This window comes from Anser anser (genome assembly GCF_964211835.1).
Source record: "Anser anser genome assembly, chromosome: 2".
In the NCBI taxonomy this organism is placed as follows: Eukaryota; Metazoa; Chordata; class Aves; order Anseriformes; family Anatidae; genus Anser; species Anser anser.
The window spans coordinates 116,053,767-116,270,631 of NC_139721.1; the positions used below are offsets into that span (position 1 = coordinate 116,053,767).

Below are 216,865 nucleotides of genomic sequence, written 5' to 3' on the forward strand. Positions count from 1 at the left end.
GCTGTGGCTGCGTTTATGCAAATGGCCAGAGAAGGACCAGACTCTAGTAGTGAGGGAGATTTCTGGCCTGCAGATAGCCAAGGGACCTGCTGCGCTTTGTGATGCATCCACTTGTGCCTTGCCCCCTTGGCCTTGTCTCAGTGCACGCTCTTGGTCAAAAGCAAAATGTGGAGTTATGCCATATCCTGCCAGGCTCAGCAGAAACTGTAGCCTGTTCCTTATCTGTGATTGCCCATGAGCAAGGGCTTGTACCAAATGGGAGCTGAGCTCGCTTCCAAGTCTATTTTTGGGCCCAGGAACAAGTAGAGGTTGATTCTTCCCTGTTACCGTTTGAGCTTGTTGGCTGTTTTGGCTGCTGTCCCTCCTCCTAACAAACCTTTTGGAAAGTTTTTGTTTGTTTTGGTTTGGTTTTTTAACACAGATTAGTTCAAAACTCCCATTTCTTTATTACAGAGTCATTGTTGCATGTCAAGGTCTAGGAGATGTTTGTACATCTGCAGAAAACAGGGTCAATGTTTTAATTTGTGATACTTCTAAGGCAGAAGAAGATAAACTAGGACTGTGAATACACTAAGACTTCATAAATACTCCAGACCCAGAATGGAAACCAGGTTTTTAGCTCCAACAGCTGTGGGAGGGAAAGATTGCTGAGCGAGGTGCATTTGGGGGGCAGAATTCCTCTCTTCTATGCACACAGGGTTTGGCCCATGTCTGCTGGTGGTACCTGTCAGCACAGGGCCAGGGCTGCAATCACTGTGTAACCAAATGGTGTCCCATCCCTGGAGGTGTTCAAAACCAGGCTGGATGAGGCCCTGGGCAACCTGATCTAGTGGGTGGCATCCCTGCCCTTGGCAGGGGGGGTTGAAAATAGGTGATCTTCAAGGTCCCTTCCAACCCAAACCATTCTATGATTCTATGATTTTAAGATTTTTCTTGTAAATAGTTCATGTGTGGTCATCCAAAATACATCTGGAGATGGTTTCAAAAAGTGGTACTGGCATTTCCAAATGAGAATGCTGTCCAAAGCTCAATGACTGGAATTTTCTGTTTACAGGTAATTTAGACCACACACACAAAATAAAAGTGAAGAGAAACTGATGAGCGAGCTGATTGAAGACTGAGCAGCTCAAGTGTGGTAGACCTTGTAAGGTGGCTGAAGACCATGGCCAGCCATAAGACCTTGGCTTACAAGGCCAGAAGGTGGACTGTTCTTATGCTCTCAGGCACTGGCTGTAATGAGCCTTTCCTGCACCTTCCCCTCAATGTCAAACACAAGGCTATTTTTCTAAGCATCCTGTTGATCAGATTCTCCTCAAGCAGGGCTATGCCGTGTCATGCTTCAAACCATAGAACAATCAGGTGCGTGGTTAACAGCAAGTCTCACAATGTCGCGCACAAAGATTGAAGTATTCTTGAGCTAATGGTGGGAAGTGTTTGAAAAATCTCTTGTATGAGCAAGATCCACGAGTATTATATTCTAAGATAAATAATGCCTTGTATACCTTCACAGGGAACCAAGCCAAATGAAATGATAGTTGCAGTTGAACCTTAAAGCATAGTTTGATTTGATTAGGTAGAGGACTATGCATAAAACCAGAGAAATGTCCCTGTTGTCATTGTCAGTGAGTCACTGAAACTTGGAAGATTAGTTCAACATTTATCAGTCACAGTGTTTATCAAGATGGCTTACAGGATATTATGTTTACAAGGGTGATATGTAGTAGAAGTGAATATGATGAATAAGCGAGATAGATTGTTCTGCAGGGTTTGGTGTATATGACATTCCAAGGGATGCAAATCAATGCCTGCTGTGACCCTCTGGAGACCTTGAACGTTGATGACATTGCAAGGTTGCCTATGTGCCCCTAATTGCACTAAAACACCGCAAATTGTGGTGTGTTTCTTAAGAAGGAAGTCTTGATGACTCAAAACGCAAGAAGAATGATGCCATGGATCTGACCTTGACCATTGCACACAAACCAGCAAGTTCTGAATAAATGGGTAGCAGTGCTGTCTTTGTTCTGTCAGTCACACAGCTATTTTCTGCAGAAAAGGAGCAGCACGCCTTAGATTGGGAGGTTTGAGAGGTGTGGAGGTGAGCTATGTAAGGTAGGAATTTGCCCATAGAACATCATATCTGCAGCTCACTTCTTAGCCACAAGACACAGCCACAGAGGGAAATGTGTGATGAGCTTAAACCAGTGATAAAAAGCCAGGAGTTTACCTCTAAAATTCGAGTGTGCAGAGTATTGATTCATGTTGTTTTTTGTTTTTGTTTTTTTTTTTATAAGAAAGGGTTACAAGAAGACAACATTTCTGAAAATGTGGTCCTGAGGAAGAAGCTACATGTTTTAGACTGAAGAGGAATATGTTCTAACTTCAACAAAATAGCTGTTAGGCTAGGTTTTCCAGTGCTCTTTCTAAGATATTTCTGCTTCTAGATCCTTTGACACAAAAAAGACATCACCAACTTGGCTGTAAAATCTGCAGTAGGGTCTTGGGCCTTGGGCAGGGTGGGCACTGTCTACCACAGGGTGGTATCCTCAGGGTCCTGATGTGGTCAATGGCTCTGTCTGGGATGTTGCGTCCAGTGCTGGACTCCCCAGTTCGAGAGGGGTGTTGGGAGACTGGTCTGGGAGAGGGATACCAAGATGTCGGGGGCCCGTGGAGGGAGGCTGAGGGTGTGGTCTTGTCTGGGTGCAGACAAGGAGGTTCAGGCTGGCGTGACAGCAGCCGACACGTGCTTGAAGGGGACTTGCAGAGGCAGTGGAGCTTCTGTATGTCCTCTCTGTAGAAACAGACACCACTAGGAGAGGCAACAGGCACAGTTTGTTGTCTTGGGAGTTTCAAGAGGACTGTCAGGAAAAGAAAATGTCACCAGGAGGTCAGTTGCCAAGGTGGCAGAGTCTCCATCCACGGAGGTTTCCAAAGCCCAGTTGGACAAGACCTCAAATGACCCAATGTAGTGTTGGTTTCTTTCGGGTGGGAGCTTGGGCTTTCTGTGACCTGTGGGCAGGTTTCCTGGGGAACACCATCTGTAACAAACTGTTCGCCTCCACATTTGGAAGTCCCCAGTAAGTGCTGCTGCGTTGCATAAAGGAGGTTCCTCCTTGAAATAAGATATGGGTCACCAGAGGCTTGATAGCTAACCATAGAAACCACAATAGACACTTGCGCTTGCATTTGTGGCCTGAAAACAAAGACACTGTCATCAAAGGAGAAGGATCCCATCACACTCGGCTGCTGACAGCGAGGTGCGTACGAGGCTCTTCCCAGCTGAAGAGACAGACTGCTGCCTGCAGTGCTAGCCGTGGCTCCCTGGGCAGGGTAACACTGACCAACTGCAGCAACCCAGCATGATTTAGGTGAAGCGCCTGGAGATGTTGACCTTGCAGCGCTCAGTCCCATAGCTGCAGGCAGCACTGCAATAATGCACGTACAGCAGTGACACTCAGCATATACACGGCACTTAGACTCAGCAGACAACCAGCCAGTCTGCTAACTCCCCAAGGACACTTCTCAGTTCCTAACTGCTTCATAACCCTGCTAGTCATTCTGATTTTTTCTCAGAGATGAGGGAAAAGTGGTTTCGAATGGCTAGACTGGGAAAGCAAAGAAAACCCTCTACTACCTGCAAAGGCTTCCCAAGCATCTCTCGGGGCTACTGCACGCCCTTGAAGTCCTGAGGGATTTCTGGTGCTGGGTTAACCAGTGTCCTGGCACTACTATTGCCCAGCACAGAGGCTGGGCTGCACCCTGCAGTGACAAAGCCACCACAAGGGCAATAAGCGGGAGGGAGGGCAGTGGGAAGAACGGGAGCAGGCAGCGCGTGGCGGATAGCACTGCCACTTTTTGGCAGAGGCGCGCACATTGTGAACCCATCGCTCAGTGTTCCTTGGTTCATCCTGTGGTTTCGTCCCACTTGTGGTAGCTGGGGCTGGGGCTTGGATGTGCTCACCTCCTCTGGCAAAAGCAGAGCTGGTACTCTCCGTTCTGCAGCAAGAGATAAGCATTGAGCAATTGTGCTTGGCACCACGACCTACTCTCCGTGCGTGTGCACGGTCTGGGCAGCAGCCAGGGCTTCAGCGTAATTACCAGCAACACGGGGAGCAGTGAGCTATGCCCCCGGGGAGGATAAGCCATTACAAATTCCACGTTTCCTGCTGCCAAGTGAATGTTACCTCATCCAGCAAGGAGGCATTTTTGAGTGACTCGATCCCTTCAGGACACTCCTAGGTTAGGCAACGGGCAGGCACGGCTCTGCCAGGAACTGGTGCTGCAGGAAGACACTTCGATGCTCCCTAAGAAAGCCAAGTGGGCTGGGAGCTGCTCCAGCTGCCCATCAAAGCGAGAGCTTTTGAGCTCTCACTCAACAGGGCTCTGAAGGGCTATGACCTTGGATGTGTGCAACCAAACACATATCCTGTAGGCGGGAAGGCATTCAGTCACTATTTTCCTTGTTCTATGAAAATGTTTCTTTAATACATGGATAAACTATTTTATCACTGAGTCAATATTTATGCTATTGATTTCCTTGCCCTTGCCATTTATTTTTTTTTTAAAACCTCTCTTACTTTATTTTTCCTCGTGCCTTTTCATATTGTTTGCTCTAGGTGTAGGCTGTGGATGTGTGTCCACACTGCAATCAGTCAGCGTGGTCATACTTGCACGCCTGAAGCTGGCTCAGGGCTCAGCGGCGCAAGGGTGGAGTAAGGGCCCTAGAGCAGCCGTACCCACCCCGCTGAACCCTTTCCGAGGACATCCTGCGGCAATGTACAGCCCTTCCTTGGGTGGGAGTCCTTCCCCACATCCCAGGTCTCCTGACGGGGTGGGATGGAGGTGTGAGGAGCAATTCAGCAGGCTAGAACTAGAAAGCAGATGGTGGTGGTTTGGCACAGGGGTTGAGAACACCGCAGGTTGCACAGGGAAAGTAAGCCGTGCTGGCTGCACGCTGTCTTCTCCACCACAGGGACGGGGGCCGCGAGCAAAGCAGGCACGAAGCAGCTCCAAAACTGAAGGAGCTTCCTCCTCACACGGAGCAGAATTCACCCAGGGGACTCCTGCCCCCAGGACACGGCACAAGCTGCTGGTTTAGTTGGGTTCAAAACGGGGACAATTTCGTGAGAAAGCAAACCGCCAGCTGAAAGAAGAAGTGGCCTAGCGGCGATATTTTCATCAACTCTTGCTCAAAATTCTGAAGAAGCATTTTCTGAGAAGTACCTTCTCCTGAGTCATTTTAGTCTGATATGTAATGTAACTATTTCAGCACTGCAACATGTTAATTTGGGGGTTTCCAGTGCAATATTTAAGGCTCAAACCGCTGTAAGCCTGAAACGCCAAGGTCAATTTCCACATTCACTTGTTCCATATACCAGGACCAACCTTTCCTTGTGCATTTCATTCGGGGAAGGAGAAAGGGCTCCTCAAAAATAACCAGAAAAAGCTATTTTAGCACTGTGGCATTTTGGCTTACTGTTAAAGCTCCTCTGTATTTTTGCAGATGGCCTGGCCTAAAGCTTCACTTTTCTGTGATGACCACAGGTCTTCTCTTTCAGGGCAGGGAAGCCGCTACCCAAGAGGTTTTTGCCTGAGTGAGGATTGCAAGGCCGTAAGCCAACACATTGTGTATGTGTAGTTTTGGTCTCCATTTTAAAGCAAAAGGCCTTCTTTGTCTTCTCCAGGAGCAGTCTCTCTGGGTGGTGCTGGGTTGGGCACAGGCACAGGTTCTCATTCCTGCTGGAGGTGAACACCCAAAACTAGGCACCTAAACCCACAACATTAGGTACAAAACCCCTCTTTCAAGGTTAAACGAGAAGGTAACAATGAGATTTCCATTACAACCTTATTGGCATCTATTGCATCTCACTTGCCAATGAGAAATTCATTACCAGATGCCTCAGAAACTCATTACCAGTGAGTTATGGCCAGATGCAATCTGGGCTTGGTCAGCTTACATCAACCCCTGACGTTCGATCTCCTGCCACAAGTCAGCTCATGCAGCATTCGAGGAGAATTTACCTGCCAGGAAGACGGGATGCCCATGGGGCGTAGCCGACAGGCCACTGTCACAGCACATGTTTAAAGGGCATGAGTGAGACGGGATCGGATCCGTGCTCCCTCGAGAGTAACAGCATGTCAGGTTCATTACGTGTGAGAGATGTGTCTCGCTATGAGGAAATTCCTAAAGACAGAGATGCAATGAAGCGGTGAGGGGTGGACCAAAACAGCACCGATAGTAAGAGCCAGGGCATATCAGATAGGCCAGACCCTTAGCCATTCGTGGTCTGCACAATTTTTCCCCTTTTTATTTATTTATTTTTTAATTTTTTTTTATTCCCCTGGGACTTCTCATTGTTTATAAACCATCGTTTGGGAAGGACTGGACATACGTGGAAGCAGTCCTGCTCTGGTCAGTGGAAAGCACCCTCTCTCCTTGCCGCCCCGCTGATTCAGGACCCAAACATGGGCTGTGTGTGCATCGCTCACCACCCGAAACACCAAGGCTGCCCTTTCTCACCTCTCCCTGCAGCTTCCCAGCAAGGCTGGGTGGGTTCATCCACCTTCCCAGAGTTCAGAAAGGAAAACTGAGGCACTTGTCATTGTTATAAAAAGCAACTTCCCCATAACCAGACCTGGGGTTACAAGTGACTAAAGCCATAAAGCTAAGGATTGGGTTGCACTTCATGTTCTTACATGGTTTCAATATCCTTGGAAATGCTCTATAAGTTTGCCTTTCTTTCGTCATTTTTGATACACAAAATAAACGAAACCCGGGAAAAGGAAAAGCTTGCAAATAGGGGAGCAGCCACTGGGGAATTCTAGTTGTGTTTGTTTGCACTGTATTGCCTTCTTATGCCAGCTAATAAGGTGACTTAACCTTTCTGTAGATAAATAAATGCAGATAAGGCTAATAGCCTGTGGTGTCTGATTTTGCAAGCTGGGAAGTGAGTTGCAGGAGCCTGATTGGGGTTTCAGCTTTTCTGAAGTGATAAGTAACAGGCTGGGGACTGCCAGGGGGAAAAAATATATATATTAAAAAAAAAAAAAAATCATCTCCTGCTTTTGTTAACTGGAAGAGTGTATTATTTTTTTTATGAGCCCGATTGAAGTGGTTAACTGTTATAGCAGTTTGGGGAAAAAAACGTCAGAAAGACTGATGGTTTTGACAGCCTGGAGCCAAGGAGGGAAAAAAGCCACAGTGCTGAACCACAGCCAGCCCCTCCGTCCACTCCATCCAGCAAAGGCAAAAGGAGATTTGTGTGCCGGAAGGATGGAGATCACCTGCTGACAGCAGGGAGCAAGCTAAAACCACGTCTTTGAAAAACATTCCTGCAGTTTAAGTTGAAATCCCTTTTCTCAGACTTTGCCAACACCTGTCCCCGAGTGTATTGAAGTTAATAGCCTTTTCTGGCAGCTCAAGTTTGTACAAGCCAGGGGAGGATGCTCCCGTGTGGGAGTGTTGTACCCTGTGCCAAGTTTAGCGCTGCTGATCTGAGATGTTACTGAAGCACAGAAGAAGCTAACGGGAGCGGGGAAGACCAGCAGCTGCACAAAGTGAAAGGGGAAATGAAAGCTAGACCCCATCTGCTAGCATAAACCCAAAATTCCTGCAGACAGTGCCAATGTCAGCTGCTTTTGAAGACAAAATAGGTTCCTTGCAGGGCAGAACCCACACCCATCTGATTTCGGCAACCTTGCCTTGAACTCTGAGGTTGAAAGTGAGGATCGGAACATGCGTGTTGTCGAAATTGGTCTTTTGCAAAACCCTACGGGTCTAGAAATATGACTATCCCTGATGAATACACACCCTGTCTCTACTGACCCTCCAGCACATACCTACATACATTTTTCTTTCAGGAGCAAAGCGTTACTGACATCAGCCCCTTCCTGTTTGCAAAAATCTGTAGTTTTCGCTGTAAGACTACCATGTCAAGACAATTTAAGCTGTCTTCAACCAAGCATGGAATGATGTATATAGCAGGTTGGGACTGGATTAGAAAACTACTGTCATTGACTGCAGATTAAGTGGATTACTCTGTTGCTACAAACAACTGGAAAAGAGTCACATTTGTTCAGATTGCACGTATTATTGGTGGTGTTATCGTGTGGGCATTCCGTGCAGACTTTGCCTCATCCCATCCCGGTCCTAAACAAGAGTGTCTTTCACCCTCTAGGATGAAAGAAGTGCAGAATAAAAGCAACGCTGAAAGGTGAATTGGAGTTTTCGAGCTTTTTCAATAGAGAACCATTCGATTGCCAGCACAGTGTCTGGCTCTGAATGGTGAGTGATACTCCAGCTATTGCAAATGCTGCCAGCTCCGATGTTCGTACAGATGTCCTGCGAGATTAGAAGAGTGCACTGAACCCTCCGTGCCCTGTGATGCCAGTCATGCTCTCAAGCAGGGACATCTAATTTACACCTGCAAGCAAGCCGTGACATGCTCGAAGGGTGGGATCTGCTAACTCAGCACCCGACTGGCAGCGACATTTCAGCACCAAATGAAATAGGTCCTCCTAAAGCAAATACCCAGCTGCCTGAACTGATGGAGAAAAATTGGTGCCTTCAAAGGCTTCCACTGGGAGATCTTGTTTAGGGAGAGCCTACGTTCAGAGGTGCCAACCTCGCAGCCTGAACCCTACGGTGGTCAAAACATGCTTGGCATGGGCTGCTGCCACGCAGGGAGGCAGCTGGGGTCTGAGGCTGCTCCCACAGCTCGGCCACTCCTTCACTTTTGGGTACTTGGCATGCTTGTGTCTCCCTCTGCCTCTTGTCACTGTGCCCTTGTCAACATCCACATGTGCCATCAGTTGTCCCCTCGATGGGTTGGGCTCTTCTTTCCCCCTTTAGTCAGCCTGAGGACCAGGGAGGCGATGGGGTGGCAAAGGAGGCTCCACCACCTCCTGGGCAGAGACCCCCACCAGCCACATACAGCTCCTGATACACCACGTTTCTTGCTCCACCTGGACCCAGCTCTGTCTCCTCTTTCCCACTCGCTTTCTTCTCCAGCCTCCACCTGACCCCACAGGGAAGGGACCTTGGGCTTTTCTGCAGGTAGGAATGCTGGATGTTAGCCCATAGCTTCATGTACTTCTGTCCCGTACCCCATGACAGAACTCCCATTAACCTCAAGGAATGTCGGCCTGGTACTAATGGGGAACTCCGATTTCTTAAGGAGGAAACGGTTGTGGGCTGCCTCCTAAAGCTAGCCCTAGGGTTGCAGTCCCGGTAACCTGGATTTCAGGGCATAGGTGCATTCTTGTTACTCATCTAATCCATGATTTTGCTGTTTGTCAGTGAAGGGTCTGTCCACTTGTCATCCGATTGTGCAAATTCACCTTCCATGTGAGTCGGGATTTAAGTTTCGCTGTTTTTCAGGGTCTGACTATGTGCAGAGGGAGTTGTAGTCATTTTTTTTTTTTTCCCGCAGGAACTTCCTTTCTCTAACACCACCCCTTGGCAGTGGACCTGCTGACACCTCAGAGCCAGACACTGATAAAAAGGGCAGCCGTCTTCCTCCTGCATGCTCAGAGGCGAGTGGCAGAGGCTACTCGGGAGCTCAGCAGCCACCAGCATCGCAGACACCTCGGGTCACAGCACCAGCAAGCACCATGACTGGTGAGTTTTGCGATAATGCACGGCAGCTTTGCAGCTTGGCAGGTCTCCTGTGGTGAGGATGGGACCTCGAGCAGAGCCAGGGAGACCCATCCCTCTGACTGCCATGCATGGGACCTGGGGAAAAAAGTTTGGGTGCCGCTAGGGAAGTGCTGCTTTTGGTCGTGGTTTTGACGACTCGGTGAAGCCAGCTGAAAAACGCAACCCAATGTTCAGCGCTTTTCAACAACCTGTAGAAATCTGGCTCTGGCGGTGATAATAGTGAAGAAATGTGGGTTTAAAAATCTTGTTGCATCAAGCTGGAGGGAATTTCTTTATTTCAGGCTACTGAAATGTGTAGATTACTGCTCTTTAGTGCTGGCTGACAGCATCTGTCAGAAGTTTCAGAGTAAATGAGAGGGGATTCATTTGAAATTTCACCCTGTCCTGTGGCTTGCACTATTGTCAGAAGATCTTGCACTGACCTCGAGAGCTGCCTGAGCTCCTGCAGCAGCTGCTGAGCCACCACCACAGCCTGCGGTCCTGGGGCCACCCCAACCCCAGGGTGCCCACAAATCTCGGGCTCTGGGGCATAGCCGGGCAGCTGGGAGGGAGGGAGGGAGGCTGCGGGTGTCCTGATGCTGCTCCCAGCCCCTCTGCTTCACACCTCCGCCCCCTGGGTGTGGATGAGCTGAAATTTCCCAGGCAGTCTCAGCTAGCAGCATCTTCGCTCTGGGATGAGTGTTCGCCTGGAGGTTGGGCAAGGATGGGAAGTACACGCAGGTGTCCAAAGTTTGCTGTCTCGTGCAGCCAGACCCTGCACTTCCTGCTCCACTTCCCTCCTGAGCAGCCCTTACTCCCACTGAAGCCAGGCTGGCTATAAACACCCTGCCCCAGAACATTAATTTTTAAACCCCGTTACTGTGACCTACGGATATGGCGTTTGGGGCTGTAACAATGAGGCTGTCGGTCAGGTCGTGATGCCTCTGTGAGGGATAAATCATGAAACTAGGAGAAAAAAATATAAATATATAATATAAATATATATTAGAGCACCTATCTGCTATAAACCACTAATTCCCGTGATCACAGCTGGGGTGCCTGCAGGCAGCAGGGGAAAGCAGCCCAAGACAGAGCTGCCCAGGGAAGGCAGGTGGTGGCGAAGCCTGCTGGGACGCAGAGAGGGAATGCTGCCACCCAGCTCCATGGCATTCATCAGCATGGAAAACCAAGCCAGCCGGATCGTAGGGCATTGTATGTTTTCTCAGGAATAAGCGTGGCACAATTGGCACGCGGCCCTGGGCAGGCACAGCTCCCCTGTGGTGCTCTGAGCTGTCAGGGTGTGCTTCAAAAAATAATTAAAAAAAAAATTCTCTGCACATTTTTCTCTCTGCATCCTCAACATCAATGATATAAAAAAAAAAAAAAAAAAAAAACTGAGATGAAAATATGGTCCCTAAGTTAGGAAAGCCAAAATGATGGATTCCTTGAGAAGCAGGACGCTGTGTTTGGCTCTTACCTTCTGTCCTAGCATCTCAGCCGGGCTCCAAGGCAAGGGCTCACCAGAGCTTTAGAAAGGAGCAGGAGCAAGCAGCTCTGGTTCTGAGGATCAGTTAATTCTGAGGAAAAGCCACTTCTACTTCACCAAAGGGGCTGGCCAATTCCTGCTGAAATTTTTGGCATCCTCCACGCCCCATCGTGCAAAGTGAGCCCGAGACTGGCATTTGGCATGGAGCAAGCAAACAAAAAGTACTCCAAAAGGCAGTCAGCAAGTGAAAGGTGATGGTTAATTTTAAGTCTACTTACTGTACTTCTGATAATTTTTTCACGTTTAAGATAAATATGGTTTATAAAGTAAACATGAGGGAATACAGAGAGGCAGGAACATGGTGTGGACCACTGCACGGTACGTTCGGTTTGCTCAGAGCTGTAGTCACCATGCAGCACAAGTCAGAGCTATTGCAGCCTTGGTTGCAGCCTTGACTTCAGCCTCAATCCCAGCCTGTGGTGGACCCAGCCCCTCCCGCAGCCTCTCTCCCACGACACTGTCTGTGCAGCTGCCACCAGCAGATCCCAGCCTCCCCGACGTTAGGGCTGGCTCTTGGTGATGCTCACCTTGGCACAGCTGCTGGGTGCCGTGTAAAACTGTCAAGCCGTTTTGTGACCTAATCCCTTAAGCCATTATACCTTTGACTGCTTTATTCCTAAGTTATCACAAACCTTTTCAAATTTCCTGACTCTCCCACATCTGTGTCTGAATCACTTGTGAGCCTAGTGCTTGTTTAACACTGCTACTCCCTGCTGTTTACACAGTGTTTAGTCTCTAAGGAGGCTTCATGGGCAGAGACAAGACAAGGTTTGACACTTCCAAAGATTTGTAGCCACGTCCTGGCATGCTCTGACTTTTCCTGCCACACCTGGGCAGCCTCCCAAAGCCTGGCACAGGAACCCCCAGGTCCCCACCTTGATGGAGAGCAGAGGTCTCTCTTTGTTCCTGCATGGAGAAACCAAGTCGCTGGGGAAAAAAATCCTTGCAAAGGTTCATGTGCACAGGCTGCCCTTAGAGGTTGATTAATGACATCTGTTATATCATCTGGGACTAGTTTTTGAGGGGAAATATGAAGAACCAGCCTCAGTGTCCTGAGCCCCATCTCCCAGGTCTTAGGCATCCCCGAGACATGGGCAGCTCAGCAGTCGGGGGGGGCCACATTTGGTTCACTTCCAGCTTGGCTGCGTGCGCTACATCCTGCCAGGAGCAATTACAGCTGCTGTTAATCATTATCTGATAATCATGACGGATGCATTCAACACCAATATAAGGCGAGTCTTTGACTCGGAGGTAAAATCACAGCAGCTGGGATTAATTTTTAAGCTGCCCTGTGCTATCGGGGGCCACTTGGGAGCACCACCTTTGACTGTTGTTAAATCTCCTCCTCCTCTCACTGCTACTCCTGCTGCTGCTATTGCTGCTGTTAGATACCTGCAGTAACAAAGACCCATTTGTAGCACTCCAGGAGCTCAGCACGTCATGGGCACACAGCAAACAGGTGTTGGTGTCATCACGAGCGGAGCAGCTGGGCTGGTGGGGGAAAGCAAGAGGGGTCCTGGACCATGGGCATTGCCCATGGGGACACTGTGGGGGTCAGGACATTTGGGGGGCTGCACTACGGGGGTGATCCAGGAGCATAACAGCAGCTGCAGGGAAGGGATGCGGGTGTGCTGTCCCCGCTCTGTTTCCCAGGACCATTGCAAAAACAAGAGTTTCGGTGTTGCAACAAAATTGGCAGTCATGGCATCTTCCTGGACAGCAGGAGCTGGCTCCCAGGGGTTGGCATCTCTTTGGGGACAGGGCTGTGTAGGGTGTTGCCTAGTGTCAAGGGAAGCAACGTGAGGAAAATGCATTGCTGTGTGTAGAGTGCCTGGGGCATCATTCCCTTTGGCATCTGCTCCACAGCTGCAAAAACAAAACAAAACAAAAGAAAAAAAAACAATAAAAAGGTGTTTATATGCCAAGGCCAAGTTTGCTTTCTGGTAAAGCAGCCGCTCTGTGTTGCAGGAGGGTGGTTCTGGTCACTGCCAGCACAATTCCCTGGTCCCCCATGCCTGGATCATGAGGTGGGATGCTCCAGATCCAGGGGCAGGAGCGAGGGTGGCATCGCTTTATGCTCTTGTGCCATCTGCTTCATGCAGTGGTCCCCTGATGAGCAGCCTAGCAGGATCGCCATGCACCCAGATGTTTTCATGACCCACACAGCTGTGATAGGAAGAAAACTGCCTGTGCTGACCAGTTTACCAACAAACCCCCCATTTCTTCTTTCTTTCTCCCTCTCTGCACACGGTCTTCCAGCGAGCGACCTGAAGGTCACCAAGGTTGACTTCCTCAAGAGCCAGAACTCGGTCCAGCACCACACAGATGCGTACGAAACGACAAGCCTGGTGGTGCGCCGAGGACAGCCTTTCCTGCTGCAGCTCACCCTCAGCAGGGAGCTGCGGTCCACTGACAAGCTGGCACTGCATTTCAGCATAGGTAAGCGTGGCACAAAACAGGAGCGCCCCGGGCACCGCTCAGTCCCTGCAAACCCATGCAACGTGTCATGTTTTTTTCCAGGGGAGAGGCCGATGAAGCCCCTGGGGACCCTGATGTCGCTGAACCCCAGGAGCACGAGGGATCTCAGTGGGTGGCACATCACCATCGCCAAGTCCAGCGGCACGGAGGTAGGGCATGTGGCGGCACCGGGAGCGACTGAGCAAGCCCCCAGAGCCCCCATCCTATTTTCCTTCTGCCCCGTGGTTTTTGACGGGCAGCAGCTTTGCCCCATTTAATTCCCAGCCCTTCTGCTGGGCATGCAGGATGCGCCCCATCCCCGCGGTGCTGCACCAGTGCCATCACGGAGGGTTGGTCATGTCCTGTCTCCTTGTCACCTCCCCAGTGCCTGCTGTCCGTCACCAGCGCGGCTGATGCCCCAGTGGGAAAATACGGCCTGTCTGTAAAGACTGGATCTAACACTCACAAGCCTGAAAACAACACTGTCTACCTTTTGTTCAACCCCTGGTGTGAAGGTAAGGAAGGCAGTCCAGCAACCGGGGTTATAATTACTGCTGCATGGGACTGTCCCTGGGGGAGCTTCTCCTCTTCCTCTTCCCATGTGCATCCCTTCTTCCCCCTAAAATGTTGCAAGCAGCATCCCCATGGAGCAAGAGCCATGAGCCAGCTCCTTGCTGGGGAGCCCTCAGAGCTTAAAATAAAAAGTAGTCTTAGAGCAAACCCTTCAATGATAGGCAGAAAAGCATGAGTACTGCGCAGGCATCAAATGCTGTGAGCACTACAGACCGCCAGCTCCCACCACCACTTCACTTTCCAGGAAAATCTTCCTATAGCAGGTGTGAAAAGTCGACTAACATCTACACTTTTTTTTTGTCAAGCTGATATCGTCTTCCTGTCCAATGAGGCTGAGAGAAATGAGTATGTGCTCAACGATACGGGTTACATCTATGTTGGGTCTGCATACGACATACACGGTAGACCCTGGAATTTTGGGCAGGTAAGGCACAGCCGTCCCCTTGGCCTTATTACCCCTATTCACTCTTTCTCTGTTTGGCATTTGTTTAAACGAATCCATAAACAGTTAAGCCCATGAGCAGCTCAAAGCACTTGAGTAATCCCCCTAGTTTCACTGGAAAAGCTCACCTGCTTAGAGTAATCTTTCTACTCAAGCATTTTCCCCAGCCCCGGCCTGAGAACAGAGCTTAGCAGCACATTTGTAAGCAGATTGGCAGATGCCTGGCAAAGGCTATGGAGACTGAGAACGGAGCATTTCTGGCCGAAAGGTTCCCCTAAGGTATCCTTTCTGCTCTGGCAGTTGCAGAGTGCAGCAAAAGTCCTCACAGTGATGCCTTTTCCACAAAGGGTGCCAAAGGGCTGTTCCTACCCTAATATTTATTCTGCCATGAAGCAAAGAGAATTGACACTGATATTCTGCCAGGCTTCAGTGTGTAGGATATCTGACATCTGTATGAGCTCAACCTAAGGGAGCCTTAACAGCAATTGCTAATTAGGAATCTTTTACTATAATCATTTGCATTTAGGTACTCTTTTTTTTTCCCCCAGTCTATTTCGTACCTATGCCAATGGACTGAGTATCTGTATCTGTCTTGAATTTTCAATATTCAAATGAGTAATGTCCAAGGCTTCAGGGAGATGACGTAGGTGACTTAGGACTACTCACAGGAGTAAAGAGTTGCTGGGTCAGGTTCCACCTGTGCTTGCAAGACACACGGCACAGGCCTTTTTCTCCCATGGTGGGTTTTCATTTAAGCCCTTCTTTGGAGAGAACAGCTTTGTGAAGCCCCACAGGCTTCAGAAGTAGGTTCATTCAATATCATAAAGGAAGTTCAGAAGTTGAGTCTAGTCAATTTCCTCCAAGTACCTAGACAGACTTCATGTTGACTGAGCAAATTCTGTTTCAGAGCCATATGTAAAAATGCCTCCATTTTCTTTCCAAAACAGTTTGAGGAATCCATCCTGGATGCCTGCATGTACCTGCTGGACAAAAGTAAACTGAAGATGAGCAGTAGAAGGGATCCTGTGATTGTGTCCAGAGCCATGTCTGCTTTGGTACGGTTCTCTCAGAGAAGTGATTTGCCCCTCCCGCTTTCGCTCCTCTTTCTTGCTCGCTTTTATTTCCCTGGGGATTTGAACACCATTTCAGGACGAATCCAAAACTGCAAGGAAAGAGCCAGAGGCATTTTGAATGGAGGGAAGAGGCAAGCGAAATACATCTCCCCATCTCTAAAGCTTGCAGCTGCCCTGGCGGTTGTCCTTCCCCAGCTAACACTGTGTTTTGGGGGGCAACTTCCCTCTGTGGTGGGATCCTTCTGGGAGCCCCAAGCAGCAGTGCCTCTCTGGATATCCAGAGGTCTGGATATCTGGAAACTGGAGGGTTTCCAAGCAGGGAAGCCCCCAGCTGGTGTCAGCAGCCTTGTTGGGGAAACGTGGAACAGGCACGGACCCTGAGGTTAAACCTCATTTGGCCTCATCCCTGAATCTGTCTCCTCTGCATGTGTGTGGCCATAGGTGAATGCCAATGATGAAAACGGTGTCCTGCTGGGGAACTGGTCAGGGAAGTATGAAAATGGGACCTCTCCCATGGCATGGATTGGGAGCGTTGCCATTTTGCAGCAGTATTACAAAACGAAGAAGCCAGTTGGTTTTGGTCAATGCTGGGTCTTCTCAGGAGTCCTCACTACAGGTAAAGGGTGAACTGTCTCTCTGTCTGATATCCTAATTACTGCGCTAGTGACCCAAATTACCACAACCCCAGGCTCCAGAGGTGGTGGGGAAACCTCTGCATGCTCTTGGTCCTGGCGTTTTCATGAAGTGGTTGAGACATCTGTCACGTAAGGAGGGAGCTGGGATTGCTCAGCCTGGTGTGGAGAAGGCTTGATCCATGGGTACAAATACCTCACGGGAGGGAGTAAAGACATCAGACCCCTACTCTTCCTAGTGGTGCCCAGTGCCAGGACAAGAGGCGATGGGCACAAAATGGAGGACAGGAGGCTCCCTCTGAACACCAGGCAGCACCTCTGTGCTGTGTGGGTTGTGGGGCACTGGTGCAGGTTGGGGATCCCTCCTTGAGGATATTCAGAAGCCACCTGGATGTGGTCCTGGCCTACCCGTTCCAGGTAGCCCTGCTTGAGTGGAGGCTTGGATGAGGTGATTTTGTGACCCGCTGGTTTGTCTGTCCCTGTCACAGTCATGCGCTGCCTGGGGATCCCAGCCCGGAGTGTGAGCAACTTCAACTCGGCGCACGACACGGACGAGAACCTGAGAGTTGACGTCTACCTGAACGAAAAGGGAGAGAAGCTGAAATGGATGTCCGTCGACTCCATCTGGTATGGACAAAGAGGGTCAACCCTTCCTAGCCCCCCGTGTGGCGCTGCCCCGCAGCGCTGCGCTTCCCAGCCCCAGTAGCCTTTCCTCTGACTGCTGCCCTACTGCTTCGGGTTTGTTACTGGGGAGAGAGAGAAAGCTCACAGGGTTTCATAGGGCTACACTCAAATCCCCATTAAACCTGCCCCCTGGAAGGATTAAGCCGAGGAGATCACAACTCCTGCCTATAATGGTGCACTCCTCTTCTTTGCAACCCGAACTCTTGCAGGAACTTCCATGTGTGGAACGACGTCTGGATGAAGCGGAGGGACTTGCCTTCAGGGTTTGATGGCTGGCAGGCAATCGATTCAACCCCTCAGGAGCAAAGCCAAGGTAGGATTGGCCTAGAAAGGCTCTTCAGCAACTCCTAAGGGAGCCGGTGACGTTTTGTGTGGAAATTGTGGTCCCCAGTCAGCAAAGCACATGCTGCCCCTGCACGTCTTCCCACACCCAGGCGGTGACACCCTAAAGCTGGTGGTCCCACTCCTGTTGTCTCAGCCCAGGAAGTGGGGAATGGTTTTTCCTGGCAGGCAGAAAACCAGCCCAGTAGGATACTGTGGGGATGTGCATGTGTAAATACATATGTTTTCATGCTGACAAAATGTTTTTGAGGGCCTCACATTCTGGGTGCATCTAAAGATGGTGTGGCCATGGGTGCATTGAAATTGAGCGGGCTTGAATGAATTTGGGCACCTGTGAAAATCAGCCAGTACCTAGGGCCAGGAAGGGGGCCCAGCCTTGGCAAAAGCACCTCAGATGATTTAAGTGGGGGAAAACACATAAAAGCTCTTACCAGACCTTGTTCCTATATTAAAAAAAAATACCAAAGAGCTATTGTAGGGGGGTTTGGGCTTTATAACCAAATTGGAGGAGTATTTACTATTAAAATGGGTGCATAACCCTGCTCGGGGTGGTGGAATAAAATTTTGAGGCTCTGCTCGTGTTTGGCAAGGCAAATGGTGTTGAGTGTGATTTTTAGGTATTTTCCAGTGCGGCCCATGCCCACTGAAGGCTATCCGAGATGGGGACGTGTATTTGCCCTACGACAGCAAGTTTGTGTATGCGGAAGTGAACGCCGACAAAGTCTATTGGCGTGTGACGGAGGAGAACGGCAGGAACAAGTACATCAAGCTGAACGTGGAGAGCCAGAGCATTGGCGCCAACATCAGCACAAAAGCCGTGGGGCAGAACCGTCGGGAAGACATCACCCAACAGTACAAGTTCCCTGAAGGTGACTGCCCCCATCCTCCAAAGCAGTGCTCAGGAGGTCCCCGGCTGCGTGGGTCACCCCACAATGCGTGTCTTCTGCTGTGCCAAACCCACCCCATCGGGGCTGGAGAGCCAGGGAGGCAGCTCTGCTCCCGGGCATCTTCATAGCTGCAGTGACATCTATAGGCTGCTCACTGGGGACAGGAGCGAGCAAGCCTGCAGGCTGTGGGAGAGAGGGGCTGAGTGACAAACCTAGTGGTCTGACACACTGCAGCTTCTTTCTTTCCTTTTTTCCTTTCCATTCCCCACAACATATTGAAAAAAAGATGATGATAACTCCCTCCCCATGGTTCTCCCTGCCTCAGATCCAGCCGTGCTGTTCTGGACTATTAAACCCTTCCCAGTGAGGAGTGGGAACGTCTCAGGCTAGAAAATTTAAGCAGCATCCAGCCTCTAAAAGTGCCTCCTTCAGGAAATTTTTCCAGCTGCTCACTGGTCCAAAATGCTACCAGTGGTGACATAAACAAAGAGGGTGTCCTGAGCTGAGGCTGGAGGCGGTTGGTGCCCTGAAAGCCTCCCTGCTCAGCAGCAGAAACGTGAATAAAGGGAAGGGAAGGTGGTTCTGGCTGAGGGTACTGGGATACAGCTCTCAAACAGCTTTTTCCTTCACCCAGGCAGCTCAGAGGAAAGGGCATCCATGCAGAGAGCGATCTCCTTCCTACAACCTTCAGGGTTGGTACCTCGTGCAGGCTTCGGTGCGATTCGTCCCATGTCCGTGAGCTTAGACGACGTGGATGGCAGGGCTATGGTCCAAAATGAGGTGGTCCCCAAGAGCGGGGTCGAGCTTGCGATAACCAATGAAAAACCTTTGTATCCTGGTGAGCCGATTGAAGTGGTCATCACAGTGAAGAGCACTGCTGCTGGGAGCTGGACCGTTGCTCTTGCTGGCTCCTGCCAGCTGCAGTCCTACACTGGGAAAGTCGATGTCAACCTTGGATATATCAAGGAGACCGTCAAGCTGGAAGGCAAATCCGGTAGGCATGGGAATTGTGATATGTTTTATAGGTTATTTAACGTGACAGTCTGGGATTTCACTCAAGCCAATGCATAACTACAGGTCAGCGCATGGCTCAGCTGCACAAAGAGCAGAAATTGCCTGCCTCTCACCTGCCTCTCTTGCAGCTGCATTTGGGAGTCTTAGTTACAAACTGTGATCCCATTGCAGAAGGGATCAAAACTCAAAGGCTCTGCGATGGTTAGAAACCATCAGTGCGGTCAGACAGACATCTGCACTGTGCAGGTGAGGCGTGCACCACTGCAGTCCTCACTGCCTGAGCATCAAGCAGCAGAGACCCCAGAACAGGATTTAGACAGCTGAACATCTCAGCCTTTTTTAAAATTATTTTTTAAATTTTAATTCCTTGGTCATGCTGCTGTAATGTCAATGAGCTGACTGTGACGCTTGTGAGTGGCATTTCCTGAATTCTTTACCCAAGCAAACTCCAGCTGAAGGGCTGCTTGCCCGCCTAGTCCCCCCGGGGGTGTTTGCTGCTTGTTGCGTACCTTGGAGCAACCTGGGTTGCATTGCTGATCCCCAGCAGTGTGACTGCAATGTGCCAAAGAAGACACTAACGAGTGATGAATAATTAACAACACTTGCTCATTCCAAGCATGAGTCACCCTTGAAAAAAATATATATAAAAATCTTTGCTGCTGGTGCTTTCTGAGCGAGCCTGAGCCAGCACTTGCTTTGGGGGAGATGGGGAGTGCAGGGCATCAGTTGCTGGCCACATGGCCAGAAGCAGGGTGGCCTCAGGAAATGTGCCTCGTCCCGTGTCCCACCAGGCACTGCCACCAGTGCCAACTCTGCCATGGGTTCCTGGGTGCCATAGAAAGTGATAAAGTCGTGTTCTCCCTCCTGCAGAGGTGCGCGTCCCTCTGAAGATCGCGCCCGATGCATACATGAAGGCGCTGGCTGCAGCGGAAGACGAAGAGCATGTCCACGTCACCGCCATTGCCGAGATCGAGGGGACACCTGAGAAGCTCACCAAGGAGGCGGCGCTGAGCTTCGAGTACCCCCCCATCCAGGTCCAGGTGAGGCGGCACCCCCCCCCAGGCTCGGCTGGGATTAGGGTCTCAGCTCTGCTGGCATCCCGGGCAAAAGTCCCGAAACTGCAGGGAAAATGTGATGAAACTAGGCATCAGGAAGGGTGAGCGGGGCTGCCCTGTGCATGGTGGTGCTGCAAGGAGGCATTGACCTTGACCCCGATGCAGACTGGTCTCCTGGGGCTGCACCAGCTCCATTGCACGGGTGCTCCAAAATCAAGGGGGTTGTGCAAAAAACCCTGCCTTGGCAGAGTGAACCAGCAGCATCTCCAGCGTCCTTAACATCTCTCTTTCCTCCTATGTCAGATGCCAGAAACAGCAAAGCTGAACAAGGACTTCACCTGCGCCTTCATCTTCAAGAACAAGCTGAATGTGCCCCTGGACAACTGCAAGCTGATGGTGGAGGGCTTGGGCATATTTAAGATGGCAACATTTGAGGAAGGGTAAGGAGAGGTTTCGAGCAGTCCTGAGCCCCATGCAGCTGATGAGCATGGCAGAATGCCCTTTCCTGCTTATCTTTAAATTCTCCTTGACGAAACAGTTAGTTAGGGACTGCATGCAATGCAACCCTTCAAAGCCACGTCCAAATGGTACCAGGGGCTCGCAGCCTGGGGGAGGTCTCTGTAGAGTGCCAGGGCCACCAGCCAGTGCTGCTGTGCCAAGCCCCGCCCGCTGCACTTTGGTCATGGGAGAAGGAGCATACCCATGCTAAACACAGATAGTGGCTTTTTCTTTAAGAGAAACCATGAGAAATTGGCTAATGAGACCCGTGATGTGCAAGCAGCTCATGCTGGGACTGTTTTCCTTTCTCCTTAGGGATGTACAGCCTGGTAGGATCATTAAGTCTGAAGTAATCTGCACTCCGACGAGAGCAGGAGAGAAGAAGATTGTGGCCAAGCTGACCTCAAACCAGGTCAAAGGGATTTCGGTGGAGAAGGCCATCACCATCACCCACTAGGAGCAGTGCCTCAGTCGGGACAGAAGAGGACCCTAGATGCGCCACAGCTGCGCTCTGCTGCCGCCGCTTGCCTCTTTGATTGCGGGATAGCGCTTGATGAGCAAAGAGCAAAAATCCCATTAAGTGAAGGGAATTACGCTGAGATAAAGGGCATAGCTGCTTTGATTGCAGCTCACTGTGATTCAATAAAGATCATTGAAATCAACGTGTTGATTGTGTGGCTGATATTTGTGCTGGAGTAGGGGGTGTTTTGCAGCTGCTGTGGGCCCACCAGGCTGCCCAGACCCCACTGCACAAGGGCTCAAGAAACATTTTAAGCAATTCTCCCCTGGGCCATGCTTCTCCTACCCCCCCCCCCCCCCCCAGCAAATGCTTCAGACAGCAAAAGGAGGAAACCTGGCAGAGTCTTCCCCAAATACCATTTTTCATACATCTTCCTCCCCTCCCACCCACTTCCATTTCCTTTTTTTGGGGAGAGGTGGGGAAGAATTGGCACCGGGACATTTTTGGAAGAAGTGCCATTTCCAACACCATTACCAGAGCTCTGGTAAAAGCATATTGCCTCTGCTTCTCCCCTCCCACCCCAAATGCTGCTGGGGGACTGGAGGGCAGCATACTTCTGGAGTGCTTCCAGCCACAGTGTGGGGAAGGCGAGAGCAGCTGTGCACAGCTGGAGCTGCGCACATCCCCCAGTCTCAGAGCTCAGATAAGGGGGGTTCAGTATTTCTGTGAGAAAAGAGCAAACTGAGCCATGCAGTAGCAGAGGCTTATTATTTATGCATTTTAAAAAGCAAATGTTTGAGCCTTAGGGCTGCACAGCAGGAAAAAGAAAGGGTGATGATGCCAGGCTGCCCACGCACGGTGGGTGCAGCAAAGGGGGTGCTGCCAGTGGCGAGAGCACGGCACGGGACCCGGTCATCCCCATCCCATCTTGCAACGAGATGAAATATTTTCTGCATTAAGACCTAATCTTTCCCCAGGGCCTCTCATCTCTCTGCTTTGAAATTTCCTCATTTAGCCAAGAAAACAAGTCGGCTGTTGACTAGCAAGCAGCCAAAGCAAAGCAGCGGGCAGCCCCCCTACTTTGCACCCAAGGGCAGTGCCTGGCTGTGAGGACATGCCAGGATCCGGCCCCATGGAAAGGCACAATCCAGGACCCCAATGTGAACCCCAGGAAAAAAAGATAGGAGGAAAAAGGTTAAAAATAATAATTACAAAAAAGGCTTTGTTCATGCCCTTGGATTTCAAAGATTTGGGGAGCAACAGCAGCAATGCAGCCCCCAGCCCCACTGCCCACATTGTCCCCTCTGTCCCCCCCAGGGCCACCCCAGGCATGGTGCAGGTGGGACCGGGAGCAGAGCATAGGGAAGGGAGGAGCATACGGGTGGAAGTGTTAATTCTTTAATAATAAGTACACTTAGCCACCAGAGGCATAAAACAGGAGTTACAATTACCAAAATACATATATTTCCAAGAGGTGTAAGTGCTCAACTTGCATAGAAAAACCTGCTGTGGAAGACACCGGAGTAGAGGAACACTTCCCACAGCTGCCACGATCCTGTCCCACCACGGAGGAAAACCTCACCCCGGAGCAGCAGCAGGAGCCCCAGCCCAGGAAGGTGCCCTCACTGCGGTGCCTTCACCGGGGGAGCATCCTCAAGGGCCCCCGGCCTTCCCCGGGGCAGCTGCCGCACACAGGGCTGGAGGCGAAGGCACCACGGCACGGGGGGGCAACAGGCACACAAAGGGAAGGGGAGGGGAACCAGGGCTTTGGTTTCAATTTCACGGAAATCACATTTGGTCTCAAGCTGGTGGGTGGTAATTAAAGTATGAGATTTGTGGCAGAGCCAGCAATAAAGGACGTTTCTCCAACTCCCGAAGGCTTCTGCCACTTCCAACTCTTGTCACGCTGTATCGAGGCAGGGCAGGAGGTATAGTGAGGATGTGAAGGAAATACGCTGGGTTCCTGATGTGTTTCCAGCTCCTGCCCCTTGGCTGGGGTGAAAATGTGGGAGTGTGTAGGGGAAGGAGGGGGGCAGCCTCACCCCTCACTTCACGCTGCTTTCCAGTTTCAGTTATTAAAAAATAAGGAAAAACAAAACAAAACAAGGAAATGCCAGCACCTGAGGAGCAATGCAGGAGGTGGGACACAATAAGGTGCACCAGCCCGGAGAGCAGAGGCCGAAACACGCCACCTCAACCCGCGTCCACCCAAAGCAACGAGAGCAGCACCCGAGGAGCATCACCAAAACATGGCACAAGGCACTTCTTCCCAAACTGAGGCCCTCACGAGCTCGCCCTGATGCAAGCTTCACCCTGGCATTTCAGGCCATCCAAGAACAATTTTCCAGACCATGCCCGAGAGGCGAAGCACGCGGCTCAGCCGAGGCATCGGGCACGTCTGCAGAGCATCTCCTAAGGGGGCCGGCAGCCAGCACCGCTCCCGCTCGGTGAACGAGGGCCACGACTGCTCCCGGCCCAGCTCAAGCCGCCTGGAAAACACCACCAAGAGCAGCCCACCCCAGCAGTCACACCGTGGACGTAGCCATCAAATTACCTCCAAGTTCTCTGCTTCTCACGCTGCTGGCGCTGGTTTCCAGCCATGACCTCGGTTCTCCTGCAGGACCCCGTAGCACCATTCCCACCCTATGGATTGGGCAGCAGGGGCAGAGAAGCTCACCGGGAGCAGACAGAGGCTGAGCAGCAAGCCAAAATTAGGAAATATGAGCTAGTCTTAGTGTCCTCCTTAAACGTCTCTATTTCTCCCTATAGGAAATCCCTTACAGATCTGTGTATGTCCCTGATGTCCATTTAATGCTCTTGTTAATATCTACTCTTTTTTTTTTTCCTGGTTTTCAGCCAAACTGTACTCCTTACAATCACCAGACTCTGTTTGTTACCACATTTTCATCCCCAAAGCTCCTTTCTCACTGTCATGAAAAAAATAAAATAAAATCTTGCACAAATTCCACCTGGTATTGCTTCAATAAATAATAGAAACCTAACCTAAGTCTCCCACAATTCCTCCCCGACTCCTTTATCTTTCTCTCTAGAGGAAGCAATTATCTTTGCTCCACGTTATGGGGAGGGGGGCTCAAAGCCAAGCACAACCTGTGGTGGAAACCCAGGAGCACATCTCCCTGGTACCCTGCAAAATTCACTGATAATTAAGGTGAGGAAGATGACATGAAGAAGAAAACAAAACAACAACAGACGGAAAAAATATTCTAAATATAAAGCTGCTGTAACTGATGACCAGAGTGGTCCCCGCATGCTCTTGCTGTGACCACTGCCACCTGCAGCAGCATCCTCCTTGGGCGACACGTGGTCCTTCTCTGTGCTCACACCATTCACCAGGAGTTGGCTGCAAACTTAGCTTAAGGAGCCCCTGATTAGCAGCAAACACTGACAGGACAATGTTAGAGGAAGGATTAAGAGGCAATGTTTGTTCCCAGCTCCCCCCGGCTACCCAGAGAAGGAAAAAGAGGTGTAAGCAGAGCAAGCCCAATGGAGCGGCGGGGTGTGGATGCCTCCCTCTCTTTGAGTGCAGGAACAGCCCCGGCGTTCCTAGATCCTGGCATCCACCTAGATCCACCTCTGCCAGGAGCTGAGCTCCGGCCTCCTTCACAGTCCAGAGCTGGCATCCACGGGCTGAGCTCAAAAGGAGGTGTTTTTAGCAAAACCTTCAGAACTGGGCTAACACGGCCGTCACGCCACGCTTATCGCGCAGCCTCCGAAGGGCTGTAAGGACACAAGGGCACACAGACCCCTCCTGGCTGCTCCTTCTGGGACCACGCTGGCAGCTTTCCTTAGAGGCCACGTCAGAAATGCTCAATACAGCAGGCGACACGGGTCAGGAGCGGAGCTTACGAATCTCACCTTTTACAAAGCTTTGGCTGGAGATTTGCACTGCTGCTGCTAGTGCCGTACCTGGCTCCCCGATAAATACTCCTGAATTATTTTCTGCACCAAAAGTACATTAAAAACAAACAAACCAACCAAAAACCCACCCTACCTCTCTCCAGCGCAAGTAGCTACTAAAACAAAAGAACCTGAAACCGTCCCTTGACACTTCTGAGGACGCTTCGCTTATTCATGTAACACCTGGATGGCGACGTCTCGAGCCAGGAACTGCTCGATTTCTTCTTGGGTCATGATCGCGGATGCGGGGGCTGCTGCCGCCGCTGCCCCAGCCGGCGGCGGGCTCTTGCAGTCCAGGTTCGAGAAAGGACTGAGCCACGCCAAGGAGAAAGCACCGCCGAAGGCCGCTCTCATCCCCTCCCAGCCGCTGATCCTCTCCCAGGTGGGTTTCTGGTTTTTAAGACGCTCAATACCCTGCAAGAAGAGAAAAGTTTAAGGTTGTTTCATGTTCTAAGCAAGTATTTGGGCAACAACCACTGCACAGGGTGTTCACGGTCCAGCTAACAAGACAGACATCCTGATCTACTGCTGGTTTCAGCCTTGTATTTAACAACGAAACCCTTAAACACCACCCAGTTCATGGACAATCTGAGTCCCAGTGAATTATTTGGGTATACGTTGGCATTAGTTTTTATGGTGAAAAGATGGCTTCTAAAACTACTCCTTTTTCATACTTGGATATCTTCTCCCAGTGTTTTTTGAATCCCTTCATCAAGTAATGAAGTACAACTGCAACGTGAAATTCCACCTTGTTTGTTTGTTTTTTTCTCCAGGAGTTCAGATACAGGCAAAATAGTACGGCTTTTTCCAGTCACCAGGAATTTACCACAGCCAGATCTAGGCTTGGCCCCTGAAGCTGACATGACAACAAGCTTACTTTGCACTGATTAAGAGCGAATATTTAGGAACACAATTTCCATTTAGCAAACTGTCCAAGGCAAATCGCAGTGCAAGGCTGGGATGCGAGGAAACCTACATCGATGTCAAAGCAGGACTGGCAATTTTGTCTTTCCTAAGGAGCTTTGGGCAGCCAGCTCCAACTCCTCCTCTCTCCAAGAGCATCACTAGAGTACACGTTTTGACCAGGTCCATCTTATTTTGGGGCCAACATTTTATTTCTGGTAGTCTTCTCCATGTAGAACTAAGGAACTCGTAATGGTTGTTTTTAAGGCTACCCCAGGTGAAGCAGGGCCCACATTTTTACACCAATATTCTCCATCACGCAAGAGAGGAGTCAGCTTTACAGGCGAGCGTGATATGATGCAGGTGACAACGTAGAAACTCTGCCCTTCGAGAAGCAAGGGTACTGGATCAAGGCTTTGAGAAATTCAAGGAAAAATGAGCACGTTGAGTTAAAACCATTTAAACCACCATTTTAGAATAAATGGATGAAAACCACACGTGTTCTAGTTCTGCAGGTTGTCTCTAAGTACCCACAAATCATTTCAAAAACTTTGCAGGGCGAAAAAAACAACTACATGCAATATCCCAGCAGCACCACAACTGGGCTCACAGCAAGCCCTGTAAATAACACGACATTTTAATAAAGCAGCAGCTTGGTTTTTCAATAACATTGAGTGTGCAAGAGCTGGCCCAGGAGAAAAAGCACCATAAACAGAGAAATTAAATGCAAAGCTTTTGCAAACGTTACTTGTGCCGCATTTCCCCTGCTGACTTTGGAGCGGGGAGGAAGAGTCGATCACTGCTTAAGCAAAGGAAGAGCTTTGGTCCTCAGCTGCTCCTTGGCAAGCCAGAGGGGCTGCTAATGTGTTTGAAACAAACCACGGCTGCAGCGCTTGCTGTGTGAGCTTCTGGAGAGAAGGAAAACGAGCAGCACAGGGCAGGAGGAGGAGCAGACTCCAGGCATTCGAGCTCTTCCCCAGCAGCCCAAGCTTTAATCCTGCCTTCAGTCACACATGTGTAATCCGGTTCGATCCATGTTGCCATCTAAATTGGGAATAAGCATCTTTAAGGCTTCTTGGCAGCAGCCAAAAAAAAAAAAACAAAAAAAAAAACCACCATAATTCGCCCACTCTGGCTAGCATCTGCTAATCGAGGCGGTAAGCAGGGTCAGCCCGAGGCTGCACTAATGCCAGTTTAGGGAGCAGGTAATCGGAGCAGCTAGGGGCGTACTTTCTCTCTCCTTGCCCAACCTCGCTAATCCCTTTAGGGCACACATTCAAAATGAGCAAAACTTGTAAAAATCCTTCCTGTTCCCATCCTGGCTGCCCGCCCCACAGGCAGTAGGGTGTGAGGAAGGTTATGGGAAGGGAGGGAAAGATAAAGAAAGGTTTCCAAGATATCCAAGTTTAATTTGCGATGTGCAAGCACAGATAGAGACTGGCGGGAAAAAAAAAATCATAATCAGTAACTTATTGCTTTACCTGCAACATTGTGCAATTTACCTTAAAAAAATAATCAGGAGTCACCAAAATTGTAACCTGGTTTTAGCTTTAAAAATAAGATTTAAAGGGGAAGGAAGGAAGGAATGCACGACAGTTGAAGACCTGACCGCTTGTCAGCGGGAGCAGCGGTGTGCAGGACAGCTCGCACGTGTTACAAGAAACGCGTTAGGTTCCTTTAATACACTTGTAACATCCAGAAGGGAAGCGGAAACAGAACCGGCAAACATTGCAACCATTCATCAATTACGGGTGAGATACAGGAGGTGTTGCTCAATATCTGAGAGCATGATCAAGGCAGGCTTTCCTGGCAGTCCCTCCTGGCCCTCTGCAACAGCGGGCACAGGAGCTCCCTGCATCACTTCTGCTTGCAGCGCCCACAAACTTTCAGAAAAAAAAAAAAAGAAAACCATGGCCATGATTTAGGAAATGCCAGTTTGGGAAAGAAACTGCCACAACCTATGCAGCGTTGTTCTCATAGGACATAGGATCAGTTAAGCAGCTTATTTGTACTCCGGGATTTCTCCAACTTCCTGCTTTGCCTGCCGTAATGAACGGGCAAAGTCACGTCTCCCTCAGAAGTGCTCTGCCTCTCATCAAGTCTGTCCTCCAATTTCTCTTGGCCATGCTACAGCAGAACCAGCACCCGAAATCAGGTAGTCCTGTCCAAGAAAATACAAGCCAGGAAGTCTGCCTTTCTCATGTTGATACTGACCCCCAGTTAGTACCATTCAAACTGCATCAAATCACACCGCCAAATCGTACAGTGCAAGTAAAACAGAAGACCCCAGTCACTGGGATACACACAACAGGCATCAGAGGACACTTCTGCAAGCTGTGATGATGCCTCACTGAAAATTAAGTTTGTCTGAAAATATCAACGCTGTATCATACAACACTTTGCATTTGCTTGAAACAATGAGTAATTACATTTTTTCCACAGCAATCTCAACGCCAGAACACAACCAGTCTTCCTCCAAAATACATAGTAAAGAAGGGTAAATATAACAAAGCTGGAATATATCAACACAATTTTAAAGCAATGAACCACACAGTGAGACGCATTAGTTTCTCACCTATCTAGGTGACTAAAGCCAAAAGCAAAAGTTCAGAAAGCCAATACAGATTTCCCCAAAGTTTAAAGCGAAGAAAGAAGATAAGAACAGCAAACTTTTTTTTTGGAAAAGTTTTATTGCATTTGTTTTCCATATGGAAGCATTGACAGATTGAAAAGATGCAGCATTCACATTACTTCCAAAATGAGACATCCACTAAATTTCTCCTTCCCTGATTTCCCTCCCTTCCCCCATGGCTTTGAAGCAGTCTAAACAGGTCATCTTTCAAAAATATGATTTTATTTAAACCAAGGAAAGAAAAGATTCCTTGGAATTCATGGACACAGCCGATTTGCATTTTTCCTTTGTTTGCAGTATTCTGATGAGCCTATGGGAGTCACGATCCAAAAATATAATAAAATTCCTACCTGAACACAAGATGCCTGTTGCAGCTATAAATGGCTTAGCTTTACCCGTTTCTGGAATGCCTTCTGTCCCTCCCACTTTCATCACCACATGGTTCATAACAGTATGCATGCTCCTTACCATCAACATTTCCCAATTTAAAGTGCATACGCGTATGTGTGTGTATTTGCACACATACACATGTATGCATTAATATGAGAAAAAGATTTACAAAGCTCTAAGACCAGGGCAATGCTAAGAATATAGGCTCAATCGCCCTGGTATACCTACGCATCCTGTCAATATTAGTCTTTATAATAATCTGTCTGCCTCTGAGCATTCACAGCAGTTTTTCACGTTAACACTGTTTAGCAGGCATTGCTCTAACAACTCATTTACAAGACAAACACACACAAACAAGATGATCCTGCTACTCTAAACACTTGAAAATTCGATCTCTTTCTTTCTTTCCTGCAAATATAAGGCATTTAAAAAAATCCAAACAATCTTCTTAATCTGCCACAGTTACCCTAAGACGGCAACAATTTCCTGTGCACAAGGGAGGGAACAGACAAAATAATGCCAGAAAGATGGAACCAATTCCGAGGCTGGAAGGAAAAAGGGGGGGGAAGTGGTCTTGGCAATATTTGTTTGAAATACTTCAACTGTGTGTGATCACCAGGTCAACTGGCTCTCTTGCTGTGTCGTGTTCTTGTCTCGCACCTTTTGATAAAGTGAAGTGTCTACTTCCCAGTTCAAGTTCACTTATGAAAGAGCGACGCGCTCCTTCAGGAAGTCCAAAGGTGTCTGTGTAGGACTGTTGGCACTCGTATGTCTTCCACAGAGCTCATCACAGTCAGGAGACAGCATGAGAATCTATTCAGAAGAGGTGGGTCACAACAGAGAAAGAGGATCCCCTCCACATTAGTTATGCCATACAGAAAGCAGAGAGAAACAAAGGCCAGTAAAGTTAACAAGATTAAAGAAATAAAAAAAAAAAAGAAATGAGAAAAACAAAAAGAAAAAGCAACAGCAGCAGTTTCAGCCAGAGATATAGAATGATCTAAAATTGTGGAATACAGGGCTTTTTTTTCTCTGCAATTATCAGCCATTCAATAGACATAAAAAAAAGTTCGTTTTGCTTTTTCTTTTAAACATTCATGGAAAATTTATAACAGTAGTGCTGTAATATGTTTCTATCTTAGTGGAAATGCTGGTCAGGAATTCCTCAGACCACATACTGGTACGGGTCTGCTTTTCCTTGGTCTGGTGTTGCGAATGGGCTAAGCCATGCTATAGAGAACGGATGGCCAAATACTGCTTTCATGTTCATCCATTTTGTTTTTTTAGCCCATCTTCTCTCTTCCTTTTTCAACTGTTCTATTCCCTGAAAACAGAAATATCACATTTTCAGTCAAACGCTCAGCTTTTGTAGTTCTGGATTTGTGGAAAGCTCTACTCTCAATTACCCCTTATCCAAAGGATGGAGTAAGAAAATAAAATTGCTTTTATAGAGCCTCTCCCTTTCTTCTCATCGTTTTATACTCTAAAAAAAAAAATATTTCTTGGAAATAGAATTGCTTTAATTTTGTTCAGGTCTGGAAATTTCATCAAACCTTTTAAGACTTGCCCTCCAATTGCCTCTGATGTCAATTAGAAACCCACCACATAAAACCAAATACAAAGTATGCGCTTTAATGGCTGAAAGCAATATGTGCTAACCAGATGGAAAAATTTTAGAGGAAACCATTATGAGCTTGCAGACAAAAAAACCCAACAAGATAATCTCTATAATGCTCCCAGATTCACCAAGCAAGTTCAGGAAGCGCCCATGGCTCAACGTGGCTGAGTCTACCTGGTGCCTCTTCATGTTTCATTAAAATCACTGCCAAAACATGCATGGTCTGACAGCAGGGAGAAAAGGTTAAATAAGATACCAATTTGAGAGAAACCGTTGGCATTGTTTAGTAAAGGTTAGAGGGGAAACAAAAATAAGCCATCAAAGCAATCAGCTGAAACATTCACTAGTCAGTCATTAAAAACAAAAAAACAAATCTGTATCACGCCTAAAACCCAGAAAGTGAGTTGGGTCTTCCAGGAAAGCTACGCCTGGCTGCCACACAAAATTAACCACTGCAGACACCGGAGAGCATTACTCTTCCACGGGTAGCAGCAGCAGGCAGGTCATAAAGTTCTGTAACTTACGATCTTTTGCAAGGCAAGCTTCTCCTGACCTACATGGCTCTCCTGTGCTACGGATTAATGTATCTGTGCGTCTCAAATTACCAGCTCTGTGCGCTCTGCAGTAACAGCACAGTCAACTGCAGGAGCTGCGCTGACCCTTGGTAATGTCACCTCCAGAGGTAACAGCAAAATTCGAGGGTTCTGGGTCCCCTCAGGCAGAAATAAACCACCTGGAGGGACAGCATACACAGGATGGGGAATGAGGTCTCCCAGTGGCTGGAAGAAGGTGAGAAAAGGCACAGCACAGCCCTGTCTTGCAAATGTGAAATAAAACACTGAAAGAGACCACACCAGGAAGAATTTCACCTGGAAAAACTCCTCCACTCAGAACAGATTGTTTGCCAGACACAGCTAGCTCAATGCTAGCAAAATCAACAATGCAAAGTATCGCAGAGAGCACAGAAGTTTCCAAAGAGCAAAATCCTTACTGGAAAGGATTTAGGGGAAAAAAAAAAAAAAAGAAAAAAAACCAACCCACAACCAAACAGTGAGTGCCCATCTTTCATTTTTAGTTTTAGTTTGTGGCATATGTCCTTCAATACCTAAGAGTTTGCAGAATTTGAGGGGAAGGGAAAATAATTATTTGTGTACCTGGCTATTGGAAGCAGCTTCTAAAGATTCCTGCCAGGTTTCAAAGCTTGAGAAATTCAGATGATTTCACAGAGAGCACTGCTAGCTTACATACGTATTGATAAACTCAAGCTTGGCAGGATCTCATTGTTCCTTTATGACACCGTACTCCATCCTAGGGGTCTCCCCAGCAGAAATAGCTGCAGTCCTCCTCTGAACACGGAAGAGCCACAGTGTGATTACCAGCCTCTTGCAGAAGCCAGGCAGAAAAACAAGCACTGTAAAGAAGACTCAGGAGCGATGGGCTCTTACACAGTATAATGCCAGCCATAGCTCTCCAGTGGCAGCAAAAATACCCATTCTAGCTTCAGCTGGCCATGGGCAAACAAGTGGAAGCTAAGGAAAACTAGATGAGGCAGGGGACTCTTGTCACTCTTTTAAAAACATCATTTCTCTTCAACCAATCCAGTTAATTCCAATCTCTTGGTCTGAGCTATCACGCATCTGAGCGTGCTTGGTGAACGCCAGCAGTATTCACGTGTGGGAATATCACCAGGAGTCACCAGCTCCATCTTTACAGAAGCAGGCAAATGCAGTGACAGAGGAGGCACAGCAACATTACTGTGTCAGCTCTACGATGCTGTACTCAAACTGGGGTGACAAGGTGGTTTTGCAGCAGACTGTACCTACCATGTTTCCAGGAATCTCTCCACCCCACCCCACCCTTTTTTTTTTTCCTCCTCCCTGGCAAGGGTGTTTGAACTACTTAACAAGCAGTTAAACCGGAACATTTTCTAGCACGTAAAGCTGCAAGTAGTGACACCTGGGGACACAGACCAAAATTTAAAAGAATACCAACCTAACAGCGTTTCATTGAGGGAAAAATGTTTTCAAATCCACACGAACAAGTACTCTGTACAGAGTAAACCCAGTTACCAATGCCTACCTTATCACAGGTACTGTCAACACAAATCCCAGCCAGTAAAAACACAGGTGGACACTACTTCTCACAGTGACTTTCAGAGAGCAACACCTACCGCTGTGCTCGTTCAGTTGATTACATCGGAGCTTTTCCTCAAAGGGTACACATGAGCTCCCCGTGCAATGAAGTAAAACCCTGTAAAGCTTCACTGTTTCTACTAATGGGAAGAGAGAGGGTAAAGGAAAGTGCACGAGACACCCACCGTTTCGTCAGTGCAGATGGAGTGTACTTGGGTCCCAAACATAACTGAAGTGAAGATGAGAAATAGGAGAGCCTCAAAACACAAGAGGATGAGGAGAATCACTGTGGTTGGTGGAGAGAAGGAGCTGCATTCTGTGAAGACAAAACAATCAAGTTGGAAGGGGAGAGATCAGGTAATGTAGCAGCTGCAGAACACCTGCTAGGCCACAAGTTTTCTATACTAAAATTGTCAAAATAAACTATATGATGACCATACTCAAAAAGGTGCACAGAGAAGCTCAGACATTGCTGAGGATAGACAACAATGACATGATTGCTCCTACAAGTTTAACAAAAGAAAAAAAAAAAACAAAACAACAAGAACAACAACAAAAAAAACCCCTGTGACACTTCAAGAATGCAGCTTTCTTTTCCAGTTCGGGGTTTTCCCACACTCTCTCCAGGAGTCCAGTCTACTCCTGCACTCTTTCACCTGTAGTTTCATCTTCCAGGATTTTTCGTAATAATAAAATCACATTAGAAATCTCAAGCTAGTTGTCAGGACACAAGGATGACTGTTTCAGCAGCACCAACATAAAAACAACATAGGCTTCCTTTTATAACTTCTCTAAGTCATAACTTAAAAGACAAGTATATTCTTATCCAATTTCTTATCTTTTCCTTACACTCTACCTATAGTGCAACCTCATAGCAAACTGAAGTGAGAGCTGAAAGAGTCTGAAAAGGAGCCTATAAATGAGGAAAAGAAGAATGGAAAAGGGAGAAGGATGTTATAGATCAAAAATCCTAGTGTTTCACTGAATGTTGTGTTGGAACATTCCTAGTCTGCTCTGAAATCAAAGAGTAAGTATCACCAAAAAAAAAAAAAAAAAGGTTTTTCCCCATTGGAAGACGTTAAGCTTCAACAGATACGCAATAATCAAGTGCTAACACCATCAGCATACATCCAAGGCAGCTGGAACAACAGATCCATCCACCTCTTGTACATGCTCTGTTCTGCCACCTAAATCTGGAACAGGTGGAGAAGTGCTTCCCTCACAGATACATGCTTGGAGAAAAGGTGCAAAGGAAACTATATTTTGATGGGTCCTTCCACTATAGTTGTATCCACTGTAGTCAAATCCAGAATTTCTCAGTCATTTGGCAGCTGTTGGCCAAAGTTTTGAACTGCACAACAGCCTTGTCAAATTCACCTTGTATGTGTAAATGTACCTATCCTCTGCAGTACTATAAGCTAAAACCAGTCCTTATATTGAATGACACAAATGAAATTCTAAGAAAAACAAAGCTAATGTCCTTCTAAAAAAATCTGCAAGCAGCACACAAATCTCCACAGACATTCTTTGGCACCTGGCTCTTTGACTCAGCATTACCTAGAGGATTTCCCACAACCACATTTTTTTAAAAATGTATCTCAAGCGCTTATGTGAAAATTTACTCACTGGCTGCTCCAGAATGAGGGCTGGTAGTTTATTTTGGTTGTTGTTGGTATTTTTTGCGGAAAGGAATTGTTTGTTCTTGTGAGGGTGGATTTTTGGAACTGAGTTAACATGTTTTCCTGGCAGTCTTGCAAGAATGACTCACTTTACCCTTTTAAAAAGAGCATACACACTCTTCTTATCTTGCTTTGGCATTCAGCACATCAGTGCTGCGTTCACGTAAACACTAGCTTACTGCACATACTGTCTAGGAGTCTTTGTATCTCAGCTTCTCCTCAGGCAGTATCAGCCTTAAGTTGAAAGAGGACTTTTCAGGACAAAGATCCGAGCAGGTCAGAAAGAATTATGAAGTTCCAGAATTGATAACTAAAAAAGCAAAGATTGCATAGCAGAGCCTTGATAGCATTCTTCTAAAACCAGCATAAAAGGGGTTGCCTTACGTGCAAACTGCATTATAAGGTCTTTTTCATAGGCTAGTCTGGTATTTTAATGAGATACTTCGTTAGTACTCACTTGTCCAGTCTTCTTCAAAGCAATACAAGAAGTGAAATCCCACCATAATTAGAGCATGCAGGGAAATCAGTGCTATATACATCTGAAAAATAAAGGATGTAAAATACAGGCATCAGGCAAAGCTCAAAGACCAAAATGTTAAATGTTCCAACCACTTCAAATAAAGTGGAATGTTAAGAGTTAAACAAATAACTAAAATAACAATTAAAAAAAATCAACAGCCCCCACCCCCTTAAATCAAGCACCCTGAAGCTGGCAAATGCCAAGGCTACACAAAACTCATTCTGGCCCAGCTAACAGCTCTGAGCGCACACGAAGGAGCATGTTTAATTCAAAGCCAGCTGGACACAAAACCCAGCCTCCTGCGCCGCAGTGTGGCCTCCACGCTGCCTACTGCCCTCGTCTCCGCTGCGTACAGCGCAACTCTCAGAGGTCAGCAACTCTGGCATGGAGGTATCATGTTGCTGAAGCTTACGCCTGTGCTCTCAAGCCAGAGAGCACTACAGTTTACCAGTGAAACAATAGCTAGTTTGTTTTAGCCACAATAAGCACTTTATCTATTTCCCAGCATTAGTTTGAAATAGTGTTGTTATTTATTTAATTATTTGTGTTTTTCTCTGAGGCAGACACTGGCATGGAAAATTTCTGTCAAGCATTAACACTTTGTACTTAATCTATTTAAAAAAAATCCTGTCACATCTTTGCAACAAAATGCTTTAAACTATTTGCAGTACTACACATACATTCTACAATTTTCCAAGACAGACTAAAAAGATGGCTTTCCTGGACATGCAGACAGACAACAGAGTCGTGAGATACTGGATGTGTGTGACAGAGAGCTTGTTACAAGACGCCCCTGCGGAAGCAGGAAAAGGTGGCAGGAGAGCATTTTGTCTTTCCTTGGAAATTGAGGTGCTGCCACACTTTCACCTCCCCAGGTCTTTACTTGAACAAAAACAAAACCAAGAGAGTAAACAAAAACAAAATTTGGTTTCTCTCTCAACTACATTAATTGTTTAACACAGCCCACTTGAAAGCAACGTCAGTTTCAACAGAAACAGAAAACCTTTTGATAGGATTAAAACATCCAGCTCGTTCCTCACAGTGAAAAAAATCCTTGCTCGGGGAAAGAATTCATTTTGTTTTGTAATCCACACCCCAACAAACCACAGTATAGAAAACAAGTTTTTCTACAATAAGTTTAAGAGGAAGGTTTTCATTTAACTGAAAATTTCTCCCTTTCTACTTGGTAATTTGAGAACATTCTTCCTCGAACCTACAGATTTCTCCAAAGCTTTATTAATAAAACAGGGCATCACTGAAACTCAGCCTCGCCACGTTCACACTACTCCCACGGGATATTTGCAGTTTGCTTTGATGAACAGACTTCAACCCTTCCATAAATATGTAGTATCAAAGTCTGCACTCCTGTTTTCTTACTCGTTACGCCACACTTATAGTACAAAAAGTCAAACACCTCCTTGGATTTAAATACAGAAATAAATTGCTTGCAAGTGGAAATTGGATAATCCTTTGCTACTCCTTGCTTAAGATGTGACACCAGCTGTTATTGTGTGATCCCACACCGTACTCACACAGCTACAACATTTAGGTACCCTACATACGGACTAGGACCCTACCAGAAACAGTGCAGTGTAAAAGGATGGTCCACGCCTCAAAGAGCTCAACATCACAACAAACTGCTTGAATTATGGAACAGCATGCCAATCACCTAACAACACAAACCCCACGAAACCCTGGCAAACACTTCCTGTTCTGCCTTCCCCCGGTTGCTGTACTGTGTGTGTTCCCTAACTAGTAAAATACAAGTCTGCAGGAGTTCCCTGTACAGCTCTTCTGAAACAGGAAAGAAAAGAAAGGCAGCTTTTGGAGCTGCTTTGACACGCAGCATTTCACTGACACAGGACAACCTCTACCACCACTTGTGAAATACTTACTGTAAACAGTACAAAGTACTTCTGGTTATTCTCTCCTACACAGTTATTGACCCACGGGCAGTGATGGTCCATTTTCCGAATACACCTCTTGCAAACACTGAAAAAATACAGATCTTTATTTATAGCACATCTCATTCCAGGAATACAAGATTTCACATGCGTTTTATGAACACACAGAAATGAAAGGAAGGGATCAGAAATGAAATTTGAACCTCAACTTATTTACTAGTCAGCACATCAATATTTCTGGTTTGCTCACCCGACTATGTCTGTTCACAATCAACCACAGCATACCAAACGACCACTGCAAAAAGTTAATGCCAAGCAAGACACATTATCGTAACATTACCAGTGGTTCTGCCAAAATATGGTTTGAAAAAATACATTTGGGCAGATGGAAGAAATCTGTATTTTAGTTTAGTTTTAACCTCGTCAGTCTCTGAAAATTCCCACAGATTAAGATATAACCAAAAAAAAAAATCCACACAACACAGATATGAAAAGCAGTAATGAATAAAGATATTTTTCAGAATTGCTAATAACAGATTAAGGTTTATTCGCTCTCACTAGCTTGTAGCAGGAACTTGTGGAAAACAAAATTCAAGCAAACATTACAAAGGACTCCTGACATCCAGGTAAGCCACATACTGGCATAAACCAGCTGTGGCAGTCAGTCAGGAAGACAGTACCACAATATACATTCAAGGTAAAATTAGATGTTGAAGTACTTCACGAAACCGCACTAATAAAAATCAAAATTCAAATTCTTGCCAGCGTGCACACTGTGGCTTGAAGTCAAATAATTAAAAGACTATTACTTTGTCTGAACATCAGTCTCCTGGTTAGTCAGTAACTGCTTCAACTCACATAATAAAAGAAGTCTTTTTCTCTGCTGCTCTCTCATATGATAGGAGACGAAAGGCAGTCTCCTGATACCACATTGCACAAACAAGCACAGAAATCAAATATGAAAAAAACACGAAACCCCAAACCAAACAAACAATAGACCCAGAAAGGAAACAGCAATAGCAAGCCCAGAACAATTCTGGCACCTCTAAAACAGAAAGAATTAAGGGCTGTGCTAATTTTTTTTATTTTTTCTTCTTAGAATTAGAGATATTCGAACCTTAATAGAAACAATAAACAACACCCAAAAACTTGAGAGAGCCTCAAATAAGAACATAAGCATGTTGTTATGAGCGCATATGAATAAATAATAAGAAACCTCTCTCTCGGAACAGCCTTGCGCTCGCCTGCGTTGCAGGAGGAGTAAATCCCCAAGGATACTTGCCATGCCTGAACAACAAATGAGTCCTGATGCTACATGGAAGGCTGGCCAGGCAGGAGCAGCCTCTCACCAGGTGGCCAGGCCAAGGGCTGCTTCTCCTCGGGCAGGCACAGGTACCCTGCTACCTGCTGGCCCCAGACGCAGTGGACAACAAGGAAAAGCCTCGTTTTGTTAGAATAAGCAGCTTGAAGTGATTTTTGACATACACGGGAAGTGAAATCAGCTGGTGTTGTAAAAACAAGTTATCTGCCTGACACAGGACAAGCATCAATTACTTGTTCTGGAAAATAAATAAATAAAAAAGGAAAAAAGCAGGGAGAGGGAGGCAGGTGGTTTCAAAGCAGGAAGATGCCTCCCTGTAGTCTAATTTAGTCTGCATTTTTCTGCGCATGCATGCAGGCTTCCCTAGGGCTCTGAAGCAGGCTGGGTACCAAAGTAATCCCTCCAGTTGCTCCTAGGCCCTAGCTCCCCTGAGGGCCAGCCTGAAGCAGCCAAATCAAGGAGCTCCATGAAGGAGGTAGCTAACGAAGGCTGAGAGAAGTCTCTTCACGCAGCATGAATGTGCCAAAAGGGGATGGACGGGAAACAGAAGGTGAAACTAGCTGGTGGAAAAGGACACACAGAACCTAAGGCTGGTAACGGTCAGCATCAGGGCTTGCCCGTACTCAGACATGCTCCCCCTCAACAACCCGGCTTCCAAATGCTGCAAGGAGCTGTCTGCTGGGCATGGGCTCTCACAAGATAGCATGGGGATCAAAAAGCACCCTGGTATTCCCTCCAGCAATACCTCCTGCTGATGCACCTGCACGACCTTGGTGTGTGAAAATCCAACAGATCTCCCTACCCTATAGGAAATGTTTGACTGAAGATTCTCAGCAGCATCAGACCAGCTCAGTGGATCAGTTTCCCACATCTTAGCGTCTATAAAATTAACTTAAAGCATACAAAAAAAGGTCTGTGGAGATGAGGTTTTGTGTTCAGCCAAACAGCCTTTTTTTTCATTTGCCCGTGCTGTGAGTCATCAGCAAGACAGCATTTTAGATGTGAAGTTTCATTCATAATTGACGAACTGTCAGAGGGGATTTTACAGTAGCATTAATAAGTGATAGGCACGATCACATTGCTCCTACTGAATAACCAACTCCTGATTTGGATTAAAATAAAAAGCCAATAACAACAAATTTGTGAACTAAAGCTCTGAGATGTGAAAAACACAAACAGCAGAGTTCATTCAGCTCGGCACCATGTGCTCCCCTCCCCACAAGACCCCTGCCTGAATCAGGGGTAACCATGATACAAGCTCTCGCAGTACGCGTTGGTTTTTGGGTAGAAAAGGAAGGGATACCAGTGCAAACTCATTAACTACTTACTGGAAAGCAGGTCTGCTTGTTTTAAAAGCAGAAGAAAAGTTTAGGAAGTAGTTATTTTTTTTTGCTTGCTGCCTTTAGTACTAAAAAGCTCACTACCAGTTACTCTCTTCAGAGAAGTTTATCCTAACAGAAAAAGAAAGGACATGACAGATCAGTAGGCATACTGATCTATCACAAAGCACAAAACAAAGCCACAGAACTCAAAGAAAATGAGGAAAAAAGAACTATTTAAAAAATAATAATATAGATATATACACACACTGTTACCCAAACTTTAGTTTTTAACTTAAACATCAATTCTAAATAGAAATTACAATTAAGCAAATGGGTCTGTTAAAAAGAAAAAAAAAAAAGGAGACAAACCTTACAAAGACATTACATTTTATGGCTTCCTCTACATTTCGGCATTTAAAGTCTCTTTTAAAGCCTTTTTTTTCTTTTTTTTTTCTTTTTACATGATACCCAGTATTGAGAACATTTACGGAGTGTCAATCACAGGTCTGAAGCCAAGGCAGCTTTTATGTGAAGCGTTTCTCATTTTGCAAGAGGTGGCCCTAGCCTGCTGTACGTGAAAAATTCCCAGAAAAGGCCTCAGATTTTTTCAGAGAAGCTTAAATGTGTTTGGCACTACCAGCAGCAGAATTTGGCTGCTAATCTTTCAATTTAACCACTCAAGTCTCACACTCCAGTAATAATTCAGATCCAGGCACACTGTATAACACTTGAGGTCCAGCCGTACCTGATAAAAGAGCAATTCTCATAGAAGACTTTACCTGCAGTGATGTGCTCTGTCAGGTTTGATGCTACAACATTTTGGGCACTTGTAAACCACCTGTCCTGGCTTTAGCTGTAAACTCTCAATGAACTCCTTTGTTGCATTACCTTTGGGTACAGCACCCTGTGGAAAAAGAAAGCAAAGAAGATCAACCTGTGGACATTACGAGTGCTCAGAATAGAGATGACTTAAAATTATGGAAGGGGAGGGAAAGAGATAAAAAACTTCCGTAATATCAGCAGAGTTTTAGGAAGAGCAAGAAAAAGAAATTAAAACAAGGTCCTAATGTATGGAACCAAATACTTAAACATCACTTTTTTTTTTTTAATTAAAAAACATAAGCAGCACCAGTAAGTCCTCGCCTAAGGAATCAACCTTCTGTAATCACATGGTAACCTTAAAATATTTAAGGATCCTTATCCCTCTCTTCACACCAATCAATGGATTTATCACCCCAGTGTTTCACGTCACAAACTGGAGACATCAGATGCTTTAACTCCACTAGAAGCTGCTACTTCTGAAGTATCATTGCGTACATTAACAGTTGCTGATAAACATCTCATGTATTAATAGCTACGCTTCCATTGTGTATTTGTTATTCAAATCAGGGTTTAACTTTCAAACGGAGCACACTTTCTAAGAATCCTCCCCCCAAATAAGACTAGATAAAACATTATTTGTGCAAATGCCACATTAAAAACAATATCTTTAAACAGGTGACATATAATTGCTGCAGAAGCCTGGACTTTCAAAAGTTTTCAAAAAGTTCAAGAGTTTCCACAGCCTTTCTATGGCCATAAAATTTGATCAAAAGAAAAAATATCACAAAATGTGATGTATGAAATCACTGCTGGTACATACTGAAATAAAAACAGGGATTTAACATTTTAACAGATTTCTGAAGGAATAGTCTATCTTTAATGCACCTGTACAACCTCTCAACAGCAATAAACAGGAATAATGGATATTACTAAAAGAACTGCACATTAGATCAGTATTGTAAAGTTCTCTTGAGCAGTCTTTGTATTTTTCCACTTAAACCTCTCAACAAACAGGCAAACTTAAATATTACTGTGACCAATTTCTACAAAACGCTACTGTTAATGTTCTCTCTTTTTAGTACACAGCAAAACTCAAAACCCTAGGTATGTTTTTAGCAAGAACACGCAGGAAGCAGTTCCTGAAAAGCACGACGCATCCTAACAGTTCTGAAGAATCCGGGTTTTAATTAATTTATGATAAGAATTCCTATTTGTTTGCCTCAGCAGCGTTCTCTGCTCCATTCTGATCCTGGATGTGCCCCTGGTTCTCCATTTCCTAGCGGCCTCTTCCACCCCAGACTTGCACCGTCTGCCCTGTGGATGCCCTGCATCCCTTCTCTTTATGTTCCCTTTTCCATTTTGTCTAGCTGATTTCTTCGTTAAAGTCTCTACAAAGAACAAAACAAAATCCCACTGGCTCTCTCCATCCACACACAAAAATCCCACCACATGCTGGTAATTAACATATATTTTCCAGATTTCTCTGCAGAGAGATTGTATCTGTTTCTGACACTGTGCTTGCCCCGTCTGCTTTAGAATATAGCTTTTGTTTCAAGAGTTACTGCTAACTCTGCAAAACAACTCCAGAGACCTGAAGGTCCCCAGGCATTAAAGCCACACAACGTACAATAATTAACAACAATGAGAACCCTTAGGACATAAACTATATCATAAATTGCTACAGTCCTGTGTTTGTCAGCCCAATGACCAAAAGCTTCAGAGTCTCAACTACTGCTCAAAGTTGTGTCCAGCAGCAGTAGCATGCAACAAGTCAGCCTTTGCTTTACCATAAGCTGTCAAACTACCCCAAATCAAGACATTTTTGCAGTGCTGTGGCTTCTGGGAGAGCTGAAAACTAGTATATAAATATTACACTGAAGTTTTAATGCAAGGTTTCAAGTCGAAAATTACATTTGAAAGGAACAATTTGAGTATCAGACACCCACTGTCGTTCCTAACAGAAACAAGAAGAATTAGTAGGAAGGGGCCAAGAGGAGTCCAAGCTTGTATTTCCTTCCGATGACTAGTGGGGATGGGGCTTTGAACTGAATCTCCTGTCCAGAGGTTGATAAGCAAACACAGCCATTCAGAATAAGCATCATGGTAATAAACTGTATCTCTAATAAGGCAACGTCCTACAGACACATTACAAGGGGCTGCTAAAATTCTTATGCTCCCTGCCTGCCCACAAACTTTCAGCTCCTAGCATACTCACACAATATTTGTTTTAGCATGGTCCAATAAACTCCACTAAATCACCAGCATGAGAGGTGGCAGCGTGGCTTTTCAAAACACCACCAACTCTACTCCATTCTGCTGGAGCAATACTTGACAAGACAGACAACCAAAACCAGCTTTTCCTGATTTGCTGTTTCTCAAGACACGACAAGCCACAAACATGAGACTTGGCATCGGTGAGAAAACAGTGTCAGAGAGAAACGCTCGCCTCCTCAGCATGAAGAGAGGAGCTGCTCACACGAGGCGAAATCTAAAGCTGGGTCCTTGACTTTGCGTTTGACTTGAGTGGGCTGAGGAATTAGCATAGCACATCAGCAGCCTCACTCGGCAGGCTGACACACACAAGTTATTTAAATCTGCCGCTCACTCAGCAAACAAGTTACCCAACATCTATCAGATAAGAAAAACACTGCCTTTTTCTTTCCCAGACGTACAGAGAGATATACTTACTGGATCTGTCAGCATAGCTCGAAAATGTGAAGCCAAAGCGAGGAAAGCCAAGGTGTTGAACAGCGTGCCATTGATGACACTATAAACGTAATCTCTCGATGGAACCAGCATGACAAGAAGGACTACGAAGTCGGCGTAGAACACCAGCATCCAGGTGACGACAGCACATGCAATACCACAGCCATCTCGAATAAACCACATTGTTCCCAGGGAAGCGCGGCTAGGAGGTGGAACGCACTTTTCTGGCTGTAGGTATTCAGGTTTCCTTTCAATATCTCTGAAGCGGTGGACTGGAGTAAGCATCATAGGCTATTATGTCCATACTTGCATCTGAAAGAGAACCAGAAACGGCGTTCACCGCTTTGCGAGGCACGCAGCGATCTTTTCACATGGTGGTACTGGGATCACATGAGAAACTCCAAATTGCTGAAAGCAAGTTGAAAAAAGCAGAAAAGACAAATAAATCCAACGAGAAATAATGGATTTGGAAACCAGACTCTCACGCTTATCAGAACACTTCTTACCCAGAAGACTCTAAGTGCTTTTAAGACTTGCTTAATTACACATTAAATCCACCAGCATGCCACCTCCACTCCCACAGAGGAAAGGCAACAAGTATTTTAATGAAGAGCACAGCAATCAGGTGGGTGCCGACGGGAGCGGCCACAGCTGGGGCTGAAGCAAGAACTGGCCACTGCCACGGGGAAAAGAGCAAAGACCTGGCAGAGTCCCCTTCTGCTGGATCAGACCTGAGGAAGGGAAGGGAGCCTTGGGGTTAAAACTGCAAAAACAGCCTGCTGAGGAGTTACAGTGGCAGGAACTACTGAAGCAGTAGCCCTGTGCTCTTCTCTCCTTTGGCTTTATGACCCTCTTAAGCCTTCTGCTCTGCCATCCTTACCCTGGCAGCTTTGCTCCATCCCTTGATGGCGTTTGTTTTGCCTCCCCGTTAGTGCTCCCAGCTAAGTCCCCTCCACTGTAACATGGGCACTAACACAACACACCTGCTGCATCGCCTTGTCCTCTCCATCTCTGTAGGCACCTTACCTACCTAGACGGCAAGGTCCATTGTGGAAGCAGAAATTGCTTCCCTTGCTGTAGTTTCAGCGTAACTCCCACTGAACTTAAGCATTTGAGAAAAAAAAAAAAGGTGCTCATACAACTCTGGCAAGGGATCAGTCGGCCCGCGCTGGGAGCTTACGCCACTCCAAATGTCAGCACACACCTGGGACGCTACGCTTTGAAAGTGGCTCTTCACACACCCAGCGACTTCTTCCAAAAGACACTTCTAAAAAAAAAAAATATTTGCTCAATGCTCTGAAGGCTCAGAAACGCCACGGTCTCTGCGCAAGGACCCACCTTCTACAAAAATGGATACAATGATTTTGGTACCAAATACATTGAACCTCATATACCCAAACAGCCACCTCCTATTTTGACATGTAAGCATTATTCTCACCTCTTTTCAAAAAATAGAGTGCATTTTTCCATTTTAATTCAGAGAAAGAGAGACAATGTTCACAGTTAGTTACGTTTTCTGCCTAAACAGTTCACACTGAAGCTATTTTTGTGTTCGACTGTTCAAGAGAAATGAATGCTGTTGCCTAGACAAAATGGATAAATTTTACAGGAAATGTGGTGAGAAGATCACAAACATATCCAGGACCTTAAACTTCTCTCAAGACATTTATGGCTAAATTCTCTCGAGTACAGGGGAAAAGCTCTACTTTGCATACCACCAACCTACACGGAGATGCTGTTGCCCCTACCTGGACAGCAAGAAGGAAGATAGCTGGCTTTTTAAGTGTTGTTTCAAGACAGGGAGTCTCTCACAGCCAAAAGTTAAAGCTATTAATGAGCAGGATGATTAATTAAACTCCGGCACAAAAATGATGAGCTTGTGTGTCTCAGTGCAAGTGACACAGAGGTGACTGGATACTTAAAAGGAACAGGTATTGCCACAGAGAGAGGCAGAACTCAGGAGCGCAGTTTCTAGCTAGCACGCAGCAGATGAACCAGGAGGGTTATGAAAGCAAACACCTGACCAGCAGGTGATAACCACACTGTTTTCTTTCTGGCATAACCGGTATAAATAAGCTAGGAGAAATAGGTATTTCCTTGTATTTCCGCTTTTAACATTTAGTTTGCTGCCAAGTGAAATAATTCAGGATGTTTTATGGGTCTGAAAAAAGTCACATGGATTAATGTTAGAGCATACCAACTTTGTATTTATATCTATATCACACAACAGAAAAATCAAGATAAAAACGTGCACGTGTGTCTCGTGTCTCGTTTACTTTGGCAAGAAAAAAAAAATTCTCATTCACAAAACTCACATATCAAGTTGTAATTATTTGGTATTTTAACCACAGCTATAATTTAGCCTCATGACACCTGATACTTAGGGAGAGAAGCCATATAATTTTCAGAAGAAGCGATTACCCATACAGTCTGCTGGCCTAAATTCAGTTAAACCTACACCTACTACTAAATCCATACCTTTTCCCCATATTTTCACTATTTGTGTATGGATGCATATATTTATACATTCACAAAATACCTTTTAAGTCTATAAAGACTCAATCACCCCCAAACGTAACTGTTTAACCTTCAATGCATTAATAATCTTATTTGTCATGCTGCTTTGCAGCTCAAAATAAATCTGATAAAAGACTCATGCCTGACAATTACGTTTTAATTGACAGTAACATCATATTGCATTAAAAAAAACCAGTGATATAGATGTTCAGTTTTCAAACTAAAAGTTTAGGCTTGACGCATCAGGTGGGACAGTCCTGAACACAGACTTCCAGGATTTTCTGCCTAGACTCTGTGAGGCTTTTCATTTTTTTCCCCCCCTGAGGTTTTATTTTCCAAAGCAAAGGAATGAAACAGTCACAAGAAAAGCAAATTCCTATCTAACAGAGGAATTATTCTGACAAGTCACGTTAAGGTCGGTATTAGTAGAGACCAACTGAAAGCTAGACAAGTGCATGCTGATTAAAATTGCGGGTTTAGCCTGGAACAGCACGCTTCAGCAGCCAAAAGAAAATTCAGACCTCTTGCTAATGCAGGAAGTGGTTTCACTCCGATGAAAGTTCTCTCAGAAATATTACTGAGTTAAAGGAAAATAAAAACCTATTGCTGTGGAACCGTCCAAGGAGAACCTGAGAGGACCCCTGAGGCACCTCGGTCTGCAGCTGGGGCCCAGCTCCTGCGGAGCAGTAAGGGAGCGCGGACAAGGCCTCGGCGCAGGCCTCCAACGCTGCCTTCTGCCTGGAGGACAGATGTGTTATTTAATGCACTTGGTTATTTAATACTGGCTTTACAGTCATCATCAGGCGACAAAATGAAAAATCAGTAATCACTACATAAACACCATTCATTATTTGATACACACGTTCATGTTTCAGCGTACAGTATCTTAGAGTCAAGCTACAGGAGCACAGAGCCTCAGCTTCTCTTTTATATAGCCTGGCTAACTTTTTAAATTCCTTGTTCTTACGTACATACATACATAAAGAAGCTTGTGGCAGGGGTAGCAGCTTGCCCTGGTGAGTCTGCCCTCAAATCACCCCGCACACAAACTTAATTTACAACCCCCAGCTGGAGTATGTCAGTCGCTCCTGCTCCGGAGCAAACACTATGTAAACGAGGAAGGGGAAGAACTTAATCATGGTGTCAGGCTACAGGAGAGGCCGGCAGGTAAGCGTGAGATGTAATGACAGCAAACACATCCATTTAGCTTAAGGACGTGTCAGAGCAAAAACCTTTTTTTGTTTTTTTAATCTGGGAGGCATTTAGCATTACAGGAATAATCAAAGACATAAGTAATATAGACATTAGAAATGCAAACAAAATAAATTAAAACCCACTTCCTGCCAAATGAATGCTTACAATATGCTATTACACCTTTTATAAATTAAGTAACTGTCTTTTGACCTAAGTCATGCCTAAAATCTATTTTTAATGGCCTGCGACTGCTGAATGACGTGTTAAGAGTGAACTACCGTATGATTTGGGCCTTCACCCAATGGCTTTCTGAAGGCTACCTGACGTCCTGATCTTATAAAAAGTACACAAAAATGACGCCATCATCGTCACCCCGCTGATTTTCATGTAATTACTCACGCTGGAAAAGCGAAGCACATCGGTATGATTTGCAAAACTGCAGTATTACCACGTAGACATTGCAACCATTTCCTCTATTAGAACTCCATTAACATTCAACTTTGGGAAGAGGTTCTGTTTTGTCAGAATAACTAAGTGAATTTCAAATTCTGCCTATTTTATTAAAACAATCTTGAACAAGAGATAGACAGACAAGGGGAGGACCCTGTAAGGGGCTTCAGTTTGAAGGGATTTCAGCTTTTTGAGGAGGGTCAGTTCGGGTCTTTTATTCACTTTAAAGAGGTACTTTGGAACAGTTTCTGTAACACACAGAACCAGGGCTCACTGCCAGCACTTTGAGAGCTGATAAATAATTCTAAAGTTAACTTTTTATTGTCATCAAAAGGAAGCAAACATACGTTACCAGTCACATTATATTCATGACGCAGCTAAACTAGGTGATCTAGATACACTGGACATCCCCTTATACAAAACAAAAATTAAAACCTATATTATATATATATATGTATATATTTACTTAAATATATATGAACTGTGAGATGTCACTTTGAAGTTTATTTCAGTTTTCTGTACATAAAATCACACTGATTAAAACATTACATATTTTATATTTCTTTGCAACAGAAGTGGAAGTATGCCTTCTAACTAACAGGGTATTTACCTGTGCTTCTCCTGCCATGATTTCACGTAGTCCACGTCTAGCAACAAGCCTGTCAAAACTTGCCAAAGCAAGTTCTAGCAGGAATAATAATAAGGAAATACCAATATTCTGTCTATTCTTTCCTAATGGTTTCTGCAAGACCTGAAAGGCTTTATCAGATCAACGGGAGTGGAATGAGAATGCTGAGAATTTTTGGCAGTCTCCTGCTGATTCATCCAGATATCCATCAGCCTTGCAGTTTTCAGCCGCTGGTATACAAAACCCTGAAGGATCAATGGGACTTTTCTAACAGGTCTGTGAATGGCAACTGAAAAAAGCAGGCTTATATTCATTATAGAAAGCTGTACTTCCATTGGAATATTTTAACAGTAGTTTAAAAAAATAGTGAAAAAAAAAAGGATTAAAAACTGTTTTTCTCTGGTTAAGATGGCAAAAGCATTAGGGAAGAATCAGGCACTGGGATCTTAACACTGCACTGCCAAGCCACCTGAGTACTGGGATCAAAATGTCACAGTGCAAAGTCAGTTCTGCCAGCCCTACTCCAGCCGCCCCAGAAGCAGGGTAACAGGATTGTGCCTGGTGCAGAAAAGTTTTCATTTTTCTTCTGGAAATTCAGGCACATTGAGAGGTACAGTTTCAGCCTAGGCACTACATTACCAGCTACCCTTGTGCTCACAAACATCTCAGATTCACCTGAAGCCTCCGGCTATTGAAGTTGTGTCATTTCAACACAGTTTCAGTTCTCATACTGAATGAAAATGGCCTAAATGGATCAGAATGTCAATTATACTAAAACCACTAAAAATAATCTTAAAACGTGACAAGACTTTAAAAAAATGTATTTTTGAGGCTAAATGCATAGACTTGCATTACTTGTCTTAGGAAAAGGGAAGGAGAGCACATAAAACCACACGGTACTACAGGTACAAAGTTTTCTACACACAAATGTAGTGAGTGGCTGTATTACTAAGCTGCATTATAGACAGTTTAGAAAACTGTTTACAATGTCATTTCACTATTTTCAAGAATAACCTAGTTTTTTTTAAATTATTATTATTTTGAAGGGTCCATGCATTAACAACAGCTTAGTAAAAATGGATCACTAAAAGCACACTTAAAGAGGTGAGGGATGTTTTGTTTGTTCCTTGTTTTTATTGGAAGCATCTTATTAGAGGGAAGATTTAATTGAAGGTGTGTATTCCTGAAGAATATGTATGAATGGGAATATGAATATGTAGAGGGAAGATTTCCCTAAGGAGAGCAGGGAGGAGTGGAAATTACCTCAAAGACATCTGTCAGATCTAGAAACTCCATCCTCAAGGCTGAGGCTGACGGGCTTGAAAGAGGTAGCCTCAAAAGGCACAAAACCCCCAGTCCTCTCACTGACATCACTGTAAGCAAGAAGCAACCTCTGCAGTGTCAGTGGAGTTCCATTAGTATAACTGTAAGGAAAATAAGGCCATGTTTTCTCAATTAATAAAAGCATGTTTGTGATACGCAGTCTCTCTGGACAGATGGTAACAGTTTCCTGGTTAATGCCCCTATCATTTCTGTTTAACCAACAGATATACGTTGTGTTAAGTAAAATATAATGCAATAAAGACTCACCTACGAGTCTTGAGTTATTTGGTAAATGATTCCACCCCCACCTGCAAGGCTTGTTAGCTGCTAGCCGGAGCAAAGAAGAGACACGACAAAGTTACTGTCCAAGGTACGGGAACACTGAACCACTACGGACGGGTGACAAAATGGGGACAACAAGAAGGAACGGGACACAAGTCAGAAGTACAGTAAAGAATAAGGTCAGGCTTGGATCTGACTTGGCCTTATCCCAATTTCAGCGATCTCCACGAGCAGTTGACCAGAACACTGCAGAGATGTCAGCTACTTCCTAAAGCTGTTACTGAGTAAGAACCATCACAGAACAATCACAACTTTTTCACTATCAGAGCTGCAAGGGCCATTGAGAAATTCTGTCACTTCAATCTCAGTTTCCTGACAGACTAAATACATGCGAGCCACTAATCTATGTAAAAAGAGAAATGTTAGAGCTCAACCTGCAAATACAAGCCACCCTTGTGGCCTCATCACCTACCTGGAATAAGGACTAGAAGGACAGAACAACCTTGCAGAAAGGACTGCACTGGGAAACAGAAAATGACTGGGGATGTCACGCTTTCCCACAGCGCTGCAGTTATTGTGAACAGACAGCCTCATGAGATACGAGACAGGAGAAGCTGTCCTGGCCTTCTAGACAGCTTTCCAATTTTGATGCTGACTCAGGACTTAAAACAGCGAGCCATTGTTTTAAAGGAATTTAATCCACTGGATTAAGGGAATTTAAACTCTCAATTTGTCTAGTGTAAACCTTTTGAAAAAAGGGAAAGAAGAAATTAAAGGAGGATGGTTTGCTTAGACACTAAAAATAATACCAGTTATATATGTTAAAAACTACGCTGCTTTCATGGCATTAAAATTATTTTCCTGAGAAGCAGAACAGAGGGTTTTTTTTTTTTTTTCCTTCATCTTGCTCCTAATAAGACACTGGCAGAACTATCCCAGTCTAAAGAATATTCAGAGTATTACCTTTCAAGGCAGAAAGAGCCCCTTAGCTACCAGACATACCTTTTCACTCGGTCTGACCCGGGATTTGGCTCTTGCCTGCCTCTGCTACAGCCCCCCCTCAAAAGCATGAGCAAGTTGCTGCCTCTCCTACTTTATTCCCCCACTTGTAGTCTACACTTCTTCCCTACCACATCAGGGAGTTTCAAAGATAAAGGTATGAGAGCTTGAAGGCATTTAGATTTTAAATCTAAGTACTGCACCTAAGCAGCTACCTAAACCAGATACAGAAAGACACAGGGCACACACTAAAATAGCACGTTAATGAAACAGTGACAAAAAAAAATCACCTCTACCCTAAAATGAAAATTGTGACTATCACGATCCAACTTTATGACGTTAAGAGTCAGCCTACGAGAAAGCTATGGTGCTGCTTCAGGGAACTGGAAAAACCTGCAGGTTCAGATTGCCCCACGTTAAAGTTTTTAAAACATAGCAAAGAACTTTTTGATTGGCAACTAGTATTTGTTTTGCTCACTGATGCACTAGCAAGCACAAGTGATCTCTCTTTCCACAAAGAATAGATTTCTGTGGGTAAACATTAATTTTGTTATCCTTTGAAATACCGAGACCTGGAGACCAGACTAACTGCAATGCAGGATGTGTTGTCTGTCCATCCTACACCGTATTGGACATCAGTGATAGAAGCAGTCATTGCAAAGAGCAAAGGTGCGTATCACATTCCCATCTCCCTTTAATCCCCTGCTATAGCCCTCTGATTTCTGATCTCTCTGCATGGTACTGCTGTCTTTCCACTAGGGCGGAGAATAGGACCCTAACTCGCATTGTCATTTTTATTTTTAAATTATTATTAAATAGTGTAGTGCTTCACATTACCCATTTTCAATCTTACTGCTTCCATCTGAGCCCATCCGCCGTAACTTCTGAAAGCTGCACATTTCAGACTGGTCCCTGCGTTACGGCAGAGCTTGTAGCTGCACCTCACGAACACACCATCCACCACCAGCCTCGCAGCAAAAACATCAACAAGGGCCGTGCGTTTCCTCCCATTCAACATCCTCCCCTTTCCCACGGGGCATTAACATTTGAGTTTTCTGTGTCCTTACTTGCCACTAGAGCGCATGGAGCGGTGAGTCCCAACATTTTTCTGGCTGAACCCTGCTGCTGCAGCCAGCAGCTCTCCCAAGGACCCCCAGCTCCGGGCCAAAGGAGGTCACCTGCCCGTGCTGCTCTGCAGTAAGAGCCAGGGCACGGCTGCCCCGTCCCGTAACACCTCGCACCTACCAGCTGGGAGCAGGTGCTGGGGGAGGCCTTTGGCACCCACAGCCTGCAGAGGCGAGCTGGCTTTTCCTTTTGGGCTCCCTCAAAAGGACGATGAGCAAAGAGCTACTGGCAGACTTGCTGCACTGCAGCTCCAGTCAAGTTGCAGCTCTTTTTTCTTCTTGTCTGCACAACCCAGGAAACATGCAGCTCTCGTAGGGAAAGCTTTAACTTGTCATTTTCTCCACAGCAACTTTAAGTTTCAGTTAAATACGTTATTCTGAGTACCATCATTCATACCTGGTTTGCTTCAGCCAGCTAAGCACAGGGCAGGGGAAATAAAAAGCGACAAGAAGCTTTTATAACCCCGTCACATACTACATTACCCTCTGTCTTCTTTCACAAAGGCAGAAAAGCTGTATTCCACGGTATCACCCTAAGAAAAAGGTCATGTCTACGCTGCAGAGAGACCAGAGACAGCCATAAGCTCACTCAGTTCACATCTGCAGCAACTAGCTGAGCTACAGCCAAGCCGTTTTCAGACTGAATCAGCCTGGGTGCCCATCACTGACACTGTGGTCGCCTCTACAGGATACATGTCCCATTACCACAGAATCACAGAACTGTCCTAACAGCATGGCTGTGCTAGCAAGTTTCCACAAAATAAAGCAACGCGTGGCTTTAAACTACATCGCCCATGTGGCACTGCTAGCTCCTGTTCCATTTGAAACTCACAGAAACCCAGCTATCCTGAAAAGCAAACTCACACCAGGTAAGCAGCAGGGATTCACCAAAGCAGGGTTACCATTGCCTGGGCTACACGCACGCTCCTTTAGACTGTCACCTGTCCCCTTTGCGGGGGCGAAGGAAACTGTGCCCCAAAGACACGCAACTACCTGGGCATAGCGGGTGCACATCTGCTGAGGAATGAGGCGTTCATCTTCTTACAGCCTGCTGGGTTAAATCATGTTTTGTCACTTCTGTCTACTACCAAAAGCCAATTTCAAAGAGAAATACATACCCTGTCTGCAACTATACTTCTGAAAATGATAACAGAAACACATCAATACCCCGTTTGTGCTGGGGGTGTAGAAGTACCCTCAGTTTTTAGGCAGACCTCACATTTTCCCTGTTACAAACCCGTACCTGCACAGAGCTTCTGGATCGCACCTCCTAAATTTCAACGAGTCAGCCACAACTTACTACCACAAGCAGCTCCCATTGGTATGACAAACACTATTGCGTCAGAGAGACGGCACCGTAGTCGTAGTGTTTGAAGGACGGGATCTTTGCCGCACACGGGGCTGCGATCTTAAAGACGGGAATCCACGCGTGGCTCCACTTACCGTGGCAATGTCTGCGGTGCTCTACAAAAGCCGTGTGTGTTGCTTTCGCAGGGCGAGAAAAGCGCGGTGCGCGCCGAAGCGTTGCCATCTCCCACACTGGGCATCAGAGGCAGGCAGCCCTTCCTTACCCTGCGAATCCTTCCCACCCGAAAGACCGTGTGGATTGGGGCAGGGTCCTTCCCCACCACCCCATACACTAGGAATTGGGGCAAGCTCCTTCCCCACCACCCCAGCCCCTAGGAACTGGGGCAACCTCCTTCCCCAGCACCCCTCCTGGCCACAAGACGCAGCTCCCGCTCGCTGTGCCGGGACCCAGGCACCCCACAGGGCTCCGAAACCCCCCGGGGGGGGGGGGGCACCACCGGGCCTCGTCCCGCGGTCCCCTCCCTCCCAGCGGGCCCCCACCTCCTCCCGGAGCACCGCGGCCCCCCCCCCCCCGCCGCCCTCCTCCCGGTAAACACCGCCCCGCCGCCGCCGCCACCTACCCCGCAGGCCGCCCCGCCGCCCTGCGAGCTGCCAGCGGCCCCGTTTGCCGTGCCGGTGCGGGTCCCGGTGCCGGTGCGGGTCCCGGTGCCGGTGCGGGCAGCCCCGCACACGCGGCCCCGGCGGCGCCCCCCCCCCCCGGCCCCCTCACGCGGTTCTCGGCGGGGCGGCGCCGGGAGCCACCAGGAAGCGAGCGGCGGCCCCGGCCCCGGCCCCGGTCCCTCCCCGCCCCGCCCCGGGGCACGGGCACAGGGCGGGCAGCGGCTCCGCCACCGGCTCGGCCCGGCCCGGCCCGGCCGCCTGCCGCAGGGCCCCGCCTGCCCTCTGCGCGCCTGGCCGAGGGCTAAATGGGATAAATTCGGGGGGGTTGGGGAAATGTGGGGGCCGGGGGGCAGCGCTGCGGCCCCCACCGCCGGCGGTAAGCACGGGGCGAGGCGCTGGTGCCCGTGGTGGCGTGAATCGGGGAGCGCCGGGTGGCTCCCCCCGGGCTGGGTCTGGCTGGCTGGGGTTTTTTAATTTCAGCCACCGCGTGCTGTCGCGTACCGTAATGAGGTTAGGCAGAAAGTCGCCGCTTTGCCTAGAAAAAACACCGTTGTCCTTCTGTCTGATAACCTCCGGGGTTGCCTTTCTTTAGAAAAAGGATTTTAAACACACCAAGAAGCAATCTCCGCGGGGAGAGGATGCCTCCTGCCACCCCTGAGGAAATGGAGAGCCGGACCTGGAATTCCCGAGCCTCCGGAAAACTGCTGTTTGCATGTATATGCTGCAGAGCGGCTCGCTGGGCTTTGAACCATGCAAGGATTTGACCCACGTTAGGTAGGCTCCAGGCTGGGATAGCAGAAAGGGGGGAAAAAACCATCATCTTCCCTTGCATTTATGGCTTGCATTTATAGCTGTGAGCCAGGCAGAACCAGGAGCCACAGTACCCGTGCTCTCGCTGGGAATCACACAGTGCACCTGCATTAACACTTGAGGTCAGATCGGGACGGAATTCTGTAAGGCACTTCCCAATTTCCACTTCCCACTGTTTGCCTCCCACGCCAGAATATTAGGACCTAAAAATCGCTCTGCGGGGCCAGACGAAGGGAAAGCGTGTGACCCTGGCCCCTTTCCCACAGGGTCACTGCTGTCACCTGGCCCCGCTCACCTCCCCAGGTCAGTGGGGAAGGCGAGCCACCCGAGGCTCCGCTGCCGGCTCTCCTTTCAGGGAACGGGTCAGCCGCCACCACGCCGTGATCCCTGCGTACAGGAACGGCGCTGCAGGTGAGCCGTGGGACGCATCCCAGATACGCACCTGCTAGTGGATGTACAGCCCACCAGAAGCGCTGCAGGGCGAGACTCCCAAGCGCCTTCCACACCACAGGCTTGCTCCTGTTGTGTTGTGCTCCTTGCTCTGGGCACAGCCACCAGCACCCTACACGTTTAATGCAGCGAGGAGCCTCGGGGGCTGCAGGCACCTGCAGGAGCCGTGGCAGCACGGTCACACAAGGCCTTGGCCAGCGGGTGTGCATCAGGACGAGGCTTGGGAGCTCCTAGGGGAGCCTGGAGGTTGTGCACAAGAGCTGCGTGAGGAACGGGAACCTGCCACCAACCGCCCCTCGTCACGGAGCTCTCAAAGAGAACAACCCCCGTAATTAATGCCTGGCACGCTTTTAATTACTTAATTAATTACTCCTTCCCAGGGGGAAGCCCGGGGGCGCTCGGACCTCTCCCTGAGGTAACCCCCCCCCTCCCCGCCATCACCTCAGCGAGGGGCGGGGGGGGGGCAACAGCCGCTGCGCCCACCCCGTCCGCTTCCCGCCCGCTGCGGGCGGCGCTGCGCATGCGCGGAGCCCTCCCCCTGCCAGCCAGCGGGGGGGGTCACTCCGCGCGGGGGGCGGAAGCGGAAGCGGCGGGGTGGCGGCGGGAGGGGGGGGGGCGGGGAATGATGGCGGCGGTGAGGCTGAGCGAGGCGGAGAAGCTGTACATCGTGCACGGCGTGCAGGTACCGCCCCGCGGGGGTCTCCCGGGCGCCGGGGGCCGGGCTGACCTCGCGGAGGGAGTCGGGCCGCCGGGAGGTGCCCTGCTGGGCAGAGGGGACGCGGATAATCCCAAGCGCTGAGGCGTAGAACCGAGGCGTTCGGGAGGAAGGCTTCGCCCGGAGGGCGGCGGGGCGCCGGCACGGGCTGCCCGGGGGAGCTGTGGGTGCCCCATCCCTGCTCAAGGCCAGGCCGGGTGGGGCTTTGGGCAGCCTGGTGTGGTGGGCTGGAAGGGACCTCTAAGGTCATCTGATGCCAACCCCCTGCCATGGCAGGGACACCTCCCGCCGGACCAGGTTGCCCAGGCCCCATTCAGCCCGGCCTTGAACGCTTCCAGGGACAGGGCTTCTCTGGGCAACCTGTTCCAGTGCCTCACCGCCCTCATGGCAAAGAATCTCTTCTGAGCATCTAATCTAGATCTCCCCTTTTTTAGTTTGGAGAGGAATAGTGAAGGACAGACAGAGAGGACTCTGCTTTCTGCAAACCAGATAAACTGTAGGTCGTGGAGAGCAGGAGAAGTGCCTGAAGGGACTGGAAGAAAGTCAATGTCATGCTGTTCCTCAAAAAGGGCAAGAAGGAGAACCCAGGCAACTACAGGCCAGTCAGCCTCATCCGTGGAAAGGGGATGGAGCAGCTCATCCTGGAGGTCATTTCCAGGCTTGTGGAGGATAAGAAGGTGATCAGGAATAGTCAGCATGGATTCGCCAAGGGGCTCAACCAATCTGATATCCTTCTATGATGAGACGACTAGCTGGGTAGATGAGGGGGGAGCAGTGGATGTGGTCTATCTTGACTTCAGCAAGGCTTTTGACACTGTCTCCCATAACATCCTCATAGACAAGCTCAGGAAGTGTGGCCCAGATGAGTGGACAGTGAAGGGGGTTGATAACTGGCTGAACGGCAGAGCTCAGAGGGTTGTGCTTAGTGGTGGGTGCGGAGTCTAGTTGGAGGCCTGCAGCTAGCATTTTTGGAGGCCCATAGCTAGCGGCGTCCCCCAAGGGTCAGTCCAGTCTTGTTCAGCTTATTCTTACCACTACCTGGACAATGGAGTGGAGTGCACCCTCACCAGTTTTGCTGATGACACAAAGCTCAGAGGAGTGGCTGATACCATGTGCTGCCATTCAGAGGGATCTCGACAGGCTGGAGGGCTGGGCTGAGAGGAACCTCATGAGGTTCAACAAGGGCAACTGCAGGGTCCTGCACCTCAGGAGGAATAACAGCAAGCACCAGTACAGGCTGGGCTAACATGCAGGAGAGCAGCTCTGCAGAAAGGGACCTGGGAGTCCTGGTGGACAGCAGGCTGACCACGAGGCAGCAATGTGCCCTGGTGGCCAAGAAGCCCAACCGTATCCTGGGGTGCATTCAGAAGAGTGCTGCCAGCAGGTCAAGGGAGGTGATCCTCCCCCTCTACTCAGCCCTGGTGAGGCCACACCTGGAGTCTTGTGTCCAGTTCTGGGCTCCCCAGTACAAGACGGACATAGAGCTCCTGGAGTGAGTCCAGAGGAGGGCTACAAAGATGATGAGAGGACTGGAGCACCTGTCATTTGAGGACAGGTTGAGAGAGCTGGGCCTGTTTAGCCTGGAGAAGAGAAGACTGAGGGGAGACCTCATTAATGCATATAAATATGTGAGGGGAGGGTGCCGAGAGGATGGAGCCGGTCTCTCTTCAGTTGTGCCCAGCGACAGGACGAGAGGCAGCGGGCACCAACTGAAGCACAGGAGGTGCCGACTGGATACAAGAGGGCACTTCTCTACTGTGAGGGCGACAGAGCACTGGCACAGGTTGCCCAGAGAGGTTGTGGAGTCTCCTTCTCTGGAGATATTCAAAACCCGCCTGGACGCCACCCTGCACAGCGTGCTCTAGGTGACCCTGCTCGGCAGGGGCGTTGGGCTGGATGATATTCAGGGCTCCCTTCCAGTGTCGGCCATTCTGTGATTCTGTATTTTACAGTGAAGAAAACTGTGCTTTTATGGGGACGAGCTTTGTAGCATCTGAGGAGTGCAAATCAATGTGTGTTTGAAATGCAAACAGACAAAAACATTTTGAAGGCTGGTGGGCATTTTTGTCTGCTGGGTCCTAATTACATACCTAAAAGGTAGAAAACTCGGGCATTGCAATGAAGACCTGTGTTGTGTTAGGTAATGTACCTTTTAAAGCCAAGACCTCGACACTTTCTGTTGAAACCAGAGGGACGTAGTGCAAGAGTTGAGGTCTGCACACAGAGTGCTTGTTGCAAGCTCTAGACAGATGAGAGGTGAACGGAGAAGTGCAGCTGGTTCCCTTACACTTGTACACGGAAGTTGGTGATGAAACTAGGAGCCATTGATTTTATATTCATCTTCACTGCTGTGGTCAGCATGGGAAACGGAAACTTTAAAATCACAAATTCTTACTTTCACTTTGCATTGGTGCTTCCCCTAAGCAAAACGCATTGGTTGTCGTACTTAGGAGGACCTGCGTGTAGATGGCCGTGGCTGCGAAGATTACAGGTGTGCAGAAGTAGAAACAGATGTTGTGTCAAACACAAGTGGGTCTGCGAGAGTGAAGCTGGTAGGTGAATTTCTTGTACGCTGCTGATGAAACTGCTCGCTTATTGGACTTCTTTTAAGATAAGCCGTTGCAGTCTGTAGATGTGTCTGTGTGTGTCACATGTACAACAACAACGGTGGGTTAGGGAAATAACGACAGGATATATAAGTCATTCAGGCCAGCTTAACCCACTGGAGCTAGATTTCTTGTGGAGTACTTGGAAGGCCTTCAATCTGAACTAATCTGCTATTTAATTTTGGAAAAACGGAACCACTGTTGTCACAGGAAAGTGACTTTCTGTGAAAAAGTCACAGTTCTGTGCCTTTACAGCGAAGCAAAGCTATTTCTGGCATCTGTTGATGTAAAGAAAATAAACAGATTTTTTGAAGTATTATAAAGGTTCTGCAGATGTAGCTGTTTCCAGAATGAGAATGATAACAAGTCTTGGATATAAGAGTGTCTTCTAAATGTAGAGAAAGCTGATACATAAGGTAAATTTGTGAAGAAGTTACCTAGGCATAATGTTCTTCTTCTAAAGTCTTTCCTTTAAAAAAAAACAAAAAACACTAACCTGATTTCAAGTTTGCTGTGATAGATATTGTCGGTAATCTTTCTAGGTGGAAATGTCAGCTTGCTGTAGGCATCTAAATTACACAGTCTTGTGAATATGGTTCTAGTTGTGTGTGATACATTTCTGTTTTAACAGGGACACACTGATATCTTGGTAGGCGTAAAAGCCGAAATGGGGACACCAAAGCTGGAGAAACCAGATGAAGGTTATCTGGAATTCTTCGTTGACTGGTTAGTATACTAGAAGAAAAGGTAATAGACCTAAAATCTCATTAGTCGTTTATTCCAAATAACATTCTTCTGAAATTTATACCTTCATTGCACTAACCTGCTGCTAGGGTCTGAATAATTCTAACAATTTATTTCACTGTTTTTATAACGGTGAATGTTTAGAAACTTTCTGCTTGTTCTGCAAAACCAAAATAAGCAAAACAGTAGGAGTTAACCACGTTAAATAAAACAATCCCAAATTGCACAGCATCACTACAGCTGGGAAAGAATAATGGTTTGGTTACGTCTGTTTAACATGACTTCATGACTATAATGTCAGTTGCCTTTTTTTTGTTACAGTGTTTGAATATAGAAAATATGTTTCAGAAATGAAGTATTCCAAGGATGGGGTTGGGAGGGAGGTGCATAGCAATATTAATGGATCTTGTCAGTTCTAGAAATATGCAGTCCTCACTTTCTTTAAGAACATAGACCAAAAGCCTAAATTTTAGAGAAGGGTAGTCACTGCCCCCATGCTTGTGCTAGGAGGGAAAGGTGACTTTTAGCTTCAAGGAAGATCCACAAGACAAAATGTGAAGTGAGAGCAGCTTGTTCCCCCTATAGGGAAATGAGATGCCCTCGGTACTCTGATGCTTTTCCAGGCTGCCACTGGGTGGTAGTAACTGAGCACAATTTGATACGCCACGTTGTGTGGCGAAGTTCTTAGGTGTTCTACTTGGCTTTTGTGGTGTTTAAACTAATAAAGTAAATACAGCTCTAAGTGAAGAATATCCTCTCTGCGATGAAGTCTTTGTAGACCAGGAAAGAAGCTGTGAGCTTTCTGTGGAAAATCCAGTTAATCTTTTGTTTTCAGTGCAATGGAAATCTGTCTCTGTATGCTAACTACATATTTTGTGTTAAACTCAACTGGGAGTTGAAAACCAATTTGATTTTAAGCCAGTCTTTGAGCAATTGTAAAGTGCAGACAGCACATGTTGTTACCTATATATCTGGTTTGGCCTCAGAGATGGTCTTTTGTTTAATCGTTTTATCTCTTTTAAAATTACTTATGTTGTAGATGACAGTTTATCGAGGGCTTGAGCAACAAGTATTTATTTTCTATTGAAAAACAAGAGAAATATTTACTGTGAATGAAACATTTTTGCTGGTAACAGCAAGAGATTTTGAAAGCAGGTATCCGTGGCAGAAGCATGTTTGTGCTTTGAGAAGATTCTTGATTGTTGTGTGATGTGACACTGAAATAATTTTGAAAGTCTTCAAAACTATGTTCTGTATTTTTGTGTGCTCTGTGCTCACCATGGCCACTACTAAGTTCTTTCTGTGTTTCATAAAACAAGCTTTTTGGCTTTTTCATTTATTTGAGTGCTTGGCAATCCTCTTTCAGATTTTACCCAGTGAAAATTACTGCAGTATTCTGTGAGCGTTGGGTGGCAGTGTTTACCAAATAGTTATTGTATTAGTACTCAGCCAACATTATTTCTTTATTTCACTTTGATTGTAAGGAACTGGAGTGTTAAAAATAGTGTTGGAATTAAGATGCAGTCAAACCTGCAATTATTTTCCAGTTAGGTCCTATGTTCTTCTTACTCACTGTCAAAGAAAGTAGCCATTCATAGTTAAAAGCTACAGCATTTGGTGGAATTTGCTGCTTAAAAATAATGAGATATAGATTGAGGTTTGTATAACTTTTTTTCAATTTATCATAGGAAGCATAATGCTTGCATAACCGTACTTTAAACAGAACAGATTAAACCGAGTGGTCTAGTTAACCTGCAAAAAACAGATTCTGTGAATAAGTGCTCCTTTAGTACAGCCTAAAGGCCTGACTTGGCTATATTCCCAGAATTAGTTATACTTAGATAGGGCCCTATCTGCTAAAATCAGTGTCTAATATTAATGCAACTGCAAATAATAGTGTCAGGCTTTAAGTGCTTACTCATGTGGTAAATGTGGTCTGGAAGCATACGTCGGTGCTTGATTGGCAGTAATATTTACCTTTTCAGTGTGTATAGTGCTGTCTGTTTATAGAAATGGCAAATAACTCCTATAAAATCCAGTAGCTCTTTGGGGCATTCTGAATTATCGTCAGTTCTGCAAAAGAACAAGTTGGGAGAATTACCGTATGGCAAGGATTTTCCTTACAGGCTCTGCAGTCTTGTTGACACAGCTCACTTGATGTTCAAAGTCATAAGTAGATAATGTGGGTCTTTAGTTGTTTGGTTTTTTTTAAAGGTGAAGTGATTCTGTTCCAAGAGCGTATTTTCTGCTGTATGTTCACGTTCCTGTGGCATTGGTGTTGGAAGAAAGCTGGGGATTTTTATCATCGTATCAATACAAAACGTACATGAGAAATTGGCACTGAGAGGTGCCCAGCCAAGTAGGGTTCAAGGTTTTGCTTTAACAGATTTTGAATGTATCGTCAAACTACTCCTATGGGATCCCCTCCCTTCCCATGTTCTGTAAAGAGAAATGAGTTGGGGGAGATCTGATTAGTTTATTTAAAAACTAGATCTGCCACGTTTGCCACAGGTCTACTTCTTGAAAATGCTCTTGCCCTCTTTCTACAGCAGGGGGTTAGGTTCAGAATATTCGTTTATTTTGCTGTGTGCTCATCTCTGGGCATTTCTGCTCTATTTCATTGTGATTTGGAGCTTCATGCAGTTGTTGTTTTCCAGTTGGCTGTGAACAAGGTCCCAGCACCCAAGCACTTATTGCATGACCTCATAATCAGAGTTTCCTATGTTAGAATTGGGGAAATGAAGACCACACACTTTTTTGTTGTGTTCCCTTTTGGAAAAAATGCTCTTTGGTTGTTCCTATCCAAAAGCAGCAGTTGCTGAAAATAATGAGCTGCTGTCTGTAAGTGCCTTGGTAGCAGAGAGTACGCTCACCAAAAGAAATTACCAATTAAGGCCAGGCAGCCATGTCAATTCTGCATATTCTACTTGTCTTAGCGTCACATCTTTCTCTTCTTACCTTATTAATTACCTTCTTACCTTATTAATTTCACATTCATCTCTAACAGGCTGCCTTGTTAGCCATTCTGAACTTAGTACAATTTTCTCTCACTTCTTTTTCTTGAAAGGATTGAGGTGATAGAAGATGAGAATACTAAAGAACTAGTCCCAGGGAGAATTCAGCAGCTTTAATATTGTCTTAGGAACTGAAGATAGTAGTGGAATTTAATTAGTATCACTTAGTAACAAAATATAGGTATATTATCTGCGTTAAAACATTTTCTTATGCAAAATGGGAATAATTTCTTCACAGATGATGTGCTTATTCTTGTACAAATAAATCCATGGGGACGTTTCTAGTACTTTATGTTTAAGAAATGTGCTTTGGATATTGGCAGCTTCAGAAGTGAAAGTATTTTTTTTTCTCCTTTCTTTATCTAGTTCTGCAAATGCTACTCCTGAATTTGAAGGCCGGGGAGGAGAAGAACTTGGCACAGAGATAGCAAATACACTCTACAGAATATTTAGCAGTGAAGGGAGTGTAGACCTGAAATCTCTTTGTATTAATCCTAGAGAGCACTGCTGGGTTCTCTATGTTGATGTATTGGTAAGTAAGGAAACGAAAAGTATTAAGAATTCGAGGAGTTTTTCAAGGCACTGGGTGACTGAGCATAGCCATGTGTATTTTCATATAAAAATGCTTCTCATAATGTGACATCATGCTTCACGGCATGGATGGCCATTTTCTTGTGAATCTACGTATCATAGTTAATCACTACTTCTTGCTTACTCTTTTTCTACTCTCTGGGTGGTGCTGCTCCACTGCAGAGCTAATAAAGCACTGAATACTCCAAATATGTCTCCCATAAAAATCAGTAATCTTACACGCACGAGGAAATTGCAGCTCAAGACAGCTGAACTTTTTTTCCAAGTGAATGTATCATTCAAACAAACATAACTGAGCACGGATGTATGTTAGCACTAACATAACTGTCCCTACTGTCTACTTCTTTGTGCTATCATCAGTACTAAGTCAATGAAGTAATGCAGAAACTTTTCTAGCAAAAGTTACATTTGGCCTAGGCAATATTTGTTGGAAGTTGTATACATGTATTGAATGTAGAAGAGAAACTGAATATTTGTGCCCATTAAAAAATGGAAACCGAATTTTGTGCATGTAAATCTTGTGCATGCAGCAGCTCAGTTTCCAAACAATGCTGTATTTACAGTACTCTGTCATGGGAATTTAATAGAAGTCTGTAAGTCAGACTCTTCTGAGCCCTGTTTCCAACTCTTACTGGTCCAAAATTGAGTTTCCATTTGTCAAATGTGTAACTGAAAACATGTTGAGAGATATTACTCACTGGAATCAATGTCTATGAAATGATTTACTAAATGTTAAGCTGCATTGCCAAAGAAAAACAAAACAAAACAAAAAAAACAAACACGGTTTTCTTAAACAAAACAGGAACATGTAGACTGAGACTTAAATGTAAAAATGAGTCCCTTAAGTTTTTAAAGAGCAATACATTAGCCTAGTTACAATAGGCATGGTACTTGACGTGACAGTCCAAATACAGCATGATCAGATATGTACCACTGCTGAGTGCGTTAACAATCCTAGTCACCAGCTTATTGGAGCTTGGCACAGTTTATAGAGGATGAAGTGCTAGTTCTGAGAAATCACACCGTGACCTTGAGTTGCTTGGTTATTACAAGCAGAGGTACAGAATATTAAATGCAGTGCTTATTTAAGCAACATACCGTTTCTGCAGCATAAACAAGGACTTCTAATAAAGCTGACTGCTGCAGATAAAGTTCTGTGTAACTGTTGTGTGAAATATAACTGGTCGTTATCTGATTTGTCCTGGACAAATCTGTTGATTGTCCACAGCTACAGAGGAAAATAGCCCTGGTGTTTACACGCTGCTAGTTGTATCAGAACAGCGAGGCCTATGGTATGCGTTATATTTTGTTTAGCTGTGTTTACAGTATCAGCAAAGAATCTGTTGTAGGTTCATAACTAGGACTCAAAAGTTGATGATGTCACCTGCAGATTTTTTTGTGAGAGCAATTGAAGAGCTGCTGTGTTAGATAAAACAGATACTTTTAACAGAACTCTTCCATTTCCCCCCCCTGCCCCCAGCATCTGTATTTTAACATTTGTGAGGTATTTGTACTAATTCCTTTTCCAAGTAGAAGATGTACATATCACATTTGTGATAGTTTATACTTGATGTAGGCGCTTGATACCTACAGGTTTTCATGAAGCTCTTCTTGCTGAGTGATTGCTCTAGAGCTCTATTTTGATGGTAGAAGTGTGAGACTTGTGCTAATATAAAATATTTTGTCTTAGTATTCATCTTTTGAGGGAGGCAGGTTCTATATCTAATAACTGACCATTGAGAGTCCTTTGCATAATGTTGTACTTCAGAATTCATGGAAGTGTTTGTGTTACATAGCTAAGTAGGAGGAAAAATAAGTCATAAATCTGTCTTAAGATTCAAAATACTGGTACCTTGTGGGCAGATGGAAAAGTTCTTGTTTCCAAGCCTCTTATTCTGACAGACAAGAACCCCTAAAAAGAGTTACGAAGCTGGAGGTACTCCGTTGCTATGCGATTTAGCCATGCACACATTGATCAAAGCATCTATATTGAGCTCCTGTGTGTAAATAAAATTTGAGATATGCAAGCTCAAAAGAGAAAATAGTGATATTTTGCACAGCCATGCGGCTTGTAGATTGAAAACATCTCTCATATTTGATTTTTCTGGTGGTCAGTGTAGTTGAGAAGAGCTACAATTGTGTATAGTCAGACGGGAAAAAGGAAACTTCAACCAGACACGCTGTGAAGATGCAGACTGATTGCCCATCACCACCATTCTGCACACACGTGAATTAAAGGTCAATAAGATGTACTTTGACTTTTCAAAATACACGCATTCTTAATAACAGTAGATGTTTGCATTCATGAGCTACTCTTTGGAAGTGTGAGTTATACAGTACTGCAAAGCTATAGCCTGTTCTCACCCTCTCTTTCTGTCTTTTTTTCCTCCCCTTCCAAGTTACTGATATCTGAAATAAGCTTTTAGGAGTTTTTTAGGGGGTTGTTTTTGGTACTTGCATAGCTTCCTTCACATAGTTTGCACCAGCAGCCTGCCGTACTGAGCAAGGAGAACTGAAGTTGTGCGATCTCTTTTCATTCCCTACCTCAGCGCGCTACATTGTGTGCTTGGGTGTTAGGGAGGGTGCATTAGGTTCTGTTGAAATTCTGCTGGTTCACTGCTGAGCATCCTTCAGAGGATTCCTTCATCTTTTCTATCCCCACCTTGCCTCAGCACTGTTAGGAGGAAAGAAAGCCAACAACTTATAAATCTGTTCCAAAAACACACAGTTGAGCAGACTTTCTTCAATCCTTTAAAAACAAAACAAACGAAACCCCTGAAAAGTAAAAATGGAGTGGGTGCGGGGGAATCTCTGCACAACATGCTTCAGCCTTCGTTTATATTTGGAGGAATTGTTGTACTGTGCTCGATACAGACTTTGTTCCTAGCCTGTAGGTGCCACTGTAATATAGATAAGGCTTTAGAAAAGCAGCCTGAACATAACCCTGGCAACAGTACAGGCACATCCCATTATTGTGTTTTAATAACAAAGGTATTGTGAGCTTATTGTGTTATCCAGTAAAATCCAATAATGACTGAAAGTGGCAAGTTAACCTCTCTGTATCCAGCAGCTGTTTGGAAAGAAATAATTTGATCACCTTTGTATTAGCTTTCTCTCCCAACTTTTGTCATTCCTTTTACACAATTCAGTTTGTCTTCATAAAAATAAGCTGTCTTTCTAGAATATCTGATTAATGATTTGTTCCTAGCGTGGGAGTTTATCTCCTTCTTAAATAAATTTTGAGGAACAATCAATACAATCAGTGTTGTAAAACTTGTTTTGCTCTCATTGTCCAGCATAGATGGATGTAACGGAGAAGCATACGTATGTTCTTATCGGTGTGGTTTCCAGTGCTTGCTGGGGATGTGTGTGTTCGTAGAATAGTGCTGGCTGAGGACAAGCTCAGGATGGAGCTTGTCAGAGAACTATCACTAGGCTGTCACCAAATACATCTCTGAGTTGTCTGTCAGCCTGTGAGGAGTAGTGGTTACGGGAGTCCTGCCTTTTTATATTGTGTGCAGTGCTGATCTTCTATTTGGTTGTTCTCCTGATCTCAGTGGGAAGAAACTAAGCTAGGTTCCCTCCGTAGGCTTTGATTCAAGTGATAGTATTATCAACAAGTAGACTTTGAAATCAGGATTTCCTTAAATCTTTTTCATCTACAAGAGAAACTCGTAGATGACTCCTTTTCCATAAAGAATAGAGAATAAATCAAGATGTACCTTTGAAACTATGCTTTGTGTAATTAGCTTCCTTTATAACTTTATTATATAATTTCATACAGTGTTCTGGGTGAGAATTGGCATTGCTTGTTTGAAAACTATTTTAAAAAGATTCCCCATTGAAATAAAGTATAGAAGGTGGTTTGTCTTGTTTTAACATGAAAGAACAAATGTGCTGAGTATTATCAGAAATATTCTGTTCGTAGTCTAGTTCAGAGATTTAACATGAGAAGAGTAAGAACAGCGATTTCATTTCAGCTTCTATTACTAGATGTTATTAATTTTATTATGAAGTGCTTTAGCTCTTCTATTTTTCATGCATAATACAGTCAACTGAAATCTTAGTTTTGTATTTGGAGTTTATTTTTCATAGATAGGCTTTAAAGACAAGTTTTTAACCTATTGTTCTTAATTTTGTGCTTTTTCAGGTAAGTTTAAGTAAAATAAAGACTTGAGTTAAAGAAAAATTAGTTTAGTACCTTTTAAAGAGATTCTTCTTTTCCTCCCCAGTTATTGGAGTGTGGTGGGAACCTCTTTGATGCAATCTCTATTGCGGTGAAGGCAGCTCTCTTTAACACAAGGTAAAGCACAGCTCTTCTTTCATGTGAGTGGAAGTGGTGTGGGAAGAGAAATTCTTTCTGTGAGCTAGGCATCTTTATGCTTAATATATTTGAGTAAGAAAAATGTAAGGCAACTTAAATTTGGATAAAAGATGGTCTGTTTGCAAGCATGTAATGTGAAGTAATGTCTTTACACATTTCTAATAATCCAGTGTTGAGTTGCATTATACGCACAACGGGGCTCTCAATGTAACTCTTGTTCTGTAGCCAGATCCAGAAGAAAAATGTATTGACCATATGGTTTTGTTGCAAGTAGTTGGAGGCCTTTGTGTTGATGTCATGTGAGTTTAAAATACGAAGTACTTGCTGACGTCCAGATATCTGGATGGCATTCTTAATTAGTTGTTTAACCTTTAAACAAAACCTGAAACGCATTCAGGAGACGTAACAATAGGAATGTGCTGGTTTGAACGTCCCAATGATATTCAAAGTTTTGACGACCTGTGGTAACTAGAGAGCTATGGTAACTAGGCTGGAGGAGAAGGGGAAGGTGAAGAAGAAAGGGAGTGTGAAGAAGTGGGGAAAAGTATCCCCTTTCTCCCCCGCCCCTGATTGGCTTCTGGAGGAGAAAAGGTAAAAGGTGTAATTATTAATAGTTTCTGAGATACGGTTTTTGAACGATGGAGGTGACGGCAATGCTCTGTACAAATACCAAATTAGTCTCATTTTATCATATCATACGCCAGTGTTACACAGTACAGCAAAATAATAACCTTAAACCAGCCCCCAGAAATGATAAACAGCACGACAGGGAACACGCACAGTAAGCAATGTGCTAGATAGCACAGTTCAGAAAACAGGCACAGCAGACTGGAGATCGAAAAAATCAGCATTGTGATTAGCAACATTGTGATTAAACTGATCTAATGCTTATAACAATTTTGTTTTAACATGCTATAGTCAGATCTGTCATTATCTCAACCCTTTCAAATCTCATGTTGGGTGTCACTGTTGTGGCAGGCTGCTCAGCACCATGCAGCTGTTTGCTCACACACACACACACATAGTGGGGAGACAATTGCGGGGGAAAAAAAGTAAAAGCTTGCGGGTTGAGATAAAGACAGTTTAATAGGATAGAAAAGGAAGAGAAATAATAATGGTAATAATAATAATATGCACAAAGTAGGTGATGCACAATGCAATTGCTCACCACCCGGTGCTGACTGCTGCCTGTCCCTGAGCAGCAGTCCCTCCCACCCTGGCCAGCCACCCCATATTAATTGTTCAGCATGACACCACAAGGTATGGAATCCACCTTTGGCCAGTTTGGGCCAGCTGTCCTGGTTCTGTCCCCTCTCAGCTTTTTGTGCACCCCCCGACCCCTCACTGGCAGGGCAGCACAAGAAGCTGAAATGTCCTGGGCTTACTGTAAGCACTGCTCTGCAACAACTAAAACATAAGTTTGTTATCAACATTATTGTCATCCTAAATCCAAAACATGGCACCATACCAGCTACTAGGAGGAAAATTAACTCTATCCTAGCTGAAACCAGGACACCCATGCATTTTAGTTCAAAGAACGGAAAAATAAAATCTAGTAGAATCATTGATACAAATGCTTTTTGAATGCGTTTGATAATATTAAATATTTTTCTAATTTTTATCTTCATTATCTATAGATGAAAGGGAATATAGTTTTGTACCACTCTGGAGAAAGAAACTAGTGAATGGCTTTGCTTAAAAAATCTTACATAGCAAAAAAAAAAAAGCTGGAAGAGGTGCAAAAATTTGAGTCTTACAGGCACAAATGCTTTAAAGTAAATCTCAAATTGTTTTCTCTGTAAATCAGAGATCTGCTGAAGTCAGTGGCACAGTTCTTGTTTATTCATCAGGGAACCAGTGCACAGTACTAGAACTGGAAAAGTACCCACAAGAAGAAGAAATTAAGCTTTTGAAGACGGAGGCAATGTATCACGTTATACACACTTTAAAGTTGGGAGGAGGGGAGAGCCCATCTGAGACTGCGACTTGTATACGTGGCTGAGAAATTTCCCATCTTAATCAAGCTCTCAGTGGTACCTTTTAACTGTAGATTGTTTTTGCAGCATTAAGAAATACTGTCGCAAATGCAATAGCTCACAAAGACTTGACAGTACACTAAAGGGAAGAAACGCCTATGTCTCCGTGTGGGGGCTGCCAGGATGAGAAAGTTGTGTAGTTAAAACAGTTGCTCCCATGTGGGTTGTTCTGCAGATCCAAGATGCATACTTTATTTGCAGCATAATGGCCTTTTTTCTTATTTCAACTAGAGTTCTAGTTTTGAGTAAAGAGAGAACATTGTATAAAAATAATAAAAAATAAAAAGAAAATGGACAATGTGGAGGGTGTAATTATTTTGATGATTCTGCTTTGTTTTCATTGTTCTGGAAACTGTATCCTTCATACAATCTGTGGGCAGTCATCCTCAGTCTTGTGGAAGCAGGATATCCGACCAAAACGTGGTACAATATGATATGACACAAAGCGTGCTGATTTTGACCTGTGAAAACCCTCTTTATTGACTTGTGCAGGGAACACGAGTACATCTCATCTAATCAGAGCTCAGAAAGTCAGAGCTGAAATACAAAGTGAAAAGCTGTTGTCCTTATCTGCTATTTTCCTCTTTCCCTCCATATATACTGAATTTTCTTTGGATTGATACAAAGGTTGTTTAGAGTAGCAGCCCAGTCTCCTTGAAATATTGATGTCTGAGTAAGACAAGATGTCAATTCGAAGATCACTTCAGATTAAGTGTTTTGAACTTCGCTAGACATACGTGTCCCTCATTGAGTCTTACTTGCCTTTCATAATCTGTTTACAGGTTTTTGTTGCAAGTGTTCTCAGATCTTTGTTTGCCTTTGACTTCAGCCTTAAAACCAAGAGCAGGAAGCTCAGGATGCTGTTTTCTTCTTTGAAGCCACAGATTTTTTGTTCAGATGTTCAGATAGGCATTTGAAAAGCTCAGCTTCATCCTTAAAATCTTGCTCCTAACCATTTATTTTGTTTATAATAGCTATGGCACACTTTTCTTTAGGGCTGAGTAAATCCATAGTAGTAACGTCAGGAATTTTGTGCAAGAATTATGGGATTTCAATCCTTTTTATGTCTGGCCTGACTCACTGTATCCCCTTCAGGCATGGAACAATGACAATATGACTGTCGTGGGGGAATATTTACTCCTTGGAGTTTTGCATTGTCCATTGTGTTTTAAAAACTAAATCAAGATCATGTGTGAAAGATAGCTGATATCTAACTTTATTCTTAACCGTGTCTCCGAAGTGCTTAAGGCCGGATTTATCCATGATTGAAGTAGATACTGCAAAATGTGCAAGTATCCACCATGTCAGGACTCAGCATTAAACCCAGTCTTGTGGAATGTGCCTCATTGCAACTGAGGCAACAAAAACTAGGCACATGACAAAAGCTACAGAGTTTATAACACAGTAGCCTTGTAGATGTCCTATTTTTTTAAATTATTTTTTGCTGGGCAGAGTGGTAGGGGCAGAACTGATGCCTGCATGCGAGGGTAGAACAGGTTTTGCAGTTGTTAAATCTGGGTCTCCAGCACGCAGACAAGAGCATTGTTCATTATGTGACTAAGTCCTGCGGTACAGATTTCTGCGCTGATTACTTACAGGAATCAAAACAGAAGAATAAAAGTTACAAAGTAAACATGTACAGCTAGTTCTTAAGATAAATCTTCATAAGCTGGGAGAGGAAATATCAAATTTTCTTGGAATTCTCTTTGTGTTACAAACACGCTCTATGCCCGTTTGGATCCGTAGTTTTTGAGTGTGTATACCCTTTTTTTCCTCCTACTGTGATGCTTGCATCTGATCAGTGCTCTCTTTGCCTTTGCAGTATTTCTAATTCATCTATATGTCTTGTCTGTTCTTGGCCAATACAGCTCCTTGCAGGGATTTTCAGGTATTAATTCTGTCGGCTTCTTGTTGCAGACCAGACATTGCTGTGGCTTCGTAGCTATTTTAGGATGGAGTTAAAATTGCTTAATCAATCTTATAGACTGTTTTTTTTTGATCTTCCTTCTTTTTTAAACACTGTTTTGGCATGTAAACTTCTTGTCTAGGCTGATATCCAGTGTTGTCCATTGTCCTGTGTAGCTCGAGGAATAGACACCTTGTGATTTTATTCCATCAATTTTTAATGGAATATTTTTAGTTTGAAAATAGGCTTTGATGCATTTCCACTGGGTTGTTACATAACTGCAAAGCATTTTGAGTTGAATTTCCTGAAAAAGTACACATCGTAGTTGTCTGCTTACTGAAAGTTTTAGTTTTAGCATGGTTCATTCTTGTAAGAAATCTTACTAAAGCAGAGTGAGCTGTTATGAAGTACTTGGCTCTCAGATTCCTAGCCACGAGTAACTAAAACATTTGTCTAGGGAGCAACAAAAATCACTTTGCTTTCCTGGAAAAAAAGTCAGTCTCTATCTCTTCCTTTAAAAGAGATTTGGTACAGAATGCATTAAAGAATGTAACCTCAGGAGTCTAACCATGACAAGCAATGCTACTGTAAAAGTGCTAACATAAAAACAGACTGCGGTTACGATCCACATGGCTACTGAAGTTAGCTTTCCAGGGATATCTTGAAATATTTTATGTTTTCACGTGCGAGTATGTAAAAATGGGAGCAGTTTAGCTGAGCTGTGGGGGGGTTTTGCTGGCCAGCAAAGCGAAGTCTTTCAGTCAGTGCTCCATTTTAGTGGACACCTGGATAAATGAGGATATTGAAGATGCTGAAGTTTTTGAGAATTTGGAGGGTTGGAACTAGATGATCTTTAAGGTTCCTTCCAACCCAAGCCCTTCTATACCACCTTCTACTAAGTTATTTTAAATGATTTTATTCATTACGCTAAGAAAGCTGCATTAGATTATACTCTGAAACTCCCATTAAATGGCTATAACAAATACTTTGTGTATACCATTGATAAGGAGCCTATCTAGCTCCTTTGTGAGAAATCTTGTCATTCACAATTAAGAAGAAAGCATTTCTAGGACTCCTACGTGAGATTTTATCCCTGGCCATTGCTTTTGTATATTTGTCCTTAGAGCAGTAGAGTCTTCTTGCTTCTTAAAGAATGAGAAGATCTTGTCAATCTTCTCAACCTGCTAAAGAGAGAGGATTTTACTGTCATCCCTTTCCCCACCTCTCCTTAGCTGATGTCATTCTTTCTTGAACTGCTTATATTTTCTACTGATGTCATGGCTTTCCTAGGCAATGCAATTGCTGTAATTCCGACAACTTAACGTTTGTGTGCGAGGTTGGGTGCCACAATATGAACTGGTTCAGTCTTGGCAATTTCTCTCCTGCTTTGCCAGGCAGATGGTGCAAAGAATGGTTCAGAATTCAAATGTGCAAATTCAAAAAGACAGCACTGAATCTCTCCTCATGTATTAGTGTAGAAATTAGATTAAATGCTAATAGTTTGAATGATACACGGAGTCTTATCCTGAATATCTTCTTATTGAAGATTTTTTTTTTTTCAGTGAGTGAGTTGTTAATACTCTGATAACATTTTGGATCTTTTTTCTAAACATGTAGCCTCATTTAGAGGAAAGGGCACTTCTTGGAGTCGAGTCTGTATGACGCCTGTACTCATTATCCGTTCTGACAATGATTTTGCACACGCTTTTGTTTCTGCAGAATACCCAAAGTGCGTGTTCTGGAGGATGAAGAAGGCTCTAAAGAAATTGAGCTCTCTGATGACCCTTATGATTGTATTCGACTTAACGTGGATGATGTGCCCTGCATTGTCACGTTAAGCAAAGTAAGCCTGGCAAATTTCTGACCTTCTTCCTAGAGACTTCAGTTTCTGTTAACTTCACCCACTGTTTATTTTTCCCTAGAGATAAAACTTGTGCTGCAGAAGTGGTCACTCTGTATGCATTTGTTTATCCTTGGAATTACTCTGATTAAGGGGAAGCTTTTACTGAATAAGGCATTTTTTCCACCTCCAGCTTAGAGATTTCCCTTCAATGCATTCTTGTAAACTATCATGCAAGGAGAAATCTTTATTTTTCAGCTACTCATTGCTCAACATCCAGAGCAGTAGATACTCCAATATGTTAAAACAAATGGGCATCGTTGCAAGGCTCAAAAGTTGAGTGGTCTGCCTGGAATTTGTTGCTGGGGACAGAATTCTGTTTTCATGGGGGTAATACTGTCCTTTCAAGTGGATTTTTCCTTTTCTTTTCCATATGTAGCACTCAACTAACAGTTGTTTTCCTGGATGATGTGTTTTCCATAGCATCTGTTACTGATCTGCTTGGTTACTGGGAAGTTTGACATATTTTTTAAGCAAGTAGCATAAACAGAAGAAAGTCCATCACTGAAGTGGGACCTCACCTAAGCACCAAGATTATTTTCACCTGGGTGGTAGGGGAGCCAGTCCTTGGAGGTGAGGTGAAAGGAAAATATGGAGTTTCATATAAGTGAAAGGATGGTCAGGGAGGAAAACAAGTTGAAGTAGAGACATGCTTATCTCACTTCTGTTGTATGTACATGAGATTTGGGGTCAGAAGCTGTTGAAGTACTGTACTATCAACTCAGTCTCTAAACTCTACCAAAGATTACATGAGATTAGAATGGGAGGCTGTAGACAACTAACTGAGCTACCTGTACAGTTAAATTTTTTAATAAAGAACCTGGACAACTGCAAACTAATATGTTGTTTTGTCATTAACTTACAGATTGGATATAGGCATGTGGTGGATGCTACCCTTCAGGAAGAAGCCTGTTCTTTGGCCAGCCTGCTTATTGCTGTGACCAGTAAGGGTGCCCTAACTTGCATGAAGAAAATAGGGAAAGGTAGCCTTGATCCTGAGAGCATTTTTGAAATGATGGAGGTAAGGAGTTTTGAGCAGTTACTATCTTGCATGATAATGGATGAACTGGAACTTGAGTATATGAGAAGCTAGAGTAAGGACATTAAAAGCAGAGACCTTGTTGCTTTTATTAGGTGAATAAGGGAGCTGTTGAAGGTCACAGACAGTTCCTTTGAAACAGAATCTCATATGAGTGGAAGTCATCTAAAACTTTAATATCCCTGAAATGTATTGTACTCACATTTGTTTCAGTCAAGTAACTCAGAGCTATAAGATGTTTCCTATCTCATTATTTCCCCTGAAGACTGAAAGAGTGAAACCTCTAACATGGTAATGTTTCCACAGAAGTAGAGGTAGTAGTTTGAAGGGCTGGTACGTGGTGTTCTCTTCTAGCACAACTCATTTGTTTTGTCATAAACTTCTGTTCTTGCTTTACTGTTGTTTTTTCTTGGCTCCTTTATTGAGTTTTTGATCTGCCCCTACTCCATGAAAGTACTATTATCAGGGTGTTTTTCACATCCACATGAGAATTCCATTTTAAACTTTTCTTTAGGCTTTTCTTGAAACTGTCTTCCCATATAAATTCTCATGCCTGGATTTGGCCTTGAGCATCAGACAGAAATGAGTTTTGAACTTTTGAGTCAGAATGAAAATTAAATACTTAAAACTGGCTCAGTTTCCTAGAGATCCAGAACTAATTTTAGCATGGCTAAAGTGAAAGTGAGGAATGCAGAAGTTGGAGCCAGGTTTGAAAGCAGTTGGTCTCAAGTGGAAATTACATGCCGAATATATATGGATGGAAGTTCAGTGCATCGTGATGTCAGTCCAGAGTGCTAATCGTGGCGGTACCAGTGGTCTGCTTATTTGCATCCAGGGAGGTCACTTAACCCCCTTGTTGGCTGGGTAGATGTGCACAGGGTTTATCTTTAATCTGGCATTCTAAAGAAACCAAACTTTGTATGGACATCTGATGTGTCTTCCTGGGTGGATTTTGAGTCCAATTCTAACTAAATGTCACAAGACTTAAAGTTTTGGGTATAGGGCTGCTACAGAGAGATGGGTGTTTAAGTCAGCTACAGGCTCATGGTAGAAGCCAGCCCCCACGCATTTTTTGGTGTCCAAATGCAGAAAACATTCATCACCAACTTTGCTCTACGTTGAGCCCTAACTAGGAAATGAACTTCGGTGGTTCCATTGTATAGTCTACTATCAGGCCATGCTTGAGACTATCCAGTGCTTACCTAAGACCTGAGGAGATGTGTTTGGAAACCTTCCAACTGTCTTACTCTACTTAAGAGTTCCTTGTCCCTTCGTGTTGGTGGAAGGAGTTGAAGCTTATGCTGAACGCCTGGTGAATTGTGCTCTCACTTGCTTTGGAAGAAGTGTTCTCTCTTGGGTGGTGAGCAGTTGGAGGGTGTGAGGGAGAAAACTGACAAGAAGAAACAAATATGTTTTCTGGGAGGTGAGAGGTTCTGTTTTGTTTGAGACTGACTCAAACATAGCAGACTGATTAGAGTGCCAAGGGAAAAAAAAAGAGGAGGGGACTGGGAATGTCCAGCAGAGGAGCTGCATAATCCTTCCTTGACACTTCCTGTCCCTAGTGAGATTTAACAGCAGGTCAGAAGGTGTGTTCAGCTTTCCCTGCCTGGTAGAGAACAGATGTGCCTAGGACATGTCTCTTAGGAAGGAAGTTGCATGGGGAAGTTTTGGGAAGCTGTCAGCGTTAGGCTTTTTGCTGAGTTTATGGTCCATAAGGGAGGCAAGCAGGTATAGGATGGCCACAGTATTGTGTGTTTTATCAACACCAGAGCTTTGCAGAGTTCCCGTTCACTTTGACCAGGTGTGGGTGATGTTATCCTACATTTGAGGAGAAGAGTGAGCAAAGTACATCACCCCTCTGGACTCCGGAGTGCTGCTGTGGTCTTCGTCCCAGTGCAGAGCAGCAGCAGTTCTTGCGTGCTGTCTTTTATTTAGCATGACTCTTACTGTTTAGGATTGACAGCCACCTTGCTGCCTCAGAGCTCATCCCAGATTTGCTTTGGTATCACGGACCATGTTCTGTCACCTGGTTCTTCAGTCAGAAACGTACCTTACTTTAAGGTTTGTGCACCCACAGCGTTGGGAATTGTCACCAGCAAATGAAAGAGAACTTTGTGGTGTTTCAGCTGTATGGCAGGCGTAGGCTTCATTGCAGAGATCAGGAACTGATAAACTCAGTTTAATACAGCCTGGCTTTGGCTATTTAGGGACCGGTGGGCTCTGTTCAGCTGTGTATGGGGTCGGTATTTCAGGTCATCTAGAGGAACCCCAGGAGAACGCTAATGGTCACTGCTGCTTTAAGATCTTTATTTCAGCACTGCCCAATGCTCCTCATTCCTGCAGCTTCTGCAGTACACTTGTGCCTGTGGGGAGGGTGGGGGCTGCTATCAGAGCTAACCGCGGTGGTTTTCCACTGCTGGAGTTTGTTTCTGCGTAGAAAGCCTTCTGCTGACTCCTTCAGGGCCCTTGGACAGTACAGAATTGTGCAGCATAATGAAGAATCTGGCCCACAAATTGCTTTGGTGATGCAGCTAATGTGCATTTGGGGCTTTTAATACTGGACCAAAACCTCTGGCTACATGTAGTGTGTTATGCAGAAAGCATGCCACTTCGTATTGCATGTGCTGGCTGATTTGAATGTGTGCTTGTACCTGATGTGAGTTTAATTTGTACCCTTGGGTGATCCAGCATTGCATGGATCGGGTGCTGATGATCGTGGAATGCTTCTCTGATGAATTGGAGTGCTGCCTTTATGCATAGTTTTTTCCAAAACTTAATCAAATTAAGATGAAACTTTCACTACCATTATTTTTCTTAATTAAAAACATGTTTTTATTACACCAGCTGGTATACATTAATCATTAAAGGGAAAATATTTGTCAAAAGAAAGTGATCCATGAGAGTTGTCTTCCTGTTAATAAGCATATGTCTCAGACTTGTTTTGCTTTCTTTACTTTGCAGACAGGAAAGAGAGTAGGAAAGTCATTGCACATATCCCTTCAGAAGATTTTGGATGAAGAAGAAAGTTTGGGGACCACACGGCAGAAAGTTGGATTTCTAGGATGAGTTTTTATTAAATGCTCAAAGCTGTTTTTAACTGATTGTGCAATTGTGTCAGTTTGTATATAGAAAAGGGGTATTTCTTGTTGCAGTACATACACTCTTCCAGCTAAAAGCTTTTAAAATGTTACTAAGCTGAAAGAAAGCTGTAGTTAAATGTCAATGAGAAAATATGGATCGTTCTCCATATGGGTGGCTGCCTGCACCTAGGAGGCACACCAGCAGCAATTGGTGGAATTGCCTGAGAAATGTTCAAGTCTGTTTTAAAGAGTGACGGGTGTGGGTTTCACTTAATTCTGTTTGCATGTGTTCCACTTCTGCGGGCCAGCTGCTGTCCTGTAGAACGTATATGGGGGAGTCCTTGGTACAGCACAAGCCAGATTTTGGGTCTCTAAAACACTTTTGTTCATCATCCAGATAATTCTTCGTAATGGGAGGAAGAAAGCAGCACTTACTGGAAGTCTTCCTTCAAATTATCTTACTTTTCTTTGAATAAAATGCAGTTAGATTTTACTATAAATACAACATGGCCCCAAGTTTATAAATCATATTTTAAACCAAAATGTCTTTGTTTAATAGAGGTCTCTCTGTCCCTTTTCCCAACAGATACAGTAGCCTAGCTGAAACCTCTTACAGTGGCTAAGGAGGAGGGGCATGACTAGCGTAGAAGGGAAAATAAGTTAATTTTGCTGAGTTTGGTAGTTCAGCTGGAAAAGAATAATGGCTTTCAGTAAAGATCCTCTACGTGCTGTGCTGGGCAGCAGTGGCACAGGGCTAAGGCCTCACTTCCACTGTTGTCCTGCTAGATCTTAATTTGTAATACCAAAGGAGACATCTGAGAGAATGCAGGTCTTGGGTTCGCTGGGCTGGAGCTGGAATGAACACGGAGACAGTTGTAGAGGTTCAAACAAGAGGAGAACCTTTGTCCTTCTACACTTTCACTAAGATTGTAAATGGATTTCATCAAAGCTGAAAAAGACAGGAGAAGGTGACAGATAAGATGCAATCAAGTTGTATCACCAGGTCTTCAAAGCCGTGGATACCTACATCAGTTGGCTGGTGCAGCAAAGAGTAAGAGCTGTTTTTCCTGCAGGACAGGAAGAAGCATCAGACTGGAGAAGTTGCAGGAAAAAATTATCAAGGTGTTTCAGCTGTATTAGAAGGTTCCTTTTGAATACACATTTTGATAAAAGCTACAATAATAATCCAGAAATCCTTTACCTCTTAATCAAAAAGTGTTTGTTCAATATCCTGTTTTAATTTCTTAATGCCAGATAAATAAAATCTCTTGACTGGTGCGTGTTTGGTGGGGAGAAGGGGAAGGGTTTTGCTGAAGAAGAGCTGTAGATAGAAGAGAAAGCAATCATGCTCGTATTAAAGTATATGATGTACTTCGGGTCTTAAAATCCCTTCAGGTCCTAAAATACTTCTAAGAATGCAGGAAGAAAGAAAACCGAAGGGAGAAAAAACATTTACAGTACCTTAAACATATCACGGGTAGTTTTTGTTTAGTTGTGTATTGTTTAATGCTTCAGAAAACGGTTAATCTATATGACGATTGCGAGTCTTAAACCACAGCTGTTCTCTGAATAACTGTTGCTTGGTTTATTATAGATTTCTGATTTGGTACCAGAAGGCTGCCTAGAGTTATTTCCAGGGTGAATTTTGTAACATGGTAGTAATAGTATGTATCTATGTAGCCTTCCAGCTGAGGGAACCTCAAATTTTTTGCAAACTACTGATGATAGTGGGGCTCTACTGGTGGTGGTAGGATGCTTCCTGCTCCCCTCTCCAGGACTTTTTTATTTTAAATTAATTGCTATGGGAGCTGGGGAAAAAAGAAACAAGAAACCTCACCTCACCATGTTTCAGGTGTGTTAACTGACCCACTTCTTAGTAGGGAAAGCAAATACTTAGCCCGGCTGAGATCTGGGCTTTGTGCTCACATACCTAAAAGCAAATTCTTGCTACCTGACCAGCTGTGTCTGCTTCCAACACAGGGACACCTGTGGAGCAGATGTGTGTACCAAAATGCCCACTTTGGTCATAAAATGCTTCCAAGCAATTCCCGAGAGTGTCAGTGTAAACTAACATGGTGCAAATGTCCACAGCAGCTCCTCTAACCACGCCTGTCCTCCTCCCTGTGGTTCTGTAGGTGTGTAAGCAGGCACAGGATGAATTGGGGGTCTTCAAAGGGTCCTGCTCCGTCCACAAGCTCCCTACCTCCCACCTAACGGCACTGAAAAGCAGCGGGGCGGAGTGTGACCCCGGTTCAGCCCAGGGTTGCTTCTACCCCTGAGATGTAAATAATGAGCCCAGCCAGAAGTATTGCACAGCTGCTGGTTCGTCTCAGCTGCCCCTGGGGACTTGCTGCTACCAACTCCTGTCCCAAATGGGTAAACAAAGCGCAGATAGGGGTAAAAGGGCCTGCAGCTCTCCCAGTTGATACAACATCTGCCAAGAAATCTCTGAGACCGTGGTTCTCAGGCATGCAAAGGCCTCTGCTGCCCGTTTCTATTTTCTTAGCTCTCTTTAACTCCTCCCTTCCACCCCAAACAAAAATAGCAGTTGGAGATTTTTCATAAAGGCTTCAACTGAGCCTGCTCCTGTTCCCATTTGGGCTGGTGGAAAGTTCCATGTGTTGCTGTGCAGATACTGCCACGTTTTCATTGACTTGAGTCCAGTAGGACTAAGAGGAAACATCTGTGGAGCAGGATAGCTCTGTGTTTGTCCCAGGAATTAATTGCTTCTGCTGGGAGTGTCGAGAAGCTGAAAGCTGTGTGCTGGAGATGGTGACTCCAGCTAGGTTTCTGCTTGTGTTGCCCAAAAAGCACCCAGCTGCAGTTTACCTTTTCGTTAGCTTGGTTTTTGTGTGTCCCCCCACCTCCCCTGTGTATCCCAAAGGTCTGACACAGGCTGCTGGAGGCAGAAGATGGCTAGGCTGTCGTCAGCAGATGTGGCTGGTTTGCTGCTTGTGTTCCTCTGATCTGTGCTTGCAGTCGGGGTGACACCCAGCAGGCCCTCCGAGCCTGGGAAACCCGACCAGCCAACGTTTTGCAACAACAGCAGGGGTTCAGCATTGCAAGCGTTTAGTCTGGGAGGGAGCAGAGCTGCTTCTCCCCTTAGGGGGGAGCGAGGCGACGGGGAGGCGAGGGGCCATCCTGCCCGCAGTCAGGCTTTATGAAAACTTCTTTCAGCACTGGCTGATCCTGCTCCCAGACCCCTCGTCTCCTGCTAGGCTCCTGCCCGTTCACACTCCCGCATGAGCCAGCTGCTGCCACGAAGACAAGATGTGGGTGCTCCTGTTGGCTGTGCCTCGCGCAGGCAGCCTTCACCGGCATCGCTGTCAGGGAGGCAGCTGCGTGGTGCAGGTTTCAGGCGGGTGCTCTGAACGCCCAGTCCCTCCAGCCTGTTTCTTTTTGTGGTGCCTTGGAGTCCCAGAGTCTCATCGAGAGGCCTGACCACACACTGCTGCACGCTCAGTGACTGGTGAAATAAATGGGGATTTGCTGCTGCTTGCTCTCTGAGCCGGTCTCTCTATAATGACCAACCAAAACCAGGTAAAATCCAGGACCATGGCTATCCCCATGGAAGTGCCTCTTCTGCCTCCAGAGCCCACGTCCTGTGACAGCAGGAGTTGGTGTTCCTTCCTAGGTCTGTTGGCCAATGTCAGCATCCACGCTGACGTGCTTCAGCCTGCAAGCCAGCAGTCTAAGTCACGGTGGCCTGATTTCCCAGCCATCTGCAGTTCCCGTGTGTTTCATGGAGCTGCAAATAGAACAAAGCCAGGCTAAAGGCTGGGCACTTGGGCACCTATCTCTGCAGAGAGACCATGGCCCCTCTGCTCTTTCTTTAATTAGCTGCATTTCTCGCTGTCCGCTAACGTGTTTTTGCTGTTCCTGCACAACAGCACTTGGCTCATAGGCGTGCTGTTGTTAATGACTCCCCAGTGATGGTTTCAGCCTCAGTTTTATCCACTGGAACGCTTTAATAAGGCTAAGGTTATCTTACGAGCTCCATAAACATCTCTTGTCATCCTGCTCTCCAGACGAGAGTGGGATCAGCGATGCAGGCACCCAAGTTCTTGTCACACCACTTGCAGATCAGATCCAACTTCCTTGATTTAGACTCAAAAGATCACAGTTGCTGAGGCCGGTCAGACTTTGTGGTATGGATGATGGGCAGCAAATAACAGCAGTGAAGACAGCCAGGTCTGCCCCTAGCCCAGCGGGGTCTGCGTGCTCCAGGCAGAAGGGAGGTTAAGTCCTTTGGTGCTGCTCCTGCTGGAAACAGGGGCATTTTGAGCAGCTGCTGGCACTCAAGCTCTCCGTGTTTGGTTTAAACGATTCAGTTTAAGGCCCGAGGATGTCTTTTTGCACAGATCCTTCTGTCCTGTGACCCTTGGAGAGCACAGGGTAGGGAAGTGAGCCATGCCTGCTGTGGCATGGGATGGGAAAGCTCCCTCCCCAGGCTCGGAGCCAGTTTCCTAGTGTTGGTGCTAGGGAGAACATTTTGGCAAAGTGCTGACTCCCTGATTTTCCCCATCATTGTCCTCATGAAAACCACCCTTTCCTGAACTATTATCGCGTTCCTTCTCTATTGGTCTTACAAACAATGATCCATAGATTCAGCTCTTTCCATTTGAACCTGTTCTGATGTTGTTTGTGCTGGTGGAAATCAGGAGCAATGCCAGCACGAGTTCACGAGGTGGCCAGCACCAGAGACTTTCTCCTGTTGTCCCCATGTCCTCGGGGCGTGCTTTTTTACTGTCCACCACTGCTTCTCTCCTGTTCCTTTGAGGCTGCTTTGAACTGATGTCTTAGCCTTGAAAAGCCCGGGCTGGGAATTGCCCACCTCGATGATAACCGTGTGAAACCTGTTACCTTCCCTCGTCCACCCTCCCACCTTCCAGCCATTGTGCGGCGGCACTCGCGCACTTCTTGCCTTGGCAATCCCCGCTCATTTCCTAGGAGCTGAATCAAAATTACCTCTGATCTCACTGCCCGTTTCCTTGCCCAGCCGGGCACGACATCACAGCTTTGCATCACTGCCAGGAGCATCCAGCTTCCTTCCATGGGCCTTTTCCAACCACTGTTTTGCGAACTGAAATCCCTCCAAGCCCAGCATCCCAGCCTGCTTACTGGGTTTCCCAGAGCCACGTCAACTTTTCTGACTGCTTCCCCCCAGCTCCTCACAGCCCTGGGACAGGTTCCCTCAGCGTGCTTTCTTTTGCCCTCTTTTTTCATCTCAGACCAGTTTCCTTACAGCTGACGGGAGTTGCTGTCTGTCTGACTGGGAGACCTGGCTTGAAATAAGGGAGTAAAGTGCTTTTACTGGAAAATTCATAACTGCACAGATCTTTATTTTTAATTGCGATCAAAAATTGGTTTCTTGGCACGTTGTCACCTTCCTCACTCTTGTGAGCCCTGCTGTGAGTTACCTGCCCCTCTCTTTCCCCAGGCCCCCGCTCCCTTCCCTTGGGTGGGCCATGCTTAATGAAGCTCCCAGCTGCTGCTCTTCAGCTCTGGACTTTGCTGCTTCTCTTTCAGCCCCCAAGGGGAAACGTTACAGTGGCCAAAACCTCACCGATGTCTCCCATTTATATTAGTTCATCTAACGAGAAGGATTACCTCTACCCACCTCCCACGCCTCGCTTACACACTATGTGTGAGTCACCCGGATCCAAAAGCAGGACTTGTGGCCAAAGTGCCGGCTCGCAGAAGACCACTGATACTCGTGTCATTCAGCTGGACCACGGCCTCTGGCTTCAGCAGAAGCCCGGACAGGGTGGGTGTGTGGTTGAGGCAGGGGCCCTCTGGCTTTTTACACGTCCCTTCCCCCAAAGCATCCCCTGTTCTGGACCTGCTGCAGCAGCACAGCAGCTCGGTCCTGTTGGGTGAGTTCCTGTGGGTTTAGGAGGTTTACAGGGCCAAGCATTTCTTTTTTCAGTCCATATAAGCAGGCCACCGTACAGCAGCTACGGATCGAGTCAACACCTCCTTTTGGAAACCACAGCCACCAAAAACCTGTGGTTAGGGTTCAGGTGCCTCCACATCAGAGCTGTCAGTTTCACAGGCAGCAACAAAGAGCGATTCAGTTTTCCCCCATGTGGCAGGACATTAATCAAAGAAATGACAAGCGAGCAAACCTGGAGCCAAGGAAAACCAGGAGGTGCTGAGCTGACCAAAGTACTTTTGGAAAGAGAGATGCTGCTTGGGTGTCAAGGGAAGGGAACGTGCATGTGTGCATAGGTGTCGGGCTCCATCCTACTTCGGGGTAGTCCAGGAGAGAGGACGGCAAATCCCCCCAAATATTTGTTCTCCTGCTTACGTCTGAGTAGGATTTTGTGTGTGGTGACAGGGAATGGAAACCAAACCCACTTCCTTGGCTTCGAAATTTGGACTGCAGCTGAGCTCTGTTCAGGTGGGATGTCAGGGCAGGGTTTTGCTTATTCAGCACAAGCGCTGGGGAGTGTAACATGGCGGTAGCCAAACTAAATCCACAGCAGCTCTTTTTCCAGGCACACCCCTGTTTATCTCAGGCCTTTTATGCTCAAGCAGCTCCAGTGGTTCACAGTGTGCTGGGCAGCATCTTGCCTTCCTTCTTCGGAAAGGATTTACGGTTAATGACGGATACAGAGCGCGCTTTGTTCTCCTACGTGTCTGCGCTCCCTCTCATCTCCTCACACGAATTTCTTCCACTTGCTCAGAGAATCCTGTTCCTGCTGCAGGAAGGACTTGCCTGCTTGTGCTGCAACTGCAGCACCTGAAAAATCAGGCAGGGATTTCAGTTTAGGTTGCTCTGAAGTCACCTGGGACCCTGCAAGGGCAAAGCACCTTTCTGTGGGCCACGTTGCCACCACCCAAAGTCAAGCGCAGCCCATTTGTCTGTTACAGCTCAGGGTTATTTAGAAGACTAAACATTCCCTAAACTGAGTGAATACACAAGTTTCAAAGTGTATTCTGTCACCTACCTTGAGGGTGGCCACAGGGAAGACCCCCCAGGTGCTCATTTTGACTCCAGTGCAGTGGGTGTGAAGCATCAGCTGGGGTTTCACAGCCCCTGAGCCTTACCAAGCATCTCAGCGCTTTTGCAGACCTGGCAAAGAGATGCTTTGGGTGCTCTACAATGGCACATACCATTTTTTTTAAGTGCAAAGAGCACTCTTAGATTTTGATTCTGAACAGCACAAGCATCGCCAGAGGGGGGAAAAGCAATAAAGGCAGTGACAAAGCTGGCAGCTCTCCCTGTGGTGGCACACAGGGGTTAATACCGAGATCCAAAAGCCCAGAGCTCTATCCCCAGCCTCACGGGTACAAAGAACAGCAGTGCTGGTAACAAGGTCAGCCCCAGGCAGGTCCCAGACGCCGGGCACCAAGCCACCAGCAAGGGCACAGCACAGAGCCAGTGCCTCCTTATCCTGCATTATCATCAGCCTATGCCACCCGGCCTGGCGAGCAAGGGAAGCTGGCTTGGTCTTATTTTTTGTTAGCTGTGGGAAGAACACTTGTGTGGATGCCTTTGTTTAATCCCCAGGAGAACAAGCACTGATGCTACAGCTTCTGAGGGAAGTGAAGGGAGAAACATAGGGGCTGACATGCTCCGGATCGAACCACGGGAGCTGGGCAGGAGCAAAGGCATGGGCACATGCACCAAAAGAATGCTGTGCGCAGCATCCCCCTTTGGGAGAGGGGCCCAAAAATAAAGTTACAGAAGCTACTGTGAGCTAGAAAAGCAAGCCCTACAGCCCTATTTGTCTGCACTCAAGCAGGGGGTCCACAGCAGCCCTTTGCAGGGTGGTAGCCCAAAACTTCCCTGGGGTGCTTGGGGTTGCACCGTGGCAGGAGCTGGGTGCTTGGGCACTGGCAGCACCCCTTGCAGGCAGCCCCACAGAGGGGCTGTGTTCTCTCTGCCACCCAAACCCCATTTTTTGTGCTTCATGTCGCCATCTCCATCACTGAAACGTGAGCTCAATCCCTGTGCAGAAACCCATAGGAAACCACCCCAGCTATATTCCCAGCCTTTCCCTTATGTTTAGCCGAGTCGCCTCTCAGCAGGCTTGTGGCGTTTTGCGTTCGGTTTATTTTGTTTTGTTTTGTTTTGTTTTATAACAAAAACAAGCAGCGGGCTGAGAAACGAAAGCTGGCTGGGCCGTTCTCAGCATTGGCCGGAGCCGCCTGAACCCTCCCTGCGGCCGGGCGGCTGCTGGAAGCCTGGAGACTTCTTTCTTGGCCAGACAGTTTTGATTAAAGCCGGTGCTAAGCAGGCTGTCCAGGGGCAGAGCAGCCTCACTCCAGCTCCTCTCGGCTCCGGACGGCAGCGGCATGGTGCTGCGGGGAGCCTGCCTGCTCCTCTGCCTCGTCTCCCTCGCCCAGGTCTCCGGCCAGCAAAACGGCAAGGGGCGGCAGAAGCCAGCGGCGGCCAAGAAAGGTGAGCAGAGCCTCGGGGACCCTGCCCGGCTCGGGGGGATGCAATTAGTCTGGTTGTTTAAGAGTGCTGTGATGAAGCTTTTAAAAAAAGCATTTAAAACTTAATCGGGTGTCTTTTTTCTACCTCCCGCGGGAGTGCTTGTGTAGTCCTTCTGTAAACTAGCAAGGATACTGAAATGGTTTGGGCACGTTGCTGCCCTGACTACATTCGTTTTGAGTGTTGTAGGGCACCCTATTTCCCACGTTCCAAGGTTCTCCCCAGACTTTCCCCTTACTAACGTCTCCGTTTCTACGACCCCTACCTCTACTCATTCATTTTTTCGGAAGACATTAAGCGCTAGATGCCAGACAGCTGTTGCAGATTTGCAGCCAGGAGCAGGCAGGCAAAAGCAGCGCTGTATCACTCATTAAACAGCAGCAGGGCTCTTTGTTTTAAAGCATTTAAAGTCCTTCTTCCCCGTGGCACAGCGCAGAGGACAGGGCAGGTAAGCAGGCGGCCGGTGCTGCAGCCCGTGGCGTGCGATCCTGCCCGCTGCTGGGTCCGGCTGCAGTCGCCTGCGCTTGGCTTTGCCCTTTGGAGCAGACCCGAGAGCAAGGAGGAAGCATCCCAGGAATTTTGTTTGGCCGGGCTGCCCCGCACGCTCTCCCGGCGGCTATTTTTGTCGGGTCCTGTCCTTGAGAAACTTTTCCATTTTCTCCCAGTGGATCTTTCTATGAAAGCGCTCCGTATCTGCTGAGCCCACGTCGGTGCCTTGTGCCTGCCTTCTGCAGCAGAAGTGCCCGCCTGGACTGGTGCGGGGCATTTGTCTGCATTGCACTGCTGGGATGTGCCAGGAGAGCAGCTCATTTCTTAGGGAAACCTTATCTTTCTCTCCATATCACTGGAAATGCTGACTGTAACCAACGGGTGACAGGAAGGTGGGAGGAAAAAAAAAAAAAAACCAAACGTGATGGGAGAAACATCACCTTTGGGACAGGAAAAACGATCTCCAACCTAAGCCACTTTTTTGAGGGGCCAATTTTTTTTTCCCCCCCTGGAAATCAAGCCATATGAAAGAGCTGGAGGCATTGTTTTTCCTCAGGGTTTCTCACCACAGGAGAGGTCAAGTTTTCTGTGGGGAAAAGAAGAATCCGCACTAGCCTGGCATTTTTTGGCTGGCTGCATCCAGCCCCGTGGTGGGTTAGGCACCCTGCCTTTACTGGAAGTGCTCGGCACTGCTGGGTTAACAGATTTCCAACTTTGACAAGCACCAGGGGGGTGCAGAAGGAGTGAGGAAAGCACTCATAATCCCTGGAGGGACTCCTCTTGGCCCCAACCCCTTGCCACCTCCAAGCCCACCCGTGACAAGGGCAGGATGTCACCTTCCTGTCCCCAGCCCTTCTCCCGGGTGGTTTGGGCAGGGTGAGGCCATCACGGGGTCAGGCTTTTTGTTGGGTTCGAGCTCTTTAATCTGCAGGGCCAAGCCACGAGTGTTAGAAAAGAAAATGATGCTTCGAGCCAAGCTTCTTCAGTTCTCTTTTTTTCTTTTCTTTTCTTGGGCTTTTTCTTCTTTTTACATGATGTAATTATCGCTTACATTTGGATCCGCTTCAGAACAAAAATGGTGCCATTTCAATGTGAAAAAGCCAAAACACAGCATTTCGAAAATGCTGAAATAACACGTTCGCTTTGCCTGTGTTTCCCTCCCCCCTCAGATTGCTGCCCGGTAATTTTTCCAGCCACAGCAGTTCAGTGAACTCCCCCTGAGCCCTGCCTGGGGCGATGCCTCCGGGGTCCAGGCTGGGGACCCCTCATCACGGCCATGACAGGGGCCATGAGGGCACAGGGGGAGCACCTCTGTGTAGCTCTCACATGTATTTTAAAGGTATTTGGAGTCCAGATTCTTAAATCAGTGAGTAGAGGCTGAGTTGGGCTCCTGAATCTGCCCCAAAGTCTTGTGTGATCCCATAGCTTCTTGTTAGTAAGGAAGGGACCTCAGAAAGTGCCTGTGAACATTTCCAGCAATACAAAACCTGTGCGGGGGTGCTCCGGCCCCTCCTGTGCTCCAGGGACAGGCTGGGCCTTGAGGACATAGAAGTACACAGGAAAATACGGCTCGCAAAAAAAAGAATAAAAAATAGAAAAATCAGCATTTGCTGACATAGCCATGGCACTTGCTTTTTGGCTGAAGTGCAAATCAACCAGTGGAAAGGAGTTGCCAGAAATATGAATCCTTTTTCACCAAAAAAAAAATTAATGATTTTGTTGCTGGATCCCTCTTCTCCCCAGGCGAAGTTACTGCTGCAGGAATGACTTGGAAGCCAATGACTTGGAAACCTGGCAGTGAGCAGGACAGGGTAGTTATCAAAGAGATGTGTCCACCTTCCAGTGTGTCAGGGACCCTCCAGCATGAGACTGGCACAGCAAACCCAGCTGGAGCTGCCCCAAGGCTCACTAAGGATATCTCACCATGGCCTTCGGATGTTACTTAAACCTGGGGGACATTTGTTGTGCTGCAAGAGACATGGATGAACAAGACTGTTAGTTAATTAGCTGTTTCCCACAAAGCGTTTCATTGAAGGCACCAAAATAATAGCTAGTGCCTTAGTATTAACCGGACCCGTTAAAGTTAATTGAGCAAGGAGTAAAGCAGCTTAAAGCCCTCCTCCTGATCCCTCTGACTCCCAGCTGCTTACACCAGGAGAGATGAAGCAGCAGCACCTGAGCAGGGACAGTGCAATGATACAAATTCCCTAGTGTCTGATCTCCCACCTCCATGCCATAACTGGCTCTTCTGCTCCTATGCAGGAGAAACCAGGGTCTGATGACCAGCTGGTGCTAAGCCACAGGTTGCTGATCAAGGCTAGCAAAATCTTACCAAAGGTTTTTTCAGCTCCTTCGCATCTCCTTGTCTTAGGAGACATTATAGTGGCTTGCAGCAGGGAGTGTGTGAGCCTGACTAGCTTTACAAAGGAGGCTGCAAGGAAAACAGGGTGGGTCCTCATTGCAAAGAAGGTTTTGTCCTTTATGTTCCAGGAGGAAGCTGTCTTCAGAAGTCTTTGTTATTTAAGACCAAGACGCATTTCCGTAAGAAAGCATCTCTGTGATCTCCTTGTTCCCCTAGTAGCACTTTGTCTGCTGGGTAAGAGCATCTACAATGCCAGAGGCAACACACCTAGCAAGATACAGGCTTTGGTAGGAGGCCACAACCAACTCCCCAGCCAAGGAAGCATCTTCTCATGGCAGAAGACCAGCTCTGGCTCTTTTTTTGGTACCTGTCCCCAGGCAGGGAGGGGGAAGAGGTAGCTGTGATGGCGTGCCTGCCAGTGTAGGAATCCAGGCTGCTGGTGCAACCAGGCTAGAGAGCAAATATCCTCTCTGATGGGTGTGCTAGGGGACAGACGTTAGCTTTGTGGATGCTTTTTATTTGTCTTTCTCTGCAGGCAGGGAAATGGGGATTTTTGATTATAGGAACAGCTTCAGCTGCCTCCCTTGGGGATGCAGTGGATGTTTATGCGCCTCCCTTGATTTCTCCAACAGATGGTGTAAGCCTCAAAATGATTGAAGACCTGAAGGCCATGATTGACAACATCTCTCAGGAGGTTGCTCTACTGAAGGAAAAGCAAGCACTTCAGACAGGTAAAGGAGTCCTTGAAGAAGGCATGGCTTTCACTTTGAGAGATGAGCTGCTTATAAAGCAGTTACCATTGCTCCATACATATCGACAAGGGATGCCCAAGCACTCTGTGATGAGGTGTCCATCACAGGGAGAGAGCTGGGGATCAAAGCAATGCATGGCCTCGTTGCAGTTCCTTCAGGCAGAGGAAGCTCCTCAGGCAGTTAATGACATGAGTTGTGCAGCATATGGCCCCCTTCTTTATGTGCTAGAGCTTCCCATTTCTAAAGCTATTGATATTTCCATGACACTAAGCCAGATGTTCATTTTCCTCCATGAATCAGCGGGATGGTTAATAGATTATTTTGCACTTCAGTCAAACACAGTTTACTCTTTGTTTGCTGCAGTCTTTTGGCTGAAGCCCAATGAGACTGTTACCTGATCCCTCATACATACCGTGGTCTTGCCCAGGGAACCTCGCTGGGGGTCGGTCCCACCATGCCTTGTGTGACACGCACAGAGTATGGTCTCAAAATGTTCATTTTCCAGACCTGCTCCATGGTTATTCTCTGCAAACTCCATGACATCAGTAGGAGAGGGACTTGCAGAACATGCTACAGAAATGTGCTAAAAATGCAAGTTAGGGAGAATTTCCTCCCTAAAAGAAAGAAACACAAGCAAAATCAAGGCTTTAGATCCAAGCTCACATTCACTGAGATGTAATTGGTCTGGATATTAACGAATGGCTCTGATTAGCTATTGTTTGGATAGAGTACCCTGCACTCTCAGGGTTTAAAGCTTAAAAATTTTTAAAAATCGCTGCTCTTAACATTAAAATCAGAGGCAAGTAGATATTTCCTCTGAAGACCTCAAGCTATGCAAGCACAACACTTCTGATCAAAACCTATTAAAAAAAAAGATTTTTTTTTCGCGCTTGCATAATCAAGATGGTTGAATTGGAATTGCAGGCTGTTTTTTCCAAAACACTCCAGCCCCCAGCAGAGACAAATGTTGCCTCCCGAGGCGAGAAAGCTAAGCTCCATTTCGGAAAGAGAACAGACAGGGAGAGGGGACACTGAAGACAAACAGAGACATGGGCACCCTCAGACCCTTTTTGGCGGGGGGTTCCAAACGTGGAGGCCACATCCTTCCCACATGGGACATAGGTGTGAGGGGCCCCCTAGGGATGCTTGTGCTGCTGGCAGCAGCACCACGGCTTGCCCAAGAAATGAGTGCCGATTTTAAAACCAATTCCCTTCTTCTCTCTCTGTCCCATCCGTGCGGCGACCTCTCAGTCTGCCTGAAAGGCACCAAAATTCACCTAAAATGCTACCTGGCGTTCTCTGAGAGCAAGACGTACCACGAGGCCAGCGAGCACTGCATCTCGCAGGGCGGCACGCTCGGCACGCCGCAGAACGGGGAGGAGAACGACGCGCTCTACGACTACATGCGCAAGAGCATCGGGGCCGAGGCGGAGATCTGGCTGGGCCTCAACGACATGGCGGCCGAGGGCAAGTGGGTCGACATGGCGGGCGGCCCCATCCGCTACAAGAACTGGGAGACCGAGATCACCACCCAGCCCGACGGTGGCAAGCTGGAAAACTGCGCGGCCCTGTCGGGGGCGGCGGTGGGCAAGTGGTTTGACAAGAGGTGCAAGGAGCAGCTGCCTTATGTCTGCCAGTTCATGATCGTGTAGCAGGGCTGTATAGAGCTATAGGGTGGCTACGTGCACACGCCGGTGTGCACGCACACGCGCGGGCCCACACGCACCTTCACGTAGCACCACGGCCTGGGCAGCCACCACAGCCCGGCTTCGGGTCAGAGCTGTGCTGCCTTTCACTCGGCCGCATCCAGCCCCGTTCGCATCCTTCCCCCTAAGGCATGATCCATAGATATATTTTTGTACACAGGGAATTTATGAGGTGGTTTCTGCGAAGAACCAGCGTGACAGCCCGGCCTCGCCAACAGCCACTTCAGAGGCCCGGGCTGTCACTCTGCAGTCTCCATTCCCACCTCGCTGAACCTTGCTGGGACACCGGCAATGCCAGTCTGTGCCTTCTCCTCCGGCTTTGCTCTCCTGCAAGCCCAATTTGGGGATCAGGTCCTGTTTCAGAGAGCAGAGGGTGTTAATTTCTGCCTTATGCTGAGATGCTGTTGGGCTTGTCGGCCCAGTACCATTCTGCTTAATGGGCTGATATGCTGAGAAGAAGGGTGTCCTTCCCAAAAGCATCCCCCTTTTTGTTGACCCTTTTCTCACCAGTCAGAAGAAAACATTTCACTGACTTCAGTAGGGGAGCTAGCCCCAGCATCTCACCTTTTTTTAAAAAAAAAATCCCATCACAAGATTTATTTACACTCCTGTACAATGGAGGAAGCAGTGATTACTTGCAGCATACTCAGTCAAATGCATTATTGGAAGTAGAAGATGAAAGTAATTAGGTAAATAACAAAAATGTAAAGCTACTAGGGAATATGCTGCCATATAAAAGACAACTGTCTATCAAAAATGAATCCTGAGAAATCTGACTTCAGCCACTTTAGGAATCATATAGCTTGTTTTAGTGATGGAAACCCAGCTGAAATGCTTGGTAAACACAAACCTGCTGAGTACAGTTTGTGCCCGTAGAGTTGCCCCCAGCTGAAGATCTGGCCTCGGTAAATTTTTGCTGAGAAAAGGGTTAAAAAAAAGAAAGAAAGAAATAGGAACAATGGGAAAGGCTTGCAGAGCACCCTGACAGCTTAACACAGCCTCGTTGACATTGATTTGCTGACTGCTGGCTGAAATGCATCAGCAGTTCCTTGAAGTCCAGCGCTTGGTACTGGCCCTGCCCTTCAGGCTACACGTCCCTAGCATAGCCAGACAGAGGGCATCCCTACAGGACCCAGCCTCATAGTGAGACAAATTTTGTTTTGTTGCTTTGCTTAAAAACAGCACAGTGGTGGGTCTTCAAAACATCGTGTGGGAGAGCCAAGCCGGAGGGGTCAAAAGCACAAACACAGTGCATACTTCCCAGGCTGTCATTATTGCCAAACTTTCTGCTGTTCAAATGAATATAAAATAAATATATATATAGCTTGCTGAAGGAATGGAGCTGAGTCAATGTGGTCAGACTGCTTCCTTCTCCCACTCCTTGCATTTCTCTTCAGAGCAGCTCCAGGGATCTGTCTGATGGTGGGAGGCACTGGGGGCAGAGGGGAAGAGCAGGAAGCGAGAGTCCCCGGCTCTGTGACACTGTTTGTAGGATTGTCCTTGCTCTTATCATCCCAGTCACAAGTAAAAGACAGGCAGGGAATCCTTTGATAGGTAAATAACATTTCCTTTCTCCCTTCCCATTGCTGCTGGGAAATTTCACTCTGACGTAGGAGCCAGCCCAGAAGAAAGGTCCTTCCCTCGCTCACATCTGGCAGCAGTGGCAGTGCCTCAGGCCCCAGTCTGGAGCCAGCACTTGCCAGGCTGCCTCCCACCTCCTTCACAACCAGCAGACATGCCACAGCACGACACCGAGCATCCCCCTCCTTCCCTCACTGAGGTGATGGGGACTTCTCCCTCCTCCTCCTCTTCCTCCCTCTCCTCCTCAGCATCCTCCAAAGAACAGCCAACACATCTCCATGGAAGACAGTGCTTGACAACAGGTCAAGGCTACACCCCACAAGCCAGCTTGTCTCAATATGTACCCTCTAGTTCCCTTGGTAGACAATCTCTCAATTTTTTGAGATACATATGAAGCCAAACTAGCAAAAACTGAAGCTTGCTGGCTTTAATCCCGACTGTTCATAAACCACAAGGTTTTAAAATGCAACTGTGTGGTCAAAGAAATAAACAGTGGTCTTTTAGGGGAGGCCGGGAACTACAGGGGGGCGATGTGAAAGTCTCAGGTCCTGGTGATGCTGAGCTTTGGAGAAAATGCAGGTGCCGTAGCTGGACCAGCTCTCTGCACAGAGTGCAAATCTGAAAAACAGCTGTGGAGATCGTTTCTGAAGGATGTTCCCCATGAGAACGTTAAGGAGTAGATCTGTCAAAATTTAGAGAACAACAAGTTGCTCTCAGCAGATTTCTCACTCATATCTATCTTGCTCTCTATTTTCACACCACTCCTCTCCTGCCAGGCACCATTCTTCACAGACCATTTGCTCTCCTGAAGCTGGGAGGAGCAGAGGGAAAGGCAACTTTGCTCCTGACATCATTGTTGGACCCAGGATGCCACACCTGACCTTGCAGTTTCAGGGTTGTGTTTAACATTTCTCTTTACTGTACACAACATATGAGTTATGGATTTCCTTCTAGAAGCCAAAGAAAAAGAAGCACTGTTCTTAGCAGAGGGAGGAGCTGAGGGTTTGCATCAGAGTTTGCATCAATCTCTGGAAGATTCCTCATCCTTGCTTATCACAGTACTCCTCCTTGTTTCTTTGGCCTTCTGAAGGCCAAAGTCCACATTTTCCCTCTGTCCTTGCTCCACCTCCTCCTTTCTCAGGACTGGGGCAGCACAGTCCATCGAGGCTGCTCTGACATCCCCAAACCCAACATCAGAGCTAGATGGAGATGTGATGGCTGGGAGGAAAGAGGAGAGGATGTACAACAGCAGCAAGGAACTGCTCCCAAACACCTCTGCTCAAGCCTGCCAAGAAAAGAAAGCACTCCCCACCTCAGTCTGGGGGATAAGACCATTGGCAGGGTGCACTGGCAACCCTCAAAGGGAAGGAGCACCTCCACCCCTGCACCACCAAGCCTTGTTATTTTTATGGGGTTTGCTCTTTGGTCCAGCTCCTACTTAAGTACTGAACCCCACTTCAGTATCTGACCTCTCAGTCTCTCCTTTTGCAAATAAAATAACAGATAGAGACACAACTCTCAATCTCGGTAGCCGCTGCATGCGGGGAAGAGTCACAGATCTGTGAAGATCAGCAAACAAGAGTAAGCCAAACAACTGCTGGGAGCAAAAATATAGAACGGCTGGGGGTCACTACACTGAGAGCATAAAAGTCATCACCTTGGGGGTAGAAGATAAAGCAGAGGAGAGAGAATATCAAACTGTGGTGTACAGAGTGAAAAAAAACGCGGTGCTTTATTGACCTAACAGCACCCCAAATTATCTCAGGGAGGGGAGCACCCAGGGGGAGTGTGTGGGTAATGGCTGGGGCCTGCTGCAAATGCAGCCAGAGAAACTCTCCAACATCCTACCCACAGCGTCCGTCAGCCTCACTGTGCCACACGGACAGGATGGTGGCTGTGCCACCTTCACGCTGGGGGCCTGGGCCACCCGTGCCTGCAGCCAGAGAGCTGGTCGCAGTGCAGCTGTGCTTTGCTCAGCCCCGTCAGGGAGCCAGCCCCGAGCCTATTGAAAAGGGCAGCACGAAGCAGCAGCCCTACAGGCTGGCAGTGAAGGACAGGCCTGAAGAAGCAATGCTTACAAAAGCAGTTTTGGAAGCACTGTGTCTTCTAACAGAAAATGCAACACGGGTAACAACACCCACAGCACCTCCTGCTTTGCAGAAATACCCTCAGGGCACCTGAGTGTCCCACTGCAGCAACAAGGATGCTCCTTATTTCTGTGACATCGGCAGAGAATCACGGGGAGCCCAAAAGCAAGGTCTCTGTCACTCACTCTTGTACCCTGTTTCTGTGATTCTCAGCACTGGTGGGGCCACATCTGGAGGGTCGGGGCCAGTCTGCGGCTCTTCAGCACGGGGAGGGGACATGGACCTAACAGCACAGTGATGGGGCCACGAAGATGGTGGAGGGATTGGGGCATCTGTTGTGTGAGGTGGGTTCTCTTCTACAGGCAGAGCAGAGAAACAGGCATTTCAGGGTGCGACTGATGACCTCGGACACCTGAGGGACGAGATGTCACGTAAAAGTCCTCCTACAGAAAAAAGTTAACAGGGAAGCTGATAAAATATTCTCTTATGGGTTATGATTTTTGGACTGTGATGTTGCCATAGCTTTAGACAGCAGGTCTTGCTGCATTGCTACTTGCGATCAGAAGACAAGAGCTGAACCTTCATACAACAATTCAGCCAATACAAATCTGAAACAACTCCGCCAAAGCCCCAGGAAGCAAACAAGGTACATTTTATGTTAAATGATCGCTCCTCAAGCACAATTAGCAAGGGGGTAGATGCAGCTGTGGATCAGCCCAACAGCAGTGATATACTGCTTTGCATTTGGGGCAGCTTGAATTTCATACAGATTCACATACAGCCTGGATGCTACCTCCACTGCTGGAAGGTTTGCATCCAAACCCACACCCCTTGAGCTCCAAAGCCAACCCAACATGGGGGATCTGAGCCCCACACTACGGGAGGTGTCCCAGGTCCCACCTGCCTGTGCACTAGTGGCTGCAACATACACCCATGGAAATTGGCTCTTGTACTTTATTCTGTAATATGTCAGAGCAGAAAGCCAAACCGCCAAGTGGGTAGGCCTTAAAACAGTCAGGTTTTAGGAAATGGTCCAGAAATAGCACTGGTTATAAACACGGTGAAACAATTGGCTCCACTGAAGAGCAAGGACTTGGAAGGAGCTTTGTGGGTGGGGTACTGTGTACCTACAGTGAGTGACTGACAGCTTTCTACACAGCCTACACTCAGTGTGCTTTCAGAAATGAAGCAGAACAACCACCAGTGCTTCTCACTCCTAAATTAAACTGTACACAACAAAAAGGGATGCAAACACAGCAAGCAAGTGTAGTGTACCACAGGAAAAAGGTAAGCAAACCTGAAAGCATGGTGCCAAGGAAAAAAAGCCTTACATATGAAATGTGAAAAGCATGAAAGCAGGCAAAAATAATCATTATTGAAATTTTTTCTATAACTTAAACATTTACAGGAATTGTTTTGCCAGCCTGTATGAGTAGTCTGTTTTCTAAACCTGCTGGAGTTGCAGATATAGGTAGCACCCACAGCCAGATGCAAAACCACCTCCTGGCTTTTATCAAGTGATAAATGCACCCAAAATGAGAGCACACAGCTCTGGGGGCAAAACTGCGGTGAGCCCAGAGGGAAAGATTAAGTCTTTGATTCATGTGATAATCAGGGGGTGTGAATGACCCTAGAGATCCAAGGAAAGTCACAATGGTGAGTGTCAGGAACTGGCTGCATTAAGGGCTGCCCTCCTCTTTTGGGAGGAATGAGAGAGGTGTCTGTAAGCTGCCACGACCCCCTGGGACATCTTCCACTTTGGTTCTCCTTGGGGGTCTCACACGATGGAACAAGTTGGCCATTGCCAAAAAGCCTGGAGCAGACAGGTGACCCCAAGGCACAGGATAAGCAGTGTGTTCACATCCCAGAGATGCTGCTGCTATTTTATTCATTTGTCAGCAAAGTTGCTCAGGCTGCACAAGCAGCACTTGCATATTAGGAGCATTGCGGTTATGGGACTGGACTCCTGCACAATGAAACACACACATTAAGAGATATTAAGGAGATGTTAAGGCAATGTCCTCAAAAAATCAGGAAATTGTGAAAATTAAGTTTGCCTGAAAACCTTGATTTAATACTCTTCTTCCATTATATCACCATGTCTCAGCTGTACGAGTAGCTCCATGTCATGGTTACTGCGCTTACTGCAAGCTTAGCAGCAGCAGCAACAGCAGCAAATCCTATTACAGCAGTAGCTTTACGGAAAAAAATGAAATTTAAGCACAAGTGCTGCCTCCCTCTGTGCAGGCTTGCTCCTTCTCCCTCCCTGCCTGTTTCCTGAGCTGTGACCTAGCCATGACCAACTTCTCAGCTGAAACCCATGGGGTGGGCTCCAGCTCTGAGCACACAAAAATCACAAAGCAGCCAACCAACCCTCCACCTCCCAAAACTCGACTCTACTCACCTGTAAATGAGACGCTGAGCACAGATGTGAGTGTGTGGTCCACCAGGTAATTGCTTGCCCATCAGAAGCACTGGCGACACGCACCCTTCTCCCCAGGGGAAGGGCTGGTGCTTTTTAGTTAGGATCCACAACTGATGTTGCACAAGGTAAAATCTAACATCCCTATGGCTGCACAATGCTATCTGGAGGTCTTTTGCATGAAGAATTTGGTATGGAAATGTGATTTGAGTATCACAGCTAGGAGCAGGCCATCAATAGCCAGCGTGGTGCTAACTTCAACCAAGGCCACCAGCAGCAGCTGCAAGAGCAGCCCCTTGTAGGAGTCCTGGTGTCAGCAGCAAGCGAACCTGCTTTCGAAGGGATCCCTTTGCGTTTTTTTTTTTCCCACTCAAAACTGAAGCCACAAAAGAAGTGGAAGCGCTTAGCGGCCCTCAGTCAGGCCCCTGCACTGGGTTAGGCGAAAGTGCTGCCAGCTGGGATTCCTCACCCTTAAAAAGTGGGAAATCAAGCCATGGCAGTGAGACCACTGGGTCCCGGCAGAGATGGGATGTATGTGAGCTGGCATGGGAACACATTGGTCCTCATCATCCCCCAAAACAAAGCACACCCTGCGTACCCCCCAGCATCTCCTAGACGTTGGTGGGACAGGAAGGTGGTTGTGATTGTCCAGGAAGGGAAAAAGCTTCCCCCTCTATTTTTCTCTCTCTCATTTCAAATCTGAAATTCACTTGTTCTCTTACACTGGTCAGATGGCTTCATCCTGATGGGCACCTGATTGTCAGAAACACATGAAGGAGATGCACTACTATGAACAGCCTCTATGGAGGGAGAGGATTGAGGGGGTCAGGGGCACACTCGCTCCCTCTGCAGTGGGACCAGGTGGTGGTCCTCACCCCCTGACTGCAGTGGGACAAGGGTTAATGTGAGGCTAGGCTTTAGCCCTGAAGAAAACACACACATCTTAGAAGTATCCAGAAAAACATCCACTCTCAGAATAAAGGATAAGTTTCACCTTAACAATTAGAAGTTTATCTTGGTGTCTGAGCCTCAAATCATAATATTTCAGAAGAGACGTGATACATTATTCTCACCCACTCTGACTTCAGGGTAGCAGGAAGGGCGACAGATCATCTGCTTTGTTCCTTGGTGACAGAGAGCCAGGAGTCATCACCACTGCATCACCTAATGCAAACTGTGAACTGGTGGAGATGTTTCTGCTGTTGTAAACATTAGTGGAGCAATTAGATTTTGTGAAGTGTATCTTGCAAAGAGGTTACGGGTAAAGACATGATTCACAGCACCATTTATGGGCCTGGCTAATTGTTCTGCACATTTCCATCTAATTTGGTTTCTAATTGGGCATTAGTCATATAGGAGGTCATTCATGTTAAGAGAGTTTCCAGAATAATTTATTCTACCCCTAGCAATGTTTTTCCAAACACTTCTGCAGCTACTTGAAGTTAAATGCAAACAATCATTTCAAGTACTGTCACCTCATTCAACTCTGAAGCAGCCTCGTGGCAGCAATATCCGGGGACCTTGCTACCGAAAACCTCACCCAGCACCCTCAGTGTAATCCCTCCCGCCAGAGGGACGGAAGCCAAGGCAGCTAAAATTAAAAATATAACAGAATTGATCAGCCAAAAATCAAACATCAGAATGTGTATGCATATAGTGAGTAGGCCATTTTCCTCAGATGTTTCACTAGCAAGAAAAAATACGTCTAATATTTCAGATGACAAAATTTAATATGCATGAACTTGTGTGTTGTATTAGGTTGGTTTAAGATGTTTAGACACTTGCTCTCCATCACCCCAAAGAAGAGAAGTTAGAGAAGAAAATGTAATGGCTTGCTGCCTTTTTAAATTGTTCTGAGATGCTAAGCTACAAGATGCTCACAGAGCAATCATACTATGAGATTTTATTACGCTTTTGCTTACTTTTTAGAGTTTTCCACTTACTAAATAAAAACTGATCATGCTCTAATTAACTTAAGGAAACAAATGAAAGGAAAACGTTATGAACATTTTTAAGCTTTTGAATAAGTAAAGCGTTAAGCTGTGAAAGTAATTACCAAGTATATAAACAGGTTTTGATTTGGCAGGAAGAAGAACAGTTTTAATTTACTTTGGAAATGTGACCAGATTCAAGCTTTTGGGTTTGCATCTTACTAAGATTTTTTTTTAAATACAAAAACATTCCAGCATTTATCTTTAAATTCCTCACTTTTGAAGAGATGAGAAGTTGTATTATGTTTTTAAGTAGCAGAACTTTACAACTTTCTAAAGCTTAAGGCAGCACCAGCAGATGTGCAGGTGTCCAAGATCAAAAGCCTCATGCAATGATGCCCCAAAATGAAAGTGTGTAGTTCAGTACAGACAAAATTTGACTTAGCAGCTTAAGCTGTAAAATATCCCTATTTACCTTATCACCAATGATTGTTTAGCTTCATAGTTAACTGTCCATTACAGAACATTTATGCGTATTCATTTTTAGGTCACTTTTCCCAGAATCCAGCAAGTAAATACAAGAAGTTCTTTGAGGGGAGAAATGTACCATTCATTTGCTTCTCTTTTCATTAAAAACAAACAAAAAAACCAACAAAACACAACAACAAAACCTGAACCTTTTAAATAAAAAGCATTTGCAGCGATGAATTTGAAGCAGATGGCAATTAGGCTTCAGAGTCTGCAGCTCATACACCTGAGACCAAGCAGCACGTCTCCCTGAGGCCGGGTTCTTCTGTACAGAAATCCAGGTTTATACACATGTACTCGATAGATGTTATGCAGTAACTAACCTCACGTAGTGAGAAAGCTGTCTGCATGGCTTCTCTCTGTAGTTTTCCAGTCCTTAAAATAAAGATCAAAGGCAGCGGTACTTTTACTGCAGAGGCACGTGGCAGAGGTTCAGGATACCCTAAGACCTTCTTTGGGCAAAAATTCGCCCGGGATTCCCAAGAAAAGGAACACCTGAGCCTGCTCCTGTTTTGTTTGAGCATGCCTCAGGTAGAAATCTGCTTCAAAGTCAAGCAACAAGGTGCAAGTCAGCCAAGCATAGCTTTCTTCTTTTATTTTTTTTCCAGCCCCTCTGTGGAAAGGCTGGGGCTGTGCAAATATTGGGGTAAAAATTAATATTTAAACCTTACTGGGAAAAACACCAGGTAGATCAATTGTTACAGGAACCCTGATGGATCCTGAAAGCTCTTTTTGCACCTTTCACAGGCTTGCCCTTATTTTCTACGATTCAGAAAATATTAGCCTCAGAATAAGAAGCCTCCGGAAGGTATTAAGCACATCCAGGCCGCCAGGAAATGCTTCTGCTTGCTAGGGCTCAGCTCCCCATGAAATCAGTCACACATATCAAGCTTCATCCTTCTTGCATTCCCTTTCACTGTTCCGCTGATGGGATACTTTCCAAAGTCAACTTATTTCCAATTAGGAAAAAAAATAAAATAAAAATGTTTTGTTGCAAAGATTGCAGGACATTTTTCCTTCTCATTTTCTTCATTTTCCTCCTCATTTTTTTCCCCATCGCTTTCAGAAAGCTATGCCATTTTTCTAGACTCTCAGGTCTAAAAAGGTGCTGTGTGCTGATGGAGCATTGCTCTGTTAAAGCATCTTTGAGAGGATGCACTCCTTTTCTACAGCTAGGAATGACTGTAGCAGTTCTTCTACCAGGATAACTATATGCATATATATACATATATATGTTTATATACATACATATGTATATATTTACAGATTATATATATATGTAGCAAGAAACAAAGCTGTTGCTTCTTGGTTTTTAGGATTTATCTTACCCAGAAGTGTATGCAGCGGTGCAGCAATTATTTAATACAAGAGATGGAAGCAGCCAAAACCACAAAGAAAAAAAAAAGAAAACCTTTTTATGTTAGGAGTGTTGCTAATTGAAACAATTCACCATGCTTCATTTATGCAGACAGAACAAGATGGCAAAATTTGAGTCCCTGTAAAAGCACTGTCCCTTCTTCCAGAAGGAATCTTTTCCCCACCATAACACCTCCATTTCAAATAAAATGATCTAATCCACACTTAATTATTGGGAAGCTATACTTGATCAAAAACAATCACTAAAAGTTGGACTTAAAAAGCCATTTATACTACAGGAATGATTCCTATATGGTTTTAGGTTTCTAGCTTCAAAGTTTTGGGGAACACAGATTTGCTCCCACTTTGTGCACACCACAGCCCTCATTTAGATGCTGGCTGGCAGAGATGTGTTCTCGGATGAGAGGCTTTCAACATTTTGCTTTCTCCCTGCTCCCTTCCCCTGACAATGTTCACATAGTTAAATTTACTCTCTGTCAGACTGAGGAGCTGAAGTCTCGATATTAGTCTGGTGTCAACAACAAAACCAGCTTTTTCGTTTCTTCTTAATGGTGGTCTCCAACTTTTACTCTGATCCAAACTACATTAACCTGGCTCTTGATTTATCTGGAAACAGCACTAGACTATTCAAATATGCATTTAAAATAATGCAATTATTTAGCATTTTGATACATCAGGATTTTCAGAACCACACAGAATCAAACCCAAGCAGCAAGTAGTGGTACCTTCATTTGCATTCATACTGAACGGTGATTTTGGAGGGGGGCTAGGGACTGGCTAATCCTTGCTCAATCTGCCCTCCATGAGCAAGTCCAACTAATTCAGCCTAAGAGCCACTCCCAGAGATTACCAAAATCCTCAGAAATAGTGAGGATTTCAAACCTCATTTCCTATATGCATTGAATTTGCTTCAAAATAAGCAAATGAAATAAGCAAGCAGTCGACATTTATGGATTCTTTGCATTTTGATTTAGAACAAAGAAGGGCTTCACACATTTTCCATTTTCTGGGCTGGAAGGCTAGTAATAAAATGGCATGAATGAAGAGAACTTGATGTGGAATTCAGTTGTGTGTGTCAGTTTGACATGAATAAATCACAAACATCACAACCCCAGCAAGAAGACACTGAGACACTCGTGCAGAAAGCTTCTCATATTTTACAACCCTTTTCCCCACTGATCTAAACATGCCTTAAAAACACCAATTAATAGCATATCACTGGTGATGCAACTAAAAGGATGCTTATAGTCAGCACTATATTCTCCAGAAAGGTTCTCCAGAAACCCATTGCTGTCATCTAGGGTGATAAGGCTACTGACACATCAACATACTCGAGGCTGACCCTGTACTCCATACGAAGGCAACACGGTCACTAAAATCTGTACAAGTTTTTCCAGCATGAAGTCTACAGAACTGGACACTTACATACTAGTTGATAAAATTATCCCTCCCTCTTTTCCCTGCAAGGATGCTTGTTCCTGAAATCCTTCAGGAAACTCCTCTACTCCACGGGACTGCTGAGGGGTGCTCATGTACTCTGGAGCACCAAGTCTTGCCCTGCTCACTCCAGTGGAGGCTGTTTCCATGCAGAAAACTAAACCAAGCTGGCAGGACTGCAGGGATCATTCGATCTGAAAGCTCAAGTTATCCCTTCAGAGATGATCACGCGATCTTCTGAAGTTCCCTCTACTGAACTCCACTCACATAACATACATATAGTTACACACAGAGACATGAGAAAGATGTACGCTAATTACTCTAGCTGGTAGTATAGTTACTTTTTATTTATTTTAAAAAAAGTCACAACTTTCTCGTATGGAAAAGTGAACTGCAATTTGTGCCTGAACTCTTACCTTAAATGTACCAACATAAGCACAGTGAAAGTCAACCTTAGTGTACAGTTGTCTCCAGTCTAAGGTTTATATTGTCATACCAAGAGCTGAGTTAAAATAGAACAAGTAAAAAGACATCCATAAGCATCATATTCTTCCTTCAGATATCAAGAGGTTGTAAACAAAAGCCTAACCTCTACTACATTTTCATCAGTTTGTCAGAAAGAACATGAACTCAAGGATTTCACCTAGGCAACTGCAGAAACTGAGCTGGAAGAACAAGACAGCCTTAAGTTTCTCTCACGAATGCATTCCTTTTCAAGAAATGAGAAGAGAGGAGCATTGACCAGATGAACACATAACTGGACTACCCTGATAAAACATACTGTGGCAATTCAGTTACCTGAGAAAAAGATATATCAGTACCGCAGAAATCTTTTCAAGTTCTCACATGACATGAAAATACCCCCAGTACACTTTGAAATATGTGATCCCAGTGACCAGCCAGAGATCTAGGAATACATATTTCTGTATTAAAAGTGCTAAATATAAGCAGAAAAATACATTAAACAATTAAAAGGCACTTTTAGCTGGCATGTGTTTTTTGACATGCTACAGAAAACTGAGACAAATAAGACATTATACTTAATCTCACACTAGTCCAGGCAGTATAATGATATAAATTGTTAAATATACAAACTTGACCATAAACTGTGCTGGCATTGCAAATTGACAACACAGGAAGAAATCCACATTTCTTTTGATGTAAACAGTAGGGTTTCTAGTGAAGACATTTTCATCTTCAATGTTATTATACATTTAATGTTATTGCATGCAACACCTCTGGTATATGGTACCTCTGTGCATCATTAGGCAAGAAACAGTCACGGTAAAACATTTGGAGAGAAATTCTCAAGTCGCTGAGTCTTGTGCTGCTCGCAAAATTGCAAACATCCTAAGTAACTGCGCACCTAGACAAGCCAGATGTTTGTATATAAAAGCCAACTTAAGTCATATACCCGTGGTCCTCTGCATGAAGATGCGACCCTCAAGTTGTAAAAGGCACAGAAGCTGAGGGACATGCTAAGTACAGCACACAGAAATGGAAGCTATTATTTACCTTAATTGCAAGAGGTGGTTTTCAACGGCAGCTACATGACTGAAGTGTAAGTCCCACTAGAAATCAAGTTATCTCCACCATCATTTCAAGACAGTTGTTAAATTCAGACTGATGACCAAAAAACACAAAAAGTGGGCCCTTATAATGGATTCACTAATCCACTTTACGCTTCAGAGAAACTGTCTGCTGGAAACATAATCCATTTTTCTTTAACGCGCTTCTTATCCTTATTAAATAACCAAGCATTTCTAACAGTTGAAGTGAAATGCATTAGTAAACAGCTGAATGACAGCATTGTCATTTCTTCATCAAATCTTTACTCTTACTTGGACCACAATGTCAAGACACTAGCAAAATGTGAATGCTACAGGCATCTGAACCAAAGTGCAAATTGTTTTTAGAATTTTAAAACTTTTTTTTGTAAAAAAAAGCATAGAGAAAAAACATTCTTTGGTATAGGGTCACACAGTCCTATTGAAGTATTATAACATCAGTCAAAAATCAGAGAAAAACCCATAACTTTACTTCTGAGCCAGATGAGCCCAAGCTCAAGTATTCACACTGATTTACATGCACGGAGCTCTTCCAGACTGCATACATTGTCTTTCAGTACACTTCCATAACAATGACTACGTTAAATACAATGAATTTTCAAGCTGCAAGCTTTGGAAATGACAGTCTGCCCCCTCCTTTGCTTAGACATTAGGAAAATGAATGCACATGCGTGCAATTTGGAGCTGCCCTGAGCACATGACATGGCCTATGTCTTCAAAAAGTCACCAGCAAACACTCAGGACAAAGGACTCATGAGAAAGGAGGAAGTACTGGACAGAAGACTCTCCTCACTCTATTAGCTGCCACAGTTTTAAGGTGGTACTGTTATGAATTCCTTCTCCTGAGAGTTTTATAATAAAAAACAGGAGCATACCTTTGCCATCTATTTCCACAACCAGATGTGTACACATTCCTGGAGTGCTCCACTATTTGAGTTCACTAGACATTCACTCTAAAACTGGAAGCTACCAATAGCTGAAGTTAAAAAAACAAACAAGGCCAAAACGGTATCAAAACACATTTAAAAATAACACTCCTCTTCTGTTTCCTTTTTTTTTGTTGTTTTTTTCTTCCTCTAGAACCTTGTCCTTACAGGGTACCTGTATTTCCACAGGAAACTGCCACGCCTGGCATAAAATTACTCCTCTAAACCCTCCTGTTCCTTATCCTCCAGGAAGGACGTGCTTGTATCTCCATTATTCTTTTCATTTGTATTATCTCCATTGTCCTCCAATTCCCCTGATTTCTGATGAGCAAATGTGTAAGAGTCATGGTCTGTTTCTGCCAGAGGTGGAGGTTCCTCTGTGCTAGGAGAGCGTTTAATGTCTTTTCTGAAAGAGAACGGAGGTGGAGAAGGTGGCAAGCTACCCATGGGCCCATCAAAAGGCCGGTAGACATCAACTTCTGGAGCAACTGAGCCATTGGATTCTTTCAGCAAGTGCCCATAGACCATAGCATCATCAATAACTGCATAGACGTGAGAATCATTGTTTTTCCTATCTTTTTTGAATAGGCGTTGTTTTCCAGGCATCTGGGTATTGACGTTAGCATTGTATACTCCTACCATGGGATTCTGGCTTTTCTTCTTCCTGTTACAGAGTTGAAGTTGATAGCAGGTCAGAAACAATACACGGCTTAGTGCATTTGAACTCAGTAATGACAGCTGTTTACCCACCCCAGCTACAGTGTCAGACAGTCTAACTGGATTGAAGGCTATACTAGTGATCTTGGGAAAAATAACTGAGTCTGGACACGATTTTTTAACAGAGCAGAAAGGAACTTAAAGCTATTTAGTTATCTGTTGCTGTTCTGCTGACCCTGAAGTTTGCAAGATTGATTCCAGCAGCCTTCCAAGTACAATTGGAACATCCCAATTATGCAGCATACTGAACCTCTCAACTTCCCCGGGCATTAATAGGACCTAAAGACCACCAGACCCCCGCAAAACAAGGCTGAGTGCTGCTGAAGACGAGTAAAACAGCAGACCCACTACGGAAGTCAAATGAACTTTTCCTGGTTTTGGTGTGGCTATTCTGAAGGCAGAAAGACCAAAGACTGAAAAACTGAAGGGTTTTTAAGCCTGTATTCTTAAAGCCTTTCCTGTGAGACAGAGAATTGTGCCCATAACTGCTCTAATCATTATATTGCACAAATTCATTCCAGCTTTACAGATTCATGACCAAACTACCTGTGTGCCAGCACTGAGCACGAGTATCAGAAACGAAACTATTGATGGCTTCAGACTGTGCTTGCATGAATAAAGCTGTGTGTGTTGGCTTTGCAAAATCGAGTTTTCTCCCCAAGGGCTCATCTCATAAAAAATTTCTCCTGCTTGATGCATAAACTCCAGAAGAAATTGCTGGAGGTTGTGTAGGTGAAAGATAGGTCTTAAGATACCTGAGTGAGCTTACAGCTTGTTTTAACAACGTCTTGTCTACAGTCACATACTGAGCAACCACATTCATTGTGATTTCCTTTCACGTTAATCACTGATGAAGTCCAACTGATACCTCACTTCCAGTACAGCCAGAGGCTTGTTTCAAGGCAGAGCCAGACAACACACTGGTACTGAAGTACTGTGACCCCAGGAACACTGCTCTACTCTAAGAAAATTGGTTTAGAATAAAGCAGCATTCTTGGAGTTGCACCACTCCAACACCAAATACATTGCTTATATCATGCTTCAGACCCTTGTTTGAGGGATCTGTGCCAACAACATGAAATCGTGGGCCCAGATGCTCTCCCACAACACCTTCTTAAACCTGAAACTACACACATGCTGAATTATGAACTTACTTCTTCTTAACACAGCACACAGTGAGTCCAATAGCTGCAAGAACTCCAGCCCCAGCCAGCACAGCAAGTATCGCTGCTAGATCTGCAAACAGACAACAAGGTACAAGAACACTGAGCTTTCTCCTAAAAGCTGGTTGGGTTTGAACCTCCTCAACAGTTTTCCATGTGTATCAGTTGCATGCAGAGGAGGAGATCCGCGTGCATACAGGTAACACAAGCAAATTCCAAGAGGTTGGCGGCCAAGCAACGACAAACTCCTGCTGCTAGCAATGGACCACAGCCACAAAAACAACCAACCCTCTCTCTGCCAGACTGTTAGCCCTTGGTGCAAGAATTTGATGCAGCTCATGTGCTGTTAAACTTACCTGCAATCTCTCAAACTTCTGGCTCAGCATGCAGGAAAGAGAAGAAAGTATGAATACTTGCCTATCTCTCTCCAAAGGAAATAGTTACTTTTACCAACTTCCCCTCAATACAATCCTTTCCCCAAAATACAAGAGTTATATTGACTTGGGGTTTTCAAAGAGTCATAAAATTGATCAGGAAAGTCCATGTGTGAGCAAAGAAAAGTGCTCTATGTTTTAAAAGAAGTATACATTACAAAAAAAAAAGAAAGGAAAAAGTCATTTGATACAGTTTCTGGTCTAGCTTGTGTAGCCAATACTTTACAGATGATGCAGAAGTGCAAACATGAAGCAAACTTACATGCATCTGAGCAAAGCCTACCCCCAAAATGCCTTTCTGTTTTTTAACGATACATTTCAGAGAGATGAAATTTAACAAGAACGCAGATTTTGCTGTTAGCAGTCAGGGCACTCTCCACTGAACAGGGAGACCCGCCCCAAGGATTATTTCTTATTCATGTGAAAACAGAGTAACTGCACTGCTAACACTAAGCAAAGACTACTTAGATGAATAAGGTTGCATAATCAAATTCTAAGCTGTTCACCAGGTCTGTGACCTTGGGAGGGAAAAATCATCACTTGATCTTTCTATACCTTCTGGCTGTGATCTCTCATTCAAAAAGCTATATTAAATGAAAGAAAAACAAAAACTAAACAAGCAAATAAAAACCAAACTACCAACCACCGAGTCTCAGTCCCCCTCAGCTATAAAAGTCAAATCTCCACCGCATTAAAAACCCTCCTTTCTCCCCAGTCCCTAAAAGTACTCTGTTGTAACTTCCAAAAGGTTTTGATGGGACAGACATTTCAGAAAGCAGGCATCTCATAAAACCCAAGGCATGCAGAGCAGTGTGCATTATTGCTCCCCCAACGGAAAGAAACTAAACAAGCGTAAAGCAAGCCACAACAAACTTCCAGAACTCACCTATCTGTTTTTCAGCCAAGGTCACCCAGAATTGCAAGGTCAGTTGCATTTTGTCTACAGGTTTACAGTTGGAGACGTTTACCCAGAAGTTGTGGTGCATATTTCGGGGCTCAGGCAGGAGCTCATCCTCGCGGCGCACGGTTTCCTCTGCCCCAGGTGTCTGTTCCTTTATGTTGACGTAGGCACGCCCCGTCTCGCAGGCAATGCCCATGCGGTCCTTGGAGAACCCCAGGCGGGCAACTTGCTTGCTGGGCACAATGACATACCAGGATATGGAGACATAAGGAGGTAGACCATAAGGTGAGTTGGGACTCTGCAAGTAAATTTTAGCTTTTGGATCTGGGCTCACAGTGAAAGTACACTCATCTGTAGTAAAGCAAACGAATACAGGAATGAAAACTTATTTAGTTTCAAAACCTTTTTTTTAAAAAAGCTTTCTGTTTCAGCATGTAAAATTGTCTAGGCTCTCTTCTCTATAACAAAAAAGTATCACTTATACCCATGACCAGCAAATTTCTACTGTCAAATTACATCTCAGTACCAGCAATACAACTCAGCTATCATCTCTTCTATATCAGTATTCACAATTCTCACGGATATATCTGCAGAATTTCCCACAACTGTCTACCAACCATCTGGATCGCAAAGCTCTTCCCTTCTTTCAGCAATAAACTACCTCAGTGATTCAGATAAAGACTGGTCCAAGCAGTAGCTCCAGGTCTAGACTCTAAAGATCTGAACTATCATTTCTACGTATTAATGTGTTCTAATAAATGTCCTGAAATATCTAACAATGGGGAAAGATGTACAAAACAATAATTTACCTTTAATATGTGGCACAAAAGACATTTGCAGATCCTGATGATTAGAATCATTGAAAAAACCTTTACCAAATGTTTTTAAGGATATGGTGATATTGTTCCTCAGCTGTATCTTTTCAATGGCTCCACCAGGACAGAATATACCAACGTTCAAGTCCATCTCTGGGGTGGCACTAACAATGCTGTAACTGTAGCTCGTGTTACACCTCTGCTCTGGAAGGTGCTGCTGCAGTTTCAAGGACGGAGATGTAATTTCTACATTTATCACTTCGGGAGCTATGAGCTTCCAAATAAATTTATGCAGCAGAACTGGCAATTGGGTAATAGCCTTGGGCACCGAAAGGGCATGGATCTTCTTCTGACACCACCGGAGATCTACACAGCCTGCAATCACAAAAACAAACCACAATGGTTGTTCTCTTTTTCTTGCAGAGGAAATCCCTAGGAAAAGCAATTTTTCTAGTGTACTACAGTATACATATACAGAGTCCTGTCAGATTTGTGTTACAGATCCAGGTAAGTATTTACCTGAGAAGGTGTCCTCTATTATTAACCTTTACCAAAATATGCATGGTTTGTAGTTTAAGAGCTTTCCTTAAAATGACACAGGACATCAATGGAACTGACAAATACAAACGTATGCAAAATTCCTCACTCAATAAATTACTTTTGCTACACTATCTGCTTATTGAGACAGTTGCCAACTCACTAAAGTCCAGATCTATACCTTTAAACTCTTCTTCTAGTATTTGAAAGCATTTGTGAAAATTCTGCACCAAATGGATATGCAAACGGCACAAGACACATTCCTGATGGCCACCTTGGTCCCACATTTTCATGGGCAGATTTATGGCTCTCCTGTTCTGTTTCCATATTTTGCAGTTTTCAGTAAGAATATTCTTCTCTGCCTTTTGTCATTTCCCTTCTAGGAATAGTTATGCAGTTTCTATTTTTAAAAGGTAGGATGCTGCAGTGACCAATAAGGTCATCTCCAGATTCGTTGTACCATCCCCCAGCTGTTCAAAGCCAAATTTCCATCCACCCACTATTTAAAGCAAGAGAGACAAGGTTTGGCTGACCGCTGTGGAAAAGCAGGCGGAAGCATTTTCTAGGAAACAACATTGAGCCACTTGTGTCATACTTATGCCCTTTTCAGCTGTGATCCTCAGGTGGGACAAGTCCTTGCACAGAAAGGAGATCTTGTAGATGGCGCCAGAGACCAGCGTCAGAACACGGTCACAGGTGCGAGGATCCTTGCAGATCAGGCATATCGGTTCAGACATGAGCGGGACTCGACTGGGCCAGCCTTCAAAGTGTATCGTTACAGTCATATTCCGCTCCTTGCTGAGGTCAACCAAATGGGTGACATCTGCAACGAAAAACAAACATCTCAGAGCAATTACTGGCAAGAAGCGTGGTGTGAAGCAGAATTTCCTCCATCTCTTCTCACCCCATTAGACAAGCAGATGTTAAAGCTATTTCTACATTAGCTAAGAAAACATTATTTACTTTTTCCCACTAGTGTAATACAAACTCAAATAATATCATATTACTCTTCTAATTGAGAAGTTTGAGCCCTTCCACACACAAACCCCACTTCCCTACCACTTTTCAGCCGTAACACGATAACGTATGCTAATCCCTTTTGAACAGGTTAGGTTACAATGCAAATAGTTCACTATGGAGCTCAGCTGACTACGTTAGATTTGTTTTCCGTGATAGGTTCCTTGTATTCCTTTCAGAGTCAGTTTTACTGGTGACACAACAGCTGATCAGAAAAAAGTTTCCCAGTTCTCAAATTCTGAATTTAATGCAAGATTTCCACCTCCGATAACTTTTTTTTTTTTCCTGGAGGTGTGGGTGGAGCGGTATTTAATTTTTTTTAGAGCAAAGCTGAAGAAAATTGTCCAAAAACAGCGATTTGTACATCTGGTTGTCCACAGTCAAGTTAAAGATTAAGCTAATTTAAACAAGTGCCAATATGGTTCAAAAGGGAAAAAACTGTCAAGTATTCTACTTCATCAAAAGTGCTGATGGTCATTACGAAGGTCACTGGAGCTTTCAAAGACACTTCCCCAAAGCCTTTTTCTGTTTGGCAGTTAAAAACACACAGAGATGCCTCAAATTAACAAAGTCTGTCTCTGTGCTGGCAGGAAGGCTAAGGATCAAGCCTTGACAGACGGTTTGGTTTCCCTCAGTGGCATGACTGATCTACCCCACTGCCCTTCCATTTAACTGCCCAACAGTGATCTTCCAGAAATATTTTCTGACTAGCTGTAAAAAGCAAACCTACGAGCTAGCAGAGCTAACCATGAAAAGTAAAGAATGCCGTCCCCTTCCTCGATTCTAGTCACCAGCCCTCTTGCAATCCACCCCTGTTCCCCATACACCACCACACATGAGATCATGCAGGAAGCCCTGCAATACCATCCGAGCTCGCTGGATCCAAGGTACCCAAGTAGCTCAGAGTGCCCACGTTCACACAGCAAACATCATCCCTGACAGCCTCTCTTGATCAGCTTGGAAAGATCTCCTTAAGGAGGCATGTCCCCAGGCATTTAAGAAGCTTCTCAAACACCTGGGAGTATAGGACATTTATGGGGAACATTCTCCACAGATCTTAAAATCAGTTAATAGCAGGATGTTGATCCTTTACAGGACAGCAAATACTCTAGGGATGTATTTGGCTGTGCTCCCAAAAGCTCAGAAAGTAAACTCAGAAAGTGCCTTGATATTTTCATCACAAACCCCAGGAAGGCAACAGGACAGAACCCTGGAAACCACTTCCAAGCACATGAAGGACTAGAAGGTGATCAGGATTAGGTCAGCAAGCATTTATGAAGGGAAAAACATGCTTGAAAAATCTGACACCCCTCTAGAATGACAGGGCTGGCTTAAGGTGAGGCAAGAGCAGTGGGTGCTGTTCAAATCAATTTTAGCAAGGCTTTTGAGACCATCTTCTGTAACGCCCTCTCAGACACACTGATAAGTATACGCTAGTTAAGTGGGCAGCGAGGTGTACACAAACTGGCTCAACTGCTGACCTCAAAAGGCTTGTGATCAGCAGCTCAAAGTCCATCTGGAGGACAGTCATTAGCGGTCTACCCTAGGGGTTGACACTGAGGCCAAAGCTGCCTAATATTTTCCTTACTGACTGACGAGAGGACAGAGCGTACCCTCACAACAAGTTAGCACAAGCAGGAGGACTCAGGGCAGACCAGCTGGAAAGCAGCTTCACAGAAAGACCTGGGGGTCCTGGTGGACATCAAGTGGAATACAAGCCAGCAGTGTGTCGGTGTGGCAAAGACAGCCAACAGCCTCCTAGGCCGTGCTAGAAAGAAAACAGAGCAAGTGGAGAGAGGTGAGACCCCCTCTGCCAAATCACTGGTGAGACACCTGGAGTGCTGGGTCAGGTTCTGGGCTCCCCAGTACAGGAGAGACATGTATGTACTGGAGTAAGGCCAGCAAAGAGCCACGACGATGCTTAAGGGATTGAAGTATCTGTCATAGGAGAAGAGATGGAGAGAGCCGGGACTATGTAGCCTGAAGAAAAGGAGGCTCAGGAGGACATGCATGTACACATGCAAACAACGTGCAGCCAGACTCGGTTAGAGGGTAAGAGACAGTGAGAACAAACAGAAATACAAGAAGTTCCACTTAAACATAAGAAAAAAATGAACATGTGCATGTTCAGACACTGGAACAGACTTCTCAGACAGGTTGTAAGAGCCCTTGTTTAAGAAGATACTCAAAAGCCGACCAGACACAGTCCTGGACAACCTGTTCTAGTAGGCAGCAAGGAGCTGGACTAGATGATCTCCAGAGATCTCTGCCAACCTGAGCCGTTCTGTGAGCCTGTGATATCCGAGATGACAGACGCAAACCACCTCTACTCCAGTCTACCTGAAAAACCACAACCATTTCATATCGTCTTCCATGAGCCTCATGGAATGGACTCATGGAATATCCCGAGTTGGAAGGGACCCACAAGGATCATCGAGTCCAGCTCCCGGCTCCACAAAGAACCACCCAAAAATCAAACCATATTTCTGAAAGCATTGTCCAAACATTTCTTGAACTCAGGAAAGCAGAAATCATCAGATCTTTATGTTATTTCAGACTAACTAATGTCCTGAGCAGAGACCTCACAATGTTTGATTTTCAGTCACCATTGGATTCGCTGCATCCAACTTGTTTCTGTGCTGGATTTAAGCTGAGCCAAAAGAACACCACAGCCAGAAGACCTGTTTCTGTCTGTCCTTCCCCCATTCTCAGCTATGCCTTCCAACCCTTGCCTTGGGCTGGCACTGTCTGCTGTGCGTCTTCCTGATAAACTAGATGGAGGGCACATCCAGAGGAGCCAACCTAGCAGGACAAACACACATCGTGAATCTTCCCTTCAGTCAGGCTCATAAGTTCTAGTGCAAGAAGGGAGGCAGAAACATGAAAGCAGGGGGACGTGGGTGCATCTTTTTGACAGCCACCTTACTTATAATCTCACAATTTTTTTTGGACCTCAGACAGCGAACCTGAGCTATGGTACTCGGTAATCCATAAAACAATAAATACGCTGATGTTTGTTGAGGCTGATAAACCTCAGAGTGCTAATGCAGCTTCTCTGCTCTCCTCAGGAGCACTTCTCCCTGGAAGGGAAGCTACAGCACCAAGTGCTTCAGTGTCCCATCAAGTCCATTCAATTGGACTTTGACTTCCTGAGTTTCCAGTCTAATACTGGATCCTTCCTTTGTACACCTAGGCCTGATGTTCTTGTGAGCAACACCTATGTTCACGCAGCAGAGGTAGATCTCATCAGTGATACATTATTTCATCTGCTTTGAAACACACTGATCTGGCTTTCTGATCAATGCCTGGGGAGAATTTGGATCCTGATGCCTACCTGAATGCTCTTGCTAGATGGCAATCCAGTCACAGAGGTTCTGTTGGGCCTGTTGCTGGAGCACCTCTGTCCCAGTTCTAACAGCACATTCACCTTTCAGCCTTTGGAGGAGGGTTGTGCCTACAACGCCTACGACACTGAACGAGAGTAGAGAAGAGCAGGAGGCTTGGTAATATATAGTTTACCTTGCTGCAACTGAAAGCAGCAGCCAGGCAATCTAGTTTCACTGCCACCTGTTGTCATCCATGGCCATGATGATTCAGTCTAAAGCCATAAAACACCACCTAACAGTATTTTACACACACTTTCTGTGAGAAAATAGCAATGCTCATCTCCCTGATACGGATACGTGGCTGTAGTGTAGAAAGCAGAGAGAAAATAATGGCCAGCAGCAACATGTATGTGTCCAGACCCCACAGCTGGAGCTCAACCATTCCAAACAGCCCATGTTCTGCAGCACACGTGTGTGTGCGGACATCAGGACCATCACACTGTGACTGCCAACAAATTCAAAGAAGAGGGATGGAGGCTGTCTGACTCCAAAAGGGCAGCCACTGCCTCCAGGGGAAAAAGGGTTGTACTTGCAGTGTTTCAGCCAGAACTGGGAGTTACAGTGTAAAATAGCCCTGATCTAAATCCTTTGGACAAGCTGAATGAACTGAGATCCATATTAGTCAAACACTACGTTTTGCTGGGGCTGGCTGGGCCTGCAGTTTTATAACATAGTTATTTGTTCATTGGATAGGGACTGCCATATTCCTATTACTTAGTATGGCAGCTTTTGAGCTCTGCCAACAAGAGGTCAATTCACATTAGCATCACCCAGATGAAAGACTCCATTTTCCCATTCCCAGGTCTCTAAGCTTCCTAGAAAGTGAGTTTACATAATGCCAGTCTTACTAAACAGTAATCTGAGTCAACATGCACAAGGAGAAGACAAGTATCTCGTTTAGTTTCTAACCCATCAAATCTATATGTAATCACTCAGCTGATACACTTCAGCTGTCTACTGATTTAAGCTACAATTAAATCATTTTGGTAAAGATCCCACACGAGGAATATCTATTTTATCTTTCTCTGGTTCAGCTGCAGGCCCAGGGCTTAGTCATCTTGGTATGTTCTGTTTTAACTAATTCCTTAAACCACCTCTATTAAGAGGAAGGAGCCAGATCAGCCAAAAATGAAATGAAAAAATGAGACACTGAAGTGGTTTTGCAGAAGGGGAGAGGAATCGAAGGGATAGTTTGGTGCATGGTTTGATGCAAGTACTCTTACGCTGTTAAGAACGTGTCTCTGATACTGAAGAAAGGACAGAGTAAATATATACACACACACACATTTTTATTACCACCTGTAATTCCTATTTTCAGCTATGGATCATAAAGGCTTTAAGGAAAAAAAAAAAAGTGTGTGTGTGAATAAAATAGCTTTTTCCTGTATGGGAAATCACAGCACAAAATAAGGTAAGAGGTCGGGTGGAAATCTTCAAGTCATTGCCACAACCAAGCACAGAACCTAGGATTTTCACCACAGGGCTATTCAGTCTTCAGATTGGTTCAGATTTTTCAGCTGAATTCAGATTCAGAGGTTTTCAGCAGCTAAACACAGTCAAGATTAGGTCAAGAAGAGATTTTGATTGGAAAATAGCTGTATTTTCCTGTTATTTAATGACAAGCATCACAGACAGCTGTGGAATACCAAAAGGTTTGGGAAGCTTTGAGAATATGCAGATATTGATGCATTTTTTAATAAGAACCATGTTTAACTTGCACACTACAGACAACAAGCTTTTTTTAATAAAAGTTTCAATACTGTCCTGAGGGCTGAATTTGAATCTTTGATGGAACTTACATAACTAAAATCACTCATATAATCCTAAGAAATCCCTAGAGAAACCACTGCTCTTTCGTAAATCCGAGTGGTTTATTACTTGCATTTCATCAAATAAATGGCAACCTTTTTTTTATTATTTGTAGATAATTATCATTTTGTCTACTGGTCATAAATATATTAAAATTCTTCTTGCCTTTTTTTCCCCCCCCAAAGTAGAGCAGAGATAAAGCTGATTAACTAAATACAGTATTTTCACTCTGTCTGGCTTCCAAGATGCAACATGTGATTTGTTTAACAACAATTTCAGGAGGATTTGTTGTTCATGAATGGAGCCAGATCAGACAGACAAAGAACGGAGGATGAAAGTGGTGAGATGGTACAACCCTTTAGTACTCAGAACACGCAGTGACACATAAGCTTGGACAATTTAATCAAACACTAAGGTTCTTGCATGATAATTGGATTGGATCCCCACAGAGAGAACACAGGCTCAAGGAAATGCTGCCCCATGCTTACTTTTGATTATACAGTGTGCAAGATCTGATACCACAGATATTAAAGGTATTTTCAATTACACTGATGTATACCTTTGGAAAAGGAAAGGAACCTCCATTTACAATATAAAGCATACACAATCTACAATGGTGGTTTTACTCCATTGCAAATTGTGACAAAGTTAGTTTGTACCTGCAAAAGGGAAGAGATAAGAGATAAATGCACAGAGAGACAGAAGGGGCAAACCAGTACTTACTCTCATCAATCTGAGGATGCTGAATGACGACTTGGAAGAGCAAGCGGAGGATGCCTGGGTTCTGAGCGTCCTGATCACAGCCCTGCAGGGACAGGTTGAAACTGCCAGCAATATTGGCAGGCTGGCTGTCACTCAGCTTAAACACCTCTGGGTTACTGACAGAGCCAGGAAGGTAATACTCCACTCTCTCCTCCTTCCTCTCGCAGTTGGAAAGGCTGTAGTTGTGGAAAAACACGCTTGCTCTCAAGTTGGAAGGAACTACGAACTGCCACGTCATGAGCTCATCTTCTGGAAAGCCCAAGGGATAGTTTGGGGACATCAGTGTGATGGAAGACTCCCTGTTCAAAATGGATTCAATAATACATAACCCTAAAACGGGAGAAACAAATCATGCAAAAGCATTAGAAATTAGAGAAGACACACCAGCATATGTAGCACTGCAGCACCAGAGTATTTTATCTGACAGTGAACTCACCCATTTCAGTTACAGGTTAGCTTATTACAAAACCATCAGACTAAAACATATACTTGAGCTGATGCTATCGTCTTCAATTACAGAAAGGGAAAGGGATATGCTAACATTGTATTTGCATTGTAGCAGGTCTACCTGTCAAGCACAGGGACAGGCCTATACCTTTTGGAAAGGAAATCCTTACTTGTCCTGGCTTTATGAGAGCAAATACGCAGCCTGACAACTGCATCTGTTAGTACCACTTCACCAGATTTCACGAAACAAAAGATGAGAGCTTTTAAATAAGCATGGAGCTCTCAGTCCAAAAATCTCGGAGATCTAACAAAAGCACACTAGTACAGAGCCTCAAATACGCATGATAAAACAAGAAGGTGAGGCATGGAGATCGTGTAACACGCCTTGTACTTGGATGAGTCCAGGCACTTGGCAGAGTGAAGTTATGTACGCAGAGATTACAGCCCCACTCTAGGATGCCAGCAACGATGAGCAACTGTGAGGAGTGCCATGCCTCTCACCTTCCCAAACGTTTCAGCAGTGCCATGCAAGAGAAGGGGTGACAAATCTCCTTTTTTAGCCATTGTGGAAGAAGCCTTCTAGAAAGATGAACTTAGATCAGGTTCCATCTGTAGCTGATGGCAATAATTGCACAATTCAAGTAAAGATCAAGAAAATCTCTGAAAGGGGGGTTTGTCATGAGATCACAAACTCACTCACTGACTGCTATACACATTTCAGGTATTTTAAGAAGATTATTTTATGCTACTGCACAGGTTGAAACAGATATCTGCAGTTAAGCAAACAGACTCATGTGCCTTCCAGGCATTGCTTCCCCTTTTCCCACCTTTCTCTCCTGCAGAGAAACATTTGTTTGAGACTCAAGCAAGTTAAGGAAGCTTTATTTCAAACTAAAGAAACAAAACTATACCCTGAAACCAGCAAATAGGTCTTCTGGCTCACTCTAATTATGCTAGCTAGTCTCATCTAGCTAAAAAAAAAAAAAAAAAAGTATGTTTAAGTTTTAACAAGTTTAAAGAGACTGAAAAATGAGTAATGTGCACCAAAAGCAGCAACACAACAGCTTACATAAATATTAGGTTAATTAATCAATCAAACAAAGATATTTTGACCCTAGAAGAGGGATACCTGCTGAACTGAAAACCAAACACCACCACCGCCTAGAAAAGAGGATTGCATGGGGAAGATAACAGTGGATGACAGACTACTCCACACTTACGTTTTATGGAAGACCTGTTTGCAATGCTAAAGCCCGAGGTGGTGAGAGCAGAGTTCCACGGGAGGTGCAGAGACATGACAACTCCTCCCAGCAGTTTGACGCGAGACACTGAACCATTTCTGCAGAAGGTGCCAATGTTGACTGTGGCTGTATCTATGCAGCTGTTGATGTTGTAGCTAACTAAATCCGGACACAACTCTCCTGGCTGAATCTGTCTTAACCACGGGGTAGCAAATTTCAGTTCAAGTCCAGCCTTTGTACTCGCCTTCACGTCCCAGATGAAAGTCCTGTTAAGGCGAGGTAGTCCTGGTGGGTAAAGATGAACATCTCCAAAGGGACATGAGCCTGATACACAGTCTAAATGCAGAGAGAAAACAGCCATGACATACCACAGAAAGCCTTCAAGTAAGTGAGGAATTTGCCACTTTCCCCTTAATTGCTTTTTTAATTTTTAATTTTTACATTGCACTTAACTTCTACTCTATATAGATTAGAAGACACTCCCATAACATGGTTAAATGCTATCTTTAAACTGGACTCCTATCCCTTAGAGCAGACAGGATAAACCTGCTTCTAAGGACAAGCCAGGGTGACTAATAGGAGGTATTGTCTGTAGTATTTCTGCATTGTTTGCTGAAGAATTTAGAAGGTACGTAGTGAATAGGGTATGTGAACAGGGCAGTGAATAAACAGATGGAAGAAATTCAACATTAAGAAAGCTGGAAGTCATGCATCGAGAGAACCAATTTTATGCCATCTCACTCTAAGAATTCTCATGTAATGCCTGCCAAATCATTAAGATTTCCACTGCTTGCTGCAAACCATACCTTCATTCCATTGGTACCCTGATGAGCAACCTGGGGTCCAGATTTTGCAGAAGTGATGAATAACAACTGCCAATGAAATATTCTAGGAATAACCTACAGAACTTTTCTCTGAAAAATCTAGCTTATCGGTGTTTCAAGCTGGACACCAAAAATAAGTATTTTATACCTAGGCTTAAATGAAAAAAAAAAATACCACAACTGTATCTTACACACATATCGTGAAATATCGTTAATATTGCTATTTGCATGAACCATATGAATAAAATTCCAAAACATGAAGAGAACTGTCTTTATAACAGGGCTTGAACACCACCCCGAAAATAATGAAGATACAGCCAAAAACTGACTGCCAAGTGAAATTTGGGATCTAGTTAAGAAACAGTATGTGTTCACACCATTAAAGAGTACATTACCACACGTACACAAACTAGAGATAACGTTCAAAGCAAAAGAAAGTTTAGTTCTAACACTTCAAAATTTTCAGCTTCTTGACGTCAGTAGCATTCATTTAATATATGGAAACACATGAATATCTCAATGTTTCTGGTGTCCTTATAGACACAGTCAAGCTGTTCAATGATTAAGATCAGTGACATATTGTTATCAATGCTCAGAGGCTTTTGGCAGGTAGCAAGTTCCTTTGGCAGGGTCATAAACTGCAGGAGAAAGGATGGCAGAAAGCAGCTAACACAACAAACTCTCATTTAATTGTTTTCAAAAAAAAGCTGAGTTACATTCATTCTGCCAGACATAAAAACACAGTCTTCTTTTAACATGTGTAGTTTCAGTAATTCAAGGTTATTTATTAGCATCCAAAGATTTCTTCTTACCCAAGATTATGGGGGATACCTTGATATAGTAACAGGAAAAAAAAAAGGGTATGTGGTTTAATGGGAAGAAAACTGCCATCAGGGGAAAAATAGAAACATGCATCTTACCAATATTCTTCTGAATTTCCATGATGAAATATTTCTCTGGAGTACTACAAGTGAAGGTGAAAGTCACATTCTCCCCAGGTCTTATCTTCAGTTCAGACCTGCGTATATTTTTTATACTAATTTGACAGTTCGATAAAACACCAGGTCTCAATTTAATTGTAACTGTGATGTTGTCCACCACACGAAGAGGGATTGTAAATGAAGCTAAAGAAAAAAAAAGGAAAAGGTGCTGTGTTACTAGTATGTAAAAGCGCCACCTGCTTCTCCATGCATCCCTAGAGATGCCATGTTTTCAGAGGGACCATTCGTGCCTGTCCCAAAGGTCTTAAGTGTTGAATCTCCAGAAACTACCTGCAGCTCTCCCAGTCCAGCACAGATGATGCAGAGGTCCACTTGCTGCCCGTGCTCAGAGAGAGGCATAAATGCAATTTGTGGAGGACCAGTTCTGCTCCAGTTCACCAGTGTTGTGGATTTTGCATTAAAAAAGCAACTCAGCTATTGCTTTCATGTCATCCAGACTTTGACTATCAGTCTATTATGCCCATCATACAGCCTGCTTGGCTTCTGAAGGTCCCTACAAAGTCGTGGCTCAATGCAGGAAGCTTAATCAGCAATCAAACAACAAGGCAAGCCTCAGCTTAAGTTGCACACTAGGGTAAGAGGTGAACCCCAACCCCTGCAGCACACCAGATGAGGTACTCTGGTGACACCAGAGAAGAACAAGAGCACAGACCAACAGCCACTTGCTAAGAGTTTCACTTACCCCTAGTTACTTTGCCCTGCAAGAAAGCTTCCCAGTTCTCAATAAGAGGATGAGGCAATAAAGGAATATCTCCCTCCACACAACCGCTTCAGGTACGAGAGCACTGGTCGATAGGTGTGTGTGGTCATGGCTCTCCCACCTTCCCCAACTTCTACAACACGTTCCCTGAAGGTACACAACATACGTGCAACACCCCTCAGCAGCAAATAAACACCTGCGACCTTGGGTGGACTATGTGTGCTTGGATATCTCCTCTCCATCCCTGCCACAACCACCTTCAGGCGCTGAGGAATGCATAAAAGCCTGGGCAGCCTTCACACCACCTCCAAGGACTACTGAAAGCAGAAGAAGCTCTCACACAAAGTACTGGAGCCACAGAATAAAGTGGCCATCGAGCAATCTTCTGGTACAGAATGGGCGGTGGTTTATCAAAGAGGCCTGCTCCTCGAGAGGGACATCCTGCAGGGCCGCACAGCAGAGCTCTGCCCATACGTCAGGGCAGGAATCCTCTTGCTGATTAACATCAATTAAAAGAGTGAATCTGGCAGCCGAGCACCCCGGGAAAGCCCCCGTGGCCATCGCCACGTGGCCAGGCAGGGTGCTAGGAAGGTGCCAGCGAACAGTTGGCTCAGAAACACACATCTCTTGAGCACCGCGGGCTGCCACTGGAAATGCTCCAGCTCCGGCTTTGCCAGCATCGAAGTCTCACAGCTAAGGAGAACGGGGCAGAAGGTGGTCAAAATGACACCCAGTCATGGCTTTGTTTGAGTTTTGGTGGTTTTGGGCCTCTTCTAGAGTTGTAGGCTTTTCTGAGCAACCTTGAGGCCAAGCCCCGGAAACAGCCCGCCTTATTTGCTTCCAGGATCAAGGGTTTCAAACAAAAACCTCAAATACCGAGAGGCCAAATTTCTACACGTACTTGCAATGACTAATTTATCATCCCTCTATACCATTAGTGAAAAATTGGGTCACTTATTAACTTCCCTACAGCTTTTAAGCTGGCTGACAGCTTACGCCAAACTCCCCAGCCGAAGATAAGAACCAGTGACGTTTGCACTTCTGCTTTAGAAATGCTTTCAAGAGATTTTCAGTCTGGGTTTTCCTGATGGGGGGAGGCGAAAAAGAAGAAAAAAGATGACCACGTACAAGGGAGAAGGGTTTGTGCTGAAGGCTGCCACAACAGGCTGGATAAAACACAAGCGCTGCCGTGCTCTTGAGCCAAACTCCTGCAGCAGGTAGGGAGGGCAGAAGTGGCTCCTCCTGAGCTGCAGGTCACCCTGTCACACACACACAAATATTTCCTCCATATCCCATCCATGTGATGACACTCCAAACACATGGGAAGCAATCACAAGGGAAGCTTCCCAAAAGTGGGGAGAAGAAAACGGCAAAGCCAGCAGCGAGGGCTGTGCCACCTTACTCGTCAAGGCAAAGCAGCTCCCAGAACAGAAAGCAAAACCACTTCCAGACTAGTCCTGAGTTGTTTTTCTGTACTACTGTACATTTGTTTGTTTGCATTTTAATGCATTTAGTGCACAAAATATGCTTTGACCACGACGGTCATCATTTTCTTGACATTTATGCCACCCAGATACGTAGTGCTAATAGCTTAATACCAACAATAAATACCCACGAACAAAAGAGACTTCTCTTGCATACAGTAGCTGTCACACTCACCTATTGTTTTTATAAACATTGCTGAAAAGTCTGCTCCTCGCTTCCTTGACAAGCAGTTACCTCTGCTCCTTCCCCCACCTCTGGAACACCAGAAGTACATGGCCAGCCTTACACGACTGAAAAACAAACCAGCCCGTCTGCACCGAATGCTCCTGTGTGGCTCTAAGGTCAGTTTTAGTCACAAGAATTAGGCTCAAGCTCTCAACATTTTGAATACTGGTTTGAAATAAGTGAGTGCGGCCCTCCTGCAATAGTTAAAACAAAGCAGCATCTTTGCCCGTCCCTGAGAGACCTGACTTCTGCTCCCTGGTAATTTTGCCCCAAGTGCTGCAATGATCAATACACACCAGCGTCCAAATGCATCGCTGCAGGTGATAAGAGTGCAGGTCATACACCCGATTAGGCTCGGCGTAGCTACCTGCTGGAAACACACACGGGGACAGGCACTGAGTTAGGTCACGGCATAAACAGCTTGTGAAAATGAAGGTCCACAGATAATCATTTTTGTCAGAGAAATAACAGCACAGTGCCATAGGTCAACAGCAGTCAGCTGCTGGTGATGTGCTAAGCTAGATTAAACTATTAACTCTCATTTTTGTAGGAAAATGGGGAAAAAAGAACCATGCCGAAAAGAAATATATCCAGTGATCCCAAAGGCACTAAGAATGCCTAAATGGCTAAAAAGCAAAAAAATAAAATATATAGCCACAAACATGCAGCAGAATAGAGAGACTACTTAAAAACCATCTTTATTGCAGAGCTTTTATAAGCATCAGCAAATCTCGTGACTCACGCTGATCTGTCTTTGTCTATGATTCCCACCGCATGCCTTTTATTTAGACTAACAGTAACCATCCACATTTCTCGTAACGAAGGAATTTCCGTGCCTCATTAGTGCTGCACAGAGATGACACACAGGATATTCGAAGAAGAAGGAGAAGCATTAGTGACGCTGGATCTGCTCTGTCTAAACAACAGCGAAATAGCTGGGCTGGAAATGTCAGAGGTGAAGTCCTGAGCTGGCCTGGATGGAGGTGGTTCACAACTGGCTTTTCTCATCCGAAAATATTTTCCTCTACGTGATTACAGCTCCACAGCCTTCCTTGACCATTTCTTCAGCTGCCCCAACGTTGATCTGCATTTTCCCTGCCGCAATCGTATTTCATTACTGCTCACCCTCATTTAAGGCTGTGTCCCCACAACCATCTCACCACCACAGCTTTTATCACTCAGTAATCCTCCTCTCTTCACAAAACACACCTCAACTACCTTGTTCTCTACAGCACGATTTTCCCAACGCTTTCTTCCATTTTATTGCTCAGAGCCTCTCCAACCTGACTTAGAAACAAGCTGTATAGCGTAAAACAAGTGAGATTATTCCGTGGAATTCAGCCCAAACTCATATCTATAGCTGCGGTTGCACCTAGCACTAATCCCCTCCTATTTAATTAAGTGTTCTCACAAGGATATTTCTTCCTGTGCAAGAGGGGCGTGTGAAGCAGAAGGTAGCTGGAGGGTAGCGGAGGCGGTGGCACTTACAGAGAGCATGCATGCGTGTGTACAAGGAAAGGACTTGGCAGGACAGGGGTTTATGGCTACACACAGTTCCTTGCTAAACACAAGAGGAGAACAGAGTCCAACCAGTATTCACCTGCTTTGGCTGAGTGACTGAATTTTATTGCAGCAATTTATTCATAAGGATCTAAGGATGATTGTTGCACATGACTTCCCTGGATGGATCGAAAATCAAAAAAAAAAAAAAACCAACAAAAACAACCAACAGACAGACCAAGAAAACAGAATTGACAAGTCACCACCACCACCACAAAAAAAAAAAGTCCTAGATGCTCGTCCATCCCAAAACACCGTATAAAAACTTCTGGTTTGCCTGTTGTGCTTAAACAGTGGGTTTGTTCCACTTCAGCCATTTTTAACAAAGCAAACAGTGGGATCAGGCTGACTCAGCCACCGCTCATGAACCAGAGGCAGCTGGAGGAGGCGAGCAGCTGCAGCGCTCTCTCCGGATGTGAAGTACCTGGACGCCAACCCCAGCTCTGCCGGAGCAGGGGGGACCCAAACCCACACCTCCAGCATGATCCACTGCACAGTCAACTCACGCGTGCCAACGACAGGTCAAAGAATATTCTAAGAGGAAACATCTCCCCGCTTCGCTGACTTGAACCATTTCGTATCTGCCTTACTGACTCGAGTCCAGCTGTCCAGTTCATCTCCGGCACCCACTGCCACCCCTCCAGCAATGCCCATCCAAGATCACCTTCTCACTCTGCAAGCCCTTAACAATGTTAACCAGGGCCCCATACACTGTTTATAATATTCTTCTCAGCTACCAAACAGAGCTGTAAGCAGCAAACGGAGATCGCTATCACAATTACAAATTACAGCCAACCCTGCTTGCTGTCAGCTGCCTAAGTCCTTTCTGCTGAAGACTTTCTAAAGCAAATGGGAATTTTGTTTATACTTAAAATGCAAAACTAACTACTCTGCTGATTGCTTAATGACCTCCCGTCTTCCAGCGCCATGGGATGAGGTCCATATTTTGTGAAATGATTATTTCCAGGGAATTACAGCCTCAGAGCTTCTGCATGCTTAGGGACGGATGTTGCTGACGACTATCATCCCAGGGTAAGCACCCAAAGGATGGCATCTGATTCCTCAGCCACCACAACAGGGTCCCCTCATCTCCACCCAGGGTTTAAATCCATGGGCAGTGGGACACGTGAAGCAGGTGAGACATTGTGTTCCCCATTCTCCTCCCAGCAGAATGTGTGCAGGGCACGAGCCACCCCAGCACCACGGCTGTCGAGGCTGCTCACTCAAAGGCGGTTAATTCATCAGATTAATTTGCAATGCCTCCCAGGCATAAAGTACCTTGATTTCAAAAAATAACTAAGTAATTACTCAAGTTTCAGTAATTCTACCCCCCTCCTCTAGAACCTTTTCAGAAAGTGAATTAAGACACTCATAAGTTGCGTGTGAAAGACATTTTCACAAAAAGCTTTTTCAACAAAAGTGGGGATAAAAGACACTTTGGGACTTGGCATGGTTATTTGTAATTACAGAAGGGAGAACGTTGACTGTGGGCTTTTTCTTTTTTCCATTACTTGACTTCTGCTGCTTCTGTTGAGGCAAGAAGTGGAGCTCAGCAAATGCTGTTTGTAAACTGTCAGCCCATGTACAACGTACAAAGCGTAAGAGGCACGGGTCTGTACAACCCAAGAAAACACCACACTGGCAGGAGAAACTCAAAGACAATGTGCAAGTCACTGCAGGAGCCTCCTTTGATCAAAGGGATGTTTGCTTACACAGTTTATCCCCAGGTTGATGTGAGCCAGCGAGAGGACAGCACCTCGGAGCATGTCTGTGCAGCTCTTCAGTCTTGGCTCTGGTTAACCAAGGTGGAAGAGCACATTTCACAACCAGCAGTCCCTCCCATGCCAAACATCCCTCCAACAGCTCTTTGTCTCTCCTTTCTGAGAAACTTCAGATCATCCATTTCCACGCGTGGCACTTTGCTCGTCTTCACACACTGATCTCTCTGTTCTGCCCGTGGACCCAGAACAGCCGGGGCCACCTCCAAAACACTGGCACAATCGTACCCCTTGAAACAAGCCCTTGCTCTGACAGCAAGTGGCCACGCTCTCTTCGTCCCTTGAGAAACCAAGAAGCACAGCTTCCAGCAGGCTGATCCACGGCGTCCTTGAGGGTGCAGGGGGGACATGGCCATTTGAAGGTGTCCAAGGGAACAGACACAAGCAAGACTTTTTTCCTCCATCAGGAGATAGATCAAGAGAATCTGTCATCCCACAGCACTTGCAGGCTGGGCGCTCAGAAGCAGACAGGACCGTACTACCATACACAAGATGCACATCCACCAGAAGTTATGGCACGTTTCTTCAGCTGCCTGCCATCAATACCATCCACACTGGCCAGCTTCAGCCAGCCCTCACCTCTGCCATCAGCTAATAAAGGAACAGAAGATTTTGCCCTGATACAGCCAGCAGCTGGCTAAGGGCAGCACAACTTACCTCCTTTCCTTTGCGCCCTAGCGGCACAAGTCGGTGCCGAACAACAGCAACTTGCTCGCTCACATCTCCATCGTGCCAGAGAAGTTTTCAAGCTGAGGGGTGGTGCCTAGGCTCCACTGGGCATCCAAGTCCTACTGAAAGGCTGCTGAAAGTCACCAGGTGCTCCTCAGGAATCGGTGGTGGTTTGGCTCCAGCCGGGGCTGGTAAATCCTCCTGTGCTGCAGCAGGTGCATTCTCCCCTCCAGAGCTAAGGTTTGCTCACCGTAATACCAGAGCAGCCTCGCTGAGGCCAAAAAAACCCTACCCTCAGCTGGGCACAGGTTTATAAATTATAGAAATTGGTTGAGAATGTGTAATTGTACAAAGATTTTAATGGAAGCTTAGGAAAAAGGACACAGAGGCTGCGCCATCCAAGGAGCTCTTGGCTCGCTGTCCGGCTACAAGACGCACGGTCTGAACACACAGGGATACAACTTCTCACCCAAATGCAGGCCTCTGTCACTCCCCAGGACCTGGAGAAGGCCGTATTTTGCCTCAAGCAATTCCAAGAACCAAGGTTTGTTTGTTTCTTTCCCCTCCTCTCCCAGTCGTTCTCCTTGTACTTGCTCTTCCGAGTAGACACAGTTATAATTAAGTCATTAACTAACTGCGGATCCAGCAGAGATGCCATCTGTCTGCCAATGCACGGGGGAAATGCAGTGTACAGACTACACAGAAACCCTCCTAACGAGGCAATACAGCACCTAGCCTGGCAGGGATCTGCAGGAACACACACGTTTCGCTTCTCAGGTGTCACAGAGACAAGTAAAGCCCCATAAAATTTATTTAGAATCATTTCAAGGCTGGACGCTTCAAATAACAGAGCACAGAAATAAGAAAACAAGGTCCAAGAATGAAGAACAAAGCTGCTAAAGAAAAATAATAAAAAAAATCAAATCAACAAGGATAAACAGATGAAAAAGAAGGAAAAAAGTTTTTCATCTATCGCTTACACTAATTTGCAACCCTACCATTCCTGTCACAGGTACCAAAATTTACTGTTGCCAAAGATCCTCCTGGTGCCCTCCTTCCAGAGTTTAACTTTTGCTTCACGGCTGCAGCAGTCAACACAAGTAAAGCCCAAAGCATCTTGCCTTTGTTCTCAGCAAAGAACAGCTCCTTGCGCTATTTCTGATATGAAATATTTCTATAATAAATTAAGTGCAAAGTTGTTCAGCCTTTTCCTCACGTTTGTTAGATGTGAATTCCAAAACTCCTCTAAAATACATACGCGTATGTATAAATACCAGTTAAGCTAGGTGCTAAGGTCTGCATCAACATCTGACTGAACAGAAAAACAAACCTTTTCGGTCTGCTTCTCCCTCATACTTTTTGGCTGGATCGGCTTCCCCAGTGCAGCCGCAGGGCTGGTGCCAGGGCTAGAAGCAGCAGCCCCACGCACAAGAGACTCTGCACCCTGTTCTTGTCTCCTGGGCCGTTTCTGTGCCAAATGGTGACAGCTTGCAAGAAATTTTGGTGTTTCCAGGTTTGTATGCAAGTAAATCCGTGAGCAGGAGTGGAGCTGGTGGAGAAAATTAATTCATACGTGACTGAAGAGACCACAACCTAACTGAGGACCCTCAAACTGATGGCTGGTTGTGCTGCTCTGGACAATGAGTTCAATTCAGAGTATTAAAACCCAAACATCATCGTGGCCTCACCAGCTGACATCCCATCCACGTCCTTTCACAGTTAAAAAAAGAGAAACAAAAGACAAAAAACAAACAAACAAACAAAAAAAACCACCAAACACACAGGAAACAGAACTCACCTGTTAAAAACAAACCTTCCCCGTTCCCCCAAAATCTAGAAATGCAAAAAAATATTGTCTATGTATTTCCTGGTGAAAAAATTAAACTAGTACCACCAGAACTGGATATAGGCATATTCTCTAGAGAGTAAAAACTAAGCACTTTGGACTGATAATGGTACGAGGCAAGCAAAAAACAGTACAACTGCATACACATGTGCATCGGTTGTGGTCTTAAAAGGAGAGGTCTCGATCAAACAAGCAACACAGCAATTCGGAATGGAAATAACCCAGCTCGCACGGCCTTTCAAAGGAGCACAAAGGGGCTGGTCGTTTATATTCTGTCAGTGCTAAATCAGAACACCATAAATATGTCTGATAACAGCTTGCTTTTCTAAAAGCAGCAGCTTTTATTTAGATTCATGCATGACTTGAATTAGTCATTTGGGAAGAAAAAGGTACCTGGAGGGCAGAGCAAGAAACAATGCATTTTTATCCGTGAATTCACTTATTATAGCAAGGACACTTTAAATACAAATCTAGAAACACATATCACTTAAGGATACTTTAAATCTGAAATATCTGTTTTATAGACTTCATAAAAGTATGATTAACTTCATTACTAGTGCTTCAGAGTCATATTTTAGTTAGAAAACACATTTTAAAAGGTCAGGTACGTAATACTTCATTCGCACTCCCACATCTACACACAGCGATTGCACCAAATACTTTCCTCTAGTTTTCCACCTAGAAGTTAACCAACATTTTATTTAACAATTTACATTATGCATAAGGTTGCATCCGAAGAAAAACCACAAACCAATCTGAAGACAACGTGACTAGTCATGTTTGACGTGCGTGTTCCTACAGGAAGTAACGACAGCACCACGTGGGCTGGGAAGCATCGGAGGGAGGAGAGAAGAAGGGATTTCTCCGAGGATGACAAGGAACAGCTGTAAAGACGCGTGCACCAAGACTCGTAGCTGTCCCATCAGAGCACAAGCAGTCCCAGAGAAGACGCACGTACCTCACTGTCACCTGGTGTGTGGTTCTGCACACACAGCCCATGCCTGCACACAGCGGCAGAGCCAGCACCACTGTCAGCACCAGGACAAAGGGAACTCCTTAACAATTACACAATACACAGGGATGCGGGGGGAAAATACAACTTGAAGTATCTTAGGTTTTCAGGACGAACCTTTGCTAAGGGAAACATTTCAGCTACAGTTTTGGTTGCGCAATGATAGGAGTAACTCCCAGTATGAAGAACATGCCAGGTATGCAAGATCTGCTCACCAAACCTGGCAAGGCGCGGTTCCCCTCCTGCCCTGCTCACACCACGCCACCCTCCAACCCACCGTGCTGCCGAGACTCAGGCAGCAAACCATCAGCTCTTCCAGCAGTCTTATCTTCACTTCTACTAGCTTCGGTTCACCAGTTACTGACCAGAGCTATCGCCCATCACACACAAAGCAGACTTGCTTGGCTTTCCAGGAAACGCACCGCTCCCACCACCACCACCCAGCCAGTCTCCTGCTCGTGCAACACCCAACCAAAAACTAACAGCATGGGCTCAGCTCTGTGCTGCCTCCAACATGAGCTTGTGTTTGTGCATAAAGCAAGTATAAACTTGATTTTTTAAAACAGGAACAGCGCACATGGATGCAGAATTCAAGTTTGGATGTTTGAAACGTGATGGAGGGGAAGGAGCTGGAGCAGATGATGACAACAAGCAATAAAATCAAAGACAATGGCTCAAACAGAGCTGTAGCACATCTCAAAAGCAAGCCCAGGAAGTTTAGTGTGAGGCATCAGGAAGATTTATGGGGAAAAAAGGAAAAAAAGTTTTGATAAGACAGTTTGACCAGAGAACAAGGAATTACGTATGAACGGACAGCGTAAGGGTGGTTCAGAAGAATATGATTAATTGACTGCTGCGCTTCCTACTGGAGGGCTAGGCCTATGTATGAGAAAAGATACAGCTGAGGATTTTTTCATTTGCTACTTCAGCGATAAAAGATCTTTAGAAAGTCTGGCTCCTCTCCTTCTAGCACAGATCCACCTCAGGGCTTTTAAAGTTTCTTCTGTTTGAAAGCAACGCACAACAACCATGATATAATACTGTTCCTTTATCCTTTGAAGACAGGATAGCTGTCATTAATTTGACTTAGAAGAAAGGCATGAAATGTTTTAAAGTTTTAGACTACATAGCTTGGAGCTTAACCCCCAGAGCAGTCCAATTTCACAGTTTCAACACGTAGACTGCACTGCTTATGATAACGATGGCTGCGAGCGGCACATCAGCATAGCGAGTGCAGTTAAAAGTAACAGAAGCGTTAGAGGTATGAATTGCATCAGGCTCCTGGGGTTGTTCGTAGTCACAGCACATAACTTGGTGTTTATTTTGTACGGAGGAGTCATACTTCCAGGGTCCTGAACAGGACCCGTGGCTATAAGACAGACTGACTGGATTTGAGGATGAGCACGAACCTCCTGAGTATACTTCCTGCATTTTTGGCAACCGAGCGGCTTTTTGAAACGGAGGAAAACCCCGGGAACCGTCTTTGCGTTCCCAACGGGAACTCTTGCGGGGCTGCAGGCGGGATGTGCCCATGGGCAGCGGGATTGCGCGGCGCTTCAGGAACCCGAGCAGAGCGTGGCTGGGGCGAGCTGTGCTCCTGTCGCCCCAAGTGCCCCGGGCAGGCTTCCCATGTTGCCCCAATAAATGCGGTTCTCTTTGCCTGGAAACTTACCAGCACCGCTCACCCTGCACAAGCTCCTTACAGGTAACGCAGCTCCCCGCACCCACAGAAAAGTGCTTCGGGAAGCTATGCGAGTAACCCATACTCCGCTAATCGGGGATGCAAAGCCCACAGGATCTATCCAATTAGTATTTACACAAAAGAGAGGGAGCGACTTTCCACCACGGGCTTGCGAGCCGCGGTGCCCGGTCCCGGCGCAGCCTCCCCACCTCCCTTCCCGGCAGGGCGGCTCCCCTCCCCCGGGCAGCCCCCGTCCCTTCCCTTCCCTTCCCTTCCGTCCCGGAGCCCCCTGCCACGCCATGCCGGCCCTACCTTCCCGCCGGGGGAGCTGCGCCGAGGCGGCGAGGAGGGCGGCGAGGAGCACGGCCAGCGCCCGGCCCCCCGCCATCTCCCGCAGGGCCCCGCGCCGAGGCGGGCGCCGGCTCCCTCACCGCCACCGCCGCTTCCGTCTCGGCACCTGGAGGCGGCGGGGCGCAGGTGGGGCTCGGCGGCCACTCCTCTTCCTGCCCGGCCTCCCCGGGAGCCGCCGGTGCCAGCTAGGGAGCCGGGGAGCGGGAGGAGAAGGCACGGAGGGCGGGCGGCCCTCCGCCCCGGACACCTCCCACCAGACCGGGTCGCCCAAAGCCCCATCCAGCCCGGCCTTGGATACCTCCAGGGATGGGGCATCCACAGCTTCCCTGGGCAACCCAGTGCCTTAGCACCCTCAGAGTGAAGAATTTCTTCCTTATATTTAGTCTAAATCTACAATTTTTCAGTTTAAAGCCATTACTCCTTGTTTTATCCCTACACTCCCTGACAAAGAGTCCCTCCCCAGCTGTCCTGTGGGCCACCTTAAAGTACGGGAAGGCAGTTGTGAGGTCTCCCTGGAGCCTTCTCCAGGCTGAACAACCCCAACTCCCTCAGCCTGTCTTCATAGGAGACAAGTTCCAGCCCTCTGAGCATCCTCATAGCCTCATACCCTCCTCTGGACTCACTCCAACAGGTCCACACCTTTCTTGCGCTGTGCTCCTTTTGATGCAGCCCAGGATACGGCTGGCTTTCAGGGCTGCAAGTGCAGACTGCCGGCTCATGTTGAGCTTCTCATCAACCAACAACCCCAGGCCCTTCTTCTCAGGGTTGCTCTCAATCCATTCTCCATCCAGCCTCTATTAGTCCCTGGAATTGCCCTGACCCAGGTGCAGGACCTTGCACTCGGCCTTGTTGAACCTCATGAGGTTCGCACAGGCCCACCTCTCAAGCCTGCCCAGGTCCCTCTAGATGACATCTCTTCCCTCCATCGTGTCATCCGCACCACACAGCTTGGTGTTGCCCACAGACTTGCTGAGTGGTCTTAGAAATGGATGCTGTTAATAAGGAAGTGATTAAGTGGTTATACAACAGTGCTGAAATGAATGGGTAGGAGTTTTACAGCCATATGGGGATGAAGAAAGTGATTTGTTTGCCTCAAATCAGTTCTGATGCCAATTCATTAACATAAGGAAATAGGGAGGGGTAGATCTTTAACTTTCAGCTGCTGGAGAAATAAGAAGACTTTTGGCCAGCTCCAAGATTTTAGTTTAATTAGTTGTATCCCACCACTTCATTACATTTCAGCATTTCAGATCTTTATAAATGTCAGTACTTTCCCACTGAAGGTAATTAATATGACAACTTTACGTTACTTTACAGCTTCTTTTTCTTACTACTTTTTTTTTTTTTTTCCCCGATCAAAACATGGAAAAAGCATGGTAGACTTCCTAAAATGGATATGGTTTATGCACATTGTAGCTCTTAGCACCCTTCTGTCATTTGTAAGTCTAATGTGGGAGGGCAGAACTGGGATTCACCCTCAGTCTGGCTGTTCCTGTGTCCTCCTCACTCACTCCTCTGGTCTCCAGCACTCCCAAACAAGCACATCGTATGATTGTAAGCCCATTAAACACAGCTAGCCAGCCTGACAACACCTCTGTGAGCCAGCCAAATGGAGTTCCCACTGGTTTAGAGATGATAGACTGAGGGACAGACCATCCTCATCACTGCCTCAGCATGACAAGAGAGCCAATGCTGCTCAATAGGGTGCAGAGGGCAGTGTAGTGATGGACCAGCTGGATATGAGGGCTGCTTTCTAAGGGATTTGTACGTCTGCTTTGTCATAAACAGTGTAGATAGCTGGATTAAGATGCTTAAAATATCTGTCATGGGAAAGCATGCAGAGATGCCCACTTCAGGTCAAAAAACATAGGCTGTCCATAAACATAACTCTATGGAAAAAAAAATAAATCACACAACACCACAAAGTGAAGGCATTTTCCATTTTTCCATTGATTTCATTACGGCTTGTACAGCTAATGCTCTTCCTTATATTGGTTGAAGTCCTGGTGGCTGCAGTGTCAACTAAGGGAAGGACTCACGGGGTTAAAGGTAACAAGCACCTAAGCAAGTGCCTACCCAAAATACCCTAACTCTTAGATTACAGTGTAAATGAAGGTGTACCGCTCTCTGTGATGATGCTCGACCATCCAGAAGGTAAGAAAGCATACTCTGAATGGGAGTGCTGTTAAATAGGTACCCTGACTGGTATCTGACTTCTCTCCTTCTGTCTGCAAAGAGAGAGGACCAAGGGCAAAGAATTGTCACTCTAGTTTAGCAGAGTTGATCCGCAAAGCATTAAACTATAAGCTTTGCTATTACTTTAATTGCTACAACTTTTTTTTTTTTGATTAAGAAAGAAGGAAAGCAGAAAGAAGAGTGAGGACCCTCTTCCTTTTACACATCTTTTTACCAAAATTTCCTTTGAAATAGTTACTAACTGTTGCTTTAGAGTGTTTTCTTGAGAAGGTGAATACTATTGTGATACTGACAGTTTGACGACGTATCTATTTTGGCTGATGCAGCTGGAGAACAATTCCCTAAGATTTTTAGTGAAGACAAAGGGTTTGAGGTTGCCCCGCCTTCATTTTTTGTGCCCAAGACATCTCTGTTTCTCCTCTCTTTTTGGTTACGCTTGCATATTGAAGAACCCTGATTTGGTTCTAATGCAGAGAAAAAACAGCTTTCCTAAATGTGAAAGTCTCTGTTAAATGGACCTACCATCCTGCAGGCAGCTCTAGCTCACAGCTTAGACTGGGAACAAGAGCAGTGCATGTTGTTTTGCATTCCTCCTCCCTTTTCTAAACTCACTTCTTCAGAAAAGAACAAAAGTCAGCTGGGTCAGCTGTGAGGCCAGTCTTACTGGAACAGCTTAATGTGGTATGCAAGTGTGGGGGTTTTACCTTGTTAGGCAGCTGAACTTCACAACAACCTCTCTCACTCCCCCTCCTCAGAAGAAGAGAGGAAGAAGACAGAAAAAAAATCACAGTTTGAGATAAGGAAAATTTAATTACGGGGAAAATAATTATTAAGGGAAAATTATTATTAAGAGAAAATTACATAATTTAACTAAAGGGAAAAGAAAGAGGGGAAAAAAAAAAGGCCATGCAGAGGCACAAAGAGAGAGGAAAGAAATTATGCTGTACTTCCCATCCATGAGCGATGCTTGACCACATCCTTGAAGCAAAGCCTCAACGCACGTAGCAGTTTTTCGGGAAGACAGATGTTTTCACAACGAGAGCCCACCCCTCCCTTCTTCTTTCTTTTTCCATCCCAGCCAGACCCATCCAGCTCCATCCCAGCCAGACCCAGCACAACCTCCACCCCTCATTCCATAACATTTGTGTCACACTCCAATCCCACATAATTTAATATATAAGTATTCTCATCACCATTGTTCCCTGTCTTTTAACAGATTTATAGATAGGTACTTCTTCTCATTCCATAGCCCTCTCCCCAAAATGTTCATAAGAACTGTTGATGATCTAGTCTTCATCTGCCAAAGTGGTCACTCAGGGCAGGTGGAGTTGGATTTCTGGACGCCAACACCAGCTTAGCTCGAGTCATTGCTACACTTGCCAGGTTCCTTCTGAAGTTGACTTGTCATTGATCCTGCAGTGTCTTCCTACAACACATAACTTAGATTACAGGTTAGTTTTCTCCTGAGGTTAAATCTCCTTGAGGCATGTACCTGATATCCCCATCCTTTTGCATGAGCCACCAGGTGTACCCCAGTCCTTGAGAGAAGACAATCCCATGGGTGGGTTTGCCTTTTCCCAGGGCAGAAGCAACCCACACCGCCTTCCCCAACTACTTCCCTACATGCACAAAGGGACTTTGGCTCCTCTCACAGTGTGTAGGGGTTTTGTTTCAGCAGGACCAGCACAGCTGTCAGACCCTCTGGTGTTAACTAGCCAAGTGGCCTCTGGTAGATTTATGTCCCACTGTTTCCATGTCCCAGCACCCAATGCCCCTAACATGGTCTTTAACAGTCCGTTGTACCTCTCAACCTTCCCAGAGGCCTGTGGGTGATAAGGGATGTGATACACCCACTCAATGCCATACCTCTTGGGAGGTGACAAGGCCTCCCCTTGTCAGACTCAATTCTTTCTGGTGTACCATGATGCCACAGCACTTGCTGTTCCAGGCCCAAGATGGTGTGTGAAGCTCACCCTTACGTGCCCAGTCCAGGTCTACCTGAGCCACTTCAGTTTTTGAAGCTCAGTCCACCTCTTCCACCTCTTCATTATTCTGATGTTCTTCAGTGGTGTGACCCTAGGGCACGTGAGCACTTACATGATGTACCTTTACAGCCAGGTTTTCTACCCGGGCAGCAGTATCTTGCCACAGGGCAGCAGCCCAGATAGGTTTACCTCTGCGCTGTCAGTTGCTCTGTTTCCATTGCTGTAGCCACCCTCACAGAGCATTTGCCACCATCCATGAGTCAGTGTAGCCATTTTTCTCTTTCGGCAATTTCAAGGGCCAGTTGGATGGCTTTCACTTCTGCATACTGACTTGACTCACCTTCCCCTTCCGTGGCCTCCACAGCTCATCATGTGGGACTCCACACAGCAGCTTTCCATTTCCAATGGCTCCCTACCACACAGCAGGATCCGTCAGTGAACAAGACATACTGCTTTCTGTTTTCTGGCAACTCATTGTATGGTGATGCCTTTTCCGCATGAGTTACCTCTTTTGTCAATACTCTGAAATCTCTGCCTTCTGGCCAGTCCACAATCTCTTCCAGGATTCCTGGGTGGCTGGTTTTCCCTTTTCGCCACCCACTTACTCCACGTAGCATTGGCTGCATGGTGTGTAGTGGGGATTTTCCCTTTGAACAAACGGTGTGACACAGGTAGCTGTGGTGCCAAGAGGAGCTGTGCTTCTGTACCAACAGCTTCTGAAAAGGCTCAAACCCCCTCATATGCTGTTAGTATCTCCTTTTCAGCTGGGGTGTAATTGGCTTCTGATAGCCTTGATAGCCCCGGCTCTGGAACCCCAGAGGTCCAGCTGCAGAGTGAAGTATGTTTTGCACAGCTGGTCCAGTACGGACAGGCCCAAGGGCTACTGCACGAGCTGTTTCTTATTTGGTTTGTTCAAAGGCCTGTTGTTGCTTGGGGCCCCACATGAAATAGTTCTTCTTTTGAGTCACTTGACATAGAGGACTCACAAGCTGACTATAGCCTGGAACATGCATTCTCCAGAATCCCACAAGGCCTAGGAAAGCTTGTGTTTCCTTCTTGCTAGTTGGTGGAGACATGGCAGTTGTTTTGTTGACCACATCCGTTGGACTGTGGTGGCTTCCATCCTGCCATTTTACCCCCAAGAACTGGATTTCCTGTGCAGGTCCCTTGACCTTACTCTGTTTAATGGCAAAACCAGCTTTCAGGAGAATTTGGATTATTTTCTTCCCTTTCTCAAAAATTTCTGCTGTGTCACCCCACACAATGATGTCGTCAATGTACTGCAGGTGCTCAGGAGCTCCCCCGTGTTCCAGCGCAGACTGGATCAGTCCATGGCAAATGGTAGGGCTGTGTTTCCACCCCTGGGGCAGCCGATTAAAGGTGGACTGGAGCCCCTCCAAGTGAAAGCAAACTGCAGCCTGCACGCTGCTGCCAGAGGGATGGAGAAAAATGCATTAGCAATATCAGTTGTGACATACCATTTGGCTGCCTTTGACTCTAGTTCGTATTGAAGTTCTGGCATGTCTGGCACTGCAGCACTCAGTGGTAGCATGACTTCATTCAGGCCGCGATAGCCCACCGTTGGCCTCCACTCTCCATCAGACTTTTGCGCTGGCCGTATAGGACTATTTAAGTGTGAGCAAGTCTTGCTGATCACTCCTTGGCTGTTCAGCCGATGAACCAACTCATGGATGGAAATCAGAGTGTCTCAGTTGGTAAGACATTGCTGCCAGTGCACAGTTGTGGTAGCAATTGGCACCTGCTGTTCTTCAACCTTCAGCAATCCTACATCAGAGGGGTCTTCTGAGAGACCAGGCAGAGTAGACAGCTGCTTAATCTTCTCTGTGCTCAAGGCAGCTATGCCAAAAGTCAAGGAGTACCCTTTTGGGTCCTTGAAGTACCCTCTCCTGAGGCAGTCTATGCCAAGGATGTACGGTGCTTTTGCCAATCCCCAGTTGGGCTCACTTTGGCCTCCAATACAATTAGCTGTTGGGATCTCCCTATCACTCCAGATATACAGATGGGTTCTGCCCCTTGGTAGCCTGATGGCATTAGGGTACACTGTTTGTCGGTGTCCAATAGAGTGTTATATTCCTGTGGTTCCAATGTGCCAGGCCATCGGATCCACACAGTCCAATAAATCCGGTTGTCCCTTTCCTCTGCCTGGCCAGAGGCAGGGCCTCTCTGGTACTAGTTGAAGTATCTGTCACTTAATTCTTGCCAATGCAAAGCAGAGGTCTCTCCATCAGGGTCAAGAGTAACATCAGCCCTTCTGCTCCCTCTGGGGGACTGCCCAACAGAAACCAGAGCAGCAGTTTTCCTAGGAGACCCCCTTTTTGCTGCCGTGTTTCCTTGCAGTTCACATACTTCAGCTGCCAGGGTCGAGGTAGGTTCGCCACCCCACTTCCTCATATCTTCCCCATGCTCATGCAGATAAAACCACAAGGTGCCACGTGGTGTGCGTCTCGGGTACTCTTTCCCTCGAACAGGAAAATACTGATTCTGCATGGCTGAAATATCTCTCCCTCTGGCTGAGGAGGAAGATGTACGTTCTTTAAGGTGGTGGACATTTTGGGACAGTTTCTCTACAGCCACGGTGCAGGCCCGTAGTGGGGCAAAGAGATTTTCTTCATATTGCTGAAGCTGTCTGGACACAACATACACTGTTGATCCCATCACATCTTTCCACCTCATTGCAGCCAGCGTGCTGGCATGTGATGATGGTGCACCCCACACAAACTTACACCACATGGATGGCGTGCACTGGACTTCATCGGGATCTTTAGGTGTCTGGGCGTTGTCTAAATCACTACAAACCATCTCCAGCACAGCTAATTCCCTCAGTTGCTGTAGATCTTTCTCCATGGTGGTCCACTTGCCTAGTTGATATACAGTATCTTCCTGGTGGGGATACCTTTCTTTCACAGCTGCCAGGAGTCGCCTCCAGAGGCTGAGAACCCGAGCCTCTCTCCCAATTACTCTGTCAATGAGCCTTTCTCTAGAGAGGGATCCCAGCTGTTTAGCTTCCTTGCCTTGTAGTTTCTGCATATTGGCCCCAGTGTCCCAGCATCGAAGCAGCCAGGTGAGGATGTGCTCACCTGGGTGACGACTGAAATCCTTTCGTATGTGTCGCAACTCACTCAAGGATAGGGATCGGGTGGTTTCTGATTCATATATGATTTCTGTCCGAGCTGACTTCCCTTTCCGTTGTTTTGTCTTGGCTGGGGGAGTGTCTGATACTGTAGATGGTTGGTCCTCTGGATCAGACACGGTGTATGCTGTCTCGTCATCAGATTCAGAGTCCTCCTCCTCCCCCTGAGGGTGCTGGGCAGTGTTAAGTACCGTTTGATAAGCGTAGGCCAGGCCCAAGCAGAGTGCAGCAAGCTGTCGTTCTCCGGCATTGCCAGGGTCAGGTCATACGGCTTTCAAACATTCTACCAGTTTCTTAGGATCTCTCATTTGTTCAGGGGTGAAGTTCAAAGCCATCGGGGGAGACAACCGTGGCAGGCACCTGCCCATATCCTCCCACACACCTTGCCACCTGCCACCACACTGTCTCGGAGAGGGTTCCTGGGTGGTATTCTTAACTAATTGTTTAACCTTAGAGAGAAGAAGAAGCACATTGTACAGACTTAGCAATAGGAGTATGCTGGTTACCCATGGGTACTCAAAGTACTCAAAAGCTGCTGTAATTAGCCCACAGGGAAAGAAGGAGGAGGTACCATTCCTGATATTATTCATAAACTGACATCCAGAGGAGGAAAGGAAGGCAGTGTAATTCTGAATTTTCTCTGAAAGATAATTTCCAAGAGACCCAATTGATAACAATGCAGGGACTGAATACGAGATTAGACTCAAGGCCAGTGCTTGACAGCACAGCGAACTAAAAAATACGAGCACAGATTTTAGCACATTCTCTAATCGAATATAGCGGAGAAGGGAGAGCATGGCACGGATTACATAAAACAGGATCACACAGGACAATATTAACAGCAAATCGAACATGGTGACTAGCAAGTAAGTGTGTTAGTTGTAAATGTTTTAATCAATTCTATTGTTATCTCAACCCTTTGTGCCCCACGCTGGGCGCCAAAGGGACTGTGGGGGTTTTACCTTGTTAGGCATCTGATCTCTACCACAACTGCTCTCTCACTCCCCCTCCTCAGAAGAGAGGAAGAAGACAGAAAAAAAGCAACTTACGGGTTGAGAGGAGAACAATTTAATTACAGGGAAAATAATTATTAAGCGAAAACTATTATTAAGGGAAAATTAAATAATTTAACTAAAGGGAAAAGAAAGAGGAAAAAAAAAAAAAAGCAAAGGCCGTGTGGAAGCACACAGAGAGAGGAAAGAAATTACTCTGTACTTCCCATCCACGAGCAATGCTTGACCACGTCCCTGCAGCAGGGCCTCAACGCAGGTAGCAGTTGTTTGGGAAGACAGATGTTTTCACAATAAGAGTCCACCCCTCCCTTCTTCTTCCTTTTTCCACCTTTTATGCTGAGTGTGACACCCCATGGCATGGAATATCCCTTTGGTTGGTTTAGGTCAGCTGCCCTGGTGGTGTTCCTTCCTCACCTCTTGCCCGCCCCCAGCCTGCTGGCTCTTGGTGGGTCTGGAGGGAGTCCTGATGCGGTGCCAGCACTGCTCAGCTATAGACACAACACTGGTGTGATACCAGCGCTGTTCTAGCTACACGTGCAGAGCACAGCACTGTATGGGCTGCTGCAGGGAAGGTTAACTCCATCCAAGCCAGACCCAGCACAGTAAGTTTATGGACTGGACCTCAAGCTTCACAGCTTGAAATAATTGTATCAACAGGAAAAATATGCCCACATGCAATGCAGTTCCCTTAACAACAGCTAATCTGTTTTTCATCTCTCACTAGCTTAATGCACAGTGCCCTGCTACAGATAGAAATAGCGTAGAAAGTCAGAGGGTTTAATCGTGAAGAACTTTATTTGTCATTTTTACAGTATTCATATTCCATGAGACTTGAAGTGCCCTGTAGAAGCCGTTTCACATGGGCCATGTATGGTTGGTCAGTGGTAATGTTTCCTGACCAGCTGACTGCAGTAATGTTGATACATTTCTGAGGAAGAGCTAGGATTTATCATCTTGAAAATGTGAATTTAGCAAGGGAAGACAGGGAAGAGATACATAGTGGGATAAAATGAAAAAAACATGCATGAGGAGGTTAATCAAAAATATTTCTCTCTTTTGTTTATAGGAATCATATCCTTTCCATGGAAATGCCATACTAATTATAGAAAGCATGGAAAGCAACTCAAAAAAAAAAAAATACTGAAAGGCTATCAGTGAAATTACAGGAATTAAAAAAATGATGTTTTTGAGGAGCAAATCTCCCACATCAGCTTCCTTATTCCCACATTCACCATGTATAACATGGCTAAATGAATGTGTCAAAGAAAAGCCAGTATTGTTCCTACCTGCTGCTAATGAGAGACTCCATTTCCTAATTTTTTAATCTATGACAAAATTGTTAAAGTAACAGCCATGTACAGGACATGGGCACAGACTCCCATAGTCAGCTTTTGGAAAACTCTGCTGAGGAAATATTCCAGTAACCTCACAGTGAGACACTTGAATTGGCTTTGTTCTAATGAGAGATGGTTCACTCGAGGCTGCTTGTTTCTACCATGCTCTGACTCTACCCAGCAAAGCAAACCCAGCAGATCCTGAAGCGATGGAGCATATATGTAGTGCAGATGTCCTTGTGCAGGTGATACAAGAGCAGAGGCAGCCTGAAAGCAAGTGATCGAGATGCAGTTTGTTGTGCTTGAAACGCAGCTGCTGTAGGAGATGGCACTTGCTTTCCTTGCGTAAAGCAAAGCAGCTTTCGGCCAGCTGTGTGAGAGCCATTCAGCTGCCCCAAGCATAACCGAGCTGTTGAGAAGCTGGAAAAAAAACTGCTTGAAACCTAACCCCACTACGAGATGAAAGCAATGCCCCAGAGCCATGGCCAGCACTGGCAAGTCACCCCAGACATCCAGAGCACACCAAGGTGCACTATAGTCAGGGCCCTTCTTATAAATTTATGTTTGTGCTTAGATAATTTCATAATCAGCATGATCAGTGTCTTCCTGACACCAGCTCTAGTTCACTCAACCCTCCGGGCACATGATTAAGTCCATCTCCACAGGATAGGATACAATTTCCCACAGTAAAATACAATTATTTGCATGTGCTTAAATTCCATTAAACATTTGTATAAGGCTGTTCTTGACATAAGAGTTCCTTGAGCTGCAGAGTATCTGTGCTGCAGCTGTTAAACACCTGTGTGCTGTCTTTGGCAGTTACTCTATTACAGGGTTTAACAGGGATTTGTATGATGCTAAATACGGAGTGCAGCTCTGCATGATCTGTCACAATATATACATTATTGATCATAAAAAAAAATGGAGGAAAGAATTAGGCACAGCTATAATAACGATGCATGCAACAATACGGAGTCAACAAATTAGTCTTCCATAGACTGAAGTCATGCAGCATATAATTTTGGTCAAAAGCTTAATTATTTCTAACTTATTCATGGTGGTTAGATGAATTGTAGTACACACAGAGACTGCTTGCAGCGCTCAGATACAGGTTTTGATTAGTTTTCAAGTGCAAGTCAGCAATGCCTGAATGCAAGGCTTTGATCCAAGGCTCGTCACCTGAAAATGCACTCACAAAGCACCTGAATAGTTTAAAGAAAGTTTTATTTTGCCAAAACATTTAAAATGCTCCTGATGATATCTCTGATTTGACTTGGCAGGTACATTAGGCAGTGAGTGCAGAAACATTTGTTACAGTTGGTTCGATGATTTTAGGCCCCAAAATGAAACAACCCTTGAGCTGACTCAGATTATCCTTCAGTCAATTAGTCAGGATGTTGGTTTTTATTTTTCATCATAGCACCATTAGGAAATTCTGAATTACACCGTGCTTATGAGACAACCGTGCTTACCTCAAAGCTTGCAAGTTATGGGTGAAAGGTCTTATCCTGCAGTCTTTCATCCTTTGCTTCACGAGTGGGGCTGGATGAGGGGCAAGGCGCAATGCTTGGCATTTCTGCCCCTGGTCAAACTACTCGTTCAAAGGAGGGCTACTCATTCATTTATTGGAGATGAGCAGGATTTATCCCCAGGCACGCTTCAGTAAACAGATAGCTTGCAATTTTCCCGTGAAACTGGGTGTGAATAATGTGGTGTTGTTACAGTAGCGCGGGAGATAAATTGCTGCCTCCAGTGTGTTCCGTTTGTCTTTGCCTTTTACTTATTGTTGTCTTCGTGCTTATATTTTAAAGGAAGTTTGCCCAGGAAAAGAAATGGATGCAAAACTTCATGAGGGACTGCCTGCCCCCCTTCTATCTTGTGCTGTGCAAAATGCAGAGGAAGAAGAAAACGTATCAGAAAGAGAGGGTGGATATTCAGCTGCTATGTACCCACGGGCTTCTGCACAGTGGTCAGGGCTGATGGTGGCTCGGTGTACGACGTGTTGCCTTATGACATGAGGCACTGTGGCTGGGAAGGAGTCACCTGCTCGTTAGGAAGACGAGTGCTCATCACGCATCGCACAGGCAGCGCAGGCAGCAGGGAGAGTCTTGAGGCTTGGCTGTTTCAGAGCCTCCGGGAAGAAACCCAAGTTTTTGTCAGGGAGGAGTCGTATTCCAGCGTCTTTATCTTTCTCCAAGTGAAATCACAGCAAACCAGCTAAACAGAAGGAACTTCCGTCGATGCTTAAGGATGGGCTATTTATTGCACACATCGGCATCTGTCACTTTGTACAGACATCTCTGGTACAGATGCTCAAGCTCTGATAACAAAAGATATATATAGTATGCGTGGCACACAACTTGTAGCACAGGGCAGTACTACCAAATGGCATGTGTGCCTGTGAGTATACTTAGCTGCTGCAGAGACAGCCTGAGTCACGTAATGGACTCCACAGAGAGACCTCTTCTAGCACCTCTTCTAGCTCTCAGCGTGACAAGTGTTTAAGAGGTCCTTTATACACGGGGGCTATTAGTGCTGTGCCTGTACTATCAGCTATTCTGATTAAAACATAGCAAATTTTGAAAGAGCTGGAGGCATTGAAGTTTCCTCCTTGAATTGCACATGTTGTCCAGTGTACCCTTGCCTTCATGAGGTTCTGTAGCTCTGTTTGGGGAAGTGAATCAGGTGCCTGCTGCACTGTGTTCTGCCTTTAAAAACAGGCTATGGCAGCTACTGAAATGACCCAATTTGCAGACACCGATTGTGCCTGACACTGAGTTTATAAAGCTCCCAAGAAGAGGAGCTGCACACCAGGATTTGCTACTGTCACTCATATCCCACCATGTTCTGGCAAAATATTTGCTGTCACACATGGGCACGGAAGAAAAGGACAAGGTCAGTGATTACAGCTGCTTGTGGGCTTTGATGGGATTTTGTGGTACTGTATAATCTAGGAGCAATTACAGCAGGTTGTCCGGGAAACTGCAGCTAAAGTTCTTTTTCCCCAGGTAAAACTGCTAAGACTGCCTGGAAACGCTTAACGAGTCAGAAGTGAGCATATGCTGAAGCTATTTTAGGTTATACAGAATGCATCAAAAAAGTGAGATTTTCCCCAACAGGATAACGTAAAGTGTTGCCGGTTTTTGTTTTAACAGAAAAGTTTGCGGCTGGATCCCGTTCTCACCAAAGCCCAGGCAAGCTGGATGTGATGCTCTGACTGCATTTCACTTACACTTTGGTTGTTCAAGTATCTCCGTGGAGGAGGCTCCTGTCGAAGTAGCTCCTTGGCAAACTATGGGACTAAAGTAAGCAGATTTCCTCTGGATTTGAGTTTATCTTTCCAGAAATCCATGGCATGTAGGTCCAGCATCCTAATTCGGATCTGTAGGTGCACAGCATGGTGTTAAAGAGTCACTTCAGGAATGGTAGCACAGCAAGCAGCTCTGCAGGAAATCAGACATCCACCCTTCACTCCCCTTGCACCTCACTGGGCAGAGAGCTCTGCTTACTGGACTGTGCTGGGTTTTGTGATGTTTTTTTTGGTGTTCTCCATCCTGCCGGTCCACAGCTGCACCCTGTCGTACCGGTGTGGTTTCAGCCAGTCTGCACCTCAGGTTCCTGACACTTAACAAGGGAAAATAGTGATACCTGTTTGTTTCATCAGTGCTGGAAAGATTAAATGCATTCAGAACTAGGGGAGTGCTCAGATTTTATTGTCGGCTGAAGCTACAGACTTCTTGTTTTCCAAACCAGCTGGAGAAGAGGCCTCTCTGTCCTGTGGGGAGAGGAGCCAGGTTTTGGGAGTGCCTTCGAAGACAGACACGCTGGCTGCTGAAATGCCATGTGTCAGCAGAAAACAGAAGGGGAAACTTTCTGTAGAACCTGTTAGTACCAAGAACGTAAGCCCCTGGGGCAAGGTCTAGCTCTGTTTTTGTGTCCGCAGATCATCTGCTGCTATTTCAGGTACTAACTTAGCAATGTACTCCTGCCACAAAGGCAAGTACATTAGCAAATCCCCAGGCTTGTGCACTAAAGAGCAAAATTCAGGTGAACAGCACAAAAATCAGCACTTCTCAGAAGACATTTGCCACGCATTTCCTACGGCGATTATAAAAGTGCCGTGGGATCTGCAAATCAAACCATATTTAATTGGCTTTTCCAGGAGCAAGTTATGTTTCCAGTAAAGACAACTGCTCTCCTAGGAGCTCTGGGATTTTAGAGCTGGACTTCAGAAAACACCCCCTTTATACCAGAAAGACATCTCAAATCCCAAATGTAGGAAGAATACAGGCTAGGGGAAAAATAACTTTACAAATATGCGATTCAGTGGACAAGGAAAAGGTGCTGGTGAAGGCAGGAAATGTAAGATCCCGAAGAGGCTCAACGTCTTTTTCTTTCCTGATCACTGTTTGTGCAGTCAAGCTCAGCAGAGGGCATCGAGCCCTCTCAAATGAGCCTTTGCAGGCTGAGCCTGCCGCCTTCCTCCTAACAGAGCTGCACGTAAGGCAGGAGTAGAAAGAACGTGTTTTCTAGGACACGGCATCTGTACCAGCAAATAATCATAAAAATCAGCTGGCTGTCGTTCTGTATTTACCAAAACATAAACTCACGTCATCCATCTGAGGGAAATATTTTGAGACAAGTGGGTGCAGAATATTTCCATATAAGTCAGTAGTAGGACATAGCATAATCGCTTGGTGTATGCTTGAAGTTGTGCTCTTTTATCTGCTTGGTTTCATTTGACTTTTTCCTTTGTGCTGTCAGATATCCCTGCTGTTGTGCACAGGTAGAGCCAGCTGAACGTAAATGTCACCGCTGCAGAGGGATCAGGCACAAATCCCTTCCCCGCCGGAGTCACAAGCCCTCTGCGAGCTTTTACACCAGCGAATTTCACATTCAGCCGAGTGAGTAGGGGCAGCTCCTGGCATGTCATTTACATGTATCCCCCACATAGCTGCTTAAACCTTCTTGACTTCAACACCTGCATTTGATTCTGCAACATATTGAAAACTGAGGTTGCAGCCGACGTCCTGCCAAGCCAACATGGCTAAGCCACAACATGCTCTGTAATGAACGCTACTTATTGAGGTGCTGCACCCAGGACAGCCAGGTATGGACAGATAAATTCAGGAGAGGCCTTCGGTGCAGGTTTGTGGGGACAAATAAGGATGTGGGATACCTTTGCTGTCTTATTTTTCTGTCCCCTCCCTCCTGGCAGTATGCAGAAAATGTAAAAAAACCTCCCTAGGTCTAGCACTAGGATGCAAAGTCAGCTGAAAACCCCATTCCTAACGGTTCTCCATGTGCGGGCATTTGGCTCACAGATGCTAATTGCCTCCTGAAATATTCTTGAATCTCTTCCGTGCTGTCAGATGGCTTTTTTTGTAAGCTACACGAGATGTCGCAGCTTCCAGCATCCTTCTGTGTCAGTGGTACCGTGCAGTCACTCCTCATATGTTCCTCTGCAGAAGGCATGAGTCTTACAGAGGCAGTGTAACTACTGCTGGGTCTGGCTTCTTGCAGGGAGGAGCAGTGCTTCTTGAGTAACAGCCCCTGCTGAACACCTGAAGATGCGTGCAGCCGGTCCTAAGAACTGGATGTGAAGGAGATAAGGCAAGGAAAGAGCTCCACACCAGAGGAGGTGCCCGTAACGCAAATCATAAATGGCTGTTAATGGGATATATGGTATTCACCCATTATAGACTGGCAATGGCATCTCTGCTTTATACTCCCTGATGCTTCCCTCTCTAAAATTGTTCTTGATTGTCTGCAAGACTATTGTGCTCTTTGTGCTGAAATTTGACATGCCAGCTATCTACCTGGATCTGAATTATTTGAGGAAAATTCTAGCCAAATTGATCCAGTGGATTCAATAGACTCATAGTTTTATAACATGCTACACCTGTAAAAAACTCCAGTGAGCATTTTTCTCCAAAGAGCCCTGCTGTTCCCGTGCTTTGGAGCAAGGAGTAGAAATTGCGGGTGGGCGGCGTGTCGGTCTGGGGCTTGCCAAGATTTCCAGCAGTCTGAAAGCTCCTGGGCTTCTCTTGCTGGTGCCACACAGTGAAATCATGTCCTCAAGTTTCATCACGGACATCAAGTTTCAGGATCTAGTTTTCACAGTCAGCTCAGTAATCCAACTGAAAGTTTGCCATTCAGAGACGACAAAAAAAAAAAATCTGTTTTCAGGTGTGTCAGTGAGCTGGGCAAACAAGCTTATGGCTGGCAAGCTCTAGAGGTGACCTGAAAAAGGCAACAAGCAAGGAGACAGGGCAGTGTGGTTGTAAGTCCAGACAAGGTGTTTCCAACTCTCTCAGGCTAAAGCAGCAGAACCAACACTGGTGGCAGAAGTTTCTTTTTTCTGAAAATTTTGTCCAAGCAGATCCCAAAGCCACTGCCGAGAGAAACATGCCAGGAGAGCTGCAGGAGGGCACAGAACAGCGTGAGGCGAGGACAGCTCGCGGCTCTGCACTGCGTGGTGCAGGGAGAGCGGGAGGATGGACTGCCAGCCCTGCTGCCCAGGAGTTCAACACCAGCTCAGAAAAGAGGTCACAGAGCTCAGAAGCTGCATCTTGGCGGGTGTGGAAAGCTGCAGGTTGCACAGTGAGGAGCAGAAGAATCTTCATTTCTTTTTGCTGCACGCTGCTGGATCCCCAGAGCACACGGTGTTTCTGCTTGCCTTTTGCAGAGGACCAAAATGACTAACGAGGCTAGTATGAGTTTCATTTGGAGCCATGCATGCATGCACTTTCTGTAGAGACTTTATTTGCCATTTATCATCTGACCTTTCCGTGGCTCAAAGCTGGCTCTATTATGTGCAGTTCTTCTTCCAACCAACATTTTCATCAGTCAAGTTTTCAGAAAAACATGTCTATTAGAAAGGCTCGCTAGTGCCGTGTAGAAGGGTAAAAAGGAGACAGAGAGAAGAAACAGCAGTCTCCCCAGTGCACTTGCGAATGCTCCCAGAGTTGCCAGTTTGTTCCCCAGGTTTGTTTACTTTGCCATTGTAAGAAGAATAAGCGAAAGTCACTTGTTTGTCATCATTCTTCCCTCCATGAGAGAAAATATTCTCCATACTTACTGCAGCTGAGCAAATAATTAAAAATGAATAATTTATACTATTAGTGCAGTCTTTTCTCCCATTTATATAACTGCCAGAGGATCGCAAATGTCTTTGGAATTTATTCCTTAGTTAAGTTTATTTGATACATGTTAATGATCCTACCACTCTGTAGATGGAATGTTAATTTAAAGTAATTATTCATATTCATTAATATGCACATTGTTTTCTAATGGCTGGTCAGATAAATCAAGTGATGTCATTTCTGTTCTCTGGTTGAATTAATCCAGAAGAAGCGTTCATAACTGCGAACCCAACCCTTATTTTTTTGAACAGGCAGGCAGGCTTTGAAAATTCTCTCCCGAGTTTACTTGAACTTGGAAACCATGATTTCCCACATATTTGCAAGCAAATGAACACAGGGGATGTGAGAGCACATCTAGAGCGAATGTTTTTAAAATTCAAAGGGCTAGCAGGCTGTGGTTTGTGTATCCGTACATATTTTTCCAGTTCTTCAAGGGCAGAAAATGCATGCAGGTCTCTGCTATATAAAAGTCATTATTCCCTCCAAATTCTAGCACCTTCCTTTCTCTAACGCATCCCCAGCAGATAAACAACATCTTTTTGTGCTGCTGATAGGTATTTAAGAGCTTCTACAGCCAGTTCGCAGTACCAAGAAGTATGTAATGAGAAATAAAAATTGCTTTCCTTGTACTCTGCAGCCAGACCACAATGGTCTGCTTTAATGCCAGCTCTTCTTAGACTTCGGCAGCAGGTGGATGTAGTCCTGGGTGCTTTTCACAGATGGGCACTTTGCCCTGAAAATCGGCGTTTCTCTCTCAGTGGTGTGCAGCCTCTGTCAGGGGCAGACAGGTACCTGCATTCCCAGGGGCTCAGCTGCCTTTAAGAGACAACATCTCTCTTGTATGGCATCAGTCCTCCTTAAAATCTAAGCTTGTCATGGCACAAAGCTCCTGGCAATGTCATCGTATCAACAGTGCCTCAAAACCTAAGGGTTAGGGCTTCCTAAAAGCTGAATCAGAATTATTACCATTTACCCGGTTCATCGTGAGAATTTCAAGTGTGATTTTAAATCATTTAGGTGCTTAATGTTACTAAATATATATATATATAAACCATTATTATACAATAATAGAGCAATAATGCAACTGATCTAATAAAACCCCCAACTACACCACCAAAAACTATTTGGGTGTGAAATTGTTCCTTTCCTGAAAAAAAGAAAAAGCCTTAAGCTTACAGCTTAGGGGTCTTTGAGAAGAAAATGCAGGAATGTCTTGAACACATGGCATTTTTTTCAAAGCAAATATTTTATTATGAGCTGGTAGTACTTTTTAATGGCAGGTGAACAGAATTACCCTTCTAATTCTTACAAAGCCAGTGAGAGGGGCTGCCCATCACTTATCCGTCATTGACTGCTCTGCATCGCCCTGTAGGGTAGGGCTTCTCACAGGCTTTGGGAAGGTGATTTCTGAGAAAGGCTGCGTTTCTTGTAACGCCAGTGCTGCAGCTTCCACTTATTTTATTAGAGACCTTTAAGCATCCCAGGGCACAGGAACAGCTTGCATTGTGGAGCCACACACGGGGAGATGTTGCCCTGGCACACAGATTTGCAAAACGTGATGATTTCAGCCCAGTGGGCTGACACAGTTAGTGCCAGCCACTGCACAAGGCGATGGGCTAGGTGCCAGAGCCAGGGCTTTAAGCGAGGGCAGTGTGGAGCTGAGCTCGCCTCAATTCCAGGTTCCCCATCCCCATCACCGCACAGCTCTCTGCTGGCTTCATCCCCATCTTTCCCCCTGGGGAGTCATTCTCTGCAGATTTTCGCTTCGCCACAGACATTACTCACCTGCCCAGCCTTTGTTTTCCCTCCCATCGCTCACCACTAAATACCCGCCCGATAAAGCACTTCCCTTCTGATTCCACCTCCTCCGGCGGCCGTTCACAGAGCGCTGCCGTACCGAGGGGGGCCAATTTGGCTGGCACATCTCCTGGGATTAATCACGGCCCATAAGCAGCACAGCCTTGCAAGGCTCTTCATTATCTGCTCTGCGAGCCCCACTGCCTGGCTGCTGTTTGCCCGTTCCCACATTTTGGCTCTTTATTATTTTCACATTGGCTGTTTCAATGCCAAAGCTCTGGCGAGAAAGGCTCAGTGCTTGCTTAAGCAGCTGAACCAAGCGAGGTTTCTGTGATAATATTCAGGTATCGATTGTTTTAGCGCTCTGCTTGGCAGGCGGGATGGAGCAGGAGCGAACCAGCCCGGAGCCAGGACCAGCCCCTGTGTAACCCCGTACGGGAAACATTTGGTGAGCTCAGGGAAAATTCATTTGAAGCACCTCACCAGAGATATTTCTTGCCCACGTATAAAGTGATGTCTAAATATCTGTGAGAAGAAAGAGAGCCACTTCTTTTTAATACCTGTATGAAAATACCACAGCATATAACCAACTTTGTACAAATGGGTACCATCGATTCATACTCAGACATCAGTCTCACTCTTTGGAAGAGGAAATTGGGATCAATTTAGATAAAACTCTTCTGTTTAGTTAAAAAATTAATAATCTAGGAGGCTGTTGGACACTTCCCCTGCTGCTTTTACACGAGAAGGATGTGCACCAGCAAGGAATCCCCGTGCAAAGCGCTCAGCCTGCACCTCCTCTCCCGGAGAGGGAAGCGTCGCCTGCAGGTGGGATGGGCATGCACCAGAGCACCAGGGTCCTTCTTTTATTTCCTGAAGATGGTGCTTGTGCTGAGGGAACAATTGTGGGGTTAGCAGGTCTCTAGATAATGATCCTGAAGGAAGCTTTTAGCAGAATGGATTTCCCGTTACTGTAGCGCACCTCGTCCACTGCTGTAATTAAAAAAAAAATGGTTCCAGACGGACCCAGCACTTTCCATTATGTACCGCTCAGATTGCTTTGATAAACAAAGCATTTGCCCATGTTGATTGTAAAGTGAGAAGGAAACGCACACCCTAACCTAATTTAAAACATGGCCAGGAGGTGGATGTTGATTGCCACGGAGGTATGGCCGCCATCACATCCGCGCAAGCCCCGTCGCCGGATCAGAGGACAGCAGCTCGGTACCTGCAGGAAAGGAGCAGCACCCTCTCCTGATTTCCTGTGAGCCTCAGGGCTATTGATTTCCCCTAATCTCCTTTCCTTACCCATTAGGTTCGCCCTCCTCAGGGTGTTTATGTGTACTGGTTATTTCAGCCAGTGATAGGTGGGATGGGAAGAAGAAACTTGGGTTAAAATGTGAACACGGGGCAGGAGTCACAGCCTGTGAAAGAAGGCTGGGATTTTACCAAAGTTAGTCTTCCCTTGAAGGATGGAAGAAAAGAAATGTGGAATTGAAGGGGAAGGGGAGGAAAGGAGACAAGCAAGAGGAAGGCAAGGGCAGGTATTATGGAGGAGCAGCACAACCGTCAATGAGAAGTGATAATCCGAACCCCCCAGAGAACCAGGATTCGTGTTCGCAGATCAAACCTGTTAGAAATAAAAAGACTCTCCCTCTTTGTTCGCCTGCTTTTGTTAAGACAAAGAAGCAGGCGGTCTCTGTTCGTTTCGGGTCTCGTTTCTATCTCCACATAAAAAAGCCACCTACACCAGCGGCCTCTTTGCTACCAGTGTAGGCGCAGATGTCAGGAGCCGCAAGATGAGAGAGCCTCCGTCCTCCCGCAGGCTCCTGCCCTGCGGTGCCTGGGCAGAGCCACGATCCCGTCTGGCAGATGGAGAAGGGCAGAAAGCGATGCTCACCAGCTTGCCCTGCTTTGACCAGGCAGCCCGTGCCAGAGCAGAGCTTGTATCACCTGAACTCAAATCCAGCCTGCTTACAGCCACCCCTTCTTGCTGATATAAACCCTGCATCCTCTGTGCCCTTTCCTGAAGAAAATAGGGCAGGTCATCCGCAGAGAGCAGCAAGGCACCAGGAAAAGACTATTTGGTTGGCTGTCTGTTGTGGAGTTTTATTTGTGTGTGGAGTTTTTGGTTTGGGGTAGCTAAGTGACTGCAATCATGATGAACTTCTGGTTAGGGGAACCGCCTTTGTTTCCCTTAAGAAATAGGTTTTAAAAACAGTGTGGATAAGATCCCATGGGACCTACCGGCTTGACTGCGAGCCAGATTCAACTCTCAGCTGGTATAAATGGAGAACAAACCAACTTTTGTCCATGATGCCACTGCAAACTCCTTCTCAGGCAGCAGAGAAAAAAACCTGCTCCTGTTTTGTCCACGGCTGGTTTGAAGATTGACACCAAGAAAAGCAATGGGCTTGGGGGAAGAAATTGCAGAAAAGGGGTTAGACTGCCAAGTCCATCAGAATAGTATAGGAGCTATGTATGCACATAAACACACGCATATATGTAGTATAAAATCCAAAGCAGTCAAAAATGAATAACTAAGGACTACAGAGAACTAACAGCAGGACATTTCTGAGAGCAGGGAGACAAATGAAGGAAATGTTTTGTTATTATTACAGACTCTTTGCCACACAGTTCTTTGCAAGTCCAAAAAATAAACTTGTACCTGGAACGGGGATAAATGGAAACACTGACTGTTTTCTTCGATTCTCTGACAGCTTCATTCCCCAAAGTGTCCTGTATACAGCAGACGAAGGACTCAGCCCTAACTTTGGCTTAGCAGGGTGAAGACCCTGTCTGTTCGCTGACATTAAGGATTCTCTCTTTTGTTAGGCACCAAAGAAGCTTAAGCTGCAGAGAAAAGCTCTCTGTCAAGATGGTTTGGATACACTCAATGTGAGTGCCAGTACCTTTTTTCCATTTGCTTTTTTTTTGTGTTGGTTGATGGATCACTTGAGATGCATCTCAGGGCAAACCGAGCCCTGCCCAAGCAGCAGCAGCTCATTCACCAAAGAATGGGCCACCTGAAATTTCAAGCCTCCTCCTCCGGCCCTGCAAGCTGCTCGGGCGATGCAGCCAGCCCTTCTGACCTGCACGCTGCCTGCTCAGGGCTGAAAGCCTCAGAGCCTGCACCCAGGGAGGAGAGGAGCCCTGGCAGCACCTCTGGGAGAAGGATAACTGCGTTGTCCTTGCCAGCATCCTCACAGCTCACGGGACAAAATGCAGGGGCTCCTGCCTACACGCCAGCTGAGGGTTGCGTTAGGGGGTCCAGGCTGCACTACCAGCTCTCTTTGGGGCTGCTCAGAAGCAGCACGACGGCTACAGAATAGCTTGCTCCGGTTCCTAAGTCCCAGCAGCTATTAAAGCTTTCCTACCTGGCAGTTGTTGCTAGGCAGGAGCTGTCCTGGAAACTCTCCATCACGGAGGTCAATTAAATGCTATCCTCAAGCAAGCGGCTTTGAACTGAAGCCTGTGTGAAAACAAAGGGACAAGATCCCTGTTCTCTTCATTAGAGAATGATTTGAGACGCTGGTAGAGACCGGCCTTAGTCACAGCTTTCAATTTCCTCAGAGTAGAGAGGAGGTTTGAACGGTAATTTTTAGGGCTAAGTAGGGACACTGAATCTTTAAAGCGAAAGAAAACACATCCAACGTAACATGCAACATTTGAAATAGCAGTGCAGAAGGGTCTGACCCCACCTGCATCGCTTTTTCACCTGAAATGAGTGTCAGTGTTGAACGACAGTAGTGTGTGTCCCTGTAAATGTCCCTATTTGTTCAGATTTGTTCAAATTTGGGATTTACTGCAAAAGGAGAGAGGTAAGACAGCTGCTAAGGTCTGAAAGAGAGAGAGAAGCAGAGGAAGAAAAGAAAGGGAAGGAAAAGATCATGGGTGGGCTTGAAGGTAAGAACGCTTTCTCACTGATAATAAATGCAGCGAGAAGGCTGCACTCATTAAAACAGGTCATTGGAGAGAAAAAAAAAAGTGAGATGAAAATGGTTTGATAATTGAAAACAAAAGTTTTCTGCATGCTATTTCATCCCAGTTCTCTATCAGCTCAGCCAAGCAGCTTCTGGGCAAGCAGCATTGCAGCCCGTACAGGAGCAAATCAAAATTTTATCTAAATTTTACTTTTTTTTTTTTTTGAGAAATTCCAATTCCAGAATGTAACTGTAACAGATTTTTCACATCTCATTCAATGCTAGTGGGTATCAACATTAATTATTGCAGCAAATAGTTTGGTTGGTTGTTTTTTGTCAGTGAGATGCTTGACTTCTGTGGGAGACAGGAAGAGATATCATGGCCACAACATTCTTCAGTATCCGGAACAAAAAGTGTGATGCTCTGCCTGGGCATCAATCATTCTGGAAATTTTAAAAGAAACGGGAACGTCACCTTTCCTCATGCTCCCTCCCAGCTGCGTTCCACCCACTCCTGCTAAAGCTGCCGTGGAAGTTGCTGAAGCTCTTTAGGAAATGCTCTATTTTATTTTTTTTTTCATTTAACCAGAGACAGTTTCAGAGCCTTTTCTTTCAGTGTGAAAAACAATGTTTGATTTTGGGCCATTCTAAAATGATGGCTATCTCCTTATTGTATTATAATTACATAGTATGCATTATTTTATTAGATTCTCTCACAAACAGCTTTTCACCGAGAAAAACTGGCAACCTTGTCGGGCGATTCCTGTGCAGCAATCCTGCTGGATAGCAGGTGATTCACCGGGATGGTAGCATCCTGAAAGCACACCTCAGCTTGTGAACCACCTACCCTTTGAAATCGCCTCTCTGCACGCTCTGGACATAGCTGACACCCCAGCCTAACTAACACACAGCAGTAACAGTGGTTGCCTGCACTCACAGGTGCACTGTCCAACATGGAGCTATGGGTTTGGTTCTGGTACCCCAAAAAGCATTGACGTTTTTCCCCCAGTCCTCCTCCCACCCTGCAGGACCCTCCCCAGCTGCCTGCGGCTGTGTGGCGTGGAGGAGAAGGCTCTGATGAATTCCTTCAGCCAGGCCCAGCACCTGCAAACCACAGCAGGGTGCTTCCTACTGCCTGGCTTCCTCAGCAGGGGTCTTTTTTTCAAGGGTCTCTCCTGGGTGCTGAGCAAGTCCCTACAGGTGACATGCCACTGAAGACCTGCAGGCTGCTGGGAAAACCTTGTGGAGGAGCCAGTGGGATTTCCAAGCTAGAGCCGAGTGTTTGCTCCTCTTTCCGGAGCTGCAGTCCTGCCCTGCCCTAGTGACAAACGTTGCCTGTGAGAGGAAGCTGGTACACAAGAAGTCACTGGATGGCAAAACAAATGTTAACTGTGTAAGCTAACCAAGCCCCGGTGCGCAGAGCTGTCACAGGCTGCTGCTGGATGTCCCTGCTGCTACGTCTCACTCCTTCCTGCTGCCAGAGCCTCCCGTAAGAAGAGATCAGCTACTTACGGATGTCAAAATTTGCCAGGGTTTTCATCTTTTCTGTGCCCGAGGGGCCAGTGGGCAAAAGAGGCTGACAGGGGTTGGATCAGTAGTGTTCTGCGAAGGGTGCTAAAAGGGGGAGTCAAGTCATCACAGCATGTAATTTCTCACTCAGCTTCCTTACATTTCCCTTTTTTTTCCTCCCCCTCTGGACAAGCTACTTAACAGCAGTCATCTTTGGTTTCCTTGTTTTTGTGTTAGAGACAGAAATATCCGTGCCACGTTTCCATGCCTACTCACATGTGCAGAGTTTGCTCTGAGATGCTGAGATGAGAAATCAAAGGACGGGGTTGCTAGCGCAGGGACAGCAAAGCAGCCCTCCTTCTGTCCCCTCGCTTTGCCCCGTGTCCTGTGCCCCCGGAGGACAATTGCTCAGAAAGAGAGGTCAATGCAAACATAAGGACAGGATAACCGAAAAGTTCGTGTTTCTTACAGTCCTTAATGATGTTCGGTGAACGTGAAATCGTTACCATAGAAACTAGCTTAACAAAGGTGTGATATCTGCCATTTCCAAGGGTCAGACAAGGCTCCCGCCTCTGCCAGCAAAGTTTATTAGAGGAAGGGATGGCTTTACAATGGCTTCATCGGTCAGGCAGCTATCTGAAGATCCACAGCCTAGCAATTAGATGTTTGCCTGACGTCACTCAGATAGAACATCCACTGTTGCCAGCTCCTTCTTTTTTTAAGGAATCAGTATAAATTTAAGGCACAGTTAGCTGAAGACTCTCCAGGAAACACTGGAATTGAACATAGCACGAAACCGAACCTCTGAAATCAATTATTTCCTATTGCTTTGCTGTAGGCTATTTTAGAACAGAAAAGATACGATGTGGACATTCAAGATGTAATTCATCACTTCTGCTAGATACTGAGCAAGCAGGACATTCTGTCTTTCAGCAGTTTGACTATGAACCTGCTCTCATGGTAAAAAGACATATTCCCGCGGAGCGTGCTGCTGAATTCCATCCAGAGTTTACAGCAGGCAATTTATTCTTCATAGAAAATAATTCCTCTCCTGTTCCATCCCCATTCTTTTCTTCCTAGAATTATATTAAATCAAATATCATTAGGAGAGAGAGAGGGAGAGGAGGCGTTTGGCAGTCAGGATTGAGACATTTCCTCGGGTACTCCAGCCCCAGCAGTGGCTACAGGACGGCAGCAGCGGCACAGGCCCCTGTAACACCAAAGCGAGCACAGCCCTGCAGGAAGCCTTCGGGGGCAGAGGTGTTACATGCAAGGTGTGTAGGTGTGTGATGCCTGGGGATGGGCTGCTTCGGAAAAGGCGGCTTGCTGAGGAAAGCCTGGATGAGACAAATTTGAAAGTCTAGGAAATGAGACTTACAAGGAGAAGTCGAAGGATGTGTGGTGGTTTGTCCAAAGAAGAGCTCACGGAGGAGTGATGAAGGAAGGGTTTTCAGGTATGGGTAGCTCTAAGCAGGAAGGGGCTATTTGGTTGGGAGGGGGTTGCAAGAAGGGTGAGGAGCAATGGTTTTAAATTGCACATGGCAAAATTTAGATTTGGCTTTAGGGGTGAGATTCATCCAAGCAAATGTGTATTCTGACTGTGTAAATACACCACCTAGGCTTCCTACATATCAGTGGAAATAAGCAGTCTCTTAGCAGAGCACAGATCATCTCACCCTAAAGCAGACGTCTAGGAGAGTGCTTCCGCAGCCCCTCGTGCTTCTCACCCAAAGCGATGCAAAACAGCCCCCTGCACTTGCAGGCTGGTCCCTGCCCTGACATCCCTAAACTGCGTGTCTGTGAATCTGCCATGTGTGTGGGACCCGGTGCTGGGGACTGCTCACCCCGCTTGTCTTAATTTGCTAAGATAAAGAGCAGGGTGAGCTGCTACATCCAATTAGTGCCACGACCACAAGCCTTTAGCGGTAGTAACACATCCCTGTGAGTGCTAATGGCTGTGTTATAAAGTCTGCATGCTTACGCAGGACATAAACATCCCTGCATACCGCTGTCATGTGGTGGGAACCAGCTCTGGGCCACTTTTCAGGAGGACAAGGGAGAGAAAGGCAGAAGGAGCATCACCCTGGTGAAGGACAGGTTTTTCTCTTGCTGTTCAAGCTGACTGCCTGGCACAGCTGTCTGTACAGCATCGGGGTTTTGGAGGTGTGGGGAACTGGTGTGTGATGGCCATGTGTTAAATAACGCCATGCAAAATTGTAGCTTAGGTTGTCAGAAGGTGGTAAATTACATGACTGCATTGCTCAGAACAATACCTTCCCTTCATCGCGTTGAGTTCTGAGCCACAAACGCTCTTTTTCTTTTTCATGTAATTCTCTATTCTGTTATTGCCCATGTGAAAGGCCGGCAGCAAAATGTTGTTCCCGCAGTGAGCTCACGGACACACACTTCTCCGCTCCTTTTCCCTATTCCTTTGATAATGTCTGTAACAAAAACACGGGGATACTTGTAAGGGCTAATGGCAGGGAGTAATAAGGGCACACATTCGTACATTATTGTTGTCTTTAGAGAAAAAAGCAAATTGCAACAGCTGCATCATGAGGAAAGGAAATATCTCTCTGGCCACAGCAAATGGAAAGCGCTGCCCTGAGCGCAACCCTGCTCAAAGCCACAGAGCTCTGAAGGGCTAAAGGTTGGTTTTAATGATCTCTTGATGAGATGTAATGAAGGGTACTTTTACTGCCCAAGAAGTCCAACCCCATAGCACACTTTCCTTACAGAAGCACGCTGAACATTGAGCTGTGGATAAACCACCCTGCCTCCGAAACTCGGGAAGGCTTCTGTATATTTTATCGGATACAATAAATAAAAACCATCCAAGGAGGAAAGAAGCAGGTAGGGTCGGTACGCAGGAGTCAGGTCAGCACACTGATGGTTGTAAAACACAGCTAACGTGTTACAGCACCAGCAGAAGCATTAAATCAATACACGAGAAGATGAGGCATTACCAGGAGGCAAGCAGCTATAGAAAACTTGTAGTTTAATTGTATTTCTGCACCTCTGTAACCTATTAGGGGTGAGTAAATATGCCAGAATAGAGGCCTAATGATAACTTACTCCAGAGCTTCTGCAACGCTTTCCATCTTCAGGATGCAGCTGTCCGAGACACGTAGGTAAATATTAACCCTGCTCCACGGCTGACTTATTTATGAGTGATCAGCAGGCAGGCCGCTCGGGTGGGCTGCAGAGATGAATTTGTAGCTCAGCCACGGGGAGTCGCTGGGCTCGTCTGCACCTGGGAGTCACTTCGTGCTGCCACTAGGCCTTCTCCAGCCTGAGGATGGGGAGTCTGTGGCCAGCTCTTCTTTTGGAAGAGCTCTCTTGTCTTTGCTTGAGAAAAAAAAAAAGAAAAAAAAAAAAGGTCCCGATCTCATCTTCCCTGGTGTAAATCAGGACAACAATACTGAAACCACTGGGGTGACTGCATTAGGGCTGAGAGGCTACACGGAAATCAGTTCCTTATTATTTATTGATCACTCAGAGGATCCCATTCTTGCCATGCTACGGAGTCAACCAGAGAAGAAAGGACATTTCATTAAAGAAATAAATGCTTGGTGTGGACTGCTCTAGAGGCTGAGACAGCGTAACAGATGATTTATGGCCATGTTTAACAGATTTCCTGGTAGCCTAATAGCACTGTGACAGACTTACAACATCTATCATTTCCTAAATCACTATAAACCATTAAAAAGCGGGTCCTTAAAGACAAATAGGCGATACTTTCTGGACGCCGGATTATTGGCATAACCACCCATGCTGTTCTGGCAGTACATGGCTCTGCTTCCGCTAGGGGAATTGCCGGCACCGTGATTCGGTTGGCAGGCAAAAGCACACACACGCTGAGGTAATAAAGCTGATTTGGTAAGTCTACTTAGGCTGTGCTTAGATGTTAATGGTGCTTTATGGCACTGTGCATTAATGGGATGGCTGGCGAACGTGCATTTGCAAACCATTTCTGCTATCTTACTTGCCAGAGAGTCGTTCTTGTTCATTATATGGGCCACTATTTGATAGCATCGTTAGGCAGTGTGATTATATCATAAATTGCATTGCTGCTAAAGCAAATCCCCAGCTCTGAAGAACAAACATGGATGTGCCCCACAAATACCCATATTTCTGTGAGTCTGTGTCCCCTGAGAGTACAGGTTGCATTTGGTCCCGCTCTTCCCCAACTTCTTTCCCCAACCTCCCCCTTCTTTCTTTAAGAGAAATCTTTCTTTAAGAGAAATCATGCACTTTAGTTGTAGTGGCGTGCCTAAACTTTGTGTTTGCTCCTTTCAACTTTGTGAATTATTTACACCAAAAATTAATCACTATGGAGTCTTGATGAGGCTGAGTAGAGAACAACTGTTTGGACTAAAGGAACAAATCCTTCCATCTTCAGGTTTCCCAACCAAAAAGCTTATTTTAGCCTCAAGAGCCAGGTCAGGCACACGGTGTGACCAGAAGCCAGTCTTTATAAAAGGTGGTAAAGGATGCAGTCGGAGATGAGGTGAGGTCAGACAAAGCAGTCGGGAATGAAATCATGCAGGTGGGAGCCAAGGCGCTCAAGGCAGGAGCAGCACGCAGCACCAAACAGCAGGAAGCAAGCCAACGACCAGGAGCCAGGACCTGCAGCACATCAGCAGCCCAGAGCTGTGCCAACGGGCCCAGCAAAGAGAAGCCCACCTGGGCTGAGAGGCAGCCCAGCAGCCCCTGAGGACAGCCTGGGGCCTGGGGACCGACTGCAGCCCCGCTGCCTGGGACCCACAGGCTGGGCTCAGGGGGACCCCATTTTTTGGTTAGTCAAAGTTCTTTGGAGCGAGAGGAGAAGGGAGCCAGATGGAGAGCGCTGGGCACAGCATCGTCTGTGGAAGGGTGGAAGCTGGAGGGGTGCAGCAGAGCCAAAACCTCTGGAGTCATTCAGTGACTGTGAGGACGTGTGGTGCCAAGTGATGGGCATGCTGCTGGGGCCGGGGCCTTGGATGGTGACTTGTTTTGTTTTGTTTTGTTTTGTTTTGTTTTGTTTTGTTCTGTTCTGTTTTGCTTTGTTTTATTTTATTTTATTTTATTTTATTTTATTTTTTAGTATGCAGATGGTAATCTGATTACAGTGTTGGCCTTTAGGAAAAGGTGCAGCTTATTTTTTAAATGCCATTCTCTGTATATCACACATATAAGCATAACCTTATTAGACACTATGTCTGCTTATTAATGAAGCATAAATATCCATGCACAGAGACCATAATCAAATGCACTGCTGGATTAAAATACCAGTCGTGTTAGCGCTAATCACTCAGACCTTTGAGCATGAGCAGCTCTCACATAACAGCGTTAGAGTGAAGTTGCAGCACTGGCCAGGAATGGAGTCTTCTGTGAGCACAACAGCAGTAGCTGCTTTGTTTTGTCATCTTCCAACAGGAGCTTGGAGGGAAGAAAATTCAGAATACACAATGAAATACACGACAGGAACATACCCTTGTCCAAAACTATTCTGCACAGACTATTCTGATACATGGGTCAGTGAAAAGAGGGAACTGAAATTTTGTGGTGGGGGCTAGAAGCCAAATAGCCAATGGGGAAAAATAAACTTAGGGGAGGAATTGTGAAACCTTGAAAATGCAAGAAACGTGCAGTATTCAAACTGGCAATGTCAACAATTGCCCTTCAGCCATTACTTCTCTATTCCTTTAGGGTGCAAACTTAATTCTATTGCTTGGCCTAAAGGTGCAAACAACTGCAGAAAATCTTACTTAATAAAAATGCTTTGTAAAAATTCTGGCTGCCACTAGCAAATACCATAATGAAGACTTTGCTAAAATACCTTGTTTTAGTGATGGATATTTGTTAAACACCCGTGGAGCTTCCTGGGCATCTACCTTCAAGAGTAGAGAAGAACAAAAGCCAAGAAAGCATTACTGAGCACATGGAAAGTGACAGCAGGCAGATTAGCTCTTGGTACCTCTTTAGACCAGCCCAAGCACACAGTGATTTTGCTCCCACCAACAGCCAAGCTAGCAGAATAGCGGTGTGGGAACTCCTGCCAGTGAGCAACCACAAGAGGAAAGCAGATTCACCCCTCAGACTCACCCCAGCTGTTTGTTCCATCGACGTGGCGCAGCCATGGCTGCAGGGCTCTGCCTCCCAAGTGGCACGGAGGTTACCTCGTCACCACCATGGTGACTCCTGCCCCTCCACAGGTGCCAGGGAGATGGCTTGGCTACTTCAGCTCAGTCTGGTCAACATGCACATGCTGTGGTGCTGGGGTAAGTCAGCACATGGTATTTATGGAAAGCAGCGCTGCTGTGCTGTATTTTCCATGAGAAGTGCTCCTCACGCGATCTGTTCTTTCAGGTTCTCTAAGTAATGCAAAATCCTACAGCAGTGTAGAAACTCACACCCCTCAACACATTTATTTGTTAAATTCATCAAATGCCAACAATGATGAAAGCTTAAATTAAAAACAGAGGAGCTGATAACATCCAGACTGTGACTGCTCGGTGCTTTGTAGCTCATGAATAAAGATCCATTTCTTAAAATCATTGCAGCACACGTGGACTTAATTCTTTTGTGAAGCCATGTGTTCCACACGTTACAACAGGCAGTGTAAGAAAACCTTCAGCACCCTCTGTTCATGTGCTCGCTCCAAGCCTAGCAGGATTAGCATCGCCTGTAGCAATGCTCACATATTACACAGCTGCCTAGATAACCAGAACCATAAGCATGCTGAGCAAAAACAGGCAGTACGGCAGCTACAGAAAAGAAAGGCAAGAAAATGAAGATAAGCCAAGGGAGAAAACATTTGGGGCTTTTTAAAACCCTAATACTTAAGATAAGCTTATAGATAGATAAACTGTGCTTCCATCATCAAGGAACTCAGAACTGTAGTTTGAACATATTTTATGTGCATTCTCATGAATATTTGGTTTCATCATGAATGTGGGATTGGAAGAAATTAGGAAGCAGCTAAGCATAACTATTATTTGCCAAGTAATAGCAGACAACATATGCTTGGGAACTTGCTGTGAATGCTTTCTGTTGCTACAGCCAACCTGTAGTCCTCCACACCAAGGATTTGGGTATTTTAAATATATCACAGATATGCATTAAGTCTTTCACGTTTTCCAGTTTACCAGCTCTCTGAATAGCATAGTTAGAATGATTTAACTGGGATTTTAAGCATTTTTTTTTGGTCAGAAATGTCATTACCTTCCATGTTATTCATCAGCATAGATTGTTTACTACCTTTTTTATATACTGGAAGAAAGACAGCAATAGAGACAACTTGATAGTCATGTAGATACTAAAAATAGTGCAGTTATCAGCTGAATCATAGACGATCTGATGAAATTAATTTGGAAATTTTCAAAAAGTGGTCATATTCCTGTCACTATGGTAAAAGACTTTCCAACTACAGTTACACTGGGGTTGTTCTCATGGCAATCAGCAGGAGTTGCATGCACAGCAATGGTTCTTTTTTTATTTTTAAAGAACTAGTTCATTCAGAGTTTATGCTTCAGGGTTTTTGTTTTTCTTACACTGGCAGAGCCACTGATGCCTGCTTCGCTGTGCTCTGCACATGTAAGAAAACAGATTAGCCAATGTTGTTTTCTTTCTGTACTTCATCTGTGGGAGGAGAGTAAATCTCTGTGACCCATTCCACCCACGGTACTTCAGTTAGCATTGGGCAGCACCATTATCAATCTCACTGTCTGAATTCAGGGAACTCTAAATTGTCACAGGCATGAAATATTCCAGACGTAGGAGGAAAATGAGAGTTTCCTTCTTCTGTCTCAACTCAGCATGGGCTGGTGCCTGTGAGTGTTATGATGGCAATCTCAAGGGGAGAGGATATGAGTCTCCATTTCAGAACTGAAGATAAATAAGTGACATTTTGGAGAATGACTTTTGTCATGGGCAATCCACTCTCACTCCAGGGTAGCTAGAGCAAAGCCTATGGAGTTATATTTTATATGCATGACAAAGAAGCTTTCCCAAAGTAGTATACATTCATAGTCAAACTCAAAAATATAATAAAGCAAATCAAAAAGGCCTGGAAAACTCTCTGTGTGCATTAAAGACGTCACTACATAGAATCATAGAATTGTCCGGTTTGGAAAAGACCTTCAAGATCACCAAGTCCAGCCACCAACCTGACCTACTGAGTCCCACCACTAAACCATGTCCCTCAGTGCCACATCCACACGTCTCTTAAATACCTGCAGGGATGGGGGCTCCACCACTTCCCTGGGCAGCCTGTTCCAACGCCTGACCACCCTCTCCAGGAAGAAATTCTTCAAAACGCCCAATCTAAACCCACCCTGGCACAACCTCAGAACATTGTCTTGTGTCCTATCACTTGTCTCACCTCAGAAAAGAGACTGACACCCTCCTCGCTGCAAGGTAGCTGTAGAGAGCAATGAGGTCTTCCCTCAGCTTCCTCTTCTCCGGTCTAAAAAGCCCCAGTTCCCTCAGTCAAGCCTCATATGCCTTGTTTTCTAGTCTCTTCACCAGCTTTGTTGTTCTTCTCTGTGAACACTTGAGCAAGTCACTTGCAGTGAAGGGCACAAAACTGAACACAGTACTCGAGGTGAGGTCTCACCAGTGCCAAGTACAGAGGGACTGAGGCTGCACTCAACCTCCTCATCCAGATCATTGATATGTCAGTGTCTAACAAAACTGGCCACAAGACTGAGCCCTGGGTGATGTCCCTGGTGACTGTCCACCACCGGGTTTAACTCCACTCACAACAACATTTGGTTGCTGCCATCCGGACAGATCTTCACCCAGTGAACCGTACGCCTGTCCAAGCCAGGAGCAGCCAGTTTCTCCAGGAGAACGCTGTGGGAAATTGTATAAAATCAAGTACAAAGATCCAGGTAGTGCACAGACACTCCTGAATAGCTCAGTTACAGAACTTTTTATCTCAAAATGACCTTCAGGCTACTGCTTCCTTCATTTCCCAGACTGTGAAGGTGCTTTCCCTTTGCAGCATCTTGGACCTATGAGGAAATCAGAGCTGTGGACAGACTGCAGCCAGCTGAGGGCAAAAGGAATGAGAGGTCTGCTGGCCATGGTCCTCTACCAAAAGTGTGGCCAGTACAGGTGTATTAGTTCTTGTGAGAAACTGCTGCCTGCATGGACCTGCCGTAAATTTATTCACTGAAATATCCACTGTAATTGTTCTTCGAGGAGAGAGGGAAATGTCATGCGTGGCTGGAGAAGAGCTCAGAGGAATAAGGCCTCTGTCTTCATGTTCCTGCCCCCTAAACGATCCTACAGCTTGAGAGTGGGAATTGGGGCACTGTGAGAAATCCTCAGGGAAAAGATGGGCTACTGCAAGGCTACATTGTACCCACCGTGAGGTATCATTCCCCAAAAGTGGGTTTCTCTGGGTTAAGAAAATGATGTGACCTGACATTGTTAAGTGTTTTACATGTCCTGGAGGAAATGTAAAAATCTCAAGAATTCATAGTATGTGTTGCCTGAAGAAAGTAGTTTCCAGTTTCCATTTAGAAGCAACTACATTGCTGGCATAATTAGGCACAGCTCACATTCCCCAGAGAAAATGTGATGAAACAAGTAGTGCAAGAAAAGAAATGAAATAGCCCCATGATTAAATCTCCACCAGCTACCTCCACACCAATTTTTTCATATATTCACCTCCTAGAAAGTATTTCTTACACCTTGGGGGATTCTTTCATATGCTTTTGGATTAATGAGAATCTCTTTCAGTAACATTCATCACTTAGTAATGATTTGTTTTTAATATATCAGCTCACAGCAGCACCTTTCAATGGGAAAAGCATTTCCAGAGTACAGCTATTGCCTGGCTAAATTGTGGACAAAATTGTGTGGAATACCTTAATTTAACAACTGGAGGCTCAAACTGTGCCCTTCAGTGAGATAAAGAATGGAGGAGGAATAAAATCGTGTACACATTTTGCATTTTTATTGTGCTTCACATGCTCAAAATGCCATATGGGATTTAGCTCACTAATCCTTTCACTACCGGTATGAGAAGGGTAAATATTGTTTCCTCTACAGATAGAGAAACAGAGACACAGACAGACTTGCTGATTTCAGAAGGCTTGAGCACTCACAGACTCCAGCATGAAATGTATGTATTTATCATCTCATAAAAGGCAGGCTGCAGCGAGTTGTCCTGGCCACTGAGTCATTTACCAGTAAAACCAGAACGCTGCTAGACCAGCACTTGAAAAAAAATCTGCCAAGGCCCTCTGCTCATACACCTCTTCCACGTGCTCCATCATACAGGCACGGGCCTTTCTTTCTGGAGGATTCAATCTGAAACTGTGAAGTGATGCTCGTGACCCTGCACTTGCATACCTGAGCTGAGTGCAACTTTTCCAGCTGGTCCATTTCTAAGTGAGATCACTGCTTCTCTGGCTGTGCAGAGCTTCCCCAAGGTGGGAGACATCTACCCTTGGTTAGAGCAGAGGACAGAATGAGACACGTCCTGTCGTTGCACTCGAAGGGAGGTGGGAAAGGCGGCATGTCAGGGCTCTCACGTTTCATCAGAAAGGGTTTTTGACAGGTGTGTGAGTGGGGGTTACTCAGAGACAGGACTGAGAGGAATTAAGGTGGAAGGAAACTCTTCATATGGGGTGCACTTCTCATCTACCTGAAAAAGACAAAATAACTTAGGGTCCCTGCTCAGTGTCTGGGACAGAAGCGTGGAAGGAGGCCCAAGACCTCCTTGCCCAAAGGCTGGTGAGGGAGACATCTTAGCACTCGAGTTTTGCCCTGAACACAAAGTTTCCTGTTTGTTTGTGGATTGTAGGTGTTACAGACCAAAGGCATGAGATATATGGGTTGAATGGGTGAGTAGGAGAGTAGAAAAGCAGAAGAAATTGACAGTGCAGTTTCCTGGAATGTTTTGTATAGCTTGATAATATAAGACACACTTGTGGGAAAGACAGGTGAGAAATCTGAAGCCAGAAAACGTCAAGAAAGATATAAACATGGTAGGGAAAGTGAGACAGGAGGAGGAAGTAGTAAATAAGGAGCAAATCTTAAGAATTATTAATTTTCAATGACAGAAGAAAAAGTAGAGTGAAGCTTAGGAGACAATTACTATGGGGAAAAGAAATGAAGACTAAGCAGTCTTTGGAATGTTTGAGTGAGAAGATACTGGCAATATAGATCATCAGTATGCTATAAACAGCATACCGGCATGTCATCTTGTCAACAGCAGTGGTCCAGCCTGGGAAATACAGTCACACCAGCATTACTTCAGCTCAGGTGAAAAGCTTTAATACAATTCTGTTGAACATTCTCGTGCTGGACAATGAGAAACATATGTCTGACATGGATCAAAGCAAGATATGATGGAAGAAACATATACATTCAATAAAAAAGGTGTTTAGCATGTTTTCCTTACGGCATCAAGGAACATCTGAATAAAATTAGACTGCAGAGTACATGCAAGAGAGTGCCTTCCATTTTGTTGTATGGTTTCCAGCAATATGTAGAATGATTTCTTTCTTCCTTTTACTTATGACATGGTGGTTCTATCCCTAATTTTTCTTTAGCCTCCCATTTCTTCCCAGGCTCCTATTTTCTTTTTTGGGCCAAAATGGCAGTCAATTATTCAGGCACAGCACTGAAATTTTTGATAGAATATGAACAATGGAATCAAGTTTTTAATTCATCTTATGTCAGCTTTTTGCTCTCAATCACTGTCTTTTACCCAGTTGGTATTTCTCCACTTCTTTGCAAAATGTGCTGGCACATTTACTCACTTTTTTTTATGCTTCTTCTATATCTTTGTTTCCTTTATTCTTCAATGTTCTTCTGTATCTCCATTTTAACCACTTCATGTTGCTTAGCAACACCCAGAATGACACCAGCAAGGTAAGGTCCCACTGCTTCTAGCAAGTGTCACCTTACAAGGAACAAAACCATAATTTAACTTCATACTCCCCATGAATGCATTTGTTCAGAACAGCATTGATCTAGAATTTGCTTCATTAATTGTGTGTTTTTCTTTGGAAGCTAAGAACCACTCAAACACAGAGAAACACCGAGAGTTTCATAGGATATTTGGATCTTCCAGTTTTGCTCTGGCATTGGTAATTTGGTGAGACAGTAGCAAAGCTAAAATAAGAGGCAAGGTTTTAGAGCCTGGCTTTCCCACCACACAGATCCACAGACTCTTCTGGTTGTTATACTGATGATCAAGCTACTGGATGATATTTGGATTGTGAGATTTAGTCTGGCCACAAATTTAATTAAACACGATCCAGACATTTCTTGTAAACATCTTTAATATCCCAAATTTTATTCCAGGCTGCATTCTCCCTTGGCATAATAGAATAGAAGCAAAGCAAACAGGCTAAGTTACATTTTTTTAAATTTGCTATTGTTTTGAACATCTTATTTAACCAGAATTATTATGAAAAAGGGACGAGAAGTATAGTTCTTCATCTGTCACAAGTTGTGATTGATTCCTAATCACAGAAGAGAATGCCAGAATTAGAATACGACTACGAAAACAGGAGTAAAGAAATATCTTCTTCCCCACAAAATCACTTTTGCAAGGTAAAATACTCATCTGTATTTCTGATCTTCCTTGAAATGTTCTAGTTTTGAGGTAAAAATGGAAAACATTATTTATTTATTTAAAGCATGCTTTTAAACATGTTATTGATTTAAAAGATTTTTTATGTTTTGAAATCTGAATACATTTGGGATTTGATGTTTATGCATCTCCCCATAATCATTGAAATGTTTTTTGTTGTTTGTTGTTTTGGTTTGGTTTTAAATCAAAGCCTTTCCCTGAAATATGTTGAACAAAAGTGATATTTATTCAGTAAAATTCTGTGAAAAATAATCGGTATTTTCAAACTAGCTTCAGAAAGAAGCTAATTTCCAAACTAGCAAAGCTCTACACTGTACCAAGAAATCCTGGCTGTGGACTTGCAAGCTATGCGTATAAAAACAGGAACAACAAGGCACTACCTATTCTTATCTCTACACATCTTTAAAATAGATTCTCTGATCTTTAGTCATAGAAAACTTCAATTAACTATTTGATTTCACTTGGCTGTTGTGCAGCCCCTGGGATCATGTAATGTCAGCCCTGGAGACACTTTTATTCAACAAGCTGAGGTCACAATGAATAATACTTACTCAGCCAAGTAAGGCATTTAATTAAATTTTTGAGGGCCTGGTTCAGTAGCCCTTACTCATACTGAGTAATATTTACTGCACAAATAGTACTGTTGTTGCAGCGTGTATTAATCATCGAAAGAACTCATGAACTGAGCCCTGAATAAATGACTATTCTCATGTTTACCCAAGTATGGTGATTTTGCCCCAAATACCCACATACATATAGAAACTGCTCTTGGTTACTAATAACCTACTGAACTGTAATATACTCACATAATATATAATCACTCTTGTACTTGTACTACATTTTTATATTTTTATTACAGGAATGCATGTGGAACCAAGTAACAGCAAAACTGTATCCGTGCTAAAACTGCATATTCATCCGTTTGCTTCTGCTTCTAACGTATCTATAAAACATAACTAATCAAATACATGAGAAAAAGAAATCCAGTTCTGAGGTTTGAACATGGAACAAAAAATTGCACCAGTCTAACAGCGGTATACAAGCCTAGCACCTTCTCATGCTGAAGCTCTCTCAGAGGGAGTTTCTGGTTCTTGGGATGAAAAAATAAAACAAAAAATCTAACACAGTTGAATTACATGAAAAGGAAATTGAGAAATTACCCGTTTCTAGGTATCCCTTAATTTCCAACAAGCACGTGTACATAAATAAAGCCAGGATAACTTACCGGGGAATATGATCAAACACACAGTTAAAACACAGTTAACAAAGAAAAGCCAGTATTACTTGTTCAGTGTTATTTGTTTCTCAGCACCTCTTCCCCCTTTTTGTTTTGACCTTTTGTACACAGTAAGTCCTCCTGTATATATATATATGTGTACATATGTACATACATACCCTCCCTGAGTATATGAAGGAGTATATACGGATGACTAATCCTGCTCTGATGCTGACCCTGCTACCAACTGGTTTTAAAAATAAATCCAAAGGAATAAAAATGGCTAAGAATCACACACACATACACACACACACACAGTAAAAAGACAATAGAGCTCCACTGCCAGTGAAAGAGAAAATAAATACAGACACTTTGGTGTCTGGAGTCAGAATCTAAAACCGGCTCGCATGGAGTTGCATCATTTCACATCACTCTGAGCTTGAATCTTCTGGGTTTAATTTAGGCCAAATCCCCATGGATGTGGGGGAAAGTTGCGTGAGAAAGGACACTGCCTTTTGTCACCCAAAATTATCGATTACATAGAGCCGCAGTAGCAGCCACGGCTTGAGAAGCAGGGTTACTGATGCTCGAGCAGATGTGACAGTGCCCGAAGAAGGCGGATGGTCTGTACAGCGCCCTTCCACAGTGACCGCTCCAGCCCGTGGCAGCTGAGAGGCACTTCCCTGTACATCTGGGCCACCGAGAATCCAGAACAGCTGCGGGTGCCAATCTGTGCACCTCTCTTCTTCACAGGAGAAACCCTGCTGCCGCCTCACCATAACCTGTAGGCTGGGAGACACCAGGCTAAACCCTATACAGGAGGCAGCCTCTGCACCCTCCACTGTGCTGTGAAGTCCTTCCTGTGGGGCAGAAACACTGACTGTCCTCTCTCTGTGAAGGGGATGTGCTCACCCCTTCTGTGACGATCTACAGAAACACCTTCTTTTAACTGGGAAGTGCTCTTTGCACTTTGCTTCTGAGATCAGCACTCCCTGAACATGGTGCAGTTTTTTTATACTGGACAAGATTTGCCTTTTGGGTTTTTCTTTCCTTTAGCAGCAAAATATCCCGAATACGGCATTGCCTATTTACACGGTTTGTATTCAAGCTGATGTTGGTAGAAGTTTGAAGACACACACCAAACCGTGTTGTACCAGTTTTAGGGTTCTTGGTAGGTGTCTAAGAACAGCAAATAAAAAGCCTTTAAAAACTGAAGCTGCCTGCTTCCGACTGCAACATCATTCCCTTGCTTATGGTGGTGCAATTAAAAGAAAAAAGCAACAACAAAAAAAATAAACAAAAAAGAACAACAACAGCATGCCACTGGTGAAACTAGGATAAGCAAGAATGAGATCACAACCCTCAGCACAGGCACAGACACCCTGGACCCCAGCGAATACTATGCACCGCACATTAGAGAAGCAGCAGCAAAACTTCAGCAGGAGTTGTTAACTCTCTGCCTAAATGCACCTCGTTAAGCAGAAATGCTCTCCTGGCGTGGCAACCCTTCTGAGGGTTATCTCATACGCAGAGCATCTTTCTTTTGGGAGGGTGTTAACATCGCCTTTATGTTTCTCTGTACCCTTGCCTTTCAGTATGAAAGGGCTTCCCCCTCACACGGGGCATTGTAGGCAAATAATCGCTCTCTAGCACGTTGTGTTTCTGTGCAAAACAATTCTCACAAGGCGGAAATAACAATCCGCTTCTCACGTCGCGGAAAGAAAAAGCAGGGCTCCGCAAACGAAGCACACAGGGGAACGTGCCCTTCAGATCAACAGGTCAAATGCGTACTTCTCGTGGTGACTGGACTCTCCTTCCCAAAAACAACCCAATGCAACATTTACTCAAGTGAACGCCCGTTACGATCAACAAGAGAAAAAGTGGATGTAGAGGTAGCCCAGTAACATGTAAGATTTTAAAATCTTGATTTAATTTATTTATGCTGTTTACCAATCTGTTTCTGTCTGTGTTTTCTTCCAGACAGTATACACATAGAGCATGCATTTTTTTATTTGGTTCTCAAATAAAAAAAGAATAAGAAAAAAGTCCTTGAGCTACAGAATCCTAAAAATTTAATCTTTCCAGACCTTTCATCCAGTCATTTCCACCAAAACATGGGGAACAAAACAACATTACAAATACATCAAATTAGCCTTCAAGTGAGTTTATGTGTTCCTAACAAATTAAATACATTGATGTTGACAAAGGAATGAGAATTCCTATTGCAAACCTTTCTCACTTAGCTTACATTTTGGTTTCAGAAACTTCAGCTGGACTAATAGTGTCTAAGGCAAAAGAAACAACTTCTTATAAGGCTAAAGAGTTGCAAGGATACACCGAGTGGTATTTCAGGCTATGCAACTGTCTGCTTGGACAGGAAAGAAGAAATCTTGCAAACCTTTCTTTCTTGCTCACTTGCACAGTGGCGGCTGTAATCTAGCTGTGGACCTGCAGTTCCGCCCCTCCCTCCACCCCACAGGCAACCTGTGAGCAGCCCTATGGACTTGTAGATGAAAAAGCGGTACAGTATTACCACGTCTTCAACAAATATGCTGGGGCTGAGCTGTTTTTGAGGAATGTTCTTGTGGAAGTCAGAAAATCGCCACTGTGCTCCTCTTAATACATCTCAAAGAGCAGGCCTGATCTTCCCAGGATCGGAGCCACTCGACCTCAAACCGACAAGAAAGCCATAGTCCTGGAGCTGTGCTAAGCAAACACCTTTTGAGGATGCAGATGTTCTGCATCCCACCTCACCTCATCCCAGATAGGCATACAGACTTAAATCTACTCCAAGAATAGAACAAACACCATTTGGGAAGGGCTTGTCATTCCCCTTTTCCACCAACAACCCCGGTAACATCCTCTCGCACGGAAAGACGAGCTTCGTGGCCAGCTTGGAGATGGGGAGGTCGGCTGAACCTTCCTGTCCAGCCTGGCAGAAACAGACCCACAAAAGGCTAAGGAGGCTCCAGAAAGAAAACCTCTGTATTAAAAGCCAAGTAACGTGGAGCTACAATAATTACACACTATCTCAACAGTGTAAATACAGTGTAAAAGGTTCGTTAAAGTTCAACTTCGGCAATTACAATATACAGACTGTTTCATTCTAGATCCCGCCAAAAAGAGAGACTTATTTTGGTAAATAAAGAAAAAAACTCGCTCGGACTGTATTCATATACAAAAAAGCTGCTGACTACAACGAATGCGGTTGAACGGGTGGGTATTTTATTTTCCACGTTTAAATATTTTTTTTTGGGGGGGGGGCTTTTTTTTTTCTTTCTTTTTTACTAAAAGGTTCGTTTAAAACGGGTATTAAAGGTAGAAAACGAGCACACAGGATCTGGTCGTCTCCGGCGGCGGGGCCGAGGGGCGCGGAGAGGCCGCTCCCCTCAGGCGGGGCCCGTTGGCGCCCAACGGTCGGCCGGTGCCCAACGGCCGTTCGCGCCCAGCGGCCGCTCGCGCCCCGCAGCACACCTTTAAGACGCTTTAAAACATAAAAAACACGGCAGGGGCAGCGCGACACGGCCCGGCCCGGCGGGGGGCGGCCGCCCGCGCCCCTCGGCAGCACACGACGAGGGAGGGAAGGGGACGCCGGGCGAGGCTACTTGGCGGCGGCGGCGGCGGTGGCGGCGGTGCTGGTGCTGCGGCGCTGCTCCATGCCGTTGGGCAGGAAGCCGGCGATGATGGGCACCGGCCAGATGAGGGCGGCCACGCTCCACACGATGATGACCAGAGTCATGAAACAAGCCACCAGGGTGGACTCGATGGGCTTACGGTTCATCCGCCAGCCCGGCTCCCCCTTCAGCTCCTCCAGGCTGAAATCCAGGCAGCAGAAATTCAGCGGCTCGCCCTGCAGCCAGTACTGGCCGGGCTCCGCCGCCGGCGGGTAGGAGAGCGACGACGACGACGAGGAGGAGGAGGATGAGGAGGACGAAGAGGAGGCGGCAGGGGGCTGAGGCGCGGCGCCCCGCAGCCGCCCGACCCTCCTGCCCCGCACCCAGCTGCAGCCCACGCAGAGGCGCAAGTCCTGCTGGGCGCCGCCGGCCGCCAGCCCCAGGTGCTCGATGAGCAGCGGCGGCCCCACGCGGTGGAAGGCGGCGGAGAAGAAGGCCCGCCCGTGGCTGTTGGTGGAGAAGAGCAGGAGGTCGCACTGGATGCCCAGCGGGCGGCTCCAGCGCACCAGCAGCGAGCTCAGCATCTGCCGCTGCACGCTGATATTGCAGTGCGGGTCCTCGGCGGGCTGCGGCTGCCCCTGCGGCTGGGGCCGCTGCTGCTGCTGCTGCTGCTGCTGTTGCTGCTGCCCGGAGGAGGTGGGAGCAGAAGGGAAAGGCTCTTGGCTAGCGGCAGCCGGCGTGCCCGGGCTGGCGGTGCTGCCTTCCTCCTTGCTCGTTGCCCCGTCCAGGTCCATCTCGAGGCCGGCCAAGGAGCGGGAGGAGGAGTTGGCGGGGGGCAAGAAGAGCTCTTGCTCCTGCTCCTCCTGCCCGCCGGCAGCCGCCGAGGGGCTCCAGCCCTGGCAGGGTGGCAGGCAGGCGGCCAGCAGTGCCGGGAGGAGCAGCGGCAGCATGGCATTGACTTAGAGCCGGAGAGGAGGGCGAGGAGGAGGAGGAGCGGGAGGCTGCATGGCGCTGCCGGCTGCCATCTGGGAAGAGCAGCACACCGCTCTCGCCGACAGAGAGAGAGACGGAGAGGGAAGGAGGGTGGGGGCAGGCGAGGGGGTGGGAGCGGGGCTGGGGCTGCCGCGGCGGCGGGGCGAGCGAGCCGGGAGCCTCGGTGACGGCAGCGGCTCCCCCTCCCCGCCTCCTCCGCCCCCGGCCCGGCACAGCCCGGCCCGGCAGCTCCCGGAGCTGCTCCTGCTGCCCCCCGAGTGCGGCCCCCGCCCGAGCCCCCCGCTCCGCCGCCGCCCCCGCAGCACCGGGGGGTTGCGGTGGGCGCCCCGTCACCGCGGGGAGCGAGCGGAGGGCGGCCCCGGCCCGCTGCCCGCCGCCCTGCCGCCTCGCCCGGCCCCGAGGGAAAGAGGCTGTGGGGGGCCGCGAGTGGGAAGGGGTCGCAGCCAGGAATCGACTTTACACCCTTTCCGGCCTTATAGCGACGGGGGCTGGGGGAGAAACGCGGAGCGCGGGTTTTTTTCCTGTCAGACACAGCGCAGTGTCTGCACCCCTCCCGGGGCGCCCTGCAGGTCCGGGCTCACCCCCGCCGCCGGGCTGAGGCGCGCTCCCGGAGTCACATCCCCCCGTCTGGCACCCCCGTAGCAAAGGCTTAAACACGGGAGCTTGTTGCAAGCAGCGCGGAGCTACCAAGCGCGTTAGCTGTGAGACTCCTATGAATTTTTCAAGAGGCTGCTTTATAATCAGGAGAGTTTGTAATCAAGCTAGGTACCCCCGCTTATGTCGCGGCTGTGCTGGCTGTATTACTCTTGACACAGCCTGAGGCTGGCTGTGCTGCAGCTCGACGCTCGGAGCTTTGGGAAGAGACACAGCTGATATGACACAAATGAACGTTTCTTAGCCTTTACCTTGGGCAGAGGGTGGGCTAGAGTTACATTTTCCTGGCAAGTATCCAGGACTGTGAGTCTTCGCTTTTGCAGCCTTTGCTTAGACAGTCAGTAAATGGAGACATAAATACAAAAACTAGGCTTTCCCAAGTATATATGGGACAATTTATGTAAACTCCACAAGGCGCTCCTTCGAGGTTGGCATTGATCCCGTGTCAGAGTCACAGTGAAGTGACACATGGACATGTTCTCACTTGAAAAATGATTTACTGTAATATTAGCCTCAACTATTTCAGCTGAGTGAGGGTAGTGAATGCGGGTAGGGAGTAAATTTTAGATTTGCTATAATTTCACATGAATGAATGTAGTGAATCAGTTTTCTCTACAAAGCCTTGCCTAATATATCATGACAAAACCCAAAGTTGATTGCTTTCTATTCAAAAGAGACCTGAGCACCAAATGAATTTGTATTTGATCCCAAATTAGTCCAAAGGGTATTGTCTACCAGATGTTTATTGTTTGGCTAGGTTTTTAGTTTGGGTTATTACAGAGAAACATGCCTGATGAAGCGTTCAAAGCAAGCTGTCCGATTCCAGTGGGCTTTTGCTCAGATGTTACAATACCATTAATACAATTTCCAGTTCTATTTCAATGTCTTTTATTCAAGAGTTCTCTGATACTTTTGTCACCTGAATGTACCCGTACATGCATCTTTTGATGCCCTTTGTCATATACACAGTCCTGTGAATTTGTGTGGCTGTCAGCGCTTCTGTTGTAGTGTGTCTGCAGACCCAAAAACAGATAAAGAGAGGGCTAGCATGTAGCAAATAATGCCAAAACCATGCAGTCACTCCTGTGTACAAATTGCATTGCATTGGGATTTTGGTGCAAAGGACTGGAAATGAAGCAAAACTTCATAAATAGGATTAGCTCCTGAACACTTGCAGTGTGTGAGTGGCAAATGTTCTCCAGCAGTTTCAGCTCTTTTGGTCTGAACTCCCAGCACCCAGCTGAATGCAGTAAGGGCTAGTTGCAAAGAGGTTTGGGGACAGAGAGCTGAGCTGTTCCTTTTCCTGAAAAAAAAAAAAAAAAAAAAATAACCTGCCACAGGAATGCTAAATCAACAGTTTAGCATCATTTAGACTACCTTAGCAAAGAACTGAAAGAGGGCAGTTTGTCTGAGGTTGGAGACGGTGCCTCATATCTATTCCTCTTCATAAAGGAGTAATTAAGCAAGTGGATACAACAAGAAGAAAGTATGTTAGTTAGATCGTTGGTTGATAGCCCCTGTCCAGCAGGACCTTTCACAAATATTTCATTATTAGATCTGTCAGATATAATTAATCTTGGCATGGTTTCAGTCATCCAAAGAGGCTGCAGCACACTTGAAAACTCCTTATAAATAGCACTAATAGATAGCTCTGTTCTGTGGTTTTCAGCCATAAATCTCAAAGAACAAAGTTCTTTTACGGCTGGGGATGCTGAAGCATAAAGAAATCAGGGGATGACCAAGTCAGAGACGGATCATGTTGTAGATTTTGCGGGTTTGATGCTCTGGTTATAACTAGAAGTGCGATTTGCACCATAGGTCACAGTAGCATTTGTCAGCATGGTAGAGGAGGTGTGAAGTGGGCTATAATGTTAAAATCCTAGAAGGGAATAATAAAGTAACAAGAGAGTAGGAGTTTCATGTGACACAGTGCAGAGCTGCTGGGAGGATGAAGACTAATAGTAAAGGACAATCAGAGTCTTTAAGAGTCATTTTAATGACACTTCTAAGAAGCGTTTTTATTAAAGCATTGCTTGTGAAATATTTTAAGTAAAATTAAATCAAGAATAAGTATTTCTGCCCAAGTGCCATTAAAACTGCAACTCATGAGGCTACTGTTTTAGAGCCTAAAGTCTCATTGCAGCTGGTGGAAACTGACCGTAAACAGGTATAGATTCCAGAAGCAAATCCGTAACTTCGTTCAACTCAAAAGCTTGTGATCCTCAATTCAGCCAACTTATGCTGATCTACACTGAGGAAAAGGAACAGCTGTGGAACTTTTCTTTATAAAGGATGCCATTTTGAGGTTGTAATTTCTGAAAGTTGCATGTGGGAGAGAAGAAGGGAAAGCAGTGCAGTAAAGAATTGGATACGCAGCCATAACAGAGGTATTTTTCAGTGGAAAGACACCGACTGTCAATTGCAGGGAAAAAGATGTTAGGAGCAACTAAGTATAGCAATGCATTACCAATTTCTGAAAATGCCAGGTAAATAAGGAGAGTTTCCCAGTCAACAGCTGAAGAGGGAGGCAGGGTCAGGAAAAGAAGTTGGTACTTGACTCCTCTCAGAAAAGAGCAGTTTCAGTTCTGTGAAAGGAGTTGGATCCAATCATCCTGGGGATTGTTCTGAGAGAGATACTTATACCCAGCGGAGGAAAAATGTTTCTGTGATATGACTTCGAAGTCTTGGTTGGCTAATGGTTTCATAGCTGACGTAGGGGGAGAATATCAGAGCAGCAAAGTGAGTGAGCTAATCTTATGGCAGAATATACTCTTTGAGCAGTGGTTGAGAATCAGTGGATTGCTGGTTGAGCAAGGAGCTAAGGAATGTTTCCTTATTGCCCATTGATGTGCTACTTTGATTGTGAGCACAGTCTATCCTTTCCTCCTCCTTGATCAGCGTTCTCAAAGATTTGTCAAAGTATTTGCAATGAAGCACATAAAGGCCTCTGAAACTCCAGAAACTGATAATAGAAGCTGGTTGGACTAAGCGGCTTGTTATTGCTACATCATGTCAGAAAGATTTATCTGCAGAAAACAGAGATCATGCGCTGCACGGAACAAGCCAGCACTTTGTACCACTCTTTATATGAATATCAGAAGCCCAGACAAAGGGAACAGCCAGTTGGCAAGCAGGCTGAGAACAAGGTCATAATCCCTCCAGAGAAACCAACGCACCCAATCTCAGCAAAGACACTAAGCTCATCATCTGAAATGCATTTGTATGAGCAGCAGCTATAAACCTCCACACCACCCTCTCAGTTACACAAACACAGATGTCCCTGAAGCCATAAAATGACCTACATCAAAAAGCCAGGGCAGGTGCTGTTTTAGAATACTTTTGATATACGTGCCGTTTTTCATTAAAGTATGGTAAACATTTTCAGCCCAATCTTAACTCCCCGGTCTTTAACCTCTTATCCACATAACCGCACGCTCCTGCCAGAGGCTGTGCGGCAGAACTGAGGGCGTGGGGCAGGGTGGCCAGGAAGGTAAGGGGGCTCAAGCAGGGAGGGCCTGCCTAGGTTGTTCAACCAGCACACATGGAAATGGGCTCTAGCAGGGCTCCCACGGCCTGCAAACCACACAGCCGATGGAGTGTGGACCGAGAGAAAGCAACTGCCACCAGAAGTCCAAAACGAGTAGTACTGACAGAGAATTATCCATGACAGTTACTACAAAGTCTAATCCAGCTGCAAATACAATTACTAGAAATCAGGAAAACACTGTTCAGATCAGGTGGTATCAGTAAGATAGAGGGGTTGCAGTGTAAGGCCTCTCTAAGCTTTGAGGAGCACGTAGGAGCTCATCTCCAGAACTTTGATAGACTGTGTGTTGTACTAGCACAGACTAAAAAGACTGCTTCAAATCTAAGTGTGAAATATATGCAGAGAATGCTAAAGGGAATGTATTAATAGACTTTCATAGCTTTTTTTTTTTTTTTTGGCAGCATGCAGTATATAGGTTGAGGCTTTTAGACGAAGTTAGATCAGAAAGAAATGTCAGAAAAAGAAGAATCAGTGAAAATGGATATAAGAGAAGAAGTGGTCCAAAGAACAAGCTTTGCACCTCCACAGCTGAAGGTGATCTTAGGACAAGACCAGAGTGATTACAGGTAATCACAAAATAGAAAAATTAGAATGTAAGTTGGTTATATCTAGCCTGCCTACAGCATTACAAATGTAATGGGACACGGGACTGCTTTCTGCTAGGTTGCTAAAGGCCATTGCAGGGTGGTTTTTACCCTGTGTCAAGTTTTGTGTGTTCACAAAGCGCAAATCTGTACCTCCCTGTTAGGGGAGATAGTTCAAATGCTCTGGGCATCTGAATGACCCCCTGTGGTTCTGGGCAAACCCTGGCATGTCACAGCCATTCTTGAAGGACAAGAGATGTTAGCTGAAGCAATGGTTGTTTAATGTTGATGCTGTGAAGGCACTAAGCATGCGAGAACATTTTGTGTGATTACATATTAAATTGTTCTGCAAAATATTTGTACATAAAATAGCATTGCTTAATGACCATTTTATGAGGTTGTCTTTGGAAAATCTAAACATTTACTGTAACAACACACTGAAAAATAGCTCCCTGGAAAGCATTTAGTTCTGCAAATACTTTGAGTGTTTCCCAGCCTTTTCTGAACGTGGCCCTAGGGCTTGCCTTTACTGTTATTTATCTCTGTGCAGGAAAGGAAGACAGGCGCAGAAGTCTGGTGTTAGTCTGTACTAAGGAGGTACAGGTTTGGCACTCCCATGAGCTTCCAGTGCGGCCTCAATTTCTCCGTGGCTTTAAAACACAGCTATAAAATGTAAAATCATGCTTTCCTAGGAAGTTATGAGACACTTGGACAGCAATCCTGTTCCACAAGCGAGGAAGACAAGCTAGTTCACAGGTCAATTAACAGTTGTTTTGCCATATTGCACGGGAGACACACAAACGCAAAATGTTAATGACACTCTGTATCCCAAAGAACCTTGCCAGAACACAAATTAATGAGAAGCAGAGACCAATGGAGGGACTGTGATACAGATCCTGTGTGCAGCTCCTGAGTCAACCTGCAGCCCTGAGTGTCCTCTGCTTTCCTGTTAGTGAGCTTGTGCTTCAGTGCTATGTGATACACAGCAAAGGCATTTTAAAGGAGCCTACAGTTGCCACTTTGCTGGTTTGTCCCTGGTCATAAAGGGAAGAGTAAAATAAAGCTAGAGAAGCAAAAATGGAGGCTGCAATCGACAAAGCAAAGGTGGGTCCTGTGGAAGGGTAACAAATCCCAGGACTGGTATGAGGCAGGGTTGAATTGCGAAGGGCTTTGAAAATGAGAAGGAGTTTGCATTTGGAGTAGTGGAAGAGAACTGTGACAAAGAAGTGTGGAAAACTCAGAGTGATGTGCCCAAATAAATGAACTTGAGACAGTTCCAGGTGCTCTAGCCAGAGAGGAGATTACAATAAGGAAGATGCACGGGCCTTGGCTGGGAGCCTTGGCAGAGCAAGCTGGGAGGAATTGTAATGCTTTGGAGATGCTGCATGAGACAGATCGGTGACATTTAAAGCACAGCAGTACCAACAACATCAGTAAAATTAGCAGCAAAAACTAAACTCCTCCCTGTCTCCAGACTTTGCATCCACACCTTAGATTTGGGCTCCCAGAGCTGCACGAGCTGTTGGTGTTCTCAAGCAAAGACCCTTTGGTTCTGAGGCAGCTCTCGGGTACCACTTGCAGTGATCTGCACCCTAGTCATATGCATGCTCCTGATTGGGAACCCTTGCCTGCTGTCCCTTCTCCAGTGAGACGATTTTACTGTGTATCAAACTGGGAAAAGAGATTCATCTGTCTCCGTGAGTCAGCAGAACCACATTAACTCTTTCTGGTAGTGTCAGTGCCAGTGAGTGGGGCTGAGTCATCCAAGCAGACACAGCAAGCCTGATGCCCATCCATTCCTCGAACTGGGAACTGTCTTGAGATGTCAAAGGGAAGGTGGTTACGTTTCCCATTCCACTGATCAGTCCAACATCATCATGATTTGCAAAACAACAGACGGTGTGAGGTTCAGCTGGCAGATTCAAAATCTGTCAGCCATTTCTGGGTTAGGATCCAGAATTAAAAGGAAACAAAATGTTGTTCATTTCTAGGAAATTCACTAGTTCACACTGTTTATTTTCCGAACAATGGCCACAGTCAGTATGACATTGCAGCAATTGTCTGAGCTTTAATTAGGAGCTCAAAACCCAAGACCAGTGCTTGGGCATCTCTGTCATACTTCTGCTAAGCTGGAGTAACTTCATGGAAGTCAAGGGAGTCAGAGGTTCGATTTCTAACTTCCAATGCACTCTTGTCCTAATCCAGCAAAGTCAGTATAAGAACAAGGCCACTGGCTGCTTTCAGCAGGACTTTAGCACTCATAAATGCTAACTGTATGATGCCAGGGACTGAGTCCATGCAGGGTTATACAAGTAGGAATAAATGCAGATTTCAAGCCTTAAACCTGACATGTGGAACAACCAGCAGAGGAACACAGGCTCCTTAGAAACAAAGATTTTCTATTTTCATGCAAATGTTCTCAATATTCTGAAGCAGAAGGAGATGCTTAGAAAATACATGCTGTACGAACAGCTTGCTCTCTAACAGATCGATTTTCACTTAGCATTACCTACTCGTTCCGTGAACTAATAATCACAAAGCAAATAGGGAGTATAGCCTCTGATGTTATGTGCCTGGTTCTTCACTGAAATTACCAAGTTTAAAAGGCGTGCCTGTTTTTTTTTTTTTAACTACACCTTGGCTCGATTCTGCACATTGAAGACGGACACGTATCAGCCCTAAGATGTATCTCTTACATTAGTCTGTGGGATGTCTTGCTCTGGCTACTATGTCAAATGGTGCTGTTTCTCATCTATGCGAATCCATCACCCACATCATTGCATTTGTCCTTGGTCGTTTTTACTATGTCACTATAGAGCACACAGAGCTGGCAGTTGCCTTTTTACCTTCTCAGAAAGACTGGTAGGTGGTAGTCTGTCAAAACCACATTCAGATTTCTCTTCTTGAGTTCTAGCTATGAAGTCATTGTTTCTCTTCTCATCTATACCCAAATGCTATGATATATCTAGATTAATCCCCACTGCAGTTGACAAACTTCTGGTAGAAAGGCCACAGTCCCCTTGTTTCCAGGCCCTGGCGTACACTTCCCAAACCCCAGAGAAAGACTCAGCTATGAGAAGGTGACATAGGCATGTTTGTGCTTTTGCTCACATCCTATCCATTGTAGTTAGATAAAACCATACAGGTTAAAATAGGACTTAAAAATAATCCCCTGCATTCTTATGGCAAGACAGGAAAATTTAATTAGTCTCTGTGGGATTTTCATGTGCAATGACAGGGAAGCTGACACCAGTGGACCACTAGAATAAAAAGAGTAATCTGATAAAGAGATTATAATATTTTAATTAGCCTAATGTCATGCATGAATATTATTTCTATTCTATTGTCTTCATATCTGAATATTGAATTAGCTTTCATCCCTGCCATAAAATACTCACTGGCTACGTTTTCCTCCTCATGCCAGATCAATACCATCTGCAAACAGCAGGTTAGATCAGAATCTGTTTTCCCAGCTTTGCTGAATATATGTAAGTATGATGCCAGAGGAGAAAGGAGCATCTTTCTCTCTCAGTGCACTGAGGCCACTTGCTCAGAAATCTGCAGGATTACCTGAATATCCTGAATTAGAAGTTCGTCAGTTTCCTTGCTTTAACTTTTGTTTGTGCTTTTGCTATTTGAGTTTGGTTTGTATCTCTTGACACCGATGCCTGCTGACACACATATTCCTGACTACAGTTAATCAAATGGATGGCTTCTCTGTGCTACAGAGTGATAGATGCTAATCCATTGATCATGGCTTGTTGTGAGGTTCCTCAGAATGGATGTCAGAGCCTTGTTTAGCGTACAGTGCCATATAATATATAAAATCTAATAAAATAACTTTTCAGTAAAAGATCATTAATCTTGGACTTTCATTTCTGTTTTCTACTTCTCTGTTATCATCTCTGTACAGTTTTTGCTTTTTACTGTGCAGATGTCAAATCTTTGCTCAGAAGGGTAGATCTTGATTCACATGCTTAGAGGTTACAGAACTTTCTTCAGGCAGCGTGGGTTTTTCGCCTGCATTATCTGAACTAGTACTGCCCGTCCTCCTCTTCTACGATTTTCACCTACGAGTTCCAAAACTGTGTAACTGGAACTTCAGCTTAGATGTATCTCACCGTGTAAATGACCAGTATATTTTTACTTTCTGCTAGCAAATCTACTTTATTGGAAATACTGGACGGATGGTCCCAGGAGACAAGGAACACAGTTTCAGTTTAGGGACATTTTTATCTCACTTCTATTCTCCCTGCTTCTACCATAAAAGTAGGAAGAGAGATTTGGGATGTTGACAATGATAAGAAGGAAGCTGCAGGAATGTCAAATGAAGGTAGTTACTTGTTAAACTGGTAATTGCATAAGAAAAAATACAGAGCTTAGTGTCACGTTAACAAAAAATAATCAAGGCTTTTCACAGAGAAAGCCACTTTATTGCAGCAAAATTAGGAAGAAATTTGGAGTATAGGTATGCTTTAGTATAATAAGTATAAGATTTTTGTGCATAAGCATAAGGCTCAGCAAGTCCAAGTGCAAGGTGCTGTACCTACAATGGGGCAATCCCAGACATGAGGACAGACTGGGAGAAGAACTCATTGAGAGCAGCCCTGCAGAGAAGGACTTGGGGGTTCTGGTGGGTCAAAAGCTCGACACGAGCCAGCAGTGCGCGCTTGCAGCACTTAAGGTCAACTGCGTCCTGGGCTGCATCAACAGAGGGGTGGCCGGCAGGGCGAGAGAGGGGATTGTCCCCCTCAGCTCTGCCCTCGTGAGGTCCCACCTGGAGTGCTGCGCCCAGCTCTGGGGCCCCCAACACAAGAAAGATGTGGGGTTGTTAGAGTGGGTCCAGAGGAGGGCCACAAAGATGCTCAGAGGGCTGGAGCAACTTATCCTATGAAGAAAGGCTGAGAGAGCTGGGGATGTTCAGCCTGGAGAAGAAAAGGCTCCAGGGATCCCTCATTGCAGCTTTTCAATGCTTAAAGGGGGTTTATAGGAAAGATGGAGAGCAACTTTCTACATGAACAGATAGTTATAGGACAGGGGGAAAGGGTTTTTAACTAAAAGAGGGTAGATTAAGATTAAATGTTAGGAAGAAATTCCTCACTCATAGGGTGGTGAGGCCCTGAAACAGGCTGCCCAGGGAAGCTGTGGATGCCCCATCCCTGGAGGTGTTCAAGGCCAGGCTGGATGGGGCTTTGGGCAACCTGGTCTGGTGGGAGGTGTCCCTGCCCAGGGCAGGGGGTGGGTGGAGTTAGATGATCTTTAAGTTCCCTTCCAACCCAAACCATTCTGTGATTCTATGATAAATCTTAGTTAGTCTGCCAGAATTTTGTTTTTTATGTGGTTGGAGGAGGTGGGTATTAGACTCTCCAGCTGTTCTCCCTGTTGTGAAATACACTATTAGTTTTCTCTGGAGATTTCACAAATGCTACTGCTATTTTTGTTCCATAATTTTATACCCTTAAGCACACACATAAGGAACAAAAATGAGTTTAATAAACAGGACTCACTGAAGCTCTGTTGATCAGCAAAGATAAATGTGGTTAATAATTTAGCATTATTTTATTATTCAAAATAGTGTCTTTAGTACTAAACATTTACATAATATGTTATAAAGATTTTTCTAGTGGTAAAAGGAAATGATATAATTTAAGCAAAACTACTCATGTAACTGAAATTTGAGGCTTAACTAACACAAGTCCTTGTGACAGTCCTTTGTACTTTAAAGAAATGTATCATGAGAGCAGAACTGGGATTTCTTGTGTCACTGTTAGCAAAGAGGAGCTTGAGGTTTGCTTGCAAATGGCATCTTCAAAGGCAATGTCCAAAAATAGTTTTGAGGCAGTGGAGCTTCTTCTGTGAAAATTTTTATTTACTATAATCAGAACTGGTTTGAACTGAGGCCTCTTCCACAGGCAATTCTGACATTAAATAAATTAATATAAAATCATTCTGAAGTAGAACTGAAAAGTAAAATTCCTCAGGAAATTAAAATTCTAAAGACATTTTTTCCAAGCTATTATTGTACTTATTTTAAAGAGTTGACTTACTGCTATTACATCAATAACAAAAACTATGCTGTGCAAACTGTATTATCTTGATTAATTTTGCTTAGACATTTCATCAAATTAATGTCTCAGATGTCACATATCTGCAATATTCTGTTGTTTATTATCTGGTATTATTTAATACAAAATACAAAAGGTAATGCATACAAAAGTCAATATCAAGCAATAGCATCGAAAATGGTTGTATTTTATTAAACTAAGCATTTCTACAAGATCAGAAAAAAAAAATAAAAGTGAGAGGAAGGTGAGAGAGTTATGTTGTTGAAAACAGAACTGGAAAGTGGCAAGTTTTCACAGAATAGTTTGATCTCAGCCAAGCTACATTTTCTGCCAACTTTACAGACCTTTAAAACACCTAGCACTGCACTGATTATTAGCACTGTTTGAAAAATCATTTATAGAGATTTTATTCTTGGGCACTCTCAGATGGTCAGGTTCTTCTAGCCCTTTTAAGGTACTGTTTCCAGTGCGCCATGGCTACAAAGAAATAGGGATGTGAATGCTAAACAATTAATTCAAAAGGCCATATTTTCTTAATGATTTTGACAGAGCTGCTTTGATTAAGACACACAAGAGTGGTGAGTCTTGAGACCATAAATTTGATTGCAATATGGCCAGGTACCTGCTGACATAATGTGTTCTTCATGATTTCACTACTAATTTTGAGGAGGTCAGGTTTTTCAGCTACTGGAAACTGTTTTTGAAGTCAAATACATTGAAAAAGTGTTTGCTTCACAGAAAGTGTTTGCTCCTGAGTCCCACAGGGACTGTCAGCGATGAATGAACAGCTCCAGGAGCCCAGCAGGGAAGAAGATCGTTGTTTGTATAAATGGTATACCCATAGCGTTACTGCATCTGTGTCCATTCAGCTCACTGCAAAGAAGTTACGAAAGGCACTAGAAAATCTTACGGGTGGTACCTATGGCTGTGCTCTTCATGTATAGGTAGTCCACTAAACTATTCTGGGAGTTGAAAGGCTATACCTGAGGTAGGATGACCCCATGTATATGTGGGTCACATGTGTATATATATATGAACAAGATATATATGTATGTACTGTTTACAGTCTGGACTGGTTATGGGGCACTATTGGAAACGTGAAATTAGGCTAGATGGTTCAATCCATCACAGACATTCATACTTTCACCTGAAAACTTCTCTTTTCCCATTTCTCTCATTTTCTTGTCTTCTCTCATTTTCCCATTGAGTTTTCTTTAAAAGCCAGACTCAGACACGCACTGAGCAATGTTCAAGCCCATTGTAGCAACAGAACTCTGAACAGGAGGCAGTTGCTGGCCCTCCATATTCTGTCCCCAGCATGGTCTAGTGGATGGGCCATCACAGTAGGCTCTGGAGTGAATCCTAATTCTTTGATTAATCTGCCTTACAGCTGTGGACAAAAGAGGGTGCTTCACTCTGCCATGCTGCGTTCTCCAACTTTGACCTCTGACTGCAAACACCTGGGAATATGTCCTGCATTTTGTTCTGTGTAAGCATGCAGAATGACAGAGTAGCTTAAACTGGAAGGGACCACAGGAGATCACCTAGTCACCCTCCTGCTCAAAGCTGGGTCAGCTAGAACAGGTTGCTCAGGGCCATGTCTAGGCAGGTTTTGAACATCTCCAGGGATGGAGACACCACAACCTCTCTGGGCAACCTGTGCCAGTGCTTGACCATCCTCTGAGTAAAACATTTTTTCTCATATTTAAATTAAATTTCCTGTATTTCAGTTTGTGCCTTTTGTTCTTTCACTGGGTACCACCGAGACACCACTACAGTGGATACCACTATAGCACCTAGCACGATGGGAACTAGTCCTTGTGGTACCTGTAGGTGTCCCCGTAGTCTAAAAAAAATCCAGAGGAATAACAGTAATACGCAGGATTTCTCTCCCCAGCATTCACAAAGACTTCCAGTACTTTATTAAACTGAACAAATTATTCATTTAACACCCTAGGTATTGGTCAAAATGTGCTCAACAATTGGTGGAGCGTGAACTGGGAACATCACCATACAAGAATAGCTCTTTGGTTCCCAGAGCTCCTTCTGTACAGTCAGAGGAGGGGAGGCAGAGAGATAAGGGCAAAGTGAGCCTCAGGTACTGGAGTAGCAGTACCTATGTGGGGCAGGACTCCTTCTGCTGGAGTCTAGCAGCCCACTTTGGGAGGTGTGGGGCTCTGCGGGAGCAGGTTGGCTCATTATTCTCTCCCCGTCTTTTGCCTGAAGTTTGCCGTAAAGGTGAAACTAAGTCTTACTTGTCAGGAAAGAATGAAATGATCCCTAAGGTTAGCAAAGTGCTTAGAGACCCTTTGGGAAGAAAAGTGCTACGTAAATAGAAGCTGATTCCTACAGGTTATTAATAGATGTATCTGCAAAAGTAATGTGCAAACTACAAAGGAAAGATCATTCTGAATTAAATTACCATAATTTTTTTCATTGCTGTCTCTTTTCAGGAGACCTGGATAATACTGCCAACAATGACAGGTTGAGTAAGAGACAGGGTTTGTGTGGGCCAGAGGTGGGAACAGAGCGGACTAATTATATCTTTTTTAACCTTTGCGTACATCTGGGCAGGATAAAAATGAATTATGCAACCAGCAACTGAGCTGTCATCCCAGTGGAGGCTGCAAAATGGTGCCCAGGTCATTCAGAAACATGATTGAAGTTGTCCCATTTCCTCTGGATCTAAATACTTAACAAATCGATAAATAAAAATGGTATTTTCTGCATGCTTCATGTAAGGCTCATGCAATTATCCTATGGACAAACCAAAACAAATTTACCTTACTTGCTGTTACTTCAACAATGCAGAGCATGAAAAGCAAGCACTGAAGTAGTATGGCAGAGCTAGACATAGCTTTTTTTTTTTTTGGTGTGCGTTTTGAAACCTCTTTGGTTTAATAGGATAAAGAAGATGACACTTCTATTACAGTCACTTGGATGTGTCATTTGAACACTTTATCATGTGATATTTATTCCACTTCTAATGTGTGTTGTGACATGAAGCTTTGTTCAAAGGTTGGGGCCCAGTGGGAAGGTGTGCAGGGGCCTTCAATACCTGCATCTCAGCAAAGTAGCAGTTGTCTGACCAGAAAGGGGAAGGGCCTCTCTACAGGTAGCAGTTATGGAGGAATTTGTTCCTGTGAAATAAGAACTCTTCTCTCTGCTCCTTGACTTTCCTCCCAAAAATTCAAACTACAATCCATGCCATATGGTCTATTATTGATAGCCTATAGCTCTACCACTTCAACAGGTTTATGACATAAATTGGAGTCATATCCTAAGAAAAGAACTTGACCCTTCGGTCTTGAATTTTTCCAAACTATTTCCACCCCTTTGCAGCATCATCTATGCCCCTCACCAAATTAAAGCTGTCTATAACATACAGAGGACTTGTTATGAACACAGCTTTATATGTTACTCCCTAACACTCCAGTCAGTTAGCCCCTTTCCTGGCTGAGCATGTTGGAGCTGAACTCCAGAGGCTGAATGAGGTGTCTTTGAGTATCTGAACCCAAACTTCACTCAGTTTTTATTGGTTCCCTGTTTCTAATTTGGTCCAGTACAGTATTTATTAACTCAGTAACCCTAAGCATGGAAAGGTTTTAAAACGTTTGCAGCCAGAGCTAATTTGCCTAATTCAAGAATTTTGGCATCTTCTTATTTTTATTCTTTGTTATCACAAGGAAATAGCATGAATTCTGTCGGTGTTTTTAAAAGAGAGCAGAGAATATGTTGTATTTGTTTGCTCTTGACTTATAGAACAGGAAAGAGCAATATTTCACTGGAATAGTTGTGCCTGATGGTGTATAAAAGCCTCTGTTAGCTTAAATTTCCTTGTGGTTAACCTGATACCTCAAAGATGAGTACATGTCATTTCTTTGTTTTAAGTAGTGTGGAAAGCCAGAAAATGAAGTAGAAATACTGTACTGAGTATTTTGCAAGATAAATTCTGTTCCAGGAAGGTCACATTTTACTGAATTGATATTTCCCCCAGTTCTGCTCTTGTTAATTTGTGGATCCTACTGTGTTTTATAAAGAACTTATGATTTCGTAATTATTTAAACACTCAGTGCTAGATAATATACTACCACCTGAGTGACTCCTCACTAAGCTGCTAGCAATGACCAAATTAGTAGTCTGTGCCAGTACCTATAAGAAGGTCAGGTCATTTTTTGTAAGACATCCCAGTATAGCAGATCTGTTAATGATTTGGATATAGTATATAACATTAATGCTTATGTTAGTAATTTACCAGTCCTAACATCATTGTTTTTTTTTCTCTAGAGGTATCTGTCATGTGCCTGCTGATAGGGCCTTCAGAAGAAAGCCTGTTCTGGAGCCCTCATCACTACTGATACACTAACATCTGTGACAGTACCCGTGTCTCCTGCATTTTGTCGTAAGTCATATATTTGTGTCCTCGTGGCACGTTTAGTACAGTAAACTCTTTGTGAATAAAACTCCTGAGCTTGTGAAGATCCAGCAGACTAAATACCTATAGCTTACCTGTCAGACTAAGCAACTGAATACAAACCAGTGCTGCACTCACTTATGACAGACACCTCATGAGAAGAGATGTCAGCTCAACATTTTACGTAAGTCCTGTTTTTAAAGTCTTCACTAGACTGGCCCATCCAGGTTGGGACCTTCATCGATAGCAATGTTCTGCTGGGTGTTCTGCAGTGAGCCTCAAGGGGTGGGAGGGCTTGTGAATGCAACCATCTCCTTATGAAGTGAGGGGATTCACAGGCATGTCCTGCACATCTACGTCACTAATATATACGTTCCTAGGCAAAAGAAGAACAAATATAGGAAGCATTCTTGTCGCAAACATAATCACTATTGCCCACAGGGATCAAACTTTATTACATAGACAAGCAGAGGGAATCAATCTAGGAATCACTGTCACATCCTGAATGACCTGAAAGGTTACCAGCAATTGTGTGCCAGTAGGGAGGAGTTGCGACTAGCTACAGAGAAACTTGATAGCATCAAAGCAGATTTACGACAGAAATCACTGAAAACTTTTTGAAAGATTAAGAAATCTGAAATGCATTTGACATTCTTGAAAGAAAAAACATAGCAGTTGTTGCCTCATACACTTTACTTAATTTCTTCAGAGGTCTTTCGGATGACAGAAATGCTTGATTCTATTAAACCAGCACTCAAAGTGAGCAGGACTGTGATCCCCATTCTCCATTCCCAGACAGATGCTTGCACTACCCAGAAATACCATGTTTATAGGTCAAGAAAATGATCTCCCTACAAAAAAAGGAAGGAAGGAAGGAAGGAAGGAAGGAAGGAAGGAAGGAAGGAAGGAAGGAAGGAAGGAAGGAAGGAAGGAAGGAAGGAAGGAAGGAAGGAAGGAAGAAAAAGAAAGAAGGAAAGAAAGAAGGAAAGAAAGAAAAAGAAAGAAAGAAAATCAACCGAACAAAATATATATATATTGCACATGGATTGAATGGGGAGATGCACTGAAATTAAATTTCTAGGTGCTCCTTGCAGCACGGGTGCAATCTGCCCAAATGGCTAATTTATCCCAGAGCCTGGTGTTGCCTTCTTTGCAGGAGCCATGGTGTCTCAAAAGGACATTTGAGTCTGCACATGGACACAAGGCCTTTGCTCCATCCGCAAATAGTGCTGTGGCGCAGGAGGGGGCTGCATCGGTAGAGCCACTTGGTGATGTAGGGGCTGTTTGTGGAATAGTACAGCTTCCTCCCAGCGCCTCAGATACCCACCATGGCTGACAGACAGTAAATGACCTCACTGGTGGTTTTTTTTTGTTGTTGTTGTTTGTTTGTTTGTTTTCAGCAGTGTTTTTTTTCTGAATGGGAAGCACAGTCCTGAATTTCTCCTTGAAATAAATAAATAACTGATTTTTCAGATTACCGTTCCAATTAAAGACTGAGAAAGTAATATGTAAACTACATGTACACAGCTCTCCTTCAAGGAGAAAGGTCTTATTTTTGGGGCACCAGCAGAGCCTTTGCATTTCAGTCATCTTCCTAAACAGCATTTTTAATTAAAATCATAACTTGTCCCAAGGAAGAATCCAGAAAATATCTGGATCTTTTCTTTCTTTCATCAGTCCTCAAAAAAAGTGGTCAGTGCAAGCTATTTTACTTTGTTATATTTTGGAGTCTGGGGGTTAGTACAGACTGGGGATTTCTCCCAGAAACAACAGAATATTTTGAGCTGACCAGAAAGGAAAGTATGTTTTCTGCAACTATTTAGTCCTTAAGCAGAAGGAAAGACATCAGGAGCATTGTGACATTTAGTCAATATTTATTGAACGTTTCAAAAACTGGAGGAAAATGCAAACATACTGTTGTGGCATGCAGAGTCAGTGAGATGTGCACTCAATTCCTGCAAGAGGACCTCCTTGCCAAAGTAACCATGAGTCGCAGTATGTCTATGCTCTCTTGAGCAGCTGAAGAGGCTTCCCTTTCAGGCACCTCACAGGAGACATGGAAAGCAGAAATACCTGTGTCTGTGCTGGATTTTCTCTCCTTGCTTGGCTACTTCCCAATTCAGGAGTAATTATCACCCCCACACAGCCCATTACAGTACAGAATTTTAAATCCAATCAAATTGTTCCCCGTCAAATTATTTCTCACTTCTAAACTTCCTAATCAACTCTCACAATTAGCTCCCGTTGCCTCATTTTCTTTGATTGCTTTGCTGCTGCAGAGGGGTCAGATGAAAAAATCTGGGGAAATAACAGAGGAACTGAAGAATCTTCTGTATCTTTACCTGTCAAGAAAGAGTTATCTGGGACCTGTGACTTACAGACTTTTAGCAGGAACTAGGCTGTGGCTAGGGCTGTTCCCTCTTCTAGGAAAAGGAAGTCATAAAAGGGACAGGAAAGCTGAGTGGCTGGGGAGGTAAGTAAACCAGCTCATACTATTGCCAGTTACTGCATGTGTTTGGACCAGATCTTCTCCACTTCTCACCTGGCAAGAATCAGGTGTGGCACCGGTAGACATCCTTGTGTCACACTGTCAGCATGAGAGGAGGAAGAAGATTAATAGTGTATAATTCTTTCCTTGCTGAAAATAAAAGACCTGGTAGCAGATTTCCAAGGACTGTTTAAATACTTGGGGTCTCCTGCTGCATGCCTGATATTCTGCAGCTCAGCTTTCCATTTGCTGAGCAAGCAGTCACAGCTTAGACCTGCCCTGCCCTGCCATGGGGTGGCATGGAGCATCAGGAGGTCCACAGCACTGAAGGCACCTGTGCTGCCACAGGACAAGGTGCTCCTGCCATGCAGGACAGTGAGTTGGGGGTGGCTTCCCAAGAGCAAATCAGGGCGAGAAATGGGCTCTGATGGAGAACAAGGCTCATGGTTGGAAGAGCTTGACTTTTCCCATGGGCAGGAGAGGTGCTCCTGGAGAGCAGGGTTATTTTCCTGTTGATGACTCAGAACTTCTGCTGAAGTCAGGCAGGTTCATGGTAGAAAGAGGGTTAAAATATGACACTGCCCTGGTACATGACCTTAGCAGAAAACGGAAAGTCAACCCTACATTTTGGTTTAGGAGCTTCTTAAAATTTCATCACTTCAGTGGCTGACCATTCTGACCCTTTTTCATGTGGCTGCCATTTGTTTTTGTTTTTTTCACATGAAATTCAAGGAGCTTAAGCCCCTAGTTTAGCAAGGTAGATGAACACATTTACAGCGTGACTTGCAGGTCAAATGCTTAAAGTTACCTACCCACTTAAGCTGTCATGCTGATTTAACCGCAATGGCTTTTGTTCCCTTGGTGGTTGAAACCTCTCTTCCTCCTGGAGAAACAAATGCACTGAGTCACTGGGGAGGGCACTGCAGTACTGGATTGCGTTACAGGCACACACGGAGACATCAAGTCGTAGGAGGCATGTCTTGGTCCATCGAATGACAAAAGAGTCACAGCACTGCAACTGGGACATGTACATTTTTGCAAGGTTTCTAGGTACATGAAGCCCTGCAGGAAGCAGCCGGTACATATGGAGCAGTGCTACAGCACTTCTCTCCATCCAGGATTTCAGAGAAGCTGCTCTGTAGAGATCCAGTGGGCATGCAGTAAGGGTTATCACAAAGATGGAGAAAGGCTTTGTAGCTGCGGCGATATCTGTGCCAACAAGTCAGGAGCAAAAGGAGATGGAAATAATCTCTTATAGGGTGAAGATGGTGACCTCATCCCAGAAACTGTCTTCATCTCAACCAACAAGTTCTTGTACTTTTACCTTTCTGATTCTCTCCCCATCCAACTGAGGGGAGAGGAAGTGATCAACTATGTGGTGCTGAGCTGCCTGCTGGTGTTAAACCATGACAGACTCCCTCCTAAACTTTAGTCCCTTTCTTCAGATCGGGAAACAATATGTACAATAAGCACAAATTCAGATCTGCCATTGAACACATCTGCTTGTATCCCATCAGAACCAGAAGCAAAGGAATAATCTAATTCAAAACATGCCTATATTTGTGCATTTTTTGATGGGCAAATCTAGATTTTTTCCTACATTGTTATTCTCCTGTTGTGTATTTATACCACCCTGTGGGGTTCCCATTAATACCACCAAATGTTCATCCTTGAGCAGTTACAGTAACTGCACAGGACACAGAAAGGAAATCTATTTATAGTATATTAAATTGGAAACTTACATGGTAACATGTTGTAATTCAGCAGTGGATTTTAAAAAAATTCAAACAACAAAACAGAGGAAACCAATATAAAATCTAATCTAAAATTACATTGATTTTGTTTGAAGGGAAAATAGGAAAGGATAGGGAAATCAGTGACGATATGTGTGTTCACTGTAGGTAGACCTTAGTTTTGGGAAAAAAAAAGTCAATAATTACATAACATGCTTTTTCTGAGTGGATTATCATATTAGATATTGCCCCTCTTTATTAAGAACCAGTGGTGAGGTGAGCTCAAGTTCTCAGTCTCTTTGCAGACAGATCAGCAGTTGATTTAGTAGATCACTACAAGTATTTCAAGTTTGACTTGGAGAAGTTTTCCAGAAAAGGTCATTGCTGTTGGGTTGTCAAACTGCTACCAAGCTGCACTGGGAGCTCCCAGTCATCTTCTGTGTAAAGGAGGCCAATATTTGCCCGTAGCTTCAGACAAACGTTCTCTCCTGTCTCCAGCTATGCCACCTGAGGACGGTATTGCTTCTGCTCAAGGCTCTGCTGGGGCTCACTGTCGCCTGCTACCTGGAGGTATCTGTTCATCTGCCCACAGCTCTGCTCTGTCAGCTCTCTCTGACCTGTTCTGAGAAAATTGTTTCATATTCATTTTCTGTAACAAGGTGACCCTACAAACATCTTTTCCTGAAGCAGATGAGGGGGCCAAAGCCAATTCCACTGGCAGAGCTGGGTGAATGGCAGTGGTAACTTCTAACATAGATGTGGTGACAGGCAGTGGGGCGTGGTACTGTCTCCAGATTGTGAAGCTGTTTTCGAAGGGAACATCTGTGTGTATATATATGCATATATGTATGTATGTTTTATAGCCTGAGCATTTCTCCTTTAAAACAGAAATTACTCATAGCCTACAGTGAGCAGACCCACCTTAGTTCCTAGTAAAGTTGCAGTTTCTGCCACTGTTGAAGTAACACAATGATCCTTTTTCTAAAAAGACCTCTTTGAAGTCATTTCACTGTGACTGCACAGAAGGGTTAAGGAGTTGATTCTGTTTTTCTAACCCAAGACAAACATTTTCCCTGGACAAATGACTCTCCTCCCAATGTCTTTCTTACGGGATGTCTGAAGAATGAAAGGAGGATAGAGTTATTTTTAGCCTGCCCATTTCCTTTAGCTGTGCTATGAGTTGAAAGCTTTCCTTTATGATTTCAGCACTGTAGGGTAACGAGTTTAATTCTAGAGTTCTCCAAAAGAGAGAGATTTGCAGTCATACCATATTACATGCTTGTGACTATACACAGGAAAACTTGCATGACTCAGAAATGTTTGCCAATATTTAAGGGGACTTGCCAAACATTGAACAGGTCCCTTTTACAACTTTCTGATTATTTTTTGCAGTCCAGCTATTGCTTTTTATGATGATTCTTGCAATAAGACGTCTCTTTTTCTGCCTAGAACTCTTCTGTCATATTCATAAGCACTTATTTAGTGTACATCTTACAAATTACTTTGTTTTTACTCAGTGATTAAATTGTTAAGTTGGATGGATATGATAATATGTCATTTTGCCATCAGATTAAGTTCCGCTGTTATTTTCATTCTCCGTTCTAAGAGTATTTGGTATACTTATTTTTGGCAGTGTGCTGAAACCTAAGTCGCTGTTACTTAATTTATAGCATATCCTTAATATATTCTGGTCCATTAAACAAAGGAATGTCTTTGCATCCTCTTCCACAGACAAATTATAGCACTATTTGAGTGTCTGTATTTGGAATGCTTTTTAGCTCTAGCCCACGTAAGACGTTCCCATGTAGGTTCACACTCCCATGTAGAATCTGGGTAGCTATGCTGCAGTGGTTCATCTTATGATTGCTTTGTGGAACAAGCTTAATTTTGAACTTTAACAAACAAAAGGTACAAATATTTTCCTGCACTTACTATCCTTATCTTTGGGTTGCAAAAGGAGAAACAACCAAGAAACGCCAAAAGCAAGGACATTTGCTGGATGCCAGATGTATGACTGCCAAGAACCCAAATATGTAAAAAACAGACAATTGAATAGTCAAGGACATCTTTTAATATCTTTAACATCTTTTAATATAAAACAACAACAACAACAACAAACATTCCAAATGCCTTAATTTTTGTATTATTAGGAGTTTGGGTATGTAAAATAATGTAAGAGAGAAGAATGTCGTCACTACTCAACAACTTTAGGGCATATATGAATATTTTAAAAATATTTTTTAAAAAGTCTTATTCTTTTGATAAAAACATGTAATATCCATACCTACATATTGGTATATATATGCTTATTATTTATGAAAAGAAACTAGTTTTTAACTAGCAGCTGGCGAATTTCATTCCATTTCCATTTCTTTTCAGAGGTTTTCTTATGCAGTGCAGTTAAGCTGCATTGACATCTTTGTCAGGGGTCCAGTTTCTCAAAGGTACTTGGGCAACTTTGACATCAATGGGGATTTGTCACCTAAAATATGATAGAGGATCTAGACATAAACTGCTCACAAAACATACAGGGTGAAGCCATGCAGCCATGCTTCACCTCCACTGAATTTGGTGGCATTCCACCATTTTCAAACAGCATAATTTTGTCTGATAACTATTTGCCACAGCTGGGGGGAAAAAAAAAAGAAAAAGAGAGAGAGAAAAAAAAAAGAAAGAAAAAAGGAAAAAGAAAAAGAGCAAGGGAAAGGGGAAGCAGAGAACAAGAGCAGAGTGCTTAAATGCCAGAGAAAAGGGGAGTCAGTTCTTGGAGTACTGGAAAAAGCTGCAGAAGAAGGAGTAGGAAGAACCCCCTGATATGGTCAAAGAGAAGTTCCTACAAGACAGAAGATGAAAAACAAAATTTCAAATGTTAGCAATTACTTTCAGGATGTTTTCAGACATTACTAGTGTGCTGTCATGGGTAGAAAAAGGTGTTACAGCATCAAAGGAGCCAAGGAATGTAATGAAGAAAGAAATTAGAAGAGTAATTTGCATCTATTTGGTGATATAATCTTCAGAGGCACTTTTGTTAATTGGCAGGCTTGGGCTGTACATATTAGAACACTCAGAGTCTGGTGGAAGTCTCCAGAGGTTTTGCTCTAGGCAGCAATTTTGGATGGCCACAGAACATTTCTATAGTCTCTCAGTTTATCAGCAAAATGAGTTATTTTTCCTTCATCGCTTTAAACTTGACAGTCAAAAAGAAAAAAGACCAACTTCTTTCAGGAGCCTGTTTCTTTGAGCAAACAGAACACTGAAAACTCATATTTTCTTGCAGGACTTTTGATAAGATGATGATAACAGCATACCTCTATTCACTGGGGTGTGACTATATATGACTGTACCTAGTCTTAGCTGTGAACATTTGTTCTTCTCTCGTGTTGTGTTTTTTATTCCTTTTTCTATTTTACGAGTGTTTAGAGGTCTAGATATCTGTTCTGAAATAAGTAAATAAATAAGTAATTCATAAAGAGACAGAGAGAGTAATCCCCTGCTTCACAGAAGTCAATGGAGACAGAACAGTAGCAAATTTAGTGCACCTTCTGATATTGTTTGTCACTTCAGATGTTATTTAGATTGAGTTTTATTTATTACTAGCATCTACAATTTCCAATGGCAAAAGTTGAGCACTTAAATCCATACCTTATATGAATGCAAAAAAAAGTCTTTGATATTCAGAGACTTTACATGTATCAGTTCCTCTGACACTGGGGTTTGAGTAAAACCTAATTTGTTTTCCTATCTATTTTGTTTATTTATTTTTAAACTAGAGACATAGAACTTTTCTTCCCTTGTGCAGACACTTCTCCAGTTTTAATGTTTTTTTTCTTTCTTTCTGCTTTTTATTTCCTTCATCTAGGACTTTTTCTGTCACCAGGTTGTCCTTTTCCCTGGGTGTGCCTCCTGCTTCAGAATATACCATGTCTCTGCCCATTCCCTGAGCTCCCAGCTCCATTCATTAGCTGGATAATAGCCTGCAACTATTTCACCTGAAAACGTTACTTTCTTCCAGTCCAATCTCTTATCGCTGCTGGAGCCAAATTGAGTTATAAGGTCTAAAATTATCCCTGAGGACAACTCTGCTGAGGTAAATACAGTGGATTTAACTCTGTATTTTCCTTATATATCAAAGTTTATTTTTAAAAATCTCAGCTTGAACATACTTGTTTTCAAAATGCATTTTAATCGAAAAGTATGAACATAAGAGCTTCTTCATTCCTTTTGACTAGCACCTATTCTTTTCATACAGCAGCTGTACCAAATACAATTTTTTTAATCAAAGCGAGCAGACTGCTATCGCAGTTTACTTGCTTTTCCTCTCATTACTGATCTTTTGCTGTAACCATGGATCTACCTGAGTTTTGTGTGTATTAAACGTGTATTGTTGAAAAACTGCTGAACAAATTTGCCTGCAACAGTCTCAGATGGAGATTGTTCAAAGGATGTGGCTGAAACAAAGAGGTATACACCATTCCATAAATAAACTCTCCTAAGTGTAAATTGTGACCATCCCTCTCTCCATCTGAACACTTCAAGCTTTTTCAGAAAGTTGCTTTTATGTAAGATTAGAGAGCTGTCTCCATGACATGATGCTTTGCTTCTCTTCACCATTAGTTGGGCGTTAGTTGTTCTGGCTGTAAATAGACAGGCACAGATGGTACCACGACTCTCCGAGCCTCCACACATCTTGCACTGCAGGGATTTTTGTTATTCTTGTTATCTCTCTAGCAGCTCCTACTCTTTCCTAACAGTTTGTTGAGAAGAAAAGGGAAGGCTAAAGAACAATCAGTCCCTTTCCTCTCTAGGATTGATGAAGCCTTTAGACAGGATTGTAGCATTCATTTTGACTTTATTCTTTGTTAGGGGAACCCAACTATGGGATCCTCTATGAAGCAAATTTTCTGCCAGCCTCACCATGTGAAGTCAGTCCTCCCTGCGAATGTTGATCAGAACTAGATGCCCCAATGGCATTAAACTGCAACACTCAAACAGCACGCGGCCTCTCTCTGCATATCTTCCCTCAGTGCCCTGCAGCTGTGACCACCACACTGCAAGGAAACGTGGCAGACTTAAATATTGAAGCTTATATCACGAAAGACTGCCTTGGTGCACAAGAACAGTGTTTGCAGGAAAACATCGCAGGTACAATTAACAGCACTGAATCTGGAGACAGGATGAATAAGAAGGACATGACAGAGTCGTAGTTCCACCAGCGCACGTCATGGAGAAGGTAAACTGGGTGATCCTCTTTAGTCTTTCATATACCACAAGAACAAGTTGTTAACTCAAAGGCAACAAATTGAAATCAGATAAAAGGAAATCAATTGTATAAAGAGTACAATTAACCTCCTACAACAACTACTGGAGCCAAGAACTCGGCAAGCTTCTGAAAAGGACTGGATGTTTGTATAAATGATTAAAGTACTTTTTTAGTATTTTCTTTGTCCCACCTTATATGAGCTTGTAAGCTTCTGTGTCTCTAGAGCAGACAAGTTACTAGTGTCCGGGTAAGAAGTCTCCTTTCACTTCTAGCAGACAAATCTCCTATTTGTTTACTGTTAGGTTTTCCATCATCTTCCTTTACAGTGTTGGTGAATGCAAACAGTGATATGGCAAGAGGTGGACTGGTCACCTGCTCCTTGACAGTAGTTTCTGCATTGTCATATGTGAAGCTACAAGTGAGAAGAATAGTGGTAAGGGTTAGCTAGGGTGTTCATGAATAGCTCACCTCTGTCCTGGACTTCAGATTGTTTATATAAATCTGTGTAACTTTTCTTTTTTCTGGGGGGGGGGGGGGGGGGGGGGGCTTTACCTACCAAAAGGGCTTTACCTACCAAAGCCCTTTAATGATATAGGATATCTTTATATCGGTACTGCTCCAAAACAAAAAATCCCTCCTCTTAACATGGGGGTACACACCTGCACATCAGCCCTGGGTGGTCCCCAGAGACCTGTGGGCAAGCAGGAGAGGTGTCAGCAGATGATCCAGGTGGGCCAAGACCCCCATGCACAGGGCTGATCTTCCGTGCTGCCCTGCCCTGCCCTGCTCTGGGGAGTTTATCTCCATCTGTATTTATCAGCCCAACACAGGCCCTGCCTTAATCAAGACTGCAATATCCTGTAAAGGAGGACAGGCTTGCTGGAGAGGAGGGTGTGATGAAAATACCGCACAGAAGGGACATCATGGCTCACCTCTTTTTTAATGAAAGGCCTGACTGAGAACCGTCTATCAAAAGGGCTAGACACCTAAGCAATAGATAAATGTCCCAGAATTGCAGTGTTTCAACGAGAAAAAGCAAAAGCACCTTAATATTAAAGAGAAGCTGTGAATGTCATGCGGAAATCTATGACAATCTCAAGAGGAAGCAGTTGAAGGCACAAAAAGCCTGATGAGATTATAAATAAAATTATATATTGCATTACACCACACTCCCGCAATTCATGTTTCCTCTGCTGTTCAGTACAGACTGCTGTCAGTTCACCACTTATCTGCTGCAGACTTTGTCTATCTCTTAGTTCCCTCATAAATGAGACAGTTTAGACACTGACATGTAGAAATAGGGTGTTTCTCATTTCTCTGTGGATGCCAATGTCTGTGGCAAATCTGGGTGAAACCCTGCCTGTGTGCATGGTTCACCATACGCCAAAGTGGGCTGGAAGAGACAAGTAGAGGCAGTTCTTCTTTGCAGGCATGAAGACCAATAAATATATAATTCACGTGATCGAGTTGGTGGCCATAGATTTGAAGTCTGTGGAGTGGTTATGCAGGTAGTCGATATGTTAAGGCTTTTCTGCACCCGTCTTCGTGGTGACTCTGCACAGTTGCTCCTGGGGAAACCCACAGATGCCCTGCTGCAGATCACGGGAAAATAGCTGATTCCTCTGGTCTTGGTGCCTCCAAATGAAAACCAGCTGCCTTCCCAGAATGCGTGCTTCTGGACACACACAGTTAGGATCAATACAGAGTTGCAGAGGAAAATGTATGGATATCAACATCCAGTGTAATTTAAAAGTAGGTCTATGAGAGACTGTACTTGCTTGCTTGCTTGCTTGTCTCACCAGCATGTCCCAGCTTGTCTTTCAGAGCTGGAAAAAAGCCTGTCATTTACCGTGCAGTACCAGCATAGGATGGGCCCCCAGCGAAGTTACCTTAGGAAGCTGTAATGGAAGTTTTTAATATTTCTGGCTTCTTTCTGATTTCTGAACACCGGATTCTGCTGACGGATAGAGCAGGGCTTTAGAGCCAGGTACACATCTACCACTTAAACCCTAACGCTTTGCCAGTGAAGTGAGCTGCTTGCAGGAGTTGCTAGGTAACTGTAACCTTCTCATAGCCTGCTTATGTGAGCCAGCGAGATGATTCTGATGATGTCATGCTCCAGGTTCGTATTTCATCTGCTAAAAGAGTTTTCTCTTAATTTCTACAGGAACAGGTGAATGGGGGAGTTCTTCAATGAGTTCGAACTTCCCTGCTCCATCATGCTTGTGTAGCTCAATTTCACACTTGCAAAACACTGTAATAACGCAAAATTGGCCAGGGCTCCTCCAAGTGTGATTTTAGGGGAGTAGTTCTATCTGTGTGCAGGCCTCTTACCTCTTCTAAACACTGATTCAAGGGCTAACTCCTTGGAAACACAGACATCTTCATCAGCTACTCTGCTGCCTGTATCTGAACAAAGCGATGGCTTCCTCAGTAAAAAGATAACAGGAGTTTTGTGGTCATGATTTTTGAGAACACAAAAATCCAAATGTTAAGTGCCAGAAATAGATTGAAGCTGGGACACATGCCCCTTTTAATACTAACTATGTGCCTAATTTTAATATTTATTTGTGAGAGTCTAGGTAGGTCAATGTGTAACATAATGAGTGTAACATAATTAGTGTAATACATCTTTTACAAGGCAGATGAGAAAAGATTCTCAAACAAGATGCATTGAACATGCTGTGGTGAGTACGGGATAGATGAGCAGGAAATTACAGAGTTGCGAGAGATCCTGCAACCCTGTACTTGAGAGAATTTAGCCCTAAACCTGGGTCAAACAAACCCTGAAAGGTATGTGCATCCTGATTCCTGAGCCTAGAGGGGATGCACATTCAAAACATGGTATGTTTGAAGGCTTTCCAGGTGCCTCTCTGCCTATATGAGAAGGCAGGGCATGCAGGCAGGTGACTTGTCACAGCTGTGCCCAAGTTTGACTCCCACTGGGACTCTGCAAATGCATTTGTCATTTTTTTGGTTTCTTCTCCCAAGAAAATAGAGAATGTAGAATAGAGAAATTGAGCCCTCTGTCTCCTGTCCTCCAGCTTGTAACACTCATGCATCCTCTGGGAGCTATTGCCTTCATCCCTGCCACTCCTAACTGTATCTACTGGTTGTTCTCTTTCTGTTTGCCTGATTTGATCTTCTTTTACTTTATCGCTGTCTCTTGCTGTCCTTCTCCCCCACGCTCTTCCCCACGTGTGAGAATTTCTAATCAGGGCAGAGCACAGGTCCCAGGTGTGTGCTGTGCTGGGCTGCTGTGGCAATTAGCTAACGTTTGGAGTGTGCCGAGCGGCACTCTCTCCAGCATGCTATTTTAAGATGCACAGTCTTGATCACATATAAAGGTCTACCTGGCAGGAAAGGAATTGAGGCAGAGCATACAGCTGATGTTCCCTAGACAGCGAACAAATGCTGGTGTTAAATATGCTGTTAAGGACAGGTAAGTCCATTTTCTGCAGGGAAAGAGCATTCATTAGGACAGGCAGAGACCAGTGGGAAAGATGAGATGCCCCACTGTCAGCAAGTGCCTTGATATCTTCACCTATTCAGTTTGATTAGACAAGGACCCCCCTCCTTCCAAGATGAACTGTAAGAAACCTTTCTGCTTTGTGCCACTTCCACAGAAATCATCAGGGTGATTTGCATAAATATGCAAGTGGTAATCAAACCTGGGTAGTTCAGCTGGTTTATGATACATTTTTTTGTACATGCTGTGCATACAAAATGAATAGATTTTCATTCGATTTAAACTGCACAAGGTCACTGAATTGAACAGGGACCGAAGTAATGGAAGACAAATTCTCATCCCCTGTTTCTTGGTAAAATACCTCTCCAGGGATGTAATATTGTTACTGTAAAGGCCAGAAAGAGTGCAACAGATCTGCTGGTCCTCTAGTAATGGTCCTTTTCTTCTAGATGCAATTTTTCTTTTACCTAGTTGAGAGCAGTAAGAGAATAAGGAAGATTACAGTTGCTGATCGAGTTAGGAGTCTTTGCTTTCATGTATATTTTATATACCAAGACACTCCGGTAAATCTAATTTACAGGCAAGAAAGAGTCTATGAAGAATTAAGTGACTGAGATTCCTCACGTTTGATGTTTTCATTTTGTTTTCCACCTGATTCTCTGCTTGTTTTGATGGTTCAGACCGAAGATTAACACACACAGAACAAAGCTTTCCATTATTTTATAGAAAGTACATCAGGTTTTTGTGTGGCTGAGGGCTCCAGAGTTTTACAGAATGATCAGATATATAACTTTAGCCATGTCAGTTCACATATCTTTAAAATTGGGAGCTAGAGATTTGATGACTTTTCAGAAGAAGTGAAGTAAATGAAGGCCAGCATAAGAACTGAACGAAAATGAGAATTTAAATATCATTCTCTTAATTACCTGACATAATCCTGCCAGTTTTGTTTTAATAAATTACTTAAGTGCCAGCTATAAGACAGTCAATTACCTAGAAATCTGGTAATAATTAATTGAGTTCTGTAAAAAACAGCCCTCACCAGTTATACAGTTAAATATTTATGACTTATGACGAGTGGTGATACGTTTTTCAAGGCAGATGATCAGATCGTACATAAAACAAATCAGGCATCTGCAGTTCAGGAAGTTTCCATTAAAGCTCAGTATTGAGGGGCTTGTGACTTTGATACTTTCCGACTTTGGGGAAGGGAGTTTTTCATTGCTTGGTCCCTTCCTGAAAATGATTTCTTTTAGATATTCCTAATCATTCTAGCTTAATATCTAAATTTGAAGAATAGATATATCAGCATACTGTCTTCTGTGATTAGCAGTGGTATCTGCTGATGAAAAAAGTACAGTAGTAGAGGCTAAGGCATAGAGTTAAGAGGGTACAACTCAGAATTTCAAATGTTGAGGGTCAACAATGAAGAATTCACTGTGCAACTTGATCACGGTGTTCAGATGTATTCAGACAGAAAACATTTTTTCATTGAAGATAATTTTTTGTTATATTGGTTTGCATAATATGCTTTTTCCAAACAAATGATATGTTAATAAATGTTTAATAATGTACTGCAGAAATTATAAGCAGTGTTTAATAGTACCTTTTCTTGGGATTAAGGTTTTGAAAATTGTCTGCCAAGTTTTCCATTCTGATCTTACTTCTTTATACAGAGACAGCTTGTAGAAACACTAATGACTTTTTATCCTTTAAAGAAAACAGCTTACCTGCACGAAGGCATATATCAGGATCAGCTGTTTTTTAATAGTTTAATTTGTGTTTCCATTGTGACAGATGTATTTTGTTTTTGTCAAAAAAAAAACCAACAAAACTCTAACTTCCCTGGCCCCAGTGGCAGGATTTCAGTGTTGCGGATGCGGTCCTTCTCTGGCACAGTGGACTCTGGTGAGTCCCATCGTGGTGGTGGGATCAGCTTGGGTGCAGAGTGGTCCAGCTCCACTCCATTCACCTCCAAAGAGGAGGCTGGCAGCAAGATGAAAGTTATTTTTCCCCAAACTGCAAGTTACTCGGATGTTTTTTACTACAAAGAAATAACACTGAAATTAAAACAAAACCAAGTGCCCTTCCTCCCAGATCCAAACATTGTTCACAGCTGTTTATTCAACAGAAGAGCACTTCCAAACAAAGCCTTTATGTAGGGGCAGCCATCCCAACCCCAGAGCCTCCGAATATACAGCACAAATTCCCCAGGAGTGCTGCAAAGCAATGGCAGCCAGGGGCACCACCAAGGACACCAGCAGCCACCTCACAGGGCTGAGGGACACGCACCCAAACCCCCTCCACAAATGTAGCATAGGTAGGTTAGGATGCCACAGCTACTTCTTCAAGCAAGAATTGCTGCTGAAGTGTGTTACAGCCCACAAGAAAGTTGGTGATGGGCTGCATTTTATTTTTATACCCTCAGCTTCATCTGTGTCCATCTTTACACCGATGAAGGAACAGCTGCTTTTAATCTCACTTTTAAATCCCGGGCCTGGTATGGCAACTTCTCAGGAGCTGTGGGTGCTATCCTTAACTGGCCAACGAGACTCAAATGCCAGCTATTATCCTACGGCAGCTATGTGTGGCATTAGCTGTGGGTCTTTTTTGCTGTTGATCTAATTTTCACAGTAGCAGTTGGGGCTTGGGAGTCAGAAATGCTGTAGTCACTTCTCTTGCTAAACATTTCTATTCACTCACTGGAGGCGTGTGGAGGGTTGTTCGGAGCTGCTTTGACACCAAAGGTTTTATTTCCAGAGACTGTCACACGGTGATACAAACTGCCAGGGGAATTTAAGCACAGATGATTAATGCATAGTAAGGTAACCCTTGGACTGGCAGAGCTGCTATTCCTGTGGAAAGAGTGCCTTGTAATAGCTCATTTATATAAGAGCAGTGAGGTACCGACATTCTGGCCTGGGAAGTGCCATGGTTTGAGTTCAACTTTTTCCTTAAAAATGTGGAAAATGGGGTGGGCATGAGGTTTCTGGGCACTGGAGGCAAAATACAGAACAACCCACCTTAGATAAGACCGTGCAGACCCACAGAGGTGAGGCTGCAGGCAGGTGGCCTGCTTTGCCTATGCATAGATCTGGTCCGGCAAAGAAAATATTCTCCATAGACATCAGCCTGTTGGCCTGTTTCTGCCTTTTGGAAGGCAAAGAGGGGAGCTTCATTTAAAGTGGCTGGAAGAACATGGAAACAGATCTATCGTGTAGAGAGGGGAAGAGCTAAATGCAGGTGAAAAAGAATTATTTCAGTCTTCCCTGGGATGGGTAGTTAAGTACGAAAAGGTGTTTCCCCTTCTTTCCACTAACTTTCACCCAAAGTTAGCAATTCCTTCCTAAAGCTTGCCTGCCACATAGTTCTGTGTGGGCCAGCGGAGGCAATGCTGAGTTAAGCCAACTCCTTTGGAGGATGAATGAATGCCTGGGACAGAGACAGGTGGAAAATATAGAGCTAGCACGATACGAGAGACTGGAAAGAGGTTATTTCCTCATTTTGTCATGAAGATAAGTTTTATAAAGGAATACACAGTCTGTGCATATTCCTTCTGACCTCAATGGATTGCATTGGGAATACGGTCAGAAGGGATCCTTTTCCAAATACGAAATACAGAAGGATTGGATGGAATACTTTCTGGAGGAATAGTAAAGGTGCAAGCTGACAGTGAGCCTTCAGAGCCACCAGTCTGCTGACTTAATATTCCTCTTGAAGAAAAACCAGTGTGCAGAAAGAAAAACAGACATCCTTCACGTCAGTGGTTGCGGATTGTGGTTTTCTTGGGCACAGAGAGATACTTCTGTTGTGCTTCCTTGTCCAGCTTTCACCCAATGAAGAATATAGCTTGTTAATGTGTGTAATCCCCTGGTGATAGAAAACACTGAGAAAAAGGATTAATGATTAAAATACAAATTCTCAGTTTATTTCTCTGCTACTTTTTTTTTTCTTGTTTGTATGATGTTTTTTTTCCTACAATATCCTTACGTAGCAACAGCTAATCTGAAAAACCTTGGTTCATCAGGCATTGCCTTTCTTTAATAAGCATGTCCTATTGGAGATGTAGTGTTCTCTCTTGTTGCTTGATTGCTGATCTACAAAAGCTTGTAGCCAGTTGTTTCAGCTTAAACAAGGAGAAAGTTGACAGAAGGACCTTCAAGACCCTGTTCTTCTTCTGTTCCCGGGCTTGCAAGCTTGTTCTGAACTTGTAATTCCCAAAGAAGCAATACTTCTTATTTTGTCTCATTACTATAATGGTTCAAGAAGGGAAAGAAATCAGAAGGTGTTGAGCTGTGTCAGTGAAGAAACACGTCCATGATCATTGAGGAACCTGTTCATTAATTCCCAGTTCAAAACAATGTTTTCATTACCCTGGTTTGCTTTAGCAGCCAGAACTATTTTCAGAAAGATTGAGCTGTTTATGTGTAACTTAAAATGGATGTCCAAGGCATTGCTTTTTTAAATAATTGCTTTGTATTGCTGACTGATTTTCTACTAAACAGGCATGGTTACTTAAATGATACTGTGATATTCACACTTTGTCTTCTGCTCAGTTTCAGGAAATTTGTCTCATGAGGATTAGAAATGCTGCCATCTGCAATACAGACATTTCTATCAGCGGATATGACCAGGAAAACCTACTGTTTGTGAGTAATTGCTTCTAAAAATAAGCACTGGTTCTTAAAAGTGAAACGGGAGAGTGACAAGTAGCTTTAAAACAATTCTTCTAGTTAGCAGCAGAAAATAACTCACATCTGTGGCTATGTTGTAAGGCAAGCACCATGGGCACAGGGCGGGGTGCTAATCCCCTACCAGCCCAAATGCAGCCTTTGCCCCTCTGTCCCACATGGCACCGGGCCGTGAGTGGGAGGCCCTCAGCCCCCTCCTCTCCTCTGATGGGGGGTGCTCACGGGGTGGAGAGGAGCTGCGGGAGCAAGGGGCAGGAGAGTGGCACAGGCACACAAGCTGCTGAGACGGCAAGGGAAAAGGTAGCAGGGGTCAGATCAAGGAGCAGGATTAGACCCTCTCTTTATCCTGTAGGACCAATCCATGCAGGTACCGAAGCCTCTGTACTTTCTCTGAAGGGCATAGCAGACTTTCTTTCGTAAACTGCTAATCAAGGGAGTAAATCAGAGCTTATAGCCAGTAAAGTAACGTGTGACAGCTTTTCCTGTCTTTCTCTTAGCAATAGGTCTTCAGGGCTGCCAAGAGACAATTAAATTGACACCAACATCTTAATATGCTTGCTTTGATGACCGGGTTTTTGTCACTGTTGTCCAGATTGCTCAACTCACACGTGTTAAAGGACACAGAGGAAAACCATCAGTTCAGCCTCTGATCTGCACCCAGTCTACATTTTCATCTAAAATAAGCCATCCCTAGCTCACAGCAGAGAAACTGATGGGAGTGAAGAAAAAGCTCCCAGAGGCAGATCAGCCATCAACGATTCAAGGGAGAATTTCCATCGCAGTTCGGCAATGGCTGAACCCCAGCCCTCTGCTACCAGATGCTTTTAGCTTCAGACAGGGCTGTTACCCTTGTAAATGCTGCTTGGGCAGTAAAACATTAGGCAACTGCTGGCTATCATCCTTTCCCACAAACCCACAGGTAGCAGCAATTTTAGACCCCTCTGTTAGATCGCTGATTCAATCTTTTGCACAACTGAGAGAGCAGAGACCTGTGGCCAGAAGGTAGAGAGCAGAAATGGGGCAGGAACTGCTTAAAAAGATGATTAAAAGGCAATCTATTTATAATTTGTGAAAAAAGATAATCAGTAGGTAGTCCACCATTTAACACCCTACTTCTCCTGTCGCACTTAGTCACTAAGTCTCAGTGCGACAAATGAAATCCCTCCTTTGCAAAAGTGCAAGGTTTCTTGTTTGTCATACGGTATCAACCTGAGATTTTTTTAAAGTCTCCTGTTTGGTTTTAAGGCAAGGCCAACTTTGTCTGTAAAAATTAAAGCTTTCCAAGAGGGGCACCCAAAACATCTGGCAACTTGGACTTCCAGATCAGAGACACAGTCACTGCCCGCACTGAAAATACAGAAGGCATCTTTCTGTGCTTTCTGTCTCCCTGCCCCACTGGTGAGAGCTCAAGGACAGCCTGTTATCCACCCTTGGCCAGGGGTCAGCAGGGCATTTCTGGAGTCCTGTGCCTCCCAAGAGCCCTCTTATAGCCCTCTTAGAGATGACTGTGTGAGCACAATGTGTTCCCCTGCTTTCTGAGAGCAGGAAACATACTGGCCGAAGCAATTTCCGTTTTCCAAAAGTCGTCCTTCTTACCTGTACACATCTTCTAGCTCCAAACTCAGAGACAAATGATGGACAAGTTTTCACACTGGGACTCTGCACAAAGCAGAGGTGAGGCAGCCTTGCAGCCAGCCGAGGCACATTGCCTGTGCTTTGCTTCACAGCGCACGGAGCGCTGCAGCAGCTCCCTGCACAGCGTTCCCTGGGTGTCTCCGATGAACCAGGGCTGTAAAGAGGCTTCAGGTGGCAGATGGCAGGCTCTGAGCCACACACGCTTTTAAATTAGTGTAGTTTCAGACCACTGTAATCTGGTTTGGTTCTTGTGGCTTGCCCAAGCTGCAAAAGGTATGAAAACAGCAGAAACCTAGGTCTGCATGTCTGGAGAGCACATGCATGGTACAGTACAGGAGACAGTGGGAATTAATTTGTGGAAATTTAGCAGAAGAAAACTATGACCAGCTGTCAAAAAGAATTTCTTTACAAAGTGGTGATCTAATCAAAGAAAGTGGTAAGACACTGCTTACTGCAGGTACTCTGGGTGAAGAGAGAAACAGTCTGCATCGGCTGGACCTGTCCTTCTACCCCCAAACCTCCCTGTTCTAGGGCAGCTCTTTCATAAATATTTTACACTACAGCTCGCTATGCAAGCCTGCGATCTGAAGCCAGTTGTGTGGCCATTTCTGTCTCTAACAGCCTTATCCACCACAGCCCATATAAATCAGTGGGAATTATTCTCATGGAAAACTGGGGTCTCGAAACAGGCCCTTGTAATATAGCAGATAAATCAGCAGCAGTGTTGGCATTGCATAAAGGGCAGGGTGAATAATAATAGCAACAAAGAACTCCCAGCATCCAGAAAGCGCCGCAGAGGTCAGGCTCTGCCATGAAGGCAGTTGTTCAGGAGAGATTTAGATGTTTTGAAGGAAAGTGCAGCAGGACAGTCACGCAGGGAGCTACTAAAAGGCTCTGTTTCAGCCGCAGCCCCCTGGTCCAGGGTGCTGGCTGAGGAGGCTGCCACAGAGCTGAGCACCTTTCCACCAATTCCCATGTAAATTATGTTTCCAAGCATGCTTTATGCATGTCCCATAGTCCACAGCCCTGCTGCAGGTGACTCAGTCCATACTGGTAGGCTGTGAAAACTGCAGCCTGCTCCTATGCAGCCTCTTAAAGGGTGCCTCCAGCAGCCTGCCCTCTGCCCAGCTCTTGCTCCCCTCTCCAGCAGCCATCTCAGCCATTTGCAGCTGGGTGAGCACCTCCGTTTCCTATGGAAATTCAGTCAGAAATTGGAAGTCAGAGCTGGAAGTTGCCACCATCCAGCCTTACCCTCACACTCCATAATCCCGTCGCAGTGATTTGCCAGAATTTTCCTTTACTCCAGCCTTTCCAGCAAATCCTCCCCACGTTGCTCCAGTTAAGCCCAGGTGAACACATTATCATAGTTATCTTCGCTGCGCACTGGCTCTTCAGAGTCTGAACAGACTGCAATGTTCTCAAATGTGTCTTTCTTCAATGGATTATTTTTGAATTTCTTCAACAAATAATTCCTGGTCTGTACCCTGACTCACTGAGCGCTGTACCTCTCTTAAGTAATGCATGCTAATGATCATCTGTTCTGCATTTTATGTCTAGTAGTGGTACAAGATGAAAGCCCAGTATTGCCTATTATACTGGGGCTACAGATATATATATATATAAAAAACCACCCTGCAAGATGACATCTGTTGTAGCCAAAGTTCATATATTCCTTCATGAAAATTCAACTACATTACAAAAAAAAAAAAAAAGGATTTGCAATAGATGGAGAATGATTCATGCTTAAATATACAGCAGAATGCCACTCAGAATTCTCTCTTTTCCCTGGTCCTTGCTGTTTTGTGAGTCCAGCCCATGAGGAACTATGATCAATGCTAACAAATGTACATTTTCTCACCTTGCCCTCCACCATTTCATCAGAGATAACACTAAAATCTGGTGCTCTTTTGACATCACACAAATAGCATTTTCTGTCTTCTCTCTCACAGACTGTTTTATCTTTCACTGCTCAGCAAATCTTCACATGAAGCTAAATGTTTAGCTGCAAAAAAATGAAGCGTATGGAGGAGATGCATGAATACAGAAAGTAGCAGGACTGTCACTGAATGGTCCTTTTTTCGGAGAAATTGTCCCCATTTCAGTGGTTAGTGAACAGCTGCCCCCCAGCTGAGATTTATCAGATGAAGACAAAGTGACACAAAATCTAGCAGAGAGAGCTGTGAAAACTGGAGGGCTCTTTCTGGCTGTGTCGAAGTGACTGGGCATTTATGTCCCGGACGAGGATGCCCAGGTCTGTGCTCCCAGCAGCATCCCCTGCTGGGGAAGGATGACACTGCTGAGTGCCAGCCAGTGAAAGAAACCAGAGCTGAAGCCCTGAGACCAGTCCCCAGATTGATATCTGGCACAGCCTTCTGTATCCCTGAGCTACAGAAGTAGGTCAGAAATTTATGTAAGAGACCGTAGCACTTCTATCCAGGTAGCATGCGCTTCCTTGGGCACTCCCTGATTTACAGCTGCTGGGCACAAATATTTTTCCCATTGCTCTTGGTCACTGCGGTCCCTCGGTGCCGTGGTGAACATTCAAAGCCAGCCTGGGTCTCCTGCTCCACCTGTGCAGCGCCACGTGCTGAATTGGAAGCTGGAAAAATGTGCTGGACTGAGGGAGGAGGGAAGGTGCTATTGCAGCCATTGCTGTCTTCATCTTCAGATGCCTGCAACAGCAAAGTGAGGTGGGGCCGTGCTTCCCTCCTTCTTCATTACACGTTTCTGAGGACTGCAATTTACTGTAATTCAGAATGAAGCTGCTGTTTTGTGGGGGAAGGTTAGTGTGCTAAGATGCCAGCACACCTCCAAGGCAGCTGCAGCTGGGTTGTCAATGAGTTGGTGGTGGGTGACGCCAGGTTGTGAGAGTGAGACAAGGAACTTGACACCCATGCAGGTATCCTACATGAACTGCGGAAGAAAAAAATTGGTGTTTTAGGATCTCACAGATGGGAGAGACGATGGAAAAGCATCAGGAGGGAAGTACACAGGGACGGAAACCATCCATTATCGCCCAGAGGAGGCTGGCACTGAGGTGGTGTGGTACAAGCTTTTAACATCCTGCTTATCTCACTATTTACACTGGGAGTGTCTATCTGCTGGAAGCAAAGTGGCATGAGCAAATGCCTGGTTTTTCCTAATTATTTCAGATTTCATGTACCTGTGAGTTTCATGGCAGGGCTGGATCCTCAGGGGGGATGCCTGAGCAGGGATCCCATAAAGCTCTAGCAAGGACCACAGCGGTGAGGGAGGACACACTGCACCACCGCGTACATCGTGCCCTGCAAGGGAACCCACATGCCAGCCAGGAACCTACTGAAGACTACTTTGAAGTTAAGTCCTGGTTTTTTGTGCTTCTGTCATGTCTCAGGATGATCTCAGTTCTAAGGTGTTTTTTTTTTTAAGATTGCTCTTGTAATTAAATGATTCTCGGTGGGAATAAAAATTTTATTTACAAAAATTCCCTGCAAAAACTGACAATTAAGTGCCGGCAATTTTTGTAATGCTCGCTACAATCATGGCACTGATTAAAACCAAGAACTACCCCTGCAGATACATGGGGAAAATCATTCCTGGTCTCTCACAAATTGCAATTTAGTGTGCTGGCAAAATACCAAGTGCCCAGCTCATACCCGGCCAATAAAAGCACCGGAACACTTTTTCATGTATTTCTCTGCTAAGGTTTTGTGTTAATGGAACAGGACGTTCCGATAACCTTTTAAAACATTGGACTAATTCAGTTGTTTGGGTTTGCGAGAGCCAAGCTGTGTTAGTCCAGTTGTTGGGTAATAAGCGAAGGGAGGCAGCACAGAGGGGGGCAGGGCAATATTTTAAGGTGTTTTCATGTAATAGTTGGTATAAAAGAAGAGGTGAGCTGGCCAGTGGGGAATTTGGCTTGCTAACAGGGCCAAGGGGACAGACAGCTGCAAGGCTGTTGTCTCTCCCCAGCATCCCCAGTCTGTGAGCCAGGCCGCACCTGCGCAGCACTGGTACTATCATCCTGGGATGAGAGGGATACATGGGGATGAATAATTCAGCTGCAAATCAGCTTTCCAACTGCACAGCTTTTTTTTTTTTTTCCCCTGGGTTTCTATTTTTAATTTAGATACTCCCACATGTGTTTTTGGTAGATTAGAGACATGAGAAATCAGAGAAGAAGGCTGATGCAGACAGGTAACAGAGCCTGGGGGTGGTGGAGGTTGAACCGATGCTAGCCTGGAGCAGGGCTGGGGCAGCCCTTCTGCTGAGGGCAGCACAGGGCTGCTGGCACGGTCCTGCGAGGGGATGAGCACCCCTGAGTCCTTTTTACGTCAGTGAGAGGTGAAAGTGCTCAGTATCACTTGGATTTAAATCCCTATGTCAGCAATTAGAAAGAAGCAATGGTCAGTGGAGGTGCTCTACCATGGGATGGACTTCAGGGAAACTGTGTTCAGTTTTGAGGTCTGTTATGCATCTCTTCTATGCAAATCTTGTAAATCCTCTGTCTTGTAGTTCCAAATTTGTTATTGAGAAAACCGCTACCACGGCTTCTTTTGGTCTTCCTTGTCTAGCTATAATCTCTAGGGAAGAAACCATCACTGCTTGTTTATAGCTATAGATTATTCATGGGGGAGCCTCTTTTGCTGCATGGTAACATCTTCCTATCACAGGTTTTGACCATGAAGATCAGAAAGAGAATCGTCAGAAAGGTTTCAGAGAATAAAAGTTTTCAGTGCTGCAGCTTAGTGAGCTGGTGGGGGACTAGAGGAAACAATGGGGAAGAAAAGCTGCCAATTTGGGCAAAAGCAAAATTATCATTCCATGTTCATCCTTGTGGAACTGAGATTTCCAGAAAAGACTGGCTGGCATTTTCATTTGTACACTAGTTCCTGAAGATTATAAAACCAAAGATCAAAGCATAAGGGAAGTGCTGTCATGGCTGAGAATCTTTTTCTTTTGCTCTGTATACAATATTTTCCAATAAATTACTGCAGATGAGTCCTAATACTGGTAATGAGTATTTTTATGAAGTCTAGACTGCTCTTGCAGATTCCTGGCTGGAAAAGTTATTGGTATGTTGCTGTGGACTCAAGGAAAGCCTTGAAATATAGAGTAGTTTGCTCTCTTCTTGTCATGTCACATGGAGTCTTAAGTCTCAGTTCTAAGTCAAGGGATATGGGGAACCTCTTAAAATTGAGGTAAAAGGGAAGCAAGTATTTGAAACCCAAAAGTGGAGGAACTAATGTGAGATCATCCAGTAGTCTACTGCCATGGCGGGGGAAAACATCTAGATTTCCTGAGGCACCGTGTCCTGTGCTACACTTCCTCAGCATCTAAATAAAAGGCTATATGTAAAAAACAAACAAACAAAAAACAAACACTATTTCTTGATCTTTGTGGACAAGAAAAACAGAAAACCCTGGACTGACTGCTAAACTCATTGCTAAACTGCTTGATTCCAGGTAAGGAGAGCCTGCTGCTGCTCCCACATTTTAGGGAGAAAGAAGGGAAATAGAAATCTGTAATGATGAGGAAGCCAACATCTTTCACAACAGAAATTTCATGACTAATTGTTCACAAAGCTTGATGATCAGTTTTAACTACATGATATTCAGGAGACTGGAACAAGAAGCACCATTACTCTCAGTTCAGTAGGTAGGTCGCTAGTCAACCAGCTAAATATCCAATAACCTCCATTTATCGTGTACCTTTGTCTTCCTTACTTCTAAGAAAATGAGTGCCAACAGGTGCATGCCACAGGGTGGCTTCTCACAGCAACATTTTACAAAGAGTAGCTACAATCTTAAGATACAAAACAACGTGCCAGACATACAAAAAGTTTCTCTTTCCTTCCTAAAACATGAATTTTATCTCCAAAAACTACACTTGCCTGCAGCCCCCAAACAGCAAATCTACAGAAGTGAAGCAGTCTGGCTTGAGATAGGGAATCCTTGGAGGCACTAAAGCAGGAATGGATTGCTTTATATCGTTAGAAAGCCAAGACTGTCTACTTTCCTAAGGGATATAAAGCATTCCGTGTGCATCTGGTATTTCAGAAGATACTGAGCCATAGCACTGCCCCAGAATAATCTTTTGCACATGCATTGCAGACCATTTTAGAGCTTCTAAACTTTTATCAAAAATTGAATTACTTTTCTTCTCTAATGGCATGTCTAAAGGCATGTTGCAGACATCTTATACACCTTTTTACCCACCTATGTCTCCATCACTCCCTTCAGATTTAAAGAAAGATAGGCACTAAAAATCCTGGACAGTCCATAAGAAATCTTCTGAGTATCCCATTCATGTAAAAGCAGTGCTAATGTGCACTGGGGATTCTAGGTGTCAAGCTACCTTCTACTTTTAATTCATTCAGTGGGCTTCTATACATTAAAGAGTGGAAAACAACATTCAAATTAAACAAAATTTAGGTATTAAATAAGGTTACAATATAAGTACTGGACTTGCAAAAAACATCAAAACTAAACATTATGCACACTCCTTAGACTTAGGAATGTTAGGAAATACTATTGCCAAAATAAGTAAAAAAACCACCTTTAGAAGTAAGAAGACTCAAAAGTAGGAATCTGATTGTATGGGCTGTATGTACGGAGTACCCGAATGATATCTTGGCATTTTGTTCACTTCATGCAAACATTTTTTTACAAGTTCAGGCTGAAACAAAAGAAGTTTGAGTTGACTACTGAAGCAACCCTGAGTTCCTCACATGGGACACAAAGACAGGAAACCTTGACAGGTCACCTCAGCATCACTGTGGGTCTGCATAGCTAGAAGCAAAACTTGCCTTGAATTCCAGAATATAATTTGGCATTGTTGAGTTTATTTATGGCAACAGAATCTAAAACGAGCCTTACTCTCCAAAGAGACACCCTCAACTGTTAAAAAATTGCAGTCAGGTAAATAGCCTTTCACTGGTGAAATACAACTACTTAACATTTAAAATATATTTTCTTTATATATATATAGCATAAAAATCTTGACCATCTATTAAGCAGCAATATATTCCATTTTCCTATATAGTTTTTGTGACATCTGTATTTTTTGTGATGTTCTTTATTTTCAGCTACAAGGAGAAAATGAGTGGCAGGTTTTATAGCATCAAATCCTGAAAATGCTCAGTTAATTGGTATTTAGGAATTGCAATCCAGAGCAGTTAATCCTTTTATTAGTTTTCTTATCATTGGGAAGCACAAAAATTTCTATCTAGTACCAATGGATTTGAATTTTATATGTAAGATTGCTAACAACCATGATCATTCTATGGAGTGGACTTAATATCTTCATAGTCTACATGGCATTAAAATATATCTGTTTGATAATACCATCAATAAGGTAATAAAAATAGCAAAAAAATAGAATAAAAAAGGACTAAAGTTAAATCATAGATGATCATTAGGAAAGACTGTCAGACTTCAAACAGCATCCATAATACTTTACCAACCCTTTTTTGTTTCCTTTGCAAAATAAATTAAATTAAAAATTCCTTTAACAGGACTCAGAGCTCCAAATAGTGCTAATGAAAAATAAGGTATCATGAGACAGAAGAGGATCATAATAGCATCATAACTTTTCCAGCTGTAATATCTGCAATATTCTAAAGCAGCACAATATTCTCTTTGCTGGACTGCGAGCTGCTGTCCTCTCTCCCCAGCTTACACCGTCCCTGACAAAACGGTTTGCTGGGTTCAGTATCTAAGTGCTCTTGTGCTCTTGTGCTGGTCCTGCTTGGGCTCTCCCAGCTAAATAGCCTTCACAATCCCCAGATCTGGGATCCCTGTGGCTTTCAAGCTTTAGGAGTTGAAGCAGTTGCAGACTACACTGCTGCTCCAAACCCCTTCTGGGACTTGGGGCTCCCAGACCACCATTTGTTTCCCCTTTCTGCTTTGCGATTGGGCTGAGTCTGACTTCTGACAGCAGCCTATTAGCAACTTCACTCCTCCTAGGACTTTCCCATTTTCCATCTCTTGTGTTTGTTGACGATAGAGTGCTTATTGTGTGAGTAAAGTGTGGCACACAGACTTGCACAAAACATCACACCATTTGTCATGAAATACGAGGCTGTTTTTATGCACTGCTGGCTTTTCTGCAGACTCTCCTCCCCACACAGGCATGATGGGAAGCAGCAGATTAGTAAAGGATCATACAACAACAATTTTAAAATGCAGAGATGTCCTGCAGCCACCTTTACAACAGCCCACATGCCCAGAGGACACAGCTGACCCAAGTGTTCACAAAAGCTATCCCCATGGGAGGCTGGCTCTGTTCTTTGGCTTCTTCTGGAGTCAGTGAAGAGAACAAGGGTCTGACTTAGGTAGTCTGCGTTGCCACTGGATGAGCCTTTCCTCTTAGCGAAAAGTTTTCCTCAGCTAAAACAGGCCCTAGCGAACAATGCCCCTAAACCCATGCCCAGGGTGTACTCCACATAGCCTTCGGTGGGGTTCCTCCCAAGCACAGCTCCTCACCTGCCCAGGGAGAAAGTGACCCACCCACTCTGGCTACCTGAGCTATAAAATGGGCAAAGCCTGCTGCCACAACCAGTGCTAACTCCCTGTCCATGACTGTTGTTCCTGTGCTTAGGACATTCTTGCATGAATTAATTAGTTTCTTAAGTCTATGAGGAATGAATCAGAGTATATACCTTGCTGAAATTGCATATCCTTTGTTTGAATCTGCTTTTTGATACAGGAAGGCATGGAATATCCTCTCCTTCCCACCTCTAGCAGGTCATTTCACTATGAGGGAAGAATGCTGAATGAGCTTATGCCATATTATCTGGTACACCTGCAGGCCACGCAGGCAGTTTTGCTGAAAAAAAAGTGCAAAAGAACCTTCTCCCCTGTCAAAAGTTACATTTCTTTTTTATTTAAGTATAATGATTTTTGGGGGGTGGGGTAGAAGTAAATGATTTAGAGAAATAGCTTTGAGTTACACCTGTCAGACCTTCAGCTTCCCCACTGTACTGTAGGATTTATAGCACGGCTGTATCTGCCTTGCTTCGTGATTCAAAG

At 45.0% G+C, this 216,865-nt stretch overlaps 6 protein-coding genes across 15 annotated transcripts; 3 read left to right on the forward strand and 3 right to left on the reverse strand.

The window, feature by feature from the left end:
- The first annotated feature begins 9,457 nt into the window (after positions 1-9,457).
- On the forward strand, positions 9,458-21,499 carry TGM4 (transglutaminase 4). Of its 2 annotated transcripts, none has more exons than XM_083824981.1 (14): positions 9,458-9,616; positions 13,440-13,619; positions 13,701-13,807; positions 14,023-14,152; positions 14,516-14,634; positions 15,600-15,707; positions 16,167-16,341; positions 16,846-16,984; positions 17,251-17,354; positions 18,001-18,252; positions 18,905-19,264; positions 20,155-20,324; positions 20,643-20,779; positions 21,153-21,499. In XM_083824981.1, exons 1-14 carry the CDS (start codon positions 9,610-9,612, stop codon positions 21,292-21,294), a joined length of 2,130 nt encoding a protein of 709 aa, XP_083681107.1. In that variant the 5' UTR covers positions 9,458-9,609; the 3' UTR covers positions 21,295-21,499. The 2 variants fall into 2 exon arrangements, with proteins under 2 accessions (XP_083681107.1, XP_083681106.1); XM_083824980.1 differs by lacking the exon at positions 9,458-9,616 and adding an exon at positions 11,045-12,639.
- Positions 21,500-22,679: 1,180 nt separating this feature from the next.
- Positions 22,680-55,313, reverse strand: ZDHHC3 (zDHHC palmitoyltransferase 3). Of its 8 annotated transcripts, none has more exons than XM_083824983.1 (8): positions 53,610-53,756; positions 44,369-44,431; positions 43,147-43,476; positions 40,416-40,540; positions 36,985-37,081; positions 35,027-35,108; positions 33,076-33,206; positions 22,680-25,629 (listed from the first exon to the last, which is right to left on the reverse strand). In XM_083824983.1, exons 3-8 carry the CDS (start codon positions 43,450-43,452, stop codon positions 25,384-25,386), a joined length of 987 nt encoding a protein of 328 aa, XP_083681109.1. In that variant the 5' UTR covers positions 43,453-43,476; positions 44,369-44,431; positions 53,610-53,756; the 3' UTR covers positions 22,680-25,383. The 8 variants fall into 8 exon arrangements, with proteins under 8 accessions (XP_083681109.1, XP_083681110.1, XP_083681111.1 ...); XM_083824984.1 differs by having other exon boundaries at positions 43,147-43,572; XM_083824985.1 differs by lacking the exons at positions 44,369-44,431; positions 53,610-53,756 and adding an exon at positions 54,902-55,313.
- A 151-nt stretch (positions 55,314-55,464) lies between these two features.
- EXOSC7 (exosome component 7) lies at positions 55,465-76,881 on the forward strand. 2 transcript variants are annotated; one of them, XM_083824990.1, is made up of 8 exons: positions 55,465-55,591; positions 58,075-58,176; positions 58,862-58,956; positions 62,355-62,520; positions 66,812-66,882; positions 72,565-72,688; positions 73,611-73,766; positions 76,746-76,881. In XM_083824990.1, the coding sequence occupies exons 1-8, from the start codon at positions 55,532-55,534 to the stop codon at positions 76,848-76,850; spliced, it is 879 nt and encodes a 292-aa protein (XP_083681116.1). In that variant the 5' UTR covers positions 55,465-55,531; the 3' UTR covers positions 76,851-76,881. The 2 variants fall into 2 exon arrangements, with proteins under 2 accessions (XP_083681116.1, XP_083681117.1); XM_083824991.1 differs by lacking the exon at positions 55,465-55,591 and adding an exon at positions 56,055-56,301.
- A 4,680-nt stretch (positions 76,882-81,561) lies between these two features.
- On the forward strand, positions 81,562-91,952 carry CLEC3B (C-type lectin domain family 3 member B). Its single transcript, XM_083824992.1, has 4 exons — positions 81,562-84,435; positions 84,482-85,274; positions 88,794-88,892; positions 90,165-91,952. The coding sequence occupies exons 2-4, from the start codon at positions 85,169-85,171 to the stop codon at positions 90,563-90,565; spliced, it is 606 nt and encodes a 201-aa protein (XP_083681118.1). The 5' UTR covers positions 81,562-84,435; positions 84,482-85,168; the 3' UTR covers positions 90,566-91,952.
- A 10,356-nt stretch (positions 91,953-102,308) lies between these two features.
- Positions 102,309-131,295, reverse strand: CDCP1 (CUB domain containing protein 1). The gene is made up of 9 exons (XM_083824979.1): positions 130,799-131,295; positions 119,450-119,653; positions 117,685-118,041; positions 115,979-116,347; positions 109,639-109,866; positions 108,501-108,881; positions 107,677-108,042; positions 106,348-106,429; positions 102,309-105,140 (listed from the first exon to the last, which is right to left on the reverse strand). The coding sequence occupies exons 1-9, from the start codon at positions 130,872-130,874 to the stop codon at positions 104,690-104,692; spliced, it is 2,514 nt and encodes an 837-aa protein (XP_083681105.1). The 5' UTR covers positions 130,875-131,295; the 3' UTR covers positions 102,309-104,689.
- Positions 131,296-170,615: 39,320 nt separating this feature from the next.
- TMEM158 (transmembrane protein 158) lies at positions 170,616-173,431 on the reverse strand. Its single transcript, XM_083825000.1, has one exon. It carries the CDS (start codon positions 173,269-173,271, stop codon positions 172,309-172,311), a length of 963 nt encoding a protein of 320 aa, XP_083681126.1. The 5' UTR covers positions 173,272-173,431; the 3' UTR covers positions 170,616-172,308.
- Between the last annotated feature and the right edge of the window lie 43,434 nt (positions 173,432-216,865).

What these genes read in the sequence shown, in the direction of transcription:
- ZDHHC3 (XM_083824985.1), bottom strand. Translation starts at nt 43,452, where the DNA reads ATGATGCTTACTCCAGTCCACCGCTTCAGAGATATTGAAAGGAAACCT. An exon ending in GACAGAGCACATCACTGCAG is followed by an intron (nt 37,082 to 40,415) that starts GTAAAGTCTTCT and finishes GTATTTTTTCAG; the next exon opens with TGTTTGCAAGAGGTGTATTC. An exon ending in CCATCTGCACTGACGAAACG is followed by an intron (nt 25,630 to 33,075) that starts GTGGGTGTCTCG and finishes CTCTTCTTGCAG; the next exon opens with GGTATTGAGCGTCTTAAAAA.
- CDCP1 (XM_083824979.1), bottom strand. Translation starts at nt 130,874, where the DNA reads ATGGCGGGGGGCCGGGCGCTGGCCGTGCTCCTCGCCGCCCTCCTCGCC. An exon ending in GCAGCTCCCCCGGCGGGAAG is followed by an intron (nt 119,654 to 130,798) that starts GTAGGGCCGGCA and finishes TTTTTTCTTTAG; the next exon opens with CTTCATTTACAATCCCTCTT. An exon ending in GCATCCTCAGATTGATGAGA is followed by an intron (nt 109,867 to 115,978) that starts GTAAGTACTGGT and finishes TTTTCGTTGCAG; the next exon opens with ATGTCACCCATTTGGTTGAC.
- CLEC3B (XM_083824992.1), top strand. Translation starts at nt 85,169, where the DNA reads ATGGTGCTGCGGGGAGCCTGCCTGCTCCTCTGCCTCGTCTCCCTCGCC. An exon ending in GCCAGCGGCGGCCAAGAAAG is followed by an intron (nt 85,275 to 88,793) that starts GTGAGCAGAGCC and finishes TTTCTCCAACAG; the next exon opens with ATGGTGTAAGCCTCAAAATG. An exon ending in AAAGCAAGCACTTCAGACAG is followed by an intron (nt 88,893 to 90,164) that starts GTAAAGGAGTCC and finishes GCGACCTCTCAG; the next exon opens with TCTGCCTGAAAGGCACCAAA.
- EXOSC7 (XM_083824991.1), top strand. Translation starts at nt 56,176, where the DNA reads ATGCTGTTCCTCAAAAAGGGCAAGAAGGAGAACCCAGGCAACTACAGG. An exon ending in GGCTTGTGGAGGATAAGAAG is followed by an intron (nt 56,302 to 58,074) that starts GTGATCAGGAAT and finishes TGTCGTACTTAG; the next exon opens with GAGGACCTGCGTGTAGATGG. An exon ending in CTGGAATTCTTCGTTGACTG is followed by an intron (nt 58,957 to 62,354) that starts GTTAGTATACTA and finishes TTCTTTATCTAG; the next exon opens with TTCTGCAAATGCTACTCCTG.
- TGM4 (XM_083824980.1), top strand. An exon ending in CAAGCTGGAAGGCAAATCCG is followed by an intron (nt 19,265 to 20,154) that starts GTAGGCATGGGA and finishes TCCCTCCTGCAG; the next exon opens with AGGTGCGCGTCCCTCTGAAG. An exon ending in ACCCCCCCATCCAGGTCCAG is followed by an intron (nt 20,325 to 20,642) that starts GTGAGGCGGCAC and finishes CTCCTATGTCAG; the next exon opens with ATGCCAGAAACAGCAAAGCT.
- TMEM158 (XM_083825000.1), bottom strand. Translation starts at nt 173,271, where the DNA reads ATGCTGCCGCTGCTCCTCCCGGCACTGCTGGCCGCCTGCCTGCCACCC.